General features: G+C 37.0%; 18 protein-coding genes, 2 long non-coding RNA genes and 1 other non-coding gene across 29 annotated transcripts; 10 read left to right on the top strand and 11 right to left on the bottom strand.

Annotated features, from left to right (window-relative positions):
• The first annotated feature begins 4,398 nt into the window (after positions 1–4,398).
• Positions 4,399–12,471, top strand: LOC135844151 (uncharacterized). Its single transcript, XM_065362276.1, has 21 exons — positions 4,399–4,597; positions 4,674–4,724; positions 4,814–4,939; positions 5,064–5,093; positions 5,430–5,531; positions 5,609–5,686; positions 5,813–5,851; positions 5,949–6,056; positions 6,512–6,535; positions 6,671–6,745; positions 6,832–6,888; positions 7,008–7,052; positions 7,140–7,157; positions 7,250–7,297; positions 8,255–8,296; positions 8,398–8,523; positions 10,915–10,944; positions 11,772–11,882; positions 11,955–12,011; positions 12,105–12,158; positions 12,303–12,471. The coding sequence occupies exons 1-21, from the start codon at positions 4,558–4,560 to the stop codon at positions 12,446–12,448; spliced, it is 1,407 nt and encodes a 468-aa protein (XP_065218348.1). The 5' UTR covers positions 4,399–4,557; the 3' UTR covers positions 12,449–12,471.
• A 422-nt stretch (positions 12,472–12,893) lies between these two features.
• On the top strand, positions 12,894–13,717 carry LOC135845398 (uncharacterized). The gene is made up of 2 exons (XR_010558750.1): positions 12,894–13,141; positions 13,235–13,717. It is a non-coding gene; the product is annotated as an uncharacterized LOC135845398 (long non-coding RNA).
• Positions 13,718–30,805: 17,088 nt separating this feature from the next.
• On the top strand, positions 30,806–69,566 carry LOC135845296 (uncharacterized). Of its 2 annotated transcripts, XM_065363775.1 has the most exons (26): positions 30,806–30,944; positions 31,035–31,082; positions 31,455–31,568; positions 31,671–31,697; positions 31,842–31,943; positions 32,073–32,144; positions 32,267–32,308; positions 32,412–32,519; positions 32,668–32,691; positions 32,850–32,876; positions 32,972–33,016; positions 33,099–33,155; positions 64,124–64,168; positions 64,294–64,311; positions 64,430–64,477; positions 64,563–64,604; positions 64,718–64,840; positions 65,069–65,104; positions 66,280–66,390; positions 66,477–66,533; positions 67,978–68,031; positions 68,112–68,231; positions 68,318–68,404; positions 68,502–68,528; positions 68,629–68,679; positions 68,874–69,566. In XM_065363775.1, exons 1-26 carry the CDS (start codon positions 30,908–30,910, stop codon positions 69,005–69,007), a joined length of 1,656 nt encoding a protein of 551 aa, XP_065219847.1. In that variant the 5' UTR covers positions 30,806–30,907; the 3' UTR covers positions 69,008–69,566. The 2 variants fall into 2 exon arrangements, with proteins under 2 accessions (XP_065219847.1, XP_065219848.1); XM_065363776.1 differs by lacking the exon at positions 31,671–31,697.
• Positions 69,567–73,876: 4,310 nt separating this feature from the next.
• LOC135843935 (uncharacterized) lies at positions 73,877–77,344 on the bottom strand. Its single transcript, XM_065361991.1, has 5 exons — positions 77,211–77,344; positions 76,765–77,123; positions 76,396–76,671; positions 75,518–75,679; positions 73,877–74,881 (listed from the first exon to the last, which is right to left on the bottom strand). The coding sequence occupies exons 1-5, from the start codon at positions 77,278–77,280 to the stop codon at positions 74,297–74,299; spliced, it is 1,452 nt and encodes a 483-aa protein (XP_065218063.1). The 5' UTR covers positions 77,281–77,344; the 3' UTR covers positions 73,877–74,296.
• Positions 77,345–82,065: 4,721 nt separating this feature from the next.
• LOC135844531 (uncharacterized) lies at positions 82,066–84,162 on the bottom strand. The gene is made up of 6 exons (XM_065362756.1): positions 84,030–84,162; positions 83,282–83,613; positions 83,156–83,170; positions 82,832–83,062; positions 82,579–82,746; positions 82,066–82,490 (listed from the first exon to the last, which is right to left on the bottom strand). Exons 1-6 carry the CDS (start codon positions 84,139–84,141, stop codon positions 82,107–82,109), a joined length of 1,242 nt encoding a protein of 413 aa, XP_065218828.1. The 5' UTR covers positions 84,142–84,162; the 3' UTR covers positions 82,066–82,106.
• Positions 84,163–89,049: 4,887 nt separating this feature from the next.
• LOC135844610 (uncharacterized) lies at positions 89,050–90,983 on the bottom strand. The gene is made up of 4 exons (XM_065362848.1): positions 90,635–90,983; positions 90,120–90,548; positions 89,868–90,035; positions 89,050–89,767 (listed from the first exon to the last, which is right to left on the bottom strand). Exons 1-4 carry the CDS (start codon positions 90,806–90,808, stop codon positions 89,405–89,407), a joined length of 1,134 nt encoding a protein of 377 aa, XP_065218920.1. The 5' UTR covers positions 90,809–90,983; the 3' UTR covers positions 89,050–89,404.
• A 2,259-nt stretch (positions 90,984–93,242) lies between these two features.
• Positions 93,243–96,063, bottom strand: LOC135844849 (uncharacterized). The gene is made up of 3 exons (XM_065363225.1): positions 95,800–96,063; positions 95,516–95,677; positions 93,243–94,578 (listed from the first exon to the last, which is right to left on the bottom strand). The coding sequence occupies exons 1-3, from the start codon at positions 96,019–96,021 to the stop codon at positions 94,207–94,209; spliced, it is 756 nt and encodes a 251-aa protein (XP_065219297.1). The 5' UTR covers positions 96,022–96,063; the 3' UTR covers positions 93,243–94,206.
• A 2,592-nt stretch (positions 96,064–98,655) lies between these two features.
• On the bottom strand, positions 98,656–98,754 carry LOC135846119 (U6 spliceosomal RNA). Its single transcript, XR_010558896.1, has one exon. It is a non-coding gene; the product is annotated as a U6 spliceosomal RNA (small nuclear RNA).
• A 2,167-nt stretch (positions 98,755–100,921) lies between these two features.
• Positions 100,922–103,369, bottom strand: LOC135844325 (uncharacterized). Its single transcript, XM_065362488.1, has 6 exons — positions 103,106–103,369; positions 102,692–103,017; positions 102,597–102,611; positions 102,303–102,512; positions 102,037–102,198; positions 100,922–101,905 (listed from the first exon to the last, which is right to left on the bottom strand). The coding sequence occupies exons 1-6, from the start codon at positions 103,167–103,169 to the stop codon at positions 101,528–101,530; spliced, it is 1,155 nt and encodes a 384-aa protein (XP_065218560.1). The 5' UTR covers positions 103,170–103,369; the 3' UTR covers positions 100,922–101,527.
• A 6,905-nt stretch (positions 103,370–110,274) lies between these two features.
• LOC135842876 (gustatory receptor for sugar taste 64e-like) lies at positions 110,275–110,695 on the top strand. Its single transcript, XM_065360546.1, has 2 exons — positions 110,275–110,457; positions 110,537–110,695. The coding sequence occupies exons 1-2, from the start codon at positions 110,275–110,277 to the stop codon at positions 110,693–110,695; spliced, it is 342 nt and encodes a 113-aa protein (XP_065216618.1).
• A 191-nt stretch (positions 110,696–110,886) lies between these two features.
• Positions 110,887–118,685, bottom strand: Fuca (alpha-L-fucosidase). 3 transcript variants are annotated; one of them, XM_065360542.1, is made up of 11 exons: positions 118,530–118,685; positions 117,210–117,667; positions 116,942–117,083; positions 116,749–116,855; positions 113,925–114,085; positions 113,618–113,819; positions 113,379–113,519; positions 113,124–113,289; positions 112,881–113,028; positions 112,705–112,799; positions 110,887–111,134 (listed from the first exon to the last, which is right to left on the bottom strand). In XM_065360542.1, the coding sequence occupies exons 2-11, from the start codon at positions 117,439–117,441 to the stop codon at positions 111,053–111,055; spliced, it is 1,476 nt and encodes a 491-aa protein (XP_065216614.1). In that variant the 5' UTR covers positions 117,442–117,667; positions 118,530–118,685; the 3' UTR covers positions 110,887–111,052. The 3 variants fall into 3 exon arrangements, with proteins under 3 accessions (XP_065216614.1, XP_065216616.1, XP_065216615.1); XM_065360544.1 differs by having other exon boundaries at positions 110,887–111,115; positions 118,530–118,684; XM_065360543.1 differs by having other exon boundaries at positions 111,053–112,558.
• Positions 118,686–123,454: 4,769 nt separating this feature from the next.
• Positions 123,455–126,959, bottom strand: LOC135845339 (leucine-rich repeat-containing protein 59). The gene is made up of 5 exons (XM_065363828.1): positions 126,199–126,959; positions 125,924–125,983; positions 125,502–125,826; positions 125,314–125,430; positions 123,455–124,817 (listed from the first exon to the last, which is right to left on the bottom strand). The coding sequence occupies exons 1-5, from the start codon at positions 126,283–126,285 to the stop codon at positions 124,432–124,434; spliced, it is 975 nt and encodes a 324-aa protein (XP_065219900.1). The 5' UTR covers positions 126,286–126,959; the 3' UTR covers positions 123,455–124,431.
• A 103-nt stretch (positions 126,960–127,062) lies between these two features.
• LOC135845340 (invertebrate-type lysozyme 3-like) lies at positions 127,063–130,785 on the bottom strand. Of its 3 annotated transcripts, none has more exons than XM_065363831.1 (6): positions 130,472–130,571; positions 130,261–130,286; positions 129,985–130,173; positions 129,815–129,888; positions 129,459–129,627; positions 127,063–129,327 (listed from the first exon to the last, which is right to left on the bottom strand). In XM_065363831.1, the coding sequence occupies exons 3-6, from the start codon at positions 130,058–130,060 to the stop codon at positions 129,257–129,259; spliced, it is 390 nt and encodes a 129-aa protein (XP_065219903.1). In that variant the 5' UTR covers positions 130,061–130,173; positions 130,261–130,286; positions 130,472–130,571; the 3' UTR covers positions 127,063–129,256. The 3 variants fall into 3 exon arrangements, with proteins under 3 accessions (XP_065219903.1, XP_065219902.1, XP_065219901.1); XM_065363830.1 differs by having other exon boundaries at positions 130,265–130,286; positions 130,472–130,488; XM_065363829.1 differs by lacking the exon at positions 130,261–130,286 and having other exon boundaries at positions 130,472–130,785.
• A 163-nt stretch (positions 130,786–130,948) lies between these two features.
• Positions 130,949–132,987, top strand: LOC135845338 (uncharacterized). The gene is made up of 5 exons (XM_065363827.1): positions 130,949–131,304; positions 131,400–131,610; positions 131,688–132,097; positions 132,170–132,632; positions 132,703–132,987. Exons 1-5 carry the CDS (start codon positions 131,174–131,176, stop codon positions 132,931–132,933), a joined length of 1,446 nt encoding a protein of 481 aa, XP_065219899.1. The 5' UTR covers positions 130,949–131,173; the 3' UTR covers positions 132,934–132,987.
• Positions 132,988–133,098: 111 nt separating this feature from the next.
• Positions 133,099–134,340, bottom strand: UbcE2M (NEDD8-conjugating enzyme UbcE2M). Its single transcript, XM_065363832.1, has 4 exons — positions 133,980–134,340; positions 133,766–133,860; positions 133,480–133,686; positions 133,099–133,402 (listed from the first exon to the last, which is right to left on the bottom strand). The coding sequence occupies exons 1-4, from the start codon at positions 134,080–134,082 to the stop codon at positions 133,262–133,264; spliced, it is 546 nt and encodes a 181-aa protein (XP_065219904.1). The 5' UTR covers positions 134,083–134,340; the 3' UTR covers positions 133,099–133,261.
• Positions 134,341–134,709: 369 nt separating this feature from the next.
• Positions 134,710–144,070, top strand: LOC135845337 (RING finger and SPRY domain-containing protein 1-like). The gene is made up of 11 exons (XM_065363826.1): positions 134,710–135,144; positions 135,239–135,407; positions 135,650–135,835; positions 136,598–136,667; positions 141,493–141,633; positions 141,721–141,836; positions 141,919–142,062; positions 142,147–142,364; positions 142,444–142,599; positions 142,680–142,784; positions 142,859–144,070. Exons 1-11 carry the CDS (start codon positions 134,909–134,911, stop codon positions 142,956–142,958), a joined length of 1,641 nt encoding a protein of 546 aa, XP_065219898.1. The 5' UTR covers positions 134,710–134,908; the 3' UTR covers positions 142,959–144,070.
• A 323-nt stretch (positions 144,071–144,393) lies between these two features.
• Positions 144,394–147,908, top strand: LOC135845342 (uncharacterized). The gene is made up of 4 exons (XR_010558728.1): positions 144,394–144,696; positions 144,772–145,031; positions 146,947–147,047; positions 147,147–147,908. It is a non-coding gene; the product is annotated as an uncharacterized LOC135845342 (long non-coding RNA).
• A 756-nt stretch (positions 147,909–148,664) lies between these two features.
• Positions 148,665–217,089, top strand: LOC135843417 (serine/threonine-protein phosphatase 4 regulatory subunit 1-like). Of its 3 annotated transcripts, none has more exons than XM_065361294.1 (13): positions 148,665–149,073; positions 178,239–178,383; positions 205,194–205,318; positions 206,330–206,493; positions 209,261–209,407; positions 212,660–212,830; positions 213,136–213,419; positions 213,509–213,883; positions 213,973–214,153; positions 214,763–215,152; positions 215,237–215,620; positions 215,696–215,966; positions 216,059–217,089. In XM_065361294.1, the coding sequence occupies exons 1-13, from the start codon at positions 149,049–149,051 to the stop codon at positions 216,208–216,210; spliced, it is 2,814 nt and encodes a 937-aa protein (XP_065217366.1). In that variant the 5' UTR covers positions 148,665–149,048; the 3' UTR covers positions 216,211–217,089. The 3 variants fall into 3 exon arrangements, with proteins under 3 accessions (XP_065217366.1, XP_065217367.1, XP_065217368.1); XM_065361295.1 differs by having other exon boundaries at positions 148,666–148,760; XM_065361296.1 differs by lacking the exons at positions 148,665–149,073; positions 178,239–178,383 and adding an exon at positions 188,567–189,412.
• A 586-nt stretch (positions 217,090–217,675) lies between these two features.
• gammaCOP (coat protein (coatomer) gamma) lies at positions 217,676–223,164 on the top strand. The gene is made up of 16 exons (XM_065361297.1): positions 217,676–217,827; positions 219,055–219,296; positions 219,374–219,504; positions 219,583–219,810; positions 219,882–220,048; positions 220,120–220,249; positions 220,333–220,581; positions 220,656–220,859; positions 220,934–221,093; positions 221,194–221,302; positions 221,388–221,631; positions 221,704–221,857; positions 221,937–222,115; positions 222,186–222,455; positions 222,534–222,774; positions 222,847–223,164. The coding sequence occupies exons 2-16, from the start codon at positions 219,260–219,262 to the stop codon at positions 222,975–222,977; spliced, it is 2,634 nt and encodes an 877-aa protein (XP_065217369.1). The 5' UTR covers positions 217,676–217,827; positions 219,055–219,259; the 3' UTR covers positions 222,978–223,164.
• On the top strand, positions 217,827–218,782 carry LOC135843419 (G-patch domain and KOW motifs-containing protein). Its single transcript, XM_065361298.1, has one exon. It carries the CDS (start codon positions 217,927–217,929, stop codon positions 218,473–218,475), a length of 549 nt encoding a protein of 182 aa, XP_065217370.1. The 5' UTR covers positions 217,827–217,926; the 3' UTR covers positions 218,476–218,782.
• A 3,011-nt stretch (positions 223,165–226,175) lies between the features above and the next one.
• Positions 226,176–228,289, bottom strand: zetaCOP (COPI coat complex subunit zeta). Of its 2 annotated transcripts, XM_065361301.1 has the most exons (6): positions 228,130–228,289; positions 227,811–228,056; positions 227,598–227,731; positions 227,419–227,509; positions 227,264–227,321; positions 226,176–226,777 (listed from the first exon to the last, which is right to left on the bottom strand). In XM_065361301.1, exons 1-5 carry the CDS (start codon positions 228,148–228,150, stop codon positions 227,283–227,285), a joined length of 531 nt encoding a protein of 176 aa, XP_065217373.1. In that variant the 5' UTR covers positions 228,151–228,289; the 3' UTR covers positions 226,176–226,777; positions 227,264–227,282. The 2 variants fall into 2 exon arrangements, with proteins under 2 accessions (XP_065217373.1, XP_065217371.1); XM_065361299.1 differs by lacking the exon at positions 227,264–227,321.
• Between the last annotated feature and the right edge of the window lie 3,602 nt (positions 228,290–231,891).

Raw genomic sequence — 231,891 nt, 5'->3', positions numbered from 1 at the left:
AATTCAAACGGGATGAACTCGATATTTACATAGTTTCACCTGGGGAGTACAATGGCGTTTTCAGATTTTTTCTACCCCCCTCCAATTTATCCCCCACTTATTATATGAATTATTGAATGCAGGGGGAGGGGGTGAAAATACGAAAAAATCAAATGGGATGAACTCGATATTGACACAGTACGACTCGGGGAGTACAATGCCGTGTTCAAATTTTTTCTACCCCCCTCCAATTTATCCCCCACTAATTTTTGAAAAATTAAATTCGGGGGGAGGGGGTGAAAATATGAAAAATTCAAACGGGATGAACTCGATATTTACATAGTTTCACCTGGGGAGTACAATGGCGTTTTCAGATTTTTTCTACCCCCTCCAATTTATCCCCCACTTATTATATGAATTATTGAATGCAGGGGGAGGGGGTGAAAATACGAAAAAATCAAATGGGATGAACTCGATATTGACACAGTACGACTCAGTGAGGAAATGCCGTGTTCAAATTTTTTCTACCCCCCTCCAATTTATCCCCCACTAATTTTTGAAAAATTAAATTCGGGGGGAGGGGGTGAAAATATGAAAAATTCAAACGGGATGAACTCGATATTTACATAGTTTCACCTGAGGAGTACAACGGCGTTTTCAGATTTTTTTTACCCCCCTCCAATTTATCCCCCACTTATTATATGAATTATTGAATGCAGGGGGAGGGGGTGAAAATACGAAAAAATCAAATGGGATGAACTCGATATTGACACAGTACGACTCGGGGAGTACAATGCCGTGTTCAAATTTTTTCTACCCCCCTCCAATTTATCCCCCACTAATTTTTGAAAAATTAAATTCGGGGGGAGGGGGTGAAAATATGAAATATTCAAACGGGATGAACTCGATATTTACATAGTTTCACCTGGGGAGTACAATGGCGTTTTCAGAATTTTTCTACCCCCCTCCAATTTATCCCCCACTTATTATATGAATTATTGAATGCGGGGGGAGGGGGTGAAAATACGAAAAATTCAAATGGGATGAACTCGATATTTACATAGTTTCACCTGGGGAGTAGAATGGCGTTTTCAGATTTTTTCTACCCCCCTCCAATTTATCCCCCACTTATTATATGAATTATTGAATGCGGGGGGAGGGGGAGAAAATACGGAAAATTCTAATGGGATGAACTCGATATTTACATAGTTTCACCTGGGGAGTACAATGCCGTGTTCAAATGTTTTCTACCCCCTCCAATTTATCCCCCTCTAATTTTTGAAAAATGAAATTCAAGAGGAGGGGGTGAATGGAAGGGGATAGAAAAAATTTGAAAACACCATTGTACTTCCCCAGTCATACTTAGTCAATATCGAGTTCATCCCATTTGACTTTTTCATATTTTCACCCCCTCCCACCGCATTCAATAATTCATATAATAAGTGGGGGATAAATTGGAGGGGGGTAAAAAAAATCTGAAAACGCCGTTGTACTCCTCAGGTGAAACTATGTAAATATCGAGTTCATCCCGTTTGAATTTTTCATATTTTCACCCCCTCCACCCGAATTTAATTTTTCAAAAATTAGTGGGGGATAAATTGGAGGGGGGGTAGAAAAAATCTGAAAACGCCATTCTACTCCCCAGGTGAAACTATGTAAATATCGAGTTCATCCCATTTGAATTTTTCGTATTTTCACCCCCTCCCCCCGCATTCAATAATTCATATAATAAGTGGGGGATAAATTGGAGGGGGGTAGAAAAATTCTGAAAACGCCATTGTACTCCCCAGGTGAAACTATGTAAATATCGAGTTCATCCCGTTTGAATTTTTCATATTTTCACCCCCTCCCCCCGAATTTAATTTTTCAAAAATTAGTGGGGGATAAATTGGAGGGGGGTAGAAAAAATTTGAACACGGCATTGTACTCCCCGAGTCGTACTGTGTCAATATCGAGTTCATCCCATTTGATTTTTTCGTATTTTCACCCCCTCCCCCTGCATTCAATAATTCATATAATAAGTGGGGGATAAATTGGAGGGGGGTAGAAAAAATCTGAAAACGCCATTGTACTTCCCAGGTGAAACTATGTAAATATCGAGTTCATCCCGTTTGAATTTTTCATATTTTCACCCCCACCCTTCTCAATCAATATTTCAATCATTGAAGGGGGATAAACTGGAGGGGGGTAGAAAAAATTTGAAAACGCCATTTTTCTTCCTTTTTTTGGTAGATTCAATAACGAGTTCATTTTTTTCAAAAATATTGTAATTTCCAGTTCCCACTTTTTTTGACCCCGATTTGGAGTGGGACCGAGGGGAGCTAGAAACTTTTTTTTTGCGCCACAATGTTCGCCGGGTCATTAACTTTCAGAATCCACTTCATCCCGATTTTTTTTTTCATTCAAGTTTTTACGTTGTAATTCTCGTATTGCTGGTGCGTGCGTAGCCGAAACTATCAACAAAAGGCGGGGTTACACGAGGTGAGTTGAACTACACTCGGAACGTAGAACAACTAATTACTAGAGACTAAGGATACTTTTCGGCATCGTGTGCTGTCGAGTGCTTTCGGCTACGCTCGTTTGACTTGTCTCCATGAAAATGAAATATTATTCTCCTTATCAAAGATGAAACTCCTGTTTCCTTTTTGTTCAAATCTTTCTTTTTCATAATCATATTATTTCATACGAATATTGTACGTATTTTAATGATAAAACTCGTGTTAGTCCTGTTTCTTTTGAATTTTAATCTGTTTCATAATTTCGTCGACAGTCTTGTACTCTTGTTAGACAACTTGGTTTCCGATCCGAACATACCAAATGGCAAATATAAAGAAAAAACAGCTGAGATGCAGGGGCGAAGCGTGCGTGTAAGCCAGTAAGCCGGGCTTACACGAGAAAAAGAAAAAAAAGAGAGAAGAAAATTCGATTTCAGTAGGTACAGAAATTGTACAGAAAATTTAAAATCTCAACTCGGGAAATGAAAGAATCAATTATTATCTTCTGTTGAAAGGTGGAGTTGGGGTAGGCAACTTGTTCTGCTTGAAGCCCTATCCGTTCGGCTTCAGCAGAAGCTGGTTGAGTCGTTCTGACGCATGCGCGTATAGTCCTAAGCAGTAGTGAAGGGTGAAGGGAAAGAGTTGTCGTTGAACGCGTTGGTGAAGCCGGCTTCAATCTCGCTTCTTTCATATTTTTTTAACATTATTGAAATGCTTCAATTGTTTTGTGCTAAAAATCTCTGGGAAAATTTTTTTTCCTAGCTTCTTTAAAACTTTTTTTCAACACCAATTATTTTCTTTTTAAATAATTTTGTTTTATCTAGTTTTTTCAAAGGGAAAAAAACGTAAATGATTTTTCAAAATTGAATGAATTGTACTTTCTTTGCCTTCTTTATGATGAATTTTCAAAATTTGAGTTCTTGGCCCCATTTTCCAACTTTGAAGGCCTGTAGAGAGGAAAGAATGCATGTTTGTGATGTCACTATCAGCATAATTTTAAATCAAAATTCAATGCAAAACAAGGCTGTGAAATCAAATGCAACACTGTTTTCAAATTGCAAATGTTGTTTGGATAATAATTGTTATAAATTGGAGTATTATGGGTATCATATTTTTAGGGGGTATTTTTTTCAAAAGAAATAATTGATACCTTCAATTTTGCAATTATTGATACTCTGTAGCTTACATGCCAATTTTTTCACGCTTCGCCACTGCTGAGATGATACTAGTCTTTCGAATTCAATTTGAAGAAAATGTAAAACTTTAACAGAAGTGACGTTGTTGTTGGAAGTTTTTCAAAAGAAGATTGATATCACATCAGTCAAAGTCAAAATCGAAAAAATCTTATCAGATTTCCAACTGCTCACAAGTCACAAGGCATTTAACCCAAAGTATATTATTGAGCAACAAAAAATTGCATTCTACAAGAAATACAATGAAGAATACGTAAAAGACAATATAATATTCGAATATTATAATTAATTTTTAATTAAAATTAAAAATCTCATCAACAAGAACAGGGAACTTGAATCATTACAAAGAATAAAGTCAAACGAGTGTAGCCGAAAGCACTCGACAGCACACGATGCCGAAAAGTATCCTTAGTCTCTAGTAATTAGTACGTAGAACATCGCTGTGTAGGTAGTTTTTACGAGTCGCATGACACTGTCGGCAGGGTAAAGGCTGCTAAGTGCTATTTTCGACAAGGTCTGCGTGTTTGCTAATGTTTGGGCGTATGTACATATGACTATGAGCACTAATGAACTTGAACGTATGTTCATAAAAATGAATTTACCTATATGCTTCATTGATACACATTGTTCACCTCAATTTTGAAACAAAAGAATGAATTCCATCGAGCTTTCGTCAATCAACCACATGCAACACACCATATGTTTTAAAATTCAACGAAAAGTCACTCGTGTAGTTTTTTTTCGTAATTTCTCACACATCGTAACAAATTTGTTGAGTAGATTGCTTAAATATATACACCTAAGCTGTTGTATATAAGATAAGTATAATCAGAACTAACCTGTGTAGAATAAGTAGGTAGGTACCTACGCTGAATAGCAAGACTTCAAACATGGATAAAAATAATTCCTTTATTGGATTACTTTGTTTCAGTACGTCTTGTTTGGTTTTAGTTTCATCTTTTGTTAAGAATACTAACTTCTACAATTCGTTTTTTTTTTGTTTCAGTTAGTTTCGTCTCCTTTGCAGCCTGCGGTAAATCTCGATCTCAAATGACTGGTGAGTTAGGTACCAAATTCCTTGTTCTTCATGAGTGAAAATGATGACTAAATTCATACCAACCTACTATATGTAATTCAATATTCAAGAATATTCAGCGCTTCTTACGCATCAACTAAAAATTATGACGAATTTTCAAGACGCTATGGATATAAGATTGAAGTTGAACGGAAAATTCCAAGACATGGGAGTAGAGAATCCTCTCCGTGAAATAAGTATGATTTTTTTTTTTCAATGTTTCAAATTCCTCTAACTCTTAATCATAATTATCAATTCAATTCGATCAATTTTTTTCTGAGCTTCGACTAATTACCTACCTATGTTTATCTACTTTCTAAGCGCATCACTATACATCCGTCGGAATTTCAAGTAAGTACACGTTTGTCTCTCGAATAAAAAAATGAAAAAAAAAATGAGATGTACCTATTTGCTTACCTATCTCATCATCTACATGGGTGCCCAGAAATATCAAGCACCCCAAAGAAAGTTTTTCATTAAAAATATAGGTTGGCAACGTGAAATAGATGCATATGATTGGTGGAATGTTATCTCTCCAGTCCAACAACCAATTATATGTGCTATCATTATTATCATTCACTGTGACCAACCAAAGTATTTTAGTAGAAAACTTTTTTAGGGGTGCTCGATATTTCTGGGCACCCTGTACATAGACGGTAGGTATCTTTAATTCTATTTCCATTGCAGAGCTAGATGATTATTTGAAAGCATGTTCCGGGGCATTGAATAAATTTAATAAGCAATTATCCATTGAACCGAAGAATGTGACGTTTAAGTCTTTCTATTATAGTAAGTTAAACGTCTCAATTGATAGATTCAAAAATGATATCTTCGGTTGCATGTATCACTTCTTCACTCATCTATAGAAATGCTGAAATGGCTGCTGCATCACACATCCCGTATTCGAAATTCTGTGATCGTTTTAACAACATCTGATTTCGATGGTAAGCAGAAGCACCTTTACTCGATCTCTACCTTCCTATACTTATCGCGTTAAATTGAACGTATTCAAGTATATATTATGTAAGTGCTTACAATCAATTCAATCAATCTTTTTTTTTCGAGTGAAGACACCATTACGAATATATTAAGTGAGATCGAAACATTAGGTGAGTAATTGCTGTTATGACTAAGTAATTCAAGTTCCTGCTTTATAAAGAAGGTAATTAGCACGACGTTTAGTTACCTACCTACATTCGTTTACAGATATTAGGACAGCTTTCGATGGAAAAATCTTCGACCTACAAGACCCTTGGCAAATGAGTTTATTTGGTAAAGAAATAGATAATGCTGTTCAGTTGATTTACGATATTGGTAAGTCGATTTTTTAAAAAATTATTTTGGAATTTCATTTTCTGAGTTTTTGATTTTTTGAAAAGTTTCTTTATACCTAAAACGATTAGGCGTAGGTATTTAAAATTTTGTAATTACAAAATTAGTTTGCATTGAGTTTTTTTTTTTTTTTTTTTTAATTTTAAAATTGAGCTTTAAAATTCCATTTTTTTTTAAAAAGGTACGTATTTGTAATTATTGAAAATGAAATTTAAAAAAATTTAAATGAGCTTTAGAGTTTTTGTTTCGTAAATTATTTTGTAGACGAATCACGTTTTTTTTTCATTCAATTCAAGTTATCAATTTCTAATGATTTTGATAGTTTTTTTTTTTTTTGATAATTCGAAAAAAACTACATATATGAATTGACCAATTTTATTTTTTTGGTGTAGGTACTTGACATTTTAAAATTTAAAACATTTTCTTGACTTTTTCAGAATCCAGAGAATTTGAAGTGAATGGTAAGTATAATTTTTGGAAATCACATTCATAATGTGTATCTCCATCTATTTTCCACTGTATATCTGCCACTTTACCTACGTAATTTTTTGACATGAATTGAAAAAGTCTGGAATAAAATTACACGCATATTTTAGATTTATTTTTGAAAAAATCAAAAGATCCTTTGCAAGTCAACTTACTTTACGGTAGGACAAAATATTACGAAATAGGTAAGTGTCAAAAAAAAAACATAAATTTTGATTGCGATTCGAGTTCTTTTTTTTTAATTCCTCAATAATCTCACTTATTTGTTCAGTTAGTAGTCATCACACCGCTTGCTCAAAAGTAGATGTTTACGAAAATTTTCTTCGAAGTAAGTATCATCTATTTTATACCCGTTAGAAATTTCAATACCAATACCTTGTTGATCAAACTTTACGCGATAAACGTTTTCTGGAAATCGGTATTTTTCAAATTGTGATTTAATTTTAGAATTAAGTGGCATTGAGGATTACACTGGCCAAAATGCTTCCTTCAGTAAGCTATTTTTTTTATGCATTAAATGATAAGTTTGAATTTTCTCTCAAAATTATTTGTGTTGTTTTTTCGTTTTTTTTTACGCAGGAAGCCTTACACTGATTGGTAGGTATTTTGATTTATGAACTTCGAAATGATCAAAATCGAATGATGGGACGGTGATACTTCAAAACTTGTAATAAATTTTTGGATTATAGGCTTGATCGATGCTGCCTTGATAATTTCCGCAGAAGGATCTACACCACGTATGTTGTGAATTAGTGCGAAGATAATTTAGTTCCTATATACCTACTTTTGTATCATGTTGAAAGTAAAACAAGAAACTATACTGATTTCTTAATTGAAGACGTCATATCAAAAAGGACATATGTGTGAAAGTTGTATTTTGAGAAAAAACTGTTTGAAAGTTTGAGTGCTTGTGAAGTTTAGAAATGTGCATATTTGAACATGGTGACGATTTTATCTTATTTTCCCACTATCTAACTAAGTATATGAAATGCTATGCACCATCAGTCTGGAAGAAACTGTGTGTTAGCGCTAAGCGCTCAAACATTTCGAATTATATGTCCTTTTTGAAGCGAAAAATTGGCCAATTTTTTTTTGATTCAAAAATGTTTTTGAGCAAATGTTTGGATTTAAACCAGGTAAATAATGGTTGATAACACAAAATCGACCCTGAGCAACCCCTTATCTCTGAAAAAAGATCGCTATGTTGAGTAAAAAAAAAAAAAAAGGACAAGTTTTTTTGACCAACTTTTTAAAAATTGATTTAAAAATGTTTTTGAGCAAATTTTTGGATTTAAACCAGGTAAATAATGGTTGACAACACAAAATCGACCATGAGTAACCCATTATCTCTGAAAAAGTAAATTTTTAATCGACTTCGCAGTTTTAAAATGGCGATATCTCACTGGTTTTTCGACTTTGTGAAGTGGGGGTGGTCTCATATGATAGAGGAAGGTCTGAAGAATAACAATATGGATTCGTCTCAAAAAGGACATATGTGTCATATATACCCCTTTTTGTTATGACGTCTTCAATTTCTTTAGATAAAAAAAATGTGAATTACGAGCACGGAGACGATAAGGGGGGAAAAGACATTTTGAACAGAAAAACCTTTTTGTAAGGTACTTAATTACACTCGTTTCAATCATCATTTTCATTTTTCAAAATTGAATTATTTTCTTGTTTTATGAACATAGATTTCATGTATGAAAACATCAGCTTGAAAAGTCACTTCCCAGGTAAAATTTTCATTCAAACATGGTTGTGTATAGATACGTGTATAGGTACCAAATAGGTAGGTACATGCAAGATAGACGCTTAAAATTATTTTGTGCTTCAGGATCCATGAGTCATTTCAAATTTTCATCTTTAATATTTTTCAAAGCTGTTGAACAATGTGTATTCCAAGAATTAGTGCCTGAGTTGGTTAACGACGTGACGTATCAATTTCAGATCACATTGCTAGGTAAATATGTACGAGTAATATAGATAAAAAGGGATAAGGTAAGGTGGTCGAATTATGTACTTTGTTAATAAGGAGGTAATTTTGATGGGTACTTACTTCAGATCACGATAATCACGACTCTTTCAGAGACATTGTGATCGTTAAAGTGGTAATGATTAGGAAGGGATGATTCAGATAAGCGTGATTACTTACAAGGGGGGTTACATGAGAAACTACCTAAGGGGGTTGAATTTAGCCTATGTCTCCTAATGTCACTAGACATGGGTATCCGATCCAATATTAACGAAAACAACTAAATGTTAGAATAATAATGAAATGAACGTACCTAACATCATTACTCTGATAATACTATTTATTGTACTAAAAGACATCAATTCTATTATAAGTAATGTGTTTAATTATAACATACTCGACCTTCGTCCCAATATACCAATCTATGATCCTTGCCATAAGATTGTTGCCGATCATGTAGTTCAATAGGACATCTATGCCATCATGAGATGGTATAGGTAAGCGAATAGGTATCAATCAACATACCTATCTACGAATCAGGATCAGAGATGGAACGATTACCGATTATAATCGTTTATAGTCGATTATAATCGGCCGATTAAAATAATCGGACAGCATCGATTAATCAGCCGATTAATCGAATCTTGGCGCTACCTATATTGTACTAATATTTCAGGCTTTTTCATTGGTCAATGGTTAAGTTGCAATGGGCCAAGGTACCGATCGTTCCGCATGACATCATGTTTTGATGTGTTTGGCCGTCGATTAATCGCCGTCGATTAATCGATTATTTCCGATTATTTTGAAGAAAATCATCGATGTAGCATCGATTATAATCGATTCCATCTCTGGTCAGGATCCTTGCCCTAGGCCCGTGGATACACAATAATATTAACTAATTGTGCTAACTTATGATTAACCAGTGGAGACACCACCATATAAGTACCTACTTCTACTTACCGAACACTGCTCATTGTCACACCACCTCTTTTCCTTAGCCTACCCCAATAATAGTGACTGTAGGTGGCTGCTTGGTTCATGAGAGACACATATAACACACACCCTACCTGATGATGTCCGGAATCATCTCAGATAGTTGCAAGAAGAGATAAATAGGTATTCGCGATAGGTATTAATTACATTTACGTTAATTACTCTACTGACGAATGAGTAAATCAATATAGAATTACCACATTAGAAGTGGGTTAAACACAAGTTAAATATCTCATTGAGAGATTATACATTTAATTCGACACTATGAAGACACAATGCCACTTGATACCTTACGCTGCAGACGATGGAAAGCAAGTGAGGCTCGTGGCCAAAGTCTTATACAGAGAAGCAGTACCGGTGCCAGGATTTTTCCTTGGAGGGGGATAATTGGGTCAGAACCAAACAATTTTGCCGTCTCATTTTTTGGGTGGGGGGGGGGGGGGGTACAATTAGGCTTCTCAGAGAGCAGAAATCAAATAAATACAGTGGCATAGTCAGAATTTTCTCAAGGAGAAGGCAAAACCAGGTTTTCAGGCATGAAAAATCGAAATTAGGAGTCAATTTCTAGAAACCTACCGTGATGTGTGGTGATTATATTATGAAAATGAAGGTAATTAGAATAAATGGGTTTGAACAACAAAAAAAAACGTTCACTTTTGCATGTTTTATTTCAAATTTTCGTTCGCAAAGGGAGGACAATGGCCCCCTTCACTCCCTGGCCATGTCACCGAATAAATATGTCATTTATTTATTTAATTTTTAACGAGGAGGGACCTTATAGTCACTGAAATTTGCCTGCAAAGTATTATTCAAAGTAAATCGTGTACGAATATACCTATAATGTGGGCTTGAGAAGAAAAAAGAGGCTTCTTCTTCTCAAAAAAGATGAAAAAAAATGAACATTGGTTTGTAATCTGCATCCATCTCAGTGAAACAAGAGCGCAAAAATGCTTGGAAAATTCCCACTTTATAGTATAAAAATTTTTTCCAAAAAAACTGGCCTCTTGGGGGGGGGGATTATCACCCAAATCCCCCCCCCTTAAAACCGGCACTGCAGAGAAGCCATGATCCAGAAGATCTGAGCTCACCCCTTTTATACATGATTGACAGATTTATGTATAAAACGGGTGTATTGTGTAAAGATACACATACCAAGTGATTTATGTGCATAATGATTTATGCACCGATAGTTCCCACGTTACGACGATTTCCCTAACCAGGTAATCTTTCCGAGAATGTCCACCTAGAGGGTGAAGGCATATTACACTATATCAACATCCTTATTTATATTTAATTGGTTAAAATTTTGTGAACGAATTTTACGGCTTTCAGTAAGTAGATATATCTACTTACCTACTTCTTCATTTTCTTGATTTTTTGTTTCAGAAAATTTCTCGACACGTTCTTTTGATCTAAGTAAGTAGGTATTCAAAAAAGTGACCCTATTTGCAAGCAGCATTGATACTTTGTTTCGAACTGAAACAGTGTAGAAATGTAGGTATAATGAAGGGAAATTTTTCATCTCCTCTATGTGTACATCAAGTTTCAAGAGCTAAACTACAAGATTTTTCAAATCCTGATGAATTTTTAAAAATTTAAATTAGGCTTACTTTCTATGAAAAACAAAACAAAAAGATGCCTTGAATTTTGACTTCTATCGTATTTTTGGTCTCACAAAAATCAATCAGTGGAGGTTTCAAAATATTTTGAAGACTCTAGCGGATGTTTGGATTTTCTAATTTTGTGGATTGGAGTTGAAGTTTGAAGATGCTTCATTTCATTTAGACCTTTTTTATGACAATTTTCCCAAAAATATAATTTTTTTTTTTAATTGAAAAAATCCAAATTTCAACGTGGTCAAAAAAGCTTGAATAAACAAGCCAAAAATCTCAAACCTTCAACTCTTATAGATCTGACACTCCACAGCTTTCTGATACCTATTTTTGATTTTTTCTCAATTTTTCAAATCTCCTTTAGGATTTACAACTACTTTTCAACCTTCAAAAGCCGAAAAAAAATCGAAAAATTGCCTTCAATGGTTCATAATGCTACATATGTATTAATGTTTTGGAATCACCTCAAATTTGTATGAGCAGTTTTCTTGTAAGGTATTCCGTTATAAACTTTTTTAAATAACATTTTTTAAAATTGAAAAATTGAATTCAGCTTTTGAAATTTGGCCTGGTGATAGGTATATTTTGAATCGTTAATTTACTTACCTACGTATTACCATTATTTGAAAGGATTTCGAGCTTTAAATTATCAAGTTGCAAACACATTAAACATTGTTGGCCAAAGTTATTCAACAAACAAAGAACGTTTGAGTGATCAAAAGATAAGAACAAGCTTTTACAGTGAGTAAATTGACTACCTACTTATTTTAAGAACTATTACCAACTTACAAATTAATTTGACCATCATTTTAGGACTTTTGAAATGGCTGGAAAAACAAACCAAATACCGAGCACGCCTTTTTACAGAAAGTTAGAAACGTACCTAACTATTTTTACAAGATATTCATTTTATTTTATTTTTTTCATGTCCAATATTTAATTCATTTCTGTTTGAACTTTCAGCCGAAATTAATTCTATTTTTTCAAACAACAAAGAAATTGCTCCCAATGCAGATGGTATTGATTTTATTGATTTTCCATTTATTTGATACACCTTCTCAAACTATACCTATACCTATTATAGATTATGTTTGAGGGATTGCGAATATTTTTCCCATGATCGAATTTTCACCTATTTTTGTTTTTGAAATACCTCACTAGATCCTGCAAGTGCTTCTATACCAGATGGAATCTATACTTTAATACAATTGATGGAATTCTGCAACGATGGAAAAGCACCTCCAGTATCTTACCTCAGTCTGCATTATTGGATCAACTCGTTTGGGTCTTTGCTTAGACTATGGTAGAAATCGAGTGCCTGTATCAATAAATGAATAAATTTTGAATTCTTAAAAAATTAGTATTTTACTCTCGATTTCGAAGAATTTTTTAGTTATACCTATGCATAGATTTCTATTCAGTTTTCATCAAATTTTTCAAACGTGAAATGTTCAGCTGTTTTATGATCTTAATTAAGTAATTATATGTACTACAGGGCATCATGTAACTACTTAAACAACTTTTGCAAGGATTTAACTTATAACTTTTATTCGTACTAAGTAAGTATTTAGACTATAGGTAGGTGTGTGTTTTTGCAATAGCTATTGTTTGGGCGTATACTGTACGACTATGAGCACTAATGAACGTATGTTCATAAAAAGGAATTAATGATATGTTTCATTGATAAGACATTGTCCTGATCAGGTGACGAGTCTTTTGGGAAGTCACCTTAAGTTTGAAACAAATGAAAAAATTCCATCGAGCTTTCGTCAATCAACCATATGCGTGCAACACACCATATGGTTTAAAATTCAACGAAAAGTCACTTGTGTAGTTTTTCATTCGCAATTTCTCACATATCGCACAAACTTATTGAGTACCTAGATTGCTTTAACTTGTCGTAATTTCAGGACTAGTCTGTGCAGAATAAGTACCACCTACGCTGAATAGTAAGACTTCAAACATGGACAAAGATAATTTCTTTGGGTTACTTTGTATCAGTACGTCTTGTTTTGTTTTCTTATCATTATACCAAATAGTCAAGTACCTGTTTTTGTTGAAAATACAATTCAATTATTTTTTTTTTGTTTCAGTTAGTTTCGTCTCCTTTGCAGCCTGCGGTAAATCTCAATCCCAAATGACTGGTGAGTTACTTAGGTACCAAACTACTCCTGAGTGAAAATGATGACTATATCATTATTATACCTATACCTCTATGCACCTAATTCAATATTCAAGAATATTCAGCGATTCTTACGCATCAACTGAAAATTATGACGAATTTTCAAGACGCCATGGATATAAGATGGAAGTTGAACGAGGAATTCCAAAACATGGGGATCAGGCGACGCGGTAGCGTTGCCACCCCGCCCTCCCACGGTTCCAAACGCGCACGGAGTTATATTCTGTAACTATTTCCTAATGCAATTTCCCCGAGTTTCAAACGCAATTTTCTCAAAAACTATGCGTTTATTCAAAAAACGCATAGATACTTTTTTTCTTATTTTTCAAAGACCTTTCAGAATATATTATAAGAATAATTTTTGTACAATAAAAATTCGCAAAGTTTCAAGTTACCCTCTTTTATGTCATTTTGGCGAAATTCTTGTTCAACACTTACTCAAAGTTTGAAGGATTGGCCGAACCAATTTTGATGAAATTTGGAATACAGCTTTGATTTGTCAACCATTACTGACTAAAGTAAAAAAATTGTAAATTTTTTCAAAATTGACCCTGCACCCCCCCTTTTTGGGCCCCAAAAATTTTCAAAATTGACCCAAAATATCAAAAGGCACTTCTCCACCATAAACTTGATGTTCATGCAAAAATTGAGCTTTGTAACCCAATTACATCAAGCTTGAGTGGAGTCTAAAGATGCTGAGAAATGGCAAATTTTGAAAAAATGAGGAGTATATGTATCAAAAGTACAACCAAACAAAAGCTGGGATAGATGTACGTATATTAAAAGGCACATCTACGATGTTCAAAGTATATTTGAACAAAATTTCAGCGTGATTTGTGCCCTATTCGAAGCTGTAGCTTTGTCTAAAGAAACAGTTGATTTATAATACTAATTTTCGCCATTTTGATTCTTTAGACAAAGCTACAGCTTCGAATAGGGAACCAATAACGCTGAAATTTTGTTCAAGTATATTTTGAACATCGGAGAAGTGCCTTTTAATATTTTTAAACTAATTGGAGCTTTGGTTTATACGCAATAATTATTATTATTGCGTTCAATATCAAAATGACCGTTAGATTTGAAGTACGACACGTGTTGGCGTTACAACCTGCCTTGTATGCAGTTGAAATGCGCCAGCTGTAAAGCAGCCTAGTTGGCTGCATGATTTAAGCTGCGGATTTCCACGCAGTAGTCTCGGGTTCGAATCCCACTGGAACCAAAAATTTTGTTTTCTCAGTTGATTTTTTTAAGGCGATTTTGATTCTATTTTCCATGTTTGATTCCAAAAAATAAATTGTGAAGTCACAAAAAACGACTAATCATAAAAAAACGTTGTTTTTCACTTCTTAAAGACAAATTTTCGTTTTTGTTTTTTTCAAACTGAACGTTAAAAAAATTCCATTACCAAAATTTTTTAAAAATATTTAAAACAAACAAGATACACTTTTGACTTTTTACCTGAAAAAAAACATTGTTTTTTTGTACTTACTTCTAGGAATAACGTTTCGCTTTGCTCAGGTTTGTTTGGGTTTCATTTTCAAAATTAAAATTTTTAAAAATTTGACATTTAAATTCTAAAATTTTGAAACCAAAAAAATGAACAAATTTCTGAAAATTACATAGTTTTTCACCTGTTGAATTTTTGAACGTTTTTGCACTTGCCTCACTCGGCTATCTTTTAACCCTTTCCTAAACTAAAAAAAAAATCCATTTTAAAACTAAGTATCAAAAATTCATTATTTCATTTTAAAAATTTGTATTCGCTATTCGTCATTCAAGTCATTTTATTTGACAAAATTGGAGTTTTTTCTTTTACTGATCAGCGAATTTTTGGTCACCCCCTTCATCACCCTTGAAACCCCACTGGTTTTATTCCAGTCAGTTCAATGAAAAATTTCAGGTAATCTTTCCACTCTCTGCATTCTCCTGCCTCCAATGCTATTGTCATTCATTGGATTGAACTTTTCATTGCAACAAAGAAAAAAAAGTACTGATATCCTCCAAAAAAACTCTTCAAAAAAGAATTACACCCCGCCCTCTCCCCGATTCCTAATGAACTTACTCCATGAACAAGAGGTAAAAATTTCAGTAAGAAAATGTTATGATATCATGGTGGAATCCGCCCCTAAGAAAAATCACCTACCACTTCACCAGATGGTATGAGACAAACTATGAAACAGCTAATGAGCCAAGAATTTGGGCGGACAGATCCCTCAAATAAGTTTAGTAATCTAACTTGACTCTGGAGTGTGGAAGATTTGTCAGCCCCCAAATTTTTGGCTCATTAGCTGTTTCATAGTTTGTCTCATACCATCTGGTGAAGTGGTAGGTGATTTTTCTTAGGGGCGGATTCCACCATGATATCATAACATTTTCTTACTGAAATTTTTACCTCTTGTTCATGGAGTAAGTTCATTAGGAATCGGGGAGAGGGCGGGGTGTAATTCTTTTTTGAAGAGTTTTTTTGGAGGATGGAGAATCCTCTCCGTGAAATAAGTATGATTTTTCTTACAATGCTTCAAATTCCTCTAAGTCTCAATCGTAATTATCAATTCAATTCGATCAATTTTTTCTGAATTTCGTGTACTTACTTACCTGATTTATTTTTACTTTCTAAGCACAACACTATACGGTCGGTGGAATTTCTAGTAAGTATACACGTTTGTCCTAAATTTAAAAAAATAAAAAAAATGAGATGTATTTTGCTCACCTATCACATCATCTATACGTACAGCGTACCTAGTTACCTACTCCAATTAGTCCAACATAATTATTATGACAATAGGAGTAATTGCACCCCCCTCCCCCCGATCATGCGGGACAGCTTTTTTCTTAAAGGGGACATCCTGAGGAACGTTTTGAAGCAAGCTTGTCCAAAAAAAAGTTGGCCTTACTTACAAAATGGCGGCCATTTTGATTGACAGGTCAGCCGAAATCGCAGATTTTGCGTTTCAACATAGGACTTGCACGAAATTTTTCAAACTTTACAAACGTAGATCGAAAGATCATGCAAAAATTTATCACCTGTCAAAATTTCAAGTGCTAAAGTGCGTTTTTCGATTTTTGGTGAATTTTTGAAAATTCAATTTAGGCCAAAAATGAGGAAAAAAATCAAAATCTTACCAAATTGACCAACAAAGCTGAAATTTGGGATATACCCTATTTTCGACATGCCAAATCGATTGCAAACTGTTTCAACCCGTTTTGAGCAGTTCTGGAGACTCTAGCAGATTTTTGAAACTCGAAATTCCCACAAATTTCCATCAAATTGTAGTTGTAAAGCAGAAATTTATTCTAAAAACTAATTTACAATACGCTACGAAGTACTGTAGGTGAATTTCAAGTCGTTTTTGAGCCTCTAGCGACTTTTTGAAAATTCCTGAAGCCTCCAGCAGATTTTTGAAACTTTAAATTTTCACAAAATTTCATCAAATGGAGATGGAAAGCGGAAATTTACTCTACACTCTTATTTTAACACCCTCTGAAGACGACTTCAGGTGGGTTCAAGTCATTTTAGAGCCTCCAGCAACTTTTTTGAAAACTACTGCAGCCTCCAGTAGATTTTTGAAACTTAAAATTCCCGCAACATTAATTTATCAAATGGAGTTGGCAAGCTGAAATTTACTTCGCAGACTACATGGTGGTTTCAAATGGTTTTGAAGCTTCCAGCTACTCTTAGGAAATTTCAATTTTCCAAAAAAACGCCATGTAACCTTTCAAAAAGTCGCTAGAGGCTCCAAAACGACTTGAAATTCACCAGCAGTCAACTTCGTAGCGTATTGAAATTAGTTTGCAGAATGAATTTCGACTCTCCATCTCAGTCAAGTTTCAAGAATGTACTGGAGGCTCCAGTAATTTTCAAAAAAGTCGCTGGATCGAGGCTCTAAAATTACTTGAACCCACCTGAAGTCGTCTTCAGAGGGTGTTAAAATAGGAGTGTACAGTAAATTTCAGCTTTCCATCTCCATTTGATGAAGTTTTGTGAAAGTTTAAAGTTTCAAAAATCTGCTGGAGGCTTCAGTAATTTTCAAAAAGTCTCTGGAGGCTCCAAAATAACTTGAACCCACCTAAAGTCGTGTTCAGGGGGTGTTAAAGTTGAAATGCAGAGTAAATTTCAAGTTTCACAAATGTAGTGGAGGCTCCAGTAATTTTCAAAAAGTCGCTGGAGGCTCCATAACGACTTTAAATCCACCTGCAGTTGACTTCGTGGTGTATTTAAATTAGTTCGCAGGGTAAATTTCGGCTTTCCAACTCCAATTTGATGAAATTTTGTGGGAATTTCAATTTTCAAAAATCTGCTAGAGGCTCCAGAACTGCTCAAAACGGGTTGAAACCGTTTCCAATCGATTTGGCATGTCGAAAATAGGGTATATCCCAAATTTCAGCTTTGTTGGTCGATTTGGTAAGATTTTGATTTTTTTCCTCATTTATTTTTTGACCTGAATTGGATTTTCAAAAATTCGCCAAAAATCGAAAAACGCACTTTAGCACTTGAAATTTTGACAGGTGATAAATTTTTGCATGATCTTCCGATCTACCTTTGTAAAGTTTGAAAAATTTCAGGCAAGTCCTATGTTGAAACGCAAAATCTGCGATTTCGTTGACCTGTCAATCAAAATGGCCGCCATTTTGTAAGTAAGGCTAACTTTTTTTTGGGCAAGTTTGCTTTAAAATGTTCCTTACGATGTCCCCTTTAAGAAAAAAGTTGTCCCGCAGGATCGGTGGGGGGGGGAGGTGCAATTACTCCTATTGTCATATGCTGGACTATATCTTTAATTCTATTTTCGTTGCAGAGCTAGATGAGTATATGAAAGCATGTTCCGAGGCATTGAATAAATTTAATACGCATTTATCCATTGAACCGAAGAATGTAACGTTTAAGTCTTTTTATTATAGTAAGTTAAACGTCTCACTAGTCAATTGATAAACTCAAAAATAATCTCTTCGGTTCCATGTCTCATCTTCTTCACTCACTTACAGAAATGCTGAAATGGCTGCTGCATCACACATCGCGTATTCGAAACTCTGTGATCGTTGTAACAACATCTGATTTAGATAGTAAGCACCTATACTAAACTTATCGTCATATCATGTTTCATTAAAGGTACCTAATTTAATTAGGTATACTTACAATCAATTCAATCAATCTTTTTTTTTTTCGAATGAAGACGCTATTACGGGTATATTGGCTGAAATCGAAACATTAGGTGAGTAGGTAATCAGTTATGACTGATACAAGTTTATGAGTATAGGTAATTAGCACGACGTTCAGTTATTCGTTTACAGATATTAGGACAGCTTTCGATGAAAAAATCTACCACTTACAAGACCCTTCGCAATTGAGTTTATTTGGTGAAGAAATAGATAATGCCCTTCAGTTGATTCACGATATTGGTATGAGCAGTTTTTCAAATAAAACTTCTTCAAAAATTTAAGTGAACTCTGTAGCTTTTTTTCATTTTTTAAAAATTATTTTGGAATCTCATTTACTGAGTTTTTGATTTTTTGGAAAGTTTTTTAAAAAACAATTAGGAGTAGGTAGGTAGGTATTTAAAATTTTGTAGATACAAAATTAATTTTTGCATTGTTTTTTTTTTGTTTTGAAATTTGGATAAGTATCAAATAGTTTTTTAAGATGATAATTTTTTGAGAATTCGAAAAGAAATACTTTTTTTGATTTTTAATGGATATGGTTCTAATGGTTTTGAGAATTAGGTACCTACGTTTAGTAATTGAAATGAAATTTTTTTAAATTTAAAAACTGCGCGAGCTTCAAAATTCTAGTTTTTTTATATTTTTAAATTATTGTCATGAAATTTTAAAAAATCTAAACGAGCTTCAAAGTTTTTGTTTCCTATATTATTATGTTGTAGTAGAATTTTATGACTTTTTTTTCTTTTTCAAGTACCTATAAACAAACTTTTATAACTTTGATAGTTATTTTTTTTTTTTAATAAATCAAAATTATCATTGTTAGGTAGTAGGTATTATTATTTTAAAAGATGTTGTGAAAGATGCGAGTTTGAAGTACACTGCATATTTCTTTTTTGTTTATAGTTAGTCTGTTTAGTGTTTAGTTTGAGAATATTGACGATTTTAAAAAATGTATTATATCACTACCTAGCTACGCTTATCTTGGCTTTCCAATTTTTTTTCCATCTCCATCCTTCTGAAATCATTTTTTTAAATGATTTGACTAGCCTTTATTTACCTTAAAATATTCTAAAAAAAAAAAATCTTGACTTTTTTCAGAATCCAGAGAAGTTGAAGTGAATAGTAGGTATCCTTTTTGGAAATCAATACATGCATATATGTACCTCTACATATACCTTTCACTGTATCTACCTCTTTTACCAATGTAATTTTTTGACATGAATTGAAAAAGTCTAGAATAAAATTACACTCATATTTTAGAGATATTTTTGAAAAAATCAAAAGATCCTTCGCAAGTCAAGTTACTTTACGGTAGGACAAAATACTACGAAATAGGTAAGTATCAAAAAAGCATAAAGTTATATTGCATTTTTTTAATCCTTAATAATCTTACCTACCTAATCATTTTTTTAGTCTGTCGTCATGACATCGCTTGCTCAAAAGTAGATGTTAACGAAAGTTTTTTTCGAAGTAAGTACCCATTTTATACCTGTCAGAAATTTCAATAGCTAGATCAAATTTTACACGCAATCAGGCGACGCGGTAGCGTTGCCCCCCCGCCCTCCCACGGTTTCAAGCGCGTCATGAAACGCGTTCAACCGTAGGCGGCTCAACGCACACGGAGTTATATTCTGTAACTATTTCGTAATGCAATTCCGGGAGTTTTCAAACGTAATTTTCTCAAAAACTAAGCGTTTATTTAAAAAAACGCAAATACAGTTTTTCTTATTTTTCAACGACCTTTCAGAATATATAAGAATAATTTTTGTACGATGAAAATTCGCGAAGTTTCAAGTACCCTGTTTTTTGTCATTTTGGGTAAAATTCTTCTTCAAGTTCCACTTAAAGTTAGAAGGATTGGCCGAACCAATTTCGATGAAATTTGGAATATAGCTTTGATTTGTCAACCATTACTGACTAAAAGCAAAAAATTGTAAATTTTTTGAAAATTGACCCTGCACCCCCCCTTTTTGGGCTTCAAAAATTTTCAAAATTGACCCAAAATATCAAAAGGCACTTCTCCACCATAAACTTGATGTTCATGCAAAAATTGAGCTTTGTAGCCCAATTACATCAAGCTTGAGTGGAGTTTAAAGATGCTGAAAAATGACAAATTTTGAAAAAACGAGCAGTGTATTTATCCAAAGTACAATCAAACCAAAGCTGGCATAGATGTACGTACATCAAAAGGCACATCTACGATGTTCAAAGTACATTTGAACAAAATTTCAGCGTGATTTGTGCCCTATTCGAAGCTGTAGCTTTGTCTAAAGAAACAGTAAATTTATAATACTAATTCTCGCCATTTTTGATTCTTTAGACAAAGCTACAGCTTCGAATAAAGTCCCAATCACGTTGAAATTATGTTCACATATACTTCAAATACCATGGAAGTGCCTTTTAATATTTTCAAATTGATATGAGCTTTCATTTATGCGCAATAATAATTATTATTGCACATAAACGTTCAATATCAAAATGTCCGTTAAATTTAAAGCACAACACGTGTTGGCGGCGTTGTATGCAGTTGAAATGCGCTAAAACGTTGAGCAGCCAAGCGGCTGAATGATTTAAGCTTCTGCTCCCCACGCAGTAGACTCCGGTTCGAACCCCATCAGAATCAAAAATTTTTTTTTAATTTTTAATTTTGTAAGCTGATTTTTTCAATATGATTTTTATTTAACATGTTCAATTTTTAAAAATACATTGTAAAAAAACGTTTTTCACTTCTTAAAGTACAAATTTTCTTTTGCCCTTGTTTTTTTTAAAAAAGTAAACATGGAAAAAATTTCATTATGCATTGCAAATTTATTTAAAACAAACAAGATACATTTTTTCACCTGAAAAAACATGTTTTTTTTTACTTCTTGAAATGACGTTTTGCTTTACTTTGTTCAGGTTTGTTTTGTTCTCATTTTCAAAATTTAAATTTTTAAAAAGTTGACATTTAAATTCCAAAATTTTGAAGCCAAAAAATGGAACCTGAAAAACACATTGTTTTTCACCTCTTGAATTTTTGAACGTTTTTTCACTCGCATCACTCAGCTATTTTTTCTATCCTTTTCCTAAACTAAAAAATTCCATTTTGAAACTTCAAAAAATTCAAAAAGGAAAATAATAATTTTTTAATAGGTATTTTTATCAATTATTGGTAAACTTGTCATTTCATCTCTCATTTCATTTTAGAAATTTATATTCGCTATTTGTCATTTTATTTGACAAAATTGAAAGTCTTTTTTTTACTGATCGGCGAATTTTTCAACCCCTTCCCCCATCACCCTTGAAAACCCACTGTTTTTATTCCAGTCAGTTTAATGACAAATGTCCAGTAATCTGTCCACTCTCTGCATGCTCCTGCCACCAATGCTATTTTCATTTATTAGATTGAACACTTCATCACAATAATATAGAAAAAAAAGTACTGATATCCTCCAAAAAAACTCTTCAAAAAAGAATTACACCCCGCCCTCTCCACGATTCCTAATGAACCTACTCCATGAACAAAAATTAAAAATTTCAGTAAGAAAATGTTATGATATCATGGTGGAATCCGCCCCTAAGAAAAACAACCTACCACTTCACCATTTATTGTATAAGACAATCTATGAAACAGCTAATGAGCCAAAAATTTGGGCGGACAGATCCCTCAAATAAGTTTAGTAATCTAACTTGACTCTGGAGTGTGGAAGATTTGTCAGCCCCCAAATTTTTGGCTCATTAGCTGTTTCATAGATTGTCTTATACAATAAATGGTGAAGTGGTAGGTTGTTTTTCTTAGGGGCGGATTCCACCATGATATCATAACATTTTCTTACTGAAAGTTTTAATTTTTGTTCATGGAGTAGGTTCATTAGGAATCGTGGAGAGGGCGGGGTGTAATTCTTTTTTGAAGAGTAAATATTTCTGGAAATCGGTATTTTTCAAATTGTGAATTAATTTTAGAATTAAGTAACTCTGAGGATTACATTGGCAAAGCTGCTGAATTCAGTAAGTTATTACTCGTATTTTCTATGCATTAAACGAAAAGTTTGAATTTTCTCGCAAATTTATTTGTGTGTGTGTGTTTTTTTTGTCTTTTTCGCAGGAAACCTTAAACTAATTGGTAGGTATTTGGTCTATGAACCTCGAAGTGTTCAAAATCGAATAGTGGGACGGTGATTCTTCGAAAATTGTAATAAATGTTTGGATTATAGGTTTGGTCGATGCTGCGTTGATGATTTCGGCAGAAGGATCTACACCACGTATGTATGTTGTAAATTAGTGTAAAGATAATTCAGTTCCTATGCCTACTTTCGTACTGTGTAGAACGTAAAACAAGAAACTATACTGATTTTTAATTTCCTTAGATAAAGAAAATGTGAATTACGAGTACGAAGAACGTGAAGATGAAGGAGGCGTTTTAAAGAGACAACCCATTTTGCGAGGTAAAATTTTCTTCTTACCTGTGTGAGCTGTAGATAAGTCTGGAAATGTTCTCTAAACGGGGTCGTTTTTTTGGGGATCATGAAAAAGTTTATATGTACTAGCCCATCAGGTTATCTTAATGTTATATGAGAAATAGGACGAATTTAAGAAATTGTAAGCTCGAGGAATGAGAGAATTGACGTTTTCATATCCTCTTTGGAATTAGTATTAAGCCAGACTATAATTATTTGCATACGACACATGAATATTTTCATTTTTTAAGATTGAAATATTTTCTTGTTTCATGTGAAGATTTCATGTATGAAAACGTAAGCCTGAAAACTTACTTTCCAGGTAAACTTTTCATTCAAACATTGTTGTGTGCGTGAATAGGTACTAGAAAGGTACCTACAAGATAGATTTGTATAAAATTATATTTTTTATGCTTCAGGATCCATGAGTCATTTCAAATTTTCATCTTTAATATTTTTCAAAGCTGTTGAACAATGTGTATTCCAAGAATTAGTGCCCGAGTTGGTAAATGACGTGACGTATCAATTTCAGATCACTTTGTTGGGTAAATATACGAGCGATGTATAAAAAGGGATAAGTCATGGGTGGTCGAATTATACTCATACTATCTTAATGTTCATTTTGTTGATTCTCGATTGGATTGAGTGTTTTTTTTTTTTTTTTTTTTTTTTTTTCAGAAAATTACTCAACACGTTCTCTTGATCTTAGTAAGTAAATATGGGAATTTACACCTGATGGAGAAAATTTTTCCATCTCCTACCGAGCTAAATTTCAGGAGCTGAACTACATTTTTTGATTTTGCGACACATTTAAAAAAATTGTTGTACCATTTTCTAGGGAAAAAATCAGAATTTCATAATATATATAACTGAATCAGATTCCTGGAAATTGATTTTTATCATATTTGCAACCTTCAGAATCGGTCGACGGGCGTTTCGAACCGTTCTAGAGCTACCAGCAGATTTTTTGGATTTTTAGATTTTGAAAAAAAAAATCAACGTTGATTTGGACTATTATGACGGAAACAATTTTCGAAAAGTATAGGTACTTTAATCGATTGAAATGTTCACTAAGACGCTACATTCAAGTTCGAAGATGCTGAATTTCATTTTCGTCATTTTTTCGGAAATAGAAAATCCAAAATCTGCTGAAGGCCCTGAAATTTCTCAAAATCATGCCCAATCTATTCAGGAGGTTAAAAAAAGGATATACGTAAACCGAATCCCATCTTAAAGCAATAATCGCTAATTTATTACCATTATTTTAAAGGATTTCGTGCTTTGAATGACCAAGTTGCGGACACATTGAACATTGTTGGCAAAAGTTATTCGACACATAAAAATCGTTTAAGTGATCCAACGATAAGGACAAGATTTTACAGTGAGTAAATTGGCCATTTTGAGGATTATTATTACCCATGCAAATTAATTTGACCACAATTTATAGGGCTTTTGAAATGGCTGGAAAAACAAACGCAATATCGAGCACGTCATTTCACAGAATGTGAGCACCGCTGGTATTTCTAACCTACTTTTTTTAGTTTCTTCCACGCTCACTCCATTTCTGTTTTAATTTACAGCCGGGATAGAATTCATTCTTTTAAACAACGAAGAAATTGCTTCTATTGCAAATGGTATTCATTTTATTCATTTTATTTAGGTACTCACTGTAATGGCCAAGTACCACCTTCCTAATAACCCAGCTGTAGATTTTGTTTGACTGATCGAGAATTAGAATTTTATTTGAAAATTATTTCCCAGAGTGGATAAATTTTTACCTAGGTATAATCTGTTTTTGTTCTCGAAATATCTCACTAGATGCTGCAAGTGCTTCTATACCAGATGGAATCTGTACTTTAAAACAACTGGTGGAATTCTGCAACGATGGAAAAACACCTCAAGTATCTTACCTTAGTCTTCATTATTGGATCAACTCGTTTGGGTCTTTGCTTAGTAAGCTGTGGTGAAAATAGCACCGAGTGTATCAATAAATGAATGAATTTTAAATTCTTATGGAAAATTATTTTAAATATAAGTGGATTAAAACTAAGTATGTATATTTTTCAATCTCTTTGTGCGTTCCAAAATATTTCTCCAGTTTCAGAAATGATATCTTTCGATGTTTTGGCACAGTTAAGTAATGCGAAATATTCGCGAAAAAAATTCCAGAACGTGAATTTACCCAGAAATAAACGATTTGCAAACATTTCACTGCTCTATAGAACCCTAAAATGTGGTCTTGGATTTTGACAGTAATGGCCTTGATTGATGCAGAATCAGAAATATTATTTTTTGGAACTGGAATATTTTCCTTGAAGACAAATCGAGTAAGAGCTAGATAGAGCAAAACACCACAATTTTTTCGACAAATTCTTTTCTTTGAGGACCCAAGTGAAGGTTAGAGGGACTAGTGAAGGGAGATTGTTACAAAAATAATCGTTTATGGGGTGAAGATTAGAGTAATTCCTCAAGAGGGAAATTATTGCAGATGTCCTAGATAGCTCAGAAGGGGTGTAGTTCAACTAACTCAATATACCTACTAGAGCTGAAAACGGCACTCGCTGACAGCGGGTAACTACTTGTCGCACCAGTTCATGATACATATAACTATAGTAGCGTATTGAATGTGTAGCCGGTGTACCAGCATGAAATCAGCATTGTCATCAATCATGCCAAACGTCAATCACACATATGAACGACAGGTGTCAAAGTGTAACTCCTCCTACTTACGCATTATCAAATTTTGGGCTGCGTGCGCAGACCAAGTGTGAAAACATTCGGGTTGTACTCACTATACGCTACCATCTATATCCGAATCAACCAGATACAACCACTAGTGGGTTTAGCCGGTATTTTAACCAGATACCGGTTAGCGGGTAGCATAACCATCTTCAGCTCTAATACCTACACATTAATTTACGAGATACTAAATAAATAAAACTCGAATTTACTTATAATTACGTATAATTATTTGCACTATTTACAAAACATCATTAACATACGAGGGTCGTTTGAGAACTTCCGGGCTTCCCAATGAAAAACGCATATTTTTACAAAAACCAAGCTTTATTTCTCGACATAGTCTCCATTTAGGGACACACACTTGGTCCAATGCTCTGAAATCTTTTTAATACCTACAGAATACGAGTTTTTGGTGAGGTCTTTAAAAATACTCATCCACAGGAGCGAGCAATCACTTCTTCATTATTTGAAAATTGCTGTGCCATTTTTTCATATTTGGGAACAGATAATAGTCGCAGGGGGCTAAATCTGGCAAATAGGGTGGATGAGGTAGCAATTCAAAGCGTAATTCATGGATTTTGGACATTGTGCGACTGCAGAGGTGTGAACTGGCACATTATCATGATGGAACAGCACTTTCTTTTTTGCCATTATGCAGACATTTTTGTTTTTATTTCTTCACTCAAATGCTGAAGTAGAGCAGTGTAGTACTCTCCAGTTTTGGTTTTACTCTTTGCAAGCTAATCAATCAGAATTATACCACCAGAGTCCCAAAAAACAGTCACCATGACCTTGTTGAAGGACAACGTCACTTTTGCTTTCTTCAGAGCCAGCTGACCCTTCTCAATCCACTGCCTCGGCTGTTCTCTGGTCTCCAGTGTGTAATGATGGACCCAAGTTTCATCAGTAGTTATGAATCAGTGCAAAAATTTGCTTGGATTACAATTAAAAAGCGTTAAATTATCTGCTGAAATGTCTTTTTGACGTTGTTTTTGCTTAAGAAGAGTGAGCAAATGCGGCATCCATCTCGTGCACAGCTTATTCATACCCAAACATTCCTGTAAAATATTATGTACATGTTCAGTTGAAATGCCTACAGTCTCAGTTATCTCCTTTACCTTGATTTGGCAATCTTTCATTACAATTTTATGAATTTTTTTGACAATTTCCAGAAAAGTGGCATCTGAGGGGCCGGGCATCCGCTGCAAGGTTCATCTTTGGTGCTTGTACAACCCATTTTTAATTCAGCCAACCAACATTTAATTGTCGTTCCTAAAGTAGAATCAAGTTCATTTTTCATTTATTTTGCTTTTAAACCTTTAAAATAAAAATATTTGGTCACTGCTCTAATTAATCTCAACTTTTTCCATATTTTTAAGTACACATGACTTTCCTCACAAAAATTGTAAAAAGAATCTGCCACATGTATCCAAACGAGTTGAAACTTGCTCAGTAGTCATGTGAAGGATGAAGGAAGACAACGATCTTGATGAACCAAACATAGCAGCGGTATCAATGGGCAAGGCCCAGAACTTTTTCAAACGACCCTTGTACATTATAATACATAAATATATACATATAGTATACAAATGAATGAACTTAATGAAATAAATGATCTATCTATTCCGTGTTAGGTAGATTGGCAGAATTAAGGCAATAAACAAGTATTGATATTTATATCCTCCTACTGGAAGGTAGGTAGGATAGGTAAATTAAGTACAAATAATCTTTGACTATATCAATATGGACCTAAGTATCCTCGATGTCACCGTACATAAACAGTACCTTTTGGTCACCAGCTTTTAAAATGCCTCTGGTGGTGTATTTATAGCATATTCGTAACCAGCACAGTTGTAATAGTGCTTCCACTCTTTTCCGCACTTGATTTAGATGCATTTAGTTCATACAAAAAAATTTGCAAAAATGGTAGCAATTCGCCTCCGATTCTAAACTGATCTCTTTCGTGACCTTGTGTATTTAAAAATATATTGACTATACGTCTGTGTCACCTGCTGCCTTGCCTAATAGATTACAACTGTGCTGGTTACGAAAACGAAAATATAACATCACTGGAGGCATTTAAAAAGCGGTGACCGAAAGGTACTGTTTATATACGGTGACGTAGAGGGTACCTATGTCCGTGTTGATGTGTAGTGGGGACTTGGGACTCCAAGTTACCCACCTAAGGAGGGAACTTGATGCCCAGGCTGGGGGTAGGCTAACTGGATTAGCGCCCTCTGGTGGACTGGTTCCACCAGAGCTAGCCGCAGCCGATGGTACCTGCCTCCATGCAGTTGTATTTATCTATTTGACGTAGCAGAGCTTTAACGCTGGTCTCTCCTACGTGTATACAACGCTCAGCAGAAGAATACCACCGTATTGTATCGTGTCACCTGTATGACCAGGTGCCCATTTACTTATATGTGAATAAACATCGTATGAACAGTGCTATGCCTCTTCATTGGTTTATTGACGTATGAGACCCCAATTACTTGTTGGGTCTGACGTAGTATAGCCGAACTAGGGGCGCCCCCGGAGTGGATAACGCAGGGAGTGGCACACTGAGAGGGCTAAGTTGGATTTCCCCCCAACATTGGCGCCCCACGTTGGGCGCCAATGTTATCCACTCTGGGGGCGCCCCTAGTTCGGCAATACTACATCAGTCCCAACCAAGTACCATATAATACCCCAATAAGGAACAATCCAGTTGCTTATTACATTTATTATATAATGCACAATGGTCACCTGGTCATACAGGTGACACGATACAATACGGTGGTATTCTTCTGCTGAGCGTTGTACTTACGACGGTAAGAGGCCAGTGTTAAAGCCTTGCTACGTCAATGAGATAAATACAACTGCAGGGAGGCAGGTACCATCGGCTGCGGCTAGCTCTGGTGGAACCAGTCCACCAGAGGGCGCTAATCCAGTTAGCCTACCCCCAGCCTGGGCATCAAGTTCCCTCCTTAGGTGGGTAACTTGGAGTCCCATGGGTAACTTGGAGTCCCAAGTCCCCACTACAGATGGAACAAAAATTTTAAAATCTGTATACAGTAGGTGTATACATGACCTTTTCGTCACCGGGACAAACTTTTCCCCTTTTACGTTTCAGGGGAAAACAATCCGTTTGGACTTGGTATACACAGGGGAACGTCTTCGTCACCGGCAAAACGCCTCCGTCACCGAATTCGGTGACGAAGAGAACGCGTGAGTATATAAAAGGTGACGTATGAGGTACCGTTTGCACATCTATGTATATATATGTACATGGTCCATGGACTGCTATCTCATACGGAGACTAAAGGGATTAGCGAAGCCAAAGCAATAGAGGTACTTAAATCGGGACATGGGCTCTGAGCATGTGTGAGATTTTATTGCAACGAGCATTGATGTTGTTGGAACATAGGAGGGTGAGGAGGGTGTTTGTCGCTGCAAGGTTCACAGTGATTGGGAAGTGTGAGATTCCTGCATGCGCATGACAATTCCCGATGCTCCTGATTAAGTACCTCTATTACTTTGGCTTCATCGGCGAAATGGAAGATAGCATTCCATGTATATATAGTCAGAGCAAACAATTAAGAGCATGTTGAATATAACTAATGTCTTTCTGGTATTTACAATCATACACCTCGACACCTTGGTCAGAGAATCTATGATAAGAAAAACTTATAATTAATTATTAAACGTATTTCACTGCTTACTGAACACTAACGCTTTTTCCATCTCTTTCAGTGCCCCCCCCCCCTAATACTAAGGGTGTCGATGGAACTTAACTAAACGACACACATTATATTTTGCGTATTTTGGTGATGTCCGGATACATCCCTTGACACCAAAAGGATACATGGTATTGATCAATCATCGGATCGATTAATATAAAAAAAATTAAATTAACTATGCACGAGAATGGTATTAAACAGAAAAAGACTATGCCATGGTCTCCCCAAAAGGGAACCCCCATGGCACTATTTATATCAACATGTGACGAGGAACCAACTATCGCGAATTGCCAAAACCAAGTGAAGAATGGCGCCAAAATCCCTTCATTATATGGACGCGAGATCCTCTTCTATTATGATCCTGTAGTCCTTTGGCGCGTGCCATTTGGCGGGATCTTTTAATGACCTTATGTCATTCTATTTACAGATTCACACTTTACCAAATATTTTCAATATAGGGGTTCGTAATATAAGCACCACCAAAAGCGGTGGAGGCATACAGCACTGTGTCAATCTTTAACCTTCAACTCAAAGTGAAGGTTTCCATTGATTTTTTTTTCAAAATCTTTTTAACTTTTTTTTCATAATCCATCCTAATATACCTAAGTACTTTCAGAATCAGAACCAATGAATAATAAATGAAACTAGGCTACCATCTCTCCACCTTTTTTCTTTTAAAAACTGTCCTTTTCATTATGGTCCGAGAACAAACTTCAGTTTTGACTGGTTTTAAAAAATGTAGCTTTTCTATTACTTCGGGAAGAATTTTTAACGTACCTAGTTGGCGAATTAAAGTTCCAACTCATGTTGTACGAGATTACCTACCTACGATGTATTCAAGTTTTCTTCCACACATATGTTTTTCGTAAAAAAAATTTTCAAAGAAATCATCAACTGAATAACATTCGTATCCTATTTTTCGCATAATTGTCAACTCAAGAATCATTTACGCAGACGTCGAAGTTTGATTTTTTTTCAAGTACTCGTAGATAAGATCATTTTTTAAACTTTTGGTTTTTTTTTTGAAAAACTTCTCCGAAAAGAAAAATAGATCAAGTGAGTATACTTCGGCAAGTAATGTACTTATCGACGCAGGTAGATACTGCTTAACAAATTCAAAACACCAACATGACGTGCTAAATATCTATAGTTAGGTAATAGGTACCAACTAACGCAATATTCACGTAGGTACTTCAATGTCATCGTAATCAGAATTTCTGAGTTTTTCTTTCTTTATGCATGCAACAGGTGCAAAAATCCAACTACACGGAGATGATGAAAATGAACGTTTCCCTCGAACAATTAAAATGTGGAGGTAGCATTTCAGTTTGTTCATTAATATGAATAATGATGCACAAGTGTAACGCTGATTGGATCACAGCTGCGAATTACTTTAAATTATTAAACAAAATGCGAGTGCTTTTCAGTTCGCTTCCCTTTTCTTCATCAGTGAGTTCGACTTCACATAGCTTAGTCTAAGAACTCTGTGCTTAGTAAATATATATAGCCGTGAGAAATCGAGATTTTATCACGATGAAAAAATGGAGTTTTTTTGGTTTACTTTGCTTCGGTAACGACCAATTTTTGTTTTAGGAAGGCATAAGTAGCCATTTCAATAATTATAGTAAACATTAAATTGATATGATTTTTTTGCTTTCAGCGAGTCTGGTGAAATCCGAAGTTTTAGTTGGAGGACGCCGAATGAATGGTGAGTAGGTACATGGTTTATTCTCGATCATACTCGTGAACTTCTCACAATAGCTGGATTATCTCAACTGGGAATTAGAATCTCAAAGTCAATGCGAAAGGGAATAGATGGAGGGTTTTAAAATACACCACCAGTCAAAATTTCAGACGTTGAAATTCATTTTTTTGATTTTTGGCGAATTTTTAAAAATTATTCAAATTTGGGCTAAAAATAGAAAAAATTAAAATTTCACCAAATTGACCTAGAAAGGTGAAAAATGACGACTACTCCATTTTCGATCCTCCGAGTTGACTTTTGATGGTTTCGAACCATTTTGAAGCAGCTTCAGAGGATTTTTAAATTCTTTTCCGATTGGTAACATTTAATTTTCAGAATATATAGCCATTGAAAATCACAATGAAATGATGATGATATTCAGACAGGCAATGGGTATAGAATTGTTCAGCAATGGGAAATACATGAATAATCCTCTCTATAGCAAATTGGGTAGGTATTATTTCTATTTTCAAATTCATGAACAAAGAAAATATCATTTTAATGCCAGTTCAATAACCTGCCACCTGTCTCAATTACCTCAATTACCTACAGATGATTATAAGTTCGATGAAAAATCACGTAAGTATTTTCATAAAAACACAATAGTACCTACTGGAGTTTTGTGCTTATTTTCTCGTTTGTTGGAGTTTTTTTTTTCTGTCAATATAAGTACTACACAGGTATGCAACCTTTTTTTTTTATTTTATTATTCGAATCACGCAGGGATTAAAGATTTTATGAAATATTGTGCCGATATATTGAAGGAATTCGACGATGAATTGTCTATTGAACCACACGAAGTGATTTTCAAATCATTTTATTACAGTAAGTACGTAGGTACATGAAAGTAGGAGGTTGTTTTGTACCTGCCTACTTACCTACTTTTTTGTTTTGTTATGGATTGAAGCCATAACTCGTTCGTATGTTTCTGATGTTTTATTATTCTCATTTTAGAAACGCTGAAATGGCTGAATCATCATTTATCTCGAATTGAAGATATTGCAGTTGTTAATAATGAATTAAATGGTGAAGATTTTTTATCAGAATTACATAAGTTTATAAATTATTAGGTATTCATTTAAATTTTTTGATAATAATTGAGAACCCCTGCTTACATTTGTGTATTGTTTTTTTTTTTTCAAATAAAGATTGTGTTAATGATATAATCAAGAAACGTGAAATATCAAAAGGTGAGTAATTTTTAAGTAGTTGTGTTTAGATGTAAATATCTGTGAAGAGGTATCATCTTAGTTAATTTCCATTTGTCTTTTTTTACTTATATTCATTTCGTAGACATAATGACTGCTTTTGATGAGAGAATCTATGAAATTAAAGTACCCAAACAATTGATTTTATTTGGAGAAGAAGTAGATAAAGCAATTCAGTTGATTTACGACGTAGGTAAGCCGAAGTTCAAATTAATTTGTACATAGAAGGTATGGTATTTTAATTATGCAATAACTTAGTAATTTTTTAATTTTTTTTTTTTTGATCAAGTATCTGTGTAAATTTTAATTCGTTTCGTTCTTATCATTTTTTTTTTTGGTAGAATCGAGAGAAATCTATATAAACGGTGAGTGCCTAAAATAACTTGAAAACATAATAAATAGGTACCTAGTTGATAGTTGGTGTGATAATAATGTAGCATCTTTAATTTAGTACTTATCTACCTGTGTAATTTTGATACTTCAAAATTCTCACTTGAGCATTATTTTTTCCCCTACTTCTTAGGATATGATGAGGAGATGCAAAGAAATAGTAAGTAGATAGCTAGACTAACACGGTTACATATTTTTTAAATATATAGAAGTAAGTAGACCTATTGCTAACTGACGACTATTTTCCAATTTCAGCTCATTCATTCGACGACGATGGCAGGAAGAAGTTTTTTGCATTAAGTAAGTAAACAAATAAATCATGATTTTTGTAAGAACCAATATATGAATAGGTGGTTGAATTGAACATTCTGTTTGATTGCAGTTTCCGTTCACCTAGTTCGATGCAAGGAAATAGAAGTTTATGAAAATTTTATTCGCAGTTAGTATTTTTTGTAAATGTACAAATTCACCATCTTGCATGATGAAACAGTACCTAACCAGCTGACAATGGAACTTTCTTCCAAGGAAGGTACCCAGTCAGAGTCACTACTGGAATTAAAAATATTGAACCAAAAAGGACAGCATCGAAAGATCATGCAAAAATATATCACCAGCCAAAATTTCAAGTTGCTAAAGAGCTTTTTCGATTTTTGGTGAATTTTTGAAAATTTTTGAACCAACAAAAATGGAAAAAATCGAAATATTACCAAATTGATTGGGAAAGCTGAAATTTTTGTTCATCCTATTTTAGACAGGCTGAAATAGGCTGAATTGATAGAAATCGATTTCAACCCGTTTTGAGCCGTTTTGAAACTTCCAGAAGATTTTTGAAAGTTGAAATTTCCAAAAAAATTGACCAAATAAAGTTAGACAGCTAAAATTTATTCCGTAGGCACCCTAATTTCAACAATTCAACATGCTGAGTCGACTGAAGCTGGTTTCAAACAGGCATTTTGAAAATTCCAGTTTGTGCTAAAATTTATTCGATAGATTTTATGAATTTTTTTTGTGAAAACTAAATTTTCTAGTTCGGCATATGACAATAGGAGTAATTGCACCCCCCCCCCGCCGATCCTCCGGGACAACTTTTTTCTTGAAGGGGACATCCTAAGGAACTTACAAAATGGCGGCCATTTTGATTGACAGGTCAGCCGACATCGCAGATTTTGCGTTTTAACATAGGACTTGCACGAACTTTTTCAAACTTTACATAGGTAGATCGAAAGATCATTCAAAAATTTACCACCTGTCCAAATTTCAAGTGCTAAAGTGCGTTTTTCGATTTTTGGTGAATTTTTGAAAATCGAATTTAGGCCAAAAATGAGGGAAAAAATCAAAATTTTACCAAATTGACCAAGAAAGCTGAAATTTGCGATATACCCTATTTTCGACATGCCAAATCGATTGGAAACGGTTTCAACCCGTTTTGAGCAGTTCTGGAGCCTCCAGCAGATTTTTAAAACTCGAAATTCCCGCAAAATTCCATCAAATTGGAGTTGTAAACCTAAATTTATTCTAAAAACAGTAATTTCAATAAATTTCAAGTCGTTTTAGAGCCTCCAGCGACTTTTTGAAAATTCCTGAAACTTCCAGCAGATTTTTGAAACTTTTAAATTTTCACAAAATTTCATCAAATAGAGATTGGAAGGCTGAAATTTACTCTACACTCCAATTTTAACACCCTCTGAAAACGACTTCTGGTGGATTTAAAGTCATTTTAGAGCCTCCAACGACTTCTTTGAAAATTACTGGAGCCTCCAGTAGATTTTTGAAACTTGAAATTTCCCCAAAATGTTATCAAACCAAGATGGAGAGTCGAAATTCATTCTGCAAACTAATTTCAATACGCTACGAAGTTGACTGCTGGTGAATTTCAAGTCGTTTTGGAGCATCCAGCAACTTTTTGAAAGGTTGTATGACGTTTTTTTGGAAAGTTAAAATTCAAAACCATTTGAAACCACCATGTAGTCTGCGAAGTAAACTTCAGCTCGCCAACTCCATTTGTGATCTGTCACGAGAAAACCAGGTTAGTGTCCAAAACGTAAATTTTACAGGAGGGGCATTTGAAGTTTTGAATCTATGTGTTTGGGGATCTATGATTCGTATGTCCGTGAAACTTGGACCATTTTTGACCATCAGGGGTGCCAACATAACCTGACAATTTTTTTTCAAAATCAGGGTTCCCAAAGGCCGATAATCGAAATTTCCCTAAATTGATTTTTTCGTTTTTTTAAAATTTTGCACCAAAAAGTAGCCTCATTCAAATTTCAAAAAAACGGCCTAAATCCTATTAATAATGTGAGCGTATATCCTCAAAAATTTGCATGTTGACTCCCCTGGGCATACATTTTAAGAAAATGAAAAAAAAAAAAAAATTATTTTTTTTTTTGTGGTTGCTCTATTTTTTTAAGCTTAAATTTAGGGTCAAAAGAATCGTTCGCGAACGTTTTTACCACCGCAGACAGATTCTGCACCCTGAGTACTACCAATATCCATCAAAAAAAATATCGATTTTTGGACACTAACCTGGTTTTCTCGTGACAGATCACATTTGATAAATTAATGTTGGGGAAATTTCAAGTTTCAAAAATCTACTGGAGGCTCCAGTAATTTTCAAAAAAGTCGCTGGAGGCCCTGAAATGACTTGAACCCACCTGAAGTCGTCTTCACCCTGTTGGGGGAAAATCCGTGATGAAACCCGCCAAAAAATCCGTCGCGGCTATTTGGGACTAACCGCTAACCGCTAAGCGGAATTTATGGCGGTTTTTTTTCCGCAATGCGGAATTTGAAGCAGAATAATCGTCATCGCGGTAAAGCGGGTTTTTGATATGGCGGTTTTTTGATATCGCGATTTTTGATACACTGAGAAAAAACTGTGGTGCAATGTACTATACGAGTACATTTTTGATTTTTTAAAAATAATTAATGCGTTTGATATGCATTATGTTTATGTGAATCAGTTTACATTGCACTTAACGATTTTTTGACACAATTTTCGTGTCAGTATATCAACGAAAATTGCCTACCTAACTGGGGATTCGAACCTGCGACCCTACGTCCCTAACTACCTAACCTTAACCACTAGACTACGGGGCCTATCATTGAGCATACTGCATTTTGAACAATATAAGCAGGAGCGGATGGGCACTTTTAAAGTTACCAGGATGTGGCGCTGGCTTTGATGCAACGCCGTTTTTTGAACGATGATTGGGGGGGGGGGGTGTACGTACGTGATGAAAAAATGAAATCATGCGTACTTTTTTTGGAATTTTTTCACCTTGAATATTTTAGCCAGTATTGTCATTTTGAGGGGGTGTAAAAACTACAAATTTGTCGATTTGTTTTTTAGATTTAATTGCTGAATTCAATTATAATTTACTAGGGTAAGGTGCATTAGAAAATCCAAGTTTTTATGAATCAAAAAAAAAAAAATGCAATAGGTACTTGACTACTTGTGTTGAATTAAAGTCAATCAAAGTATTTGTAAAAAGATAAACAAAATTTTGAAAAATTAGTTTGAATTTTGATAACTCACAGGGTATGTTTAGTACTCTCAAAAACATAATTTTGGGCCCATAACCCGCCCCTCATCTTACTCCCTTTGACCAGGTGGGCCAAAAAACGCTCTTTTCAGGGGAAAAATTTTGCATCAGCGCGTGTTTGAGATAAAATTTTTCTGTGAACGAATATAGTTGGAGGATACATGGGGGTACCTCCCTGAATTTTTTCAGAATTTTTCATCGTAGGGGGTGGGGAGAAAGGGAAACAAAAGAAAACTTTGAATCGACGTCATCCCGGAACAAAAAAACATACCAAAACGATTTTTTCGATCTTATAGATGTACCTTCTATAGAGATCATCGCCCAACCATTTGGATTGGTGGGTCAAGCTCAAAAGCTCAAAAAAACCTCAAAAACCACGTTTTCAAGTATAGGTCTTTTGAAAATATTTTCTTTGCAAATGTTTCGCAATAATGACGAAAAAATATTACAAGATATGTATTTTTATTTCTGAAACTGAGGAAATATTTTGGAACGTAGTACTTAGTGATGCCAATATTTTATATTTCAAAGAATCAAGAAAAATTGCCAAAAATCACCAAATTTTTGGCGATGTACAATAAATGGCAATAACGATTAAAAATGTGTAATTACATGGAATGGATTCAGAATCTCAAATAATTTCATTTGGGACAGAGGGGCCAACAATTTTTGAAAAAAATCTCGTTGCTAGAATCATGTCTTCTTCATATATTTTGAGTGAATCCGTAATCTTTTATTCGAAGATCGTTGAAACATGATTTTTAAATTTCTTCTCGAAAAAATCGTTTTTTTGTGAGCAAGAGATGTGGAGAGGGGAAAATTTTTTGGCTCCAACATTTTTTCAAAGGTACATAACAATGTTTCATCAAAATTTCAAAGCATTTCACATATTTTATCCCCCCCCCTCCCGAATACTTTTTAGCCATCTTGATGTAAGCAAAAATACTTCTGCGCGCGTAGTTTTGTAAAACACGTAGAACAATTTTAGTTCTCTTCAATTTCCGCCATTTGTCCATAATTTTTGAGAAAAACGTAAAAAACGTGGTTTTTGAGCTTTTGAGAGTTTGACCCGCCAATCCAAATGGCCTGGTGATGATTTCTATAGAAGGTAGACCTAAGAGATACATACTTACTTATTTGACGAAAAAATCGTTTTGGTATGTTTTTTCGTTCCGGGGATATGGCGATTTAAAGTTTTCTTTTGTTCTCCCTTCTCCCCCTCTCCCCCATCGATGAAAAATTCTGAAAAAATTCAGGGAGGTACCCCAGGTATTCTCGAACTACATCCGTTCACAGAAAAGATAAGCTGCATTCAAAATTCAGACGAACCACCACGGAGTAGACGCGATTTTTTCAGCGGTTTTTTCCGCAGTTTACTCACTTCACTGGTAATTTGGCGGATTATTAATCCGCTAAGCGGGTTTTTGGACGGATTAGCCAGTTCGCTATAAAAGTCGCTTTCAAGTAAATCGTCTAATCCCTTAAAGGCGGTTTTTATAGCGGATTGGCGGTTTTTTTGGCGGATTTATTCGCGGAATCGCGGAATTTCACCCAACAGGGCAGAGGGTGTTAAAATGGGAGTGTAGAGTAAGTTTCAGCTTTCCATCTCCATTTGATGAAATTTTGTGAAATTTTAAGTTCCTAAAAACTGCTGGAGGCTCCAGTAATTTTCAAAAAAAGTTGCTGGAGGCCCTACAATTACTTGAACCCACCTGAAGTCGTCTTCAGAGGGTGTTAAAATTGGAGTGTAGAGTAAATTTCAGCCTTCCAATCTCTATTTGATGAAATTTTGTGAAAATATAAAAGTTTCAAAAATCTGCTGGAAGTTTCAGGAATTTTCAAAAAGTCGCTGGAGGCTCTAAAACGACTTGAAATTCACCTGCAGTACTTCGTAGCGTATTGAAATTACTGTTTTTAGAATAAATTTAGGTTTACAACTCCAATTTGATGGAATTTTGCGGGAATTTCGAGTTTTAAAAATCTGCTGGAGGCTCCAGAACTGCTCAAAACGGGTTGAAACCGTTTCCAATCGATTTGGCATGTCGAAAATAGGGTATATCGCAAATTTCAGCTTTCTTGGTCAATTTGGTAAAATTTTGATTTTTTCCCTCATTTTTGGCCTAAATTCGATTTTCAAAAATTCACCAAAAATCGAAAAACGCACTTTAGCACTTGAAATTTGGACAGGTGGTAAATTTTTGCATGATCTTTCGATCTACCTATGTAAAGTTTGAAAAAGTTCGTGCAAGTCCTATGTTAAAACGCAAAATCTGAGATTTCGGCTGACCTGTCAATCAAAATGGCCGCCATTTTGTAAGTAAGGCCAACTTTTTTTTGGCAACTTTGCTTTAAAATGTTCCTTAGGATGTCCCCTTGTGATATACTACTATGCCGTACGTGGTATGTATAGGGCTCGCCCACATGGTAACACTGCGTTGCACTAAGGCAACACTGCGTTGTATTCTCGTCAGCTAGCCACACGAGCCAAGCGACGAGAGTACAGAACGCCAGTAACTTGTCCGAGTCGACGCGGGTATGTTATTCACGGTTAATGGGTTAATGCAGCTCCGGCTGTTTGCATTTAATTATAAGTTTTTACTCTCGAGTGTTAAGTGTTATGTTTAGTGCTTTAGTTTTAATTAGTTATTAGTGAAACCAATATATAGATGAGAAGGAGTGATGATCTACTCGTCGCCACTCTGGGTAAGTACTTGCACATGTCAGTGTGAATAAGTTAGATCTCCTTGCCAGAGGAGATCACTTATCCAAACCTACACCAACGTGTGTATTTAATTATAAGAAAGTGTCATGTTAACGAGTATATTTGCATATAAGATACAAATGTACTAAACCTGTAACGTGTTGTTAATATTGCACACATTAAATATTATTCTTGTGTATAACTTGTTATTATTTATGGTGTGTATGATCATTTGTTAAGAGTGTAAAAGCAACCTTTTCCTACCCACGCCCTAGCCGAGCATGTGAGGTATTCTGATGAGTATTTAGTAGAAATGCTCTAAGGGATATTTCTAGGAAACAACACATAGCAATCACAATCGATAAGTACATCTACCTATCACTGCTTAAGTCAATTTACCCTCTTACATTGGCGCCCTTCCGAGTGTCCAAAAAGCACAGATTCGTCGTAATCTGAGCTTGGAGGAAGTAAATCGTTATGAGTACAAAGTTTAGATCGCGACCAAACTTTGGAAAATAATACTTGCAGTATGATTTCATTGTACTTACGATTCACTTCTTGACTATTCTCAGACCAAAGTGTCCGAAAATAGGAAAGGAAAGAATACTTGTGAATATTTCAAAGTAAATAATCACGAAAGTATTAAGTTGCTTTCACTCATACACACACACACCTAGTCAAATTTGCCAGAATTTGACGAAAACGTGTTTATTTTTACATGTGTATGTGTGGTGGTAGATGATGAAATCCATCGATGGATAAAAAATCCGTTGAGAATTTCTCAGAACTCAATCCGTTCGTCGAAACGTGAAAAGCGAGTTCCAGCTTGTCCGCCGCATTGTTGCGTGACCCCTACCACCACCCAAGGACAGACACACACGTCGCACTAGCCGCCATCTTTGCGATGTCGCCGCTGCAGCTGTGTAGCCACCAACCGTCGAGTTGATAGCTACCGCGGCTCGCATTATATATTTTTCTTTTCAAGTGTGACGACGGTTATAGCCACGCTCCTCCAGAGAAGCAGCTTGACTGTCATTGTGTTATTTTTCGCGCGCATTTTTGCGTCTTTAGTGTGTGTCTTGTCCGGTATCTTTTCACGTTTTATTTTTAAAGTGAATTTTGATACTAAGCAATTTATTTGCATAATTATATTTTTTCTTCGCGTTTGTTTCTCAACCACGCGTTCTTCATCGGTAGAACTTTAAGTTCGAAGCGATATTTAGCAGCAGTATTGGTAAGTAATATCGTTGAATATTACTATTTATTTCGCGAGTGGCTTTTCTCTAAAGCAAAACGTATCGCATGTATTTTTCGCGTATTTTTTTCAAACCAGCACTCAAGGCTGAGTAGTAATTCAGTGTCCTTGTATCTTTTCAGAAATACCTAAGTGGTATTTTGGCACCTGAATTTTTCTCCAGCATTTCGTGTTCGCGATTCATTCGAGGCTAATTTCTCTAGCCGAGATTCAGTGCTCTTTATCTTGTCCGAGTCACCTCTGAAGTGACTTTGCACTTGAATCCCGCTAAGAAACACGTTTGGAGCACGTGTGAAGTCAGTTCATTCTGACTCAGCGCTTTTTATCTTGTCCGGATTACTCGCCGAAGTAATCTAGCGTCTTGAGTCAGCCAACTGATATAGCCCAGTGCTAGTGAATCGCAATTTACGCGACAGTATTTTTGTGTACAAAACTAACTCGCGAATTAAAACCAGCATTGCACTAAGATTTGTGTTTGAAATTTACAAGAAATTTCACACAAACGGGAAAATATTCGCCGTAATATTATCCCAGCTGTAAATTAATTCGAACGAAATGGCGTTTACTGGACCAGCTGCAGGCACCCGTAGTAAAGCGGTAGCCCTTACGCAACACCAAGTACATTGCCTATGTATTGGCGAAAATCACGAAGAATCGTGTATAACGTTGAAAAACGCAAACAGCAAATCCAGACGGAAGGACCGCAAGGATCCACCTACGCAGGATTTGAACGTAGAACAACCTGAATCACAGACGAGTCCGCAGAACCTTGTGGAATCGCTATTCAGCAGTCACCCGTCCACAAATCATTCAGAAGATGAATACGACGATGACGAGGATGACGAAGACTACGTACCTACCGAAGAAAATAACATTGTAAATGGATCAGATCTCCCTGACCCGCCTCCAGCGAAGGTACGTCACCTGCAAAATTACAGGGACTCGAAAAGGGAAGAATGCAGATCAAAAACTGAACTGAAACGACCGGAAATCGCCACCGACGCTGAAATCAACGATCCGCTGAGATCATTGTTTCAGCAAACGTGGGATTTCACTGAAGGTGCCATAGAGAACCTACAGATCGGTCAAGTGGTCCAAGAACATAGTCTTATCCGAATGGAAGACTGTTTAATTAATCTTGTCGACCATGCAAGTAGTTCAAACAGCAATATCAATAGCTGTAGAAACGAAATAAAAGACGTTCGTGAACACTGCACTCAATGGGCTACTGGCATAAAGGAATACGTAGGTCAAACTACCGGTGCAGCCTTACAAAAAGCTGACAGCGCGATGCAAAAGGCAACGCAATGTGAAACCAAATTTGACCAAGCGACTAATTTATTCAAAGTCGAAATGACTAAACACAAAGCAGAATGCAGCCAGTTAGCGCATGCAGTTGCAGATATGAGAAAGGAAGGTGGATGTAGACCCAACAGTGGTCTTAATTCCACCCCAACCTTGAAAATAAATGCCAACTTAGTCAGAAGTGCTGGCATTTATTATGACGAATCGAAACGTTACTTCCCTCATGAATTTGTACGTCAGTTCGAAGACTACGTAAACAAAAGCAATGCCGCCGAAACTCAGAAAATTTACGCATTCCAAGGAGTAATTGAGACTCAAGATGCGACAGAGTGGAAAGGCGACATGGTGGGAATAACGGACTACGAAGACCTAAAACAGAGATTCCTTCAACATTATTGGAACAGTCAGTGTCAAAACGATGCATGGGAATACTTTCAGAAATATTTTTGCGAAACCAAAACAGAGAAACGTCTGTTCTTGGAGATAAAGAGATGGGTCCTATCTCTAATCAAACGCAAACATCCAAATATTTCCAAAGTATTGGAAGTGGCAGCTGAAAAAGTGCCTTACCCATACGATAAGAAATTAGCGAAACAAACAACAGTGGAAGGTTTCATAAGAAAACTTGACGAATTCGCTAACTATGACTCTGACCCGAAGAATAATGTACGCATTGCAGTTCGCAACAGCGCGATGACGCCCGTTCAATGGCAACAAACTCCATCATTCGAATGGAATAGAATGCCTAACAACAATTGGAATAACGGAAACGGTTTACCACAGTCCACGTATTGGATACTCAATGCGAATGGACAATGGACTCAAATTCCCGGTAACCCGAATAATAACTGGAATTCGAACCAATGGAACAACCAGAACTCGAACCAAAATTTCGGTCCACAGATAAGTTGGAATCAAAACCCCAACTCGAATTGGAATATGGGTAACAATCAAAACTTCCAGAATACCAACCTTAATGGAGGATGGAATTCACAGAAGAATGCGAAGAATTCTAATTCTGACAGGAATAGGAATTCTACGCAAGGTCCTACTCCAACAGGGAACTGGACGAACCAACCCATGATCACGAATTCACCGCATAATGCGCCGGAACCTCCGAAGAAATCATATCTAGCTGTTACGAACAAAAATGTAAACGAAGGACAACTACAAATGGCATACCAAAAGCTACAAAAGGCTTTAGGTAACAATTTCAAAGGGAATCAGAAAATTAATTTCTATCCCAACTCGAACAAAACTAGTAATAGTAATGGCGTTAAACAGAACACTCATACTAATACTAATTCGAACAATTCTGGTGGTAATAACAACAGTAATGATAATGCTAAACCCCAGAACAGCGACAATCGTGGTGAAAAACCGCATGAAGCCAGAAAACCCTCGACTTTCCAACCGAAAGTGTCTAGTCAGATACCTTTACCAGTACATTTCTTCGTAATAAACGAGGATGGTACGGTAGGAGAAGGTACTCCGGACAATGCCGATTTCTGTGCAGAAATCGAAGAAATCGACCTGAGTCAAGATTCCAACGAGAGTCAAGACCAAGGAAACGATGACAATTCGGAAAACTAAAAGGACTAGACACTACAGGGGCACGGTCTAGTAACATCAAAGTCCCCATGAAGTCAATCTTTACGGAATTCATTTGGGTAGGCGACGGTATAGCGCATTTCCTAAAAAGAGGAGACACGCCATTACCTGTAGCGGTGCCACCATATTTACGTGATCAATTACCAATTGAAGAATTATACAGACGTATAGAGAAAACGGAATTCCCCGAAGGAGAGAAATTCGTTCTATCAGCTCTGCAATTCGAATTGAATCACTCACCTCAACCTTATGACAAAATAAAGAAAAGTCTAAACAAACTCTTAGATCTACTAGTCAAAGATAAAGGGGCGGAATTGATTATATTAATCTTCCCAATAGTAAAACCCTGCATTCCAGGTGACCCCAAAAGCATTGGCGTTAAACTAGATCGATATATCGAATACTGTAAAATATTCCAAAATGCGGCGGATGACCAAATTGTAATATTCTGGAAAGAACCGCCCATGTATTATTTGCAGACGCAAAAATTGATAACGGCCTCCGGTGTCGAAGCGATTGGCGTCATGGCAGATAAAAACCAACGAGTAATTCCTTGTGAACGAAAGTTCAAATTCGAAAAGGATAGGAATAAATATTACCCGGCTATACCTACGTACCGTGTGGTTTACGACATGGCTTGTACAGGTATATACAGATTATTCGAAGAATGGAAACGAGTACGTTTAAGCAGAAACGCGCTCAAATCTCCATACGACGAAATGCAAAAGATTCTCCAACAACGTCCGCAACCTCCGTACACGTACATGGCTCCGCCTGAACAGCAACCTAAGCAGGAAGAAGCAACAAAGGTTGAACCATTAAAAGGTAGTCAGGTCGTCGAACCTAGAAAGAAAACCTTATTCATGGAATATCGAACCTCGTGCAATAATCCCAATTGCCAACGAGATCCAACGTGTTGCATGTTACCGGAAGAATATTATGAAACATTCACGGACAAGTACACCCGTCCTGCTCAGTTAACAGAACTTGACGACGACGGACTAGTACAAGAAAATCAAACTAAGAAATCCATAAGAGAGATGGATGTCAAATGTTTGATAATGGAGGATCCAGAACTCGTACTAGACGAGTTTCCGGAACTTGATTACTCTCCAACTCCGTTTGAAGTCTTGGACATTCACCATAGAGCGAAAGATCGAAGACCAATCGGAGATTTTGGAGTTAAAAATGCAATAATCAAGAAACCTCCCAAAGACAGATTGCTCAGATTGTTGACAAGGGATGGCATTAAGACATTCCCGTGTAATAGTGATACGACTACAACACGTGTGAAATTCGTAAAAGGCCTACCTGCCGACAAGAAATGGAGACATCATGCACTTCGAAAACGAATAATTAAAGAAGCTCGAGCACTCGAAGCGATTGACAACGCACACCTTGATGAAACTCAGCTGAAAGAAAAAGCTAAACCATTAGTGGTAAACGAAGGTACCGATGACCCAACTTGCGTCGTTCCAATCACAGTAGGTGATAAGATCGTCGCCATTCAGTTGGACTCGGGAGCACTTCCCAATGTTATCTCAAGGAATGTGCTGAAACAACTCAAATTGAAAGTGCCACATGCAGTACGCGAAATCGCTATGGATCGCATCGTGCAGCTACGTATGGCCAACAATGCAATTGAACGAGCGTCACAAATTCTGGCTGAAATCACATTTAATTTTGGTCCAAAGGAATTCGTTGCACCATTCTACATAATGGACACCATTGGCAACACTTTCATACTGGGAAGAGTAGCCATGGAGCATTTGGATCTACACTTACATTTCCGCCAGAGATGCGTAAGTCATGAACCTAAGGATGATGATCATTTTACAATTGCATTTATAAACCCAGATGTGTATAAAGATGCGCTCTCTTTATTTAAGATTGAGCAAATCCCTGAACACACTACTATAACTATTGATCTCATGGCCACAAGCATGTCTACAAGAGACAAGCTCAGAGAGCCTGAAGAAGACCGAATCAAAGCAGTTCGTATTATGCAGAAAAATCTCATCGAAGATTTAGCTGAAATACGAGAGCTTGGCATTGCACCTCAAAAGGAGGTAGACGATGCCATGCACAAGATCAATGCTTATCAAGACATATTTAGTCTGAATCCGGGATGTTACAAAGGTGAAAAAGTACATTTCAACTTTATCCCCGGTGAGGGGCACCTAGCAGTGCCACGAGGTGAAAAATATAGACCTCCAGCTCGGTTAAAACAAGCCCTCGATATGACGACTCAAAAGATGTTAGATTTGCGAATAATTCGGCCATCTCGTTCAGTTTTTATAAATACACTCGCACCCGTCATTAAAAAGAATGGCGATATACGACTGTGTTTGGCAGCTGACGAGTTGAACAACTTTTTACAATGCGTACTAACTGAACCCGCTACAATCGATAGCGTAATATTCAGTGGTTCACCTGATGGTCTATTTTGTACGCTGGACTTTACGTCCGGATTCTGGCAATTAGAGCTAGATGAAGAATCGAAAAAGTATACAGCGTTCATAATAAACGGCCAAGTATACGAATTTAACAGACTACCGTACGGATTGAAGATCTCGAGCGGTGAGTTTGTTCATATGATAAACCAAGTGCTAAAGGACGAAGAAGGCATCTCCAAGTTTGTGGATGATGTCAAAGTCTCTGGTACTACGTTTAAAGAAACACTTGATAGACTACTCAGTGTATTCGAAAAAATAAGACGGGCTGGATTAAAACTGAATCCGACCAAAACCCACTTTTTCAAGAGGCGTACAGACCACTTGGGGTTCGTCTTATCCAAAGAAAACATTGATAAACAGGACCTTAAAAAGGAAAAATTCCTGAAATTTGAGAAAGACCATATGAAACATGGCAAATTCGTACTTAAAAACAACAAAGAAGTGTTAGCTCTTGTTGGGAACACCGTGCTGTACAAGCCGTTTATTCCCCGATACATGCAAATCCTGAGCCCAATATACGAACTGACAAAGGGCGACGACCCTATAGTCTGGACGGATGCTCAACAGAAGGCCTTCGACATACTCAAATCGGAGTACTTGAAGGAATTCACGTTGAAACAACCTCCACGTGAGGGCGACTTATTCTTGGATACGCATTATACAGACGATGCAATGAATGCAGTTCTCTTCTACAAGGAAGATGAACAAAAGCAAATCATTATGTTCATTTCTGTTGGCTTCAAGGAGCACCAGAAAAACTTTACGCTGTATGACAAAGAAATGCTAACACTCTACTCAGTCATTAAAAAGATTTGGATGTGGATTTTCAGCAGGAGAGTCCACGTGCGTGCCAATTTGCTCCCAATTTACAAAGAATTTGAGAGTCTGGCGAAAACGCACCGAAAAGCTGCAAAATGGGTTACAACCATATGCAATTTCGATCTAGTCTATGACATGAAATTGTCCAATAAAGCTTTATACGATATCAAAGCACCAGAATTGGTAGTCGGAAACATCGTCATAGAAGAGCTAACAGAGCTCGACCTATTGATGATCAGCCAAGTGGTACCCAGGTTTACGAAAGGTTTTCATAAGGAAGACAACTACGAAACCATAGGTGCCAGTAAAAAGACCGCTCTACCACCTCTGGATTGCAAATTCATGGACGAAAACGTACCCAGATTATTCGACCTACTATCCAATATAGAAGACGAACAAGCTAGAGATAAACATTGCAAAAAGATAATGGATGTCTTAGAAGAAGACGTACCAGCAAATAATAAGAAGCAACAGGGTACGTCACTCCGTAAAAAACAAATTTATGACATAATGTACACACGCGATGGTAAAAAACGTCTGATGAAAATTTTACCAGACAAATCGCAAATACCATATTTACCTGATCGTTTGCTTTACGATACTGTCGACTACCTACACTGTGCCTATGGGCATACTGGGGCAAACCGATTAGACATGATTTTTAGACAACTATACTACCATCCTAGTTCACTCGCGTATATACGCGATATTACAAACACCTGCATTATATGCAAAGTGAACAAGAATTACGCGAAGCACAAAGTCCTGGAATACGCTCAAATAGAGGCGTACGCCATTGGCGACGTGCTATCGGTAGACATATATGGACCAGTTCCAGCATTAAAGAACGATCCGAAATACTTGCTAGTTGCAAAAGAAATCTTTACCAGTCGTGTCTGGCTTCGAGACATGCACAGGATTCAAAAGAAAGTAGTTTGCAACGCAATGGAATCAATTTTATTTGAAATTGAAATCCACGATGTCAAGATCAAGAAAGTGATCACTGACAACGGTACGCAATTTATTTCCGATTCCTGGTACAATTTGCTGGAAAAATGCGAGATCAAAGTTGCACACACGACAGCTTACAACCCTCAAAGTTCTTCAGTGGAACGAACAATGAGAGTAATAGGCGATAAGTTACGTGTCAAACTCAACGAAGTTTATGATCCATATCGCACTCATCTTGGTTGGAGTAAATTCGTTGGAGAAATCCAAAACGAAATTAACAACACACCAACGTCGTTTGGTTTCAAGCCCAACGAGGCTTGGTTTATACCAGACACGACGATTCCAGGTTTTCCAACTGAAATACGAACCTTCAATTTTCGAGATGCGTTAGCAAGATTACACGATCAGAACGAAAACAACCAAATTCCATCAATAACCATTGAGGAATGTCGAAGCCGTGAACTCAAGATATTTGACGTCCCGTCGAACGAACAGGAAGTATTTATCGACAACAATGGCTATGCCAGAGTTACAGCCGACGGCGCCTGTTCCAAAAACGGCTCACCCGAAGCTATTGCTGGAATAGGAATTTGTTTCAAACCGGGTTCAACTGCTAACATATCTGACAGGATTGTGAGCACAGAATTCCAGGTTACGAACAATTATGCCGAGTTAATGGCAATAATCATTGCGCTAGAAATATTACGAGATAACGGTGTGAAGAAGATAAAGTTGTTATCAGACTCGAATTACGTAATCAAAGCGCTAACGAACACATGCTCAATTTGGAAAACCAATAATTGGAAGAATTCCCGAAACAAGCCAGTTCATCATGCTGAACTATTTCAACGTATTCTTGCTATCAGGCAAGAGCTCGAAGATGTAGAATTTCAGCACGTATATGCACGCAAAGTAGAATACACTAACATTATAGCTGATATGTTAGCCAAAAAAGCTGTGTATACGAGTGAATGGCAAGAAGACAGAAGCGGAAATTTGACTGACCGCCAAGCCGTTGAAGCATTTATTAGAGAAAAAAGACGTCAAAAGCGTATTGAAGAAGAATATTGCTTCAACAAAACGCACGTTGATCCTACATATTTGCAACCTGGCGATATGGTACTAATTACCAACCACAAACAGTCAAGTTTCGAAAAACGAACAGCGGCGAAACTCTATCAAAAGAAACATGGACCTTTTATAGTAATAAAATGGTCAGGTTTCAACAGTTACCTTCTGAAACCTACAGATGGAACAAATGTAGATAGAATTTCGAACATAAGACAGTTAACGCTATTCCTAACTAGTAAAAACATCGAAGACATGGAAAAAAGCGACTGTCTCAAATCTCTACTAGACCAGCGTTCTATTGAAGAAAAAATCAAAGAATTTTTGTTCAAAGCTCGCGAAGCAATGTCTGACAGCGAGGAAGACGTTGACGACCCGCCAACTCGTGCACCGCAAGGTGTCGGTATTAATGAGCGTGACATTGCAGAAGCATCACCTGCTATTTTACGACAGCTTGAAAATACAGCACGCGACCTTCGAGCACAACAAAGAGCTGAAAAACGCGATCAAGCCAGTACTTCAACAGCTACCGAACTACAAGTAGAAGTTGAAGTGCACAACCCACCGATTACTGAAACTGCAGTAAATGGTGAAGTGCCAACTGAACAACAGTCTACGGAATCAACATCCACTGATTTACGAGAGGAAGTTGATCCAAATGACTCAGCTCAAAATACCAATGCCACTGAGGAGACTCAGACGAGCACAGAGGATCAACTAGAATCCTCAACTTCGACTGGGGCATCCGCAGCCACACCCAAACAAAGTGCACAACTCGCTCCTTCTGTTAGGAAGCCGCGAGGTCGACCTCCAAAGACACCTAAAATTGTGACAAACGCCGCGGAGCCGCAACCTTCAATGTCGCAATCTCAAAAAGGAGATTTGACGACAGGAGGCAGCGCACAACCGGCAAAGGATTCAAATAAATTGACTAAATCTCAGAGAAAATCTGAGAGAATCAAGGCACGCCTAATGCGTATGGGTCAAGACCCACTTAGAACCTACGATTTCCATCAGATTGTCCCATATCATTACTCTGAGAAAAGTCTCTACAAAAGTTACTTTATTGAGGACTCGGAGTTTCCGGTCACAGAAGACTTACAAGAAGTCTACACTGTGGAACCGAGAAAATTAGAGGTCAATAAAGTCACAGTTGAGATTAATCCTGAGGAAAATGAAATTAACATTTTCATATCCCTCCCACCAGAATATAAACTGGAAGGAGAAGTCATAAAGGTTGAAATTCCACCTCAGTGTGAAATACCTAGAAATGAAAATGCAGTTGCTCAATTCTTAAAGAGTACTATAACTAATGCCATGAGTGGCTGGTTACTAAATAAAATTTGAGATTAGTCATTTTATTTCATAAACTCGTAATTGCAAATTTGGAATACTATACTCAGATAGTAACCAAAATACGCCACAGACAAGGATTCGCTGAAATCCAAGTCACAAGTATTTTTTGATTAGTAAAATTTCAAACAGGAAATTAAAAAAGTCAGAATAAATTACAAACATGAGAAAAAGTTGTAAATTTTGAATAATTAGTTTTGAAAATACAACCAAACATACGTAAACGCGGACTGGGGCATTTCAAATGATCAATTTCGAAAATAATTAGATTTTTGAATAATCACAAATCACGTAAGCTCCAGTACAAGTCTCAACAAGTTAAAATTTGGTAAAAGACTGAAATTTAACTACAATATTGGCTGAGTTTGGAATTTTTCAAAGTTGAAATTCGGTAAAAAACTGAAATCCAACTTTGAGAATCACTAGACACGTAAATATTCCACAAGGGAATAACCACGTAACAGCCAATACTCGGTTTAGATAGCTAAAACGCAAAATTTGAGTAAAATCTCAGATTTTTGAAAAATAACGCTATTCAAAGCGTTACACGTTACGTTACGGGCAAAAAACGTGAGCCACCGCATTCGCATGTACTCAGACGAACTAACACCGGCGAAAATGTGCTCTTATCACGATTTCATCACTTCGAAGGAAAGTTTGATCGAATTAGAAGTTGTTCTTAGCAAAATTGCGATCTTTTTGAATAATTGAAGCTATTTTGAGGTTCATTAACGTATTAAATTACTGTTCATCGATTTCTACAGTGCCAGCTGTATTGAAACGAGTAAGTAAACCTCCAATTACGTAGTATTCAGTTCAAACTAACATCGAACAATTTCATTAATCTCGCTTCAACTTTTTAACAGAAAAATGGAAGCCCAACCGAACGTGGTTCATCATGAGCACAATATATCGACGCAACGCATTCGTCAAACATGTCGGATTAGAAAAATCAACGGCGAAATCTTCAGAAAATGTTACGTTAGAAATAACAACGGTAATGAAACGCCGAAATGGATTCAGTTGTCCTACCTGGAATGGTGGGATAATCTCACGGAAAATACCAACCACTATCAGGTATATATTTTTTCGTTAACACTCTGAATAATCATCACCGTTAATAAATCTAACCAATGACATGTGATTTATTTGTTGAATCAAGGAGTAATTAATTAATACGATAACGACGGCGTAGAAACTCCAGCGAATCAACGTATTTGCGGGTGAATCAGCGCACCAGATTGCGACAATGAAACACATACAAGATGTGATCATCGTCGTGATTAATTTAGTCGTATCATATCAATTTGCATTTCCGTATTTGTTTCTTATGCTTTAAATATAAATGTATTTCATACCGCTTGCTTTAATTAGTCATTCACACTTTCATTGCACAGCTTAACATTGCATACTTCGCCGAAAGTACACAATGTACACTCTTACACAGCTTAATTACACGCTAATGAACAAATGGATACTTCATAGAAAGTAACCTAATGTTCAACATATGCCTCATAGAATTAACAAATCAAACGCTTGACGGTATTTTAATCAGACTCGATACTAATATGATTTTCGATCGATTATTTAGCACCGAAGAAGAATGGAAGCTGCAATAAGCGATGACGAAAGCTGAAATGAAAACTACATCGAAGACTACAAATACAAATTCAGGTAACAACTCGAAGTTTATTTGTACATCAAAGTATTCGATGAAAAAGCAGGCAACGTGAACATTCGAACACAAAATTAGTATCCACAGCAAACTCAGCATATTCGGTTATCTTTTCAAAATGATTAGCAGCAAGCTACGAAAGTTGAAAATTACTCTAACAAGGGTTGGTTTCGAACTTAGAACTAAATTTTGAAAGCTAATAGTACATCTTCGATCAATTCACCGGTGAGTGGAATGATTCTAACGTAGAAGAGCTACGAAGATGAAACCGAACGTTGAAACAAAATTTCTCATAGTAAGATAAATATCATTTAAGTACCAACTACATACTTCAACGTAAGTAAATAGTAAGTACTGCACGATCTATCAAAGTACAGATTGTTAAGATGGTATTTATTTTCGAAAACACCTGATAGTGAGAATTAATTTAGCGACGATGATTCTAATCAATACCTACGATCAATTCACCGATGAGTAAAGTGATTTTAGCTAGGAAGAGCTACGTAGGCGTAACCGGTCTCAATTAATAATAATTTCGCGAAATAAACTAGCTAGGAAAAGCTACGTAGAAAGTACCGATGGTTTATTAGTTTAGAATTTCGAAAAAATAGCTAAAAAAGCTACGAAACTGAAACCAGTCATGTTACGACCAACAATCACGCTAAATTAACTTAGAATTACGACACGAATAATTAGCAGTAATAATTTATTAGAAATTATGATCGCTAATAATGTTCAGGTATTTTCACACAAATTCCAGATCATGTACGGATGACGAGCAATTTTATCATAGAATAAAATACAACCGCCAGCGCTACGAATGGAACATAGCAACGTTGCCAGACGTAGCATTTGACAGTGAAAATACAGGTACAGTGACCAATTATGTAATCGTTTGAAATTTCCAGTGTCAGTGTTAAGTAATACAATGTTTATTTTTCTCGGTGAACCGACTACGAGTACGATGAAAATAATCAGATTTTCACAACAGAAAGTAGCAGTTGGAAAATAATCGGTGAAATTGAATTCGAATTGGAGTAAACATATAATTTGGCAACTCTATTCAGAAAGTTACCTTTGGAGCTACACGTACAGGTAAAACTTAGTTAATATACCGAGATTTATGTACAAATCCATATGCCCTACCTTAACACTAAAGATGGAGAATTCAAAACGACAAAATTTTGGAAATAGTCAAAATTTCGATGTGAAATTGCTTCGACGAAAAGAGCAGATTGAAATATCAGATTTCGAGACACTTTTTGAACCAAATTCACCAGATATATAATAGCACCGTACATAGACGGTGCCTCTTTTTAGCCAAAGAACGGAAATACAAAATTTCAACTCTCAAACGAACGCAGATAGGCTGAAAATATTTTTCGAAATAATAGATTTTGAAATATTTTTGAAAAGTACAGGTCAAGAAATGTAATACTGTACACAGACAGTAGTTCATTTCTCAAATACATATGCCCTCTTCTTTGCGAGAAATCGAAAATTAAAATCGAGAGTTGAAGTTCGTCCATTCCGAAATGTTTTCGAAATGATAATAAATTTTGAAAAATCCTAGATACGTATGAAAATAATTGAGAGTCCAAAATAACTAAATTTTGTTGACTCGAAATTAGTTCAAATATCAAAATGTAATTTTAAAAACTTCAAATTGCGATAAAATAACCGAAATAATAGATTTTGGATATTTTTTCACGAAATTTTTGCAATACAGTAAAAGACTATGATGCAAATTTCTTCGAATAAACACCTAAAAAAGACACAAATAAAAACCACAGGAGTAATGATATTTAATTGATGACAGATAGGGAGAACTTATTTTGCTTCGAGTAATAATAATAAAATTTCGGTTCGATAATAAAATTACCAGCAAGCAAATTTCAACCATCGACTCCGATAAAAGATTGGAATCGATGAAGAAATCTGACGCAATAATTCCAAGACAAAGCAGAAATGCGCATTTAGCAAAAGGCAGATGTTCGAGAAAAGAAAGCGACGTGACTCGTAGCGATATCAAAATGGCTGACAGGCCGTTAAAAAATTTGATCTAATGCGACGAAGTTTTATCTTAACAAAGAAAGCCGCCGAACTGCGCATTTAGGCGCACATTTTGACAAACCTGTTCCAGGAAAATCGGCGCCGTCTGATATTTTCTGCTTAGAACATTCTAGAAGGTTATAGCCAAAACCTGCCGTTCGAGCGCATCGCTACCAACACAACGCCGAATTCGACCAATCACGTTCGCCACCGTTGAGTAGCGAAGTGGGGGAAGGACTCGGCAGTTGGAAGCAACGACGAACCTGAACCAACGGTCGAAATCATTATTTCGTTTGACGTGCTATCGAGTACATGTCTTTGTTCATGCTATATTTTTGTTAATGCGTTATTGAATCTTTGTATTCTTTTTTCGCGTATTATTTCTGAATTATTACCGTAAGTAATTGTTACTTATTCGAGTATATTACTTTCGTTTTCTCGTTTTCGGTTTTGAATATTTGTCGTCAGCTCCTGTGGTAAGTACAAACTCGTACGATTATTTTGCTTTAATTTCACCATAATAAGCAGTGTTAACGTAAAAAACAATAGGCCCACCATGCCGATTTGTTTTCTAATCAATATTCAGAATTTATTTTGTCGCTAAATCGGTATTGCCTTACAACTTCGTTTAACACCTCGTCGCATTTCTGTTCACAGTGATGGCAGAATCTACGCATCTCGCATGCGATAAATGCGGTTTGGTGATTACATCACACGGCAAACAATATGGAGGCGATAAAAAGGTTCCCGAATCAATCTACATAACCAAATGCCAGCATCTTTACCATAAGAGCTGCATCATTAAAGCGATCAGAGACTCCGAACTCCGAGATCCTGCCGGCGTGCAGTTGACTCGGTGTACACATATCGGTTGTGAACGAGACGTGAAGGAGAACATCTGCTACAAGGTAGAAGTAACTCGTATTCAGATCTCAACACCTGAACCTACGGGAGCCGCAACCGGCGAGTTGCAAGCTCTACGTAGGGAAATCGCTCAGCTGCATACCGACAAAGAATTACAACAGGATCTGTCCGAAGACATGTACAAGAAAATGTCAGATTTCGAAGTACAATTGACTGATGCCAATAATATGATCGCGAGTTTGAAAGCTCAACTGGAAACTACCACAGCGAAATACGAAACGCTGCGTAAAGCCAAAATGTCATCGCTGTTTCCGAGCTCTACAGCAATCGCCAGTCAATTGAACCAGCAATCCGCGACCAGCTCGAACGCGACGACGCCAGCTCCGCTGCCAGCAGCTACGGCGACTTTACCGACGAATATGACTCCGATTTCAACGACCACTGCACCTACCGCGGCGACAAACGAGCTCTGCCAGGGGTTTGTACCGTCACCGTTCCCGCCACCACCTCCGGTCAACAACGGTACACCAGAGGTCACGCCGAAAGTTCCGAAGCCGTCAAAAAACGCGGAAAGAGGTATCCCCGCGCCCACGCCGGTGGGTGCAGGGATACCTCAAACAAACGCCGCTACCGCGAACAACCTTACGCAAGGCCTCCACCGCCCGCCGCCCGGTTTCCCGATCATAACAGGCGCCGCAGCGAACGCCGCAACGAACGCTACGACGAACGCAGCGACGGACGCTACAACGAACGCTACGACGAACGCAGCGACGGACGCTACAACGAACGCTACGATAATAGGCGGTACGACGAATACGAGCACCATCACGACGAACGCCGCTACGACAACCGCCCCACGGACACTCGCTCACGTCGAGGACGCGGCCGACGGGGCGCTCATTAGTTTCAAAATCCCGTTCGTGCAACCAGGTACAGCGCCGACTGTACCGGATGCAAGTGCCCACTCGCCGATTTCATCTTACTGGGATTTACCGCAAAAGAAGGAAACAGACTACTGGGGAAGACCACTCGCTCAAAATGGCGAGCAGTCGAACCCCAGCGCGCCTGATACCGCCAACGCGCAGAATTCCGTTGATCCGAACGCGAATTTGAACGTAGCGAATCAAGCCGAAAGCGCTCAACCAACGGCGAACCAGTCTCCGGCGGTTGTACCGAAGAAGAAAAAGCGGGCAAAACCTGGAAAACAGTCCAATACGAAAGCAAATCGAGACACCTTTGATTCACGATACCCGGAGGTAACGCACGAAGTGTTAGCGCCATTCTACCCTACGAATGCCTACCCGCAACACTTTTCGGTCTGCGGTTTGAAAATCGGCGAAGCAAAACCGGTTATGGCACTGTTCGCATACAAATATTGGATTGTAGGCGACATCCATGCCCATGGCATTATGCATGCGATTACGGAAGGCAAACCATATCATGACAATATAGACAAACGCATGTATAAGCGTGACATGAAGATTTCGGAGTTAATTGAGTTACTCGTCGAATTAAAACAAATCCCGAAAAATCTCATGATATCTATTGGCACGTTCGACATCTTCTCATTTACACCACCGAATACCTTCGACCTAAATTTCCGGAAACTCATCGAAGTTTTAGGGGATAAAAAAGTCGAACAGGTAATCATGCTGCCACCGAATGCGAGCGGCCGATTGCACAATAACACATTCCGGCAAATTACCCAAACCTTTACGTACAACTGGGGAAACGGAAAATTCCAATATATGGTAGCGGGCCATTTGCTTAACGATTTGAACCTCGAGTTGGCATCAGTGGACGAACTTGGCCCGAAATACACGAAAGCTACATACCAAAAAGTAGCAAACTGTATCGCAGCCGTATTTATCCCGGAACCAGTCATCGAAAAAAGTGATTCAACCGTCGAGTCGAATAACGCTAACAGCGCCGCATCGTCACCTGCAACGCCGCCGACATCAAAAGCAAAGCTTGATACGAACGTCGATTTGCAACAAACCTCCGCACCAGCGATGCCGCAGTTCAATTTGCCGAAATCGTCGTTCCAGCAGAGCCCGAACAACATCATAACCGACACCCTGTCACCATCCTACGTAAACCCGCAGTTGCAACAGGCGACAGCGGATTACCTGGGGAATAAAGCAGTCGGTACGCCGCCATATCCCAAAGTGGATACACCGGCACCAGGATGTCACCCGCTAGATCCGCGCAAACCCAAGGTGAAATCAACAACTTCAACGAAAGTTGAGATTTCACCATACAGCGGCTTGCACCTAACAAATGTAGGCTTTTCCGACGATGAACAGAAACCGCTTACTGATAAGGAGGTGATAGAACGCGCAAAAGTCCTCACTAAGATTCAGGCTGATGTAAAAGCTAGTAAAGCGAAAGAGCAGGAGCGACTAGCCGCCGATGCCAAATCACGTGAATCGCTAAAGGAAAAGATGGAGTGGAAGAAGGAAGCTGATAATGCTAAAGCCGGCATCTCTTCGTCGAAGGAGAAACCAGCTCGCAATGTTTCTGAAAAATCCGGGAATTCGTCGGATGATTCAAAAAACAAACTCACGCATAGCACGTCTAAAACTCCATCCCGCGCAGCCTCCAAATCAAGAGAACGCTCTCGTTCGGAGCACCGATCGTCGAATAAATCAAAAGATCGCAAGGTAAAGTCGGGAGATGAGTCGTCCGTACTCAACACCGGTCTTAAACCTAACCCGACTACCGATAAAGAGGACAAATACATCGGATATATGGTAAAAACTCCACCATCGGGAAATCCTCCGACCGAAACGGAGCGACGAATGTACGAGATATTCGGTAATACCGATGGCGTACCTGAGCCTACCGACTCAACAACCTCTGCATCTGCATCGGAAAGCGACACGACAAAAGTCGTCAAATCAAAACCGCGCAAATCACGCAGCTCGGTGAAAGTTAAGCTCTCGCCGCCGCAAACGTTACTTACCTATATTCCGAGACAGCAGCGCGCAAAGCAGCAGCGCGTAAACGCAGCGCTTAAGCGCAACTTAGTCCTCAAAAAGGTATTCGGTAAACAGTCACAACCGAAAATACAAACTGATGCTGAACATCCTACGACGGAAGGAACAGTCGGCACTCAGCCAAAGGTACTCGTGCCGAAGCTTGATTTAACAGAATCAACGCCGCATGAGAAACCAGTGAAAACGGTCGACTTAACCGAATCAGCGGAATCTGATAAACCGCTCAAAACTATCGATCTCACCAAGACGGTAGATCCTTCCGCCGAGGAGGAACTACCTCGAGGAGCGCAGTCAATCGAACAGCGCATTCTAACAAAGGTTGATACAGCGGTACAGGATACGACTCTAACTCTACATTCCGTCGAGAATGATGAGTTTACTACCATTCGACAAGTAGTGACCACCGTAGTCACTACTGAAGCGATCGAAACAACCGAGCCGGCACACCTCGTTGGTACTTATGATCTGACTAATGAGAGTCCTCGCAACGACGAAGAATCTCAACAGCCAGTATCACCACGCACCGAAGCAGCGCTCCTCGATGAAGGAGTACAGCAAACGGGCGTACCGGCAATCGAACCTTCAAATGACGATGAAGGTGAAGACGACGAGGAGGATGAAGACGACGAAGATCTTTAAACCAACTCGCGTTTTCTTTATAAATAGTTCAAAAATTTTTTTTTTGTTTGTTTTGTTTCGATCGTATCTCGTTTTCTTACATTTGCCAAAATGCATTGTTGTAGTAGTAATAAGCTATACTGTATGATTTTTTGATATCAGAATACAAGATTTTGAATCAATGTTTGTTATTTACTTTGTCGAAACTATTTTGATTACAGCAATGAATATTCAAGAACGCTGGTGTGCCTTCAATGATATTTATTATATACTGCGCTTTGTTGACAGATTAGTGCACGCATTCACAGTAACGTATGCCTTATCTGAAAAAACTAGATACATGAGTATTAAACGTCATAATCAAGATGACTGTTTCTATGTATCTACAACAACACGCTCAATCGAACTCGATAAAGAATATTTCATTTTATGGTTCGCACTGCTGTTACTCTACGCAGACTTAATTTGGCAAATTTACAACATTGAAAGCTCACAATCGTCGAATTGTTGAAACTTTCAATACATCAACTTTCGAACTTCTCTAACAGGAGTTGATCGAAAAATAGAATTATATCCCAATCGTCGAATTGGTGGTCTTTTCTCTATGTTACAAACTCGTCGTAGTTTGTTGAGTTTTTTACTGCCAATTCTAATACTTTATATTTTTTCAACAGTATCGAAAAAATGGTTTGCGTATCGAAAATGCCAGTAGGGCATTCGTTCCGAAAGCCGTCGTTGGACGTGTTACACGAGCCAGTCCGAGGCAACGAAGTTCCAGTCCGACCATGGCCAATTATTCCACCGTGGCACCCAGTGTTGAGACGTTTACTCGCACCGAACGATGACACCGTCGAGCGTCGTCAAAGGTTCCAGCCAAATATTCTCACTCACCGACCGCCAACTCCGGAAGCAACCGACATTATCACGGTAATGCCAAACGGCGAAGAGCGGCGATATTATGAGATCACCCGCAATGCCAACGACGAGCCGCAACTTCAACCAATCCTGGGACCGGCACATGCGACCGATCAGCGACAAATCGCCTGGACTCAGGTCCATCGACGACCAACGGTGCGTCCCCTCAACCGCTACGATTCCATCGTCGATGAGATACTCCAGTCGCGGTATGAGCCCGAGCCGAACACAGAATTCAATCGTCTACCGCTCAACGAAGCGCCGACGGCACATCCGTTCACGATCCAATTGGAACGAGTCACCGCGCCGCTTACTTACGTCGATGACATTCGAATTGCACCGCAATGACCAGTTTTTTCGATACTACCATTGTAAATTTTTCTTTGTAAATAATTTTTTTTTTGTTTTTTGCATTTTGTATTTTCTTTGTCAAACCTGCCTGCGTGCAGATATTTCAAAGTTTTTTCTTATTACTCTCATCATGGCTGTTTTATTATATCATGTTAGAATTACTTTTCTTTTGTTTTTGAATAACATACCTGCGTGTATGAATTCGCTAATTGTTTTCCTTTGTATTTACTTTTAGAAGATTTCAAACGTGATTGTCGTATCACCGTGATGATATTCTGTTCCTTTTGTTAGTATTAATGATTTTGTTATTTTTTGTACATATTTTTGTTCAGTTCCTTTTATTCCTTTTATTGTTTTTTGTAATTTGACCCAGTGATGTGTTTTGTCACTTTAAAATTATGTTCTAGTATTAATTTTGTTAATTTTTGAGTATTTGTACATAGTTCCTACTGTTCGTTACTACCTCGTCGAAGGTAGAAGCGACCTCATTAGTAATAGTATTATTTGTTTGATTGTTTGCACTTTCGAAGAGTTTTTTACTTTATATTTTCTCTTTTCTATTATGCAAACCCTTAATGCAATATCGCCGTATATTGCAATTCGTTAAGCGTGATGACAACTCGTTGAAGTTATCTCACGTCAGCACCAATCGCCGAATTGGTACTACATACCCGTGCAAACTCGAAGAATTGATTTGCTAGAATCGATTGTCACGCAGTCTGATATTTTACCACCTCAGGATAAGATGGCGCATGAATCGACAAACAGGTTGATACTGTAAGCCGCAAAGTCTCTTTGAACGATATATGCAACACAACAGGTGTAGCAAGTTTAAAGAGCACTCTTTTTGTCCTGGTTGACATAGGATGCGTCATCGAACGCAACCATTTATTTATTTATTTATTGGACCGCAGCCCTCAACAAGCAACAACGGGTCAGTTGAATGCGCATTATCCGACATTCAGGTTGGAAATGTAAGTCGCTCGCTCTCACAAGAACATTAAAATAAAAGGTACTCTGCCAAGGCACGAATCGGATACGCGATACCTATCGAGCCTCTCTCTTTCTAGAGTCTTAGATTGAGGCGAGCTCACGCTATCCGAACGTGACCTAAAATGAAGAATTATCACGCTTCCCGTCCAACCGAGACGGCGCGAGTTCCACTGGACAGAGTTCCGATGGCTCCGTGAATAATTCCAATTTCGTACGTAACGCAAGAACGTTACAAATGTTCAGAGAGCTAAATGAATTACCGCGATGGTATTCGGGATTACCGCGGTGTAGTCCCTTTAAAAGATAAACTAACTTTCCTCTCAAATAAAAACGATCAGTTGCAAAGCGCCTTCTCCGACACTCAGGTTGGAAATGTAAGACGCAAGTCTCCTAGAAGAACATTAATTTAGTGGGTGCTCTGCCCGGGTAATGCCGAAGTGGCTGTTAAAATGCTGTACGATTTTTTCGAAAACTTTGGCCATTACCCAAAATGATGACAGGTACTCTGCCTGGGTATCCACCACATTGAAAAATTCAAAAACAACGTTTATTGGATTTTTTCAATGCTGGATGCTTACCAAAAATTGATAGACAGTATCTCCACGAGGTGATACAATGTTCAGGGAGCACAATTACCACGATGGTAATTAGAACTACCGTGGTGTAGTTTTTACACGATAAACTGATCTAGTCTTCCGAGCTATAGGAAAACGATCAACGAATCGTATCCGAAAAGCTCATTTCGGCCTTGTCACCTTGCCCGTAATGACAACCAGTTGAAGTTAGCGCTTTAATCGACTATCTGGTCGGATTTTGTAAGCCGCTCGTAACACCTCCACTAGGAGCATATTAATAATTGGTTCTCTGCCACGGTACATCTACGCGCCAAGATGTTGAGAACTTGGGACATGTCTCCACCAAATCGCGAGATATTGGGGAGACTAGTGCTCAGGACTTCTTCACCGGCTGTGTAGATGATATTACCGAAAATAGACCGTAACACACCAGGTGTTATATTGGTATGCTCGGAGAGTTTATTTTTGCCATATTGGTATATGCAACTACCGTCGAGTAGATGCAAGGTATTATTCAAACTGGCTCACAATTACAGCAAGTTCAAAATTGGTAAATTAGTGGTCAAGGTTTACGAACCCTTTACACCCTGAAAAAAGGACATGCTATTAATTGGTACTCTGCCATGGAGGCATACCATGCCGACAACCTTGCGCAATGCAGCTTGTTCGAGAGCACGGTATTGCCATCTCCATTGCCAATGGAAAGAACCGCCTGCTAGGGCGATTGTTACCTTGATCATTGGCGATGTGATCCAAAAAATGAACTGTAACACACAAGGTGTTATAAGCGCATGTTCAAATCAGGTAGACCGCTGATCAGCAATCTTGGTCGTTGAACCAATTGAAACCCATACAAGGACATGCATTATTTTGGTCCTCTGCCACGGCTCACTTAGTCAGCAAGCGGATACCTGTAACGTTACTCGAAGAAACAGACTCGGACAGCAACGTTCACGGTTTCGCAGAAGACGAAGTGAAATCACCGAAAAAGATGGTGCTCTGCCCCGGTACAACCATCCAGTAGGCGAATGCCTGTGACTGAAATGGTGAAGTTACCGAAAATGACCACTCGCCCATTCGCTGGAATACACAACGTTGTATTTGCCTCAGCGACTTGGCGATTGGAATCGAGAAGTAACATACAAGATGTTGCAAGTATGTTCGAATGGGATGCTGACACCTAGGGAATTGAGAGGAACTTGGTAGCATGGTTTACGAACCATTAAAAGAATCCGTATAAGAACATATTAATAATTGGTACTCTGCCACGGTACGCACCCCGTATCTGGAAGAAATCAGGCATGGTCCTGGAGGATTCCGCGGGTGATGACGTTACCGAAAAAGACAGGTACGCTGCCTGATAGGTGCCACGACTTGCACGGAACCGGTTACGGGTTCCAACATGAAATGTAGCGATGACTACCTTTCTGCAACTCATGACACACACGAAACCGATGACACAGCTTCAATTAAGGAAGCCAGTTTCTTTCCGAAGTTGGTGTTGTTCGAGCTTTCGTGTTATCAAAAATGCCAATTTTAACACAGATGAAGTGTCATAATATGTTCAGACGGACATCGCTGCAAGAAGGATATGCTATAATAACAGGTTTCCCAGCCTGCGAAATCCCGGCGAGAATTGCAGGAATCGCTGTTTCATTTCATTGTGCGTATCGATAATCGCGACCTGGCAGGCACATGCCATTTTTCGCATATTGTCTGACTCTTGCAGACAATTCGTATTATCAACCTCAAAAAATGACAACTTTTCTTGCAGATGTCGCAGCGAGTGATTTTGAAAAATGGAAGTAACATATAAGATGTTACAATCGTATATCCAAAGCAGCGAAACTACCAAGCACAAAATTGAAATATAGAATACCATTCTTTGATTATTACGCGGTACCACCCACACATGAATCTGTTGCGGGGCCTTGATGGTCAATTAATTTATTTATTCTTTTGTCTAAGCTTCTTTACCGTATGCCTCTGCCATTCTCATCGAAGAAACGCAGGGGGGCAGGGGGACAGCTCCGCTGCCACGTACATGCATAGTATATCATGTTTTTATCCGTGCTTTTCTCCGCTGGTTACGCCATCGAGCAAACCTCAGAGGGGCATATGTGATATACTACTATGCCGTACGTGGTATGTATAGGGCTCGCCCACATGGTAACACTGCGTTGCACTAAGGCAACACTGCGTTGTATTCTCGTCAGCTAGCCACACGAGCCAAGCGACGAGAGTACAGAACGCCAGTAACTTGTCCGAGTCGACGCGGGTATGTTATTCACGGTTAATGGGTTAATGCAGCTCCGGCTGTTTGCATTTAATTATAAGTTTTTACTCTCGAGTGTTAAGTGTTATGTTTAGTGCTTTAGTTTTAATTAGTTATTAGTGAAACCAATATATAGACGAGAAGGAGTGATGATCTACTCGTCGCCACTCTGGGTAAGTACTTGCACATGTCAGTGTGAATAAGTTAGATCTCCTTGCCAGAGGAGATCACTTATCCAAACCTACACCAACGTGTGTATTTAATTATAAGAAAGTGTCATGTTAACGAGTATATTTGCATATAAGATACAAATGTACTAAACCTGTAACGTGTTGTTAATATTGCACACATTAAATATTATTCTTGTGTATAACTTGTTATTATTTATGGTGTGTATGATCATTTGTTAAGAGTGTAAAAGCAACCTTTTCCTACCCACGCCCTAGCCGAGCATGTGAGGTATTCTGATGAGTATTTAGTAGAAATGCTCTAAGGGATATTTCTAGGAAACAACACATAGCAATCACAATCGATAAGTACATCTACTAATCATGCTTAAGTCAATTTACCCTCTTACACCCTTTAAGAAAAAAGTTGTCCCGGAGGATCGGCCGGGGGGGTGCAATTACTCCTATTGTCATATGCCGGACTAGAACAACTTAAACCCATCTTCAGTCGACTCAGAATGTCAAAATTAGGTCATGAAGTAAATTTCAGCAAGAAATGGTCATTTTTTTCGAAAGTAATTACTTTTTACCAAAGTGTCCTAAAAAAAGAAAAAAAAGTGACCTATTGCCTCAAGTATTTAGAATATCATTCAAGTATTTTTATAATTTTTTTTTTTTTTTAAATAAGGAGCCATTGCAATCGATGGGTGTCTCTATAAAGATTCAAATGTGTCAAAATATTAATTTTTTGTCATTATTTACCAAAAAGCCATATCTAGAACATCGTCTGTACTAATTTTTTTTTTAAATTTAATTTTGAAAAACAGGATTATTGATCAGAAAAATTTTTTATTTCTTGCAGAATTGGATAATAACGAGGATTATTCCGATTACGTTGCTTCTTCGAGTAAGTTAAGTTGATCAAAAACTCACTTAGGTGCCTGCCTACTACGAGTATCAACCTAGATAAAATTGAACTACATCCGAGTATTTTGAATTTTTTGATTTTTATTCGTATTCTTCGGCATCCAGGAAAACTTAAAATAATGGGTAAGTAACTAGGTAATGTATGATTTTTTTTTAATTCAGTGGGTACCTACCTAGACCTACTCAACTTAGGTAAGTATTCAATGCGACTGTAACAAAGTAAAACTTTTTTAAATTTCAGGTTTAGTCGATGTAGCTTTGATATATTTTCGCGGAGGATATCAAAAGGGCAAGTTCTAATTATGATATTATTCAAGGTAGCTTCGATTTACAGAAATTAGTAGGTAATTTACAAAAACTATTTATTATTTCAGACTTTAATTATGAATCCATCAACTTGGATGACTTTCCTCGAGGTAAAATTTCATTTCAAGTAACTCCTTCAAACGTATAGACTATCTGGACATCTTTTTGGATATAAATTAAATGAATCACATCATCGTTTAAACTTGCCGATTTTACATTTAAGGCACCGTGGGTCATTTCAAACTCGCATCTTTACTGTTTCTGCAAGCGTTCGAGCATTGCGTATTTCATAAAACCTTAGGTGCATTGGCCGGAGATTCGTATCTATTTCAAAGGGCTTTCATCGGTGAGTAGGTCCGTATAGGTAGGTAGATATGTACTTAATAGCAACTTCAGATACAGGTATGATTAGATCAGATTCAGATCAAATTTAAATACATATACCCTGGATCAATTTGATGTAGTCATATCTTATTAGTACTGATCATGCAGACTCAACTATTTTCGCCTGAAAGCTCAGGGAATATTACCGCATCATGGTTTTGTTCCTTTATTGTTTATTTTTCTGTTGCAGAGAACTTCTCGACACGTAACAAGGCTTTTTATCTCAGTATGTACCTAATCTATCTAATTTGTAAATTAAGTTCAAGATTATCCGAAAGGAAATAGACAATGATTGGATCTTATTGGTTCTATGGACAGCGATCGAGTTATTCATCTGAGGAATATCAGGATCTGCTCTAATGTCTGATTAGATCAGATCACTTCCTCCCCAATCGATTTGATTTTTCAGGAGAAAATGTTCTATGATCAAAATGCTGATTTGATTAAATCTGGCCAGATTTGGGTAATTAGAACGAGGGGAGAATGTTCGGATCTGATCACATCTGATCTGACCTGATCGGATCGGATATAATCAGATATCCCTGGATCAGATCAGATTCAAATGGATAAAATCTCCTCAGAGGAAAATGATTGAATCTGATCAGATCCAGGCATTTCCTGGAACAAATTCGACCTGTTTAGACCAGACCAGTGATCTAATCAGATCTGATCAGTTCCAAAGTTTAATCAGATTAATATGTTCAGACCGGATCAGATGTAATATGCGAGACCTGATTAGATCTAACCAGATCTGCAGAACTGATCAGAACTGGACATTCCCTAGATTCAATTGAATCTGTTCATCGTATGCTCACATTATCAATTGGGAAGACTTGATTAGATGTGAACAGATCTCATAAGATCCCATCATTTTCCCCTGTCTTATCAAAACTTGTATCTGATCAGGCCTGAGCAGAGCTGGTGCAATCAAAACTCTGATTTGATTGGATCTGATTACATCTACATAACTCAATACGGAAAATGTGCGGATCTGATCCGGTCCGATTAAATCTACCTACTCAAGTGAGGTCAGACCTAATCAGGCATCCTTCATTGCATCTGATCAGGTAAAAACTGATATAATCCGATCAAAACTTTCATCTGGTTATATTTGATCAGATCTGGTCAGGTTTGATTGGATCCATAAAAATGTCCGGATCTGATGATATCTAATCATTTTCTATTGAGTTGATTTTTTCGGATAAGCTCGTATCAAATTACAAATAAATCTGCACAGATGAGTACCCACAGTCTATTTCCTGATCTGATCAGATCTGCTTCTTTCCCTCATTTTGGATACCGAGGGTCAGATTAGCACATGTCAAATTACAAATAGATATGCTCAGATAGTTAATTTTCCCATCTCATCTGAGAGACCGAATTTTTTCTTAAATTTTTCAGGGCTTTGTTCTCTAAATTTGCAAGTTCAGATCACATTGGATAACTTTCTGCAAGTATTTGTGTGGTATTCTGATAAATTGCAAGATCTATCATTGAAGGCAACTGCTTACAGTAAGTAGATACCTACCTAACTGGTGCGTGTTATTGAAGAAATGTTCAAAAATTCTACAAGCGTATGGATTAATGATTTTTTTTAGGACTTCTGAAATGGTTCTCCAAGTATGCAAAATTTCGAGCTTGTTCTTATACTGAAGGTAAGTGGATTTAAATCCAACTAGAAAACGTTTGGAACTGACTTTTTCCAATTTAAACGAAACCAAGCCAGATCGAAAGAACATGTCCTAAAGTCCCAGTAACCAAAATTTTAGGCCTTAAAGTTAATTTTTGGATTTTTTGACGATTTTTTTACAATGGCAGATTGAAAGCAACTTTTTGAACATAATTTATAAATCAGTCAAAAATTCATTTTGGAACTGACACATCCTGGAATTTTGCAGCGAAGAACTAAAACTGGTCGATAGGGTGTTCAATAAGTACCAACCAAATTAGTAGGATCCAAAATTCTTTTGCAGCTTTTCCAGAGCAATTTTAATTTTCTGGAGAAATTTAAAAACTCGCTGAAAGATTCAGAATTGCTCCATAGATACTCACCAGAAAGCTCAAAAATCACTCATAGAACAGCGTTCTTAAATTTTTTTAATTTTTAAAAATTTACCAAAAATCGATTTAAAAAAAAGGACATTTGGAACTCAAAAATGGTTACGAGGGTTTGAGCATATCGCACCTCGGGAGTAATAAGGTCACATCTCAAAAAAAATCAATTTTGATGTTTTTGCATTTTTGGTGGTTGCATGACCCCCTGCAACCAGAAATAACACTTTGAGTCGCGTATGCTGCTTAGATCATGTAAAAAATGCAAAGGGCCTAACTCAAAATTTCTACAACATTGCAAGTTGTTTGGAGTTATAAGGTCACATCTCAAAAAACTCCTCTTTCTTTGAGTAAAATTCGCACATACAGAGTGTCAGAAAACAGTTTTGATAGTTTTAAACGTTTTTAAGATGTAAAATAATCACAAGGAGTGTATTTTTTGTAGGTTTGTTCCAAAACAAAAAATTTTTAAAATTGAACATTTTTCAGAAAAATTAATTTGCATATAAACTGAAATTTTAGTTTTTTGAGAAAAACTCAAAAACTAAGCACTCTAGAAAAAAACTAACGACATTATGTCGATTGGAAATTTAATTCTCTACAATTTTGTTGTCATGAAATTTTTTTTGAACGCTTTTTTTCGCCTCCAGATCACTTTTTATGAAAGGTTCTAACTCAAAATGTTTTCCAAACATTGAAATATTTCCTCTTTAAGAGTTTATTTTTCAAAATATTCTTATGCTAAATGAAGGTAGGATACCCAATCTTCAAAATGACATGCTATTCATTCCTCACAATTGATTATAAGTTGATGAAAATAATGAATCAAGTTTTAAAAAAAAAGAAAATCACTCTCCTGTAAAATTTCACTTTTTTGAGATGTGACCTTATTACTCCCGAGGTGCGATATGTTCTTTTGATTTAGCTTGATTTCATTCAAATTGAGGGGGGCAGTTCAAAAGGTTTCCTTGTAAGGTAGCTACCTAGCAGTTCAATATAATTATCTATAACTTGGCTTATTATAATTCATAATTTATAATTTTTCAGTTAAAATAAATGAAATTTTTTCAAAACTTCAAGAAATTAATCCTATTACTGATGGTATGTAAACTTTAGTATAAGTGAACGTTGTAATTTCAATTTACCAAGTAGGTACTTAACGTTTTCCTTTGGAAGTGTAGTTTCTGTTCTGAATCTTCGTGTACCCAGTGGTATAAATAATCTCCAAAAACTGAAAGACTTTGGCGAGAAAGAAGAAAACATTGTCGAAGGATCATTTCTTGAAGAAGATGATAATAATGGTCAGCGATAATTGTGATCTAATAACTGCTCACAACCTGATTCCATTGGTAGGTATACCTATTTGAAATATTGATGAATTTTCCAGATGTCTATGTACCGGAAGAGGTCTCACAAAATGCTGAAAATTCATTCCACGAAGAAATGACAGATAAATTGCCAACAGAGCCACAAGGTGATAATGGAAACATATTTATTAATTTTTATTCAAGCAGATAAATTCAGTAAAAGTATGTGTGTACGATGAACTAATTTGCATAAACGTGTTGTAGAAATTATAGAAATTGAGCCAGTGCCAGGTAACTAATAATTGAATTCAATTTTGTTACTTTTGTGAGACGTACCTACCTACTGAATTAACTTAGATAGGCTAAACTAATTTGCATTAACATGCTGTAGAAATTATAGAAATTGAGCGTGAAGAACCACTAAAAACACCTCCACATTCAGGTAACTAATAAATTGAATTCAATTTTGTTGCTTTCATGAAACATACCTTACTTACTGAATTAACTTACAATTCAATCGAGTTGATCACAGTGAACGTTTTATTCATAAAAACTGTTTGCCGAATTTAAGTGAACGCAAATTCAATTCATTCTGTAATTTTGAACAAGTAATATTAATTTATTGATGTTTTATAGATCATTCTCTTGGACGTTCAACTTCATATATAGATATTCAATTTTGGATTGACGGTATCAAAAATTTTCTCACTGGTCCTTCTTTTCTAAACATTAAAAATTCAGTGATGGGAAAATTGAAGTCGTTTCTTTAGTTTTTTGTGCATTTCTTTGCAATTAAAATCGATTTTTGGAAGTACATAATTATTAATTAATGAGTGAAGTATTTGCCCTTCGTAATCTGAACACTTCATTGTTAATTTTTAATAATTAAACGAATCGTTCTTAAAACAGTAGGAATAAATTTGAATTTAATAAATCATATAGGTAGGTACCTACTACCTACCTAATTAAAAAATAATTTTAAAAAATCTAAAATTTTGTTTACATATACTTATAGGTAGGAAGTATTGTTTAATATGTTTTCAATATCAGTTTTGTAAATTCAAACATAATGTTACTTATTACCTTTGTAACATTACCTATCTATACTTAATCATCACAAAATAGTTAAAAATGATAAAATCAGTTATTAACCATCTTCATCATCATCGCATTCTTCTTTTTTTTGTTTTTGTTCCTCCTCTTCTCTCCCTTCTACCCCTCCTTCTTCTGATGTTACTGCTTCTACTTCATCTACTTGTTCTACAACTTCATCTTCACTGAGAAATGTTAACACATTATTTTGCCCATTAAAACGATATTTTTCATTTATGGCATATGGATAACAACAATAAATAACGGCGTCAGGGTTAGCTTTAACAACTCTTGAAAACGCTGCACTGAGATTAGCTTCAATGCAAGTATCTTGATGGCATTTAGAGCCATCTAATAATTTAATTTTGTCATGAGAGGGTTCGTTGATCATGAGTACCACTACACCATGTTTTCGACCATGGTCGTATATCTGTACCCACCAAGTAAGTATGTGGGATTGCGATTTCTCCGGGCACTGGGAGAGCATCATTTTGCTTGGCTTCTTGATTATTTGGCTTGATGGATCCTAGATACTTTATATTATCGTTTTCATCCCTGAGTACATTGAGTAATCCGGCAGTTATATTGATAGCTTGATTCATCTATGGAAGCAAATAAATATACAGAGGGAGGAAGATTAATAAATCTGATAAAATTATGTCTAAACAGGTCTGATCAAAACTCTGATTTTATCAGATCTAAGTAAGTATAGTCAGATCTATTAGCTAGATTCAAAGAATGTTCTCTGATATGATCAAGTGTGACTTTATAGGATGATATCTATTCAGATCCCTCTCTATGATCCAATTGGATCCATAGAATGTCCAGATCTTGTTAGGTCAGATCAGATCTGGTTAGGGACATGCAAGCAAGTCCTTGCAATTGGAATTGATCAGCACTGAACAACTGTTATCTGATCAAAACGTTGATCTAAACAGGTGTGTTTAGATTGCCAGATCAGATTTGGACATTTTCCAGATCTGATCAGACCCAATCATTTCCCCTCCTGGGATTAAATCAAAGATCCACAGAATGTCTGGATCTAATCAGGTCTAAACAGATGTGGTCTGATCTCATAATACGTTATTAACTATTCAAATGTGATTAGATCTCAGTTTTGACTTTTGATCAAATTAGGTTTGCAATTTGCATAGACCTGATCCGATCCAATAGAGAAGACTTCAATTAATCTGATCACATCTGAACGCATCTACATTTCATACATTCCTCCAATCCTATCTGATCTGTCCAATTAGGTTGGATCTGTTCAGACTCAACTCAGACCTGATCCGATCCCTTTTATTTCCTGGATCCAATCTAATATAATCACTAATCAGACTTGATGAAATCTAATTTGGAGTGGTCAGATCAAACTTTTGATCATATCTTTTCAGACCTGATCTCCTAAAGGAAAATTATTGGATCTGATCTGGTCTTATCAATCAGGCTGATCAAATTTAAATCAATCAGAACTTTGATCTAACCAGATCTGTCCAGGTGTAATAAAGTCAAAATGGACTCTGGAAATGTCCAGATCTGATCAGATTCAACCATTTTCCACTAGGCATACCAAATAGGGAATGCCTGATTTGGTCTAACCATATTTGATCTGATCTGACTCGGATATTCCAAAGATCCAATCAGACTCTCTGTAGTAGTACTTTTATTTTTTAATTAAATAAAACGAAGTTATTAGACTAGATCAATACCAAGTGGCCACCACATTAATATATGCGTTATTGAGAAATATGGCTCATATTTTGATAGGTATCATAGAAATGAAAACCTATCGATGAAAAACGGTAATAATCATTTCTTTTTTTTAAACAGGAAAAACAGTACCCCACATTTGTTCAAACACTTTCAATAATTAAGAACAATCAAATTACTTACTTGAGAGATTTTTCGTTTCAATACCAACATTAGTGACTCCCAAGCGCCGATTAAACGTTTATCCATTGGGGCTATAATATTTATGTAGTGGAAGAGTGGTTTCCTTTGCAGTGCAAATGGAAGTAATTCTGGAGGTAGTACCATTCTTTGTCTGTATTGGGAATTCTATGAAAAGGATAATTTCGTGGGTATCATATCATCAAGGGGAAATAATAGCAAACAAGAATAAATATGAGTACCTATTTCAATAATTTGATAGGTACCAAAATATTAAGGAAAATAAGGAAATGAATTTTTACCTGTCCGTAAAGAGGTGCTGCTATTTCTTCAAATTGATTAAATAAACTAGGATAAATCGCTTTTGTTTGAAAATCGAATTGGTAGTCTTGCTCATCTTTCAACCACTTATTATCCAATAAATGAAGCACCACGATGGCGTAGGATCCATATTGCATTTGCTTGTTAGATTCGTGGAAACATGCCTTGTACACATATGCAAAATCTACTTTCTCGTAATTGCTGGCGAGATTTAAAAAATGAACAGCAAGCCAGTTTCTCGTTTTTTTTCTCACATCTCTTCAAAATGAAAACGTGAAAGTATTATTTTTAAAAACTTAATTAATAGAAAACGAAAGATTCATTGGTATCCAATACAACTTAGGACTTACCCAGTACGCAAATCTATAAATATGTCCACCATTACCGCATTGTCTATGCTCAAATACATTTCTCGAAACTTCATCTTCATCCGTCATCATACATGGTTCGACTTGTTCTGAACACCGATTTCTAAGATCGCTCTTCGCATATTTGCCCGCAGAGAAGGATCCGCCGTAATTACAATATTTCTGGCGTCCGGGGCTCTTAGGGTTATAGCTTGGCTCGGGACACATGGCAAAAGTTACAGGAGGAGTGTTACTATCTTTGTTGTGATACACAATTTTACCATTATGAGCCTGACGAACAATTCGAGGAAATATTTTTGGCCGTGGTACAAATTGCGTTTGTATGAGTGGGCTGTATGGATCTGAAAAATAATCGATATTACACCTACCTTGAATTATAAAGTTAGCGGGTATGAAAATTTCTCAATATTTACCCCATTCAGCTATTGAATGAAGTACCTGGAAGATGAAAATCAGTATGGAAATTCGTACATGCATCGCTAAAGTATTGAGAAAAAGCGTCAGGGTGTTAATAAAACTTCCCAACAGACTAAAAGTATTTTTTCATTGAAGTTATGTTCGTTAGATTTCAAAGAAATACTGTCTGTTGTTGAATGTTATGACATGACGTATACCTACACACAATATCGTTATTATAGGTACTTGTCTGTTTGCTTAAGAACTACATCAACTACGAAACAGACTATAAATTTATTATAGAAGAAAATTACGATTCGTATGCATCTTGGCAAAAAACGAATTCAGCCCATATTAAGAAACTGGTGTTCTCGTATAAATCAAGTTGAACTTCGTGTATTAGAAGTTCTAAAGAATGATTTCAAATCTATTTTCAACATTTTTCAAAAGCATTGATCCCCTGGTATGAAACCTCCTAATTGTAATTTGAAAAATATCATGAAAGAGGAAACATTGATTTTTTAAAAAAATAATAGAATAAAGGGGCTCCAATTGAAAGATTTTGATGAGAAATTGAAACATTTTTTAATTTGATTTTGTAGGTAGGTAGGTAGGTAGGTACCATTCTGATTTATTTTGAAACTATCTACTCTCTTTTAATTCAATTGAAATATTTTTTAAATTTTGTTTTGAAAATGAAATCAGAGATGGAAATTTTATACATACCTACTAAATTCAATTTTTGAACCAAAAAAATTTAAGATTTCAAAAGAATTTAATAATTACCTACTACCAACTTGAAAAAAAATTATAAAATGAAGCGACTTCGACTGAAAAATTTTGATGAGAAATTGAAAGATTTCTAAAAGGATATTGAAAGAATAGTTTTATTGAATAATTAATTGACCTCCCCTCGTTGGATTTTCTGATTTTTTTTTTCGAAATTTTATGTGTTGAGAAAAATATGTAAAAATCGTCTCCCTACATCTTTTCTACTAAATTTTAAAAATTGAAAGCATATCATGAAACTATTTATACATTTGCCGAACTCGTTGAGTTTTGAAATTGAAACCAAAGTCAACCAATTACCTAAACCTAAAAAAATTTTGAACATGAAACCAAAACATTAATCTCAATTTTGGCATTTGCTAAACCAATCCTATTTCAAAATTTAAATCAAATGACATGAAAATTTCAAAATTTTTCCAATTTCATATTTTAGAAATTCAAAAACAAAAATTCTAAATTGAAGCATTTTTGAAAATCAAATCAAATTTAATTGTATGCCAGCCACTTTCTGAAAAGTATTCAATGTTATACCTACCTACTTTAAGTAAGTAGATATGTTTTATTGATTCATTTCAGAACTAGGTAGGTATAGGCACTCTCTTTTAATTCGATTGAAATATTTTTTTATTTTGTTTTGAAAGTGAAATCAGAGATGAAAATTTTGTACTATTTTCTAATAAGTAATTCCAATTTAAAGAATTTTTCGGCTCATTTCAAAAAGCAAGTTGTAGGTAGGTAAATGTTGGAGAATCAATTCCTATCAAAACATCACGAACTACTGGGTGGTGGAAAAAATTAGTTTATTTCTCAACCATTAATAAAGGTTCTGTTTACATCTTTAGTTTAATTACATCTTAATGCTAGGTTACAAGAATAGACAGCTTATATTTTAGGCTTAATACTAAGTCATACCTAGTTGTTTTAGTCCTGGTTGGGATAATTCTCACCTTCCCTTGTTTAGGGGTAGATTAGAATCATGGTGTCCAACTGACCAAGCTCTGCAAACACATTAATAACTTGTCTCACTGCAGCTCAGTCCAGTTGATCCAGTCCATAGCCCAGGCGCAGTATGGCTAGCCTTTTGATTTTGAGTGCAACACACTTTTCAGCTAGGGCTTGGTAAAGTGCCTAAATGTAACCATCTTAGAAATTTTTATTTACATAGATAGGTAAATTAGTAAATACCTTACAAAATGATCAGAATTATAAAAATGGATGCCCCTCATCATCATCATCATCATCCTCCTCCTCTTCTTGTTCTTCATAGTTCCCTTCCTCCTCCTCTCCTTCTTCTTCATAGTCCCCTTCCCCCTCCTCTTCTTCTTCTTCGTACCCATACCCTCCTCCCGATGTTCCTGCATACCCTTCTGGTTCTACTACTACATCTTCACCAGGGAACGTCAACAGCCTATCTGTACCATCAAAATGATAAATTTCATTTATGGCCATCGGATTACAACAATAAATCATGGCACGACCGTAATCATGAACAACTCGCATCACTGCAGCAAGAAAATTAGCTTGCCTGCAAGTATCTTGATTGCATGTCGGGTTTTGTAAAAATATCATGTTGTTGCCATTGTGCAGCTCGTTGATCATGAGTATCACTACACCATGCTTTCTGCCGTGGTCGTATACCTGTACCCACCAAGTATGTGGGATTTCAATTTCATACGATGGGAGGGCCCCGTCTGGTGTATAGTATCCTAAATGCTTGATGTAACCATTTTCGTCCCGTAGCCGTACTTCATTGAGTAATCCAGCGCTGATGCGGACGAATGGATCCATCTGTGAAAGCATAAAGAGCAACATATAATTAAGTACCTAAGTACATGAAAATGTTTCTTTTTGCTGTTTTTCACATTTCAACAATGTGAAATTTTTACTACACTTTGATCACTATTTTAATGATGTTTTTTTTTTTTCATGTTTTTAGTAAGGCATTTTGACAGGGGGTTTCAAAACTGCTCAAAATGGTTCGAAACCGTTCCCAATCGATTTGACGGGTTGAAATTAGGATCTCTATCAAATTTTAGCTTTCCAGATCAATTTGATGAAATTTTGATTTTACCCCTATTTTTACCCTTTGATTTCCAAAAATTCAAAAAAAGAATTGAAAAATGCACTTGATGCAGCTTTGTCTGGTTCAAAAATTATTCCTTCAGTTGGGATACTTCCCTTGGAACAAATTTTACTATATTTATACGTGATTATGGAGCTCCGCAGCGACTTCATAAATTAGTTAGAAAATGTCATAGGTGTAAACATGCGATTTTTGGAAACATTTTACCGGCTCAATTTTCAGTTTTCAAATTTTTGGTCCTCCTGGCGCAGAACTCCTTTCTGCGCTACCGTTGATGAACTGGTTTTAGAAATGAGTGCTTTTGGCCTTATAACTTGTATCTACATAACACGTTTACATACCTGGGAGATTTTTTGTTTCAACTCCAGCATCAGGGATTCCCAAGCGTCGATTAAATCTACGTCCATTGGGGCTAAATTCAAGTAATTAAAGAGTGGTTTCCTTTGTAACGCAAATGGAAGTAATTCTGGAGGTAGTACACTTCTTGGTGCATATTGGTTGTTCTATGGAAAAGCATAATTTTATACATACATTTATCGAGATGCACATTAACGCAAACTAATATGAATGTCCTGAAAGGGTTAGGTATCTAATTGATACCTACACAAAAAAAATTTATAATTATGTAAGATTGGAACACAAAAAAAAAAGTCTAGGATTTCCACCAAAATCAATTATTTTTTGAGTTGAAAATCACTCAGAAAAAATGTCAAGCCTAGAAGTGCCACTGGAGATGAGATATGGGTCCCCAAATGGCGGCCATTTTGAAAAAAATCGTGTTTTTTTCGCTCTTGCGCCTGCCACGCTTATTTTGAAAGAAATGGCGTGCTTTCAAAAGATAGTATTTGAGGTTCTGTGTCGACCAAGGCCATTGACATTAAAATCCAAGACCACTTTTGGGGCTCTACTGAGTGGTTGAAAATTAACAAAGCGCTTATTTTCGAGTAATGGGCCATTTTCCCAAAATAGGCGTATCAGGGGCTAAAGCAAATACACTACAATTTTTAAAAAATGCCTTCTCTTTTGAGGAAATGGTTTCTTTCCATGGGATATCTCTTGAGCTAAAATTTTTCCTGATTGGATTTCATCTCTAAATGAAGGTTTTCACTGAATTTGGTCAAAATCCTCCGAATTTTTTTTTCGCCATCCACCACAATGTAGGTAGGTAGGTAGGTATAGCCTACTTAATCGTAAGTTACAACACATAAAATATGCATACACTCGCGTATAGGGGTATCGCTACATCTGTAAATATATGTAGTAAACCATTATAATCCGTATCCGTTTGACGAGGAAATTGATGGGATTGCTCATCTCTTAACAATTGGTTATCCAATAAATGAGGCGCCGCGATGGTGAAGAATCCATACAATAGTAGTTTGTCAGTTTCGTGGTAACATGCGTTGTATACATGCGCTTCATCCATTTTTTCATAATGGGTGGGCTGTCTTGTGAATAAAGTAATGGCCTTGCTTCTTGTTTTTTTCTCGCATCGCTTCAACAAAAATGCAAAGGTATCATAAATTTATTAAAAATCACGAAAAATGAAAGATTTATATAGGTAAGTAACAACGCAATAGGAACATACGAGGTATACAAATTTGTAACTATGCCCGCCATTGCCGCATTGTCTGTGCGAATATTCACCATTTGAAGTTTTATCCTCAATGGCCATCATGAATGGTTCAACTTGATAATCACACTCCGTTCTGTGATAGCTCCTTTTATATTTGCTCGCAGCGAACGATTCGCCGTAATTACAATATTTCTGGCGTGTGGGGCTACCTGGATCATAGCTGGGCTCGGGGCACATGGCGTAAGTTACCTCAGGAGTGTTGCTATCTTTCGAGTAATAGACAACGTAACCAGCATGGGCCTGACGGACAACACGAGGAAACATTTTCGGCTGTGGTGCGAATTGTGTTTGTATGAGTGGGCTGTAGGGATCTGAAAAATAACAGAAATCCAATTGTTATACCTATAAGTAGTACTACCTTAAGTAGGTAGCGGTTATGCAAATTTCTTGATATTTACTCCATTGGGCTGCTGAATAAAGTAGCTGCAGGGTGAAAATTAGTATGGAAATTTGTGGGCCTGAGCGCATCCTGAAAAGTAACCGTTCAAAACGTTCAAGTATTGAGAAAAAATGTCGACGTGTCGGTAAAACTTTCCAAATGATTGTAATTTTTTGCATCGATGTATCGTTGAATTATGTGAAGAAACAGACTGCCATTAAAAATTTATTAGGTATGACGTAATTTACACATGACTGCATCAAGGTCTGTATCTGTTTATTTAAGACTAGGGAACGATCGCAATGTACATACGATTTATTTGAAAAGACGTATGACGATTCGGTGCTTCTTGGCAATAAAAAAGATTGAATTTGCGGTTTCCATTCGAAAAATGATTTTTTGTAACACGAGTTTTTAGAGGTAGGTAGTGGTAGTCTTACCTACGTAAGCTGGATCAACCATGATCGGTGAGGTTCAACTGTAAATTCAACTTCATTTTCGTGTTTAGAGTGTTTGATTCATATAATAAACCACATTCAAAAATGAGGCAGGGGTGTCAGTGGCCCCCCAATATAAGGTTTTCAAGAAGTTGTTTCATTTCCTTATGTTTTTACAGGCTCATACGCAAATGATACAAAAATACATTTTTTGGGAGTTTTTCCAGTTTTTAATCATGACTCACTGAAGAAAAAATTTGAAAAAATTTTCAAAAACAGTATCTAGACATATTTTTAGCTGAAAAAAAATGTGTACTAGAATTATGTTGGAAGATGTGGGGGTTTCAAACGTCCCCTGATGGACTTGAAAAATTGAAAAAATTCACATGGCTAGACTCATTTATGTCTTCTCAGATATATTTTGGGAAGAATCAAAATTTTATATTCAAAACTCATTCAAGTATAATTATTTTTTCTGAAAAAAAAAAAAAAAAAATGATTTCGTCATTGAGAGGAGGGGGGGGGTTAGAGGAAACATTTTCGGGTCTAAAACTTTTTAGGAAAATTTCAAAAATACCAATACAGAGGCATTTCACCATTTTCACCCTCAACTTGAAGAGAAATTCGTGTGTCCCCAGCGAGAAATGATTGGGTTTGAAAAGATCGGGCATTCCTTGGATCAAATTGATTGGATTTGATCTGTTCAGACCTGCTCAGACCCAACAGGAGAAACCTGATAGGATCTGATTGAATATGAATGGATCTTATCAAATTGGTTCGATCTTATCACATCCTGACATTCACGTGCAAACAACTTGATCTGATTAGATCAAAGCTTTGACCGGATCAGATTTTTGCAGGCTCGTCCTCAGTCAAAAATGAACCCCATCATTTAATCTGATCAAATATATGAATAGATCTAATCGGATCAGTTTGATCTGCTCTTATCTTGTGAGCATTCCACTGATCCAATTTGATCTGGTCAGATCTGATGAGATCAAAATTTTTTGGATTAGATCTACTCAAACTCTATAGAGGAAACCTGATTGGGCCTGATCAGATTGCTCTCGTCATATCAGTTTGATCTGATCGGGACATTCTTCCATTCCTATTTGACTTGACCAGATCTGATAAGGTCAACGTTTTGATCAGGTTCGATCTGTTCAGACTCGATTGTTAAAATATGATCAGATCCGATTACTTCTGAATATATGTAATCAGACTGGCTTGATATGTTATGATCAAATCTAGGCATTATTCCATTCCAATTTAAGTGCACCCAATCTGATGAGGTCAAAGTTTTTGATCGGGTTCAATATGACCAGTCTCAATAATGAAATTTTATCAGATCAGATCAGATCACATCTGAATAGATGTAATCAGACTACTTTGATCTGATCAGATCTGTACATTCTTTCATTGCAATTTGATTGGACCAGATCTGATAATGATAAGGTCAAAGTTTCCATCAGGTTCAAACTGCTCAGATTAGATAATTGAAATTTGTCAAGTCAGATCACATCTGAATCAATGTCATCAGACTAATTTGATGAAAATCTGATCAGATCACATCACATCTGAGTAAATGTAACCAGACTAGTTTGATCTGATCAGATCTGTACATTCTTTCATTCCAATTTGATTGGACCAGATCTGATAATAATAAGGTCACTAGTTTTGATCAGGTTCAATCTGCTCAGATTTGATAATTAAAATTTGTTCAGGTCAGATCACACCTGAATCAATGTCATCAGGCTGATTTGATGAATATCTGATCAGATCAGATCACATCTGAATAGATGTAATCAAACTGGTTTGATCTGATCAGATCTGTAGATTCTTTCATCTAATTTGATCAAACCAGACTGATTTGATGAAAATCTGATCAGATCACATCTGAATAGACGAATAAGGCTGGTTTGATCTGACCAGATCCAGATATTCTTTCATTCTAATTTGATCAAACCAGATCTGATGAGATCAAAGTTTTAATCAGGTTTGATTTGCTCAGACTCCATAATGAGAATCTGATCTTATCAGATTACATCTAATTAAGTGTCATCAGACCAGTTTGATCTGATCTGATATACACATTTCCCTGATTTGAGCTGATCTGATCTGACCAGAACTGATGTCAAAGCTTTGAAAGTATTTTAGTATTAGATGTGCTCAGGCTCAACAGTAGAAACCTGATTGTATCATATCACTGATCAGATCTGACTACTGGGGGCCAGTTTGATCAGACCAGATCAAATCAGATAAGTTTTGATCTTATACCTGCCTAAGAATAAATTATATGAAAAGAAATATTATATACATATGAATTCAGACCCAATAAGGAAAACCTGATTCGATCAGATCATAAATGTGAATACGCATAGATGTAATCAGACTGATTTTATCTGATCAGAACTGAACATTCCTTTGTACTATTTTGCATCTCAGCAGATCCGATCAGATTGGAGTTTTGATCGGATTAGATCAGCTCAGACTCAATAAAGGAAACCTTATTGGATCTGATCATATCCGGATAGCCCGCTTATCCAATTTGATCAAATGAGATCAGAGTTTTTATCAGATTAGATCTGTTCAGGCCAGATCATTGATCATCAGATGTGTATAATCCTCAGATTTCGTAAGATCTATCCAGATCTAATCAGATCAGAACTCTGCATGCAGACTTAATCTGATTCCCCCAAGAATGGAAAATGATTGGGCCTGATCAAATGCAATCAAAACTATGATCAAGCTCGAATCAGGACATGTCTGGGTCTGATGTGATTTAATCAGATCATAATTTTATCTATTTATTAGATTAGCATGTGCCAAATCAAATCTATTCATATTAAGTACGATTAATTTCCTCATCTGAACGCATCCAATCGTGTTAACTCCAAAAATCTGATTAGATTTGTTCAGATTTGTTAGGTCAGGTCAAGTCAGACTTCGATATTTTCTGGATGCAATTTGATCTCACTAAGTTCAATTTTTTCTGAATAGTTCTAAGTGCTTAGCTGAACAGATCGTCAATCAGTTTCAGGAAACTGGACGTCAATTTCTTGAAATGACTGAATAAAAATTTATTTGAAAATATTACAACATTTGAACAGGGCCGGCGGAAGTCCATGTGCAAGCGGGCGCTTGCACTGGGCGAAGATTTTCACCCGGTGCAACGCACTGGGCGAAAATTTCAAAAATTAAAACTATTTTTTGTATACAAATCAAATCAAAATCCCTCAAATTTAAAAAATATTTCAATTAAAAAAAAATTATAGCAAAACATTTCCAAAAATAACCCTAGGCTATTTCTTGCATAAAAATTTCAAAAGAAATCAAAATTCACCCCTCAAATTGAAATTATTTCAATTTTAAAAAAAATGGAAGTTTCATTTCTGTTGCATAGATTGCATAGCTGACCACTCTGTCATGTAAAGAAGTAGTAGGTAAAAAGAAAAATAATATCCTGAATTTTTACGAAAAATTGGCGACGAAAGGGGTGGGAGATTACTCAGAAAATGGGGTCCTTTGTTTAAAAAAAAAAAATACAGAAGTTTTTATACAAACCCTCCCTCAAAAAAAGGCCAAAACTGATATGATGATTCTAATTATACTTTTTTGATTAAGTACGTAGTTAAAGGTAGCTCACAATATTTTTTTGGAGTTCCATTGCAGTTTTCATCATTCTCTTTCTTTTAAAAATCATTCAATTCTTGTTGAAAATTGACCCTGAGTTCCTGCCTATTGAATTTTTTCAAACTTGGAAAAACCTGTTGAATGAAATCTAATCTACAAATATTATGTAATTTTTTATATTTTTGAAACGTCCCTCATGCATACTTGAGAAAATTGTGAAAAAATTGGGCCAATCTCAAAAACCAATTTCGGAAGATGGGGAGTTTGAAGCTATATTTTGTATTAAATAATTCCAAAGTGGAAAAAACTTCATAAAAAAAAACAGTTGATTAATGATTCAGAATATGTATGGAATATGTTTCCAAAAACCTGATCATTTTTAGATCTTTCAAAAATTCATTAAAAATTAAGGGATTAATCGATTTTTTTCAGCTCAAAAGAAATTCTGAAGTTCAATTCGAAATTTTGTTCAATCCATATCAGAATTTGAAAAATCAAAACAATAGAAACATTTTCCGTTTTCTTTCCATGCTCATGTGTTTGTATAAAAAACGCAGTGATACTGCTGCAATCTCACCTCCTTTCCTTTCATCACAGCTAATCGTTGACAAGATTTTTGTGCTTCTTGTTTACCCCCCCCCCCCCCCCCTACAAAAGTGATTCACACTTTTCACCAAATTATGAACATAGAGTTCGCACCGGGCGGGAAAATGAAAAAGTGCCAGCCCTGCATTTGAAAATACAAATAGGTATCTGGATTGATACTAAATTTAGGTAACTAATGAAATGAAATAATTATGAGATGATACCGCTGAAAAAAACCTTTACTCAAGGACCAATTGCAATCACAATCTGATTACTCCTGCCTCCTGCTCTCGCTCGATCGGACCGAAAACCATCAACTCATCAACAACTGGTTCAATTCGAAGGATTTCACTCAACACCGAAGCCGGGCAGCAATAAATTATTGCAAATTCTTCTTCGAAGTTGGTTATCATCTCATGCAATCCTGCTTTACCACAAACGCTCTCATCACACAACTTAGGTTCTCTTTTTTCATCAGGTGCCAGATTATGCATAACGAAAACAACTCCTGTTTTGTCGTTGATACCTTGCAACATTATCCACCAAAAGAAGGGTATTGCGATTTGGTTTCTGATTAAATATCTCGGGAATCCTTTTTCACCAATGGGGTCATGAATTCCTGAATGTACTATGATCGGATTTCTCTGAAAAATATATCATGGTATCCTGTGAGGTTGATATTCATGAACGAAATGAGCATTAGATAGGCTATAACTTAAAATGAAAACATACTTCGGATACAAGTTGCGTTAAATGTGATATAAATTTTTTCCAAGTCTCAACAATGTCTTTGTGCATAGGAGCCACATTGATCCAATGGAAAGATGTTTTTCTTGTCAAAGCAAACGGTGTAAAATCCGGGGAAGCGATTATTTGAGGCACGTAAGGAATTTCATCATTCTTTGAATTTAAAAAGAAGTATCAACACCATTTTTTTTCACAAGTAAATTATAAATATTCTGAAAAATTGTATCCATGGACTTACTTGCAACACTTCCTGATACATTGGTGACAATGTTTTGCTGAAATAATCATCAAAACTGAAATAACCATCATCTTCGTACTCGAAATTAATTGCTCGTTCTGATTCCAAGTCTGTATTAGTCAGCAAATTAGGCGTGTCAACCACAACTGAAGCGTATAAAAACCTGTTTGACACATTGTCGTAACAAATTTGATACACGTTCAGATACGTTGCCCAAGGCAATTCCTTATCCTGAGGAATATAAAATACTCAGGTAAGTATCATCTGACTTCGTACTACATATTGTGAAAGGGTTGGTAAAATATTTATTTAAAAAGGACATACCTCTTCGCTACACACCTGCAATGAAATGAATTATTTAGATCATGTGCAAAAATAGGTTCCTATCAGTCTAGGTTGAGGCAGATGATGGAGAAATGATTGCATACCATTAAGGTAAAATGTACGTACCACATATTGAAAAGAATAAAGCCTCCCTATCACTTCATGGCCACATTCCACGTGTTCATAATTTTTAAAAATTTTAGCAATATTCGGAAGGGGCGGTTTATGACAAACTCGATCCTCAACTTCTTTCAATTTTTTGCCACGTAAGCAATATTTATTCGCCTTCTTTTCGGGCGTGTCCTTTTCTGGGCACAGTAGATAAGTAACCGCTCCCGAAGTTTCCGGAGGAATGAATGACATCGAACCATCTGGAAGTTTTTCGACATATTTTGGAAAGGAATATTCCCAGGAATACTCGCCGTTGATTTTATTCGCAATCAATCCATCATTTTCCCCTGTTCATATGTGAAAGATTAAAAAAACCAGAAGTTTTCATTAGGTAGGTAGGTCCAGATATCTGTTACTCGTGTTTTGATAAATTAAATCTACGCTGACTGAATAAGAAATCTTGAAATTTTACGGATGAAAAAACCACGTTGCACACAACTTCATAAATCATGCTCGAAACATTTGAGAAAATTGTACCTACAATAAACCCGTAAGAAAAATTGTGAAGTTGACGCCAACAATTCTGCGTATTTGAAACCATTAAAAAAAAAAGGTTACAGGTACATGAGGCGCTTATAATTTCCTTCAACTCGAATATGTAGATATTTAACCTGGCACTACGTATTTTTCAGTCAATCGTAATAACACATTCAGTGAGATACGTATTATTAAGAAAATAATGCAAAGAGTGTTAATAATTCACCAGGATCTGCTGTATCCAGTTTCATCAGTTGGAAAAATGATAAAATTAAAAAGAAATACATTTTGATGTCGCGCGAATCAAATTTTACTCCATTAAACGGATACCTGAACATCTGATGTACTCAATGAAACGTGTCAGCATTGAAAATTTTCAATCAGACGTACCTACTCGTATTTTTGCTCCACCTGGGTAAACAAATTACTCATTGTCAGTCATGACGAAGCTTGACGATTACAGCCACGTAGGTAGGTAAATAATATTTTACGTTTAATCGAGTTTTCCATTTAAGATATTGACGAGGATTGGAAGATGCATTATTTAGATTAGATATGAAAAAATGAGTCATGATTGGAGAAAGTAAAAACGTACATAGATTAGGTTTGGTTTTTAAATAAGAATCAATTTAAATTTTAAAATTATTTGGGTTTGACTTGGTAAATGAATCTTATTTAGATTACTCATAGGTTGGCTTCAAATTTAAAATATGGCGAGTTCGTCGAATGCGGACATTTAGATTGACTTTGGCGTAAATTTCAAAAATTGACGGGTATGGCGAAAATGGATAGTTTCACAATTTGTTTTCAATTTTCAAAATTTAGTATAAAGACGTACCTACTTAGGTAGATGATTTTTATATAAACTATTTTTCTCAACACATTAATAACAGAAATCAAAAAAAATTCCTTCAAGATCCTTTTAAGTATATTATATTTTTCAATTTCGTATCAAAATTTTTCAATTTGACCCACTTTATTTTTTATTTTTTTCAAGTTGGTTAAATCTTTTGAAATCCCTATTTGTTTTTTGCATCAAAAATTACCTACCTACTATACCTTACTTAATGACCGAGTTCCTCATATTGTATCAGACATTTTAAAACTTGGAAAAAATTCATCAATAGGTAACAAATTTTTACAATTTTACAATACAAAATTGTATACTTACTCTGCCCAGGAATGAAACTTTTTCAAAAAATTTGTACAGATATCAATTTCTCATTTTTGTTGTTGAATTTTTTCTATTTTTATGAGACTTCATAGGGAACCAACATCATTTGGGAGGCCAGGGGAAGGATTTTCTTGAAAAGGTGCTTATTTAAAATAAAGATTTTGCACATGAATGAAAAATTTTCAAAAAATTTCTATAGACATGACATCGATTTTTTTCTCCATTTTTTGCCTATTTTTTTTGAGGGGGAGGGGGGCTTCATACAAGAGAACTAACATCATTTGTGGGTCCAACGAAGGTTTTTTTTTTTAAAGGGGCTTATGTAGAACAATTTTTAATGTGGAAATGAGATATTTTCAAAAAAATTTCTCTGATTTTGATTTATTCTCATTTTTTGTGATTTTTTCAACATTATTGAGGGGCTCTTTACTGGGGTAGGAGGGCATTATGGTTTGAAGGGCTGCAAAAAAAAATTTCTTGAAAGGAGGATTAAGTAGGTACCTATCAGAGTCCTACAGGGTGTAGTTAAAAGTTATCTCCAGTGCGATAATATTTGTAACTCAGATAACCTAACCATTGACTAACTTGTAGTTAAAATAAGTAACTACACTACCTGCGATTATCCGCACTCTCATAGATAATATTATTGTGCAATATATTTTTGAAAAATGAATTTAATCCCTTCCCCTACTTATGAATCACTGAAATATATCGATAAGTCCAATTATTGCAAAGCTGGCAAATGCGGTATAATTGTAGTTATTAACCTAACTACCGCTGCATCGGCGGGTAGTTGTAGTTCGTTATTCATTGGTTGCACACGCCGACAAAACTAACTACAGTTAGTAACCTGTAGTTAGATTAGCTGATAGCTCCGATGGTTATTCGGCTATTTTAACTACACCGTGCAGGACTCTGGTACCTATGTAGAAAAATTCTGGCCTAGAAACAAAAAATATTCAAAACAGAATTGAATTTTTTTTTGCAGATAGAAAAAAAATAAAATATGTATAGGGAATCATTTTGATATGAGGAAATATGCCTTAATTGCCTTTGCAATAGTTTAATTAATATAATAAATCCCTATGTACTGAAAGTATGGTAACATGGTGAACTATTTATAGATCTGTGGCTCGTAGCTTGAAGGTTTGTGCATCACATCTCTAATCTCTAACCAGCAACTTTACTTGGTTTCAGCTACTCGCAATGGCGGAGCTTTTCCCCTCTGCCCCTCTTTCCTGTCTTACCCCACTTTCCCAAGTGGATAATTTGTGCTTTCAATATGATTTATATTTGAATTATGTCTATTAATTATGGTACACTGGATATTTCTCCAATCCTGCTAGCCATCTGAAATATCTCTTGTCAAAAAGGAGCTTCATGTACTTGAGACATTTCTGTCGATGTTGTCAGACACCTGCAAAAGAGGCAGAAAATGCATACAGTGTCATTAGTAAGTAACAGAGCTCAAATCTGTACAGAGTAGTATCGGGATATACTTATAATTGTAATCGATTGAAGCGGATACTGAGTAGTACCTGTTACTTGTTTGACAAAGAAGAAACCAGTACGGGTAGTATACGCTCAGTAAGTTTGATCACGTGACTCCCACTTTTTGGAGCTATTCTCGTAATAATGATAACAGGCAAACGGGAACTCATATTTTACGAGTGAATTTGAGCGTAATTTTTGCAATTGATCGACTTTTGTGAACTCGTGTTTTCTGAAACGAAAGGATTCAATATCACAAGAAATGAAAGCATTTGCGCTATTATTTGGTGAGTTTTTACCGAATTTTGACCTCTCAGAGACACTAAAATGATCGTAAAATCCGTCCGTAAGTACTTGGCTTGTACAATTCAGTTCATTGTTCTTCAGGACGACACAAATAACAATTTAAAACTCCGACACAAAAAAAATTCACCGTAGATCGTTCATAATTGAAGTCGAAACTTGGTCATATGCAGGGAAACGGGCAATTCCCATTTCCTTGCAATCATTATCACAAGAATAGCTCCAGTCACGTGATCAAACTTACTGAGCGTATCCTGTATAGGGTCGGCCTTTGACGAAACGGATACGCTACGTACTCATTTTCTTATCAGCTATGACTCATTGCATTTCAGTCAACTTGACATAATGAAGTAAGGTGCATCATACCACCCCCACCCATTCATACGCATGACGTAATACACTACCAACTTGACAAAACTTAATCTGGGACTTGGGACTACTCAGTAACCAGATAGTATCCTGTTGGCAAAAATCAAAACGAATATGAGTACAGTATAGTACTTGGTTAAAGCAGATACAGGATAGTACTTGGTACCTGTTTTGCCTGACCTGGTACCGAGTATATCCTATACTTACTCTTACTGGTTCGAGCTCTGGTAATGGTAAGTAATTACTCTCAATTTCTATTAACATACCTGGCATTACTTCATCGCTAATTAATAATTAATAAGCTTATACTTATTAGGTACATACGAGTATTACTTATTACAGTCGGCCCCGCTTATTATGGTCGCGTTTGTCCAAGGCAATTTGATTTTATTAAGCGGGTGATTTTATAAAGCGAACTTTTGAAAAAACACAATCTTCACATAAAATGTATTTTTTGATAATTTTGGCTAAAAACATGACTTTTTTTGACAATTTCAACAAAAGTTGGGATTTTTAAATAATTTTTTCAAAAAAGAAACTTCTGTACCTACAATTTTGGCAAAAATTTGACTTTTTTGATAATTTTTCATTGTTTTAGCAATAAGATTTTTTGAACATTTTGGCAAAAAACAGGTGCTTTTTGGCAATCTTTACAAAAAATTGAGATTTTTTGATGAATTATGACACATTTTGATGAAAATAGCGAAGATAACGAGTCATGAAAGGAGAAATGTCTCACAAATTGATTTTACTAAGCGGGGAACTTGATTACATTAAAGGAGTGATTTCCTGTGTAATTAGGTACAAAAAATCGGGACCAAGCCATTTGATTACATTAAACGGGTGATTTTATTAAACGAATCCATAATAAGCGGGGCCGACTGTATTAAGATTTTTCTAGTTAGTAACGCAAGTTGTAAGATGCAGCCAGATTATAAAATAATCTCGCACTCATTTTATATTGACTAATCTTCTTAAAAGTGTATTTTTTCCAGTTGTTCTTTAATATCAATAAATCACATAATTAATACTTCATCGAATGCGTGTACCTATTGATTTGGTATTTTAGAGTAGCTTTATGAGTAGAGTATATGGTACATATTTATTGACCCTCTCCATCTATCTGAGCTATCCAGGAGAAGGTAATTATTCCTTCCCTACGGAATAATTATAAGCTTGACCACCATAAAATAGGAATTAAAATAATTACCCTCATTCCCAATAATTATCTATCTCACTCTATCAATTTTCTCACCCAACTAACAACTTGGAAGTTATCTGAAAAAAAATAAATTTTCAACAATTTGCAGGATTTAAAAAATACAAAATTTTTCAATTTAAATTTTTTGGGATAAAACAATTTTTAAAAATTGAAATTTTTTGAGAATAAAAATTTTAAAAAATGAATATATGTAATTTGAATATTGTGCTTTTTTCAAGTGTTCTAATGTCATTTTTATGTTTTCATGATGTTTTAAATGCAAATTTTGCTAAATTTTTTTCGTACTCTCAATTCACCACTTTTTTATAAGTAATTTTGAACATTTTTAACCATTTTTTGTAGTATTTTTATACCATTTGCAACATGTTTTCGCGATATTTTGAACAAATTTTGCTGGATTTTGACAAATTTTGCTCAAACACCATTAAGGCTTAATTTACACCGACTTTGACGCTTCTAACGAAATCTTGCACAGTTTTCACCAAATTTCATCAAATTTTGTTCAAATTTGATCAATTTTTTCTAATTTTTCGATTTTGATGATTCTTTTGTTATTTATTTCATTTTCATACAACTTTGAAGATTTAAGGGAACCAAAAAATGGAACCCATTACTTCAAATTAAAATTCCAATTGTTCAATTCACACTAAGAATATTCAACAAGAAAAAAAATAGAAACACCCCAAATTGGCTTAGAACGCTGCTTATTTAATTTCTTTCTTAACACAGTATTGTACATTACAGGTACCTATTGTAGATACTTAAGATTAGTTCAAATAAAGATTCTGTACTCAGGGGAAAGTGACTGGATTATCAGATCCACTAATTTTTCGCTTGGATACACACATCGACAACTAAGAATTTACTCAATTGCTTAACTAAAGATTAACTTAATTACCTAACTAAAAAATGAAAAAAATGTGATATAAGCTATAGCAAATTTGAATGTTGAAATTCTCCACTTCATCGACTCTTATCAGGACAGGCAGTAGCACGGCGAGGGGGTTGGGAAAAGAACGTCGCTCGCCGCCACCGCAAACGCCTACTCTTCCGATTCAAATATTAGTAAATCATCTACGCCCATGTCCTTTTTAGTAACTCCATACTCTTCAGTGATAGTTGAAGCAGGACAACAGTAAATCCAAGCACGATTATACTTGGGAATTTCCAAACGAGCTTTCTCGCAAACACTTTCACCACACAGAGCATTTTTTTTCTCACCGAGGCTAAAAGCGTAATTCTGCATCACCACAGAAATACCTCTGGTTTCGTCTTCATTGTGTAGTAATAAAAACCACGCAAATGGTACAGGTAATTTACGATTGGGTCTGTCTATATACCAAGATACTCCATGAAGTCGATACGTGTCAAAGCCTCCTGAATACACTTTCAGAGGCTCTCTTATCTAGAAAAAAAAATGTACTAGTGTAAAATATACATTGGTTGTCAATTTTCGTAGAAGTATAGGTAACATTTTCTGAGAAAGAAATGAAAGAATTACTTACTTTGTAGATTTGCGATTCAATTTTCTTCATCAGTTGTTCCCAGGGTTCGACTAATTCTCCTTGCATGGGAGCTGTGATTTCCAAATTATAAAACGATCTTTTGATACGGAGTGAGGGCATCAGATCAGGAACGACAACTAGTTGCGGATCAAACTCAAAAGGGCTAGGCTGAGAAAAAAATGAATTCTGTAGTACCTATTTGAATTTAATTCGCCATCTTTAACAATGTGTAATTTTACCTATGTTACTTACAATATCATAATACTTTCGTAATTCGAAGGTTTCCTTCGGTGACAAAATTTTCAGAGAGGATAACTGCCTTGGATACATGCTTGATGATTCTGATGCATCAGACCCTTGCCTTCTATAATTTAATTCGGTATTTAATTCGGCTATCTCATCTTGCAACGATTTTGGAGATTTTGGTGCATCAGATTCTTCGTTTTCATCTTGTGGCAATGGTTCAGGTACTTCTGGTTCATCAGAATCTTCCTTTTCATCTCGTGGTGATGGTTCTGGCACACCCGATAGATCGGACTCTTGCTTTTCGTGCTGTGGCATTGGTGTCAATCGAGTGGGGTCGTCGAGGTTGTACCTCGCGTACATTACTAATTTGGTGTTTTCGTTGACACAATACTCGTAAATTGGTTCTGGGGGTTTGAGAGTATTTCCTTCATCGTCCTGGAAAAAATGATTTCGGGTAATTACTTAATAGCTCATCAGACATATTACAGAAACTGTTGACTTACTTATCTATTTATACTTACTTCGTATTTACGAACTACATGATACATGACTCCTTTCGGCTTCCATTTTCGACCACATGAAATATTTTTCCCATCTTCCGAAAGCATAGGCTCCTTGTCTTCAAATACATTTTCAGCTTCTGAATGAGCTACATAAACGATCCCTATTAGCAATATAATCCAAAAATTCATCATGGAAGAAAAAACCAACGAAAATGGCAACGTGGCCTAAAGAAGTAGGTGATATTGAAATGATTTCAAATGGTTACGATAGTCTTCGTATAATTCGTAACTTGAGAAATCCTACGTCGCAAAAAATTCAAGAAACGATGCTCATTTATTGACACAACTGCGTGCACAAGCGAAAAACATGTCATTATGAAAATAATGTTTAAGTATTCACGATTTCAAGTTTCATGTTTTTTGAACGTAGGTACAAGAAATTGTATGGTGAGGAGGCAGGGGCAGAGGGAAAAATTTGTCATGAGTCATAAGATTACTCCCTACCTTTCCTCCTACCTACCTGACATACCTGTGAAGCAGTTTAATAATCACTGTTGAATGTAATTTATCACCTCCTGGCAGTGAAAAGAGGCAGCTGCAAAAATTTAAATCGTTATGGAAGTCGCAATATAATTCCATTAAAATTTTCAATCTGGGATTACCGTAGTTTTGGGTAATATCGGCCGAGATTTTTTCAATGAGTCTCCACAATGGGGAGACTTGGGGGGTTGAAATTTGAAATGAAGGTACCTTGAACCTTCTGCTATCGATTAATGTGTACAAAATTGGATTTGGATTATATGTTTTTGATTTATGGCTTCTCAAAAGGTGGCTGATATTAGCCAGCAGTTCGGCTAATATCGGCCACCTTAAAAATTTCCCATAAAAAATCAGTTTAAAATTTCTCAAATTTTTCATTTACTGTTAGAAATTGAAAAGCAGTCCATTTTAGGCAATTATTGGTCCATCTCCCCAAAATTGGTCGAGTGCAAAAGATATATCGGATATTTCTACTGTATCGGCGCTGTCATTGTTCAAAATTTCAAAAATTGCTTATGGTGGGCCCAATAATGCATTTCTTATCTTCGGACTTACTTTTTATACTAGATTGTGTTTCTAAAACATCACTACTCACAATTTTAAATTCATTTCGACATAATTTTGGCAGAATAGCGTTGATAACAGTGAAAATATCAACTTTTTTGACAGCAAAATCACAGCCTTTTTTCAATAAAATGTGCCCTACTCTCTCGCAAATTAATCTTTTGGCCATTTTTTTTTCGTAACTAGATGCTAAAAAACACAAGGAATCCATTTCTGCAATCAGTTTTACTGTATTTCTATATCTTCATTATGATCGAGAAAGAGTTTTGCAGACAAAAAATTTTCTCTTTTTTTCGCATTTTTGTTTACTGATACCGGAAACCTCCCCAGTTACTTCTACAGGCTTTGTAATTACACGAATCGATAGCCCTGAGTTTTCCCTTTCCAATGATACCAAATTTTAGTACTTTTGATCATCACTAGGAGTGGTAGTGGAATAAATTCGAACATGAATGAGAGTGGCCGATATTAACCCAGGAGGCCGATATTACCCCAAACTACGGTACATAACTAAATAGAAAAAAACTCAATCAACAAAGATGACTTCATCTTTGGATTCTTATCAGTGATCAGCTACAGGAAGCCACTTGCCACACTAAAAGAAGAACCAAGTTGAAATTTTCCAAAATGGCTCATACATATATTCATTTTAGACATGAGTGGATAGAAGTTCATTTTGAGCACAAATTTTCCAACAAAAAGAATGCCATAAAGTCTCAACTAAAGGAACCCAGGAGAAAAGATTAGGTCAGATCAGGAAAATAAACGTAGGTCTCTGGGTACCTATATTTAATTGATTCTGATTAGACCTCTGCTTATCTGAACAGATGAAATCATATGTATTCGAAGGAAACGAATGATCAGATGTGATTACTCAGGAGGAAATGATTGTATCTGATCTGTTTCAACCAGATCAGATACAATCAAAACTCTGATCTGATCTATGTATACTAATCAATCAAGTTTGATCAGATCTATTCATAACTGGTAAGATTCAATCAGGTCTTCCCTACTGGATCTGATCAAGTATGAAAAGGTGCAATCTGACTGAGTTTTGATCCTCAGATGTGATAAGGTCAAAATCTATGAAATTGAAATGACTGGCTCTGATCAGATTGATTTAGGTTTATGTGATCTGATATAATTAGATCTCATTGACATAGACAAATGACCAATTACATCCGGTCAGATTAAAGTTTGAATGTAGATACTTAATCGGATCTGATCAGAAGATCCATGTCTGGTAAGGCGAAGTCCAAATAGATTAGATCTAGTCAGATCAATCTTTGGACGTAAACAGATCATACGTATCCATTCCTTTTCCTAAGGGAATATTCAATTTTGGTAATACATGTAAATGCTGTATAGTTTTGAAAGCCACTCTTTCAGAATTGTCCATCATATCCCAGTATTCCCAGTAGATGATGACCTTTTCTCTAATTGGAGGATTTTCTTACTCAAGTTCCTGTTCCTGAACAGAGAAACGCCCATAAAAGAATAACAAACGTTTACTTATTTTGTATTCAAAACGTGAAATTTTATTTTCATCCATAATTCATAAAAATAATACAGGTAGGTACAAGGAGAAGCAGTATTCATCATGCTGGGAATCATTTTATAGATAAAAATAATAATATGTAATAATAATAAAATTATTGGATCTCGCAGCGAAAAATTATTGGATATGATCAGGTCTGAACTGAACTGATGTAACACAATTTAAACTCTGATCATCTGATCTGATCGGATTTGGTCAGATCTAAGTACATACTTGGATCTGGGGATTTTCCGGATCAGATCAGGCCAGACCTAATCAAGTCTCTTCAACGGGATCAGATCTGGTCAGAACAGAACAGATCCAATCCGAGGTCAGATCTAATCCTGGAAAATGTCCAGGTCTGGTCTGGTCTGGTCTGATCTGGTCAGATCCAATCTAGTCTCTGTTGCTAAATCTGAGCAGATATCAACAGATCTAATCTGATTAAAACTCTGACCTGATAAGATCAGGCCAGATCTGATCGGATGAAAGAGGAGGATTCGAATCTGATCATGACTGCTCTGATCTGAGCAATCGGGCATGATCAGATCCAATTGGGTTTCTTATCACAACCGGTCTCAACGGATCTTATCCGATCAAAACTCTAAACTGATTGCAACTAATAAGATGAATTGGATGTGGGGAATGCCCATATCTGATCAGATCTGTACTAATCAATCAAGTCTGATCTGATCTATTTAGGTCTGTTGAGATGCAATCAGGTCTCCCTATTGGATCTGATCAGATTTGAACATTTAGGTAATCTGATCAAAACTTTTATCTGTCCAGATCTGATATCAAATCAGATCCCATAATTTTCGCTGAGTGCTTAGATATAATTTTAATTAAAATACGTAGGTAGGAACTTAATTTTAAAAGCATTAAAAATATGATAAATAAAACCATCCAAACAAAATCTCAAATCTCCCCTTAATTATATGTCCTTAGATTACTTTTCCTCAAACTTTAGTATTTCATCATCCTTGACTTTCTTAAACGGATACAACTTTGTAATCGCTGACGAACGGCAGCAATAAAACATTGTGTAATTATACTCTCTAGGGTTAGGAATACTGTCTTCAAGGCCAGCCTCGGTGCAAATACTCCGCTCGCATAATTTCTGATGCCTTTCCTCGAAATAATCAAAAGCGTAGTTGTGCATTATAAAGGAGATGCCCTCGGAATGATCTTCATTATGCAACAACAACCAAAAAGCAAACGGTGAAGGATGTAGAGTTGATTTTTTATCCAGGTATTGTGATGATCCGTGGACTCGTTTTCTATCATAGACTCCCGAGTATACTCTGATTCGATGAGTTTTCTGTTGATGAAAATAATGCCATAAATTAAGCAATAATTTAACATATCTGTCAAAAAAATCAATTGCCAGCACGCATGTTCCTAGAGGAAAACGATTGGATGCGAACAGGTGGAATCAGACTGGCTCAGATCCGATCAGGTCTCTCTTATTGAGTCTGATCGGGTCTGAGATCTAGAGAATGTCTTGATCTGATCAGTTCTGTTCAGATTTGGTTAGATGCAATCAGGTTTCCCTGATTTGATCTCAGATCTGATCTGGTCTTCACATACATAATTATATAATCCAATCTGATCAGATCCAATTTGATTCAGGAAATGTCCCAATCTGATTTGTTCTGATCATTGAGATCTGATCAGGCCCAATCAGATCTTCCCTATTGGATATGATCAGGTAAGGGTAATATCAAACATGGAGATCTGATCAGGTGAAGTTGGATCTGATTCTGATCAGATCTAGTCAGGATCCAAAGATCTTTTTAAACCTGATCAAATTCAACAAGGGAGTCCTGATTGGATCAAACCATATAAGAACAGATTTGATCAGATCTAATCAGATCAGATTAGATCTGATCAGATCCGAGCATTTCCTGAATCCAAGTAGATCTGCTCAGACCTGATCAGACTTAATAGGAGACACCAGATTAGATTTGATCAGATCTGAAAACATCTGATTTTAATCAGATTAAACCAGAACTGAACATGGAATATTGATTGGCTATAAACTCAGGTTTATCGTCTTTGTGACCCTTCGAATCGTTTAAGCACAAATCAAAGAATTTTTCCAGATTATTCTAGACTCTTTTCTTTGTCATATATGACAAGTTTATCTAAAGCCGTAGAAGTGAGAAAATTTCATAGGCTCAATTTAAGGATCCCTAGGTAGTTAAGTACTCGTAGTTAGTTACGAAGAATGACATTTCAAACTCTCAGACCCTTACTTTTGATATTTTTTTCTTAAGATTCTTGACGAACTCGCTCCACATTTCATCCAGTTCCTCATTCAGAGGGGCTGCTGCGTCATACCGATAAAGTGGCTTTCTCATCAGAGCAAATGGCATGAATTCTGGCATACCAACCATACGTGGCACGTTGTAATCATTCTAAACACAATAATAGGTATTTCAATTTTATTAGGTGCCAACACTCGATTTGATAGTTTCAAATTTTAAGAGATCTCTCAGAACATCTGTGTAGCTATACTCGTAGGTAGATTAATTCTAACCTTTCGATAGAATGTCGCCACATTCGAGTAATCCAATCCTACTGGTTTAAATTCATGAGTTTGCTCTTCTTGCAAAAGGTCCGAATCGAATAATTGTGGATTCTCGATCGTGTATTCCGCGTAAATGATTTCTTTGGTCCTGTTGTCGAAACAATATTGGTAAAGTTGCACGAAGTACGGTTTACTGACGTTTGGTTCTTTATCAATAATGGGCTGATGCATAGATGTTGCAAACTCTTCCTCATTTATACGTTCGTTATCGTCATCAGGCTGTAAAAAATATACACCTTTGTAAGTACTCATTGAATTTTCAACTAGGTAGATACAGATATGAATAAAATAAAATAAAATTTTACTCACAATAATTTCTCGAAGCTATAAATACGAAAAAAAGTAGCAATGAAATAGGTAATAAGTGTAAGTTAGTATAGGTGTACAAAAAAGAGATGAAAATTTTAATGAAATAGACTATTTTACGCACTGTATAATAAACGCGATATCGAGTTCCATACTTTTCCTTTATGGTTCCACATGGCTTCGCATGGCCCTTTTCATCAACAATCTGTTGTTGGGTAGCTACTATAGGTTGTGGACATTTTGGCTGATATGTTGGTCGACTCACATATGGTTCACCGGTCAAAGTGCGGATGGATTTTTGAGAAGTACTCGTACAAAACGAATACGTAGTGGTATTTTCATCATCTTCGGGGCCCACATACTGAATATTTCGGCCATCTGGAGTCTTTCCAATATATCGTGGAAACGAATACCTATTTCCTTTTTTATTCAGAATCAGGGGACTGTATTCATCTGAAAATTTCCATTAAAAATAGAGTATGTGAAAAATATGTACGACTGATGTGGTGACGATGTGGAAGTTGAATTATAGTAGTAAGTTATTAAAAACTCACTCCAATCAGCTTCTGATTGAGCCACGTATAAAATTACAGCCAAACATACGCCCCAAAAAAGCTTCATTTTTCAATGCTCTTGTACTGACAAGTTGGGTTGATCGGAGAAAAAGCAATACGTGGGATATTGCAGTAGGATTTTGCTGTACTAGGTACCTATATTGCGACATTCAACTTGACGTAATTCATTGCCATTATGGGGTTTAGACGTTCGAGTCATTAAGTAAACACAGAAGGCAACGATTTACTTTATTGCAAAGAATGAACAAGTTCAGATACTTATCTAAATAAAAAAAATATCAAGGACAGCGCGTTTACAACTGTAGGCACTGACTGAAAATTTAAATTTTCGTTACGATAGAAATTTTATGATTCGATTTCATCATGAGCTGAAAACGAAGCGTAGGTACAAATACTCGTACTTATGCGTTAGAAAATTTCCCAAATAGTGTCAAAAAAATGAGGTTGTTAGAGTGAGCGAGGAAAGCTTCAATTGCTCTGGATTTGCAAACGTGTCAGAAAAATTGTATTAGGTACTTAATTGAATTCACCTCCAATCAATTGTGACAATTTTTGGTATAAGTAACATTATTCATTTTCAGAACTTTGTTTAAATTATTTTCAAACTTTTGATGGAAATTGTGAGACCTAATCCGCTGATTTGATCTGATCAGCCGCCCCTTCCCCCAATTAGATCTGATGGGTCTGAACAGATCCAATTTGATCAAAACCTCTAATCTTATTGGATCTGGTAAGACCTGATTGAATCTGAGAAATATCCAAATCTAATCTGTTCTGATCAGATCTTAGTCGGGGAGCCCGTTTAAGGATCTATTGCACCCCACCCCCTGTCGATCTTCCGGGACAACTTTTTTCTTAATGGGGGAATCCTGAGGAACATTTCTAGCCCTTGTACTAAAAAAAAAAGTGGCCCTACTTACAATATGGCGGCCGTTTTGATTGACAGGTCAGCCGAAATCGCAGATTTTGCGTTCCAATATAGGATTTGCCAAAAATTTCTCAAACCGCAGAAGACCGATCGAAAGTTTGAACAAAAATTTATCACCTGTCAAAGTTTCAAGTGCTAAAGTGCGTTTTTCGATTTTTGGTGAATTTTTGAAAATCAAATTTAGGCCAAAAATGAGGGAAAAAAATCAAAATTTTACCAAATTGACCAAGAAAGCTGAAACTTGGGATATACCCTATTTTTGACATGCCAAATCGATTGGAAACTGTTTCAAACCGTTTTGAGCAGTTCTTTAGCCTTCAGCAGATTTTTTGAACTCGAAATTCCCACAAAATTCCATCAAATGGAGTTGGATAGCCTCAATACACTACGAAGTCGACTGCTGGTGGATTTCAAGTCGTTTTGGAGCCTCCAACGACTTTTTGAAAGGTCGTATGGTGTTTTTTGGAAAATAGAAATTTCCAAAAAGTAGTTGGAAACTTCAAAACCATTTGAAACCACCATGTAGTCGACTTCATATCGTATTGAAATTAGTTTGCGAAGTAAATTTCAGCTTGCCAACTCCATTTGGTAAAATGTTGCAGGAATTTCAGCTTCCAAAAATCTACTAGAGGCTCCAGTAATTTTCAAAAAGTCGCTGGAGGCTCCAAAATGACTTGAACCCACCTGAAGTCGTCTTCAGAGGGTGTTAAAATTGGAGTGTAGAGTAAATATCAGCTTTCCATCGTCATTTGATGAAATTTTGTGAAAATTTCAACTTTCAAAAGTCTGCTGGAGGCTCCAGCAATTTTCAAAAAATCGCAAGAGGCTCCAAAACGACTTGAAATTTTCCTGCAGTACTTCGTAGCGCATAGAAATTAGTTTGCAGAATAAATTTCAGCTTTCCAGCTCCATTTTGATGAAATTTTGTGGAAATTTCGAGTTCCAGAAATCTGCTGGAGGCTTCAGAACTGCTCAAAACGGTTTGAAACAGTTTCCAATCGATTGGTATCAGGCTTGAAATATGTTTCATCCTTGCGCAGGGGCCATGCTAATTTTCTCTGTATCGTTCCAATCTTATTATGTATAAGTATGTACCGCCGAAGCGAGATCTAATTTGATCAGGCATGAACAGATGTAATCTGATCAAAACTCTGGTCTGATGGAATCTGGGAAATCGTCTGAATGTGATCGGGTTTGACCAATCAAAGTCATGATTTTGATGTAGCCCATTATATTCAAATCTGGTCACATTCAAACAGATTTTCCCTGTCGCATCTATGTACCTGGGTCTGAACAGATCAAATCTGATCAAAACTCTCTGATCTGATCAGTGATCAGATTAAATTGAATCTGTGGAATGTCCAGATCTAAGTATTATTAAGTACTTACATATTTGAAAAAAGCAACAAGTAATGTAAGAAACCAACAAAACCGAGGATTAGATCAGATCCTATTCGATCGATTATACTTTTGATCGGATTTTATCTGATCAGATCCAATAGGCGAAACCTGATTCGATCCATTCAAACCTTATCAGACTTATTTGATCAGTTCAAATGCAATCAGATTCGGGCATTACCCACCTAGATACAATTTGATCAGATCATACCTGAGGTCATCGATCCGATCTGATCAAATCCCATGGAGGAAATCTGATGGAATCACATGTAATCAGATCTCATTTCACTAATTTGAATACTTCAAACATTCAACTGATCTGACCAGATTCAATGTTTTCCTACTTTGTTTAGGTAACTCAATAAAATTCTACTCAGATTTGATCATCAATCTCTGCAGAAAAAGGTATTGATCCGATCAAATCAGGAAAAAACGACCTCATCTGTTCAGATTTGATGAGATGTGGTCAAACTTATCCTTATCTGAACATGATGAAAACATATCTACTCAGCAAACAGTGTTCAGAAGGTTTAAACATCTCACTGGAAAATGATTGAATCTTATCAGATGTGATCAGATCCGGACATTCCATGAACTCAATTTGACCTGAGCAGGTCTAATCAGAAATGATCTGATCGGATTTAGAACAATCCAAATATGATAACAGTAGGTAAGTATACATTATGATGAGACACCAGATCTCAACAAATCTGATTCCATCTGACTGATTGAACCAGATAAGACCTGATCAGATCTGTTCAAGTGTTCATTCCTCAGATCCTGCTATGTACATCTGACCAGATCTTATCATCAGATCAAAGTTGTGATCTGATCAGAATAGATCTTATTGTTCAGGTAGGTACTATCAGATCCATTAGGAGAGACGGGATTATATCTGACCCTGTCTGAATAGATTTGATCAGACCTTACTGATCCATAGTATGTTTTTAGTGACGCTGAACATGAATATGAAGTCAGATTTTTTGATTGGACTCCATGCACGGCTCCCAACACAAATGAAACAATTTTTTCGGACTTTTACCCATTGGGGGAGGTTCTGGGGACCATGGGTGGGGTAAATTTGAAAAACTAAGGCTATATATTCCTGTTCAGTGATATCAAAAACATACTTATTTCATGTGTCACACGAACAAAACACTTATTTGAACTTTTACCCCATGTGGGGAGGTGCTGGGGGCCGTGGATGAGGTCCAATCAAAAATCTGACGTCATATTCGTGTTCGGCGTCACCGAAAACATACAATTTCATGTATCACATGGCCCAGATATTTTTTTGAAAGTTTTGCCCAAATTTGGGGGTGGGGGTGCTGTCCTTCCATTAAAAGATTCCATCTCAAAAATTGGAAAATTTCGAAAAAAATACATCAAAAGGTACATCTATGGAAATTTTTTCAGAATTTCAAATCGTAGCTCTCACATACAGCGCCATTTTGAAATTGAAACTTCCAATTCGAAAGTTCGACTTTCAAATTTTGAAAATTTCTAAATATGTACTTGAAAAGTTCAAAATGCAATGCCCTTTCGAACTGTGAAATCAGTTTTAATCAACGTATCATAGCTTTGGAGGTATGCGCTGCTGAAGTTGCCGTCCCCTGGGGGGACTGTGACCAAACTGATTGCGAGTTTCTTACTTATTGAGTGGGTAGGCATTGTAAAAAAAAATTGAGCGAAATCGAAAGACATGACTCAAAAACTTGGTTGAGTTGAGGTGGAATGACTCCAGTCAAACCTGATCAGATCCGATCACCATAATCCGTGTCATGATAATGATCAATCTAAATTTTATTGTAAGTAGGTATGTACAGTGGGAACTTCATTAAGAAACAAAATTCGTTTCGTATAATAATATTTTATTGAGAATTGAGTGCAAACCTATCAGAAACTGAAGTCCAGAATAAGAAATGTTTCAAAATATTTTCAACTTATAAATTACTTACTTATTAGTAAGTGAATGATAAATAAATATAATAATAAACATCTGTTCTTAAAATACTCTATTATACTTATCATAAAACTAGCGCTACAAAACTGCCGATTACAACACACCCAACCCAGGGGAAAATGATTGGTTATGATCAGGCCGAATCCAGATCTATACATAGGTAGATATGTTCAGATCCAATCAAGTCTCCCCAATTGAATCTAAACGAGTCTGAGCAGACTTAATCCTATCAAAACTTTGATGTGGCCAGATTTGATTAGATCTGGTCAGGTGGTCCGGCCAAATTGCATCCAGGAAATGGCCGGATATGATCAGATCCAATAAATATCAATTTCCTGAGCTGATCAAATCCTATCTTTATCCCCCTAGGAATAAATAAATTGATATGTACTTATATATAATTTACAAACATGGCTTAAAATAATATCGAATAAACTAAATAAGGATAGGTTTTGCAATTGAATAGGTAGTTAATAGCTATGTACCTACATAATTATTTTCTGTCCACTAAACTGATTCGTCAAAAACCAATAACTCTACCTCATTGGTTTCAGATACAAGATCGCTAGAAATAGTAACCTTCGAGGAAAGAGTCGAAGCGGAGCAGCAATAAATTGCCACATGCTTACTTTCTTCATCTTGTGGTATAGCTTCTTGCAATTTAGCCTTATCACAGACGCTTACTTCACACAATAGGTCATGATGTTGTCCTTTAGCATAAGAATAATTATTCATGATGAGCGAAATTCCTCGAGTTTTATCTTTATTGTATAAAAGAATCCACCAATATTCCGGAATTGTTATTTTACTATTGGATAAAAATTCCACGGATCCGTTTCGTTTCATGCCATGAATACCCGATAATACCGTAATATGCTCAGTTTTCTATAAATTAATAATAAAAAATAATTCTCAGAGTCAAGAGTCTTCGTCAAATTGATTATGCAAAAATGTCATTATATGTAGGTGAAGGTACCTACATTAAATTGTAGGTGCATAAAAAATTTGTCACATACCTCGGCTAATTTCAACGCTATTTTCTCGATAAATTTTTCCCAAGGATTTTGCAAAAGATGATTCATTGGGGCAATATTATGCCACTGAATGAACGCTTTTCTCCAGTTGGCAAATGGTATGAATTTTGATACAGCTACTTCGTATGGTATGTAAACAGATTGCTTTTCAAATGGAACGTAACCGAGACATTATTCAAATTGTAATTAAACATTATCAATTTCGTTTCAAAGAAACATTTAAAAAAATTGTTTGAATTCTTACTTACCGCTTTGTAATACCTTGAAAGATCCACATCCGGTTGATCGAAAGTAGGCCACGTCAGCGGATCAAATGCATGGTTTCGTTCGTCGCTAAGAAGTGGATTTTTTAGTAAACTCGGATTACCCAAGTCGTAATAGGCGTACAATGTGCTGTAATTATGCTGATCGTCGAAGCAGTAATTGTATAAAGGAAAGGTCAAGCTAGAAGACGTATTCTGAAATGCAAATTTTCAATCATCAACAAGTATGGTAGGTACCTCTACAACAAATGTTTAAAACGGATTGAAGGGCGAACTTACCCCATCAATGTTCAGCTAATAGGTGAAAAAATTTGTGTTAAATTTATTCGACAAAGGTAGGAAATAATTGCAATACCTACCTTGATTAAACTTACTTTGACTTCAGCTCGATACATTTTATACCCGGAATCCAGTTGTTCATTTTGATTTCCGCAAAGAACGGTTTTACCTTTCGGATCTTTAATTGCTTCTCGATCATAATCCATAGAGTGGGGGCAAATGCGACTTGGATCTTCTTTGAACAATTTGCCAAGTAAGCCACCAGGGGAAGAATAGTCCGTACAAAACGTATACGTCACTGTAGATTCGTCTCTTGGATCCACGTATGTGATTTCTTTGGATACTCCATCTACTTTTTCTACACGAAGTGGGAATAAGATCTCGTTTCCATTTTTGTTCAGTACCAGTGGATTTAGTGGATCTTGAAGAGGAAATAGCTCGGTCATTAAAAAATAAAAAAATTAAAATTGTAAATTTTTATTTTTATAAAGAAAGAGACAACAAATTACCCCAAGATATTGTCCACCGAATCGCCTGAAAATGTATAATAAAAAATAAAATTTTAGTTATCATATTTTTTTCTTTTAGAAAACTTCCAGATAATGTGAGACGTTTAGTGATAATGATTATGCAGATAGGAAGGTAGTAGGTACAACTGTTTGATTGAAATTCCTTACGATTTTCAATGCGAAGGTGGATTTTAATGAGCACAGCTGTGTCAAATTGAAATATCTACACATACCTATAGGTGCGTCATTGCAGCGATTTTTTTCAATTGCTAAAAAAACTCTACATCGAAGAAGTTCATAACTGTGTGATTTCATTCAAGGATACGAGTAAAGCAACCATTTTCATTTACGTAAGGTTGCAACAGGCACCTCATCACCTACCCATCGAAAAACTGAACACCGCAGGTACCGAAGTTTGAAATTGAATACTGTATAAAAAATCGATCGAAGTAGGTACATCAAAGAATGCTCCATCAAGCATGAAGCAAAATTTCTGATGCTGAATTGCATTTCACAAAATTCGATTGCATTTCACAAATTTCGAGGCAAGGCCGTTCGAGGAAATTTTGGAAATTAAAATTTGCCTAATGATGTACCATACTTAATAACCACCTTACAAATAGAGACCGAGTTTTGATAAAAGGATAATTTTTTTGATTTTTAAATAACCTAATAATTTCCTTCAAAAAATTTTCACCCGGGAAGTATGTTTACTTATCTTTAAATATTTTAAAGAAATTTATCAAGTAGGTACATGCTAAAGAATGGTTCAAGAATTATCTCAAATGTAGGTATACTTTTTCATACATGAAAATCGTTTTAAAGAATTGAAAAAAAATAACGATGTTCAATTCAGGGGAAATGTTTTAGACGTACTCAGATCTGATTAGAATTTAGATCTGATCTGATCAAAACGCTAATCTAGCTGATCAGGTATATCTGGTTAAATCTAACTTGACCCAAGGAATGTCCAACTCTGATCAGTGATCAGGTTTGATCTAGGATCTAGGTATCAGATCTGATCTGGTTTGATCAATCAGGCCCACCACTATGAAAGAGATCTAATCCAACCAAAACTTTGATCCAATCAGATCAAATTAGATCAGGGGAATATCCAGATCTGATGATATCTTACCAGATCTGATCTGATCAAATCAGCTTGATTACAGCCACTCAGATCTGATCATTTCTGATCAGGTCCCGCCTTATCAATTCTAAACAGATCCAATCTGATCAAAATTTCGATTCAAATTACAACAAATTGAGTTTGGGGAATGCCCACTGATCAAATCAGCTTGATTACAGCTACTAAGATCTGATTATTTCTAATCAGGGCCTCCCTTATCAATTCTGAACAGATCCGATGTGATCGAAATTTTGATCTGATCACGTCAAATTGAGTCTGGGGAATGCCCGTTTTTCAGATCTGATCTGATCAAATCAGCTTGATTACAGCCACTCAGATCTGATCATTTCTAATCAGGTCCCACTTTATCAAAGTTTACATATGTCATGTCACCAATGGTGAGGCTTACATATAGGGAGGTTAAGGATAGGCTGAGAAAGCATACGATCCGGCTGTGGCAGAAGGACTGGGACAAATACGATGCTTTTATGAAAACTATGTTTCCTAATATCTCAGATAGGCTACAAGCACCAGACGTTGCATGCAACTATTGGTCCTCCCAAATCCTGACAGGGCATGGCGAGTTTAGGTATTATCTACACACCATTAATCGCACATTCAGTCGAGAATGCCCGTGTGGGGACCGAGAACAGAAAAATGAACACATTGTGTACGATTGTCCGGAATCCTTGTTCATCACTTCTAAGTACGATTTCATCGACCGTACAAATAGGAAGATAGCCATCAGCAAAGAGTTCGACACTTTTGCCAAGGAGCTGATCGAATGGCTAAAAAGATTCAACATGGAGTACGAAGCTCGCCGCCGCCGCATTGCTGGTAATGATGGGTAAACCCCCCTTTGTAGGGTTTGCCGGAATCCTTTCTTCACTTCAGGCCACGTGTGTCGCCTGTGGTTTCTCCTGAGTTCCTTCCCTTTTCCTGCAGTGTGATCTATCATCCAGTTGTCTTGCGGGCTGGTGCCTTGGATCGTTGCGCGAAAGAACAAGCGTTCTTTTTATCCTGAGGGGGAGACTGGGCAAGAGATCTCTGTAGTGGAGTCACTCTTGGTTGGTGGTCCTTGGCTAGGCACGTGACGGTCCATTTACTCCGGTTGGCAGGACTTCCCTTTCATTTCTCTTGTTATTGGTCTGGTCAGTGACCCACGGTGATGGAGCCCTTGGCTGTTCGGGGTCACGTTGGTCAAGTCTTCGCGGCAGTTAGTGGGCCTTTGGGTCCACTCTCGGGTTTCGCGATGCTTTTCCTGCGTTCCTGTTCCGGCATGCTGATCTGCGACAGGGGTCATCTGTGCGGTGGGAGTAGTCACTGTCCAAGGCACAGTCCGGTGCCCTAGGGAAGCTTTACCATGTACAAAGTCTCTTGTTGTTGTTATATATGCTTATGCCTTATGCTTTATGTGATATGTACTTAATGATATGTGATCTGCTGCTTAACTGTTCCAGGTAGAACCACACTCCGCTGCAAACCTGCTGTCTGGAGGCAAGACACCGTTCGTCGGTAGCCACCGAGTTTGGCCCGCTGCTGGGTGCCTCTACCAAGGGGCAGAATTGAATAAACAAATAATAATAAATGCAAATTCTCGGCACCTTCTCCCGGGGCCGTGGATCCCTTGTGTGAGTTGTCCCGCGTGAGTTGTGGGTTTCAGGTTTTTGGGCTTGGGACTTTCGGCCATGTTGGGTGGAGTGAGCGCGAGGTGGTCTGAGCGGTTGGTGAGGTTGGTGTGTAGGAGAAACGAGCAGTTTCAAAGTGCAGTATGATAGGATTAAAAAAAAAAAAAAAAAAAAAAGGTCCCACTTTATCAATTCTGAACAGATCCAATCTGATCAAATCAAATTAATCTGATCTGGTCAAACAAGTCTAGTAACATCCATTCAGATCTGATCATTTCTAATCAGGGTCTCCCTGATCAATTCTTAACTGATCCAATCTGATCCAAATTTTCATCCAATTTCCATTAAATTGAGTCTGCAGAATGTCCATTTTCCAGATCTGGTTTGATCAAATCAGCTTGATTACAGCCACTCAGATCTGATCATTTCTAAACAGGTCCCCCTTATCAATTCTGAACAGATCCAATCTGATCAATCAAATCAAATTCAGTCTGAGGAAAGTCAATTGTTCAGATCTGATCTGATCAAACCAGTCTAGTAACATCCATTCAGATCTGATCATTTCTAATCAGGGTCTCCCTGATCAATTCTTAACTGATGCAATCTGATCCAAATTTTGATCCAATTTACATGAAATTGAGTCTGGGGAATGGCCGTTTTTCAGATCTGATCTGATCAAATCGCACCTCGGGAGTAATAAGGTGACATCTCGAAAAAAATTGATTTTGATGTTTTTGCATTTTTGGGGCTTGTATGACCCCCCTCAACCAAAAATAACACTTCGAGTTGGGTACAGTATCTGGATCGTGTAAAAAACCCAAATGGCCTAACTCAAAATCTCAACAACATTGCAAGTTGTTGAAGTTGTTCGGAGTTATAAGGTGACATCTCAAAAAACTCCACCTTTTTTGGGCAAATTTCGTACATACAAAGTGTTAACAAACAGTTTTGATTGTTTTGAATGTTTGTCAGTTAGAAATAGTCACAAGGAGTGCATTTTTTATTGGTTTGTACCAAATGGAAAAAATTTTTTAAATTGATCACTTTTCAGAAAAATGAATTTGCACATATAATGAAATTTTAGTTTTTTGAGGAAAACTCAAAAACTAAGCACTCTAGAAAAAAACTAACGACATTAAGTCGATTGGAAATTTAATTCTCTACAACTTTGGTATCATGAAGTTTTTTTGGACACTTCCTTTCGCCTCCACATCAACTTTAATGAAAGGTGCTAACTCAAAATGTTTTCCAAACATTGAAATATTTCCTCTTTAAAATTTTATTTTTCAAAGTGTTCTTATGCTAAATGAAGGTAGGATACCAGATCTTTAAAATGAGGTGCTATTCATTCCTCACAATTAATTATAAGTTGATAAAAATAATGAATCAAGTTTAAAAAAATAAGAAAATCACTCTGATGTAAAATTTCACTTTTTTGAGATGTCACCTTATTACTCCCGAGGTGCGAAATCTGTTTGATTACAGCCACTCAGATCTGATCATTTCTAATCAGGGTCTCCCTGATCAATTCTTAACTGATCCAATCTGATCCAAATCTTGATCCAATTTATATCAAATTGAGTCTGGGGAATGACCGTTTTTCAGATCTGATCTCATCAAATCAGCTCGATTGCGCCACTCAGATCTGATCATTTCTAATCAGGGTCTCCCTGATCAATTCTTAACTGATCCAATCTGATCCAAATCTTGATCCAATTTATATCAAATTGAGTCTGGGGAATGACCGTTTTTCAGATCTGATTTGATAAAATCAGCTTGATTACAGCCACTCAGATCTGATCATTTCTAATCAGGTCCCCTTTATCAATCTGAACAGATCCAATCTGATCAAAATTTTGATCAGATCACATCAAATTGAGTCTGGGAATGTCCATTGTTCAGATCTGATCTGATCAAACCAGTCTAGTAAAAATCCATTCAGATCTAATCATTTCTAATCAGGGTCTCCCTGATAAATTCTTAACTGATCCAATCTGATCAAAATTTTGATCAGATCACATCAAATTGAGTCTGGGAATGTCCATTGTTCAGATCTGATCTGATTAAACCAATCTGATTACATATATTCAGATCTGATCGTACTAATCAGGATTTCCCTTATCTGCTCTGAAGAGATGTAATCTGATCAAAACTCTGATCTGATTAAGTCAAATTGTACGAGTATCAGTGAAATATGAAAAGAAATTATCTTCTTCTCTATCATTTCATTCGTCGTATAGTTGTGTTTTTTTCAGCAGTAAAAGGGTGTGGAGCGGTTGGAAAGTCGAAACTCCCAAAAGGCGGGCATCTCGCAGATGTATCTACATACCAAAATTTAGCCCTCTAGGTTAATTTGAGGAGTCTCCAGCGATGACACTAAATCAAAAACTGTTGAAAATCGTTTAAAAAAGGCGCCAAAATACGCTTTTTTACAGCTTTAAAAGGGTGGGGAAGGGTTGAAAAGTCATAACCTCCAAAAGGCACATCTAGGTCACCCCCTGAATGTAAATTCGAGATTTCAGCCACCCAGGTTAATATGAAGGGGTGAGGGGGCGTGATACAAGATTTTTCAAGGGGAAAAAACACGAAGAACGTTGTTTTCTCGCCTCAAAATTGCTCTAGGGAGCTGATTTTTGGATATATTATACAACTCTCGATTTCCTATTGATTGGTTTTTAGTTCGAATTTTTTTGTCTTTTTCACCTCTCTGTACCCCCTCCCAAAAATTTAGACATCCGCGAATATTGACTCAAGGTCATCTTTTTTCGAACCCCTTAATTCGTACGCTAAACAAAGCCTAAATACCGAATTTGAGCGAATTTTGTCGAAATCCTGACGACTAAGATTATTTTGTGTTCCGAAAAAAATTTTAAAAATGAAAGAAAATTATGAGACATGTGAAAATATCCTTTTTTTTTGTATTTTTCAAACATAATTTTATTTATTTTATTTTAATTTATTTATCTATTCAATTTTAGTTCATTCTAATTTACTTTTAATTAAATTAAATTTACTTTTATTCCATTTTTAATATTTATAGTTAATTTGTTGAAAGTTTTGCAAAAAATCGCCAATACCTTGAGTAGTACCATACCTACTTGAAAATTACAAGTCTTCTTCCCTTTACTCTAAAAGGTAAGGATGGAAATTATGGTAGGTTGTTAAAAACAAAAATAAATGGACAGAAAAGAAATTATTAGACAATCGAGAAAGGTACCTACTTGTTAAAAAAGTATAACGAAATCGGAGGACGATACAAAAATATACAGGCAGACAACTCGAGGTAGGTATAGGTATTAATCACAACACACATTTGTGACACGTCTCAAAACGACCACCGTTATCAATCCGATCCAGGTCAGTGGAAAAGCTTTCTAAACCCATTAACAAAGAAAGCTCTACTCCATTTAAAATGGACAACTTGATGGATCGAATAAAGATACCGATCAGACGATTGATTTAACTTCGAAATTTGGCTCAAATCGTACATACGAGTCCAGTTTCGAACGAGCTATTCGATTCGCACGAGATGCCAAAAGATCACAACCACGTGCAAGTGATACGTAAGTATAATACTCGAGTATTTACTCAACAATAATCAAGTCACTCCTTATATGTACTTTCAAATCTAATGGTTTAAAATTTACCTATCTATACTCGTTATATTTATTTCAGTCAAACGAAAACTCGTTGTGCCAAAGTTCCTAAAAGTCAGACCTGTTACCGAAGATGACTTCAATATTGAAAGAGATTTTCCAGACGATCTCTCCGATAATAAAGATTCGTTTAAAAACGCAGTCAAGTTCCTTTTTTTCTTAGGACAGATCATTTGTTTGATACCGGTGATGGACGAATTCGATTGGGATAGCTATAAAATATACGCTAATTTCGCCGTCATCGTTGGTCAATTGATAATTGCGTTGTTGAGTGCGATCTGGATGTATCGAGAATTTGCTATTTATAAAATAGGTGAGCATCGATCTAAGATAGATACGTAAAGAAGTGGTTAATTTGTAAAGTAAGTAGGTACTTGAGTAGGGATGAATGAATGATGATTTTTTTGAAAAATTCTTCAGGTTATGTGTTATTTTTCTTTGGAGCTGCTGTGATGATGATGTTGATGATCCGATTAATGTACATGTGGCCAAAATTGTTGAAGAAATGGCAAGAAATAGAATACATTTTCGGTTACCAGAAAGGCCTTACTTGTATATTTGCTTTCAGTTCAATTATCATAGTTTCATTTTCCATCGGTAGGTACTCATTTTTTTTTTTTTTTTGTATCATTCGAATAATCCAGTACTTTTCGATAATTATTATTATGATTTTCAGTCGAATACCTGAGCAGCTTGATCGTCAATTTGGCGACAACATCTCAACACACATCCAAAGTACTGAAAAGTTACAGCACTCATATGTTCCCTCAAGTATTCGGTGTGGTGAGTTACTCGATCTGGAGAGCTTTGCCTATTATTTACATAAACACGGTTTCAACTCTGATTTATACCTTCGGAGACCTCATTGTGTTCTCTATTAGTTTAGCTTTGAGTAATTATTTCAAGATATACAATGCTCAAGTATTCGCTCTCAAGCACAAAGTAAGTAGGTAAATGTAACTAAACTATACTCGATCAATAGATTTTAGGAATTTTCTGAATTAATAAAAAATTATTGCAGGACTTGACGTTGAAAGAATGGAGACGACTGAGATACAGATACATGAAACTTTGCGAATTGGTTTACGAAGTTGACGACTGCTTGTGTCATTTGTTATGCCTTACTTTCTTAATGCATTTGTATATTCTTTGCGTGGAAATTAATCAAGGAATGCTGTAAGTAAATCTCTAGAGCAATTTTCGAAGCTCCTTTATTGGAATATGAAGGAATAAAAATTTATCAACTCTGTTTTTTTCACAGCTATATCACTGATACCAACGAAAAAATCCATAAAATTGTCACTTTCACTATATCTATGCTGAGAGCATGTGCTCTGTGTTACTCTACAGTCTCAGTCCATGAACAAAGTAAACATGTATCGAGTGTTATTTATTCGTCTCCAACGTCGTCGTATAATTTCGAAGTAAGTTACATGGTATCGTAAAAAAAAAATTCATATTTTTGCACCATTTTTACACAAAATTCAACGCATTATTCGATTGATAATTTAAAAAAGGATTTAAAAAAACAAATTAATTAAACCGTAGAATACTTATATTTAACCAAGTCGCTGTCAGGATTTTCATTCTCTTTGATTACCTGTGGAGGAACATTCAATCTGTGAATAAGTATGAAAATATTATGAGTTTTTGAAAATGAAATAATGACACTTATTGTTTACGAAGCAATACAGGTTAAAGAGAAAAAATAATTCGAAATGATAAATAGAAACTTGAAAAATTCAAACTCCCTCCCCGTTTAGTTTGACCCAAAAAGTTCTATCATCTCTCTAAGCAATCCTGTACTTCACTTCACAAATTAACATTTTGTGATTTGAGAAAGCAAAGTGAGTAGTCATTAATTCTATTTTTTTTTAATCAAAACGTGTTTAAAACTAGGATGAAACTGAAAAGGGATAATGATAATTTATTGAAAAAATTCGAAGTAATGTTTTTTTAAAAAAAAGATCAAAAAAACTTATTATAAAAATGAAAAACTCAATAGATATCCACTTATTTCTAAAAAACGAATTCGGCAATGAACTTTCTATAGGAAAAAAAATTATTGCTCCCTTTTCCCCCATCCCACAAGAAAATGATCAACATTTTATATTATGTAAACTTAAAGACACTTTGAATATACCTAAAAATATTACAAACTAAAAAATTTCTAAAAATGGAAAGGTACCCAAAATATTGAAAATACCAGTACCTATTCAAAATAGGTAGGTATTGTAAAAATTTATAACAAAAACAGTAAAATTTGCAAGTAATGGACTTGAAATAATCATCAAAAACATTGTAAATTTGAAAAAAAAAATTAAAAAATCGATCAAAATGGTCGAAATTTTAAAAAAATAGTTCAAATTTTCATAAAATTGTTTAAAAGTCTGAAATCTGTCCAACAAATAGAGCGAAAAATAGACAGAATTATATACCTAACTATTCTGAATTTGAAGACGCAAAAAAAGTTCAAATTCTGAACAAATTGCTATCAAAAAATTTCATTGAAGTACATTTTGTAAAGTTGAATTTAAAACGTTGAAAAAAATGATGGATACTGAGAATTGTTTTGATGTAAGTAAAATTTACTCAAAAATTGGCCAAAAAGGATGCAAAAAATTATAATTTCCCAAAAATATTTCAAATTTTCATAAAAATCGTTTACATTTCATGCAAATGGTTGGATGATGGAGACAGTTTATTGCAATCAAATCAAATATTACGTTGTTCCTGCAAACCTAAAATATGCAACAAATATTCTCTAGTGTACCATAAGTTAGTTGTATTTTCCTTAAAAATTAGGTCTACAAATGTAATTTTCAGTTTATTTTATTTTTATTTTTATTTTTTTATTTTGTTTGTTTGTAATACTTATTCATTTGAAGCTGATTTTGATTTATTTTTTTTATACAGAGCGAGTTACTCATGATACAAGTTACCAAAGGCGACATCGTTCTAACTGGAAGTCATATGTTTTCAATGAAAAAAGGATTCCTATTAACAGTAGGTCTACGTCATTGATTTTTAATTTTCCCAAACCCTGAAAATTATTCAATAAAATCACTACTAATGCCAAAAATTCGATCTTCGATTGCAGATTGTAAGCACAGTGATATCGTACGAAGTTCTCCTGCTACAAATGCGAGATTTCTCTCATGCTAATGTACCAGGTGAGTTAAAACGTACCTAGAATTGGTTAATTTCACGCTCCAAGCCCATTCCATCGAAATTCCAGCCTTGTCTGGGAGTTGAATTTCCCATCCATTGGTTGTATTTGTAAACTAAAAAAAAAAGAGGGGAATAAATTTGAGTACAAATTTTACTTTTAAGTCCACAAAGTAAATATGTACTAGCGAACTCACCTTCAATTCTCTTCCACTCTCGACTAATGACATTTTTGCAAAGGTATAATTCGAAATGCATTTTAATACAATTGTATTGTTTTCAGGCCATTTGAAAAACGTCGCGTACAAAAGTTGACCTTCATCGGTGGAATTTTTCGTCGTGTACCTGCATCACAATTATTAAATTATCCGTGTTGACTTCTTGTTGGATTGTTTTTTTTTTAATGTAAAATTTCATTAGGTAGTTAGGTACTTCCTTACCATACTCCCGGAGTAAATGTATCATTTTGGCAAGTAGGCCATGGTCTGGTTTCGTAAATAGCTTCTCCATTCATTGATAACCAATTTCCTATATCCAGTAGTCGTTCTTGGAAAATAGGTAATATTTTACCTTCGCTGGTTGGTCCAACGTTCAATAATAAGTTTCCTAATATGAAGAAAAAATTTTTTTTAATGAAAAATATTGAGGGTGAAGGAAAAATAGACATTGTACAGAGAAATTTGAATAATCTTTACCTCCACAACTCACTGTAATTACCAACTGTTGAATTAACTCTCGAGATGTCTTGTAATCTTCAAGATTGGCATTTTTCCTATACCCCCAGGTGTATTTATCAATGGTCATACAGTTTTCCCATTTGCGTTGTATTAACTTCTCTGAAAATGTTGATAATAAGCCACGTATAAAAATCGATGAAGGAGTTCTGATTAAGGAAATAGGTAGGTACAGGTAGTAGGTATGTGATTCATCGAACCTGGATTATATCGATCTGTGCACGTGAGAAAACCTCCATGTTTACATAACGTATTCGTTCCCCATCGATCATTAACTACAACTGTATCTTTGACAGGGCTCTTGTTATATAACCAACTCAGGAACTCTTTGGCTTTCCAGTAGTCGTCTGATGCTTCCCATTCTCCGTCAGACCAGATTACTTCTGGTTTATAAACGTGAACCTATACGAGTATTAAAAATAGAATTGAAAAAAAAAACTAGGAACACATTTAACTTAACCATCTGTTGATGAGGAGATGGAGTAGGATCTATAAATAAATACCTACTAATTCGTATAATTCTGGTCCAGTTTTGAAATCGACAAATTTACTAGTTGTGAAGTTATTGCTTTTATCGTTCAAGTACAATAAATTGAACCATTCGTAGAGAGAGTGATATAATCCGAATTTTAAATTTGTGCTGTTTCTCACGGCGGTTGCAAGTTCACCTGAAATTAAAACCACAAAATTATGACCAGATCAATTCGTAGATAGGTATTTTATTCTTTAAAAATGAAGATGGTACGAAGAAAAATTATTGTAAGGTAAAGAAGTGAAAATGAATTCAGTAATGTGGGTTTTCTGATTTAAAATGTCAATTTGCTTAAATCTTTTCACATTAAATCGTTTTTAAAAATTCCTGGTTTAGTGAGTTTTTAGAGATGGTGATTTCAAATTTTGACTTGCTTAATAAATTAATCTAAAATTCGTTATCAAAACTTTTAAAAACTCAACAAACCATGGATCATTCAAATTTTTTATTTTATTTATTTTTTTTTTTTGGAATTGAGGGGTTGAAGGGGCTTATATCAAAAAAATGACCTGAAATTCAAAATGAGCATTTCTGAACATTCAACACATCGTAGATCACTCGAATTTTTCAATTTTCTGTACATTTGAGGGACTCATATTGAGGCTTAAGGGGCTCGTATACAAAAACTAAATTGAAATTCACTTTTAAAAATCCAACAAACCACAGGCCACTCGAATTTCTCATTTTTTTTTTTTTAATTGAGGAGCTTAAAAGGCTTCTATTAAGTAAAGAAAAAAGTCGAAATTCGAAGCGAGTACTTCTGAAAACCCCCCCAAAAAACTATAGGTTCCTTACTAGAATTTTATAATTTTTTGTGAAATTTAGGGGCTCATTTTGGTGCTCAAGGGGCTCGTATCAAAGAAATGAATTCAAATTCAAAATAATCATAGGTATTTAAAAACCCAACAAATCATTGGTAAATCGAATTTTATAATTTTTTAAAAATCGTACTCCTGAAATCCCACTAACAGGTTACACCTACCTACTGAAATTTGGCTTTGAAGGGAAAGGGAAGGGGAAAATGGAAAAATGGGGAAAAATTCAAATTATTGAAAAAAATGGGATAAATGTATTAAAATGTAAATTTTCGAAAGCGCTGATTATTCTAATTTGAAGATAAATTTTGCCCGAAAATCAAAATGGAGCAACCCCCCCCCCCTCAGAATGAGCCGAAGGCGCAAAATTTTGAAAAATGCAGTATGGATAGTGGATCACAAGTTTTAGAGGCGCTGATTAGTGCTTGTGATTCTAAGATCAATTTGATCTGAAAAAATAGAAATTGAACCACCCCCCCCACCTCTCCAAAAAACCTGTAGGTTGGGGGCTCGAGACCAAAATTGAGTCCCTCCGACTGGAGCATAGAGCTCAAAATTTCAAAAATGCAATATTGGTATCTAAATTTAGATTTTCATACATGCTAAGATTCTGATTATAAAATTTGTTAATTGTTTGGCCCCAAAATCAAAATCTATCGCATTTTTCAAATTTTTAAGCTCAAAGTTCCTTCTCTCTGGAAAATTCAATTTCGATTTTAGAGGTCAAACGAATTTTAGAATCATTAGTGGCGTCGAGCATTTAATTTGATACTACATTTTGTTGAAATTTTGGGCCCCAAATTCCCTTCCAGAAAGGCTCAATTTTGGTTTTAGAGTCAAATGGATCTCAGAATCGAAACCAGCTCCTTAGAAAACCGTCGTTTCAATGACAATTTCATGTTTACTGATGGTTTGAAATTTTGTCACCTCCCCCTTCCCATCCTCCTCCTATCAGGGATTAATTTCTCAAAAATAAGTATCTATTAAAAAAAGGAAAATGTGAGATGTTTACAGATAGAATCCTACCGCACCCTTTTCCCTAAGTGTTGTAGATGCAGATTTCATTTTCCTCCCGAATTTCAATCTTATGGACGAAGGAGGCTATCCTTTATTACCGCTATTGCTGTTTTCCCTTCAAAATCTCTTCTAAACGTGAAATGAAGCTCAGATTTGAAATCAGCACCATCAAAAACCATGGAATCGATATACATGACGATATGTTATCATTCCTCCAATTTTCACCCCCTCTCCTTCCCCTCCTTTTTTCTCTTTTCATCCAAAAATGTCAACTTTGGAAAGTTCCTGTTGAGGAAGTCTTTCAATGTAAAGGTGATTTTTTTTAAGGTACTGGATTCAACTAACAAAAACAAATGTGTTAACTGATAATGAGAAAGGCAGAGAGGGTGGCGTAAAAGAGGGGAGGGGGTTGATAAAAATGAAATAATGATAAAAATCTTTGTTACATATCGATTTCAAGGTTTAAGGGTACGCCGAGTTCGAAAATTGAGTTACTTTTTTGATCAGATGCACTGAAGGGTGATGTCCCTGCCCCCCTCCCCATTGAATATTATTTAGCTATGATTGTGAAATTTGAAGTGGAAAATTTCAACTTTTAACCAGCAATTATTGTAAAATTATAATCAACTTTTCAACTCAAAAATTGACGAGTCAACTGCTGCAGTTGCATGAGTTGGGGTGTTTTGGTGTAGGTTGAAGGGGGGAGAGGGGGGTTAGTTGATAAAAATTCGTCATGCATATCGATTTCAAGGTTTTTGGATGCGCTGAGTTCAAAAATGGCGTCTATTTGGTGATTGGGTGCTTTGTTTTTGAGAAAACAAAGCATTTCGTCATCTTAACAAAAACAGGATTAGAATAAGGACGATTTTCCAGCTTTCCACCTTCATCTATTTCTATAGGGGTCATTTCACCATCCTCCCAGTCTCAGGAATAATCACAGCGGTCAAAAATTAATAATCATACCCACCAACAAGATCTCTGTGAGGTCCAACATCCATCGAATTCCAACTAAATGCGTACTTGGAGGGCCACAACGTGTATCCTTCGTGATGTTTACTGGTCAGCACTACGTATCTGCAAAACATACCATCTATAATACATAGCATCTGATAACAACACAATATGCACTCGAAGTGTGAAGTGTGGCATTATTGACCTACTTGGCACCCGACTTTTTGAACAAAAGTGCCCATTCTGTGGCATTGAACCATTCAGCTGTGAAATCGCGAGCAAAGTCTTGATAACTAAAGTTTGGTTTGAAATTATTCTTCATGTAATTAGCAGCTCCAGTTGAATTGTATCCTATATAGACAGAAACACGAGGAAAAGAAGTTCACATACTTACCTATTTTATGAAGCCATTCTCGATTAGGTAATCGAGTACCTACCTACCTACTTAGTACATTAGCATAGATATTCAATACGAACCTTTCCAATTGAACCAGAACCATTCTCCCAGAGCTGGAACAGCGAACACTCCCCAATGAATGAAAATTCCAAATTTACTCTTATCGTACCATTCCGGTAAAGGTCTCGAATCCAGACTATCCCACGTTGGCTGATACTGACACTGGTCCTCAGGAGTACAGCTTTCAGGCTGATCGTCGAAGCCGAAAGTGCAGGAAATCAGGCAAATCAAGATGAAAATTCTCAGCATCATTTCTACGGAAATCGAGTCGCGAGTCACACAGCGTTGAAATAATCTCGCGAACGGACGACTGACTGAGCTCGGACAAGTAGACGAGTCACTGCATCGTGTATTTCTACTCGTGTATTCAAAGCGACATCGACAGGAAAAAAATTACTATTTTGTCCCGAAGCTTCCTTATTATCATAAGATTATCTATGGTCTGGCTGCGTCATTCTAATTTTAATTACGAGCTGTACTGTAAACACATTCGGCAACATTTATCGCCGTATAATGAGGTTGAGAGCTTTTATCTGTATCGTACATATTACCTATTTACATTTGATAATAAATTCATCATCGACTAATAAAAAATTTATTTAATTGGCTCTTGATTGGTGGCTTCCACTTTTGGTCTTAATTAGTTTTTAAAATACAAAGTTGCGAATATCTGCATTGATGATGAAGGTGGAATATTTTGTTTACTTAGTGAACTCTTCGTTGCCCGGACTGTCTAGCGACTTAATGAACTATTCAATTCGATGGTATTGTTGTATGGGGACTTGAAACGATTCGAATTATTATCGTACGATGATCATAAATAATTCATTTTATTTTGGACATTTTTTTTTACGTTGAATTGAATTCTAAAGTGAGTCAGGTGGTTCCTATCGTAGTGTTGTGGTTTGAATTTTCGAATACTTTGAGACTAATTTTACTTTCGAGTGAATTTTTTTTATGGTTTTTATTCTGAGAGGAGAATCGGTCCCTAAAAAATTGTACCTAGTTGAAAAAATTTTTAAATTTAATCCCCACAGTGCATTAGCTTCTGGCTCGGTACCATAAGTGTTATCACATTATCATTAATCACCTATTAAACAGATTACTCTAATCTATCTTCTTCCCTGCTTATCAGTACCCTATCATCTCGTGCAACCACTAAATTCATCTAGATAGAGAGGTTAACTAAAGCCTCCAACCTTCGATTAAGTAACTGTAGTTTTAAAAAAATGCACATTCTCGAGCTGAAAAGTTGGCAAAAGAATTAGTTGCATTTTAACTGTATTACGCAACATGCTGCTGCCTACCCAAGCATAATAATTAGGTAAACGGATACTCACTCGTGGTATAGTACTTGACAATGCACAGCAGAATCCATTTAAACGGTAACTGAAAAAAAAAAGTGAAACCTAGCTAGCAATACGACTATTTAAATCTCCAATGAAGGAGAACTGACTAATTATAATGCAAATGATAAAACGCAAGGTTTCGCAGAAACAGAAATATATACCTAATACCTAACATGGAGAACACTTTTTTACGACAAATTAGTTCGTGAGATAATTCTGTCTACAATATAGAAACATGTGTGCTTTTCCTTCTACACTTCGATATAATTTACGAGCTGTGGTTGTGGTATAATTTAAATTTTAGGAACCATTGCATTAGTTATACATATATGATTTTAAGCAAATTGAGCTTTTTTTCTATACTATAACTGTATAGTGAATATTGTGTACCTATACATATAAAGTGTACGTAGGTCTAGAGAGGTGGGTATAGTATGTTCCTGTCGACAAATTATCTTGTCAAAATTTCATTTGATTGTATTTCAAGGTTATATAAACGATTAGGCTGTGTAAAGTGAACTTTGAAACACTATTAAAAGTGTATACAAAAGTGTGAAAGGAAAGGAAGTCATCGATACAAGTACATACTTATATAGGCTATACGAAAATTACTGATATAAAAAAAAACGTTAGGTTTAAAATAAAAAAACCTAAAAAGGTAAACGATCTGCGAGGAATATATCGATGAGAAAGTGTCAGTTTCAAGGTTTAATGAATGCGAACTACTGGAACATTGATATTGAATTTCAAAGCAGGTGAGAAAAAGTGGTGTTTGCGTTACTGGGCAACGAGGTTTATAGGTGCTCGAATGTAAAAAAAATATATATTTCGAGCGATGTTTCAAAACCGGGTGTATAATTTATGGAAAAATTGATGAAATTGTTATTGTAGGTATTTTTATGAACGATATAATGTCGTTTTCAAGGAGTTAATGGGCATGATTGGCGCCTATGATTGACTCAACAGGTAAACAGGTGTTAAGGTGTTGAATTTTGTGCCTGGTTATTCAATAGATAACATAAAAACGACATGAATGTAAATTGGGTTGCCAGCCGTAGAAATTGCAGGAGCAAAGTTGTTATAAAGTGTTGACTAAATGTTTTTTTTTTTTTTTTTTTAAATATGAAACGCCTTAAATATTGCAGATTGGTTGATTCTGATTGTGGCAACTCATACACAGAACCTTGAAATGAGCCCAAAAAATATTCTCATCGGTTTTATCCCAAATTCAAAAAAGATTGGCACCTTTGCCTGAGCGTTAAACTTGCTTGAAATTGCTCAAAATGGCTTACAACCACTTTCAATTCAATTGATTCGAAGGAAAGGGATCAGAAATTGAGCTTTTTAACTTATTTACAAAGAATTCTGATGGTTTTTCCATCATCGATCTAAATTTGAGTTTTTAAATTTCCCAAAAAATTTAAGAAAAAGATTTGATTTTAAAGTTACTTAATCTCAATTTTTTGATCAGAGGCTCATTCATTACTCAAAAATACAAACCCATAGGTACTAGGAAAAAATTGCGCCAACGTAGAATTATATCTCTAAAAATATTTTAAAAATTTAAAAACAATAAAATGATCAAAATTTAATTTTTTTTCAAGAAAAACGATTTTTTTGTCGATTAAAATTTGTATTTAATAATTTTAAATCTTTTTTTTATTATTAAAATCTAATTATTAAATGAATAAAAATTTTACTTAGGTACTTCTATTTTATTTAAAAATTTAAAAATGGAAAAAAAATAAAATTAACCTAAAGAAGTTCTTCAACTCACAATTCAAATAGGTAGGTAATATAAATATTTTTTTTCTTTAAATGAAGAATTTTAATTTTATCCCGAAATCAAAATCGAGCTTTACGGAGTGAAATTTGGGGCCTGAAACTTCAACAAATTCAATATGGGCATCTCGAATCATAGAGTTATGACTTATGAGTTATAAAAAAGACCCAGATTCTGCTTATTCTGAAATTCGTTTGAGCACAAAATCAAAATTGAACCCTCCCTCAACTACAGAGTGGGCTTGGGGACCATAGTTTTGAAAAATACAATACGAGCATCATAATTACTCGTAGGTATAGGTTTTTGGTACGTTGATTTTGATTCTGAAATTCGTTGGACTTCGAAATCAAATATAGCCTCTCAAAAACGAAAGTGGGGCTTGAAATTTTAAGAAAAATGTGATGGAAATTGATTTTGGAACTGAATCTGTAAACCTACATTTCAGTACCTACTCCTGCATTGATTTTTTGTACAAAATTTTGGGGCTCCAAGCTCTCATCTGAGGTTTGAGAAGGGTAACTACGTAGTACTAAGTTGAGATCACTTATAATCAGAGCCTTGGAAACCTATGAGGCTATGATGAATCAATATCCACGCTTATTTCAAAATTTTGGACCTTCAGTTCGTTCTGGAGAGAGGGAGGGGGAAGCTCGATTTCGATTTTGGAGCAAAATTGATCCCAAAATTAGAATCACTATTTCAAACACTTATATTTCGATACCCTTATTTTTTTTTTTTCGATTATTTGACTTTTTTCTATTTCTCTTTCCTCCCCCCTTTAGGGATCAATATTTAAAAAATACTCAGAAAATTCCAAATTTGAATAAAGAGGTAATAAAAGTACCTACATGCTTCAAAGTACATCCTTTATTTCAAAAAAAAAAAAAAAAAAAAATGAAAAGGCTTTTTTGGAGCTGCTAATTTTAAATTGCTGATTACTTTTTTGATGCGAACCACCCAAATCCTTCAATGAGCCCCGATTGAGAAAGTGGGTTTTCAGAAGTACTGATTTCAAATTTTAAATATTTTTTTGACACGTACAAGCTCCTTAAGCTCAACTATGATGCCCCAATTCAAAAGAATTGAAAAAAATGCGTGACTTATGTTTTTTTAGGTTTTTAAAGGTGCTGATTTCTAATTTCAAATTACTTTTTTGATAAAAGCTTTCGAAGGCTCTCAATGAAGCCCTAATATGGAAAAAATCGTAAAATTTGGGTGACCTACTACGGTTGGTTAGGTTTTCAAGGTTGATAAATTCAAACTTCAAATTATTATTTTATTGATAGATAACCCCCCCCCCGCCCTCCTTTTGAGACCCCTTCAAATGGACTCCAATTAGAAATAATTGAAACATTCTTGTGACCTAATTGTGAGTTGTTCGGTTTTTCAGAGGTGCTAATTTCGAATTTCAATTTACTTTTTTGATACGAGAAACTCATAAACACTCAAAATAAACTCATTAATTCAAATAAAATGAAAAATTTTTAATTTCAAATTTCGAATTACTTTTTTGATACTCCAAAGTCCCTCAATGAATCCTCAATCAAAAAAAAAATAATTGAAAAATTCGTGTGATCTTGGGTTTGAGTGTCACGTTTCCAGAGGTGCTAATTTTAATTAAAATGTTGAAAAAATTACAAAAAGCGTCTTGAAAATAATGAACAATGCTTTGCAATTTGCATACACTGGAAAAAGTGTAAATTGGTCTTAAAAAATGCTCAGCATGAAAAAAAATCACTTGAGTTTTTGTAAAAATTTGTTGGAAAAGGTTCAGAATACCTAAGCTTATGGGAAAATGACCACAAATTGATTAAAAAATGATGCAAAAATACTACAACGCATCTCAAAACATCTATGAAATTATAAATTAACCATAAAAAAGATGCTTGCGTGTTAAAAAAAAATATATTAAAATGTAAAATTCCTTTAAAAAAAAAAAGAATTACCTAAAGTAGGTAGTTTTAAATTATCCAAAATATCCTGAAAATAATCCAAATACAGTATAAAGAATGACTAAAATGGTCTCAAAAATGGTGTGAAATGCTATTAAATTTCTAAAAACGTCAGCAAAATTATGTGTTGAAAATTTTTTTAAAAAATTACATTTTGAAAAAAACTTAATTTTTAAAATGTTTTTTAAAATTTTATGAACTATGCTGAAATAGGATTAAAATAGGTACCTAGGTAGTTTTAAATCATCTAAAAATAATTTTAAAGTAATTCGAATTTCGACAACAAAAAAAAATGTTACAAAATAACCTCAAAATGATACAAAATGTTGAGAAATTTCTCAAAATGTGTTTAAGAAATTGTAAGATAAACACAAAAATGACTCAAAGGGTCTCGATAATCTTAAAAATTGCATGAAAATGATCTAAGATGTCAAAAAAATTGAAATAAGCATAAAATAATGCTGAAAAAATGAAAAAATTGTAAAAATTGAATCAAAGTTACCTAAATTGCTATAAAAAATATTTTTTGCAAATTCACATTATTTGATAGTGCTTTTGTGTCCCTCTAAGATTTTTTTCCCTTGCATTCGATCATTCGTTAATTTAGTATTTAGTTTTTGTAATTTGAATTTCTCACAATTTTTGAAAATGACTCTTCAAAATTTCTCTAAAGTTTTGGACCAATTTTACTATGTAGTAATTACAGCAAAGGTCAATAATACTTATATTACTACTCCTAAGCCAATATAATCCGCATACGTCATCATTAAATTCAATTTCTTCGAGTTTAGGAACTCCTCGCAGTGAAAAGTCCCACCTTTGTTATTAACAGCTGTCGATTACTTGAAAAAATACGAATCATGGACTAACGAGGATGATGAAAGAACTAGAAGGCCGAAGGGCGAACTGGTTGCAAACTGCGAACAGACATGAAAGAAATAGAGCAAACGGAGGCAATCATTTTGCTATCCCTTCCAAAGCAGCGGACCTTTTTTCAACCGTTTCCTTTGTTGCACCCTTCTTTCCCTTCCTTTCTATTATGTTAGCATTCTAACTAGGTAACATCATAGCTCGTCACAAACATAAAATAATCAGTAATCACCAAACCAAACCATTGCATTCTAAAATTACACGTAGATTGAGAACCACTGAACCGATGAAAATTCAATACAAAACGCATATTTCGGGCAACAGTTATATTAAAAAAAAATTAAATTTTACAAAAAAAAAAGAATACAACTACAATAATTTTCAACTGAATATTGTATATGTGTATGATTTTTAAGAACACCGTATTATAACATCATCGAAATTCGAAACACTCTTTATAACACACGAATCGACCGTATTTGTATACACAAAAAAATAAATAACCTATTATGATATTATAACGAAAAAATAATTAATGCATATCGTATAAAATACTATAAATCGGGCCAAAACAAGAAAAGGTAAAATCATAATACGGTGGAAACAGATGGTATGAGGGGAGGGGGAAAATACTATACAAGCTAAAATAGAAACTCGTAACTTTATAACAAATCGGAATGCACTTTCGACAAGAAGAAAAAAAAACACACTTCGTAACAAGATAACATGATTTTATTAAATCACAAAATTCACATTTTTTTAGATAATTTCCTTTCATTCGTTTAAAAATTAATAATAAATTATAAATTAAGCGTTACAATTAATCTTACAGCGTACTTGAAAAAAGCTTAACGAGAGAAATTAAGAATAAAAACTTGATTTTCCGAAATGTTTTATAGTATTTTAAAATGTTTTTTGTTTTTTTTTTAAATCGATAGGTGAAAAAAAAATGTACACGGTTTTCAACACGCGGTGAAAAATTAGATTATTTTTTACTTCTATATACATAGAGATACAGAAGGATGATGATTAAAAACGCTGGCAAATTATATTAAATAAAAAGAAGGGCTAAAAAGTACCGCTCGATGAAATTTTCTACATACATAATAACAATCATTATCACAAAAAAATTAGACAATATACGTATAAGGAGAGTGAATTACCGAATGAGAATTTCAACGAGGCGAAAAAAGTAAATAGAGAGAGGGGGGGAGGTAAATACAGACTGGAATCGCCTCACGTTTTAACATTTTTCAAAAACCCATAATATGATTAACGCGATCCAACCTCAGGATTTTTGTTCGCCGCCTCCGGCGCTTTTTATTTTATTGTATAAATCGTTGATGGATGTTTTGGCGCTGGAGATGTAACGTTGGATGGTCGGGTCGGTGGTCACGTAGGTGTAGAACCTTTGCGATTGAGCCGATACGAATTTAGCTCCGGTGATGACCGTAGTGTTGACCGTGGTCTCCGTCTGCTTCAAGATTGCCTCGACTTTGACGGTCGAGTCTTCGCTCAAGACTCGAGTCAACGCCGAATGGAATACCGGATACGCCTGCGATTTCAGCGATCTGTAGTACGGTTCGTTCACGAATGACAGGGTGTATAAGGCGGCGATCGTGACGAAAACGATGAATAGATTGACTTTGAACATGAACGAAATCCAGTCGACCACTGTAATGTGAAAAAAAATTATAATTATTATCAGAGATGAGATAATAAGGTGTATTATTTAGTTATTCATTCGTAGTGTGGGTCGAAGAACAGGCATTAATAGTGAGATTTTTCAGGAGAGAAAGGCGAGGACTCTTCAAATTTCTATTCTGGATGAAGGATAAGGGACCCTATAAGGCATATCCTCAGTGTTTCAGCAATTTTAGGCACCATATTCACTGAAAAGCTTCAGAGTCAGATGTTTATTGGACTCAAATCAAAATGAAATAAGTACGAAAGCAGCAGCAATAATTTCCAACACTCTACGATGAGGTAATTCGTGAGTCACGACGAATTACTCGATTAAAAATCGAATAAAATCTCTATAAAAATGAGATCTAAACAAAACGTCATCAAATCGAAAACAACACGATGAAAAAAAAACAAAGACATAAAATCGAGCTTCTCAAATGACCCATCAATCGAACAACTGATACTAAAAATTAACTATACTAACGTTTTCCAAAGAATCCTTTGCTCGGTTTCTTCTGTTTACGATCTTTTTGTTTGGTTTGTGTGGCGATACCTCCATTTTGAGCTTTTTTGTCATTTTTCTTCTTCTTTGATTCTTGCTCTGCGAAAAAAACACACACAAATTAGCTGGAAAAATTCCAACCTCATCTCGAGACTCGACCGGTCAATTACCTGCTTCTTTTTGTTTCTTCTTTTTGTCAGTATCAGATTGGGATGATAAAGCTTTCAAAATGTTTTTGGCAGCTTGTTGGCACTGGCTTTCGGTCTGACAAGGGCCTACTAATTCGGAAAACTTTTGCGCCAATGGATTATTGCTTACATCTAAATGCTTGAGACTTCTCAAATTTCCGAACGTAGCCGGTAACGTGGCTAATTGGTTTTTACTCAAGTTAAAGTATTTTAAATTAGTTAAATTACCAATACCATCGGGTAATCCTTTGATTTGATTTTTACTTAGGTCTATTCTTTGTAGGTGTGTTACTGTGCCTAGTCCTTTCTGAAACACGAATAGATACAATATATATATACCGTTAGATAGACGTAGGTACGCCTTTTTGGGTACGTAGACCAAAGTAACACTTTGGATTACTCACCGGAATCGAGGCTATTTTGTTGTTAGATAGATTTAACGAAATGACATGTTTCAAACCAGCCTGAAAACAGAAGAAATAACCAAGGGTTAGAATGTGTGTTAGGGAATTGGGACACATCGAAACACAGTTACATAACAGATGGAATATCTTAGTAGGTGTTTCAAGTTTCGGTGATCTTTATAATACAGAGTTGAGGAATTGATACGTAAGAGTATTCCATAAGGTGGAATACGAGAATTTGGACGAAATAATCGATAAAAATAGGTAACACTTACGATTTCTTTTAGAGGTATTTCTTTCAATCCGCACGAACTGAGGTTCAGCTCTCCGTTCTTTATTCTGTCTTTCAAATTAGCAACCATTTTTAATACTTTTAAGTACGATTATCAAATACTATTATTTCGAACAGAATGAATTATATTTCGGCCAAAATTAACGGTTAATACTCGATAGATTATACCGACAAATCCACACACACACTCTCCTAGATAAACACAAAATCTGAAACGTAGCGATTTAGCGATGTGATTTCGATAGAAATTGGAAATTACATCCGCGAGGTCAACATATCGATTAAGGTGTTTCGTAGGTTTTTATTTCAATTAACCAAGTTTCAGCCTAAAATTAGCCTTCGTGAAGATAATTTAATCAGCTTGTAAGTTGAAAATGAAAACTCGAAGTAATTTTAATTACGCAGTTAATAAAATTTCCCAAAATCGGAATTTCGATTTCGACAATCGATCGAGATAAACGATAGTGAAATTTAGGGTATGGAGGGTTGGAAGAGGTAATCAGGGGGTAAAAAAGTTCCAACCAATAACACGTTTCTGTTTTGGATGGTCTTCGTGTCAACAACGTGTCTGGTTGTGTGAACTCGATCGCTGATTGGTTGAAATGGTTTCGGATCGGAGGTATTTACAACGAGACGGAATGACGAATGTGTTTTACGATGTGTTTGTTGGGTAATTACGGGAAATTACTGTCGTTTATGGAGTTTTTTGATTTTTTCAAAAAAAGCTTCGACCTTTGAGACCTTTTGCCCTTTACTTAGTTGTAGGATCAAGGATCAATTTTGATATTTAATTTACGTATACAATTTATCTGATTTCTGATTTTATTTTATGAAATAAAAAAAATCATACCAGCTATACCTATCTATTTCACGAAATTTTATTTTCAAATTAAATTAAATATTAAATTTCAATTTACATTCCTCATCCTCAGTCTTCTATCGACTATCGGTATCGAGCTGAAATTCAGTTCACTATCAGACCTCAGAACCAAATTTCTTTCCAGCTGCCGAAGTCGATCTTACGATTTTTGATGAATTTTTGAAAGTGGAAATCTAGAACCACTAGCAAAAGTTGACGATTTTGTAAAGGTATGAGGATTCCCTTGCCAGCAGAAAAAGATGACAAAACTATAAGTCTACAACTATGATTGAATGACACGAGATGCGATCAGAGATGGCGCGATTCCGATTTTTTTAAGGAGTCGTGAGAATCGCATGAATCCGATTCCGGAATCGGATTCCATTTTCGATTCACCTGACAGATGAATCGAAAAATGTGAAATCTGACTCTTTTCAAGCAGGAATCGCAAATGTAATATGATTCGCGATTCCGGTAATTTGATTCTCGCGACTCCTCATTACGATTCTCTAGACTCTCACAATGAACGAAATCACCCAAATTCAATTGAATGAAAAGCACAAATACAAAAAAGTGTAATTTTCATAAATATTCTTTTATCTAATTTTTGCCGGTTGGCGCTGAAAAGTCAAAAGTGGTTGTGAAAGTGAATCTGAATGATGAATTTAGAATTTATCATTGTTTTACTAATAACATGGTGAGTTGAAAATTTAATTTTACATAAGGTGCACCGGGGAAGTCAGAACGTTTTTTCACAATTTCAACTTTGATCAGCTGTTACTCTCATACTAATGAACCAATATGGCTGAAATTTTGTATGTAGGTTCCCATAAGGGATTTTAACCTATGGTGAAAATTTCAGCGCGATTGTCGCAGTAGCTTTCGCACAATCGAATAAAATGTAACTTGTTCTGACTTACCCCACTTTGGGGTAAGTCAGAAAATCTACAAAATTAATTGGTATTATTAGGATTCGACCCTGATCGATGCGCAATATGTCGAATAACATGTTTTCGAGGTCGTAGAATCCAAATCTGGAGTTATTTTTTTTGTAGGAGTGGGGGGTGAGGCATGGGGAGGGGGCAATTCTAAATTTTTCGTACATTATTGTGTAATTATGTCGATTGATATGTTTTCAAGGTCGTAGAATCTGAATCTGCAGTTATTTTTTTTGTAGGAGTAGGGAGTGAGGCGTGGGGAGAGGGAAAATTTCAAATTTCTCCTACATTATCGTGTTATATGTCGAATAATATATTTTCTAGGTCGTAGAACTCGAATCTGGAGATATTTTTTTTTTGTAGGGGTGGGAGGTGAGTCAAGGGGAGAGAGAGTAAATTACAAATTTTGCCTATATTAATGTGTAATATGTCGATTGATATGTTTTTGAGGTCGTACAATTCGAATCTGGGGTTATTTTTTCGCAGGGGTATGAGGCGAGGCAAGAGGAGAGGAGAAATTTCAAATTTTGCCTATAATATTGTGTAACATGTTGGTTGATATGTGTTCAAGGTCGCAGAATTCGAATCTTGAGCTAGTTTTTAGGGTCGAGTGCTATTCAAGTATCACCGTTTGGGGAGAGGGCCCCACACATGCGAACCTACGACTCACCTTCCACCTTCACCATAAAAAATGACTCCGGATTCGAATTCTACGACCTCGAAAATATATTATTCGACATATAACACGATAAGGATAATGTAGGAGAAATTTGAAATTTTCCCTTTCCCCACGCCTCACCCTCCACTCCTACAAAAAAAATTACTCCAAATTCGGATTCTACGATTTCGAAAACATATTATTCGACATATTACACAATAATGTTCGAAAAATTCATATCAATCGACATATTATACAATAATGTACGAAAAATTTAGAATTGCCCCCTCCCCACGCCTCACCCCCCCCCCCCACTCCTACAAAAAAAATAACACCGGCGAGCCTTTATATTTATTTACTAATGTTTGTTAGAATGTTCATTTCATCTTCAATGCTTCATTTTTATGAAATTTAAGGAGTTGTGATGGGAATCTGGCTGGAGTCGTGAGAGGAATCTGGTTGGAGTTGTGAGAGGATCCTAAGATGAGTCGTGAGTGGAATCTGAATCGGAGTCGCGAAAGGAATCGGAATCGAAAATTACGATTCGGATTCGGATTCCTATATCTGGCGAATCTGATAAGCGGAATCAGGACTCAAAATTTTGTGGAATCACACCATTTGGAATCCGATTCTCAAGCTCCTGGAATCGCGCCAACTCTGGATGCGATAAGTTTTTATAATTATTAATCAACAAAAAAAAGATGCCTTTAAATAAATATACGTATGTGTTGCTAGAAAAAAATTACTGTATCCAGAATTAGTAATAATTTTTTTTCAAGCAGTAATACCGGTGGAGCTCGAGAGGCATTGTTGATTCGAACATTCTAAACATGTTTTTAGAGAAGTATAATACGATCCAGAGTTAACGATGGGATTTTTCTGGCATCCTCCAAACGGTCCCCATTTATGCATTCCAGCATAATCGTAACAATCAATTTGGCCATTTCCATCACAATCCTGCAAATTAACAAAAAAATACTACGCCAGTAAATAAAATGAATAACCTAATTGTCAAATAAACCTGTAGAAAATGCAAGATAAAGTAAACACAGCTGCAATATTATCAGACCATATAGGTGCACGTAATCATATCATATAGGTACATTTAATCGACGAAAATCGCTCAAGTATTTCACCAACCTACCGTAGCATATCTGGTTAAATAATCGATAGTTATTTGTTTAGCGCATTTTTCATCATTAGCGCAGTCTTGATAAGCTGTCAAAATGAAACACAATCATCGTTATTTGATTTGAAGCTTACCATTATGAAGGTTAACAAATAGGTAGGTATTTTTGAATAAAATCATCGTACCTTTATGATTGTTGGGATCATCTTTGTTGTATTTGTGTTTGTAACTGTAGCCATCTATCCAAAACGGCTCCGTCATACGAAAAATTCCGCAAACATCTTTTTCACAGTACTTACTTTTATCGCAGTTAGAAATCGCAATGGCAATACAGTTTATGCACTTATCATCTGGAGATGGCTGCACTCCTGTTTCTAAAAAAAAAATATTTGAAAACGTGAATGAGAATTTGAAAAATTTTGAGTCCATTAAATTCATTATTTGAGCTTACCCATACCTACCTACCTACTTATTAAAGATGCAAAATCTTTTTTTTTTTTTTTTTTTTTTTTTAAATTCAATGTTGGGAATTGAAAAACAAATGAATAAGTATATCTAAATCAAACTCAGCAATTTAAAGTAGATCACCGATAACACAAAAAATATTAAATAATCACCGACACCCATTAGCATGAAGAAATCAATATTATATAAAAAAGTTAAAATCCATACCAGGAATCCCATCGCTGCAGCCGAAGAAATAACTGCTCGAGATGATGAAAAAATACAAAAAGCTCGTAAATGTTGGCCAATTATCCATCGCACTTTAAATATAGGTTCACTATTACTCGATAAAATTTTATACCTATCGTTAATTTGATGATTTTGAAACGAAATGAGCTTTTAAATCAGAAATTAAAATTTCACAACAGGTATCGAATAGGTACTACTCGAACAAGCACGTTATTAATACTTCGTTGATACAATTTCAAATGATTCTGTGTGCTGAAGCAGCATCGATTTATTTGCAATTATAATTCATACTTATTTAACTTCTGGTTTGCAAATGATACGCACATCATCGCCGATGATGAGTGAACAATGTTTAAAAATATATTCGTAATTCAACGCCTCATACGTCATAGTACAAATTTCAAAGCGTATCTAAAGATCTCCATTAATCATTGGCTATTTTGCTGATTCAGTTGTATATAAGTTGCAGAATTGTAACATCATCAAAACAATATTCGTTAGTTCTTTTTCTGTCTTCTTATCTGAACGATGTTGAATTAAATTTTCAAAATTCTTTGTAAACTAATGCTACCAGTTGATCATCTGTATCGAAAACGAACCATATTCTCAAGCAAGTTCGATTATAAACTTGAGTAAAATTGATGACCAGTAATTGAGAATATAGGCAGAATTTCTGGAAACATGGATAACAGATTACTCACGCTGGAATGTCCTTTCAATTGGAATTTAGAGCAATGGGATTCGAAACGATGTTTGTTTTTTAAATTATTAGCTAATTTGAATGACAACGAATCGATGTATTATTTCCAGCAGTAAGTTGCGACGTCATATTAGCTGATACGATCTCATGAATATTTACCTACCTATCATTCCTCGTTCATCTCATTCTCAAATGTTTCAATTTCAGTTTCGTATTCTACATCCTCTGTATATATTTAGCAACTGCAAAAAGATCAATCGAAGAAGGCTGGAACATATTGATCAGCTACGAATACTTTTTTGGTTGTTTGATAGCCGATGAACGTATGTCATCGTACAAGACTGCTTTCAAACATATAGTCTGGAGTTGTTTAGCTTTCGTATTATTCTACATGAAAAAAGAAGACGAATTAAACACGGTAATAGATGCAGACCAATTGTTGAAAAAAGATGTTCAATTACACGCTTTCACTCAACGAAATTCCCATCTTTACAGGTCCTAAACAAAATACCACCTCTGGACACCATCGATGATAAAAACAGAGCAGCTATATTAGCTGTACGAGCAGCTTTGATGCACGAATTCGGTCCAAATGCTCTATCAATTGAAATGACTCGAGAAGCATTAGCTTTAGATCCTGATCAAGCGGAATGGTGGCACTTGCATGGTAAAGGACTGCAAAGATACAGGAAATACGCTCGCAGATACGATATACCCAGCGACGAAGAGCTACGTTGCGCTGAGAAAGCTGTGCAAATGTATCCCAAGTCACCTTTATACATGGTTCTGTTGGCTCGCAGTTACGCCGAAACCGTTGTACATATTTTTTACGAGTATCCTAAAATCCCTCCGGAGCTGAAAGATGTTTATTACAAGATGAACATGGCTGTTTTACAGTTATTGAAGTACGATTATTGTGTTCTCGAATCTCATCTTAAAGTCTTGATAAAGATGTGCACTAATGATTTGAATTACAGGACAGCGAAGGAACTAGGTAGTGATTCGTGGCACGTGCTTTATCGATGCGGTTTCGTGTATTTGAAACTACCTAAACCGTACAAGAACCGTTTAGAAGCCATAAGGTGTTTGGAAAACGCTCACAAAATACGTCCTCGAGAAGCGACCATTAATCATCATCTAGGTACCGCTTACGGACTCTCTGGTATGTTTCGCGAAGCTGTCAACTATCTAGAAAAAGCATTACAAGATAACATCTACGGTGCCCTATTGGATTTCGTTCGGTATACGTTGAAATTCAACGACTCGTTCAACGTTACAAAATTCTTGGATGAAAATTACGAGAAATTCACCAACGACGAAAGAGCAGATTTGCTTTGTCAAAAAGGATCCTATTTGATAATCGTCGAAAGAAACATCTCCGAAGGATTAAATTGTTATTTAAAAGCCATGAAAGTTACCGATAACGTTTATCTTTTAGAGGTGAGCACTAAGCAGTCTATTTTGCACAGTTTTTAACAAAATTTTAAAAAAAATTCCATCATTTTTACAGAGACATTTACCGGTGATCGCTTTGCATTTTGTGGAATTCGGTAAAACACGTAAGTTGTCGGTTTACGAACTTTCGATGCATTTGGTACGTAGAATGAAGACTCATTATGTGCCAGTTTGGATCAACGAGCAAGAATTATACTCAGTTATCAAAAAGCTCTATCCGAAGGGTATAAAAGACACGGTAGATCCTCCGATCACTTATGTTCTCAACATTTTAGGTTTACTATAAGATTCACGATGTATTGGAAGGTGATAAACCAATAATAATAAACATTCCGCTTGATTCGTGTTTTTTTCAGTCTCCACGAGTCTGCACAAATGAAGTCAAAATTAAATTAATTAAGTATTATTTATTAAGTTCAACATGGGGGGTAAAAAAAAAATACACCTAGGCTAATTCGGCGAATAAATTTTAATACAAAATATACACGAAATCGAATTTTTTAAGATTTATATACAGGTACTTGATACAGAACATTTGATGTTTGTTCCGTGTTGTAAAGAGAAAGCGCGAATATTAGTGCATTGGATTTTAAAGAAAATGAAAGTTGAGTCTCCTATTTGAGACATTTTTCGAAAAATACTTGACCGACGTAACCTCCTCTCATGGCTTTCTGCACGTTTTGTTCGAAAAGTCTTCTGTTATTTTGTAAAACTTCGGCGGCTTCTTTATTGAGAGGATCTTCCGGATTGGGTTCCTGTATAGAATAGGTTCGAGATATATACTGAATATTTCTGTACAATTGCAAACGTAATAATGATGAAATATACGTACCAAAAACAAGTACTGTAATCCATAAACGATCGAGTTGATGGTTAAAACTGGCTTCCAATCTTCGCGTAAAATATTTAGGCAAACGTTTCCTTCTAAATCGATATTCGGATGATAAACGGTGGTTTCACATTTAACCTTAGGTGGTTCGTGAGGATAATTAGGGCCCACTTTGAAACTAAACGTGAATTTGCCTCCTTTATAGAATCCCTACAAAAATACATTCAATGTTAAAAACGACGATCACGTCGACGAATTAGATCACACAGCTAAAACACAATATAGTTACCTCATCAGGAGCAATAGTGATTTTGAAATTTAATAAATCATCTGGATCGGGAAATATAGTATTACATGTCTTGGGTAGATTCAATTCGTTAATATCTGTAATCGACGAATAGATTAGTACAGAAATAAATAACAACGTAGAACAAAGGTAGCGAATGTTTTGATGTGAAAATGCATACGATGAGGATGAGGGTGATAAGCTATGCGATTTATACCTTTCGTAATTCGTAGCTGCGCGGCTGAAGATCGTTTCTGAGTATTTTTCGGAGCGGCTTCTCCGTCTTTTTTCTGTTGTTTCAGCGAGAAAAGTCGTATCATGTTTAGGCTTATTTGATGACTGGTATTATCATTTATTCTGTCGAGCCAGAGGTGTTAGAAATACGCCAATGGAATAATAATTTACTACTGTAATGACTAATACTGTACAATTTCGGTTACGCGGACGTTTTATACTTAAATTAATAACTTAATAATTAAACTACGACACAACTTTTCCACTTCTAAATGTAAAACATTACTCCGTTTTGTGTAGATTTTCAACAAACTGTACTTTTTATCTCGCTTTCTGTTTAGAAGGGTTGGAGTTGGAAAAATTCTGCGTAATTTTACCAAGTACGATCAAAATTACTGATAATTTCGTGGTAATTTTCGATTATTGAAAAACCTTTAGTTATGGAGTAAATCTCGATATTTTGAAATAAAAATATATTTTTGAAGTTGATGCTCACTTCAATAAATTTTTTAATGTACAATAACTCGAAAATTTTGCATAATTCTTGAAAAAAATGAATTTAAAATTCTGTTTTGTAACCGGAGCCAAAAACAAAATCGCCATTTTATCGAAATGCAGTTGCGCACTCTGTTGGTTTTAAAAACAAGCTGTGACGTTCGCTTACGTCACGAGCACTCGGACCAATAGAAACGAGGCACTGTGCATTATCATCTCTTTGGTAAAAATCCGACTACCTCCATGAAAATTGAAGTACTTACGATAACTTGTTTTTTGTTTTTATTCATTTACTGAAGATATCAGCGTTAAGTATTGTAAATGTGGTTAATTTCGAACAAGTTTATATATCATTAGTGCCATCAAACCGTATAGAAGTTGTATCGCGAGTTCGGTTTGTATGGAAGAGTAACCATAATGGGTGCATGTCAATGCAAATGTTGTGTATCTCAAGAAGAAGATAAATCAAATTTATCCGCTTACGAAGCTCCTAGTTCGAGTCGAAGTAATAGTGTCCTAGGCATAAATACCACTTCACCTCTGAGCAGAGACCGAAGTAATTCCAGTTCGAAGAAGAAATCATACACTCCAAAATCTGTCGATAATCTCATCTTGCAGACGTTGAATATAATCGGAAAATTAGGCCTTTCTGGGTTAGTTTTTTTTTTAATCGTACAAGCTGCTAACGATAACCTATAATATGATTTTTGCACCGTACGAATGTTACTAATTTGTTATATATTTTAGTTATAATCAAGAACCTCCCGATGCATTGCAAAAGTTACATATCATCGGTGATCAAGAAGAAGGCTGGTTACAAATAATCATATCGATGATTAACATAGTCCCAGTAGACGATCCGCTCGGTCCAGCTGTTATAACCGTAGTTCTAGACGACTGTCCTTTACCTAATAAAGTGAGTTATTTCATAACGTCATCGTTCGTATACCGATTAATTACTCTTTTATCTCAGCAGCTTTCTACAATAGTACGCTTAATTTCTATTCTATTGTGATTATATAAAACTTGCGAGATTATAAACTCTTTTGTTTTTTCTCGTATTACGTATCGAAGGCTAATAGCTTCCGATTAAAACATTGTTTACTAAACATCATCGTTCGAATATGTTACGTAACCGCTTGTGTACGATTTTTACAGGATACCGTATTGAGACTTTCGAAAATGCTGAATTTATCGAAATACGCTTCGTATCGAATACGAAAAGCGGTCCATTACCATCGGAACATCTGCGTTATATTGGGAGTATTGGCGGAAAAACTACCCGGACCAAGTAGCGTTGCGATGTTGACACCTGGCACATTGGAATATTTAATTACCAACTTGGTGCGTGTGTTTGTTTTCCTCGTTATTATAATTATTATTGGTGAATTTGTTTCCCTCTAACGTACGTAGTACGGTAGAGATACGCGAACCTAATGGAACGATTTTCTTATCAATACTATCGCAAATACGACGACGCGATGACACTGAAATCAACATACTCTCGAGTAGTACCTCTAAATCAAACAAATAATCAATAGGTGGCGATATCACTTCGATTGCGAACCAATAAGGAAGTAGATACTAATTTCGGCCGTGTTCTAAATGATTTGTCAAATATCGAAATTCTTCGTTTCGCATTCTTTGATTCATTATCTAGCACTTGATTTTTACGTCAATGAACTAAATGTTTGATTTAGTCAAAATCAACGTCGTCGTACTGACAGACAGTGAAATCAAGTTGTAAACCGACTACGCGATGTTATTGAATAAACATTCTACTTTTACGAAAGACAATAATATAAACCAATCGGCGACACGATGGTTTGTTGATATTCGATTACGACGACGAATCATTATTCCGATTACGATTTGATAATTGTTACTCGTCTCGTAAGGTAAAAAGATCGATTCTTTTCTGCTTACTATTATTGCATTTTAGGAACTACTTTTTCGTAATTCGAGAAAAGAAAATTCCTTTGTAATTAATCGGTCTCATTATCGTATTCAATTTACTAATTATTCTTCTTAATATCGCGAGAAGAAAACTCATTGTGCTTGTTGTTTTCCTTTCGAGAAATATAATGAAGTAATTTCTGTTTACAGGATCATAAGAAGGTGGATCCAGTTATAACCCTGTTCTCTTTAATAGCTTTAGAGAAATTTGCGCAAATAAGTGAGTATTCCTATACAATGTATCAGCTGCACTTTATACTTGACTTTTTAAAATAAAAGAAAAGCGATAGCTTTTGATTAGCGATAACTCTCTTCGTTGTGTTTTATCGATAAAATGTTCGATTTAAATAACCCACCCTTTATTTTACGAATTTTTGTCGAATTAATACCTTTATTTATCGATTTTAGTTCCCAGTCTCGATCGTTTTTATTAGTATAATTGGATAAACACTATGAGAAATTGTGTATTAGATTAATGAGATTATCTTTCCATTGATCGCCAGCACGTTTATTGCGACTTATTATTCCGGAGACGTGGTATTTCAATTTCGTATTTTGATTGTATCAAATGAAGCGCGAAGTTTAATCGGGGTCTCGTTATTCCCTTTCGACGATAGAAGTATGATACAATTCCATTGATATCGAATCGTAATTCGTGAATGATCCTAAATTATTCGTTTTATCATCGAGTGATCGTATAGATTGTAAAATTTTTAAATGGGTCAGATAACGCCATTGTTTGTGTGCTGATTTTGTACCTTCGGGATGATTCAATCATCTTGGCGGGTTTCTGAAGATTTTCGTCTTAGAACGTGTGATTAGGAGAGGGATTAAGGGAATGCGAATGAGAAAATTCGATTGCGTTGGCAGGGCTTTAGTGCTCCCTTGCTTTTTAGAAACTAAAAGTCACTAACAAAAATCGACAATAAGAATTTTCAGAGCTTGGCTATTTGTTGACATTTTCCAAAAAAAAGTCATCACTTTTTTGCAAAAAAGCTCGTCTTTTAGACAAAAATTGCAACAAAAAAAATACTCATCTAAAAAAACTATTTTTTTCTAGAAATGCCAAAAATTGACCAAAAAAAAGCTCTAGCTCTACATTTTGCTACAATTGTTTGAATCTTAAATCTTGCTTTTTTGGCCAGAAAAAAATAAAAAATTGAAAAACATAAATTCTCACTTCTATGTATGTTCAAAATTGCGAAAAAATAACCAAAAAACCGCGTCTTTTTGCCAAAATTGTCACAAGACCCTCATTTTGTCAACATTTGAAAAAAAAAAGTTTTTATGAAAACGTTGCAAAAAGTCTCAACAATAATTGCTAGAAGGTAATCGCCAAAAAAATCTTTCTTTTTTCCTAAACATGCCAAAAATTACCTGCTAAAAAAATTGTTGTTTTTCTCAAAAAATTCCAAATTCTCAATTTTTTAAAATAATTGCTTCAAAGTCTCGCTTTTTTGCAAAAATTGCCTAAAGAGCTCTGTCTGTTGCTAAAATTGTCAACATTTTGTTTCTTTTTCCAAGAAATGCCAAAAAATTTTGCTACGTACAAAACTGTCAAAGAATTACTCAAAAGCCTTATTTCTTTTCTAAAATTGTCAAAGCTTCAATTTTAGCCAAATTTTTTCAAAAACAGACACTTCTTTACAAAAATGTTGCTGGAAAGTCTCACTTTATTGGGGGGGTTTTCAACAAAAACTGCAAAAAATCATGTAATAAAAAAAACTTGGTTTTTTCCTCAAAAATGCCAGAAAGTTCCTCATTTTAACGAAATTTTCCAAAAAACTTTTGTTTTTTTTGCAAAAATTTCAAAAACTAATTTTTTTCAAAAAGATTTAAAGAAGCTCACCTTTTTTTTTTACTAAAAATTACTGAAAAATTGCCTTTTTTCTCCAGAAAATTTTCAAAAATCAAAAAATGCTTCAATGCTTTTTTGATTTTTTTTTCACCAAAAAATGCCAAAATTTTTCACTTTTATGTACAAAATTGCCAAAGAAATGTCCAAGACCCTTGATTTCTTGCTAAAATTGTCAAAACATCGCTTCTTGTCAACATTTTTTGAACAAAACGTCACCTTTTTACAAAAATTTGCAATAAAAAAATTTTACCTTTTTCTACAAAAATTTGCTAAAAAGTTGCTAAAAAAACTTGTTAGTTGTTTTTCCTCAAATTACCAAAAATTACTGAAAAGTTGTCGTTCTTTTGAAAAAAATTCCAAAAAGTTTCAATTTTTTCCCAAAAATTACTTAAAAAGCTCTGCTTTTTGCTAAAATTTTCAAAATGTTTTTTTTTTGACAGAAAATTCCTAAAATTCTTACTTTTTTGTTCAAAATTGCGAAAGAATTGTCAAGAAACCTTGCTTTTTTTTACTAAAATTGTCGGTCTATAGTTACTTTTGTACAAAAAAAGTTACAAAAAAATTTATTTTTCCGCAAAAATTGCAATTAAATATTTGCAAAAAAAAAACAAAAAAAATCCAAAAAAATTCTCGAAAAGTTTTATGGTTTTTGCCAAAAATTACTAATTCTTCCAAAAAATAAAAAACTACCGAAAATTTATCGTTTTTTTTTTTGCAAAAAATTCTAAGTCATAATTTTTTTGAAAATTACAATATAAATGTCTAAAATTTCCAAAGAAGCCAAATTTTTAGTCTCACTTTTTTGGGGTTTTCAACAAAAAATGCAAAAAAATCATGTAATAAAGAAACTTGTATTTTTTTGCAAAAATTTCAAAAACCAATTTTTTTTCAAATAGATTTTGAAAAGTTTGCCTTTTTTTAAATCAAAATTTACTGAAAAATTGCTTTTTTCCCCAGAAAATTTTCAAAAATCAATAAAAAAATAATGCTTCAATGTTTTGCTTTTTTTTGTATCAAAAAATGCCAAAAATTTTTACTTTCATGTGCAAAATTGCCAAAGAGTTTCCCAAGGGCCTCAATTTGTTGCTAAAATTGTCAAAATGTCGCTTTTTGTCAACATTTTCTGAACAAAAGGTCGCCTTTTTACAAAAATTTGCAATAAATAAATCTTACTTTTTATTTCAAAAATTGCAAGAAAGTAATTGCTTAAAAAAACATGTTTTTTTCTACACAAAAAAAATCCAAAAAGTATCAATTTTTCCTAAAAGTAAAAAACTACCAAAAATTTGTTGTTTTTTTTGCAAAAAATTCCAAAGAATCCAAATTTTTAGTCTCACTTTTTGTCAACATTTTCCTAAAAAACCATTTTTTTTTGCAAAAATATTGTCAAAAATGCTTTGCTTTTTGCTACAATCATCAAAATCTCACTATTTTGTCAAAGATTTAGGATTTTATGTTCAATATATTATTTGTTTTTTTATTTTTTCTCTACATTAAAATGTTCTATTGACGTCTTGTAATTTTTTTGATTACTTTTTTGAACTTTTTGGTTGCAAAAGTTACCTTTTTTTTTTTTTTGGAACTGCGTTGGGCATACAAAGCTTTTCGGTGCGTTTCTATAATTTCAATCGATACTCCAAGGTATTGTTTAAAAGCAATATATGCTGAATCATCCTTCGTAAGGCTCAGGGACGTAGCGAAGTGGTTTTGCAGGGGGGGGGGCAAAGATCCTAAGATTCCCAACTAATTTGACTGAAAATTCCCAACTTATTCGACTGAAAATTCCCAAGTTGGATGAAAAAAGAGGGTATTCAAGTTACAAGTATGAGGGGATTGTATCACGACATTTTGTAGCCAAAAATTGTAACTTTGCCGACTATAATCAAAATTTTAACGTGCTGAACACTCTGGTATTAAAAATTTTGAAAAGCTAGTGGTTCTGTTCCGAAAGAAATGAAAAATTTGAATTTTTTATAAGCTTTGAATATTATGAGTATTTCTGAAACTTTTCTGTTCAATCTTCATATTTTTAAAATCGTTTAAAGCAGGCCCGAGCGAAGCGAGGGCAAAAGTTTTGGAAAATTTATGATTCGAAAAGTAGAATAACATCAATTTTAATAAAAGAATTCGGTTTTTGTAATCTCAACATTTTTCAAATTCAATCATAGATTTTTTTTAAATATTGTAACTTTGTAGATGAGAATCAATTTGGGCCGAGCGAAGCGAGGCCGAAAGCTTTAAAAAGTTTGTAGTTCGCAAAGTAGAACAACATCAATTTTAATGTAAGAATTCGGTTTTTCTGATCTCAACTTTCTTTTAATTTATCAATGGTTTTGTGAAATTCTTAGTGTGAAAAAAAGAACTAAATTGGCCCGAGTAAAGCAATGGCAAAAGTTTTGAAAAATATGTGACTTGAAATAGAAAAGTAGAACATCAATTTTAATAAAAGAATCAAGTTATTCTGGTCTCAATATTTTTCAAATTCAATCATACGTTTCTTGAAATTGTAACTTAGTAGAAGAGAATCAAATTGGCACAAGCGAATCGAGGCTAAAAACTTTGGAAAAATTGTAATTCAAAGAAAAAATTCGGTTTTTCTCATCTCAACTTTTTAAGAAATTCATTAATAGTTTCTTGAAATTTCCAAGTGTGAAAAAAAACAAATTGGCCCGAGCGAAGCGAGGGCAAAATTTTTTGAAAAAATGTGAATTTTAGTTGGCAAAATCATAAATTTAGAAACTGGTTTGGCTTCAAAAGTTGGGAAAGTTTTCAACTTTGATGATTGTAAAAAATTTTAATATTTGAAAACTCCAAAACTAAAATACTTACTGTCGGAATTTTTGTATTTTCCCAACTTTCTTGCATTTCTCACAATTTCCCAACTTTTCCCAACTTTCACGAAACACTGGGGGGGGCAAGCTGCCCCCCCTAGCCCCCCCTTCGCTACGCCCCTGGTAAGGCTTCCCTCGTGTAGATAGGCTGCAACTTTGGTACTACAATGAGCTTTGTGAAAACCCTACGAAGGCCACACTGCTAAAATAAGATCACAGATCTTGTAGGAAAACTCCTACAAGATGAACCCCAATTTTTATTCGTTTTCATTATTCCATATATGATTATTTTCGACATTCATCGTTAATAATTTAAACGTTCCTCGATGAATAATATACTTTTGCTTTTGTTTCAGCTGAAAACAAGATAGTAATTAAGAATTACCTGGACAACGATCCGAAAAACCCGTTATTAGTATTAGAAAATTTAGTTAAATCTGAAAACTACGTCGAAGCTCAAGCTGGATTTTGCGCCAGGTGGCTTCTAGACAACATATGTAAGTTCACTTGCCATCTAATTATATGTACAAAATATCAATCTCATCGCTTCGTTCTTTTAATAATAATCGATATTTTACTCGTAGTTCCTTACAAAGGAAGGAAATATTCGTACTTGACTGCTGATAATAATAAACTGAACGCTATGCTTAATACAAGAGACACCAGCGAATACTTGAAACTGTCACCGGATGGAATCGAAGTACGTATATTGATCCAGTATTTTGACAAATCGTCAATTATCCATCATTCATCAACCGTTAATAATATTGTTGGAATTTTAGGCGAGATGTGACGCATATCTATTCGAAAGTGTTCGATGTACGTTCCAAATAAATCACGGAATTTGGTATTACGAAGCAACCATACTGAGCAGCGGTGTTATGCAGATTGGTTGGGCTACGATAAATTCGATATTTAGGAATCATGTTAGTAGTAATTCTGATCATTTCGCTGTTTGGATTCTCAATCGTTGTTAAATATTAATTCGAGTTACAATTACGTATTTTTAGGAGGGTTATGGAATAGGCGACGATGAACATTCCATATCTTACGACGGATGCAGACAGCAATTATGGTATACAGCTTTAAACGAAGCTATCGATACGAGACCTCCTTGGCAACCCGGAGATGTTGTGGGATGCTTGATTAATGTACCTGAAGAATACGTTTCGTTCTATTTGAACGGACATTTGGTTACTAAAAATAGCCAGTTGTTTACTACTGCAAGGTATTGATCGATTGAGCGTTCAGATGATTTTCAAAAACGTTGTGTTTCGTAATCATTGCAACTAATGGTGATTTTACAGGTGTGGATTCTTTGCTGCCGCTAGTTTCATGACATTTCAACATTGTAGATTTAATTTCGGCCATAAACCGTTCAAGTATCCGCCTTTAGATGTTAATTTTTCAACGTTCAACGATCACGGTTGTCTTTCAGAAAGTGAACGTTTAGTTTTACCTAGGTACGTCTCAAGAGATCGTAATTTTAACGAAATGGGATTATAATCTGCGAGATTAATCCTCGATTGGTTTCTTTTTCCAGACATGTACAGTTTAAACAAATTCAGAACCTTAGTATATTAGAAGATTCCTGTACGCTGTGTTTCGATAACAAAGCTACAGTTTTATTAGAACCGTGTCGGCATAGGTAACCTGAAAACTTCTCTTCGATTACAGGTCGATCTTTCGAATACATTGTAATCGATCGTTATTATTTTACAGTGGATTCTGCCTCCAGTGCTCGAAACAATTGACTCGATGCCCTGTTTGTCGAACCGAAATCGACGAAGTGACTGAAGACGAAACTTTAATTAATATTTAGGATAGGATAGGATAATTATTACACGCGGTTTAATTCATCGTGTTTCATATCATTGTGATAATTTTAGGCGTATTTATTATGCATTTTACAATCAAATTTTTTTTTCTTCGGCCCCTTATGTATATTTTTTTCCCTTTCGTATGTTTGTCTTTGTACTATAATCGTGTTATGTATATTTTTTCGTTCGTTTTGTTCGTTTTGTACGTTGAGTTTTAAAAAAGTAATTTGATTTTAGTAATGAAAAGGACGTATTATTTTCTCTTTTTTTTTTTTTTATTTAGCCAGCATCAGCATTTGAAAAATGTGCGTTACCATTTATGATATTTTATACGTGTATGTAAGTATTTTGTTATTGTTAATTTTTTTTGTATTACGATGTTGAATACGTGTACATGATGATTGATGATTGATACCGGTAACGTTTGACGTTCTTGAAAAAAAAAAAGAAGACTAGATTACACGCTGAAGGGTTATGTCGAGTATGAGAAATTTATATATCTAGTGCTAGTCATGATTCTCTTCGTTGAGTATATATGATATTTATTCGACAAAATCGTTTCACTATTGTAATACTCATGTGTGTACATTCCTTCGTGCAATATACCTACCCTATATACCTATAGTCAAATATATAAGTTGTAATATAATCTTAACACCGTATTCGGCTCAGAGAGTTTGTGTATATGTACAAAGTGTATTAAATTTTTTTCCCCCGATTCGAAGGCATATGGGTAGCTAGATTGAAATCTCGAGTATTAACCTGGTTATGGCCGCCAATTTAGCAAGGCTTATTGATAGCTAATAGCTTCATCATTACGTTTTTTCGTTTTTATCTTCTTTTTTCTTTTTTAAAAAAAATATACGATTAATTTATTTTTTAGTTATGCTATGGCATTTATTATGTTTTTCCAATTTCCATTTGTGTGTATGTGACTACATATAATATGAAGCATTGAATTGCTCCTCAGCTCTAATATTGTATTTTTTTTTCTCTTTTTTCTTTCGTATTAAATTATTAATATTATTTAAAAGAAAACGTGTCTTTGTAAGATTACCTATGATAAATGTTGCTTTTTATTTATTTATAATAAAATGCAATTATGTATCGAGCATTTCTAAAGGAAAAAGGTGGCTTGTAAACTATTGCCAGAGGATGTAGAGTAGATTTTACGGTAATGTTGAAGCGAGGTGTTTGGCCTGTCGTTGGATGTAAAATATGTACATTGATGATCTCGATTGAAAAATATTTTTGTATTGGAACCTTTTTAAAGATGATTGTTTTCGTCTGGATGCTTTTTCTTCGATATTTCAGGTATTTGCAATTATTTTTGACTATCTGTCATTATTATTGCGGTATGAGAAGTAGATTTTTTTACTAGTGAAAAGTGAAAATTCATGATGTTGATCGTTGGCGTCGTTGACCGTTGACTCAACGCATTATTTCAACGTTGTTGAGTTGAATGTTTTGTTTGAAGTTGAAACAACTTGCTTGGTGTAAAAGGCTCTTTTTCTGAGCAAACAGAACTTATCAGGTTGATTCTTGATAGGAAGGCGAAATAAATTTCAAATTTTCAGTCAAATCTGGAAATTAGTGAGTAAAAATGGCGATTTTTCGGATTAAACTTGAGCTATAAAGAATGACGGTGGACCCAAGTTCGTGTGGATTAGAAGAAATCCCTTTACGAAATATGTATCATAAAGTTTCAACTGATAGGATTGTTTTCTTTTTGGTAATGAGGTATGCTAGTTTTTTAAACTACTATTTCAGCTCTGTGTCTTTCTTTGAACTACTGATTGTTTTTTTGAATTTCAGAAGCTGTTGCCAGATAGGATTTTTTGAAATTTGACTCACAACGAAAGTAATCAGGTTCCAGTGAGTAGTTTGGAAACTCCTTAGGTCGTACAACTTCAACACCCTGAATCTGACGATGCCTATCTACATTCTAGATCCTGTATACTTGAATTTCAGGAAAAAATTAGCTGAATAATATCGTCCTGGAAGCTAAATGTTGATTGAAGCTCGGCTGAGCGATGGCCCGATGGTTTTGGTCGATTGGTTCCTTCAAATTTGAAGTACGTCCCATTTTTTGAGTAATACATAAATGATTAATGAACTAACAAAGGCAGCTTCAATTCAACACATGAAAAAAACAGCAGTAGCCTGGGCTTGGTGAACCTCTGGCCAATAATCGGCTTACTCAGTGACTGAAAAGGTGCTGCGAAGTTCGAACGCTTTAAAAAGAATGATATAAAAATGGTTGAAATTAACTAAAATCGATGGCAATCACCCACAATTTATGAAATTCAACTTTTAGTAAAATTGTTCATAAAATTCAAGAAAAAATGCATCAAAAAACCATGAAAGTGTTTAAAAATGATCAAAAATTGATTAAATGTTGGTAAAAATTATTAAAAAAGAATGAAAAAATGTTAGAAACATGTTAAATCGAATCGAACATCGCCCAATAAACCAATAAAATCGCTGAAAATTACCTACCAAAAAAAAAAAATCAAAAATATGAAATTTCAGTAAGTATTTGCCAAAAACGCATTTTTGGGCTCCCATTCCCATCTACATTATTCCCGAATTGATTGCACAAAATGTGGTCAAAAGTTTCGTTTTTTTTGTTTTTTTTTTTGACAACGCCAAAATTGCAGGAAAGGAAATCGACAGGTTTCTTTTGTCAAAGTTCCCGAAAAACTATAAATTTTCTTCTTACAAAAAATTTAAAAAACTAGGTATTCATTTTTATCTAACTGTTGTTGGAATTATCGAAATGACTGGTTCTGTTTCATCAAAATTGCCAAAAAATCTTGTTACATATTTGCCAAAATTACAGAAAATCCCTTCTTTTTTCATTTTTTGGTGAATTTTTCCAGAAAGTCTGCGGACAAAAGATACATTTTTTAAATCAAAATTACCAATAAAATCTTTATTTGCTAAAATTGCAAGAAATCCATATTTCTGGCAAAAGTTCTAAAAAATATCAACATTAAAAAAAAATCAAAAAGTCTTGCTTTCTGGTTGCCAAAAAATCCGTTTTTTTTCAATTTTTTGTGTCGAAATTGCAAAAAAAAGAGTTTTTTTTTAAAATCAAAATAATCAAAATGTACCTACAGAAAAATCATTACTTTGTAGTGTTTTATTTTTGCCAAAATATTGTGAAAAATCCTACTTTTTTGTAGAAGTTGTAAGATAAGCTTTTTTAAGAAAATCATTAGCTTTTGTTAATCGAAATTTTCAAGTTTTTATCAATGTCAGGTACCTATATTTATTTTTAAAAAAACAACATTTTTCTCCCAAAATAGAGAAAAGTTTTATTTTTTTGTAAAAGTTGTTGAAGTCACCCATTTGTTGTCAAAATTGCCAAAAGTCCTGTTTTTATTGCCAAATTGCAGAAAAAACTTTTTTTTTGGTCCAAAATTTCTAGAATTTCTTTTTTTTTGCCAAAATGTTGAAGATTTTACCTTTGTGTAAAAACTGTTAAATTAAAGGTATCCAATTTTTGTCGAAATTTCCAGAAAAAAGTTTTTTTTTTTCAAATATTAAAATTTTAAAGTTTTGTTTTTCCCTTAAATCAAAATTGTAAAGAAAAAAAACAAGTTGTCTTGCCAACTTTTTTGGTCAAAATTGCGAAAGAATTTTCTTCTTCATTGAAATTGTAAAAAATACTCTTTTTTGTGTGTATAATATGTAGGTATGTACATATTTCCAAAGAGCTTGTTTTCTCATTAGAAATTCCAAAAAATCCTTCTCTTCTTCAAATTTGCTGGAAAGTCTGCTTTTTTTTTGCCAAAATTCCAAAAGACATGTACCTACTTGTCATAATTTGCCTGAAAAGTTCTATTCTTATTTACCAGAATTTCAAAAAATCCTACTTCTTTAGGCTATTTGTCATCCAACTACTCCTGGGTAAAGAGATTAAGACAGACTTGAGTTGCCATTAAACACAACTGATATCTAATCCTCTTTGATTTCTTTCATCAGATGTAAGAAACTGAAGATTAATGAAACCTGAAGTGGCAATATAGAGATTTTCTAACTGAATCGAATCTTTTTTGCAAAGGAGCAGGAATCCAGTGAAGAATGTTAGTATATACTTATCACTCTGGTACCTAAATTTTTGGAATTTCATTCCATCTTATCTAAATTCATCTGTAATGTTATCAGGTGTTTTTTTGTTACAGAACAAAAATTGTTACTGTTCACAAAATCGTTCGATATTACAATGGGTAATTTAATTTTAAAATTTTTCAATTCCTATACCTTGCATTGTCGACTTCGTTCAACGTGGCTCCTTTTTTCTACGAAATACAATTTTGAAAATCTCGAATGGAAGGTTAGGTATATAGACGAAGATCTTGTGAATTCTGCTCAAGCAGTTTCAATATTTTGTGCTATCGTACTGTCAGATCAACCACAAATTTTCCTCAATTTTTCCCAACTTTGCGTAGCATGATTCGAATGTTGAAGAGTTTTTTTTTTTTTTACGACGAAGAAGTTGAGGATAGTAGGAAGTATCGTAATGATGATTCGTAGCTCGTAGGTACATTTTGAGTATTTAAAAAAAAAAGAAGGGAGTTCAACGTTGCTAGCTGTCTTATTGTTATTCAGCGTGAAATGAATCGATGTTGCGTTGATCATGATCCTGAAGTCTCAATAAAATGCTAAGTGCTGTAAAGTAAAAATTTCCATTTTTGTGATTGCAACACGGTAAATAAATACTATCGTTATTTACCTTGGATTGCAATGAAAATTCCGGCCATTTTCTTGGGATATTTAAACTTGTAAAGATGTCATGTTTAGTGACTTATTTCATCAATCTGCTGGTGAATGGTTCTCTCAGTAGTCAGTTCTTAGAACTTAGAACAGATGTTGCTGCAGCTTACAGCTTACAAAAATACAAATTGTTGTTGAAATATTAAATTGTACCTATGTAGTAACATTGAATGTGGATTAATAATTCGCAATAAAATGAAATTACTGATTGAGAAAATAATTCCAGAAAATCTTCTCTTTGTTACTCGTCCTTAATTATTCAATTTTGATTAATGATTGATTGAAATGAATAGGTAGTCAATCTCAATTATTTTACTCGCAGTCGCAAATTTCATTTAATTTAGGCCCAGGGTCGGGATGAATCACTGAAAATTTATGGAATTTAGCGTTTATTTCATAGAGGAAACTGGAAGCTGGGAACTGGGAACTTGGGAAGTCATTTTTTTCAAGTTCAATCTAATAATAATATTATTAACATTAACAATTGACAAAAAAATGACAAATAATTTATAAAATTACTCCCGTTGTCCCGTTCAATTCAGAAAATTCAGTGAAAAAAGAATAATGATTTGCGATTTTTGTAAAAAAATAAAAATTGAATTGATCATTTGAAATGATGTTGTTCAACAAACATGTTGATCGAAAAATGTTGTTTATCCAGATTGCCCGCTTGTTGAATTTTGTCCAACGTGAAAAATGATTTCACAATTTTTAGTTCACATCTCTCTCTAATATCAAAATTAAATATTTATTTCTTCGTAATTCATATTTTTCTAACGATATTTAATAATTTCATTCGAAAATATTTCGTTTTCTTAGAAAAAAAATGAAAATTCTCAAAACATGTAAACATTGTTTACTGGCTCTACTTCATTCGTGTAAACGTGCCTTCTGTTTACTGGATTTCAAAGAAACAAAGAAAATGGACTCTTTCGTTGGCGGTACGCACATACTCGTAGCTTAAATTTCGCGTTTAATTTTCTTAAAATTTTCGTACTCGATGAAACGTAAACGACAAATAAGTAAGTTAATAAGTACTAACTAATCGTATACTCGAATCGGCGCGTAAATTTATCCAAAATTAGCCTCGTAATCGAAATTCGTGACTTGGGTGAAAAAACGCTACGCCGTTGTGAATTTCCGTTTAAACGCCATTTCACAAAGTATCGTTTATAGGAACGGACGAGGTTGCAGGGTACTTCCTTTATCATGGCGGTTTAGTTAGGTTTTGTTGAATGTCGCGTTATACTCGAATTTGTAAAAATTTTTTGTATTTTGCGTTTATATTGTAGACAATTTAGTGTTAAACGATGGAAAATAACGAGAAAGATGACGGTAAGACATATTCACGTTGATTACTTACGCTTTATATTCGTAAATGGTGATTTCTTATCACACCCATGCTTTTTAATACGAAAACTTCCTGTGGCGTTGAGCGTTTTATTGCGTTTTAATTTTAATTCTGTAACAGAGCTCGCAGCTTAGGTGAGATTTACCCCAAGTATCCGATTAACCGGCTCGTAAATCATCGCTTTTCTGCAGCACACTTCGCCATAGTATTCGGCGTACCATTGCCATTCGTCTGTGGTCGTCGTTGTATTATTATTACTACATAGAATGAATATCCTGCGATAGACGAGTAAACGAGAAAGAATCGCTGTTTTGGTAATTCGTTCTGGTTATGGTGTTCGAAAACTCGCCCTGTTTGGCTGTTTCCAGTGCAGTAGATATTCCTAAAGTCTACGAGTTGTATTCGGTAAACTAGAGTTATTTCGGCGGTACTGGTACTTTTCGTCATCTGTCGATGTGCGATGAACTTCGTACCTTCGAATACACGAGCCGAGCCGTTTAATCATTGGGTTTTTTCGACGGTGTATATCGTAACGTTTCGTCGAAGCACGAATTTTCACGTCGTAAACGTTGTTTATATGCGGTTGTTTATTGATTTGTGTACGGCTTAGTATGTATCGAGATGCTCGATTGCATCATGTAAACAATCGCTACACGATCGAAGGTATTTGGCGGTATTTTATGGAAATCATCTTCGAACACGTTGGCCGCTTCGTACTTCGTAAATCCAATTCGAAGGTAGATTTTGGCTTGCATCGAGGAGCGAACAACGAACCCGGTTAGATTGGGTGGTTTGGGCGCGTGCAGCAGCGACGTTGCCAAATACGACGTTTCCGAAGGGTGTGAACGAAACATGGAAGACTCGCCGCTCGTCGACAGAGTACATACATTTTCAAAAGAACGCATCGTTGTCAAGTATCCGAAAATGCACCCTTCTTGCATTTGCGATCCGAATCGAGCTGGAGAGGAGATTTTTCGTCGTGTGCAAATGTGCAACGGGTTATGAAAGAAGAGCGAGATAGATGCTGCATGGTTTTTTCCTTCCTCTGAACACACAGACTCGACTGCGAGGCGCGCCCATTGTTAAATTTCACCCTCAGCATCCCTGCGTGTCCATCTGTGTGCGTTTTTCTACGTATACGTATAGTACGGTACGTTGCCAGAGCCGTATCTGGTCACCCTTCGTGCTCGGTTACTTTCCCTTTTTTTTTGTGACGCGGCGCGGACGCTTGAACGGTAAAATCGATCGATATTCTGCGGAAGTTCAAGTGCACTTTTTTCCTGCCCATCAACGCCGCCATCACCGCGTATTTCAAATACTACGCAATTCCTTTACACGAGCAAAAGCCTGCTTTTCAGTTTCGCTCTCTTTTGGCTCGAGCTCTTTGGCCGAGTACGATTATTTTCCAGCGATCGAGCCAGAGTCGCAGCAGCCGTTTTAATATGTAAACCCACAACACGCGGTCGCCTCGACTACATCCGCAACCAACTCGAAGACCATCATTTCCAAGAAGAAGGCTCCAACTCCCTCGACTAGATTAACGGTTACGTATAATAATGCCACCACCGCTGGCACAGGCACAGGCAGAGGCACAACACACTCGTACAACGTGTATCTTCGCTGGAATTCCAACTATTTGACGCGCCGCTGCGACCGCCACCGCTGCTCTCTCGACGAGAAGGCGAAGGCGCGTCCGTCGTGAACCATACATCGTAGTGTTAACCATGTTGTTCAAAGACCCAGCAACCAACGTACTCGTAGCCGACGATTCTCTTCTCCGTCCTTATAATTCCCAACATTCATCGCGGTTCTGCGCTCTCCGGTCTTCGGCGGCGCTGCTGGAGTGGAGTTCTTTTAGTGGAGTGGAAATTCTAGATCTGGAATTCGGTTCACAGCCGCAGCCACGACGCGATGACGAGCTGAAAAAAATCTATGAATAACGGACAACCACGTCCCGTCCGCCACACCAACCAAACGGCCCTGTTAGTGGAGGGGGGCTCGATGTCGAGTTAACCAGTATCACATAATGAACCGTGCACCTGCTCGTATTAAACGCGTTCGTTCGCTCAGGCTCGACTCGACTCGACTCCAACTTCGAAGCCCGCGTTCGTTTCGTTTGAACAACTGGTTTGGTTTCGTTTACCCAACACAACAGAACACGGACCGCGTTGTGTAAATTTTTCACAGAATCGATACATCCCTCCCCCCTCTCCCTTTCCTATGCCTTCACCATTACTTCGAAGTGTGAACAATGAGAGTGAATTCTGCTGATGTGAGAAATGAGAATGCTGCTGATCTACGAGCTGCGGTAGTAATTGTTTGGGGGTATTTATTTATTTTTTTTGTAAAATTTGGCTCTTTTTTGAACTTTGTGATTTGAATTCTATCTGAAAATGTTGTAGGGTAAAATCTGACCTCACAGACATGGAATTCGGTCACTTGAAAAGTGACTTAAGTCACTTATTTCACTTGCAAGTCACTTTTGTCACTATTTCGGCAAAAATGGCCAAAAAAAGTGACCAAAGATATGACGTATAAAAAAGAAAAAGTACAAAATTCTAGGAAATGATCAATATTTTATTTTTCATGAAAATCCTTCAGAATCATCATTTAAAAAAAAATTGAAAATCAATTGTTCAACATGAAATTGAAAAAATGGGAGACGATGTGATTGGATAGAACCGATATTTTCTAAACCGTGCAAAGTTAGATCGAAAGATCAGGTAAAAATCTTATCACCTGTCAAAATTTCAAGTGCTAACGTGCCTTTTTCGATTTTTGGTGAATTTTTGAAAATCAAATTTAGGCCAAAAATGAGAGGGAAAATGATACTTTTTTTATGAAAAAAGGTTACTAAAGTTGCTTTTTTTTTTTTGAAAAATATTGTTGGAATGCCTGAAATCGAGTCTAAAGCAGCTCGTTGGATTTCCGGTACTGGTTGGGCTCGGAATACCTTTCTCGAAGCTGTCCAGAAGTTTCGCTTTTTTGTATGTAAGAAATCCTTCGTTTTGCTGCTAAAATTGTTTCAGTCTCAAGATTTTTGTCCAAAAATTGTTTTTTACTTGCCAGAAATTGCTACGAGTATAATTGTCAACTTGGTTAACGAAAATCACCACAAGGTCTCGCTTTTTTCTATCAGAACGTTGCAAATAGTTCAACTTTCTATTTCAATTTGTACTTCCTAATGTAAGGATTTTTTCAGTGATTTTTTTTTATTGTTTTTGGTTTTTTTTTCTGCCAAGTACTGAAAAAAAGTCGCGAAAAGTCGCGATTTTTGAATATCAAATTTTGGTAGACATCATGGAAAAATCAAAATTTTACAAAATTGATTGAGAAAGCTGAAATTTGGGATGTGCTCTATTTTCGACACGCCAAATCGATTGGATACTGTTTCAACCCGTTTTGGCCAGTTCTGGAGCCTCCAGCAGATTTTTGAAACTCGAAGTTTCCCAAAATTTCATAAAATGGAGATGGAAAGCCGAAATTCATTTTGCTAACTAATTTCAATACGCTACGAAGTCGACTGCAGGTGGATTTGAAGTCGTTTAGGGGCCTCTAGCAACTTTTTGAAAATTACTGGAGTCACCAGATGTTTGAAATTTTATCAAATGGAGTTAGCAAGCTGAAATTTACTTCGCAAACTAATTTTAATATTATATGAAGTCGACTGCATGGTGGTTTCAAATGTTTTTGAAGCTTCCAGCTACTTTTTGGAGATTTCAATTTTCCGAAAAACTCCATACAATCTTTCAAAAAGTTACTGGAGGCTCCAATACGACTTTAAACCCACCAACAGTCGACTTCGTAGCGTATTGATATTAGTTTACAGAATAATTTCAGCTTTCCAACTCCATTTGATGAAATTTTGTGGGAATTTCGAGTTTAAAAAATCTGCTGGAGGCTCCAGAACTGCTCAAAACGAGTTGAGATAGTTTCCAATCGATTTGGCGTCTCGAAAATAGGATAAATCCCAAATTTCAGCTTTCTTGGTCAATTTGGTAAAATTTTGATTTTTTCCCTCATACTTGGCCTAGATTTGAATTTCAAAAATTCACCAAAAATCGAAAAAGGCACTTTGGCACTTTGGACGGGTGAAATTTTCGCCTGATCTTTCGATCTACCTTTGTACAGTTTAAAAAATGTCGTGCAAGCTTTATGTTGGAACGCAAAATCTGTTAATTTGGGCTGACCTGTCAATCAAAATGGCCGCCATTTTGTAAGTAGTGCCACTTTTTTTGAGTACAAGGGCTAGAAATGTTTCTTAGGACTCCCCCTTTAAGAAAACAGTTGTCCCGGTGGATCGACGCGGGGGGGGGGGGGTGTAATAGATCCTTATGCAGGCTCTCCGACTAACAATATATACTTTGCTCTCATTTCTCAAATTTTTGGTCACTTTTTTGTTATTTTTCAGTCACTAAAGTCACTAAAAAAAATTAAGTAGTTGATTTCATGCCTGATCTCACGAGTGAGAAAATTTTTCCCCTCCCTTCCCCGCAATTGAACAGAAGCTGGGAACCATTGATCGATGTGTTCATTTACTCTCACGTCTGGACGTCTGGATTTGATTTGGTGCTGGATTGGATTATTGACTCGTACATTTTCTTCTATTCACCTCCCAGTGAGCATCTCACCTGCAGCCCTCTAGTTTGAGAAACGTTATTTTTAAATTTGAGGTAAAATCTTGAAAAACCTGGTTCGTCAGAAACTTTTCGATCAAGAGAAATAGGATTTTGAGTTCAGAATGAGAAGTAGTCGAAGAAATGGACCATTTTTGAGCGAAACGTAAATCAACGAAATGTGCACGTACATGAATTTTGAATTGCCTGGTTTTTGAAACGACGTGTCATTAACATTTTGCTTCGATTTCGAAACTTTGATAACGCTGAAAGAAGAGGAGAAAAAAAGAGAGGAAACAAAATGAAAACAAAACATCCCAGAATTCAAAACACGTTTGAACGATGATAAAACTGGCAAATCAGTTCAAGATAACGTTACATTTTTGACACCATTAGTACTCGTATAGTACCGAACATCGTGTCTGCGTTTTGCGTCTTTTTCGTCGTCGTATTTTACAATATCATCTTTCGTTGAAAAGCCACCGTAAGACAGACGACTACTGGCAATAGTATTTTATAATAACAAAGGGGGAACCAGCTCGTAAGTTCTCATATTCGTACGTACTAAAATTGGTTAAATTACGAGTCGGTTAAAGAGATGGCAGATATGTATATTTTCCTACATCTAACTGTGTTACGTTATGTGAAACACTTACACACGTAAATAGCTGTGAAGATGAGACGAAGAAATATCATCATTGATAAGATATTTTTTTTGATGATGGTATTTTATCGCACGCATTTCTATAGACGTTCTTATCTCGTCGTCGTTCACAGCGTGTGTATTTGTATACATGTATTTTTTTCTCTCTCTCGAGTCTAATGTATTCCGAATATTAATGATGAAACGCTCCTTTTCGACGTGCCTGTGTTGCTACTAGTGATATACATACAAGGTGTCCCGTTGAATGTTTGTCGAATTGATGGTTTGAAATGTCGTAAGGGAAAATTCCAAGTTTTGGATTCAATTTTTCGATTTTTGGTGAATTTTAAGCTTCAAATTTAGTCTTGATTTTGATGAATAGTAGTCTTTGAATTTGAAAAATTTCAAGTGAAAAACTGTAATTTGGATATGTTTTGAGTAGTTTCGAAGCTCCTCAGCACATTTTGTGAATTTTTTATTCAATTTTTTTTTTTTTTTTTTTTTTGAAAACTGAATAATCTTGAAAAATTAATCGATTTGTGTGCTTCATTTTCATTACAATTTACAAATTTTTCTTGAGAAAAATGAATCAACAATTGAGAGATGAAATTCAGTTTTTGGAATTTTACTTGAGGATGCATTTTTGGGCTGCAAAAGTCAAAAGAGCGGCGAATAAGACGTGGTGATCTTGATCAAAAGTTGAGCAAAAATGGTGAAAAATTGAAAATTCTGAAGACCTGAAATATTTTTGAGTACAAGTACGAGAGTTATTCATTTTTGAAAAAAGATAGTCAATTTTTTACGAAATGAATTTGAAATTTATTCCAACACTTGTTTTTTGAAAAACTAAAAGATTTGTCAATGTTTCAAATTACTAGAAACCACCATCAATCGATCAACAAATGAGAATTAAAATTCAGCTCCTGAAATTTTATCCGAGGGTTCATTTTTGGGTTTTTGCAAGTGATAAAAGTTGTGTAACAGTGGCAAATTCGATCAAAATTTGAGAGAAAATTAATTATACAAATTACAAAATTTGAAGATTTTTGAAGTCTTTTTGTGTGAAATTCCAAAAATGATACATTTGATCTTGTTGATAATTTGGGGGGGGGGGGGGTCGAATTAAAGTTACCAGAAGCAGTAGTAATTTTTTGAATGAAGGGAAAAACAACTTTCTCTGAATGCCTTTTCAACGGTTCTTTAGACTGATCAAAAAATTGATCAACCCAAATGTATTGAAAGTGAATTTCATTCAAAGTTTTTGCTTGATTTTATTTTTTTTTAAACTGGAAAATCTAAAAATTTGCAAAGGTTTTTAAACTGTTGAAAACTACTACCAATTGATTCATGTGCTTCGTTCTGATATTGAGATTTTGAATTTGTTTATTATGAGAAATGGTTCAACAAAATTGAAGAATGAAATTATTCATCTCTTGAATCATCTTCTCTCAAGGATACATTTTTGGGTCTTGAAAGGTAGTAAAAGAGGTGAAAAAAGTGGAGATTTCAACTAAAAATTTCGGGAGAAAGTAGTAAAAAAATTGAGAAATTCAATTATGTATTCATTTTTGGAAAATGACTGCCATTTTTTCATAAGGTGGCTAAATTAAAAATTTGTTGTGTAGTAACATAATTTTTTTGGAGGGGGAGGGAGAGAAGGGTTAAATTGAGTTTTTCCAAAGTTTTTTTGGAAATTTATTTCTTTTTGCTAAAAAATAACTCAAATTCTTGCTTTACAAAAAAAATTGGTTGAAAATTTCATTTTTTCCCTAGATTTTTTCTCTCAAAACCGTAAGTTGCAATTTTTTTTTGGCAAAAATAGCGAAAAAATATAATTTTTTTACAAAACTGTCAAAGTCGTGTTTTTTTCAGAAATTGCCGAAGTCCAAGTCTTGTTTTTTTGTCAGAAATTGAAAGAAATATCTCTTTTCAGTAAAATAGTTGATAAAGTTCGCTTTTTTCCAAAATTCCAAAATTTGTCCAGAAATTCGTTTTTTTGACAGATATTGCCAAAAAGTTGCAAAATAGTCCAACTTTTTATCTTGAAAAACAGAATTTGAAATGTTATGTTTTCTTTTGCCATTTTTTTCTACACGTTAAAAATGTCTTGCTCACGTTTTGTTACCTTTTCCAAGTTATTTTGGTTACTCGAAAATGGAGTACGTGGTGAAGAATTGGAAACATTTTTGAGTAAAATTGCAAAAATTATTCGTTTTTGAAAAATGACTGGCAATTGTTTATGAATTGGCCGAATTGAAAATTTTTTTCAGACGTTTCATTTTATTGATTTTTTATGAAGCCCTGATGGGTTGAATTGAGGTTCCAAATCTCTTATCCTCTCCCCCCCCCCCTCCAATAACCGTTTGCGAATGTATTTTTGATTTTTTTTTTCTGGTCAAAAAAATTGATCAAAAATTTGATTTGCGTTGCACAAGTTTGTTCGGTGATTTCAAAAACACACCCCCATTCTGCACATCTTTGTGCTCCTGCCTTCTCCCAATTCTCAAAAATAAGTGTTGAAAATTCGAATAAGAATGAGAGTATACAATTTCGTTAGAAGAGTGGCGCAGGATGAAATAAATTGACTCGAAGAGCTCAAATATCGAGGTATTTTCTATTACATATTATATTTATAGCTGAACTTGAATCTGAATTGTAGTGGAAGTTTATTGAGACACCTTATGTAAAATGTATATTGTATATGACACATTTCTGTTGGTATACTACGTACTCGTATGTGGATACATTACGAGTCCTCCCACTCCTACCATCCTGCTACTACCCTTACTGCCTCATAGCATGGAATGCGTATCCCTTAGTTCGCTACAACGTTTTATACAGATTAACCCTTACACATTAGGTACGCATATGCGTAGAATGCTATGTAACTTTTATCCTCTCTGTATAGGTATTTATGTTTCACCTACCTACGCTTACGTCTGCCCCAGCCTACGATGATGCTGCAGGAAGAGTATATATAGCGAACGCGGCGGCGGTGGTGGTTTGAAAGTAGGAAAAAATTGCACCCCCTATCGCGCGTAAACGTAACCATCGACGAAGGTGTAAGGGATTAGCAGGGGGCAACGGTAGGCCCATCATCATCGTTGTGTGTGCGTTGCTCTCTGCTTCGCCTCTCTCATCCAATCCATCCGTGTGCTATACATTGCTCTTTCTCTTTCTCTGCTCGCAATCGATTAACCTGTCAATTCGACGAACGGAGTAAATTAATCGTCCGCTGGTGGCAGCAATGTCAAGGGGGTGGGTGGTGGTGCTGGTGGAAATAGCAACCACCATTATCGCCATAATTTAACGACGTATCGTATCGTATCGTTTCGTATGCGTACATATGGTGCTATACATATATGTATGGTTTACGAGCCCTCCACCTCCTCCCTTGTTAGATGGGTTTGTAGTTGCCCTAAAATACGTGTGTATAGGTACCTACGAGATTACGATACTCGGCGAAGAGGAGGCTGGAAAAGGTGGAGGGGTGGTATCGTACCCGTATCTTTGCTTATAGCCCTGCACCAGCATCGCCATGTCTCTTTCTCTCGAACTACAGGTATCTGACATGTCTTCTTTCCCATACGCGTATCATACGTAGTACGATTTGGCTTGATGAGGAGGGTTGCAGAGGAGATGAGATGATTCTGAGAAGTATTAAACTTCCAATCTCGTAAACCATGCTATTGTTCGGAGAACAGATAAAATGCGATTATCGGTTTTGGACAGTTGGTCGAGCCTTGATACGATAATGATGCTCGTGCACAGTGCTGATACAGCGATCAAGATAAATTCCAGATTTCTGGGAAGTACGTAGCATTCTTCAAGATGGTCTGGTTCTTGTAATGTACATACCTTTATATGCAGGCAAACGATAAAGGAGTGTGCGAGTTGACGAGAGGGTTGTGTTGATTACCTGTTGAGGGAGAAAGTTTGGTGAGGAAAAGAAATATCATGTCTGTTGGGGCGGATTTTGACAAAAATTGGTGAAAAAATTTACTTTTGGTGTCTAGAAAAATTCTAAGCCTCTGATTCGTTCAGGAAGCTGAGCCAGGAGTTCTCAAATTGAGGTTATTTTTGAAGGAAAAACGCTTTTGGTAGTGTAACCTTTGAAGTACTTCGATCACTTCCTCTTATGGGTCGCTTCAAGGGCTTCAAAACTAGAATCGAACTTTTTAGGAGGAGGGGAGGAGGTAAATGAGGTTCTGAATGAATAACACTACTCGAAAGTGGCCAAAAATCACGTTTTTCCTGAGAACCTTTGGCTCAGCCCTTTGATTGACTAAAAAGTTCGAATTTTCTTGGCAACTCTGATTGTACAAAACATCAGATTTTCCATAGATTTCAAATTGGTCAAAAATTCACTTTTGAACTGGCACCACTGAAGTTTCGCGGTCCACCTGAAACGGTCGAGAGTTCTGAGAGGTTGCCCAATAATTCGAGATCCAAGTTCATTTTTTTACCCCTTCCAGAGCGATTTTGAAGTGTCTGGAGATATTTGAAAACTTGCTGGAAGCTACAGAATGGCCCAAAATTGGCAATTGTCGATGTATGAGAGTTGAATTGAAAAAATTATTCAAATTGGTTCACTTTGCTTGAAAAAATTTTTGTTTCGTGAGAAAGTTTGAAAATTGACCTTGGAACAGCTTTTTTGAATTTTTGAAAATCGACCAAAAATGCAGAAATGAACTTGAGAATCTGAAAAACACGGGGTCATGGTCCTATTTTTACACCCCCCCCCCCCACCCTCCAAATTAACATTCCTTCTACGAGTAAAAGTAAGCTTTAAAAGCGTTGCTTATTTTGAAATTAGCTGCTGTCCCATTCAAAAAGTCTGGGATTTTGGAGTTGAAGTCGCTTCTTCTCACCTCCCTCCCCCTCCAATGATGCATTTTTTCATGGTTCGAGTTCATTGACTTCCAGATGTCATGTATTGGCTCGGAGCTTCGTATGCTTAAATCGTTGCTATTTACGAATTTGATCGTTTTAGAAGGTATCCCCTTCCTTTCCCACCCCTCCCCCCGTCTCTGAGTGGACAAGGATCGTTGTTGAACCCCCTAAAAACAACGTTGAAGGAGGAGATGAAAGAGATACAAGCGAAACGAGAAATTTTTTTCTGAAAATGCGACCAAATGACGTAGTTAGATGAGAAAAGGAGAAAGGATGTGAAGGAAGCGATAAAGGCTTGAAAAAATACCGCGACTCGTCCAAACATGGATACACAGGCAGGCGTCTGAAATGCCAGGGAGATGGTTGAAGAGGTACGAAAGTGTGGGAGTGGGATTAAGTACAACTGTAGGACCTTACGTAACTCCCAACGATTCCGCAAGGAGGCCAAGGGGAGCAGGTGGAGAAAAAAAAGACTATATACACGCCCGACGAAGATGCGAGAAAAACGCAACGCAACGTATAGCCCAAATTCACGGCGAAACGAGGAGGTAATTTTTTTGACGCGCGAGAGATGGATTCGCGCCATTTTTCATCGTACCGGCTCAAGAGATGTTGGCATCAGGCGGCGCGGTGGCGGGAAGAGGAAGCAATGAGAGGATTATAAACGCCGCAAAAAAAAAAAGTACCTACGTAAAATGAGACGAAAAAAGAAGCGAGTAGGAACAACGATGATTGGAAAATGAGAGAGAGAGGTCGGTGCAACCAGAAAAGAGGAAGAGCGGTTTGTATGTGCGTTATCGCGTAATACGTATTTTGTGGAACGACGGTAGCAGCAACAGCAGCAGCAGAAGAAGGATAAAGGGGAGCTTGCTCCGAAAAAAAGAGAGAGTGAAGTCACTTGGTACGCGAAAAGCGGCGCAAGCGTATTCAGCGTGCTGTGTGAATTCAGTCTCTGAAGAAAATGAGAGGAAGTGGGACGAGGGGTGCTCGAGTAAGAGGGCGCGTAAACGGCCCAGCCCGTCCGCGAATTAGCTTTGGGAATTCCCTGCTTGGTGAGGCTACGACAACGACGACGATGACGAGGACGATTTTAGGCGAAATGCGTACGTACGTACCGCCATCGACCATGAGGGGTGAATTGAAAAAGAGAAAGGGGAGAGAAGTGTGGCGCGTGGCGTGTTCTGGGCCCTCTCGCGCGCGTTTACGCCTATGACGCCGGCGCCGCGAACGCTTATCGATCGAATCGAAGCTTGCGCCGAAGGGGTTGTTGTGTTTATTCCCCTAACGTTAAGTTAACGTTACGCGTAGGCGAGAAAGACTGAGGGCGGTTTAGGAAAACCAGCAGCAGCTATAGAGCTTCGATGGCGTGGATATTACGAGTAGTACGGTGTTGTATGTGTCAGATGTACGAGCGAGGGAGCAGGGGGGGGTGTGAGCCGAGTGCACATACGTATATACGCGAGACCATAGCTATAAGCTTCGCTCTGGCATGGTACGACGAGCGAGGGTGAGTGCAAACTCTCGCGTGAGATGCCTGAAGCCGAGTCGCCTCGCCTAGCTAGTGTAGTGGTGAATGGCGAAAGCGAAAGGGAGGTAAAAACAATAGACACCCGAGAAAAGGATCGACGCGAAAGGGAAAAAAGGCCAGCAAGACCGAGGGGATGATGTGTACGCGTTACGGTTCCTCTCCCACACCCCCTTGAATGGGTGACGGGAGAGCTTTGGGGGATAGGGGAGTCCTCTTTCTCTCTTCGACACGTCAATCCAAAAAAGACGCGAGAAAGTGAAAGAGGAAATGATGAAAGACGAAGAAGAAGGGTGAACAGGAGAGGTGAGTGGGGTAGGACGAAGCAGCAGCGTAAAATTTTCCAGCAGCGTACTTTGGTCGGTGCCCAACCCTTCGTCCATTTGATCTAGAAGCTTTCTTCATTGTTGTTATTTGTTGTTGTTGGTGTTGTTTTGAAGCTTGGGTTCCTCCCTTCCACGAATTTCAATTTCAGGTGTATCGCCCTTGTCTCATATCGCTTCGAAAGACTAATGATCGTGTATGTTGTGTTTTACTTCTTGATGTTGATTCGTTGAATGGACGGTCGCATTTGAAAGGGGTTTCACTCTCTGTTTGTCACCTCGTTGCAGTATCAATTAGCTAAGGTGATTTGTGAATTGAACCGAACGAACGTTTGTTGTTATTATTCAACGATGAAAAGTTTCATTCCAGTTGAAGCAACTTTGGTTGAAACTTGACAGAATCTCATTGATCAATTTTTGGCGTTGAATGTAATTAAGTACCCCAGAACTGATTCAAATTTCTCAGAAATGAAACGGACTCGAATCAAGTCGCATATCAGGGTGTTCAAATTCTGAAAAAACCTTAAAAAATCGGCGAATTTTGTCATTTTCCCTCCAAAATTGGAAAATTTTGTGAATAAAATCAACCATTTACTACATCAGGGTGGATCGTGAAAAAGTAATGTCGGAGAGTTTTGACCAAATTTAGTTGACTTGAGTCGAAAGTCACCCAGAATAAATTTCAACTTCGGAGGTGCCCTTGGAGGGGGATGTTTGTCCTCGATGAAGGGGCATTTTTGAAAAAAGTAGTGGTTTTTTCGCTCCAGCGTCTACCTAATTCACTTTGTTGAGAAAATGGTATTTGAAATTCTGAGTAGATCTGGGCCATTGCCATCAGAATCCAAGACCCCTTCCAAAGTTCCACTGAGCTGTTGAAAATTTGCAGAGGAAAATTGTTGGTGGCAATGACCTAGGTCGACGTAGAATCATGGTAAGTATCATCTTTTGGAACTCAGCCACCCCCCACCCCTCCCTCCTTCCCGAGTGAGTTGAGTAAAATCCATTGCACTAAAATATTTTTTTTTTCTTCAAAAATGCCCTTTGTTTGAGGACTCATATCTTCCCTTCTGGAGCACCTACGAAGCTACAATTTGTTCTGGGCGACTTTCAACCCAAAATGAATTTATTCTCTACTGAATTAGGTCGAAATTCTCCTGCATTTTTTTTTCTCATCTCACGATCCGTCTTGATGTGCGTGATTGATCATTTTGCGATGCATAATTCTACCAGATTTTAAGCGTTATTTGATCTTGGAAGAGAATATGTAGAAGGAAATAGAGAGGGATTCAATTTAGAAAAAAATTTCTTCTAGATTGAATCCCCTTTTCTCGATCAAATTATGAATTGAAATCATTTCCACTACTTTGATACCTCGAAAATTGGCTGAAAATTAAGGTGGCGTTATAAAATACACCCACCTTGTCTGTTTGATCACTTTTAAAAATGTTTTGAGTGTGATTCCGTCAATGTTTTTGGCGATGATCGCGTGATGATCTCTTTTTTTTCGGCTCGCTCAAATTAATCTAGCAAACTTCTCATAGCATGTGCATGAAATAATATACCTAGTCTTATGCTTATATTTTTCTTTTGAATTACATATTACGTGGTCATAAAATAATATTACCCATTTACTAATTAACTGTTTTTCTCTTCTGTTTTAGGTGAGTACTGATTTTTATCATAAGACTTCGAAGATGCGGTTTAGAGTAAGTTGAATCTTTATAAAATTTATGCAAAATCCTAATTGCTAAAAGTCTCTTCTTCTCATTTGATTAAGCAAAGCTGTGTATTTCTAATGGCAGGTACTTCAGAAGAGGATTTTGAAATAACTGTAATTTTGAGCTTTCAAATCATAGGAAGTGCTGCACTAGAAAATATAATGAAATTTTTGAACTTCTCTCCCCTCCAAACCCCCTCGGACACCTACATTTTGACCACTGCACTCCCAAAAAAGTCATGACGTGTTTGCATAATGCTTTGGCAAAGGAAAATTGAAAGGATGAAGGTATTTTTTCTGCCCTCCTTTTTTCTCCGAAAAACATTCTTGGAATGTCCAAAGACCTTGGGAAAAATTGAAATGACTTTTGTTATCTTGACACCCCCCCCCCCTTCCAAAAAAAATTATACGGAGCTTGAAAAATGTCTTGCTTCTTCATTTTGAAATTTTGTTAGGACACCTTGTATGAAGATTTTTGATGAGGTCCGATTTTTTTGGTCTAAGTATATCATAATCCTGAATCCTCGAATTTTTGGCACCCCTTTCCCAGCTCTCGTACTCGATCAGTGGTAACGATCGATTATGAAACTGGTTCTAGTGAGCTTCCAGTTATGGAATGAGCGACGTATGCCCCTGAGCAAGTACTTACATACAACGATAGACAGGATTGTACGCAAAAAAATAGCAACAGCAACTATCAGCGGTATCAAAATGAGGAAAACTACGAGATTTGCCACCGCCACCGGTGGCAGGCCGCATTAGTCTTCGCAAAGCTGTGCTTCAAGTATCGCACAGCTGCGACAATACTGCTTTCTCTGGCATTCGGCGTTCTTCAAACACACACGAACGATGATGGTCTCGGATGATGCGAGCTCCTGTATCGGCTTGAAGAGTAAAAGGAAGAGATCCACATTCGCACGTAAGATGAACGAAGACGAGCGACGAAGAAAGGAAAAAAAGAAGAGGAAGACGAAGAAGAAATAGCAGCAGCAGCAGATGATGATGATGATGGTGATGCTGATGCTGATGCTGATGAGAAGAAGAGGAACGTAGAGTGAAAGAGAAAGAGAGAGAGAGAGGACGTTGCTGCTGCTACCACGCGGAGAAAAGAAAGAAGAGAGAAACATCTACCCCCGTTTGCCTCTAAGCCTTGGATTTCTCTCGCTCTTTCCCTCGGAGGCAAATTTTCGGTACGAAACGGCGCGGTGGCGGTGGTGGCGGCGGCGATGCGAGCGAAAAAGGAGTATGTACAACTTTCTCCGGCGGCGCGGCGCTCTCGAGGGCGCTTGCGTCGTATTCGATGTACGAGTGAGTGGAAGAGAGAAAGAAGACGATGGTTTTTGGGGGTCTTGGTGGACGTGGTTGTTGTCGCTGTTGTGTCGTGGGGAGAAAGAAGAGAGCTGAGTACCATACCATACCTACAGTACTAGTGCGAGATTCGCGCAGTTAGTTTTAAATGGTGATTCGCCGAGTTCGAAGTAGTCGCTACGCGCGTGTTCGAATCGTCGTCTCGGGTGGCTGCGGCGACGTCGACGTCGGCAGGCGTCCTTAGTAACAACGCTGGCGGTTACGATGACGGCGGCGGTGGTGGTGGTTCGTTTTTCTCTCTTTTTTGTTGTTTTTTCGCGCGATGCTGCGGCTGCGAAGTAAAACGTGAAGCGAAACGCCGAAGAACGCGGCACAGCATCACTTTCTCGACGTTGGTTGGTGTTTTCGGCCGACTACGATGTCGATGATGATGATTATTGCGATTGTGTGACGTAGTAGTACGTTTGGAATATGTACTTTGTCGATGGGCGATGATTTTTTGGATTTTTTGTGCGACCACGACGACGACGACGCCCTTTTTGGGCTGATTTTGGTGCGTGTTCGCGCCGTGCCGCGTATTTCTGATCGATTTTGGTTCGCGTGTGCGATTTCACCATTCACGTGCTGCAGGAAGAGATGCGAGAGCGTATCTGTGGCGTGGCCCGATTCGATACACGCGTGTTGTTTTTCTTAGAATCTGTGTGGATCTCGATTGATTTCGCGAGCATTCTGATTTTCATTCATTTTTCCGATTTGTTATTGTGTGATTGTTGAAATCTCTGACCGTTTTTTGCGCGATCAATATTACACAATTTGTCAAAAATGTGTGTCTGTGTGTTTTTCAATGTGTGGTGCTGATGATACGTTAACTGCTACGACAACTGCAGCTGAGCAGCAGGGCAACAGCAGCAACAACTACACAGAGGAGCTGAAAAAAATGGCATTAACGGGGCGAAAGTGCAGTACGCTGGATGATACGAGTAATTGGAACGCCGAGCATGGAAAAGTACTCGTAGTACGTCAGCGAGATACTTTCACGTTGTTGTCGAAGAACGTCTTAGGAAGGCCAAGTCGCTCACAGGAGAGAGAAGAATCTTCGTTTATGAATGATTGTTGTTGGTCGAGTAGTCCTACGATGATAGGAAGCGGCCAGAAGATGACCGATTTACTCGCCGATATCCCCCTGCCACCGCCGGTTCCTCGTCTGGTATTCGCACGAATAATAATAATTCTCGCTTCTGGCAGTATGGTCGTCGTCTACTACTACGTCGTTCACGGTGAAGAGAGTATGGCCAAGAGTTTTGAAGAATTCCGTTGCTGCTCGAACGATGATGCAGAAGTAGAAGAAAGCTGTTGCTATATCGACACACCCGGATAAAAATTGTTGAGCTGACGATGACCACACAAGCGTACCACTTTTTTCTCACTCGTAAATCGTCATTGACTAGTTTTTTACACGGCATTGGCTGCTGGTCATCCGAGTTGGAGACCATTGGAAACCGTTCGAAGTGTAAGTTCTTTTTCGTCAAAAGATAATGTGGTCGTCGATGGTGGGTTCCTTTGGTGTTTCACTGCTGTCCTATGCCCCCTTTATACTGCTCGTACCGATATTTGGGGGTATTTTTCATCCAATTTTACCCGATGTGTTTTGTGGTTGATAATTCCTGGTGTGGTATGTTGATATTGTTGGTAATGGAAGTCGAACGATGCTGATAGTGATGAATTTTGAGGAATTGCGCTGCAAAGGGGGCGAAGGTCAATGATTGAATGATTGAAAATGAAGTTACGTAGCTGTTTTCGAACGAAATCTGCCATGGGAACGACGACGTTATTAGATTTTGTTCTATACGATGTCATCGTGAAAACCGCGTGAAATGTATTATTATTATTACACGCGATGATGGGTTGAGCTTCCTTATGACAACTATGACGATATTGGCGGTGATGGCGATGGCGCGGTCACGTTTCGCTGCCGGAACGAATATCGTCGTAGATAAGGGTGTTTGTTGAATGGGGGAGTAAGTCATGCAAGGTGAGTGAGGGTGCGACGGTTTGGTGTAATAGATTGTATCGTATGCTGGAATGACGTCATTAAACCCCACGTACGGAGCTATTAGCTGGCTACGTTACGTAGCATGAATAGCAGCTCTGGGTTGCTATGTTGCGCTCGTATTTTCGTTTCGATTCGAATATTTTGCTAGAAAGATATTATTCAGTTTTTTCTAAGAACTGTATGGAAATAGTTGAAACTCGTGAGAATATTGGAAAATTTGAACTTTGGTCTCCTTTTTAGGTTTTTTGATTTCCCATTCGGCGATTCAGAATCAAAAGAACTGCTCATTGGAATATTTTCCAGGGAAAATTTGACTAGTAGAGTGAAAAGTACGAGGTTGCGAAAATTCCCACGTAATCGAAGCACAGTTGAAGAGTTGCAATGTTTTGGGCTCGAAAAAACCATTTTAGTGCGTTTTTCAAGAAGCAAGGGAGAGAGAGTGAAAAGCAACACTGTTTTGGGCTCAAAAAGACATTTTTTATAAGAAATCCCGTAGTATTCGGATTTGAAAAATTTCAAATATTACGTATCAAACCAAGACGAGAATAAATAGCTGTTATTGTTGTTTCGTCGACGATATTGGTCTGGTGGATCGAAATTGGGCGCGTATACCGAAGAAAGCGGTACAGGAAAAGAGGTAGAATGACGAGAAAGGTAGATGCTGACGATGGTGCTGGGCGAAGGGATGCTGTGCGTATGTGGTATCAAGTGTTGTGTGTACGTAAGTAAGTAGTATATCGGTGGGATAAATGTGGCGTGTTTTGGCTCTGATGTACGCGAGAAGAAAATATGCATACTGTAGTGGGCGAGATTAGGGTGTGACCGAAAGGCCAAAATGAGAATGAAACGAAGAAAAGGATTGAAAGTATGAATTTCGTCTGTTTTTAAATTCTGTGTTTCATTAGATGGGGGATTTTCGTGTTGAGATTTTGGACGAATTAGTTTTGATTTTTTTGGGGTTGAAGAAGAAAGTGAGGAATAGTTGATATTTGCGGTGATCTTTTTTTTTACGAATTCAGAGACACTGTTGTGGTTTTGTGTGAGAGTGAATTTTTTGAATTGACGTTTTTTTGTAGAAAATTTGAGAAGGGGTTTATCGAGACAATTTGCGTTTTGCTGTCTCTTTGCAGTAATACATTTGATCTGGTGACTATATGGTGCTTTTTAAACTGCTTTCGAGGATCAATCAATTTTCAGAATTGGTTCTCTGGTATCAGAAACCGGTTTTTGATTATTTGTACATCATGAAGTTATGATTGGGGTGGGGTGGGGTGGGGGGAACTCTTTCAAGAGTTATGATGACACTAAAAATTTAACAATTCTTTTCCAATAAATTGAGAGAAATGATGATTACAGTGTCCGTCTATCAGTGGTAAAAAGTTTCCCCAGTCTCGAACTTCGTTCAATATTTTCACAAATCATGGTGGGAGGTTTCTATTTAGAGAAAATAATTTAAAATTGAGGAAATCTCGGGATTGGGTCAAAGGCTTTCTCAGTACAGCCTGCATTCTTGGGATATTCCAATTTGAGCCAGTTTTTCATAGTCGAAAATATTTGCCATTCTATGAGAGAATATCGTCCAATTTATGAATGAAAACAACAATCTCCATTCAGCACACACTCGGAATTAGCGTAGATGACCTTTTTTTTTATTCAGCTTTTTCGCGATACTTTGTAAGACTTGAAAGTGGAAGAGCTCTGTTTGTCCTTGAAGTAGGAATTTTCCTCTTTTGTTTCGACGACGCAATTGAAGTCGTCGTCGGCGACGTTGTACCTACGATCGAGAAGTGAAAGAGAAGAGAATGAAAGTCAGACGCATGAATCTTGCTGCAGCCGCGACCAAGACCAATCGAAGCAGCCAGCAGATTACCATCCGCAATGACCTGATTTGCGAAAGTAGTACGGTTCAGTCTGAGGAGTCAAACAACGGCGCAGTGGCGACGGCGGCGGCGGCGTTGGCCGCAACAACAACAACAACAACAACATCGACGGCGGCGGCGGCTGCTGAGGGAAAAAAAACAACAGGTTAAAAGAGAGAATGCCTTCGTCGTCCGGTCTGATGATGGTAATATATTGTTGTAGTAGTTGTGTGCTGAGCAGAGAGCGAGCGAGAGCCGATGGAGTGATACGACGAGTATTTGCATCGGTAGGTCTAGGTACTCTGTTGTTCGTAGTACAAGATATTTTTCTGCTGCGTAGTTAGACCAGAAGATGTGAGAAGAAGAAGGAGTTGCTGCGGAGAGGTGGAGAGAAATGGTGTAAGAGAAAAAAGATCCAGCTTTGGAAAGAATGAGAGTCGAGAGAGAGAGAAAGAAAGAAAGAACCTGGGATCAAGTAACTAGTCTCGAATCGATGCCCTCGGCCTTACCTTTTTTTACCTTACACGTCTAGAGTGGGTTTGTTTTGTTTTTATTTTTATGTAGATCATCGTCGTGATTGTTGTTGTTGATGCTGGTATTATCAAAGACGCTGATACTGATGCTGGCTGAGCAATGCGTGATTTTCTCTAGTGTGCACGGTTAGATTATGGCTGAAAAGATGGGGTAAGATGGCGGAGTAAGGGAAGAGGCAGGCTCGGTGAAGGTAAAAGTATAGCGATGGTCGAAAAACGTCGCAATTGTGGTCGTGGTATTTGCTGCTATGGTTTTCATGTTTGTTTGTTTGTCTGGCTGGTTTGGCTGGGTCTTTCCTATTCTTGATATTCGCATCTTTGGGAAAATCGTGGCTCAGGTGGATGGAACCATTTTGAGTGTTGGGAAAGTCATTGAATTCTTGACTAATGTCTGTACATAATGATATCCCTTTTTTCCTAGTCGCATTTTTGATGCATTTTTTTTCCTTTCTAAATTTCGAGAAAACTAATTAAAAGTGAAGGAAGATCAAAAGAATACACGCGATTATCGATGAAAAAAATTACTGCACTGGTCTTCGCATGAAATGCAGGTATGGTGTGGGCAGATGATACAACACGGACCAAGTCTCCATGGGAGGGAGGTGATGGTGTGTTGTAATTTGAGAAAATTGTTCGGTGAAGCTGCATTGAAGAGGGAGAGAATACCTTCAGAAAGATGGAGCAAAGAGAAAGGTACATGTTGTTTTGTATTATGAAGAGAGAAAGAGTCGACCACAACGTAAGAGTGAGAATTGTGTGCCTAGTAGTGTATTGTACGCATTCATTGATCGAAAATATACTCCTTTCCAATTCCGCTGCCCCCGCACCATCGACCAATCATTTGCGTCGTCTGATATTCGCCAACGACGCTGTGTACAAAATTCATACTTGTACAATATTGTCTTGATGCCCATTTTTCACGTTCTTTAGTGTGAAATGTGCATTGTGCATTGTTGCAGTTGCAGTTTGAATGGAATTTGAAATTGAAAGGAAATAGGGTGGGTGTGATTTTTCAACACAAATAATTTTTCAAAACTTTATGAGAATAAAATCATTTTAGTTGATGGGTGAGAATATTTACCACTATACTACCGAGAAATTTTATTTTGTAAGCGTATAATTTTTTAAAAATTTAATTTGATAGTTGCTTAATTTTATCTCAGCATTGTGTGACAGATGAGGATACTTACCACTATACTATCAAAAAATGTTTTCAATTCCCACATTCCTCAGAATTATTCAAGAATCGAGGAAAAAATCCTCATGTGATTGAAAAAAAAATTGCAAATAATTTTATTATGAGTACAATTTAGTTGAAAAATTGAAAAAAAACCAGTCGGTTTAAAGGTAGCAATCTTCACTCTGAATTTGTTGCTTGAGTGTGATTTGTTCGAATGAGAGATTTTAGTCATTTGAATGTAAATAATATGTTGAATTATAATATGTTGAATTAATTTGAAAGAAATGATCGAGATTTTGCTTTGCTGAGGTCATGAATGAGTTTCACTTATGTTCTGTCTGGAGGCATTTCTGGGTACAATATTAGGCTGGTTGTCGTTGACGTTCTGTTCTCTCTTGTCGAATCGAATACCACGTTAACAAAGCGGAGCCGGAGAAAATTCGCTATAAGAGAACTAATCAACGACCTTGAAGGTTGGTCGCTGAATTAAACAAAAACAACAACGGAAAAAAATACACAGCAGCATCGACAACAACGGCAGCAGTAGTATAGAAGTAGAAGTAGTAATAATGATATTGATGAAATTACGCACTAAGAATAATGACGATAATGACACAGTGACAACAAAAACAAACCAAACATAAATTGGTGCAGTTTTTTGTGTGTGTGTGTGTGTGTTTTGTAGTTGGTCAACCTTTTTTCAATCTGTCGTGCGTTTCATTACCTTATCGTGTATTTCTATTCCTGAGTAGTAAAGATGGAGAGGGTTGGAAGGTTGAATTCATGGTCAACAAAGAGGTGATCTGTGTATGATTGTGAGATCAATGGCGTGTTTGTGAACATGGCTGATGTATTGCAAGTTGTTGAAGATGAAATAAATAGAGAAGTGTAATTTTTTTCGCAATGAAGTATGTACGTATGTGTTGTAAATATGTAGCTAATGTTTCGTATACGAATGCATTTTCATTTCGTGTACATAATATTGATACGACGTAGTTTGTGCGTTTCCAAGGATGGAGTTTCGTGATCTTGTAGGTCAACGACCTTATGAGATAGTGGTGGTGTTGCTGGCGTTGTACTACGAAGTACAAATACGAGTGCGCTACCGCCGCCTGCCTTATGCCAGTTTTATGCATGTGTATTTTGTTTATGTTTGAACGCGATGTGAGGGCTGGTGTTGTGCGATTATACGAATAAATGTTGAGTCATACTGTGTGCTTTCGTGTTCAGAAATCGATCTGTGTATCTTTGATTGGTTTTGTAGAAGTTTTGTGAGAATCTATGCTGAAACGATGGCAATGAGCTTTGTTGTAGAAGTTTTGTGAGAATCTGTGCTGAAACGATGGCAATGAGCTTTGAAAGATTTTATAATTTTTTTCACGATATTTTGAATTGGATCTTGCGTTTTGTCGATTTGTGGAGATGTGCAGGAAATTTCAAAAATTGTGTTATCAATAATTGAAGCCCCTGTTATCTGTCAAAATTGAGATCAATTTTTTTTTGTTATCAATATTTCTATTTTTTTTCTTTTTTTTTAGTGAGTAAGTTATTGATTTGAGACTAGAGAGAGCTCAGGGGATGCAAAAAAAAAAAACAACTTGAATTGTGTCTTTTTAGCTCAAGGGGTTTCCTTCATGTAGGAATCTGAGGGAGTTTGTGTGGGTCGAATTTGTGTCTTTTTCTAAATGACTTGATTTTGAGGATCAGGAATGTCATTTTCTCTCCATTTGAGCTATGAGTCGTCTCAAATTTGCGTAGTCTTGGTAAATTTGATCAAAATCCAAGTCACGTTTTAATTTCACTTCATTTTTAACCAATGTGGCTAAACAAAAAAAAGTGAACGCTGGCAGCGGGGAAACCTTGGACTTGAATGTTTGCGAGAAATATTACACCGAAGAGAGATACTACTCGCGTGCGAGTAGTGAAACTTTTCACGTTTACGAGTAAATTTTCAAATTGTAGTGACCTTGGACCTTGAAAGAGAATGTCGTTGTAACGTATCTGGCGAGTTGTGAATGAATTGAGTTTCGCTTCAGGTTGATTTACGTTGCATTTCTACGTTCGTTTGACTTGAATGTAGCGATAGATTGGAATCACTGTATAGTGTAGGGTTGGTTTCACGTCGCTTCAATCGACTAAACTGTGCGATAGAAAGGGGTTGGGTGGAGAGGGGAGGAGGCGATGAAAATGAATTTGTCAGATGATGAGAGGTTCATTTTACAGGAAACGTTTGTGAATTTTATGTGGGTAGTATTCTAGTTGAAAACTTATAAATTTAATGTCAGTTGCTCAGTATGCTCCTAATATGGGCCACTTGTGGGAATTTTCTTCAAAAAAGGGGTATTTTATTGAATTTTGAAGATTTTCTCCAAAATGAATTGTCGAGTTGTATGTTGGAGGCTTCCTTACTTGAATTTTCGCGTCGTGGTCGTTCCCTACGAAAGTGATTCAGCAATTTGAAGGAGAGGACGAAATGGAATGAGAAAATATTAGTAAGATTTACTCGTAGCGATTCGATATTATGAAAACACCAATGACGAAAGGCGTCGTCATTGACTCGTGGTGCTTTGGTTTTTGAGTCGCAGTTGTTGTCGTATTCGTCAATAATGATGATGACGCCGACAACAACTGAACGACGACAATAATAATGATAATGACGATAACAACACCACCGTCACCACCAGCACCTCCAATAATAATAATAACAACAACAACATCAGTAGCAGTGGCAGTAATAGTAGTAATAGTCGGCACTTGGCGAACTCGGGTGGTGGTTCTTTGAGCAAAAGTACGAGTAGTAGCAGCAGCAGCTAGAGACGAGGAAAAAAGTGAGAAGAGAGAAAGTGTAACGCATTCGCTACACACCCTCTTGGTTTCTTCGGATTTGGCGCTTTTATCGATCGTCGGATAGTCGTCCTGATACCTCTGCCACGGTGTGAGTAGTGCGAAGAGGGGAAACAGAAAGCTCCCCCGCGTCTCGCACTTGTCTTTAGGGGGGTGTGAATGCGCGCAGACGCGTCCCAGTCACCGGGTACGAGGAGTACTTTGCTGACGACGATGTACAGTACGTTTTTACCCCTTTTTTTGCCTCGTCCTCCCCTATCTGGGTGAATGGTAGTATCGCTGGCTGGCGATGGCGGTGAGAAAAGCGAACAATCGTGTACACCACGTTCGTTGCTTTCCTATACGTATATATTGTACACGTCAAATACGCACCCATTCAACATTAGGATGTTTGTTGATGATGACGATGACGCTGACGTGCGCGATGTTGCCGTCATCGCGATATTATATAAGCTTTTTAGCGCGCTTTTTTCCTCTCTAGTAGGTACGTGTAATCGGGTTAGGGCTCTCGCAGTCGTAGTCGTAGTCGTGGGAAGAGCCATTTTTGCCCCTTTGCCAGCCTGTGCCACTGGTATGGTATGTGCTGCCGCCTTTCCAGGTCGTCGCTGCTAGTCGACGTCTCTTCTGCTTTACCTCTAGTGGTGAGTGGAGAGCTCGCTGCGCTAGCTTAATCGGAACCCTCTCTTCGTCGCCTTTTGAAGCCCCCCTATCGATGCCATGTTAACGTACTACGTTCGCTTCTCGTAAATGGATATAGAGGAGCTATCCGTTTTTTCCTTCATTCGTATTGTTTTTGCTTCTTTCATTAGCGTGCGTGGAAAATTTTCCACATTGTGTAGAAAGGGATCACTACTTGACGGAAGTGTGCGCGCGCCGATCTCTTCTTCGCTCTTCGCGGCGAAGATTTTGTTTTGATTTTCACGCAGCCCGATCAGGGTGGTGGCTGGCGGATGAAGAGGGAAGATATACGCGTCGTATATTATGTAATTTTACGTAATATTATATCGGATGCGCGCGAGTATCGAGTGATGTTATGGTAGCTTAAGGTAGCGAAAGCGAACGATGATTGAGAAAAGGTGTAGCGGAAACGTGTGTCGCTAAGGGCAGAAGAAGGTGGTTGGCGGAAGAGTGACGTGACGAAAGGTGAACGTATAGTTTTTATTATGTATTACTTAGTTTGGTTGGCTGGCTGGTTGGTAGGTGGAGGTGGAGGTGGAGGTGCTATCTGATCTACACACCGTTGATTGACAACGTGATGGCGACCGAACAGCTCCCCCTCCCTCATTTTCCCAACCTTTAATTTTTCGCCCCCGGAACTTGGAAGGAGGGTTTTTTTCTCGCTTACTGGGATTTTTCTTTCTTCAATTTTCTCTCTGTCTCTCTTGTAGTTTGCATGAAAACGTAAACAAGAAAGTTTTAGCGTATTACGTTGGTTGACGAGGTTGAGGAAAAAGGGCTGAAGTGATATATCATCGACTTTGATGCGAATTTTATGTAGGGTACGTGCGTTATACGTGCGAAGAAGAGGTGGAGTTCGTGTGTTTTCAGAACTTATACGAATCGTTCGGTTGAAGGGATTTTGTGTTTATTGTTGTTGAGTTTTTTCAATTTTTCAGTTCGAAACGAGATATTTGGATTCTGTTTAAATAAACGATGTAAGGAGAAAAGATGTTTGAGGAAATATTTTTATCAATTTTTGGAAGAAAAAAGGTATAAATGTGTTTTGTTCGAATGCCATTATCAAACTTGAAAACTTTTTTGAAAATTCAACTATTTTTGTTTTTTGGGTAATGTTTGTAAAATGCGAATTTTGAAAATGGTTGTTTTGATGATTTTTGAAGACATCTTATTTGGGGGGGGGGGGTGTATTGACTTATTTTTCATTCTGCAAATGTCTCTGTGCAGATCGTTCTTTTTGATTTTGAGGTTTTATTTGACACCCTGTCATAATTCTCTGCTTTGGCTGAGTTTTTGACCAAATTTACTGACAACCTTAATTTTGAGTTGGAAGGATTTCAAAAAAATTTCGCACCTAAAATGATTCTGAAAGTGAGATTTGGGTTCTCAAAGGTAGGGAATTTTCAAAAAAATTGTGGTTTTTTGTCGCCTTAGCTCCTACCAAATTTTTATTGTGAAAAGTGGTCCAATTCCAATAGATGGTACTCATTTGAGATTCTACGTTGACCTAGGTCACGGCCATCAAAATCCAAGCGAGCAGTTGAAAATTTGCAAAAATCGTTTATTTTTGGGTGAATTTGAATTTTGAAAATATTTTGTTCTAAAACTTTCGCATTGATTATGATGAATTATCGAAAAATATAATTTCTGAAACTAGGAAAATATTTCTGAAAATAAGTGCCAATTTTTTGGTCGTTGTTTCCAATTAGGAATTGCTTCCATGATTCGATTGTCAAGCTGTATTCGATCAAAAATTTCCACCAGTCTTGAATATCGTAGAAAAACGTCGAAAACCAGTGTGAATTGTAGCAAATTTTGAATGAAATGGGATCGAGTGAAAAATCTATGAATGTTTACTTCGAGTCGTGAAATTTTCATTTTGGTGAGAAGTTTTTTCTCAATTTCAACAACATAAATTGAATCTAGAGATGAAACAGGGAAATGAAAATGCGATGTGATTGTGAAGCAAACGGCTTGGTTTTTTTGAAAAATGTATTATACGGAAAACCGTTGCCTTTTTTTTCAATATCTCGTGATTCGTAATGTTCTGTTTTTTGTCCTTTTTAATGAGATTTGAACTTCGAGAAGCTTGTAAAAATTTTGGAGTATTTTGGAGCTATATAATATATTGCTGATAACGTATTTTATCGACGTCACACGGTTCAAATTTTGTTCTCTGAGAAGCTGTTTTTGTCGAATTTTTACTCGTATTTTGTATGTAAAAAACTGTTGGGTGGTGATAATATCGTAATGGAATAATAAATTTTAGAATTCGTCGAATAAATTCGATTCGTTTCAAATTCGTTCAGCGTTTTCTTCGTGTTTCAATTGGGGAAATGTGTTGGGCGTAAAGATGAAAAAAATTCACATTTCCATTTCTTTTCTCTTTTTATTTGGTAATTTTCAAGCGAAAAAAAATGTACGTAGGCTTAACACTCGTAAAAAAATCTTCGAAGTTGATCGAAGGAAAGTTTTCCCCTACCGCACTCGCATCAAAAGAAAAAAGATGGAAGGTTGCGTCGCTGTGAGGAAAAATTTTGAACATTGACGTCATTTTTTAACGCACTAACGATCTTGTTGTGTAAGTTTTTTTTTTACGACGTTTGGTGGAAAAACGCCGAGATCAAAACGGATATAGGAAAGAAGAAAGTTGAGGAGAACGAAAAGTGGCACGCCGTTCGTAAGACGATTTAGTCGATTTATGTCGTTTCTTTTTCCATTCAGCGCTTACTTACACGTGAGGTGAACTCTGATAAGAAGAGAAAAGAGAATGGTAATGGGGTAAATGGCAGGAGAGGGTAGAAAAGTCAAATTTCGGTTTATTTGTGCAAATAACCCTCCCTCCCCTCCCCTCCTAAATCGAAAATGAATTATTTAATCATGTGTTGGATTATAGATGGGAGATGGCAGCAATTTTTCTGTAAAATTTCTCAAAATAAATAAGACTTATTTTTATCAAATACGTGTACTGTGTAGTTTCCTATCAAATCGAAAAAATAGTCGAGAAAACGAAGGAAAATATAACGAGAAAAGCATGGGAGAGAAAAATGAAAAATTCGATTCGGTTCTTAGATAAACCTATACAATGTTGTATTATGTAGGTGAGCGTGAAATAACAGCGAAGGTACGGTAGCGACGTCGAAAAAATTCCTACAGTGAGGGATAAATGTTAAGGTGGACGCAGATGAAAAGGACGTAAGGGGTGTAGAGGGTGCCAAGAGAGAGCTTTTGTGCTAGTACGGTACACGCAGCTTTCCTTGTAATTGCGCTACGTTTCGTTTTTCTCTCGCTGTAATGTATAAAAAGAAAGAAGCGAGAGAGAGATGCGGTGGGAGTAAAGAAGGTAGCCAAAATGATGAGAGAAAACTGGGCGAAAGAGTGAGACAGGGTGATAGAGTGAGAACGAAATGAAAAATTGAACGGTAGGAAAAAAAATGAGGACCCCTTAACATTGTGTACCACTCTTCTCCTACGTATATAATTTCAAATTTACGCGTCGAGGGAAAAAAAAGGCTGAGAAGAACGAGCGACGGACGCAGACATCAAACGCTATTCTAACTCTGGCGAGCGATGGTGGAATTGGAATAGCATCTCGGGCGAGGTTTACTCGCCCTCTTCTCTCTGAGAGAGAAAGAAAAAAATACCTCTGTGAGGGCAAGGGGGTGGTGGTGGGGCAAATGCTGCGTGTGAATGGACTTAGTATCATCCTAGCCAAAGGAAAGCTTTAGTATTGCGGTTGCGGTAATACTCTGCCATCGTTCGTCCCCCCCCTCCCCTGCATAGGTACCCTGAAAATATGCGAGATAGATGAGAGAAGAGAAAAAATAGTGATGCGAACGCGGGGATGCTGCGAGCATGTGACTAGAGGTGCAGGTGGAGGGTTAACAACGAAGGTATACGCGTAGGCTGTATTTAGCTGCGGTCGCGCAACTCGACTCGAGCCTATACACCCTCACCTTTTGTTGATGCTGCTGCCGCTGATGTCGAAAAATAGAGGTCCAACGAGTTAACCTGACGGCGGTGAAGTGGAGAAGGAGGAAAGCAAAACGCGAGATTAGTGTGCGTAGCGCAGAATCCCTTATGTTGAAAAAGTCGAGGAGGACGGAGTGAGATGAAACCAAGCTGTGGAGGGTGGTGAGGCAACTGGTAAGTGCAGGGGGATGGTGGTGGTAGCAACAGCAGCGGCGAGAAAAACAAGAGGGCGATTTGTTCTGTTCTATTCGATTCCATCCGCCGCTGTGTAGGTACTCGGATCGTAGCTCAGGCAGTGGCAGAGCTCCACTACAGCTGCGGAGGAATTTCGGAGGCTGAAGCGAGCGGAGAAGAGATCGGCGGCGGCCGCTTCGACGAGAAATGTGCGTACTCGACGACGCGATTTTTGAAGGGTGTTGTGCGGGCTGTAAAAAGAACCACTGAAGGCAACGCGCGCGAGAGAGAGAAAGACGCGAGATGCTGCGCGCATCTTTAACGCGTCAAGGTACCTAGTTTATGGAGCGAAAGACACAGAGAAAGCGAGACGCAGCAGCAACATGGGCCGGTGAGGTGACGCTCAACCCCCGGGAACGAGTGTTTTGAGGATCGCGGGGGTGGGAGATGAGGCGCGGTGCGTGAAATTCGCACTCCTCGTGGTGCTATTCTGTGTTTCGCATGCTGCTGACGACGACAATGCAAGAGAGTACGTAAGCACCACGGCGGTGGAGTATTCCATCAGCGTGGCAGCGAAAGAATGGGGGATGGAGGCAAGGGTGGAAAACTGCGGGTCGACGACGGAGAAAGGGTTGAAAAGGTGTCACACTCTATGGCGATTATCGCGCCGAGTATTTTGTTATGTACGTACGTGTGGCTTTCGCTTTGGCCTCCGCCCTAAACTTTCGCAGCGACAGACTGTGCTTCTGTAGAGTACGAATATCGATATTTTTGTATACTGGTATTTGCTTTTTTTTGGCTAATTTTTTGCGTATTTTCTTCTGGTTACAGGATATTCGGAAGAGGAAGAAGAAGAAGAAAGGTGTGTCGAATTGGAGACTGGATATGGTCGAGTTCCTGTAAACACCATCGTCGACGAATACATATCAGTAGCTTTGCTGGCCGAATACGCCGAATCGAACTACGCTTTTTTAAGGTAAGAATTAGAAAATTTTGAAATTATTTCAATTTTGATTTAACGAGGTATTTGCCAATTGGTCGTCCAATTTTACGAATCGGGGTAGAAGGGAAAAGTGTTGGGACAGGTGTGCGCATATTTTGTAATTTTGGTATTATCCTCGTCCCGGAAGAGAAGATGGTTGCGATTGTATGTTGTACGATAGTGTATGTGCACGTGCGTAGGTGTACTACGACAGTTGCTCCTGTAGCAGCACCACTAGCACTACCACCACAATCTCGATCACAACAAGAACAACAACAACAACAACGACGGCGACGGAAATAAGAAATGAAATCACTAGAGAAAAAGCGGAGAGTAAAGCGTATGCATGGTATTAACAGCGATGACGTATACGTAGGTGGTAGCACGTTGCCCGTCCGTACCCGACGTCGAAAGGAGAAAAGTAGTTGGTACATACAATGGGAGAAAGAGAGAAAAAAAAGAAAAATAATAGTAAATGGCAAATGTTTCACGGATGAAGGGGTTAGAGAGGGGGTACCAGAGATTCTAAATTTGTATCGGTACTAGCTGCGCTGGGACACGACTCGATGTGATATGTTGTGACGAATGAACAAACACATCAGAAGAACCGAGGACCCCCAGCGAATCACTGAGATTCTGTACGTCTGTTCAACGTCAACAGGGTGTTCGTAAAATGTCACGTCTGCGAAAGAGATCTTTAATGGGAAGACATGAACCGAGGGATTTTACGAGATGTAACGAAATTTGAGTGAAATTTGACAACTTTTAGCAAAATTTGTATAAAATGAAGTTGAAAACTTTTTGTTGCCAAAAATTCAAAATTATTTAAATAAAACACTGTAAATTATCCAACCAAAGCGTGCAATTTTAGTTGAACTGCAAAAAAAACTACGAAAAATTGCATTAAACGTTTCTAAAAACTGCTGGAATGATAAAAAAACGAAAAAAATCTTTTAAAATCACTAAAAATTATCTCAAAGTGATGAAATTTGCTTGAAACTCGAAAAAATGATATTAAAAATTGCTTAAAGCATTCACCCAAAACTGACATTTTTGTAAAAAAAAAAAAATGAAAAAAAAACGTATAAGTAAAATGATACAAAAAAGTATACAAAAACTATGAAATCACCGAAAATTATCAAAGTCGATGAAATTTTAATAAAACTTGACTGAATGTAGCGAAAATTTCCTGAATCATCGCTGAAGCCTTTTTTAAAACTCTGGTAAAAGTATAAATTCTGTCAAAATTTTGTCAAAAATAGCATAAAAAAAAAGGTGTTGAAAAATGTTGAAATTGTATGAAAACATAAAAATTGAATATAAAAACATGTGAAAAGTGAAAAAAGAATTCAAAATTGTCAACTACAAAAAATTGATAAAATTTGTGAAATTTTGAAAAAAAAAATAAATCAAACCGTCGAAAATTCCATTGAAAAGTGGTGAAACAAAAATGAGGCATTAAAATTCTTGAAAATCACCATTTAGTGAAAAACTATAAAACAATAAAATTGCACGGAAAAATGTTGAAAACATGCGAAAATGTATGAAAAGATGAAAAAAAATCATTAAAATTGCTATTAATTGCCATAAATTGATGACATCAGAAAGGTGTTGAAACATATTGAAATTTTGTGAAAACATGAATAAAGGTATTCATATCTCTGAAAATCACCCAAAGGTGGTAACACTTTTTAGTGAAATGCGATAAAATTGCGTGAAAAAGTGTTGAAAATTTGTTTAATCACTACACACTGGAAAAAATTTCAGAAAAATTTGTCGAAAATTGCATGAAAAAGTGTTGAAACGTGTTGAAATTACTTGAAAACAGTGACAATGCATAAATAAAATTTAAAAACCACCTAGAAGTGATGGCATTTTTGTGAAATGTGATGAAAATTGCATGAAATGATTTGTGAACTTGACGAAAATCGTGTGAATTGATATCACTTTTGATTTATTACTAGTTAGTTGATTGTGTCATATCTGTCAACAGAGTATAAATATAAAATTGATTAACCAATGAATTAGTGTCTTTATTGTTACATTATTAGAAAATTGTTGAGTCACTCGGTCATTTCATTTATAAAATCAATGATTTTCCCATAATTTCCAAGTGATTCATCATTTGGTCAGCTTCGCTTATTGAACCAGAAAATATCCAATTCAATTTGTATGATAATGAACTCACTGATAACAATGAATGAGAATGAAAGATTGATTCAGCAATCGAGTAGTAGTGGCTTGATAATACAGCCAAGGTACACTAGACACGATAAGGAAAGGAATTCCGGAATACTTGACGAATCAAGAGTCATTCGTTTGTCAATGGAATGCTAGATGAGAGGGTGGCCTGAGGAGGGCATAAAAAACTACAATACGAGTGGTGTAGCAGGGAATGCCAATGTAGACCAATGACGAATTATGACCTCATCATTTCCAAAGTACTCAGAGTATATAATTCCGAATTTTCGACTTATTCCTCGTTGAAAGTTTCAAAGTTGATCATTATAATATGAACTGTTAGCTCTCAAAGTCTATAGTAGCAAAACATCTCGATGGTGTGTTGTTAGCGATTCTTCCCCCTGGAACGTGGAAAATATTGCATAGGATATTGAACCTGCGAATCCTAGACAGTAGACAGGAATTGAATGTCATCGAGGATTATGTACATAGGATACAGAAGGAGTGAGGCAGAGTCATTTGTAAGAAAGGCTGGCGGGAAACTGAAGGCAGGTGATAGTATGTGGATATGCCACGCGTCGCAGAATCGAATATGTCTAAAATGTGAGCGTGTTCAGTTCGACTAGACCAATGTATACATGTAGTTTGTAATGTGCCATGCTATAGGTACACTAGAAGGTATGTATAATGTACGTAGTTAGCGTGGCTGGCGTCAATGGTCGTGGTCGTCGATGATGTAATTGTCGTCATACGACAAGGGAGAATCGTGCCCGAAAGCCGGCTGCTAAGCTCGAGCAATGCTCGTTGTTGTTGCTGCTGCTGTTGCTGTAGTACATACGAGAAGCAACAGCAACGGGCAGCCGGCACACACCGTATGTGTGCTTTTCTAGGTACTTAGTTTTTCAATGTACGTATGTGTGTGTATGGATACCCTGATGTAGATGAGGTGCGGTAGGGTTAAACGAGGAACACCTGGCTTCTTCGATGGTGTACTAACTGGGTGTGTGTTTGTGTACTGTAGATCTATTATCGAATGTATCCGGAGATAGGTACTACTGCATACGTATGAACTACATGAAGAGAAGAAGGAACAGCGAGAGGTTTGGTAGTGATCCGCGAAGAGGGTGTTTTATAATTAAAATTCGAGCTAATTTTAGATGATGAATTGAATGTGTAGTGATAGTGAAGGACTGGAGAACGTGCGGTTGACTGAGACGAAGAGAAAAATTTATTTTGAGAAATGTCGAGTGTTGAGTTTGGGTGGTTGGTGGTGGTGCTGTTGTAGGTGAAGCATTGAAATATTGGCTTGGTTGGTTATCCTGGTTGTATTTTATGGAATTGTTGTAATACATGAAACAGGATGGTGCAGTGTAGACGTCTTGATTGCAGTTTGATAGAGATTACTAGATAACTTTTTCGCAGTACAATATCCTTGCTTGAAAGCTGGGGTAAAACGAGGACAGAAACGTACGTACATTTGAAGAAGGAAAAAAAAAACGAAATTGGTATTTATGGCATTGTACACAATTGCTCCATATATAGAGAGTTGTGTATGCAGAAGAGCAGCGTATACGCGCCAGTGACGACGTAGCCAATGGCCATTGCCCTTAAAGCGCAGACAGGAAGTTTGTTTTTTTTTTCGAAAAGTATTTTATATCTGTGACTACGCGCGAGTCGCTGGCTGCCATAGCAGCTCCGGCTGCAAGAAAATGAAACGGGTGGCGGTGGCGATGGCGAACGCTTGCAGCACGCTCGCGACATTAGGGCGTTCGCTATAAGTATAATATCGTCTGTAATCGTCTACTACGATGTGTTCAGTAGAGTTCGGCGAGCGTGCAAAATAGAAAAGAGTTGAAAGTACTATACATATACGCTCGTATAGTACATAGAAAGACGAAGCTAGAGAGCGAAAAAAATAACACGTTGCATGTATGTGTAGGTATGAGAGAGCTTGGGGATGAGAGCGAGGCGGAGGCGAAGGCGAAATTGAAATCGAAATAGAGAGAAAGAAAAAGCAGAAGCGAAGCTGACGAGCGAGCGAGCGGAGGCGGTGAATTCTCGTCGGTGTTACCGTTGTCGTCGTCGTCTTCTTCTCACACAGTCCCAGTTGTAGAAATGTTCTTCTCGTACTTAGCAAGTTTTTTTTTCATTCTTTTTTCAAGAAGAAAGTTTATTTTTAGCGACTGCGTGGCGTCGCAGCGCGCGATCGCGAATAAGTTCTACTCGTACGTTTTTTTGGAGCGTTGGAAGACGAGAGATTACGCGTCAAGCTGCACGTAGGACTAGTATCTTGGTTGAAATAAATCATTCGTTGGTGAAAAAGTTAGCTCTTCGGTTACGTTGTTATTCGCACACGTGGTTGGAAAAGGAAAGGAGAGGAAAGGAAGGGAAGCAAATTGACCAGGGTTTTCGCGAATATAGTGTCGTCGTATCCTTGGAGGAGAAATGGCGGTGACTCAGCAACCAATGCAGCTAAAGTTCATCGGCGGTTAGGAGTGATTTACTGGTCTGGGCAGGAGCTTGGCGACTGGCGTTGGTTATGTAACAATAGGTGTAGGTATCTGTGTTTGCATTTATAGTATACGTGAATAGATGAACGAAGGAGAGGAGGGCATTGAACACGTTATGATGTTTTGTTTGGTAACGGCCGCGGCCGCTGCAAACGATGGGCGATGGTGTCATCGACTGTAGAAGTGAGCATGATGGTAACGCAGGTCGGGTCTCCGACTCTCCGTCTAGAACGTAACGTCGACCTTGCAGTTACAGTTCAATTTCATTGCTGTTTACGCGATGGTTGGTTCGTTTGTTGATCGAGTTCTACTAACTTGAGAATAATTTGGAGTCTGCAGGTGGTGTGATTAGATTTGGTCGTAACTGTTGGAGCTTTTTTTGAGAGGTCTTTAAATGCTTCGTTTGGTCTGATTGCTTTGCAGCCAGAGCCGAATGCCTGATTCACTAGTTTTGGTGATGAGTGATGTTTTGGAAATGCATCTACCATAAATCTGTATTTTTTTGGTGAAAATTTGATAGTTCTGATCTTACAGTATCGAGTCAGGATTCAGGGCCCTTGAAAACCAAGAAAGGTCTTGAAAGCAATCACAGGATTTTGGAAGCCAAGTCTCCGGTCTGGATTGGCTGTAGGAGCGAGAAATAGAGTACATGGAATATCACTGATTAGTGATTATGAGAAGGTATCCCACTGAATGATTGAGTCTGCCCCTTGTTGATAAAACCCTCTCTTCACAATCAGAGCTATAGACTTCTTACATTTGGTTCAACACGATCAGTGACACGGAGCTTTGCTTCTATTTGAGTAACAAAGAATGGATTGTTTACTTAGAAGGTCGGTCCACTACAAAATTCTGAGTAATTTCTGATATGGTTCACCCTGTGTCCATATCTGCTACACCATGAACTTTTTGGTCAAAAATTGTTCCAGGATGTACCATGCATCTACATACGATTTTTGGCTAATTTTTAAAGGGTATTTCTTTTATTCAGCACAAATTGAAAATGAAAGGGAATCCAGAATGCATAGATGATTGCTCTTGAAACGTATGCATTTATTGTTGCATCAAACCATTCAGAGGTTGAAACGTAAGCTACACCAACGCTGCGATGGCCGTGAAGAAAAAGTATGAGAAAGGTCAGTCTTAACGTGAACATGGCCACAGTACAAACATAGTGCTTCGTTGTTGTTGAAAAAAGTCCCAGTCGCCGCGTTTATTAGCTCTGTGTGTATTATAACAATATGTGCGTTGTACACTTTCTCCTCTGCCCTCCGATCCTCTCCTTCCATGGGTTTGTTTGTTCATCTCTGCCATTGACTCCTTTCATAACATGACAGAGTAACACGAAGATGAAATAGCTGTTAGCTATGTTTTTCTTACTCCACGACGACGACCCTGATGCAAGTTTGTTGAGGAATGTAGTGGATGATGACCCATATAAGTTTTGGTTTAGTGCCAGTGAATGGAGGGTTGATCTGTTCGTTTTTATTGCACGAGTCCAGAAGATTTGATTTGAACTTCCTGGAATAGGGCTGCAGATTGGAATGACCGTGGATTGTGTGGGTAAGGAGTATCAGTTTGAGGACTGAACGAGCATTCGGGGTGTATCATTTTAGAGTGGGTGCGAGGGATCGCAGCAGTATGAAAAAAGTGATGTCGTAGGTGACAATATTTAAATGAATAAGTACCTATGTGAAGTACCTGGTGTCAAGTGTCTGCTACTTGAAGTCAATAGTCATGTTGCATCAAAAGCATTGAAAACTAATGGAACAACGTCTTGTCCTAGGTCAGTTATCCACTACTAGTTATTCATATTCATGTCTTCAACTTCATTGTGAAAATGTCAAGAAAAATGGACAGAAAACAACAACAACAAATATAGAGAATGGTTATGCCTCAAAGGTGTTTGTGCAGATAGTATCGAATTAGTGCAAAGATAACAATGTTTCGAGGAAATTACGAGTGATGCTAAAAAAATGAGAATGGAAGCGGATAATGTTGAATTTTTCTGTGTTCAACGATGCGTACTGACTTTACCACTATGTAGGCCAAGTATGAGTAAATTTAAAGAGAGTTTCGAGAAGGAAGAAGAAACGAGTACACATGCTTTCCATCATTGTGCATACGTCTTGTACAATATATTATAGTCGGCAAGATACAGCAATGAGATGGTTGGTGTTGGTATGTTCATGTAGTGTTGTTGTGGTGGTGTACAGTACACAGTGTACACATATGGTGTACGTCTACGTACATAAGAGAGTATTTTAAGGTAACGTAGTTCTGCAGCTACTCGACGATGAGGCGCGAAGAGGGTGGAATGTTTACATTTTACTTTTTTTTTTGTTGAATTCTTTATTCGAACATTGAGCTCTCTGATGCTTCCTATCCGATCTCCAGAAGGTAGTGTAGAAATGATTCATTGTGATGTCTACTTACTATATGTACAACTTCTTCGAGTAAGCAGCAGTGAGACAGAGGAAAAACTTTATGTAGAAACTAGTAAGATACAGTATGTAATGTATGAGTTGAACCAGCAATGTTGACTTCTCAATGCTTGTTGGTAGGTGTTCATATATCGAGGGAACTTCTCAATCCCTACCTCGGTTGTTGGTCTCCCTTCAGATCAGCTAATTTGTATGAAGTATGGGTAGTCAGAAGAAGGCGGAGTGAAAAGTACCCCCCTCCCCCCTCCGAACACCACACATCCAATAGTTCATTGTCTACGCGCTACGGCAACGATGTTCTGGTTTTTTGGAATCTCCTTGCCTTGTCAGGATAATGCATCCAGCAAAGGCCTAAAGACCCAGGGAAAAGTAAGGCAAGGTGAGGTTGAGGTAAAAGAAAGAAGAGAGAAAGAAAGAGGCCATCCATCCTGAAGCATATGCTGTAATTACGACGTTTTTGGCTTTCTTTGTCTTTGCAACGCTCTGTTTGTCGGCGGAGGTGGCGGGTGCCTGAAGCTGTCCATCTTTGTCTTTCAGGCCGACATCCACATAGCTGATATGTGAAAGAAAAGAGCTCAATGGAGAGGAGCGAAAGACAGAGAGAGAACACAGATATGACGTGTATAACGTTTTGCTTTCGTTTTACCGCGATCTCCGCGCTACCGCTTCGAAGGCAATACAGCGAAGGGGGTCAGGTCGGGTTTGCAGTGTACAGTACGTATGTATATGAGAGAGTAAGAAGGTGGCCGCGGCCGCGGTGGTGCAGAGGAAAGCAGCAGGAAGTGCGTCGCATTCTACTCGAGTATACACACACGCACACAGCCACACATTCATGTGTGTGTGGTTGTTGTAGGTACGCTATACAGCTACAACATTCTGTACATATACTCACTCTAACTTGCTTGTGGAAGCCTAATACTGTGTGCCCGTTGCTTGGTTTTGTACATTGGGGTCCCCCTCTTTTCTGTGTTTCCGTTATTGGTGTTGTTGTGTTGGTGTGTCTGTGCAGACTTTAGTAGAATCGCGGTGGAAGGTGGAAGAAGTGAAGTGGCAACTACGGCAACCACGAGTTTGGGATCTTCATTGAGCAGTTGGTTTGTTTACCGTGAGTATTGGCAACGATGTGCACGAGTTCCAGAGAAGCTGCGCGCTTTTTTTTCCTTCTCCTCTTGTAGTTGGATTGGATTGGATGTGTACGAGGAGCGACTGAAGCGAGCGTGTACTTCATTTCTCATGGTGTGATGTGGTGGTGATTGGGATGTGTGAAAATGTAGAATGGGGTTTTTTGTAGAGATGAATAAGGATTGATTTTCAGGTGATGTGATGTTTTTTTCTCAATTACTGTCGAAGAAATCGCTTTGGATATAATAAAAAATTGATGAAAAACTGGGAAATGGGCGAACTGGCATTTTAAATTTGCTGAAGTATCATGCCATGATTTAGTCAGATTTGTTGAGTTTGTTTTGAATGGTCTTTCAAGATGTCGATTGAAGTTTGGAATGAGGGGTTTTGAGGTGCTGTGCTTTGAGGTAACTGCTGCCTTGGAGGTTAACCCTTGGAGAATCACCTTCCTCATTTTTCTCAGGATCTATGGCTTTTGTTCCCTACTATAAAATCCTTCAGTTCTGACCTGGAGGTCTCCTCATTAGAGGATCTTTTCTTAGGATTCATGAGGGGCTTGGATCATCACTAAGGAAACCTTCACTTCTGTCAGAGTCACCATTGAAGATACATAGCTTCAGTTCTGACCTGGAGGTCTCCTCATTGAAGGATATTTTCTTAGGATTTGTGAGGGGCTTGGATCATCACTAAGGAAACCTTCACTTCTGTCAGAGTCACCATTGAAGATACCTTCTGTTCTGATCAAAGGATTTTCTCTCAGAATGTGTGTGATGGCTTTGTTCCCTACTAAAAAATCCTTCAGTTCTGACCTGGAGGTCTCCTCATTGAAGGATATTTTCTTAGGATTCGTGAGGGGCTTGGATCATCACTTCATCACTAAGGAAACCTTTACTTCTGTCAGAGTCACCATTGAAGATACCTTCTGTTCTGATCAAAGGATTTTCTCTCAGAATGTGTGTGATGGCTTTGTTCCCTACTAAAAAATCCTTCAGTTCTGATGTTCTGACTGGGAAGTTTCCTCACTAAACTGGAGTATCCATTCTGAGGATGTTTAATATTGCTTTGGCCTGGTAATCCTGAATTCCTGATGTCTTTGTAGGATTGATTCTTGTGCGTTGGAAAAATAATTGATGTGTATTGAAGGAACTCTCAGGCCAGACTTGAAAAATTCTTGGTGAAGTTGGTCTTCTGATGGTGTACTGGAACTTTGATGAGGAGATCTGTTGTGTCTTTGTGGATTGGGGCCTTATCATGATAAGATTCCAGTCCTATGGCTTATGGATTTATGATTGGCTCATTCCAATCCAATGGTTAAAAGATGAGATTCATTGCTGGTGATTGACATGAAATGGAACTCGCTCTCAAGATGAGAGATGCCAGTGAATAGACCAAAGGATTGTGTATGGTATTGATGGCCACTTTGCCACCAATATCAAAGATACTGACAACCAGAGTGCGACTCTGGTTGGATTCCTTTGCGGATGTCACCGTGTATTGTGTGCTGGTGTGTATGCTTCTGTCACATTACTTCAGTACATCGCTCGTATTCTGCCGCATGTATTCGGCCTCTGCTACATACACGTACATACACGAGTATGTGAGGAGTACTCTTCTACTGTGTACATACTTCATGCTATGGCAGTTCTACACATATCTCGTTCACTAGTACCACTGGCCTGGCGGTGGTGTGGTGGCACGGTTGTTGGCTGGTGCCAGTGTCGGTGCGTATGTAAGCGACCCCACGAGTTGTAGTAGTCATTTTGGTGTTCGTGTCCGCGGTCCGCGACCGCCGCCATCGTCGCCGTCGCCGCGAAGAGGTGGCAGGACGAGCAGGCAGGGCAGCGGCATATTATACAGTACGAGTACGACTACGACGACGACGAGTGTGTAGTGTAGTGTATGTGTGTTTGGTGTTGTAATGTTGTTTAGTAGAGTTTTTAGTTGGTACGCGAACGTGAAGCGGCGTGAACGTCGATCGTTTTGTGTTAGAATTTGTGTTGTGTGCGGCTGCGGTGGTTCTTTTTCTCAAGAGTGAGTGCGCACGATACTCGCGGGCAACGGTGGTGTTTTTTTTTTTACTCTCTCTCGCTGCAACAAAGTATCTACCTATGATCGATTTGTTCATTTTTTTTCAAAAAAATTTGACGAGGTGTTCCTTTTGGAGGAACTTCAATCACTACTGAGTGTATTAGTGTCCAATGTCCAACCAAGGAAGACTTGCCATGCGGCGGGCTTGTGAGATGTGTGTTTCTCGGTGATTGTGACGACCACGAAGACGCGACGCGACGCGACGATAACGATGGCGACGCTAGTTGATGGATGTTCGGTGGTATTTGCCGTTGGTATCGCGATCGCCGGTCTAAAAGAATAGACAAGAATGTGCTGCTTAGCCTTAGCGACCACGACGACGATTTGGCGCCTTTTTCTCATCATCTTGGGCCTGGTGGTATTCGCTGTGCCTCTGCAGGTTCTTCTTCGTCGGGTTGTTTTTGTTCGAATTCGAATCCTTGGTCGTCGTCGTTGTTTTGTGCTCGTTCGTCGTGAACGGACCAACGCGAATGTGGAAGTGATGTGCTATAATGATGATGATGATGGTGTGGTGAATAATATGGTGCAATTTGTCAAGCAGGCTGTGTGGATATCTACTCGTGCTTCGCGGAGTTGTGATTTTCTGCTGTTTTGTGGATATTCCAAGTTTTACGAATCAATCAAAAACGATCCAGGGTGAAGATGATGACAATGATCTTCATGATCGTCGAGATCACGGTTAGTGTCGGAATTATTGTAGCATTTATGTTATTGGGTGCCTTGAGACAAGATTCGCAGATTCTCCTCCGGAAAGGAAGGTCCTCTATGGTCTGGTTGGGTCTCTTCGGTGGGTTTGTGGTTTGTGGATTTTTTTTTGGCGGGTTATGTCAACGAATGATTGGTTGCTGCGTTGTTGTCGCGCGCGATTATCGCGTTGATTATGACGATGTTGATGGTTATGGTTGTTGTTGGTATCGTCGTCGTCGATATGATGATGGTGGCGGTGGCGGCGGCGGCGGCAACGTCGATGACGATATTGACGGCAGCGGCGACGGCAGCGGTAGCGACTGCGAGAATAACCTCGACGCGTGTTAATGAACTTGTCGGTCGGTGCCATCGTTTCGTCTATGAACGTTTTTCTTCTTCGTGGTGTATTTTTTTCCAATACATAAAAGCGCGAGTATACACATTTATACGCGATGATATCGCGCGCGCGCATATTTTAAGACAAATTGAACGAGCGTGCGTGTGAATGTGTGTGTATAGATTACATATTTATTTATGAAGTTACGATTACGATAATACGTAGTACGTAGGTTGTTGTTACGTAGTAGTGCACGTAAAAAAACGTGTATGAATTTCGGTTTCATTCGGATTTTTTTTGTTGTAGTACTACGTAGAATGAAGTGATTGAGGTTTCGCGCGGACGAGTGGTAGTATTTGTGAAGTTTTTCTGGCCGGGCTGAGATCAAAAGATGAACTCGAGAGTTGAAGTGGAGTTGAGTTTTCGAGTTTGTGTATTGAAATGAAGTTTGATTTGAGTGATGAATGCGATGATTGATTGAATTGAATTAGAACGTACCTACATTAGACATTTTTATTATGATGTGTGCAGTGTAATGATGATTTTTGAGACGATTTTTTGGGAGAATTTTCTTTCAGAATGTTGATTGAATTTTTCCTCTGTAATTTTTAGAAGTGGATTACGTGCTATTTTCGTTCGATGGTCTTTATTTTTCAGAAAGATCAGGAAAAAACGTTTTTCCCCCAATTTTTAAAATTAAGTACAATATTCAATCCAAAATTGAGCTATTGAAAATGAAAAAAATTTTTTGAACGTTGATGTAGAAAAAATTGCTTTTCTTATTCAAGAGGTGGAGAAAGAAGAAACACCATAAATTTTCACGTGGTGCAAATTTTTCAAAATACAAGTTCTTACAACCTCATTTTTGAACTTTTCAGACATCCTCGAGTTATGATATTTTTATACTTTGTGTGAAATGAAATTCAGAATATTTTGATCATTGCAACCCTGCAACACAGCAGGATTTCAACATGTGACAACTTCCAAATATTATGTTATGATATTATTGCTCGTATTTGTCTTGTATTTCGTGATTATATTAGCAATCAATTGAAAATGAATTTTGTTTTTTTTTTTTGTTTCAGGTGAGTAATGAATTTCAAACAAGATTATGTAAGGATGAAGAAAACATCCAAAAAAGTAGGTGCATGTTTCTTTCGTATGTGTATTATTTTGTGAAAAGACTACTTATATCCGATCCAAAATTTTTAATCTTCTCCCAGAGAGGTACCTGTAGTGTAAATGTTCAAAAAAATAAAAAAAATTGTCGACCAATGGAATTTTTTAAATGAGGTGTGAGAAGGGCGAGTGAGTTTTGGTTTTTCATTTTCAACACTGTTATTCGGCTTGAATGATTTATTTATTGCCAGAAAACGAATTTTTGCCCATAATCGCGATCACACTGATTATAAAAATCCGAAGAAAAATTGTTTTTTATGCAATGTTGAGGTCTTCTACTTGAATAAAAAATCTGAAGGAATATGTATTTTGGTGAAAAGCTTCCAAAGATGAAAATTTTGTACAAAAATTTAATTTTCACTCTACTTGAAGGATTCGTGGCCAAGTTAGCAAAAAAAAAATTCACAATGAAGAATTTGGACCATAAGGACCAACTTTCACTGATAAAGTTTCTGAATACCAGCTAGTGATGAAATCACCATTGCTTTCTGAATTTTTTTGTCCCTTCAGATCTGTCAGGAAGGCTTCAAAAAATGGTCCCATGTTTTTATTTTTTCTATTTTCGTCAAAAATTTCGTCGAATTTGTTGTTGTGAAGTATCATGAGTCATGATTGAGTCAATTTTCTTTGTTGCTCCCCCCTCCTTTTTTTCGGAAGGAAGATAAATTTACAATCAGAATGGGAAAAATTATCGAGACTGGCAGTCAAATTTCCCCTCATCAATTCAAAATCGATGAAATTCATCATTCATAATTTCATCTTGTTAATCAGACGAGAAAATTTTCAAAAACATTTCTCTATTCTCCATCTTTTCTTTCTTCGAACTGAATTTCCAATTCGACATTATCGGTGGATTCGATGACGTATTTCTCAGTAATCATACATGAACATAAAGGTACTCGAAATATTCAGAATGTGTGATCGACATAGGTAGTAGAACCGACGAGAATTGAATAAATCATGAATGAATTCGAACGACGAATGAAAAAATATCGTGCAATGTTTGTTCGACGAAGGTGGTGGTGGTGTTGAGTAACAAACGCGATAAATTAGCTATCGGCTGTTGTGGCATAATTTTTGTTTTCTTTCTTATCTCTCATTCTTTCTTTCTTTCTCTCTCTCTCACTGTGGTACGCGGACATTGTTGATTAGCGCGAGAGAGATACTCGATTTATATTTTATAATAGGTGTATGGTACGCGGACACGTGTTTTTTTGCCTCTTCACCCTGCTGCCGATTGGTTTAAATTTGAATGGTCAACAACCATCTCAACCCTTTACCTTGATTCGGGTTGACATTCGCGGCTGCGACGGAGGAGGTGATGGCGATGGCGCTGGCGGTGCAAGAGACGCAGTCGAGTCAAATGGCCCTTGACCTGTGCGTGATTATATGCGCGGAATTTTTTCGCACGGTTATACGACTTGGTGACTTGACTGGTGTTCCCCGGTCCCCGGTCTCGTTCTGCGTGTGTATAAGGTTGCGCGCTACGTAGTGTAATTCGAATTACACCGCGGATTGCGAGGTGTGGTGAGGAGGTGGAGAGCACGGTCGGTGTGGTGACCCTAAACCTGAGCCATTGAGTCATCCCAACGATGACGTGGTGTTATTGAGTTTAGTTCGGCGAAAAGGTACGTAATTTGTAGCCGAATAGTAGAGGTATGTCATTTATGTATACCTAATTGTACGAGTATTTTAATGGAATTTCTGGACGATGATTTGCAACAGCGAAACGTGGTGGTGAAATGGAGGTGTTTTTAGATGGATTGGCTGGCGGGCTGAGTGAGATGAGAAATTGAGAAACTTGGAAGAAGGTTATGGTTTATTAGTACACGATGTATGTGTATGCTGTGTGTGGATGAGACCAGCGGAAAAAGAAGAAAGAATGCATATCGACTATCTCGCGAGTTTGGCGCCCGCGAAACCACATGGTGCCTTTCAAGGTTATCTGTATCCTAGTGCGAGCTCTTTTTTCTGCTTATTCTTTCGTTTGATAAAATACCAGTCTATCTGGTCCATTCTCCTATCCTTTCTTTGATTTTTTTCTCTCGAGAAACGTATTGGCTGATCGAATGTGCGTGGACAAAGATGCTGGAGAGGAAGATAAAGCGAGGTGAATTTTATTTCTAGTGAGGGATGTTCGCTTCTGTAGTCCTGATTTGTGAGGGTTGCAGTGTTTTGGATGACGGTCCAAATGTGTGATTTTAGTGATTGATCTTTTGGTTGTGAGATTGGGATGTTATGCTTTGAAATTTTTGAAAATATTCCAATTTTGAGTGCTGGATTCTAAAAATAAATCTTGAATATTGAGATAGGTTAGGTTGGGTTATATCAAAAGAATTTCCATTGGATCTTATGTGGTGGCTGATGGGAGTCGATCTGAAAAAAGAAGGATGATTCGAAAGTGAATTTCTCATTTCAACGAGTCTAGAGTGCATAATTTCCGATCATACGTCATGTCAATATGCTCATGCACCCGGCGTCTTCTTCGAGTCGTCGATCGAAACGAAACCTCAAGATGTAGTAGGAATAGGAAAGGCTGCTGTTGTATGACAAACCGAGAGCTGGAAAAAATCCGGGTGTTGAAGGAAGGTGACAAAGCGCAGCAGACGAAAGCTGCAGCTGTTGTCGTCGTGCCATTCGAGACGGAGACGACGGAATGCAATAGTATAGATGATATTTTTCGCTTGCGGCGAGCAGTTGTCTGACTAATGTGACCGTTGATGTTGTACGAGGGTTTTCGACTCGGTCTTACGTTTGTACTTGTATAGCGGCTTGTGCAGCGTGGTTCCACGTAATAAAATTCCGCAACTACCAATTAACCCCATTTTTTACGACGAAAGAACGAGAAAGACAGGCGTACTCGTCGTACATGAGCATGAGCATATGAGAGAAGGAAGGTTGAATTATTGGCCAAATGCATTCGCGCGTATGGCACTTTGGAGTCGAGAGCAGAGAAAGAGAGAGAGAGAGAACGAGAAGCGAACACATTGCGAGCTCGGAAAACGAAGAATATTGTCGGCTGTCGTAGATGGCGGCGGCGGCAGCGGTGTTGCTGCCTTATTGTAACGGGGACGACATACTCGATTTGTAACGCGCGTATTATGTTTGTGTGTGAGAGAAAGAGCGACTAAATGAACAGGAACAGTGAGCACCGAAGTCGAAGCGAATCGAGCTGGGAGATCAGAGCAGTAAGGTACGAGTTGCTGAAATCGATCGATTATTCAAGAACGAGTGATGGTGCCAGAAGAGAAGCAAACAGTATTCGAGAACCATCAATGGTTCAGAAGTGGTTTCGCGAATTCCTCGTATAGCCGCCTGCAGGCTTGTGTGGATGTGAGTAGTGGTAGCCTGGGGATTTGTTTTCATCTGTGTAGTGATGATGAAGATGGTAGCAAACTAGCAATGTAGTTTTAGGAGCAAATTCGATGCTCTGGTAACCGATAGGAATTTCGATAATTGGAATGAAAAGATTGGACAGAGAGATGGGAGAGCAAATTGAAGGGGAGTGAATGAAAATGATCACAAAATAACTCAATCACACGTTGAATTGGGTTTGAATGTACAGATAATCACCTGTGATGCCGAAGATCAGACCAAGGTCTATTGAACTGATGAGAATTTTGCACCAAATTCACTGGAGACCTTCATTCTGAGTTGAAAAGTTACTCAGAAAAAAATGCCATCTCCGGAGGTGCTTCTGGAAGGAAGATGAGGGTCTTCAAGGTGAGGACATTTTTAGAAAAATCGTGTTTTTTTCGTTCTAGCCCCCCCCCCCCCCTCCACCCAACCTGTTTTGACACAAATGGCTCTGATCCAAAAGATGGTATTTGAGATTCGACGTTGCCCTAGGACATTGCCATCAAAATCCCAGACCGCTTATAGGGTTCCTATGAGCGATTGAAAATTTAAAAATCGTTCATTTTTGAGTGAATTTGTGTTTTCGAAATATTTTCTGTTCAAAATTTGCATTGATTTTACCAAAACATCGAAGTTGAAGTACATTTGTGCCAATTTTTGGTCATTATTACAATAATTGAAGTGAAATTGACAATGATGGACCAAAAAATTGGCACCATTGCACTCCAAAAAATAACTGCTCCATTTTCAAAAATGATATTTTTCGATATTTCGGAATAGTTGATGCGAAATATTATTTGAGAGAAGAAAATATTTTCAAAACACAAATTTACCCAAAAATCGACCATTTTCCAATTTTCAAACGCTCAGTAGAGCCCTAGAAGTGGGTGATTTTGGGCAGTGGCCTAGTTGGAGCTAGAATTTTTTCTGAATTATTTTCTACTTGAAATGAAAATCTCCACTGAATTTGGTCAAAATTCTCTGGCATCTTTTTTTTTGCGAACCACCATGTTTCATCAATCGATCTCCATTTTGAAAATTTTTCCAAATCCTCTTTTCGAGAGAATCCTCCCCCCGGTTTGTAGCTGTCAAATCAGATCAAAACCTAAGGAAATGTGTGAGAGGGACGAGTAATCATTTTGAGAATCAATTGCTAGCAGATTTTCCCCTCACTGTAGGCTTGCTTTCCAATCTCATAATGGATTTTGATACCTAGTGAATGTTCTCTCTGACAGCAATAGATCAGGTGCATATCAACTGAAATAAAAATGAGAGCAATGACCCAAGTGCATGGAAACTTCACATACCTACAGAAGGGTGCAAAGGATTAAGTCTAAAACGAGAATCTCGAAAAAGGGGATACATTTCGTGCCATATCACAATGGCGAATCAAGATTTAGCAATTTAGTACTTGACGAGACAATATAGGTATGTATAGAAGAAGCCTAAAAGGTAACTGGAATGATCATTCCCTAGGTACCCTCGATTGAATACTTCTTTCCGTCCTTTTTTATAGCATTTTTTCATGTCTCATCGAACCGGATCAGTGCAGGGGCAGAGAGAAAAAGAGAATTGGGGATATTTATCAGACTCGCAGTTTGTTGGTTTTTGGTAAAAGGTGCAGAAAAAAAGTTGCTTTGATACAATGTTGGTAGAGACGACAGAGGGATTCGCCGGATCACAGTTGAAAGAGGAGAATCTTATTTAGGGTTATTTTTAACGAACGGAAGTGGCGACAAGCGGTGCTAAAATTGAAAGCAACATAAAGTAAGGTGCTGGAGGGGGGAGAGCTGGATGCTAGAATAACTATGCAGATGAGGCTGAGGAATGATCACGGGACGAGGTCGACGATCAAAATGAAGGGTCGCTATGTCTGAAAGTGTATATTGCAATGTTGCATTGCACAGGTAAATAATTTTCGAGCTCGTGTTTTTTTTCTGCCAAAGGTAGAGATTGCTCTACGTTGAAAAAGAAATGCGCGAGAGTAAAAAAAATCACATCTTGGAGGAGTCCAGTTAGAGATGAGATGAGACGAGAGGCAAGAAAGAGGTAAGAAATTGTCGGTGTAAACGAACGGACTCGGCCACACGAAAGTATGCGTATCGATGGCGATGCGCGATGGTGGGCGAGTAAAAGTCTAGACAAGCCGCGTTTTTAACCTATTTTCGCAACGTCAACTATATACATACACAACTACAACGATGGCAACAGCAGCAGCAGCGCGGCGGATGCACTAGTAAGTAATGCAAGAAAGCAAGTGGCGAGAAATACGTATACTGCTATAGTAGTGAAAGAGAAGAGTTGGAGTTGAAGGGAGATAGGTAGTACAGTATAATATACGGTGTATACCTAGTCATGGTCAAGCGACGCGTAGTAGAAAACGAAGCAAAGCAAGACATGGCATGGCGGTGGTGGTTGTGGCGAAAAAGTCGTTAAAAATGCGCCGCCGTCTGCGTGGTGGTATTTATAGATAAGAGAGAAAGACAGAGTGTGAAAAAAAAATTGGTACGAATGTTGAATGTTGGCTGATTATTGCTTTTCTTATGACTGTGACTGTGTGGTTGAGTATATTCGTCGTCGTTTTTTCCTTCTTTTTTTCCCCAAGAAAATTAAAAGACCGAGTTTATTTATTCTTTCCATTCTTTTTTGTACGTAGTTTGACTGTTAAGAATTTTCTTGGTTTTTTTTGTTCCATCTTGGAGAGATTGAGTATCTGGTTACTGCGAGGTGATGTAAAAAAAAAAAAAAACAATGATGATGAATGTCAGAGGGATGACGGATACACGTCTTGGAGGGTGGTAAGCAAGCGTAGAATGGATGGGGTAAAACATACTGTATTGTGTGAAAGGAAGGGTGGGCGGTTTTGTCCTTGAAAAGAATACCTACTTCTCTCCAAGTACATATAAGAGACTAAGTAGTGAATTCTTTCTATCATTACTATTATTGGGAAGGAAACAGGCGCGACATTCTTCCATATGAAGAAAGAATGATTGGAACGAGAATAAGTAAGGATAATGGCAAGAGAATGAAAGGCCCTGAAGACGGATATCGCGCGTTACATTGACTGAGCATGATGTAGGGAGCTGAAGATGGAGAAAAAAGGCAATAATATGGTCAACAGACGACGTCGTATTTCACGTATTAGGACACCGGCAATGTTGATGCTGCTGCTGAAGATTGTTTCGTCTTTATCTGGTCGCCCACAGCGTGAAGAAATCGTGAAAGGATCCTAAATCTGGTAGATTGGCGAATGTGAACAAACCAGGGGGAGGGGGGATTGATATGATGCTAAATACATCAACAAGATCTTGGTTTGAAGTGATTACATTGAGTTTGTGATCTAACGAGGTAGGAGATTCTTCCTCGATCCCAATCACTCCACCTCACAGCTCAGAAGTTTCCAAATTTCCAAATTTCCTCTTGGGGGCTTCTCTCTTTGATGAGGACTCTGAACTTTGATTCATGAAATTTCAGTCTGGCTGGAAATTCTTCCTCGGCCCCAACAACTCCACTTCACAGCCCCGAATTTTTCAAATTTCGCTCCAATAACTCCATCTCACAGCCCAGGATTTTCCAAATTTCCTCTTGGGGGCTTCTCTCTTTGATGAGGACTCTGAACTTCGATTCATGAAATTTCAGTCTGGCTGGAAATTCTTCCTCGGCCCCAACAACTCCACTTCACAGCCCCGAATTTTTCAAATTTCGCTCCAATAACTCCATCTCACAGCCCAGGATTTTCCAAATTTCCTCTTGGGGGCTTCTCTCTTTGATGAGGACTCTGAACTTTCATTCATGAAATTTCAGTCTGGCTGGAAATTCTTCCTCGGCCCCAACAACTCCACTTTACAGCCCAGAATTTTTCAAATTTCGCCCCAATAACTCCACCTCACAGCCCAGGATTTTCCAAATTTCCTCTTGGGGGCTTCTCTCTTTGATGAGTACTCTGAACTTTGATTCGTGAAATTTCAGTTTGGCTGGAAATTCTTCCTCGGCTCCAACATTTCCACCTCACAGCTCAACAGCTTCCAGATTTTGCATCCTGATCCTCTGTGCTGGTTGCCCCTCAAATTTCCTCTTGGGTCTCTGCCTCTCTTTGATGAGTTCTGAACTCTGTTCAATGAAGTTTTCTGTGGAACTGTGTATTTTGTGACGCGATCCTTCTCTTATCTTGGTGGTTCTCGTCGATGAATGAATGAGCTCTGTAAATGAATGAACCAACGTACGAACAGAATTACTCTTCGATTATGAGACGACATCCAAGGATAGATGAGCTGCGAAGAATGTTGTGTGCAGCTTAGATAGAGAGTGGCACCCTGTACTCTCGGATACACATTCATTATTGTGATGAGGAGCGAGGTAGTGGCGTTGGTGGTTTTCTGGTATGCGGTTGTGCACTCGTCGTTGTAGACCTGTAATATTTTCTCAACTCTACGACTCGCAGCGATTATGGTGCCTGGCTGGGAAGTTGAAAGGCCTCTCTGTGTAGCCGCCATTGCTGCGGTGTTTATCTACCGGGTGCCGTGTAAAATAAGGCTCGTGTTTTTTCTCACTCGTCCTAACTGCGCAGGTTTTTCTTTCTTGAAAGAGACTCCTCGAGATGTTTATGTATTTGTACGTAATAATAATATGTATGGAGGAGCTGGCTGGTTTCATTTCATGTGTTCTCATTTTTCTCTGGTTCTGTCTCTGTTGTTTGGTATAATCAATGTGCAGTGGGGAAGAAGATACCGCATTGCTTCGGCCTGTTGTCAGAAAAATGAAATGTGTATAGGTATCTAACGTGTACAGATTATGCGTAGTATACCCTGTACCGGTTGTTGTTGTTGTTGATTTATACTCTGGAGAAGATCATGATGATGGAGGGAAAAAGAGAGCTGTTTTTCTGAATAGAGAATTACTGTACGCCGGAGTATTTGAAATAAATCAGTGTATGAGGAGCGGTCGAAGAGTGAGCCGGGACAAAGGTGAGAGTTTTTAGTGTACATGTACGCATTTCATCTCGTAAGGTTTACTAGAGGTAGATAGAGGACGACACTGGAGGGTATGGAAGAGAGGTTTAAAAACGAGTCACCATCGAAGACGAGGTGAAGACGCAGAGCCTGTTTGGTATTCGGTGTAAAGGAGTGAGTTGGAGTGTATAGTGGTGATTTTGTTGTGCGTAGTAGAAAACAAGGTTTTGGCGGGAAATATCGAATCGCGACGTGTTTAATAGTACGCTGCTGGTTGTAGTTGTAAGAGTCTCTACGTACACGAGGAGTCCGCAGACCGAAGAAAGAAAAGAAGACGACGACTCGGCATTTTTTTCTCACGGTTTACACTTTGTGAAGAGTGGACGTGTGTGGTGCTGCTGCCGCACAGCGCGAACTATGCGAGAAAACGAGATCTTTCTTCTTCGTGTGTACGAATGTGCGGGTTTTTCTCCTGCGTATTTCTTCTTTTCTTTTATATGTATTTTCTCGTCTTGATGATGTGTGTACAGTGCTTGTGTGCTTTTTGGTGGACCGGCTACGGCGCCTAAAAGCGGTTAATACCGGTTACGTATGCGTATTTTTCGAGGGGGCGGTAGTGAGATGAATGTGTGTATGGTGTAAGAGAAGATCGCGATGAGTGGGCGATCGTGTTTGTGGTTGTAGATGATGTTGCTAACGTGTTGAGATACCTCATGTGACATGTTTATTGGAGCAGTGTGTCTTGGAGTGCCTTTTCCACCAGTTGGTGGTGTTGTTGTTGTTGTTTTTGATTGTAGAGAATGCTGATACGAAGAGAGAAGCGTAGAAGCTCTGAAAATTATTTTTTGATCTTGCAGCATCGCAGTATGATGAAAGTGGTGTCGGAATTTTTCAAAATGAAAAATTTTCTGAAATCGACTTTCAAAAAAAATTTGATCGATTTGAACTCGAAATACAACTGAAATAGAGACGTCGACTCAAGAAAACAAGCCATCAGCTATTCACTGATTGCAAGAGAGTTTTTGCTTTTTGCTTATTGGTTGCTATTGAATTTTTGTTTCAACTTTTTGAAATGAATTTAGCACAATATGAAAATGATTTCAATTTCTAGGTTTCTCATTTCTCATCTTGAAGATGTTGAATTTTTCGTCACAAATCCACGATAAAATTGAGTTTGGAAAAAATTGCGATCACAATGATGATTTTCTATGCTTGTACCTACTTTAATTTTCAAAAATTCAATTTTTCAAATCTTGACCCGATTTCAAGGAAAAAATTCAGTAATTTCCACAAGAGAGCTGACAATTTATAAAATTTTTCTTTTTTTTTCATTTTTCAATTAGTTACACTGCCTTTGGTTAAAATAGTCAAAATCTCGCTTTCGGTCAAAAATAGCAAACTCAGATCTGTCAAAATTGCCAGAAAATTTTTTTCCTGAATTGAAAGTTATTGTTTGTTTGCCAAAAATTCGAAATGTTTCACTTTTTACCACGCTTTGTCCTTGAAGTCTTTTCTGTTGCCAAAAATTGAAAAAAAAATTTTTGATTTTTTCCTAGAATTGTCAAAGTTTTGCTTTTTGTCAACTTACCAAATGAACGTCCCTTTTTTTACCAAAAAGTTTTCAAAAAATATGCCAAAAAGTCTCACTACTTTGCTAAAAATTGCTCAGAAGGTTTACTTTATTTTCGCTAAATGCTAAATCACTAAAAAATGTCGATTTTTTGCAAACATTTTCTGAAAGTCTCAATTTTTTTCTGAAATTGCTTGAAAATTGTCATTTTTTAGCCAAAAATTTTCTAAAACAAAAAGAGATGAATGATTAAAATTATAGGGACATGAACGCTTTTGGAGATTTCTGAAATATCAGGTCATTTCAGGGTAAAAAAATACCTCGGACATCCGGATGGCAAAGCTTGAGAAATTCTTGGCCTCCGCTTATCGTCCTAGATTTTTATATTTGTGAATGAGTTAGTCATTCTCTCAGTAATAAAATACGCAATAAAAATGAAAAAGTGATCATCTGCGATGGTGACGAATGAACGAAATATGTCGCGCTATTTTTGGAAGATACCGGAAACGGATGAAGCAATATTACTAAACTTTGATTACCTACGAAGTACACATACCTACCTATAGCAACCTCAGTTTTTCATCATTTTTGTTCTATAGTTCGCGTGTTGGTCTCAAATTGCACGAGTAAGCTGCGTCGAACTGACCGAAAATGACGCGTTGTCTTAACAGTGATGACGTAATTCGTAATAGTGATGCGATCATATGACTCGTATTGTGTGGTAGGTCTCTGTCACGTGGAATACACAGATTAGATGGAAGTTCTCGTAGAATGATTTAATCATCAAGAAATTTTCTAGGAATGAGTCTCTTCTTACAGATCTGAGATTAATGGTTTACGATGAAATAGTCTGGCGATGATCAGCAGTATTTGATTTGAGCTCTTAGAAGAGGTCATTTTTTAACGACTCGAGCAATTTTTGTGCGGATAGATCCAAAAGTGTAGAGATTTCGAGTAATTTCTAATGTTGATGTGGTATTTCATGACTTCATTCTTATTCATTCATCTTTTGATGGATACGCACGTTGATAAGACTATGATTTTTCCGCTCTGAAGTGAAGATCCCGAATTTGAAAGCCTCATTGATCGAGTGATCTGAACTGTTCTGTGGACGTTTGAGAAGGTCAATTTTGCTCTGCTGTATTTTCGATTGTTTATAGTTAGATCACGAGGTATCTACACGATCCTATGTGTATGTTATATTATATCCTTGGTCGAAATAAGTCAAAGACCTCTGCATTCCTCCCCCCTGTTGGGAAATTTGATGAAAATGAGGCCATTCTGAGCATTATGTTTACCCTAGATTCTTCCTAATACGATGGATGATTATGAAAAAAAAAAGGTCATGAGCCTCTGTGAAAAAGAGATGAAAAACTGAAACAGTACGATGATAAGGGAAGATAGAAAGGGAAGAATCACGTCATCGTAGAAAGGTTATGCACAGCACAGCGCACATACGACCGGATGCATCGGCAATGAAACAACGAATCTAGTTCGTACATACAAAATATATGCGCACAGAAGACCAGAGGGGTTAAGGGTACTACCCCCGAAGGGTGCCAGAAATCGTAAATCGTTGACGACGAGCGTCGTCGTACGAGTATTCGTGGTTGGTAACATGGGGAGGAAATGATCACCGTTGTCGTTTTTCGAGATCATTGGCACCGCTGCTAAAGAGCAGCATAATTTGCAGCTGCCGCTACAGCATGTGTATATTTTACTAAAGTCGTACATTGGCCCTCACTCCCTCTACCCCTTCAGTCATGGTTCTGGTTTCATTTCTTCAAATAGGGGATCGTCTAGTCTCGAGATACGTAGTAACTGCAGTACTACGTAGTGCAGACATAGTCATTGGTATTGCTGCTGATGACAATGGCAATGGCCGAGGTGTAACCGTGTCAATGCTCTTTGCTCGATTCCTTTTTTTTTTTTTCAAAAGCTACTGAACTAGTTTATATTGTAGAGAAAGACGAGGACAGGAGGGGTGAAAATGATGAAGGGGTTAGGAAGGGCCTACGGTGCAGATTTTGTTCGGTTCGATGACTGTGAAATACGATGTACTAGGTCTGCTTCTGTCGTTGCTGTTGATGTCGCTGCTCATGGTAAAAGTGGAACGGTGTGTAAGGGAGGAAACTGCTTGGAAGGTCGTTTTGTTGCATATCGAGGATGCAGTCATCGCGTTGGGGTTGAGATTTTTTGGTACTTGAGTGATGACGTAATGCTGTCGATCGATTTGGAAACTGATTTGGGTTTTTTTCTAGTGGAACTGGGGTTGAGATTGTTGCGATGAGTGTGAATTGAGCATTGGGGTGATCGAAGGCACCCCCTCTCACCTTGTTTATTCTGCACACTGCTCAAATTCGCGAAGAGCTTTTCCTTTGGAACTTGGATGTGAAAGTTTTCTGCAAAATGTGGAATCCTGAGGTCAAATTTTGTTAAGAGTGATCCTGGCTTTGTAGCTGGAGTCGTCAGATCTTTTTTTCTCATATGAGGTGAGCTCTGCCTTTGGAGCCATTCAGGGCCATTTCTGAGCTCAAGAGTCTAGAACTCGTGATTTTCAATTCCCGATTGTGATACTATGGTTGCAGTCCTGATTCCCGGATTAGTGACGTCAAAAAAATGGTGCCAAGTTCGATGATTCGATTTGCTGTGAGGAGCTGAGGACTCACTCGAGGCATTTGCAAGCATTGGGGTTTGGATCGAAAGCACTATTGGAAGGTTGGAATGAGTAACGGAAAAAGTAAGACAATTTTATAGAAAATTGAGCATCGAAAGTGAAACATTGCGGTACGATGAAGATGAGGATGATGATGATGGTGGTGGTTGCGGTGACGATGAATGAAGCGAAGGAAACGACGAACGGTGAGAGGGAAAAAAGGAGTAAGAGACGAGGTACCCACTAGTACTTTATGTGTGTATGTAATTTCGCGCGCGGAAAAAACCATCATCGACGACGACGATGACGACGATAAAAAGGTCGTTCGCCCTTTGTGGCGTTGGCTGCGCTGCGGCGGTGGTGATGGCGGCGGCGCTCAGCAGCAGTAGCTGTGCTGTGCTTTGGCAATGTGTGGTGTGTATTACAGCTTGTTTTCATACGACGACTTATGTCAGTGTATGTATGTGTGTGTGTGTGTGCTGAATGTTGGCAAAGAACCTGGCCGGCGAAGTACTACACGAGAGAGAGAAATGGTATGGCGACGTGGCGCAGGAGGCACCGAAACCGACAACGACGTGATTTGCGATCAAGGTCTTGGTAATTGTGTGCATGTGTACGAGAGAGCGAGATTTGTACGAACGTACGTACGTACAAATGTACATAAACTTATATAGTAGGTTTAGGTACCGTATACTTTCTTACTTGGTTGCTTACTTGCTTGCTTGCATATGAGTAATGCACAGTGTGTGTGTGAGCAGTGATCTATACGGGTATGACCGAGTACGTGATATACATTTTATACATGCGCAGGCTGAGGCAGGCAGGCAGGCAGGGACGACGATGATGCGGTAGATTTTTTAATTAGGAAATTATTAATTGCGGCAGGTCAGTACCTATGCGAGTGGCTCTGAGAACGGTGCCCAAACTTGTGTACTCGTGCACGAGCTGAGCTGAGCTGTGCTGTGCTGTGTCGGTTCGGTTGTGTAACGGATGCACTCTTCCAGTTGTTGCTCTTCTCATGAGTATAGCGAATGAACTTGGAATGGAAATTTCAATTTAAAATGTCGTATACGTGAACGATACACTGTAATAGGAGGTATCGATGATGTCCTCGAACGTTGATGGGTTGAATTTGATCTTACGTTTGAGCCCTTCGAGTGGACATTTTACGGTCTGAAGGAGGACTTTTCTTTTGGGAATAATTTGGATGAGTTTAAACGTTGATTTGATTTTGTTTTCGTAGTATTTGATGAGTAAAAATTGAGATTTTCTGTGGAATACTGTGAATAGTTGTGGAGGATGGGGAGGGGGGGTACAAAAGGGAGTTAATAGCAGAGAATCAAATCGAGCAAGAAGATCCAATATGATCTTCTGAATTCGAAATCTTGTCTGTTTTAACGATCATCGTCTCTGAACTGAAATTAATCTGTATTTACCCGGATGTTTTGGTGCTCTCCTCCTTGGTTCTCTGACAATGAAACGAGAAAATAAATGCTCACCATTTTACCTGAATCTGACGGTTTATCTCCCCGCCTCCTCATAAATTTGAGTGACGTGACTTTGGTTTTTCAAAAATTGACCCCCTCCCCCTCCCCGGTGTAGTCTCTAATGCTCTTGACACATACGATAGATTTTAGCGATTTTTAGCCTTATTGTATTCATCTTACGTGTAATATTATAAACGATAAAACTAACGTTTGTTGTTCTTTTTTGACTTTTTACAGAATATCCGCGGCCAAACAAATACTAGATGTTTTGCAACAAGCCGTATCCTCCGTGGAAGCGTACAGCGAGCACACGGACGTGGAAAAAGTATTCGCCAAAATTGCCAAATTGTCCCAGGACGAAGGTGAGTCATAAATTGGAACGATTAAGTTAGTTTTATTATTGCATGTAACGCGTAGGTGTGAAATTGTGAATGTGTTCAGCGTTGCTTTGGATACACTTGTTGAAGTTGAGGAATGGTGATTTAAAAAAATGATAGTGAATGTCGAAGGTGGATGAACGATTTTTTTTCTGTTTGGCGATCTGAATGGTCTTGTTTGGTACGATTAATAGTTTAGGAGGTGGAGGGGATGATGGGAGAAAAGATTAAAGCCAAATTTTTGAAACAAATTCTTCACTCATCCTTTCTGTAAGTAGGAAATTTGAACAACTTTTTAATACGAAAAATTGAACATTTTTCATTCTCCTCCCACTTTACCTGAAAAAAAATCAAGAAATTTTTGACAAATTTGAAATATTAATTTTGAGACACCCCCCCCCCTCCTCTGAATCTCATGTGAAGACGAAGTGATGATCTTCTGGTTTTTCATTTTGATATTTTGTTGAGACACCCTCGATGTTGGAAAATCGTATGGAGTGCCTTATGGCTCATTGTTGAAAAAATAGAGAAATTAAAATGTAAATTTCCAAGCCCTCCTCCCCCCCCCCCTTCGAGTGAAGTATTCAAACTTCTCATTTTTCATTTTGATATTTAGTTAGACTCCTTCAATTTTGAGAAATCATTTCTAGGATGTGTTTTGGCTTAATGTATTCAAGTTCGAGTTGTCTGAAGGGGGGGGGGAGAAGGATGAGAAATCAGATCTGAAGTTTTTTCTTTTTTTTTCTCTCATTTTTTCATGGTTCAAGTAGTCTGCATGTCTGGGCAGTCTGGGTTCTGATCAGTTCTCGATTCAGAAGAAGGAAGGCGAGGATGGATGAGAAGGATGAGAGGTGACCAACGAAAGAAGTGCTTCAATATTATGCAGGTTTTTTACCCTAAATTCTAAAAGTAACTTTATCGGCAGTTTTAAAGTATCGATTTTCCAACTTTTTAATTTGGTTTTTTTGGTTTTCTTGCATGTAATTTGAAATACAGAACCGATGGTAAAATGCACGTTGCTCAACAGTCTGCAAAAAGTGGCCAGCTTTTGCGCCGAATACGATTCGCCATTGGTATCGCTGAAACCGCTCATCGTCACCGATATCCTGGTCATCGTGCTGAAAGATATCGCCGACGAGTTCAAAACCAGAAATATTAAGGTGAGTCAGTTGCCTCCGAGCAGCTAGCTTTTTTTAGTCCTTTTACTTACGTCGTATTGTTATCTATCGTATCAACTTGACACCAGCATCTTCTGAGACAAAAAATATATATATTAATCGAAAAATCTTCTATCGTTGAACGAAAATCCAGATTGCGTAAAAATGAGAAGGAAAGAAGGTTGTGCAACTCGCGACTGACTCGAGTTTCAATTTTATGCAGTGAGAAGCTACTTTTTCACCTATGAAAAGGGGTAGGGGAGGGGTCAAGAGGCTAGTCATTTCGTAAGTATCCCGAAAAAAGAAGGTAGGAGATGAGCTGAAATCGCTGAGAAGCCAAGTCTGGGGTGTCTAACAAGTTATGGAAATGACAAAAAGGTGGGTAGTGCTGGTGATTCTTGAGATGGATCGTAAAAGTGGTCAAAATCAGTCAAAATTTCGAGAAAAATTAGTAGTAAAAAAATATTAAAATCCAATAACACGGAATATTTTTGAAAAAATTGCAAAACAATGTTCATTTTTAACAATGGAATGGTCAATTTTCATTTTTAAATCTTAATTTGTAGTATTTTTTGGAATGTCTGATCGAATTTGAAATTATTTCTCTGTGGTCCTAGAATCAGATTTGTGCTGTCAAATCACATGCATTTTCACTCCGAACGTGAAAAATTTGGAGATTTTGACTTATGCTTGCTGCTTACCACCGTCCTCCCTTTTGGAGTCAACGAACAAATGGATCTTGGAATTGAGTCGGGAGGGGAGGGCAAATTACCAATCATTTTGGTACCCCACATTTAAAATTGAAAATCAGCGACTTCGAAGAACCCCTTCGTCAATTTCAAAATTTTTGACACGCCAAATTTTCATGAATGAATAGAGGGGAGGAGGGGAAATGAAGTTGAGTTGTGAGGTTTCTGTGGTCATTTTTGTTCTAAATGGTGATTTCTCCTCCCCCATGAACCACTTTGCGTATACTCACCCCCCCCCAAAACTCGTGTAGTTGAAAAATCCTCCACAATTAGAAGAGGAACAAATTGTTTCGTTCTTCTCATCTGGCAAAACATCGAAACGAAAAAGCGGAAAACAAGACGAAGAAAAATAGTCGTCGATGAAATTGATAAATTATTATCGGCGCATTTCGGCGAAATTTCCTCTGCAAAATAACGGGGCGGCTGAGTCGAAAAAGCCATCGTGATAAACGATGCGCGACACGGATGTTTTCGAAAATAATCGAGAACTTCGATGTCGTCCTTTTCTCCCTGCCCCTTTTTTTGCGGTTAAATTGCGAATGGAAAAGAAAAAGTAATGCGTGTGGGTATCGTGAAAAATGAGTTGAGTTGGCTCGTGTGGTTTCTGTTTTTCGATTCTTCGATGAAATTCTGTCGATTGGATCGATTGGTTTGGAAAAACGTGTAGAATACGAGAAGATCCTCGTACGAGGAGTTTCGAAATTTAGCGTTTTAGTCCGAGTCGAGGACGAGGTCGAACTTCTCGAATAATAAAAGTGAAAAAATTATGCATACGAACGAACGAAGGAATGAATGAATTTCTAGTACACCGAAGGAGTCTTTGAGTGGAGGTAAAGAGAGGAATGAAAATTGGCAACGAAATAGTTCAACTGTTGGGAAAATCCTGTCTCGCAACAAAACTCGTGTTTCTTTTTTTTTTTCTCTAACTCGTCGCAGCAGACAATTTTTTATCTACATAATTTCACGACGACTACGACGACGACGACGGATGGCCTCTAGCTTGGCAGCATAATAACGTACTTACGACTTACGTTATTTTCGAATCACGGTTTCGACGACCGGAGGGGTGAGAGGGAGGGGATCATACGATACGATACGATACTCGTGCCATGCCGTCCGTCCTTCAGAACTGCACATGGAATGAGATATTAGTATAGAGAAAGAATGAGGGCAGGGAATCGAGCAGGGAAGAAATTTTTTCTTTCGTGTACGTCAGCGACGAGCAGTGAACGTATCCGCGATCAATGATCATGATAATGATGATGAAGACCGAAGACGACTAGGACAGCGACAACGAACGACACCGAAAAACCAGTCCGCAATAATGGCACTTGTCCGTTCGCTGGTGTGAGTGAAAGATGCAGTTATTCGGATTGTTGGGGAAGAAGGAGGAGGAAGAAGAATGTGTATCTTGTGTTGTATAGATGCATTTTACTGTTGAACGTATCTTTGTCGTTGACAGATACGCATTGTATTGACTGGTGGAGAAGGAGAAGAGAAAGAAGAAGAAGGAGCAACTTGGCCCACAAATACATTTATATGGACTAAAATGCGAAACGAAAGAGATAGAAGGGTAGGGCATACCGCATACGTGTGGTATGCGGTCGTGGCGCGAATTGCATTAACCTTGGTATGTGTCGAAGAAGAAAATTGTTAGCAGCGTTGACTTCAGCTCTGGCTCTGGCGATGAAAACAACGAGTATGTAGATTCGTGTGTTTGTTATCTCAAACGGTGGCCTTTATTTTCCTAGATCAGAATAAAAATGAGCGAACGAAATATGTATCGGGAATTCGTCATGTGGGAGAATTTTTTTTCAATTTTTTTCTTGCACGTGTAATGATAATTACCTACACAGTCCAAGTAGGTGTAAATTATCGGTTCGACGACGGTGTCTGGTGTTTTGGTTGATACGATAGCGACCACATTTGCGACGATAATCTTATGAGGGGTAAAAAAAAATGCAAGTTTTTTAGAGACGATTAGACTAACGGTTATTTTTATTTTTTTTCCCAACTCGCAGGTCCGCAAAGAAGCTTATAATACGTTGAAATATTTACTACACGAGAATCTAATCAGCAAGCAGAACATCGAAGATATGATGAACGAGATTTATACGGCTTTGGTCGACGATCCTCGAAATGTACTCAACGTTATCGCTGCCGGAAATGTAAGTATGCCGAACGAGAATCGAGCCCCGAGCCCGTACGTTGGCTTTTTTTTTCCGTCTTGGTCTGCTACTATCGTGTCTGTATTATAATGTAACGTGTACGTAGTTTTAAGTACGTGTATGTCATGCATATACAATGTAATTATTGTTCGAACAGAACGACGATAATGGCGTCTACGTGTATTTAGACTATAGAATAGAGAATAGATCGGCGAAGGTATTTTTTTTTACTCCTCTCGTAAGATTGTAAACTAAACTAGTCGGTAAATGTTGTACGATAAAATTAACGATAATGAGTGGCCGAAAATCCACCGAGGTTGCCGGAGATGGCAGCGTGTAATAATTTTATACTAGAGTTAAATTCTGTCCCGTGTCCCCGACTATGTACAATGTGACACCTCTTGCGACGATGATAATAACGAATATAATTTTGAATCTCATGAAAGACATGGGTAGTGAGATGTTGACCGTTGAATACTCGTCTCACTATCTTGTCTTTCATGCGGTTCATTAATCAATCTACGAGACATGGGAGCCCTACACGTGTGTTTTTTCCCTCGACGAAAATCAGCCGAGCTCTCTAAATTTGCCTTCGCGCGACCGTTGATCTCTCTCTCTCGAAGTGTAGAGAGTTTGGCGCGTGAAAAGCAAAAAATAAAAGGCAAGAGTGATACTTGAAAGAGTATTCGTAATAGAGAGACTGCGATATTGATGAAAATTCACGCGTTACCAACGATCGGAGAAGAGAGGCAGGTTGTTGTCATCAAAACTGGCTTGTCGTAAAGGATTAGTTTGGATTTATCACAGCCAGCTTTGATGAGCATCAGCCTACTGTTTTATTTGGGGAAGAGAGGTGTTTGGTGACGCAGATCGGTTGCCAGAAATTACGTACGGTACGACGACGATGGCACTATCGATTTCGTTAAAGTTGTTGTGAAATGCCGTTTTCGATTGCCGTATCACAGCCACTTTAATGAATTCGCCGGTGCTGGACTGGCCCATACCGTGATCACGATGGAAGAAGATTACCGCAGTCAACCCGCCGGAAGCGTTTTATCGCTGTTGGAGTAATGATAAGGCTTACCAAATAGTATGGTATTTTGTGTACATACTTTTTCGTATTATTATCTTCTGTGTTTTCGTTTACTGTGATGTAGTACCTATGTAAATTAAGTTGTGTTTTCGATGTATGCACTTATTTTAAAACCCTTCTCGGGTTCTTTATCCTAACGTACGTTTATCAGTAGGTTATTTTATCTTAGATTAATTAGCGTGGTTTAGAGAGATGAATGTCGAGTTGAGAGAGGAGTAAAAATTATGAATTCGAATGTAAGGGAATAATTTTCTGGTGTGTCGAAGTACATCTGCATGTACGTCGTATTACATCATGTTTACATTCGTACGTAATACGTTCATATGTTTTAGAGAAAGATAGAGACAGAAACGTCTACGGGTTTGAAAATAATCGCCGTATGATCTCACATTTCAAAGTTCTCGAGCATATATTAAGTTAACTGGATTTCGTACGAGCTGATTGATAATAAGCTTCGGTAATGAATGTAGTAATTGCTACTTTTAAGCCATCTCGTCTTATCTGTATTATAACGTTCAGCTTAGCTGATCAAAGAGAAATTATCATTACCAATGCGGGATTAATGTAGCGGGTTTTTCAATGAATACCGAAGTGTTTTTCTTTGCAGTCGTCTTTTTTCGAGATGAGTTTTATCACAGCTAGGGCTACGTGTGGTAGGAATTTTACTACGATTATCGTTGTGTAGTATTTTGAGATCGTTACGATGAGTATGATGGAGTTATCGCTGAGGAATCAATTGTCTCTTACTGAAGATGTGTATGAGGTTGAGATTACTCGAAGGAATTTCGATCTTTGATTCGTTATTCATTAGTATGAGATGTAAAATCAGCATTTTATTTGGATAGTTTTGGTAGACGAATTTTCGAGAGTTAGCTAATTTGGTAAATTGAAAATATTTGGTGAAAATTCGTCGCAGTATTCTCTTTTCTATGGTCTTGTTTGTAGTACTTCGAAAGCCGAAAGTTGAAAATTATTCCCCTAATCTACTTATTAATTGATCTGTATTTTTACAAAAAATGTAATCTGTCAATGTATAATGTATTATTGATCTGTTATTAATGTTAATAAGTACGTAATTTAGTAATCAATCGCCGAAAAATGTATAAATTTAGCGTTCTTTTCATTCGAAATTAATATTGTAAAAAAAAGACGCCATTACGCGTTCACGGATGTATGCGAAAAAACTGGATAAATTTTCGTTCGCGAGGGCCGGTTACGGAGGCATTGCGAAAACGCGGAACTCCGGGTTTCGTGGAAAAAATGCCTCCGTTACCTCGGCAACGCCTCGTTTTTTAGAACTTTCGCCCTCGTTGGCGGTTTTTTTTCGATCAACGTGCTCATGATAACATTTTACATTGTATTGTATTGTAATTTTGTACTTTGTAGAATGTAGTTGTTTCTGTATTCATTAGCGATCGAATTGGCACGTTTTTCTGTCTTCGGTTGCATACTAATAATGTTTAAATATTTTGTATTTCTTTGTCGTCGTATTACGCAGTTTGATCGTTGATTTTATACATACGCTTTTATTGTCTCATATCGAGCGTTGTCGTGTGCTGTGTTCAACACAATGTTGTGTATAATATTTAGTTTTAATATTACTTATTATTTAATTGCCACGCGTTTTTCCGACGTCGTTGAAACAAATCCCAGACGCAGGAGTGAAACACCCACAGATTTCTATATATTTCCTCATCCATCCGTCAAGTTGTCTGTGAAATGCTTTTTCTATGCCGGACATATCACAGCCAACATTGTCGAATGGTTAGGAATAGATGGGAAATAGACTACACTATTTGTGTGACGATGGTATAATATTTTCACGTGTAAGCGAATTTATTTAACTATTTATGTGTACGCGAACGTCCCGTTCGAAGAAGGCTGACCTATGGTCGAGCTCGTCAGAGTGATTGTGGTATGTCCTACGGATGATTCTCATATCACAGCCAGCTTTGATGAGCGCGAACTACGGTCGTACTACGCGGAGTGACGTAATACAGGTAATATTAATGTACGTATATTGTGATTTTAGTATTGTGAACATGATATTATTCCGAGTTGTATGTATCGGTTAGAATAGAGTAGGCAGTGTTTGGAAAAGTAATTAAAGTATAATCGTAACCGTATTGCTACGTACCAGTGATCACCAATTTCGACAGTTTATAGCCAGAATGCCGCCTGTGGTCGGAGAAGAAGTGACTGAAAAGCTACTACTGCCCAAGATATCAGAATTGTGTTCGCATCCGCAGCCGAAAGTTCGCGAAGCCTGCGTTCATTTCTTAATCGATTTGGCGTGTTTTGTGAACTCGATGATTACGGAGAATATTATCGTGAGTAAGATGCTCGAATTTTATCGTCGTATTATTATCATTATTTAGAAGTCGAATGTATTGTAAGGTAATATAGCCCTTTGCTTGACAACATGTCGTCTGTAGTCGACTTGATTGCTTTCGATAGGGCTGATAACAAATGTACTAGCGATGTTCACGGATTGGTCGTTGTTTCTTCGCACCGAAGAACCTCGATACGATTAAATCTGAAAGAATCGATCTAACAAAAGATTAAGCTTAAGCGAAGAACATTGTTTTATTCGTGTCGTTTAGTGTTAATGTGAATTTTGCCCACGCTGAAATAGGTACCGTTGTTCGTTAAACTTAGCCAAGACGACGAATGGTACGTGATCAAAGCATGCGCTGAAACGTCGGTCATGTTGTCCTGCCTGTGCCTTATGGAATCGCGTAAAACGGTGCTGTGCCATTCGTTCATCGAGCTACTGCAATACGGATACAACGTCACGCCTGCCGCGTTCAAACATCTCGGACCATTTATTACGACTTTTGCTCAGCCTGCCATCACCGGACTGGCGTGTAATCTACAGGGTGATTTTGTATTGGTGTACGATAAAGATTTCGAATTCCCGTAAGTGTTTGTTGTTGACGGTTACTTAGCTTAGTAGTGGGCTGTTGTTGTGATTGTACGGTTTCATAGAATGGGTTTGTTTGTTGCAGATTGCATTCGCGCAGAGCTTTGTTCCAGTTCAACGAAGAGAAATTGGAGGATTGCTCGTACGTGTTTATGTTACCAAAAAACGATTTCAGTTACGAATTTACTAACGATAATAACACGATCAAAAACGTAACCAGTGACGAAGATAGCTTTAATAATAATAGTAATAATAGTCGAGATAGCGAACAAAATTTTTCTAACGAGTTTACCAACTTGAACGAAGGCGCCGGACAAGCGCTGGGTAAAGTTACCAATCAAGATGAAAACGCTAATAACGATTTGAATAGTATTAGTTACGATAACCAACCCGATCTGGTGCAGTCCTGTCTGCAAAAAGTCATTAATACCAACGCCGAAGTGGATAATAAAGCTAAAAAGTACGTGTTTGAAATTTGATCACAGTTTTTAAATTTTATCTTGTGTAAGATGGGGTTTTTATTCGATCTTTTTTGTTTCGATTGTGCAGCACGACGATTACAGAAGGTTGTCCATCGTCGCCGGAAACGTTGATGGAAATACAAGATCATTTTAATTCGTTTCAATTTTGGAGAGATCCTATTCCAGAATTTGAGGAACTCGACTTGCCAACTGTGACGATGACGGAGACATCTATGGCTGATTACAGTTTGAACGATTATAACGAAGAAGTGAGTAGACGACGTCGACATCGAATGGTCTCATTGAAGTGTATTTTCGGTTACCACGTTACGTTTTGGGTGATGATCTGTTTACTTGTCCGTGTTTCAACTGATATCTTTTGATTATTCCTCAAGTTCTGACGAAACGATACGTGGTGGTTGAATTTTTGTGCTTTATGAGATCATAAATTATACTTAGTAGACGAATCATTGTGCAGTCTCATACAGAACTTACCATCGATCGGAAGGTTGAAAGCGATTTTATGATTACATCTTTAAATTTTGTGAGCATTTTTACTTCTGAGGGAGTTTTCGAGCTGACCTTTTTTTTCTGAATGTTCCAAGATTATAAATCTGAAATCGCTTTCCACTTCTAATTAAGGTTATCTGTATCGCGACGTTTTTAAATGATGATCTTTTTGCTTGTCCGTGTTTCAACTGATACATATGATTATATCTTCAAGTTCTGATCCAAACGTCGTAACCTTATTGAGCCATAGTATAGATTTTTGTGAGGAGAGGGGAAGGGGTAGTCAAAGCGATCATTTAGGAGCCTGATTTTTTTCTATCTAGTATTTCGAATACTAATCTGATTTTCTTTCTTTTCTTTTTGCACAGGAACTGAAGACAACACACAGTAACGATCTGTTTTACAAACGAGCTTCGAAAAAACCCATTTTGCTGAAACAGTTTCGAGACTCGCCTCCTCGTAGCCTACGCAGACACAAGTATTACGACGCACAAGTGGGAACGTTACCATCGGAAAGTGGCCATGAATTGCATTCGACAACAACGACACCTTGCGGTATCAGCAGCGCCGGCGTAAACGGCCCTAAACAGACGATCGTACCTCAAATTCTGGTGGATTATTTCGTTACGATGCCCGAAACGTATTCGATGTTGACGATAGATTGCGCGTACACGTTTCCAGCCGTCTTACTCACGTTGGGAGCGTCGAATTGGAATCTGCTAAAAGAACTGTACTGTAAATTAGCTCTAGATGGCGAGGTGAGTGCAGAATTGTGCGACATTTGAGCGTTCTTTATGGTATATTGGATATTAATTTGATTGTTTGTTTGTTCGATTACGTAGAAAAAAGTCAGAAAGATGATAGCGAACAATATACACGAGATCGCGTCCATATTGGGAGCGGAGCTTGCAACTCAGGATCTAATACCGGTGTACAATTCGTTGATAGACGACCTCGAAGACGTGCGAATTACGGCATTGAATCACATATCTTCGTTTATCAAATTACTCAAACCGAACGGTCGCAGTTTGTTTTTACCTCATTTGATGGAGTTCATGATGACCGATTACTCGTGGAACTGGAGGTTCCGTAAACAGCTGTCAGAGCAGTTGATCGAAATGATGACTTATTTTTCGGCGAGCGATTGCTGGAAATACGTGTCGCCGGTAGCGCTTACCTTGTTAACCGATCGAGTATCTGCTGTGAGATTACAAGCTTTAAGTCTGGTGAGTAATGTGAATTCTGCGAACGTGCAATTGTTTGAGTATTTTCGCTAATGGGGATTTTGTTTCGGATTGCAGGTGACGTATTTGATACGTGCTCTAGCCGCCGATATCACGCTGCTGAGAGGTATTCTTGCCGAATTAGCCGAACAGTTCGCCCACAGCACGCAGTGGTCTCGAAGGCAATCGTTCGCGTTCCTATGTTCCTGTTTGTTGAAAGATCCGGTGCTGCCGGACGACATGTTCGCCAGAGACGTTTTACCACATTTGTTAGATTTAAGTTGGGATATCATACCGAATGTTAGAATCGCGGTGGCGCGTACTTTAGCCTGTGACGTTATGACATATCGTAAGTGAACCATACGAGCCATTTGGATCATTTGCATGGTGTTGTTCGATTTCCTCGAAACTAATCTGTGTAATTTTTTTTCTTCGTTGCAGCTTTTTTTAGTAATATATTCAGTCCTCACTACGACGTTCTAACGCAGGTGTTGAAACGCTTATGTAACGATCGAGATCGCGACGTCAGATATTTCGCATCGTTGAAATCGCAACCATTACCGTCGTTAACGCATTTCGACGTTAGCTATTGATGGAAAATAATAGTGAAGCCCCCCTCCCCCCACCCGTCAAGCCTACGTAAACCAATGCTGAAGAATTAACTTACGTATGCGACATTGTAATATCGCGCTGAAAGATTCAACTTGCATATTAATTTTTTGATGGAAAAATTGAACCGAAACTAATCGCACATTTTTACAACAAAGAAGAATTTCGTATTTTGAGAATGCGAATACGATGTACTATTTACTTACAGAAGACACACGTTTAAAGTCTGAAATATGAGGTGATCGATAACGACGAAACTTAATTGCTCAACAAAGTGTTCATTATATTGTGCATAATGCAATAGACCGAATTTTTCTCCTCTTTTTCTATCTTGTGTATTTTTATATCTCCATGTACGTCTCCTCCCCCTGTTTAATTTTTTTTCTGATCGTCGTGTTTTTTTTTCTTTTCTAATGAATATTATTTATTTATTTATTTTTTGTACGTACGTATTTATTGTTGTACTATTTCTCATATTTCGAGTAACACGGGTGCCGCATTTTTTTTAAATGGTGAATTTACCCTTCGATATGAAGTATAAACGTATGCGTTTATTGTGATATGTTTTTTTTTTGTCTTTTTCTTTTTTTTAATGTTGAAATTTTATTTAGTAACAAAATTTTACGTTTGCGGTATCCATAACGATTACACGGTTTTATATTATGCTGTTTATATTCTTGTTTATTCTTTTTTTGATCACTGTTATATTTACCTTCTGCGTTTGGAAAATTGCCTTGTGGAATGTTTTCTTCTTTTTTTTGTATGTATACGCATATGGTGTAAATCGTTATGGATAATGCAGACTATTTTGTACAAGTCGTTAGGGTTTATGCAAATAAAAGTTTTCGAGTTGTGAGTTCTTACGTGGTGTTGACTGAATTTTATTTCTGTCTTCTTTTAAAATGGATTTTATGGAAGGGTATGAGTTGATCGATGATTTGACCGGGAGTGGTGGCGTACTCCTGTGAACCCAGCCAGTGGTGGTCCGTCGGCGGAATTCGAAGTGAAGAAGAAAAATGTCCGAGTTACTTGGCAGTATTCGCTTGATCACCTGGTGTAAGTTGATTAGCTGAAGTAGAAAGCTGCCAACGTAATGAAAGAATGAACTTTGTAAGTTCCATTATTTATGGTGGATTTTCTGATCTGTTCATCAGTGAAATTCGAACTCTGAATTCATCGGAAATTGACCACTTCAAGAAGTGTCTGAAGAATGAAAACTATTCAAATATCTTGATTGAAATGGTCATATGTTCAGGAAATTGGAAAAATTCAAAATTGCCGACGCCGAAGAATTTTGAGGGCGAGGGCGGAGTCAGGCGGTCCAGAAAAAAAATTTCCAAAATTGCTCGTAAAATGAAATTACCGCGTAATTACGGTATCGCTTTTACAGCCATCAGGTAATTTTTGAACGGATTTTTTGTAGTGGCGAAACTGCGTTTGAAAACAACAAAGTTTGAAGAAGAAAACAAGATTAGGGTCAGTACCCTAACAAGATTTCAAACGTTCTTGAATATCTTACGATATTCTGTAATTTATTGCATTATTTGGTGTAAAAATAGTGAATCAACGTTGTAATCGATAGTCCAGGTACTCAAATAATGGTACGTATCGCTTAAGCTCTTATCCTTACTCGAGTTTTTCGTGTTGGTTCTCCGCGAACCCTCGTATATTGCATTTCATCATCGAGTGTTATCACAAAGATGTCAGATCCGCCGAAAATATCATTCGGATTCTCCAAAATGAAGAAAAAACCGACCATCATCCCACCCTCGAAACCTGTAGAGAAGAAACCCGATGTAGAGTTCATTACTACCTTCGAGCACAGAGATCCTCACGCAGTCGAACCGAAAAAAGAAGTTATTATACCTGTAACCGACGTAGATGGAATCAAAGAACGTATCTTAGCTTATAAAAGAAAAAAAGAAGCTCCAGGCGGTACTGATTCTGAAATAAAAGCCATCGCCTACGAAAACCCTCACGGTAGAAAGGCAGCGAATGTGATACCGTTGAATGTAACCGAAGAACCGAACGATTCTTCGGAGGTTGCCGATTATGACGATGTACCTGTGACCGAATTCGGGCAAGCTATGTTGAGAGGTATGGGATGGGCTCCCGGTAAAGGTATTGGTAAAAAACCAAAACTCGTTGAGTATCGTGAACTCGAGCTTAGACCCAGAGGGCTTGGTTTAGGAGCTGGACCTGATGCTGTGATGAAGCTAGAAAGTAAGAAAGAGCAGGAGAAGAAGTAGATTTTTGAGATGGAATTCGAAGACTTGAGACTGTGATATGTTTATTATTATGGAGTGTAATTATGTTGTATTTTCAAATTGAAATTTGTGTTGAATTTTGTATTTGTAATACCGGTTTCATGTTTCATCTATTTGGTCGTTTGCATTGTGAGATGATCTAATGTTGAAATTCTTCTTGAAAACTCGTAATGATTTTTTAAATGTGTAGTGTTGTAATGTAACATTGTGTACAGATTGTCTATAATTTTTCGGTTTAGTCATTTTATCTATTATTTTGATAAATTAAAATGATTTTTAGATTTTGTTATCGATGTAAATTTTTTTTCTACTGAAAGAGCGATGGAAATGTTTATCAAATTGAAAAAGAATGAAAAGAAATTGGGTTGTTTGTTTTGGTAACACTGCATTTGCTCAATGTCACAGATAAACAAAAATCAGATCGGACATTAACGATTTGCTGCGCAATTTTGTTTTTCAAGCTTTTTCACAAGTTTTTTTCGTTTTTTAGAAAGTTTTTATAATTTAATAAATCAATTTTTAATTAATTATTCATAATTAATCCTTCTTTTGAAATTTCAGGTGATTGGGATTGAAAAAATATGATTATTCGATGTTCCACGTAAACAACCAGTTCTGAAGATTTCGCCGCTCCATCACAATCGTATCTGTGTCGTTTGATTACGTGTGTCTGCCGATTTGAGTAGAAAATTGGATCGTGTAATTATGGAAAAAAGTTTATAATTCGGTTCATAATCCTGATTATTATATCTCGATAGAACTAAATATGGCATTCCGAAGAGACAAGAAGGAAGAAGAAGATGGTAAGTAATCCAACGGTTTTCTGTTTCCGTTATAAGTGATCTTGTATCTGGCACTGATCTACATCTTGATTTTTCAGGAGGCGGTAATCCTTTCCAAAATCTTGATAAAACGACCGTACTCCAAGAAGCTAGAACCTTCAACGATACCCCAGTCAACCCTCGGAAATGCACCCACATCTTGACCAAAATCTTATTCCTACTTAATCAGGTACGTTACCAAGTGTTCGTATGTCAGTACATAGTAGGATGTTGGCGATTGTATATTGATTGCTTCTTTGTATCTTAGGGAGAACAACTGGGTACTTTGGAAGCTACAGATGCCTTTTTCGCGATGACCAAGTTGTTCCAGTCGAAAGATGTGATTCTTCGAAGAATGGTGTACTTGGGTATCAAAGAACTATCCAGAGTAGCCGAAGATGTAATCATCGTTACGTCCAGTTTAACCAAAGATATGACCGGTAAAGAGGATATGTACAGAGCTGCTGCCATCCGAGCATTATGCAGTATTACCGATGTAAGTGTGGCTTGTTCGAGAGGCTTGGTATCGTTTAGAAGAGTATTTAATTAGGTATAAATCACACGCAGGCGACTATGCTACAAGCGATCGAACGGTATATGAAACAAGCTATCGTGGATAAGAATCATAACGTTAGTAGTGCTGCTTTGGTGAGCAGTCTTCATATGACTCGAACCGCCGGAGATGTTGTGAAAAGATGGGTCAACGAAGTACACGAGTTGTTGAATTCTGATAAGTAAGTTATTCGGAGAGATCTGTATCGATTGTTGACTGGTTATTTATTTGTATTTTTTCGTTTTTCAAAAGTGTAATGGTGCAATATCATGCGTTGGGATTAATGTACGACATTAAGAAATACGATCGATTGGCTGTAACGAAGCTGGTAGCTTTGTTAACTAGAAGGACGTTCAAGTCTCCTTTCCCTCTCTGTACTTTGGTAACGATTCATTATGATTTAATAATTAACTGATCGTAAATTGTTTGAAAATGTGTTTACTCATCTTCGTGTCCATTTCGCAGCTGAGAATAATATGTAAATTATTAGAAGAAGAAAGCGAAGGATCTTTGGACGACAGCCCATTATACGAATTCGTAGGCTCCTGCTTAAGACACAAATCAGAAATCGTCGTCTACCAAGCTGCTCGATTCATCGTCAACATGCGCCGGACCACCTCGCGAGAGCTAGCTCCAGCCATCAGCGTTTTACAGCTCTTGTGTACTTCGCCGAAACCTTCACTAAGGTTTGCTGCCGTTCGCACGTTGAATAAAGTGAGTTTTTCACCATCAGTTGCTTTATTAATCGAACCAACGGTGTGAATATTACAACTCGTTTGTTTTTACAGGTCGCTATGACCCATCCAGCCGCCATCACGGCTTGTAATATGGATTTGGAGACGTTAATAAGCGACTCGAACCGATCAATTGCCACATTGGCTATTACCACGTTGCTGAAAACAGGCGCCGAATCGTCCGTTGATAGGCTTATGAAGCAGATATCATCTTTCGTGAATGAGATCTCGGATGAGTTCAAGATTGTCGTAGTTCAGGTATTATTTCGTTTCCTTGGAGCTCTTTTTTCGCGAGTTTTTGTTCAGATTTATTTTTATTTCATTTTTTAAAGGCGATTCGAGCATTGTGCGAAAAATTCCCTCGTAAACACACCGTATTGATGAATTTCCTCTCGAGTATGTTGAGAGATGAAGGTGGACTAGATTACAAAGCTGCAATAGCTGATACCATCATTACTATTATCGAAGATAATCCCGATGCTAAAGATACCGGTGGGTATTTTATCGCAGTTACCGAAGCAACGTGTAACAATCACTCGTGTGTCTGAAAAAAATACTTCTTTATCTAATACTGCTCATTTTCATATCACAGGATTAGCTCATCTCTGCGAATTCATCGAAGACTGCGAGCACAGCAGCTTGGCAGTTCGTATTTTGCATCTTTTAGGCAAAGAAGGACCTCGCAGTAAGCAACCCTCCAGGTTAATATCGATAATTTCGAACTCGACGATCCTTTTGTACTCTTTTTTTGCCATAATTTAATTTAATTTGTTTTTTTTTGCTCAGATACATTCGGTTTATCTACAACCGCGTCATTCTCGAATGCACTGTTGTCAGAGCTGCAGCTGTATCGGCTTTGGCTCAATTCGGCGCCGCTTGTCCGGAACTATTGCCTAATATTTTGGTGCTATTGGCTCGCTGCCAGATGGATTGCGACGATGAAGTTCGAGATCGAGCTACGTACTACCACAGCATCTTGACGCTGAACAACAAATATCTTAACTTGCATTTCATTCTAGAACCATTGCAAGTAAGTTGATTGAATCAGTGATTGCTGAATCGGAGCTCAATTAGACACTGACAAAGCTTATCTGTTTTGTAGGTTTCTGTACCTAATTTAGAATCAGCTCTGTTGAGTTACATCGAGAACCCATCCAGCGAACCGTTCGAATTGAAGAAAGTACCACTGGCTCCTGTGGTTACCACCGAAGCTGCTCCCAAAGCTCCTATATCCATTAAAACGGATCAAGTATCGGGTCAGTGAGAGAAAAGTCCTACGAACGTGAAATTCTGTTCCTGGAGACTCGACTCGAATAACGTTCTGTGTATTTTTAGGTCTTGCACCGACCATCAAAGAAGAAAGATTCGTCGATAAACTTAGCGGAATTCCGGAACTGGCTGATGTTCCTGGACCGATGTTCAAAACCTCTGAGCCTGTCGAATGCACAGAATCTGAAACCGAATACGTTGTCAAATGTTACAAACACTGTTTTCCAAAGCATATTGTTTTTCGAGTAAGTCATTCGGTTTGTTTTCTCACACGTATCGAATCTTTCGATAACCTAATCATTCTTCCGATTACAGTTCGAATGTCTTAATACCCTTAACGAAGTGTTACTGGAAGATGTACGAGTCCAGCTCGAACTACCTGACGGGTATAGGTTACTGAAAGAAGTACCGTGTCCTAAATTACCCTATAACGAAATAGGAAACGTATACATGTTGTTGGAATTCCCCGAAGAAATCGCTTGCTCGGTGGGTAATTTCGGTGCTACGTTGAAATTCGTCGTCAAAGATTGCGATCCCATTACCGGTATTCCAGATTCGGACGATGGATACAACGACGAATATATGGTAAAAAACGAATCTTATTGTTCAGCTGTGGCTCTCAGATGAGATATTTTGACCTAAATTGTGGTATTTTTCACGCAGCTGGAAGATATAGAAGTCACGCTGAGCGACCAAATTTCCAAATTGAATAAATTGAACTTTACCGCCGCTTGGGATGAAGTAGCGGATGCGTATTGCGAAGTAGAAGACACGTACGCATTAACTAGCATGAATACATTGGAAGAAGCCGTTCAAAATATTATTTCTTTCTTGGGTATGCAACCGGCCGAACGTACCGATAAAGTTGTTCAAGGCAAATCGTCCCATACTTTATACCTAGCTGGTGAGTTGGCTCCTGAAATTGACGATCTGGTAGCAAAGATTGGTTTTTAATTGAGATTTGTTTTGTTTCAAGGTGTATTTCGCGATAGTCACGAGGTGCTTGTCAGAGCTAAATTAGCTTTAGGTGACGGAGTTACGATGCAGCTGACTGTTCGATCCGAAGAATCGTCTATTGCCGAATTAATATCGTCTACCGTGGGATAAAAAACGTCATCTGTTGTTACGAGTTAGGTACATGTTGTTTCGCATCTTCTTTAATCTGTTTGATTTTTTTTTTTTTACATGATGAGCCTCCTGCGTTTTCATCGGATAAAGAAGATATTTAATTTTTTTGTATCCAAATGTATTTATTTATCGAGTTATTATTATAATCGTTGTAATTTTCCATCTATTTACGTTTGTTTGTTGTTTTGTTTTGTATTTTAATACAGGGTGAGTATTTCGCGATTATTTCTACGAGTAAGGGTACATACGTTATACGACGGTGAAAATATCTCTAGAAAGTCTTTTCGCGGCGGTGGTAAGTTTGTTTCGAGATGTTGTAGCGACGGCGAATGCGAATAGGTTACGAATTTTGCTAGGGTTTAGAATATATTTTGATTCGAACCGGTTTGAAAGTTTTTTATTCTGGCTCGATGGTTCTTGTTTTAGATCGTCGACGGAAGTTTTTAACTGGCGATTTTGATTTCGAAATCTGTGGGAAGTGACTCGATTGATCGTTGACGTCGATTAGTCGGCATTTCTTTGATTTCAGCTTGAAAATTCGTTATGAAAACTGGTCCTGTAGCTTACAAGATCAAAATTTCTCATTCATTCGAGAAATGAGTTTTTTTGATTCTCATATCACGTGTTGAAAATTTTGAGATTCTCAATTGATCTACTATCTCAAAACCAATCTCGAAGGTGCTGAATTATTTTAACTGGTTTATGATTTTTAAAGGGGGTTTATCGAATTGGATGATTGGTGGTTTTGGAAACCAGTTCAATGGTTTTCTTGTAGTTGATTTTTGAAACCAGTTCAGTGACAACTGAGTTACTGAAGATCAGTTTTGCTGAAAACGCGTTCACCGATTTATCATGTTGCTGCGTAATTATATTTTGAAGCTGACTCGAATTGTAAATTTTTAAAACTGGTTTGATGATTCTTGGTTAAAGATGTTCGAACCTAATCAAACAATTTTTCGTTGGTCGATTGTATTTAAACCAGTTCAGTGGTTTGCTGTTTCTGCAGGGTTTATTTTTGAAAATGATTCGCCGGTGGATCAGATTCTGATTGAAAGATTATTCAAAACCGGTTCGTTGGGTTAGTCGAGTTTATATTTGGCACCTGTTCAGTGGTTTCAACTATTTTTTGAACCAATTAATGATTTCTCATTGATTAAATTCTATTCAAGCTTAATTGAGCGGTTTCTGATTGGTTAGTTGAACCTGAAACCAGTTCAGTGATGTCATGTTCCTGTAATGAGGTTCGGAAAGGGTTCGATGCTCCTTGAAAAGTTCATGGTTGACGCTAGGTCTGAATCAGAAATGTTCAAATATAAATAAACCGTTAATCGTTACAAGTGATTTCTGTTGAAACCGGTTTTGTGATTCTTGATTGGTTGATTGCGTTTAATTTCAGTTTAGATTTCCCTGTGGTCGTTTTTGGAAACTGGTTTAATAATTTCCACTAGGTCCATATCATTTGGATTGGAACCAGTTCAATGGTTTTCATTTGATCAAACCAGTTCCTTGATTTCTGATCAGATGATTGATTGATTACATTGAAATTTGAAACCTGATCCGGAGATATTTCTGATTTTGTAAAATCGGTTTCATTTGAAACCTATTTTGATGATTTTCTACTGCCACTTTAACTGATTGTGATTTTCAGAGATTTTTGAAACCGGTTCAGTAATAATTGCCGACTGATTAGGCCCATATTTAAATGTGATTCGTGATTCAGAGATTTTTGATTCATCGATGGTGAATAATCTGATCTTCTCTATTGATGTTCGATCAGAACTGGTCAAAACCAATCAGATCTCCACCCCCCCCCCTCCCAAAAGGCTTTATAGGATCTGATCAGACCTGAACATTGAATAGAGCTCAATGAGCTCATTTGATCTGAAGAATGTCCAGATCTGATCTGATCAATTATGGCCTGATCACATCTGATCTGGTTAAATCCAATCAGATCCCCTCCCCACGGATCCATTGGATCTGATCAGGTCTAGTCAAATTGAATCTTTGGTCAATTATGTTTAAAACCAGTTCAATGATTTTTTTTTATTCATACTTTTATCCGTTGATTCTCTAAAAAAAAAAGATCAAATGATTCTGGATGAATAAGTTAGGTATTCATTTGAAACCAGTTCAATGACCTAATTGGTTGTTACCGTGTTTGAAATCAGTCTATGATTTTCTGATGGTTTTATTAATTTATGAAACCAGTTTAATGATCAATTGGTTTATTGAATTTAGAACTTGAAACTGTTCAAACCGGTTTTGAAGTTTCTGAATGATTGCGATTACCTGTAATTATTTGATCCTGATATTCCTGATTCAGAACTTTTTGAATGGTCGATGGTAGTTTGAATTTATTATATGGATTTATTCTCAATGAATCAGTTATTCATTTGAAACCGGTTCAAAGACCCAGTTGGTTGTTGCGTTTGAAACCAGTCTATGATTTCCTGATGGTTATATTGATTTTTGAACCCAGTTTAATGATTACTTGGTTTATTGAATTCAAAACTTGGAACTAGTTCAGTGGTTTCCATGATTTGTTGATTATTCAAACCGGTTTTGAAGTTCCTGATCCTGAATAATTGATTACCTGTCATTATTTGATCCTAATTCAGAGGTTTTTGAATAGTCAATGGTAGTTTAAATTTGTTGTATGGATTTTTACTGCGCTAGTTCATAGTTGTCAATTCTACAAACCAGTTGAGGGGTTTCCATCTGCGTGTTCACTTTTCAAATTGAAACCAGTTCACTAATCACTGTTTGAATCTAATTCTGATATTTTTCATTGATATATTTGAAAGGGAAACCAATTATGTAGACTTTCAGAAGTCATTGTCAATTTTCTGGAAATGGTTCAGCGAGTCGAACCAGTTTTATTGCAACCAGTTCAGTGATTCCTATTTGGTTCAATTCGTTACATTTGAGCCTAATTCAGTGCTTTCAAATAGTCAATTGTTGAACTAATTCAGTGGTTCTCAAATTTGTCCAATTTACCAAGTTTATTCAAAATTGAATTGAACAAGAAGTCGATTTAGTTAATCAAGTTCTAAAATTTGCCGTGGAGTTCGTTCACTCGTCTGTGAATTATTTAACAACTGATATGTTGAGAATGAGAAAAATGGTTTGTAGAAAGCACAAAGCTGTAAAGTTGCTTTACTAAGAAAAAAATCGTCGTTTTCTTACGGATTTAAATTGTATTATTATTTATTTAATAAATACATAAAGGAGACAATTTCGGTAGGTAAATGATACACATGGCAATTTAAAATCCTGTGGATACACCAAGTTGAATTCTTATCACAAAATATGAAATGATAACTTTAGAATACTTCGCAAAATTCGAACCAATGATCTATAGGTAAACAATTGTTTATCTTGAAATACTTGCTACTTAGGAGGGGGGGGGGGGGGGTTGATTGGATCTGGTCAGATCCGAACATTCAGATCCAATTCAACTTGATCAGATCAGAGTTGTTTGGATCTGATCAGATTCAATAGAGAAGACACGATAGGATCTGACCAGACCTGAACTGATCTAATCTTGATTAGATAAGATCGGATTAGATCTGTTCAGACCTGACCAGATCCAATCACTTCTCCCTGGGTAAAGAAACGTTAAATTCTTATCATACAGAACAACAATAATTTAAACAAATAACACGAGAAAATTAATACAACGTATGGAACGCATGGAATCTCATCTGTTGAATATCACAGTCGCCAAATCTCTACTTCAATAACGACCACTTGATTTGATCCTTCGCCGATTGAAATACCTGAAAAATACCAACACCGTTTTAGACACTCGAACCATGAAAATTATGTCTCAAGAGGAAATTTAAAAAGCATCGGAAATAAATTATAGCTAATGGTAGTGTTTCTGAAACCTGCTACACTAATCGTCCAAAAACTCGTGTTACTTTCCTAACAGAAGATATAAAAAAGTTCTACCAACGAAATTATTGTTAATGTATTTGTGAAATATGACTTCAACCACCTACTAAATAATGAAATCTTTCGTTTGGTGGAAAAATTAATCAGACAGAATATTTACACGAACGAGCGAGAGAACTTTAATCGTGTGACTTGTGATTAAATTGAAAAAAAAAACTAGACTACAAGAGAGAGACTATTATTTATGATAGAGAATGAAAAACATGCAGATTATGTACAAAAGATGTTTTCGCAGCACCCAAACCCAACCGTCTGCACAAAAAATAATGTTTCACCGACCACAACCTCAAACGAGGTGAAATTATTACCTATATTAAGCAGACCACACTAATTGTTATCTTCCAATTCTGCAACACTCCAATACACCTGAATCAATTGTATCGGCACAGATTTCGGTACATTAAATTAACCCTAATTGATCTAGAACGACGTCTAATCGATAATTGACTGAGTGTAAATTTACCTGGGCTACGGTTTGTTCTCCCAATGGGATATCGTCCGTTCGTAGGGCTACTTTTTGTACCAACGAAGCCGAATCAGCTTCTAAGATTATTCTGCGAAGAAAAGATCCATATTTAGATTAAACTCGAAAGATACACGAATAAGAATAGGGTGTTCGTGAACGATCGAGTTATTAATTACCCATTATCGCATATTTCATCGAGGACTAGCATTACGATATCCAAGTTATCCATTAGGACTCGTTTTTCGACATTTTTACGCAGAATTTGACTGAGTGATTCGAATAAACATTGCAGTACGGTCATCAAAATCAGCTGTGAAATGATTATCATTATCACGATTAATTGAAGTTTGAAATGGGTTTTGATCGAGTTGAAGTTTACTACCAGTTACCTCGTTCTCGAAGGAACTGCCCATTACGTAGAAAAATAGGTCGACGTTACTTCGATATACGCAAGTTAATCCGTCCAACATGATGATTTCGTCGTTGGCTCTGTGTGTTTTGTTGAACAGATTTTTCTCGAATGTCTTCTGTTCTTTGACCGTTGAAAGGACATTACGATCGTAGTACTTGGCCAGGATTCGATTGCCATCGTTGTCTAATATAGCTATGCCTTTAATGTTGTATAAAGTTGGCTCCTGTTGGATAAATTCGAGTATTATGGTGATTCGTTAGAGTAAAGAGGATAATGCTATGAGAGGTAATACTTACGAATAAGCTTTCGGAAGTCATTGTTATTCCTTGAAGTATTTATTCCGGCGAGAAACTGATGAAAGAAGATGGGATAATTTCAATTTCATTTAAAATTTCTAAAATATTGTGTTATCTCAAGTTTTGATTACGATTTCGGCGTCACGTCATCAGTGACCAGACCAGACCTTGTTTTGTCTTCTCGCAGGGGGAAGTGGTGCAATATAATTTTTGTTTTCGTTTCGTTTGGTTTATTTTTATATTTTTTCAACCTGGTTGTTTGGATTGGATTGGTGAATTTTCAATTTTCATTAAATTTTTCCATAATTTTCCAGTTTGATCTTCAAACTTTAGAAAAAACAAAATGTCATATGGTCCTCCGTGAGCACTTCCGGTCTCGTTGATAACACTAGCTGTTCTCTCTTGGATAGTTATAGTTCTTCCTTCTTCGTTTTTCCAGTGCAATGAACATTTGTCACTTTCAAGTGAAAGTGAATATGAAGAAGATGGCGGTTTTTAAAGTGATTGGGTACAGTCAGAAAACGTCATGAAAAATTCAAAATTTCACAAATTTTTTCATCTCAAAAAAAGGCTGGTTCTGAGATAATGCTGCACTCTGGTGAAAATCTGACTCCAGAAATGAATTCAACGTCCTAAAAAACCCCTCACGACCCAATTTTCAGCTCGATTAGCGACCAAAAGTTTTTTTACCCAAAAAAAGGCATGAACTAATCCCTTTGCATTTTTTGGATTTTTTTGAATTTCAAAAAAGTCGAGTAAAGGGTGGTTTTTGACTAATTTGAGGTCGCCGAATCAGAATCTGGTGTTCATTTTCGTCTACGGACCCTGCTTCAGTGAGAAATTGCGACTACTTCGTCGAATACTAGTCCGATCGCAAAACAAACGCCATTTTTGGATTCATCATGCTCAAATTAGTCATAAAACGTCATTAAGAATGCAAAATTTGACAACTTTTTTTCAAGTCATTTTTTTATGTCAAAAAAGGCTGTTTTCGAGAGAATGGAGCACTCTGGTGAAAATCTGACGCCGGAAATGAATTCGCCGCACCAAAAAACCCCCCTAACCCAATTTTCAATTCGATTGGGGACTAAAAGTTTTTTTGCCCAAAAAAATGTATGAACTAACCCCTTTGCATTTTTTGAATTTTTTTCATTTTCAAAAAAATCGAGCAAAGGGTCGTTTTTGACTAATTTGAGGGCGCCGAGTCCGAATCTGCTGTCAGACTTGATCGATCGCGTCTTCTTCGTGAAAAACGATCCCTTATCTTGGAATCAAAGAAACCTGCATCAATTTTGACTTCATATTCGAAATCAGCGACCTCAAATTAGTCAGAATCTGACATGAAAAATTCAAAATTCCATAACTTTTTCAAGGTCATTTTGGAGCTCAAGAAAAGACTGTTTCTGAGAGAATGGTACACTTTGGCGAACATCTGACGCCGGAAATGAATTCCCCGTCCCAAAAAACCCCCCTAGCCTGATTTTCAATTCGATTGGGGACTAAAAGTTTTTTTGCGCAAAAAAATGTAGGTATGAATGTACCCTTTTGGATTTTTTTGATTTAAAAAAAAATCTAGCAAAGGGTCGCTTTTGACTAATTCGAGGTCGCTGAATCAGAATCTGTTGTTCATTTTCGTCTACGGACCCTGCTTCAGTGAGAAATTGCGACTATTTCGTCGAATACGAGTCCGATCGCAAAACAAATTTCGTCAAGTCATTTTTGATTTCAAAAAAGGGCTGTTTTTGTGAAATTGGAGCGCTCTGGTGAAAATCTGATGCCGGAAATGAATTCGTCGTACCAAAAAATCCCCCTAGCCCAATTTTCAACTCGATTGGCCACCAAAAGTTTTTTTGCACAAAAAAAAAAAAATGTATGAACCCCTTTGCATTTTATGGATTTTTTTGAATTTCAAAAAAGTCAAGTGAAAGGTGGTTTTCGACTAATTCGAGGTCGCCGAGTCCAAATCTGCTGTCAGATTTGATCCATCGTGTCTTATTCGTGAAAAACGAGCCCTTATCTCGGAATCCAAGAAGCCTGCATAAATTTTGACTTCATATTCGAAATCAGCGACCTCGAATTAGTCAGAAACCGCCATAAAAAATGTGAAATTCCACTACTTTTTTTCAAGTCATTTTTGAGCTCCAAAAAAGACCATATTCGGGAGAAGGGTACACTCCAGTGAAAATCTGACTCCAGAAATGAATCCGCCGTCCCAAAAAAAACCCTATGACCCAATTTTCAGCTCGATTGGCGACCAAAAGTTTTTTTGCCCAAAAAAATGTATGAACGTACCCCTTTGCATTTTTTGGATTTTTTTGAATTTCAAAAAAATCGAGTAAAGGGTCGTTTTTGACTAATTCGAGGTCGCCGAATCAGAATCTGGTGTTCATTTTCGTTTACGGACCCTGCTTCAGTGAGAAATTGCGACTATTTCGTCGAATACGAGTACAATCGCAAAACAAACGCCATTTTTGGATTCAGCGTGCTCAAATTAGTCAGAAAACTTCATTAAAAATGCAAAATTTGACAATTTTTTTTCAAGTCATTTTCTATGTCAAAAAAGGCTGTTTTCGAGAGAATGAAGCACTCTGGTGAAAATCTGACGCCGGAAATGAATTCGCCGTACCGAAAAACCCCCCTAACCCAATTTTCAGCTTGATCCAAGACAAAAAGTTTTTTTACCCAAAAAAATGTATGAACTAACCCCTTTGGATTTTTTGAATTTTTTCATTTTCAAAAAAAACGAGTAAAGGGTCGTTTTCGACTAATTCGAGGTCACTGAGTCCAAATCTGGTGTCAGATTTGATCGATCACCTCTTCTTCGTGAAAAACGGTCGCTTATCTCGCGATATAAACTTCATGCATCAATTTTGACGTTATATTCGAAATCAGCGACCTCGATTTAGTAAGAATCCGTCATAAAAAATTCAAAATTTGACAACTTTTTTTAGGTCATTTTTGAGCTTTAAAAATGCCTGTTTCTGAAAGAATGGTGCACTTTGGCGAAAATCTGACACCTGAAATGAATTCGCCGTCCCAAAAAACCCCCCTACCCCGATTTTCAATTCGATTGGGGACTAAAAGTTTTTTTGCCCAAAAAAATGTATGAACTAACCCCTTTGGATTTTTTGAATTTTTTTCATTTTCAAAAAAATCGAGTAAAGGGTCTTTTTCGACTAATTCAAGGTCGCCGAGTCCGAATCTGGTGTCCATTTTGGTGGCGGGATGCTGCTTCAGTGAGAAATTGCGACTATATCGCCGAATACGAGTCTGATCGCAACACAAACGTCATTTTTAGATTCAGCATGCTCAAATTAGTTAAAAACTTCATTAAAAAATTCATGAGATTTTCAAGTGACATTTTTCTTTCCAGTCTGGTCTCCTGAGGTGATTGACTCACCTATTTGGCTTCTAAAGGCCATCTGGCTTTTCGTTTGGCAGACTAAGGTCATTGATTCGTCTGTCTGGCTTCTCAAGGATGTCCATCTGTGATCTGGTCGTTTATCTGTCTGGTTTCTTTTCTTTGATTTTGTTGATCCATCCGTCTGGCTTCTCAAGACCGTGTAGCTTCCTGAGATCACTGACTCGCCTGCTCGGCTTGTCAGAGTCAGGTCATTGACCCGTTTTTCTAAAGATGTTTATAATTGTAAAAAAAACTAAAAAGCAACAAAAAAAACGAGCCTCAAGAGTAAAAAAAAGCGGGTAGTCGAAAATTTTTTAATAAATAATAATAATGAACAAACGAATAGTTGAACTCGAATT

The sequence above is a fragment of the Planococcus citri genome, chromosome 4, assembly GCF_950023065.1.
Source record: "Planococcus citri chromosome 4, ihPlaCitr1.1, whole genome shotgun sequence".
Taxonomy (NCBI): Eukaryota; Metazoa; Arthropoda; class Insecta; order Hemiptera; family Pseudococcidae; genus Planococcus; species Planococcus citri.
The sequence above is the reverse complement of the archived record's forward strand: the minus strand, read 5'-3'. Positions and strand labels throughout refer to the sequence as shown.

What these genes read in the sequence shown, in the direction of transcription:
- LOC135844151 (XM_065362276.1), top strand. Translation starts at nt 4,558, where the DNA reads ATGGATAAAAATAATTCCTTTATTGGATTACTTTGTTTCA. An exon ending in AACAACATCTGATTTCGATG is followed by an intron (nt 5,687 to 5,812) that starts GTAAGCAGAAGC and finishes TTTCGAGTGAAG; the next exon opens with ACACCATTACGAATATATTA. An exon ending in GACAAAATATTACGAAATAG is followed by an intron (nt 6,746 to 6,831) that starts GTAAGTGTCAAA and finishes TTATTTGTTCAG; the next exon opens with TTAGTAGTCATCACACCGCT.
- LOC135845296 (XM_065363775.1), top strand. Translation starts at nt 30,908, where the DNA reads ATGAAAAAATGGAGTTTTTTTGGTTTACTTTGCTTCG. An exon ending in TCCTCTCTATAGCAAATTGG is followed by an intron (nt 31,569 to 31,670) that starts GTAGGTATTATT and finishes AATTACCTACAG; the next exon opens with ATGATTATAAGTTCGATGAA. An exon ending in TAACAAGGCTTTTTATCTCA is followed by an intron (nt 65,105 to 66,279) that starts GTATGTACCTAA and finishes TAAATTTTTCAG; the next exon opens with GGCTTTGTTCTCTAAATTTG.
- LOC135843935 (XM_065361991.1), bottom strand. Translation starts at nt 77,280, where the DNA reads ATGCGCTCAGGCCCACAAATTTCCATACTAATTTTCACCCTGCAGCTA. An exon ending in CGATACCCCTATACGCGAGT is followed by an intron (nt 75,680 to 76,395) that starts GTATGCATATTT and finishes GCTTTTCCATAG; the next exon opens with AACAACCAATATGCACCAAG. An exon ending in TGAAACAAAAAATCTCCCAG is followed by an intron (nt 74,882 to 75,517) that starts GTATGTAAACGT and finishes ATGCTTTCACAG; the next exon opens with ATGGATCCATTCGTCCGCAT.
- LOC135844531 (XM_065362756.1), bottom strand. Translation starts at nt 84,141, where the DNA reads ATGTTCAGGTATCCGTTTAATGGAGTAAAATTTGATTCGCGCGACATC. An exon ending in ACTGGATACAGCAGATCCTG is followed by an intron (nt 83,614 to 84,029) that starts GTGAATTATTAA and finishes ACATATGAACAG; the next exon opens with GGGAAAATGATGGATTGATT. An exon ending in TGTATCAGGAAGTGTTGCAA is followed by an intron (nt 82,747 to 82,831) that starts GTAAGTCCATGG and finishes TTAAATTCAAAG; the next exon opens with AATGATGAAATTCCTTACGT.
- LOC135844610 (XM_065362848.1), bottom strand. Translation starts at nt 90,808, where the DNA reads ATGATGAATTTTTGGATTATATTGCTAATAGGGATCGTTTATGTAGCT. An exon ending in ATGTAGTTCGTAAATACGAA is followed by an intron (nt 90,549 to 90,634) that starts GTAAGTATAAAT and finishes CATTTTTTCCAG; the next exon opens with GACGATGAAGGAAATACTCT. An exon ending in TACGAAAGTATTATGATATT is followed by an intron (nt 90,036 to 90,119) that starts GTAAGTAACATA and finishes TTTTTTTCTCAG; the next exon opens with CCTAGCCCTTTTGAGTTTGA.
- LOC135844849 (XM_065363225.1), bottom strand. Translation starts at nt 96,021, where the DNA reads ATGCATCAGCCCATTATTGATAAAGAACCAAACGTCAGTAAACCGTAC. An exon ending in TGGCGACATTCTATCGAAAG is followed by an intron (nt 95,678 to 95,799) that starts GTTAGAATTAAT and finishes TATTGTGTTTAG; the next exon opens with AATGATTACAACGTGCCACG. An exon ending in TTAAGAAAAAAATATCAAAA is followed by an intron (nt 94,579 to 95,515) that starts GTAAGGGTCTGA and finishes TTTCATCAACAG; the next exon opens with AAAACTCATCGAATCAGAGT.
- LOC135844325 (XM_065362488.1), bottom strand. Translation starts at nt 103,169, where the DNA reads ATGATAACTAAAATTTTATTTTTTATTATACATTTTCAGGCGATTCGG. An exon ending in TCGGTGGACAATATCTTGGG is followed by an intron (nt 103,018 to 103,105) that starts GTAATTTGTTGT and finishes TTCCTCTTCAAG; the next exon opens with ATCCACTAAATCCACTGGTA. An exon ending in TAGCGTTGAAATTAGCCGAG is followed by an intron (nt 101,906 to 102,036) that starts GTATGTGACAAA and finishes ATTAATTTATAG; the next exon opens with AAAACTGAGCATATTACGGT.
- LOC135842876 (XM_065360546.1), top strand. Translation starts at nt 110,275, where the DNA reads ATGTTCCCTCAAGTATTCGGTGTGGTGAGTTACTCGATCTGGAGAGCT. An exon ending in TATTCGCTCTCAAGCACAAA is followed by an intron (nt 110,458 to 110,536) that starts GTAAGTAGGTAA and finishes AAATTATTGCAG; the next exon opens with GACTTGACGTTGAAAGAATG.
- Fuca (XM_065360542.1), bottom strand. Translation starts at nt 117,441, where the DNA reads ATGATGCTGAGAATTTTCATCTTGATTTGCCTGATTTCCTGCACTTTC. An exon ending in AGAGTGGAAGAGAATTGAAG is followed by an intron (nt 112,800 to 112,880) that starts GTGAGTTCGCTA and finishes TTTTTTTTTTAG; the next exon opens with TTTACAAATACAACCAATGG. An exon ending in GTGAAATTAACCAATTCTAG is followed by an intron (nt 111,135 to 112,704) that starts GTACGTTTTAAC and finishes ACTTATTCACAG; the next exon opens with ATTGAATGTTCCTCCACAGG.
- LOC135845339 (XM_065363828.1), bottom strand. Translation starts at nt 126,285, where the DNA reads ATGGTTGCTAATTTGAAAGACAGAATAAAGAACGGAGAGCTGAACCTC. An exon ending in ACAAAATAGCCTCGATTCCG is followed by an intron (nt 125,827 to 125,923) that starts GTGAGTAATCCA and finishes TTCGTGTTTCAG; the next exon opens with AAAGGACTAGGCACAGTAAC. An exon ending in CAAAGGATTCTTTGGAAAAC is followed by an intron (nt 124,818 to 125,313) that starts GTTAGTATAGTT and finishes TTCACATTACAG; the next exon opens with TGGTCGACTGGATTTCGTTC.
- LOC135845340 (XM_065363829.1), bottom strand. Translation starts at nt 130,559, where the DNA reads ATGGATAATTGGCCAACATTTACGAGCTTTTTGTATTTTTTCATCATC. An exon ending in TGATCCCAACAATCATAAAG is followed by an intron (nt 129,889 to 129,984) that starts GTACGATGATTT and finishes TCATTTTGACAG; the next exon opens with CTTATCAAGACTGCGCTAAT. An exon ending in ATGCCTCTCGAGCTCCACCG is followed by an intron (nt 129,328 to 129,458) that starts GTATTACTGCTT and finishes TATCGCATCCAG; the next exon opens with AGTTGGCGCGATTCCAGGAG.
- LOC135845338 (XM_065363827.1), top strand. Translation starts at nt 131,174, where the DNA reads ATGGATAACAGATTACTCACGCTGGAATGTCCTTTCAATTGGAATTTA. An exon ending in AAGAAGACGAATTAAACACG is followed by an intron (nt 131,611 to 131,687) that starts GTAATAGATGCA and finishes CCATCTTTACAG; the next exon opens with GTCCTAAACAAAATACCACC. An exon ending in GCTGTTTTACAGTTATTGAA is followed by an intron (nt 132,098 to 132,169) that starts GTACGATTATTG and finishes TTTGAATTACAG; the next exon opens with GACAGCGAAGGAACTAGGTA.
- UbcE2M (XM_065363832.1), bottom strand. Translation starts at nt 134,082, where the DNA reads ATGATACGACTTTTCTCGCTGAAACAACAGAAAAAAGACGGAGAAGCC. An exon ending in GCAGCTACGAATTACGAAAG is followed by an intron (nt 133,861 to 133,979) that starts GTATAAATCGCA and finishes CGTCGATTACAG; the next exon opens with ATATTAACGAATTGAATCTA. An exon ending in GATTACAGTACTTGTTTTTG is followed by an intron (nt 133,403 to 133,479) that starts GTACGTATATTT and finishes TATTCTATACAG; the next exon opens with GAACCCAATCCGGAAGATCC.
- LOC135845337 (XM_065363826.1), top strand. Translation starts at nt 134,909, where the DNA reads ATGGGTGCATGTCAATGCAAATGTTGTGTATCTCAAGAAGAAGATAAA. An exon ending in AATATTTAATTACCAACTTG is followed by an intron (nt 135,836 to 136,597) that starts GTGCGTGTGTTT and finishes TTCTGTTTACAG; the next exon opens with GATCATAAGAAGGTGGATCC. An exon ending in AGAGAAATTTGCGCAAATAA is followed by an intron (nt 136,668 to 141,492) that starts GTGAGTATTCCT and finishes CTTTTGTTTCAG; the next exon opens with CTGAAAACAAGATAGTAATT.
- LOC135843417 (XM_065361294.1), top strand. Translation starts at nt 149,049, where the DNA reads ATGGAAAATAACGAGAAAGATGACG. An exon ending in TGAACGATTATAACGAAGAA is followed by an intron (nt 214,154 to 214,762) that starts GTGAGTAGACGA and finishes CTTTTTGCACAG; the next exon opens with GAACTGAAGACAACACACAG. An exon ending in CTGTGACGTTATGACATATC is followed by an intron (nt 215,967 to 216,058) that starts GTAAGTGAACCA and finishes TCTTCGTTGCAG; the next exon opens with CTTTTTTTAGTAATATATTC.
- LOC135843419 (XM_065361298.1), top strand. Translation starts at nt 217,927, where the DNA reads ATGTCAGATCCGCCGAAAATATCATTCGGATTCTCCAAAATGAAGAAA.
- gammaCOP (XM_065361297.1), top strand. Translation starts at nt 219,260, where the DNA reads ATGGCATTCCGAAGAGACAAGAAGGAAGAAGAAGATG. An exon ending in TCATTCTAGAACCATTGCAA is followed by an intron (nt 221,632 to 221,703) that starts GTAAGTTGATTG and finishes TCTGTTTTGTAG; the next exon opens with GTTTCTGTACCTAATTTAGA. An exon ending in TAAAACGGATCAAGTATCGG is followed by an intron (nt 221,858 to 221,936) that starts GTCAGTGAGAGA and finishes GTGTATTTTTAG; the next exon opens with GTCTTGCACCGACCATCAAA.
- zetaCOP (XM_065361299.1), bottom strand. Translation starts at nt 228,150, where the DNA reads ATGACTTCCGAAAGCTTATTC. An exon ending in GCAGTTCCTTCGAGAACGAG is followed by an intron (nt 227,732 to 227,810) that starts GTAACTGGTAGT and finishes ATCATTTCACAG; the next exon opens with CTGATTTTGATGACCGTACT. An exon ending in GAGAACAAACCGTAGCCCAG is followed by an intron (nt 226,778 to 227,418) that starts GTAAATTTACAC and finishes GGTATTTTTCAG; the next exon opens with GTATTTCAATCGGCGAAGGA.